Source organism: Callionymus lyra, chromosome 6, assembly GCF_982586985.1.
Source record: "Callionymus lyra chromosome 6, fCalLyr1.hap1.1, whole genome shotgun sequence".
In the NCBI taxonomy this organism is placed as follows: Eukaryota; Metazoa; Chordata; class Actinopteri; order Syngnathiformes; family Callionymidae; genus Callionymus; species Callionymus lyra.
Genome location: NC_141823.1, coordinates 29896823 through 30139794, shown reverse-complemented (window position 1 = coordinate 30139794; position 242972 = coordinate 29896823). Strand labels below are relative to the sequence as shown.

At 37.0% G+C, this 242972-nt stretch overlaps 1 protein-coding gene across 2 annotated transcripts; it reads right to left on the bottom strand.

Annotated features, from left to right (window-relative positions):
- Positions 1-35789: 35789 nt before the first annotated feature.
- Positions 35790-213891, bottom strand: ca10a (carbonic anhydrase 10 (inactive)a). Of its 2 annotated transcripts, XM_087794657.1 has the most exons (10): positions 213335-213891; positions 188897-188971; positions 131353-131495; positions 124679-124702; positions 60761-60946; positions 47608-47703; positions 44434-44506; positions 39469-39623; positions 39040-39214; positions 35790-36677 (listed from the first exon to the last, which is right to left on the bottom strand). In XM_087794657.1, the coding sequence occupies exons 1-10, from the start codon at positions 213393-213395 to the stop codon at positions 36655-36657; spliced, it is 1011 nt and encodes a 336-aa protein (XP_087650783.1). In that variant the 5' UTR covers positions 213396-213891; the 3' UTR covers positions 35790-36654. The 2 variants fall into 2 exon arrangements, with proteins under 2 accessions (XP_087650783.1, XP_087650784.1); XM_087794658.1 differs by lacking the exon at positions 124679-124702 and having other exon boundaries at positions 213335-213889.
- Between the last annotated feature and the right edge of the window lie 29081 nt (positions 213892-242972).

The window sequence follows — 242972 nt, the reverse complement described above, 5'->3', positions numbered from 1 at the left end:
TATAGGGCGAACATCGATTAACAGAGTCACTGGGTATTATAATCTTATTGGTTCCTTTTTGATGCTATGTTTAACTGTTATTTTGGTTTTGCTTTGTTCTATCAATCCCTGTTTTCTTCCCCAGTCAAGTAATGGCAAAAAGCTGGACCTAATGAGCGACCAAGATCCCTACTTTCAACCACCTGAGTCCAGACCTGTGTGCCAGACAAATGTTTCCTCGTTTATGCTGGTGGATAATTTCCGTTGGACCTTTTGCATCCTCTTTGCCATGTGCTTTAGTTTGTTCTTGGTAAGCAATTTTTTGACCTCCTTGTTTTATTTTTTTCCTTTATTTTATTCCTCGGTTCAGTGGACGTTTTGGTTTTTGGACTTATTTACATTTGGAGATTTTGGACTCTGGCTTTCTTTGTTTTGTATTGTCGTATGGTTTTTGGACTGGTTATTTATTAAATGTGTCATTTGTTGTTGTCTGCTGGTTACTCTCACCTGCACTTGGGTTCCACTTTGTGACAGTTGAGTCCCATGAGTAACAGAACAGCCCTGGCCTTACTAACATGCTTAACAGACCTCTTCCTTTCTCCATTTGAATTAGGAACTTGATGGGAAAAGTTGGAAAAAGATAAAGTCTGTTAAGAATTGGCTTAGTTCATCTACTGATGGGTTGATGAGGCCTTGTGACAGCTGATGCTGTATTATATACAGATACAGTTTGAAATGAAACTATAAGGCTCTCTCATTTTGAAAATGTTTTCAGGTTTCATTGTATTAGTAAATCAGAGCCAAAGATTATAAAGCAGAGTGTCATCGAATGACCTTTCAATATTAATAAACTCTGTCATCTACAGCCAATGCTGTATAATGAGGCCTCATTAACCCATCACTAGTTCGTACTAAACAATGACCAGTCAGTGATCCTCAGTTGATCTGGGCCCATCATGTCTCTTCACCTTAAGACTCATTCCAAACTATAAAGTATCGGATCCCCCTCAGGTTGGTTTAAAAGAGAACATGTCCATTAATGTATTTATTCCCCTAATATAATAAACTACACTAAATTAAATGGAATTAAAGTGAATCTTGAAAATGAAACAGCCAAAAAACACAAGTCCTATTTTATTAAAACATTTCAAAAAGAGTGTTTGAATGCAAAGTGTGAAGGGGAGAGCAGAGCAGGATGATCCATGAGTTACCCACTTTCATCCCAAAACTATCTAGTAAAGGACAACTTAAAGCCTCATCATATGCAGACAGTTATTACAGAAGTTTGCCCTGGTATAAAGCAAAGAATTTAAATTAAAAAAACAAAAAACACGGATAAAATATTTCTGTATTTATTATTCGGGGGAACAAACTCCTTTGGGAGGACTGGAATGTTTATAGATATTTTTATTTAACATAAAATTGTTCAGAGACAGTTCTATGTAGGCGGAAAACAAGCAGGCATAACACACCTCAACGAAGAAGCAAATATTCAAACAGTCACAACACGATTGAAACACATTGGAGGGTCCGAGACTCAATCAGTTTTCGAGTTGATCCAGTGTACATCAGCTGTTGTTTCAGCTACATTTGTACAATGCAATTGGCTAAATAGATTCAACACATTTACGAGGCCTCATATCACCGTTACTTAAAAAGTTGAAACAGGTATTCGATCAGAGATAAAGCTGAACTGTCTTGCTGGATGCGAGGAAAGATCTGTTGAATTTATGAGGAAGAAGGATAAAGTCAAGAGTTGATCTGACACATGGGAGACTGGTGTGCAGATCTTAGCAGCGGTGAAAATACAGAGTGGGTAGATGGAACTAAAAAACTGTTTTTCAAATCTTTAATTGTATTTTTGGACCTGGAGTATTCTTCTTTATGCTTCTTTTATCCCTTATTGAAGAGAAAAAAATGAAAATGCTGCATAAAGTACTCTTGTGAGAGACATTATTTATTTAGTCATAATGAAGTCCTGTTTTTCTGTTGAAGACCAGCTCCAGGTGGAATCTTAAGTTATTTGTAAAGTAACACTTTGACTTCTTGACAACAGGGCGACAGTTTGAATATACGTTTTAAATGGTTGAGTGGAATATCTTCTTATTTCCTTCTATTCTAGGAGATCTGATGGTGTAGTCAGTCATGTTTAAAAGTAATAGTCACCCTTCATTATGGAAGTCGTTTTCCATCATTTGTGCACAAAATGATTGGTTTTAATACGTCATAAATAATGTTGGTGATAGTAAATGAGTCAGTGAATGGCTCCTGTTTCTTGGTTAATAGTCTAATCCACAAAAGAATCAAAGAGCAGATCTGACTGTCAAAGTGCTACTTCCCATTAAAATATCGCCGGCAGCCAGAACCACTCTCTCCAGCCTAGAAGTTCTGATCAGACGTGGGCTGGATGTGGTGAGAACTCTTTTCTTTTTCATGCTTTGGGCTCTTCTTTGTTCATGTCCCTGCAACCTTGAAACTTGTGGAGTTTTACAAAGATGACAGCACGCTAACTCAACCAGAGGTGTCACTGGCAGAGAGAGAGGCCTCACAAGCCCTCATTACCTTTAGAACAAGCTCACAATGTGGTCACATGGAAGGCTCAGTCAGCACGTGGGCACACAGTTAGACCGGACACAAACAGTTTGTCACTTAAAAAAAAAAAGAGATCTTTGTTTTTCTGTCTCCTGCCAGTGACCTGTCAAATATTTTATCACTCTTCCAGACTGTGCTGGATTCAGTCAGAGAGCTCCGCTGTGGGACTTGACTTATCCCCTTGATTCTGATGACATTTAACCTGCAGTCCTTATCCTGAAATATCCCTCTTGGCTCAAGATCTTTCTCTCGCTAGCAGTCCGGTGGGTTCAGCATGTATAGACAAATCCAGGTTTGAGGGAAAAATCTCCAACAGAGCAGCCTCGCTTTCATCCTTTGTTTTCATGGTGATGTTTGTTTCAGTCCAGCACTGCTGCCACTGCTGATGTTCGGCTTTTAAATAAATCATACGTTTAGGAACCATGTGTTCAGTCAAATCTTTCCACAGGCCACATCAGACGCTTGTCCTGCTGGGGAGGGCGAGCAGTGAAGTTTAGTGCCGTGAGTGTTCATTCACATTTACCTGAAACAATAGCCAATTTGTACAGTTCAAATATAACATGCTTCCCTTGGAATTTGTTTAAATGCAGAGTCAGACAAATGAGGTGTCAGAACCTATTATAAAGTAATCACAGTGACTTGAATTTTCTGTTAATATGTGATGGTACAGGCTGGGTTTCTATTGCTATTTTTGTGTGTTATATTGTGCTAATGCCTCCACAAGAAAACATGTTGTGTTCACAACACTTGCAATACAAGTTTCTGATTCTATTGAAATAATGTTATTTACTGATATTTTGAATTGCATATGGTCATTTTTAAAATGTAATTGTGACAATTAAGATTTTGTTGTTATCATTTGATCATTAAAGCAGTGTTTCCCAACCTTTTGGACACAGCAATTTGTTTACTTAAAAGAATTGCATGGCAAATATAGTATATTGAACATTTTATTCTGAAATCAATTAATGGGCAACCTGTGTCCTAAAACTGTCTTTCCATTGATTATTTATTTGTACAAGTACATTTAGTAGACATAAATCCCCAAAAGGAGCCAATAAAAAATAATCTCAAATGTTTCCTCTATTTCACTTTAATGCCCACTTATCCCCGCACAAGTTGAAGTGTTTATGCACATAAGACTTTCCAACTTTGGAAGCCGATATCAAAAGTTGTTACTTTCTGTTCGCGCCTGTGTGTGTACTTGATCAAAATACATGTGATACAGTTGGAATCAAAGGCATCTCAATAGGTACCTAGAGAACAATCAGCTAAAATATGTGTTCTACAACAGACCTGATGATTTCTCAAGGTGCTTTTATGTGCTACGGAACATTTGTTTTGGAATCACTGCATTAGAAGAAGGAAGTAAAGAATATGTCCTTTTAGCTTTTTTTCCATTATTAAAGGAAATTTGGAGAGCAAGATAAAAGTTTATGAAAATAATTTAATAATTTCACTTACAGTTCAGTTCCATTTTTTGGAGCACCATTTAATTACATTGTGTTTGTCTCTATTTTGTCTTGGCCATTAAGAGTTTTGAAATCTGTAGGTATTTTTAACTGTGTTTAACTTTTCATTGTTCAAGCGCTTTGTGACTCAGGTCTAGAAATGCACTTTACAAATAACTGTTACTTTCTTACTTGCTTACATTGATTTTTTTTTAAGGCCTGTGAGGAGCGTTTGTGAAAAAAACCCATAAAAAACTTGGTTCTGCCTCAGTTGTGGTAAAGGAAAAGGCACATTTAATTACAACACAAGCTCAATTAAGAGACATTGTTTAAAATGACAACATTCAAAAATATTTAGACCACATGATCTTGGGAACCGTTAGGAGTATGCAGTAAGTGACCTTCATATTCATCATGAAAAACTGACTAGATACAACTATTCTCCGAAGCAAAGTGCAACAGGACAACTGTTCAGGTGGAGAAGAGAGAAGTTCAGAGAATGTGCACTTTTGAAAAGAAGCAAATTTTAGATGTTTTTCACGCTGTCATGAAGAAACCTGCTGGCAAAGTGTCAACTCATCTCTTGAGAACTATACGCTATATTTTAACTCATGTTTCGATGCCATCAGTCTGACTCCAGCTGTTTTTTCTTTCTGCCATTTTGAAGTTGAAGTTAAAGTTTTGCTTTTCATTCAAACATACATTTTTATCAAGTCATTTTGTATGGTGTAAAATACTTGGACAACTGGGATTGATACTTTGGCATTGGTTCTGACATACATGAAAGTGAATAAACCAAAGAAAACAAAAAACATGTTTATATATGATAAAGTTATTTGATAAAACAATTACAATATTCAAAAAAGTGGGCAGAGTTGTCCAACCAGGTGGTCTGATGTGGTGTTGTAGCAGAAGAAAGGCAGTTAAAATATTGAGTTGGTAGAAACAATCCTTGCTAGTTGAGCTATTCAGGGCATGCACGTGCAGACACAACCCAAATAATAGACACGTAAAATAATACAGTAAGTAAGTAAGTAAGTAATTTTTATTTGTATAGTGCTTTTCCAGACCACGGTCACAAAGCGCTTAAACAATCAAAACAATACTCAATAAAGTATATACTTTAATGGGCAAGATAAAACTGATAACACAACAGGAGTTCCAGAAAATCAAGGAAAAGACTGAACAAATAAAAATCTCTTAAGATGTTTCTTAAAGGACTCAGTAGACTCCATCAAGCGCAAAGAGAGAGGAAGATCGTTCCAAAGCATAGGAGCAACAGCCTGGAAGGATTTCTCTCCTCTGGTCCTGAACCGTGTGCGAGGAACCATCAGGCTGGATCAGATCAGTGATGTAAGGAGGAGCCTGACCATGAATAGCTCCGAAAGTAAGAACCAGAATTTTAAAGTTGATCCTGAAAGAAACTGGAAGCCAGTGAAGAGTTTTAAGGATCGGAGAAAGGTGAGTTCTTCTAGTGGAGCGGGTCAGAATTCTCGCTGAGTTCTGAATCAACTGCAGGTGAGACAGCTCTGTCTTGTTTAGGCATGAAAATAAACTGTTGCAATAGTCCAGGCGAGAAGACACAAACGCATGGATTACAAGCTCCAGATCATGTTGTGACAACATTTTTTATTTTTAATTTTTATTTTATTTTATTTTTTTTTAATTTTTAATTTTTAGAATCCCTTATTAGTCCCGCGAGGGGAAATTCAACCATTCACACATACTGATGTGAGTAGGCATGCACACTTGCGCCAAGTTCACCATCAGGGTGAAGTGTCTTGCTCAGGGACACAACGACACAAGCTTGTCTGGAGCTGGGATTGAACCTGCAACCTTTTGGACTGCAGGCAACCACTCTACCATCTGAGCTATATCGCCCCTAAATTTAGAGATTTTTCTCAGTTGAAGGAAACAGTTTCTGGTCAGTTTTCTGCAGTACAGAACATCAAACAACTGATACTGTGTCATAAGGCCTCATCAATCCATCACTACCATGTAGAAGTATACAAAAGTCGCTTGTTGTGTTACTGTGTTGTTGTGTCCAGTGATGCCATCTGTTAATCTATGGTTTGTGAATTAATACTGTGACACTGTGTGAACGTGTTAAAACTGTGACAGTATTCACGTAGTATATGTCCCAGTTAAAAATAGTCATTTTGATGATCTCTACTTGATTTAGAATATACTTAAACTAGAAACACATGCACATTTTTTAAAATAAAAAATATGAGGTTTATTGTGTCACCCTGGTACAAAACAATTAGTTTGGAACTTCGGTCCGAACTTTTAAAACATGGAATAGAGAGATCCTACGCTTTGATGTTAACTATGCCAAACTATTGGAACACAAAAGGTAAATTACATAAAAAATGACTGCCAGTTTCACTCATCCTCACTATCACATTTGTCACTATGGCAAAACATCCACGTCACTGTCTAAATGCAGAAAGACTGCACATGGAGAAAAAACAACTGTCTACTTTGCTTTATTTGCATCCAAAAAGCCAGTTTATATCAAATGAATTGCTGAATTGTTTCACTGAAAGAATAAACATTTAAATTAAAGCATTCATAAATGTAAATACAATAATCGTATTCATTGTGTGCAGCAAACTGGGTTGAGTAATGACTCAAATGTGAATACAATGAATACATACATTTTGGTTTAACCAGAAGAGACTGACAATGTTCATCTTTTCCAAAGTTTTCTCTACTATAAAACACATTACAACAATAGGAATAAAAAACAATAGAAACCAAGTGGCCTGGTTACCTGAGCATCTTTTATCCAGCTTTCCTATGACTGCCTGAGTCTGGGACAATACTTGTCTTCTCATCCCACTTCACCCTCCCTGTGCCCTGTTCTCAGCTCTGTCTCAGATCCCCATGGATTTAAAAAAGGTTCATTTTCCTGCATATTTTATTAGATTTAGTCTGGCCAGTGACTTCTGTCTGTCTAACTGTTCTCCTTCGGAGTCACTTCATGGACACAAGCACTTATTCTTTCTTTGACTATATTTAACTGTACAGAAAGAGTTCCAGGATCAGTAAAGGAAGACCTTTTTGCTTTTAGGAACCTTTAAAGTGTTGAGATCTACACTCGATCAGCGCTCTTCTTGGACAAGGGTCTTTTTGGTTGAATAACCATGAACGTAACCGTGAAGAAGAAGGCTGTAGCCAGGAACAAACATGCTGCTTATACAGTGAGAATGCATGATGAAGACAGAGAGTGTTCAATTACAACCACATAATGTTTGCACGTAAAATCAGATTTTGCTTAATAAAGGTTAGATAACCAGAAATATAGAAAGATAGGGAATTAGGAAGTATCAGCAGTATGCAATACAAACAGAGACAAAAAAACAATCAAATAAATAATTTAAAAAATAAAAGAGAATATTCTTAAGCCTTGTGTTATCTCAAGGCCAAGGTGACTAGGGAGCACACAAGGGATACCACAAACCTATTTGTTATATTTTGTTTGCGGGCCTTCGGGTCAACTTGATCCTGAGATAACACAAGGGGTTAAGCAAGAACATTTAAATAAGTAGATAACAAAAGAAATGTGTACATCTTGTTTTACATTATTATTTTAAACCCTTTAAAAAAATAAACATTGGTATTGGCCTAATAAATTGCTTCATACTTTTGTTGTACATTTATTTTTTATTCATTTTAAAAATAAGTACAGCATTAGGGAGTTTGGACATGTTTGTAATGTTCATCAGAATTGCACTCACACCTAGAAGTCAAGTGCTGTGAAAAATAGAAATAATTAAAAAATGACAGCCAACATAAAATCTCACCTCGGGATTGTTTCTTACTAAAACACTTTCAAAATCACCTTCAGTACTAACATTACCGCCACAAAAATGACAAGAAATTAGGTTGAAGTCAAAAATAAGCTTTTGATCATTTGATACTGTCATTCCATCCTTTCAGAATTTCTAGCTTCCTAGGGTGAAGAAAGTGATCTGTCTTTTGGTGTAAAAAAGTATGAAGCTTCTGAATTGAGCCTTTCATTCAATGTTTAAAGGAACCGTTTCTGCCATATTTAAACAAAAAATAGGGATGAATGACACATAATAGAAAATGATCAAAGACAAACACTTTAGTGAGGCTGTCATTCCCCCAATAAAGTTCTGGGATCACTGGCAAAATAATCTACCAATAAACTTGTTAAAGTTTTTGAAACTAGTCAGTGTCTGTGAGAATACTGCTCAGGGAATTTCAATGAATGCCCCCTTTGACCCTGAGAGACATTTTCCAAGCACATACACTTACACGGAACAAGTTGTCTCTTTCATAATTAATGACGTTCTCTTATCCACATCCTTCCAATTTATTCCAACAGGATCTTCAACATGGTTTCTTAGTACCCTCATCTGTTCAAACTCTCTCAGGGGTTCATTCCAACTGTTGCTAAAAATAAAAACGTCAAACACTACATGGATGTTTTTAGTCCAACATAGCTGGTGTGGGAGAAAAAACAAAACAACGTTTCAAAGTGATGGCTTCAGTATATTCTTGCATATCCTAGTCCAAAAACAGGACATCTCAATAAATATCAGAACAGGGGTGAATTAATGTATATTTTCTCAGAACTATAATTTAATTTTCCTGTAGACTGACAGGAAATGAATGAAATAATGAATCTTGGCTGACTCATTATTTCATTCTTTCTTCTGGTCCCAAACTCGTTACAATATTAATTGTATCAGTAATTGGAGTAACAACAAATGTAAGTTATATACAATATTTTTACATGGACGCCTTATTTAACAGAGACCATGGAAGTCACTATTAAACGTTTTATTTTCACATCTATCTTAAATGCTAATGGGGCTCTTGAATAAAATATTCTTGTGAATTTCAATTCATTTTTATTATTTCCCAAAGTTCCTCTACTGATATGTTTAAAAGACTCTTCTACCATCCCTGACGCCCACATTTTTGTGAGTGGTCAAAGGTAGGGCCTGCTTCGATAAGCAAGGGTTTGGTGATTAAATTCCGTAAGTAAGCAGTTTCACCCTGCAATATGAGTGCTGTCATGTCCCAGCTTTCTTTGTCGGAAGATGTGTTTAATTGAAAAAGCTTTAGCTTTGCTGCAAGAGGCTTTCACAAATCTGTATCCACCTTAAAGATTCAGGGATGGCTCATTCTTATTTTATATGAATGCAGAGGCACCAAAATTACCACACAAAAAAATTAAGGTTTTACCTACTATGGGTCTTTGAGATAAGAATTATTAGTAATGCAAAACATGAATTATTGAATAGTCACATCTTCAAGAAGAGATCAATGTCAGTCCATGATTGTTACCCATGGAAAGTATTTATTTATCATAATCTTAAATTTTCCATTTAAATGATCTAAAACAGGGATGCCCATACTTTTTTGGTTTGCGAGCTACTTTTATAATGATCAAGTTCAAAAGATCTACCTTCATCAAATTTGCTCAACGTAAGTAATTACATACTTTACTCAGATGACTAGCACTGAATGAAATGAATGGACTGATAATCAGTCATGATGGAAGGATGTGTGGATTTAATCATCTTCATATAAATACTGACTTACATAAATAACTAGATTCAAATAGTGCAGTCCGTGAGGAGCATATTTCCTCATAAGAAGATACTTTTCCTCTGAGAGTAACTTCCAAAAATGTCCATGAGACCTGGTCTTAAGCTCAGTGTCAGCCTGTGTTAAATCTCATCCTCAACTGCAGACAAGTTCAGGACTCGTATATACTGAGAATTGCATTGATTTCCAAATAAAAATGGTCGTTCATTCGAACCCAAATGGTGCACAAAAAATATTCAGATGTAAGAATCTGTGCGTGACACGAATTCAAGCCTTTTTCCATGTCAAAATCAACAAAGAATTCAGACGGGTTCATCCCTTTCCATGCCTCCATTTCAATATGTCGATCATATTTAAATGAAGCACAAGACTTAAATTTCTCCATTTCTGTGATCATGAAAAAACAAAAACAAATGAAAACATGAATTTAAACTAACAGTTAACATTTGCTAATTTTAAACATGTCTGACATGAATCAGACTATTGTAAATGAGTTCAGATGTGCTTCGGTGTAAATGTTTATATTTTACATACACGGTTATTAACAAGAATACTGCATTTACAGAGGCGACCAGTGGATTATTTACATTTTAATAAGAAAATAATAAAAAAAACAAAGCTTATAATTCTATATCGTTTTCCTGAACTGCGTAAAATGAGTGTCGGGGAGTCGATTGATATTAACTTTGCCGTGGGTACACTGGAAGAGGCGGGAGCTCAGATTGGCTGCTGTGCATGTCAATCAAATTGACAACCAGTTGGTGCACTGTTGTTAGCAAGCTAACCTGCACGGTGCGTGTATAGGCAGGGCACATACACAAAATAAGCGCTGTGTGCTATGATTGGCTGCGTAGCGTAAGTAAACCGTATCGTATCATTGGCTGGACACCTGTCACTCACTGAGGTGCGCTGCAGAGATGTGCGCAGGCGCGCAGCTTAGAGGGAAAATTGCTGTGGAGCAACATGTAGTATTAATCCAATACTGTGGGATCCCCTTTGAGAGACATGATGTTTATTTGTCATTAGCAGTTTAGCATTTAAACAACATTAAATCTTACATGCATTCAAATACATAATGCATGGTAATTTGCAATATATTTTCTATGGATTAACATTAACATTTATTTTAAAAGTATTAACATTATAGTTTCAAGGCATTTACATGTAATTGGATCACAAAGATAAAGGTTACAGTTTGGAAGTGTCCAAAACTTTTTGAAGCCTGGCGAAGTAATTTATACCTCTAATAGGGTCATGTTTGCAGTTTCTTATGTTTCATTAGTTGTGTGAGAGAGATGATAAAACCTTTGTTTGAACAGAAGAAATTACATTCTGTTTGCGGTTTTGAAAAAAACATATGGAAAATTTGCACTGGGACCATAACCTTAGAAGACGTCTGTTTTATAAGACAATATGTTGCCTGGTGCCTTTTTCCGTGAAAATTGGATTTTCTGTCCAACTATTCATGCAAAAACATGGAATGACTATTATTTTCAGTGTTGAAATGTAATGTAGAAAAATGATAATGATCTTTCTGTCTGTCTAGTTTACTCTTTAGCGTTAGCCCACTAAATCGTAATGTATTGGCCTTTGCCACTTACAACCATTGACAATCTTTGAACATTGCATAATAATATCTGGTTGTTTGTAATTGATGACAAGTGGTTTAAGATCTGTTCATGTTATTTATTTATTTTTACTGTAAGTCGTAGCAGTACAGGCAGTCCCGCTACAACGTTTTTTGTTTTTTTTTATTAAAAAAAAAATATATATATATTATTTCGCAGGGTATTGTCACCAAGACAATAAAAGCAATAGTTAGACTTAAAAGTGTGAGTGTGTTCTTTATATAATATACGGACACCAACAAGGATTTAATACACTTGCAACTTTAGGTTTAGAGGCAGCTGACAATATCTACTAACTTGCTGGCTTGCTTTGTTTTCCACTGAGACCAAAACATCTTATGAAGACAGATATATAAGTAACAATTTAAGCTTAGGGCTTAATGTTATCATCAGTACGGTATGCTACTGGTTTCTTCACAAAAGCTCTCTCCAAGTTATTGTGGATTTCTGCTGTTTTTCTCTCATAACTGTCTCTTAACTTGCTAGTCTAATTCTATGAACACATCTCCTTTGTTCCAAAGGTCCACACCTCTCATGTAGTAAGTGGATCATTAAGCTGTGGATAAATTAAGCTGACAAATGTCCATTAAATATGAATCATACAATATGTAACATTTCAAAATAGTTATGATAAATTATTTTCATATTCTGTAACAATTGGTTTAATTGTGAACCATAATGACTCATATAATGCTCTTCACTGGAGTGCAAGCTTCTATTCAAGCACAAAAAAGCTTCTAGGCGAGGACGTAAAAGTGCTGTTCTCAAATGAGTGTCAACTTATGGGCAACTAATGTGTTGATTTAACCGTCTCATAAATTGACGTGTATGTATCTGTTTGTACAAAACTCTCTTTTCATTTAAATATTTAAATTAGAAAATGTGCTTAAGACCCGCCCACTGAAACATTTTTTTTAGAAGACATAATGTTTACCCCAGCTTCTGTGATTGGTCAAGCATCAACGTTTGTCACGCTCGTCATTAACCCCGCATGTCTTTACCTCCAAGGGACTTGGGTGTGACCAGGGTGTGATTACAGCTGTTTGGAGAAGGAGTGAAGCCATTGTTACGTCATACTGGGCTTTGTTCTCATAACCTCTCGTTCGCCAAGATTTCAGAGATTTGTAAAGTAATAACTTCACATCATCATGACGTATTGCATCCTGCAGAGGAATGAGAGTCATGTCAGTAAGTCTGGAGGGTTGGGTTTTCACTGGAAACCGCATGACAACAAGTGCATTACAACAATTACAACCTTGATTTTGGTCAATATATATGTTGTTAAAAGATAGAAAACCCTCTGGATCTGGCGGAGAATGCATTTAATGATGATGGATGTGTTGAGACATGATGGTAGCAATCTGCTAGAGATATCCTGATACTGAATTAACAATTTGGAATAGAGATAAACCCAGAATAATGTGTCGACGATCATCGACTTCTCCAAGAGTGCACACACACAATGTCAGACCACTAGTCATGTCAATTCAAGTCTGTGTTAAAAACAAAACAAAAAGAACAACAACGTTTCTGCTCTGAACTTTGTCTAGGGATAGCAATTTATTTCAACATCAAATATTGAGGAGTTGCTCAGATGACTTGTCATGTTTTTAGTTTTGCTTTGGCATGTCTTGTGCATCAAAATCCAATAATTAAACTTACTAACTTACGTAACTTGTCAGGAAAATATCAGAAAAATATTCTGGACTTTTTTTCTCAGGAATAATTGTTTATCTATGAACACCAAACAGCTAACACCAAAAAAAACTATCCTGAGCTTCAAAGCTTATTTTGATCACTCAGAAGAAGCACAGAGATGACTTTGGACCTTAATCCTGGTCGAAACAAATACAGCCGCCTAACAGCTAACTTCAAATTACAGCAGCAAGTCGTATTCCCACACACCCGCCAAAGGCCGAACAACACAAACACAGGAAACTAAATATCGATCCTGTTATAAAGCACAACAGTTCAAAAACAAATCCAGCACTGAGCTTCAAATAATGTTGCTAGTTTTTCATTATTGATACAGTTATCTGCCGAGTTTCTTTTATTTCTAAACAAGTCAGGCATGGTGAAGGGAGGACAGGATGAGGACACCAAGCAGCATTTGGTCATCAACTGTGTACAAGTAGGTCACAATTACACCTAACAGATGTTGCCAGACCAATACTAAGATAGGATGTCAACCTAATGCCACATGGTTTGGCCAGCTGTGAATGTTGCACCCACTCAGATCTATTTGTGGGGCGAGAGCTTAGATTGTGCTGTGTATATGCGGAGTGTTGAGTGTAAATGTAGCAGCGATTGAACCATGAGGCTCATCACGGCCTAATAAACACATCATGACTTTTTGTCTGGCAGTGTTTATGTTGTGCAGAATGGCTACAGGCCAACTTTTAATTTACACTCCAGAGACACATCACAGAGCCAACCTCACAATGACCAGTCTTTGGAGAAGAAGAAAGGATCCTCATTGTTACAATTGATTAATTGAGCTTTCATTTCAAAGCAGCATTGAAGTGTCTTTAAGTAATAGAAAATCAGTTCTTTTACGCAGAGGTTCTTTAACTTATCACTGTTATCAAGTGGGTATGAAGGACTTTGAGGTTTGTCGAGCTCAAGCTTAAAGTGATAGTTCAACTAAAATTCAAAATCACTAATTTTCTATTTTCTATCACCCTCATTTCGATGTAAGGTTAGTGTGTAGACAGTAGACTGGAACCTCTTGTGGTATTGACTCTGAGTACTTCCTGTCTGTGTAGCATGTTAGCATTTAAGCTTCTGCTACAAACAATCTTAAATTATAATCTTGTTGAATTTTTTCCGGAAGAATCTCTCATGTAGATACTTCAATACAAGATGATTACAGAGACAATATTTTTTAATTTTTTAAGTTAATTATTTTGGATGAAGATAAAGACAGCGACAACTGAGCTCCAGTCGTTTCAACTGTAAACGGGGTTCTAAACTCTAAACTAAAAAGGAAAAGATAATAATCCCAAGCCTTAGTCAACATGAGGGTAATTAAATATTAGTGAAATCAGATTTTTGGGTGAACTAACCCTTACTATAAAATACAAAAAGGACAGGGACCTTGTCGGCCTGACTTACTAAGATTTAGTCAAATAGTTAGTGTTTACACTTTATTTAGGACAGGCGGGTAAATCTCTTGCTGGATTCACCGCAATTCCAAATGACCCAATTGCCTGTCAAGCCGAGCCGTCAAGTTCTGCAAGTTGCTATTCAATGTGCGGACGGGGTAATGAACTGCTACCCGCCTGCCTTTATGGTTAAGAAGTCAGTCAGCTTTCTGTCACAGATTTCCAATCGGTTGTCGAACTTGCAATACACCAGGAATCCACCAGCTCACCAAAAGAGAAATTCAGTGATCATAAATCCAAATAAGTAGATCTCCACTCACCCCAGGAATCCGTCTTGTATCCAGCCGCAGATGTTACATTTTTCTTTCCTTTAGGTTGAAAAAAAAGTGACCAATTGCTTTGAGGGACCTGTTTACCAGGGCCATGGTGGATGGTTTGAGATTTGGAAAATAAATGTAGAGCCAGTCTCTGACAGATTACAGCAGCAGAGACAGTTTGGGACGATAGGAGCAACGAAGGTTGAAAGTAAGAAAAGCTTATGCTTATATCCATTCTAAAATGTTTTAGAAATAAATTATCTATATTTTAATCTCAAATTGTATTCTTTTGTCACCATTGTTTCATTTTTTTTATAATATGAAATGTTATTGTAATATATTTTGAGTTAATTTTGTTGATTGACATTGATTACTTTTCACCAATAATAAAAATGTCTCTGATCACTTTGTTATCAAACAATCATTTCTGCAAGAGAGAGCGAAACTGTCCTCGAGCCGCTGCTCAAATACAGTAATAAACAAATGGACTGAGCACTGGATTACGGTCTGGCATTGTGAGAAGATTACTGCAATTAGTGGAGATTAAAATCAAAGAGATCAATGGGATAGTCAGTGTTTATTCAAGGACACAACTGTAGGTGATAAAATAACAGATTTTTATGGAGCAGATTTACAACAGCAATTGTTTACACTTAATAAAACATGAGATTTTCTGAAACATACAAATAATTTAATCCCAACCCCATGCAAGAGTTTTGCAAAACATTGTGCAACACATTTGCAAATTGGAGCATAGACATTACATTTCTGGGAGTATTAAATACGTTATATAAGTTATTTATCACTTGCTTTCGGTCTAGAAATTGCATCTATATCTGCAAATAGTGTGAATGTGTAATTGTGCAGAGCGATGTGCAGTTCTCTTTTAAAATTCTATTATTTTCATGACTCTAGAACTGTTCAATAATCTGTAAGATGTTAGGACCTGTTTGGATACTTCCTTGGGATTCCTTCTTCTGCTTCACTCTGCATTATAATCTTTGGCTCAGCTGCCTCGTGAGGCCTCATCAACCCTTGCCTTTTTCTAAAATTGAATAGAAAAATGGAAATGGCTTAACTGTAATGCAATTTACCCTTTTTCCCTCATTCTAAACAACATTTCTACTTTATCCACGCTACGCCCTCTTCAGGCGGTGGCTATGGGTTTACTTCTAAGAATAGCCATAGTGACAGCCTGTGGGGGCACAGCACACATTCGTAGAACTTTCTTAGAAGTTAAAAGGAAATTATTTACTTTCGCCAATCACTGTGTCATTGTGACTGTTAACTGTTTTCCCCTTCTCTTATAAAGTGAAGTTCAAACTGTCAATTTTCCCAATATAACTCAGTTATGAACTGGCAATAGTACATTTGTATGTAGGTGAACTGTTGTTTGTGGTTCACTGGGAAAAGGACACAAAGAGTTTTTATTCATCCGATTAGGTGACCTTAGCTTTATTTTTTAGTTTGGACAAAAGGGAAATTATTTTTAGTAAAAGGTTTAAGGAGAGTATGAGTCAGCCAAAGCTCAGAAACCTCAAGCTGCTTCAGTGTTATGGTGTTTATTTATCTGGAAAGGAGAAAGGGAGTTTGAATACTTCTGCATTTACAGCTTAAAACATCAACACAGTACTGTTAATGTTTAATTTCACCATGCAAATGTTTCTTGCAGTTGCTGTAGATAAATATAATTGGTACACAGTCTGATGATATTTGATTATACTTCCAGATAGTGTTTCTCAGGAGACAATGAGTCTGTTAGCTGACCTCGACCCAGTTTAGAAAGTCAGTTAATTTCAACCCAGACATAATTTTCTGAGCCATTTTATTCTCATTTAGACTCCAGCGTTAGAGAAACATGGTGTTGCATGTAAACCTTGTTACTTGAACAGAAAATAAGCCTCGTGTCATTATTCTCTCTACTGCACCAGTCGTCTGAGACGGATTGAGCAGCTGTATCTGCTGCTCTGCCGAAATGGATTGAACATTCCCATCTTCTCATTTGATTACCTTTATTTATCCCCTGGCTTTCTTCTGAGCCCTTTTACGCTTCAGGTGTGATCTGCCTTTTTTTAGAATGGTGTGGAAAAGGTTTGCAGTCAGTGATAAAAAGCCCTAAAAGGGCAACAGTTTCTTTCTACACAGTTGACCTTGTGAAGCGGGATTTGTTCCTGTAGCCAGACAGTTGTTTTCAAAGGCATTACACTTCTGGTAATAGTGGAACAAAATGTACTGCTCCAGTTTGTATAAATAATTTGTCTGCTTTTTTGTCCCTTTGAAGGCAGAATAATAATCTTTATCTGGATATTTACACAGATCTGTCCCATCAGGTTCATGGACATTGCAGTTGCATGAATTTAAACAAACCATTGTTTAAAAGATGTTTGTTTAATCTGTTTGACTTTATTATCAGTTTTCTTTAAGTCAACATTCACCTTTGAGACCAGACAAAATCTTAAAACTAAGTTGTTGTTTTTTTTTAAGTTAATCTCACAACTAGGTTGCAGGTTGTGAGAAAGACTTTGGCTCTGAGCAAAGAATCGAAATCAAAACGTTGATCGGGAAAAAGTCAGAGGAAATCAATTAATAAGAGAAGGGAACAAAACAGATCCCAGTGAATCACAATGAGCAACAGGAAAAAGGCAGAAACCTCAGGCAGAACCAGACTGTCCAAACTATACGCTTGATCAAAAAGGAGAGTTTAAGACCAATAGGGATTCAGTAAAGTCACCAAGAACTACAAGAGTATTTCAAATCAATAGATACAACAACAGTTTTGGTCGCACATTTTTGACAGAACAGTAATTGTCTGTAGTTTGACAGCTTGAGATGTTTTTTTGTTTTTTTTTACGAGATTTAATCCAAGATCGAAAGGTATTATTTTCTTATACTTAGAATAGAAGTTTGCTATTGGACAGAACTGAGACTGTCTTTCTTCCGTTTGCTGCAGACTGCCGACAACGATCGACCTCAGATCTGAGAACAACGCTTAGCCAACTAGCAAAACTGAAAAACTGAAGAGAAAATCAATAATGAAAATAAACAGACCAGGAAGAGCAGAGAGAGATCCAAAATAAATGAGAGGAGGAACAAAGCATATAGAAAAATTTTAAGAAACAGGTTACTGTTGAATTCCACTGTTGGGAAGTTCAGCCAGCTCAAGATGACGGATTGTGAGCTAAAAAAACTTCTTTGTTCTGAATGACACACATGAGCAGGACTTAAGACAGAACAGGGACAGAGCAAAAGCCTCCGGGGATGAAAAAAAAACAGGAGATACAAACGTGTACTTCTTTTTCTTGCAAGTTACATCTCACCACCAGGTGTCTCTGGACTTCTACCGCACTCCGGAGACCGAAATTTGTGCACATTAAAAAGAGCACCAGCATCTGACTTTATGTTATTTCATTCATCATTTGGATGAAAAGTATGATATTAAATGTTTTCATTGTTAAACTTCAGTTTAGGAGGGTATAACTGTCAGATATTGTGAGAATCCAACAAGCAAGGCATTCCTCTTGGTTTCCGGTGAAAGCTGACGAGGGCTCTAGCGTAACACTCGTACATTCGTTCTTGTACTGATGGAAGTTTCTGTGAGAGTTACATTAATAATGAAGAGATACCAACACAAGGAGCATATTTAATCTCCGGACCGGCTCTGTAGTTGCATACTATAGACGTGCCTACATTCCCAACATTTCCACTTCCATAAGAACCCTCTCTTCTGAATCTTGTGGAAAAGACTAGGCCCCTACAGATTTTTGCAGGCATCTGTAAGGATGGTCCACACAATCCAGCGGACATCTTAACTGACCAGAAAAGTTGGGGGGAGGTCTCAACTAAACTCAAAACCATAAACCACATTTGACACCAATATGCAGGCTAGTAGGAAAATGTAGACTTAAAATACACATGTAAAACACCATTTAAACATGACAATCGGTTCCAGCAGATGAGTTTCCTTTTTTTGTTCAGTGACAAACTTAGAATAAGCTTAACCTTCAGGACTGTTCGCCAGAGACAGCGGTAAACAAAGCCATTTATCTTCACTCAGAGGGTGAGGTTTCGCTGGAGGACTCGTTAGATGTGTGAGGAACAAGTGTACTGTGGAGTCTTAAGGGAGTGTGTAGCCTTAATTCCAATTTGTATTGTTTCACACAGCTTATGACATAGAAGCTGCAGTAGCGAGTGCCAGAAAAAAAAAGTTAGGATACCTAGCAAATAGTGTAAAAGTACTTTCATGTTAACTTGGACAGTCAAACTCGTTGGGTTGAGTTCAGCATAGTGACATTTGAGGCTCTGTGATTATCCATAATGATTCCTAGGTGTGCAGTATAATCTTTCTTTGTTCATTGTATGCTTTATAAGAATAGAATCCTATTTTTTTCTATGATGGCCTCGGGTCCGAGGTTTCTATCACCCAGATGCAGCTAACAGTGTCAAAATATTGGGAGTTGTTGTGTCTGGTTACCCCAGGATGTTCTCAGCGAATTAACTTGTCTCAAGATTGTTGCCTGCAGACAAACTACCCAGTGTAGTGTCATTTTCAGGGTGATATTATTTAGAACACGATTTGGACCATAAATGGTCGTTGTAAGAGGACCTGGGGTCCTATAGTGACTTTAGCAGGTGATCATGGAGAGGCGCGGGTGGTTGTCGGGGTATTTCTTTAGCTTTTTAATATTTCATTAGCAGAGACATCGTCTTCTTGAAATCTTTCCGGATACAACTTTACAATTCTTTTTCTAATTATTTATCTCTGCATATCTCGTTTGTTTCCTCACATTTCCAGCTAAGCATGAAAAATAAAATGAATGATTATTTAATAAAACTTTTGTTAGAAAAATCATATTAAAACCCCAATACATTTGTGGTTGGTGGGTTGGTGGGTGTAGGTAGGTAGGTAGGTAGGTAGATAGGTAGGTAGGTAGGTAGGTAGGTAGGTAGGTAGGTAGGTAGGTAGGTAGGTAGGTAGGTAGGTAGGTAGGGAAGGAGGGAAGGAGGGAGGGAGGGAGGAGAGGCACAAGTTAATTAATATAAGCTAAGCTATATTGTTATTATTATCCTATTTGCATTGTTCAATTGTTTTCATTTAAAGTTATTCCTCGAGTCAGTACCTCTAGCCATTGACGGATATCAATTAAAGTAGATTTATTTTGTTTTCTTTGCTTAAATTAAAATGATTTTAAAATAAACATTGTGAATTTGAAATACCTTGAACAATGACCCCCACCTTCTAATGTATGATTTATCTAAGTTTCCTGGGTGGTTTGTTGAATCATTTGGATCAACACAAGTGAATATTTCAATCTTGATTACATTAAACAAGTGGGAGTGCCAGCTGTGTGAAGTCATGAAAGTCCACTCAGGTCCACTCTGTATTCACAGTGTGGCTGGCGACCAAACATCTGGACCATCGTTCCCTTGGCGTAACTCTTTGTTGTTCTTTCCATTGTTGCCCTTATAATAATTTATAATAATAATTTTATTTATATAGCACAGTACTTACAAAGTGATTTACATAAAAGCAAAGAACTTAAGTTAAAAATTACACAATACCTCCGTTTGTGAAGAACACTGGGCTGGTAGTTGTTCTGCTGACCACCAATGAGTCATACCAAAAACTGCATTCGTCAACGATGCTTAAGAGGGACTTATAGACGGTGAGTAATTTCTTGTTGTACATATTTAATTTTTTACTTGGCGCACTACCACCAAAACAACTGCAGCTTTATGCAAATAAAAACCCTAGCAGATGGGAGTTCTGGACAGCAAGGCTCTAATATGTTTACTGGTCTAGTATCAGCAAGCAGGACTCAGGGTGTAGTGCTACATAGCCTGCCACCATTCCAACATAAATCATCACCCTAGTATACCTAATTCACATCCTGATTTTTTTTTTCTAATGGCTGATGTTGCCCACGTACCTCCAGCTCCCATAGTCCCTGTTTACACTCCTCTGTCTGGACTCTGCAACTCAGGCTCTACACAAGCCGCCGCTCCCAACTCTTTTTTTTTTAATCTGCGAAAATTTGAACTCTGAGAGTGTTTAAATAAGTGAGAACTGTGAGAAAATGTTATTACCTGTCTTAGAAAAGTGTATAAAAGTGTGTGGTTAAGGGATTTTAAAGCCCTAAAACATGTATAATAATTGTAAAATAGCTAACGTAACCCCCGCAATAAACGCGGGACCAATGTAACACTGTTTACTATACTTAGTGAATACACATTGCACTCTAAAGAAATAGTAAGACGTATAGGATTGGTCATTATCTTAAGAATTATTAAACTTTCTGAGATAAAAATATAGCATTAAAAACTCAATTATCTCTATGTGTGACAAAACGTGGCTTGTAGGAGAAACACAGCAAAGGTTATTCTAAAATACAGACTGAGAATCATCGACACACACTCCTTCTTTTCCATAATTAAACTTGCTTTGAGTCCTTAGATTTATGTTTTATTTCCTGTTATGCGTTTCATTCCAGGACTGCCTTGAGGTTTTTTAAAGCACATGAGCTTGTGCTCAAGCTCTGCTCTTGCAATGCATATGTACCCCAAGGACATATTTTCTTTTCACAACTTACCATATGTGGGTTTAAAAGGTTAACCCCACGGAATAGTGTTTTCATGTAGTTTTATCAAAGCCACATAGGTACCAGCATGCGTTACACTGTTGACCTGTATTGATTACCGTGATGTAACTTGATGAAACCTTTAACCCGTTCAAACCTTTGGGCCTCCCTCTGTGGCTCACTCACAGGCACATGACTCCTCACCAATACATAATTAATCAGCTCTGCCACAGACAGATGATGAACAGACACTAGAGTCAACCCGGCACAAGACTGGAACACTAGTCATTCGGCCTTCTTTAATAGATGAACCTCTCTGTCTGTTTGGGATCCCCTTCTGTTTTGATGATGGAATTATACAATATAATCAGATAGTCTTGAGTTAACATCAACATTTCTTGCATTTGTGATAAAAAATTACTGCTTTGACAGACTCAAGTTATTCTGGTATCACCTTTCTGACTGTGAGAGTAATGGAGCAGTCTTACAGAAGTCTGCTGCTCCCAGGTTTTTAATATTCCCACGAAACACCAGAAAATTCACTGTAAAAAATACAACATGAATAATTGATGTGGTACAGTTTTCACTGAGCTTCTTCTAACTGTTAATTGGATTTCAAGGGAGAGAAAGAGAAAAAACAAAAAGAGTTTCATCATGCTTCTGGTAGGACTGCTAAAGCTTCGTCAGCGAAGCCTTAATTATTCATTTTCTTACAGACATCCTTTTCATTAGCTTCCCTAAAATCCAAACTGCTGCCAAAAGATGAATTGGTGGGCTGTTTATTATTGAGTTGGCCAGACCATCAGGTGCTAGTAGGAGTCCTTTAGGATTGCTAAAGCATCTATGCTGATCATTTGGAGAATCCAGTAGCTGCATTTTTCTATTTTGTATAGTTCACAATGTGACCGATGCTTCCTGACCTTACTGTAGCCTCGTATGAGGTTGATATTTGGAAACAAATTGATAAATACAAGGTTCCTTTAGTAAATTTCTCAATGGGGCACATAAAGGTCTCTATAACCTGTAGAAGTTTGTGAGCAACTGAGAGTTCAGCCCAACCCGCTTCAGCTTCCAGGGAAAGAAGTTGTTGTGCCTTGTTTGCTAGTGTGAGGTCTGACAAGGAAGAGGTTGGAGGAGATATAGAAGCAAAGGAACTTATTGTTGTCCGTCATCCTTACTAGATGCTCAGTTTCCCTGCAGCTGCTATAGTCCACTTGGACCTTGGCCTCCCTATTGTTCAGAACACAGTTATTTCTGGTAATCAGATAGTCTTGAGTTTACCTAAGGGATGAACTTACCTGGTACAGGAATGATGTTGCACCTTTGGCTGGGCAAGATGCACAGTCTCTTCTTTTCTGGGAGTCAAACCCCAAATTGTACAAATAAACTGTTTAAGGTGTCAGCCAGTGTCATGTCATTGCCCGTAGTTGGGGTTGGTTAGCAATGTAGACAATCAGTGGTGACAACCACCGATAAATAAAAAAAGTAAAACATTTCAAAACTTGGATTTAAACAAATTATGATTTTTTTTTTTTTTTTAACGAATTGTAGAATCCCTTATATGTAGTAACCAAAGTGTTACTAGAATTGTTTTTTCGCTCTGGATTGGTAAAAATAACACAATATTTTCATTACAATGTAAATTGACACATCATTAGTAGATACCAATCCAGGAGGACGTACACACTGAGGTAAATAGTAGGTTGATAAAAAATAACTCATTATAGTCATTCTATTTCTTAGCTAGCTCTCTTCTGGTATCTACACAATCAATTTATGTGTTCACAATTTAATTTTTTTTTTTCTGCCATCAAGACAATGAATTTGAAGGCTTCAGTGTCACATATTTCGTCAGTTTGCCAAAATTATTATTAGAGTTTACTGTGATATGAGGGCTGACATTCCAGCTACTTGCTCTGTGATTACCCAGTTAGCAGAACGCTTGCAACAGCTTGATGATGAGGAATACTTAAACTAATTGAACTAATAAACCAATTCTAAGTGAATCAGGGACTCCAGAATAAAACAAAGTCCTAAAATTTAAAACCTGGAGCAAAATTGGGATTAGTTTTAGAGTGAATCTCCCATGTTCATTAGTTCCCATTTAAAGATAAAGCCTGATATGCCACTGTGAGAAAACTGATAACATTTATCATGTTATTGTCGACATCTAGAAACCAGATACTGGTTTGAAGAGTGGCTAAAAACCTTGAATCTGAAATTGAATGGTATTCATTGCGTCTCGTTCTCATGAATGTCTGACACTACAATGTTATCTCTTCCTTATAAAAGACATCGACTGGCTTTTATAAACATGTCTATGCATCGTGGTTTTCTCATATGTATGCAAGCTGGCAGCTGAAAGCAGCCTCCAGGTCTTTTAATTCACTGCATGTTGAGTTCAACAGTTCTATTTGTGCTACCAAGTTCTGTGGATTTCAAGGCTGTTTTGATACGCATAGATTTTTCTCTGCCTCAATCTGCACACAGTTGTCGAAAGCATTTAATAATTTGCCCACCCTAAAAAATGACAAGTGTTCCTGTTACTTTTGTGTATATAATAATGAAAGTTGTTACGTCCAAAGATACAAATGTTAACTTTGTCAAAGATGATGTAGTGTAACACAGCCACCTTTAAATTACCTTTACTTTACAAAACATAGTGTTTTTTTCTACATTAAGGTCTATGTTTAATGCAAAGGAACATATTTTTAACAATACTATTGTATCGTTCGAAATATATCATTCTGATTCTGATTGCTGTTGAACTTGACTCTCTTGTGCTTCTGGTTTTATTTTTTTTACTTATTTGGACAATTTCCTCCATCTAGTGAAATTACGGTCCATTGTCTTTTTTAACTCAGTTTAAAACAATGTACTTTCTATTTTTCAGTTATAAATATTCCGCTCCACTTTGGTCCATCAGACATTTAAGTTGACTGAAACTAGCCTGATGATGTAGTTTAGTCAACTGATTGTTTTTCCAGCTATACAATTGGTACTAAAAGTTATCTTTTTGCCAATATGTGCAGAAAAATGTGAAACTATTTCATTAGATTTGCTTAATACTAGAACAACTTGATGGTTGGTTAAATTTCCTCCATAAACCTGGTGGAGTGCTTTAATAATGATCACCTCACAGCAAGAAGGTTGCCTCATCTCTTCCAGATCCAGAGGGAGGCAACCTTAACTTTATGTGTGGAGGTTGTATGTTCTCCCCGTGTTGCATGGGTTTATTACGGGCACTCCGGTTACCTCCCACAGTACAAAAACATACAGAGGTTGATTAGGAACTTGGGGAAATTGTCTTTAAGTATGAGTGTGTGAGTGAATGGTTGTATGCAACAGACTGGCATCCTGTCCAGGATCTCCCTTGCCTCTCGCCCAAAGAATCCCCAGTAACTCCCTTAAGGGAATTTGCGGCATAAAATGAATGGATTGATGTTATTGCAGGCGTGTGCAGCTTTTAAATGATGCCAAATCATCTGCAGAGGCCAGCCAAGGCAACATATCTGGATCTGGTATCTGAGAAAGTTATTGCTGCCCTCTCTCAGACTTACATCACACCAGTGTGAAGAAAATTATCAGATGCATTATGTGTGATGTTTTGATGAAAGTAACTGTGTCACACAAGGAACTGAAACACAATTTAACCACAGGGGGAAATATACTGACAATTTTTGTGAAGCTTGCTGCTAGATTAGTGATTATCAAGAGAGCACACAATGTCTCTGTCTTCAATGGTGAATATAAAATGTATGCTTAAGGAAGGTTTGGTGAAATTAATTTGGTGACAGATGATAAGAGTACAGTTTTGTGTCGAATAAACTGGATAATAGCTGACTGAATGATTTTTTTAAAATCTATATCAGTCTGTGTTCCTGCAACAAATGGCATAAAAAAATGCATATTGGTTTAGTACTAGATAAACTGTATACCTTTAAAATCTACACTCAAAAAGATGTATTTATTTGTGCGTTTATAAGACAAATGTTTCAGTTTGTTATTATACTTGAAGGCTGCTCAACACTGTTATAATGTAGAATGTGACACAAACAAGGGCAGATCCAAAAGTCAGTGTCTTTAATAAATTATATCTAAAAGAGTTAAATCCAAAACGGGCTCCAACATGGGAAAAGACACAAACAAAATACAAAATCCGGAAAACAGGAGACAAGCACGGCTGGAACCGGCGAACTTGCTTTGGAGCTCCTTAAGTAGAGAGAAGAGACCGCCAGAATGATTGATTATTGGTTTTCTTTATTTGATAAAATTAAGTACTTCAAATTAAAGGTATTGTTTTTTTACCCATGGTATTGAACATTTTCGAAGTATTGGTTTTAACTACTGAAATTTTGGTATTTTGACAACCCTAATATTAATGCAAGGAATGAATAACACATAAATACGGTTGAATGTGATGTCACAATCTAGCTCAATAAATCATTCCCCTCCTGTCCCTTTATTAGTATTTATATATTTAAAAAACATATAAAAACAAAGTAATTTAAGACAAGATATTTGATCTTCCAGTCATTAATCTTGCTTCATCTTTGTTTTAGGTTTCTTCTTCTGGTTACGTCCACTTGGTAATATGTGTAGGGAGTCAGTATTATTTTTTAACAAGATGTATCCAGGCGTGCAGAAGTCGTCCAATGTCGCCTTCAAACCTCTTCAAACATCGACATGTTCTTCAATTACCTATGTCGCTCTCTAATGACCAATCAGAGGTTACCAGCACTAAACCCAATGTAAAGAGAACAATGTCGTTGGAAGAGACAGTGTGTTTAGGGTTTTCCTTATCTAGTGATGTCTTCAGCGAATAAACTTGCTTTAAAATTGGTGTTGATCATCAGGGTGATGTAGGTTTCCTTGTAGACAGTAGTTATTAGAGAGTTGATGACCTGAAGTGAGTACACCTGCTCAGCTGAGTTGGCAATGAGCAGTAACTAGCCGTGTTTACAACACATGCTAGAACAGAACTATCCAAGCTCAACCCTTCAGTTTATTGAATCATCACTTGCTTTCTTAACTTTGAAAAGGTTTTTTGGTAGGGTTACCCTGTGGTGTCATTGGGAGGTCCTAGAGGTCCCATTCTTACATCTGGCAAATACTATAATAATAATAATAATCTATTTTATATGCTCCCCCTCATTCTCAGGTGCATCAGTTCCTGGGTAAGTGGGAAAGAAAGCATGACACAATGTTCATAAAATAGTTTTAGAGGTAGGAAAAGATAAACCTGACAAGACTGTTGTGTCTAAGCCACCAAGCAGCAGAGCTATGAGATGCCTTCTTTTCCTGGAGGAAAGAAGTCATATCATTAGGAACAAACAGTGTTAGTAAGCCATCATCATCAGTGGGTGAGAAGGAGTCAACATTTTGACTTCCTGCTGAAGAGAAATCTCTCTCACTAAGACAAGATCATAAGAGGGAGTGAGTTTTGATGGTTCTTCTAAGCAAAGATGTTGAGTTCCTGAAATCTATCACAATTCAACGTTACTCTTTTTCCAGCACAATATCAAAACACTTCAATCAAATAACACAAAAGGCACAATGACATTCACATTTGTCACACTCACAGACTTACTCACACACAAAGACAAATTCACTGCAGCTTCACAGTCTTTTGTGTAGAAAATTAATTTAGATTTCTATACAAAAAAGTGTCATAGTCAACATCAAGTCATGCTTGTATGTCAGAACTCAGTGCAAGAGCTGACGTATCATCTGATCAGACGCAGGATTCAAATAAAGAGCATTGCTTTGTTCTCTCATCATCAAACGTAATCAGCTTTGATTGACACGCATAGGTGGGTTGGCATTAAAGTTGCATCTAAAATCATAATCAAAAGTCATTTCCACAACAGTCAGAGTTAACAATACGTAGCCCCAACAATTGTGGCGACTCTCTCTTCTAGCCTAACAATTTGTAGAAATATAAGATACTACATTTTTCAGAATAAACTCTCTGGTGTTGATAATGTGAGAATAGAAACAATGTCTAAACAAAAATAAGCGAGAGTTAGCTTATTCTGTAATGTTTAGTTATACCTCAAAAAAGAAGTCTCTTATTGTGGCTAATACCAAAATATATAAAAATAAAAAATAAAAATGTGTAATTATTCCTGAAAGAATGACAACACAGGGAGTATGAGGATCAAACCTGGGTGTTTTTGGTCCAGAGCCATGTGCTCCATGTCTAGGGATCCTTGTCAAAATGACAATGTTGAAAGCGATCAGGTCTCACGTATGTTAATTGATTGGCTGATATCGAGAGATTCCCACAGCACAGTTAGTGCAAACTCTTTCCAAAATGTTTTAACCTCTCAGAGTTTCTAGGTAAATTTTTTAGTATTCATTCAAAGTGATACTTCACCCAAAATTCAAATTCACTCATGTTCTACTCACCCTCATGTCGACTAAGGGTTGGGATCACTTTCAGAGTAATCTGTTCCTTTTTAGAGTTAAAGACAAATCTTTATGTTTATTTTAATGTAGTACTGGAGCTCAGGTTTATCTTCCTCCAAAAATAAGTTTAAAAACATATATAAATATAGATTTATTTAACTTTTTTCGGGCACAATTCTTCTCATTGAGGTTTCAATACAAGGTAGACATTACGGCCGAGCAGTAAGGAGGTATATAGCTGTTTTGAAGTGCGTCTTGTTGGACGAAGATGAACCTGAGCTCCAGTTGCTACATTAAAATAAACTTACATTTTTGTTTGTTTGTTTGTTTTAACTTTAAAAAGGAACAGATTACTCTGAAAATGATCCCAGCCCTTAGTCGACATGAGGGTGAGTAAAAAGTGAGTGAAGTTTGATTTTGCAGACGTTTTAATTATTCACTTATTTAACTTGTGTTTTCAATTAAAGAAAATCATACTTACTCAGATAATTGTTACTTTGCATTAAAATGTCCTCTCATAATAGGCTCTCAAATGTGTTTCCTTTGAGGTCAGGGCATGCACACTGCTAAAATAAAACAAGCCCGGTGCATAGAAGTATATTTCTACGCTCTCTGCACACTCTATCTCAGTAATTTCCCATCAATAAACACTTTTATAATGTTTTCTGTCCAAAACTAGGAAAACCCAGAATGTTTGTTTTGAACTTTTCTGGATGTATGCTTTCAAAAATACTGATGGCTTTTCATTTCTTTTTTCTTTTTCTATTTTACTTACCAACAAACAATGCTGGAAATGTTGTTTTTTTCAATTCTGATTCACAGCAGCCATTTTAGATGAAGAAATTTGAACTTGAAGGTCTGCAAGGAGAATTTTTGACACAGGCACGGCAGCAGAGTTGATTGAAAGCTTCCACGCGGTAAACACATCTGGATTAGACATCTGCTCGAGGTTTTCTCTCTGAGGACAACACACAAACACTTGCAAACCCTTTTCAATCTCACACAGCAGCTGTTTTCTCCACATCAGCTCCCCGTGTGGCGCCGCCACTTAAACTCTCTTTAATGTATTACAAATTACATTTGATACATGTACATCAAGGTCTAATACCATTAGCCAACTGATGGATTGGGGGGGAATTACTTTTGAAGTTCATTTTTGTTTCCAAAATTATTAAGATATGGATTTTCTTCTTTTTTTTAAGAAATCAGAATGTATCAGCTGTGCCAGAACCCACAAACCAAATTGGTTGTTGCTGGAGCAAACTATATATAATAAGTAAACAAGAGTCAGATGTGTTGTCTTTATTGATTCTTTATTCACGTATAAAAAAAACAAACAAACAATATGCTTCTTTTATTTTCCATAGTCTGAAAAAAATTCAGTTTGTCCAATTGAATAGCAATTGAAATTATTTTATTACCTTCATTTCATTTTTCCATGTTGATCAGTTCTAGAGAAAGATGGCCCAACGGGGTCAGAAGAGCCCCATGAAAATTCAAACAAGCCTAATTTTGATCAGATCTAAACCATATGCATGACATACAAAGTAGGGGAATTTTTTTGGGGGGGGGGATAATGAATAAATTAAACAACATTCCATGCTTATAACATGAAGACGGTTTCTAAACCGTTCTAAAACTGGAGCTTTTGTCAATAGTAAGGTCTATAATCCACTTAAACGTATTCTCTTCTATCTTCTTCATCCTTTTTCAAAGATTCGTTTGTTGTGTTTTTTGTTTTTTTCATCATTTTTTATGGGTAATGAGGGAATTTTTTCGTCATTACAAAATAAAAATATGAAACAAGATAAGAAATAGAAAAACAAGCACCAAGGCAGCCATTCTGTGGCGTCTATTCCAGCTGGTAAAATATACATTTACAATGTTTAATTGTTTAAAAGTCAGTTATAAAATATTTTCTATCAGACACACTTAACTTTTTCTTTAATCAATCTCACATAGGGTTGGAATAGAAGAGAATAGCAATAACCAAAATATGTTACTGGATGGCAACTTATATCGATTTTCTTCTGTTTACTTGGGGTTAAGTTGGAGCTTTGTAAAGACTTCCATCTACCCACACACGATCCTTCAGCTTGAAAAAATACCCAAAAGTTCCAACTTCATTTTAAAGAGATACTGTGCATTATCTTGTCCTGGGTCCGTCTTGGACATATCTTAGATTCAGGACATACCGAGAACACCTCACACAGGGGTTATTAGTCAGACATTCGGACTTCATACTTGAGCCTCCTTTACTGGCTCAGCTCTCTCTGTAGAACAATAGAGCCAATATAGAGACGACTGGAGATCCTTCACTGATCATTTTGTCAATCTTACTCTCTTTCCTTTTCCCCTTCAGCCCCAAGATAGACGAAGCCTTCCACCACATTATGATTAGTTGGCAGCTCAGTCCCTCTGCTCAACCTAGACATGTGGCCAGAGATCTGATGAAACACTCATCCAGCTGCAGCCATTCATGTCCAGGTGCTTCAGATACATGGACCCTATTCATTGTATGTTCCCTAAATTGGAGCGCCAAGGAAAAAGAAGGAAAGCTCAACCATCACAAGTTGTCACTGTGTCCAAAAGTCAACCGCCTACTTTTTTTTCAAAGAGTGATGTTCTTTAAATGCTCACACAAACATAGGTATTCTAGCATTGAGCAGCCATGTTTAAACCTCTGCAAAAATACAAAATGCAACTACAGTGCAATAGCAGTCTGTGAGGCATTTTTTACTGGGATGCACAGAAAGAAAACAAATGTTTGTTTCATTTCTGTTCAATCAATTTTTACTGTCTGAACGGACTCTTATTGAAGAAAAAAAAAGAAACTTATTTTCCCAAAGTTACATTACCCTGTGACAAGTAAAGCTGCTTGTTTGGGTCAAGTTTACTCAAAAATAAAACACCAGCATTTCAGTTTTTTGAACAAAGGAACAAGAGAGTTTGTACCACTGGATAGAGACTTTTTTTCATGAAGTGATCTTGTTTAATTTGTTGTTTTATATGAACTGGTATTGCTAATGTAAGTTTGCTCTGATGCTCAGATTGTCTTTATCAAGAGTGACCAGAAGTGAAAAGATTGGGCCAAATACTTTGGAAGTTCATACATCAAATTGATCAAGTCGTGTTGAAATATTGAGAAACAAAGTTAGTTTAGCCAGACTTTGAGAGTTTAGAAAAATGCAGAGGAGCGATAGGGGAGTTGTCAGGAGAAGTATGTTGGAAATGAAAGCTTCAGGTAGAAGAAGAGAAGAAAATGATTGACAGAGAATGAAACATGTATAGTATACACTCTTTCAAATATTTTATGAACTATTGCAGCAGGGGAAACAATGTCAGAAAGGTCCAAGGCATGAAACTTTAAAAAGTGCACTGCTTTCTAACAGGCAATGGGATACTGAAATCCTGCTTAATATGAAAATTAAATAGTTTCAGAAGTCCTCCTAAAATATTAAATGTACCAAGAAACTAGATGCAAAAAGTTTTGAAATCAATCAACAGCAGTTTTATCGATGTCAAGAGAGGTGATGGTTTTATTGATGCTGAAGTTCTTCGGTCTGTTAGGACAAAACATTCTGGGCAAAATGTTTTGGTATTTTTCAAGGGTCAGACAGTAGAGGTTGTACAAGAGTTTCACAAATAACTGGAGATCGAAAACTTTTAACAAGGAAGGGGATTTCATAAAAACATCAACCTTACACCAGTCAACGTATCTAAGCAGTAAATAACAATAATTAATGGAATGAAGCTCATTAGCGCAATTCTGCAAATAAAAATGTTATTAACTAATAATATACTAATTAACATTAATTCAAACTAAATTAAAGCTGGGCAACACTTCCATGGCTCAAGGAATTTAATGACAAATCAGAAATAGCAGAAAAAGAAGCCTCTCTTTTGGACTTTTCTGTTGTGAGGTAAACACATGTACTCCTTTTTCATAACTGTTGTCAAGTGTCAACTTGTTTTTTTTTTCGTTTTGTTCCTCAAAACTTGAAAGTTGCTTATCGATCAATGTTCTATTTTTACAATATATATTTTGACACTCATACCTTTACTCTTTTAACTGCTTGAATTTGTATTTTTTTACTCCTCCAGAATTTGCTATTTCAAATTGTAAATTATTTTCCTTAACACATCTTTTTTTAGTTCTGTTTGCTTTTAATATTTTCTATTTCAGTTTGCAGCCCGACTGACTGTGTGTACTCTTGTATAGTGTATTCAACTCTGACTTTTCTAACTCTGATATCCCTGCGTCAGTGCTATTGTCCCTAAACTACTCGTTATGGCAGTTATAACCACTGTCCTATAAATCTTCTCCTTTACAACTATTACTCTTCATCAACCCATCATAATTTTCACCAGTTGCTTCCTGCCTGCACTCTCTTCTTCACCTCGCTTCATCTCTTCCCGTCCCAAGGTAGACTGACCCAAGAAAGCACGTAAATCTGAATCTGTTTTCAATAACCCCCCCCCCCCATTTCATTTACACCTGAGACCCCCTTTTTCATTCCTTTTTCTAGAGCTCAAGCTTCCACCATCCGACTTGATCTCAGTAAAAGCCACTATGTTGTCAGCAAACATCATGTTCCATTGAGACTGCTCCATAACCTTGTTTTCTTACCTATCCATTATCACACAGTATAAGAAGAAGAAGGGGCGTACTTTTACAACATACCTTTCAACTTTCCTCATACATATCCTTCACAACCCGAACGCATGTGCTTTACTGTAAGTGTTAAATCGAAAGATACTCAACATATATAAACAAAGTACCAAATAGCAGCAATATATTTCCTTGAAGTATTTATCAATACTAAAGAAAAATGATGTAAAAATGTATTGGTACCCCTCGTTTAATAAACGTGAAACTCCTTAAATAATTTGAATCTGACTAAAGTAATATTAATAATAAATACTGAGCAAATAAAATCCAACCATATGTCTTTTTATTGTTTAATTGTAATTAAAGTTTTCATTATTAATACTCTTTACATGTGTGAATATATGTTCAAACTGCAGTTTAATCTGCTACTGTTACTAGTACTAGTATTGAAACATCTTGCAAATGATTGACTCTGAGATTGACATTTTGTCCTTCTTCCAACTGCAGCTGATATAGAAAGCAGCAGCATAATCTGAATCCAACATCAGTATCTTTGATCAAATGAGTAATGTTGCTTTAATTTTCATTCATCCATCTTTTTACGTCCTGGTCACCTTTAGGGAGCAATATTGTGAGGCAGCATACGAAATAGTGCATCATGGGACATGCTCCATCATCAGCAGTGATTTGTCTTCTTTCTGTCCCACAAAACTGCTGATGCGATCTGAGGGCGTCTGCCGAAGCTTCCTCTGTGCATGATAAATAAGCTCTACAGCAGAATCTCAGAGTCAGTGGGTGACACAGTGACTCCATCAGCGGCTTCTAGATGTCTCACCCGTGAGAGTTCCCCCAATGTCCTGCAAAGTCATTAAAGTCCAAGAAATAATCAAGCAAAAGGTGTGTATCAAGAAGTTATGACCTGACTAGGCCAGTCAAGATAGCCAAGAAGGGACATCTGCAGTGTATACCTTTGTCTTGTTTAACTCACACTGACCAACCCTCTTTGAAATGGCCAGTTTGGTCAGTATCTCGTAAGTAATTGTTTCGTTTTTATATGTGCCCTTTGCATATCGCAGCACCTGACTGTGTTGTTGGTGAAAGGTTTTTCAGCTGAGCAGTTTTAAATCAGTTTCTAGTGCCTCAACAAATAAAAAAAATATTTTTTTGTTATATTTAATAGTAAATAATGTGGGAGCAGAAAATGTTAATTAAAAAAAAATTAACAATTTTATAAATCAAGCATTCACAGAAATTATCATTATTTTCATTGATACCTCTTACATTTGTCAATATTTGCAACTGTGTGATTCTTGAAGGATAATATTAATGCTTTAAATGACATGAAACAAAAAATGACATGAAGGAAAAAAAAAGAAGAAAAGAAAATGACAACCAGTTGATGACTTCAACAGGACTCATGATGCAGCTAACCCTAGATTCACACCAAAAGGGTGTCATGTCGTAGCGAAGATGTTGACAGGATCATTCAGTGATAAAAGTAAAGTGCGTTTGGTAAACTTTCAAAATAAAACACATCCTTCTGTTTGTTGAAAGCACAGGAGGAACTGTAATTGTTTTCAAATAATGTTAAAAATAGATCAATCCAATATGTTCTATACTTTCTTTTTTAACTTAAGCTATGCTTAAAAAATTCTCAGTTTGTGGGGACAAGCTAGTTTGCTGTTTTGTGGGTTTTTTCAGTTTTGTCAAAGGAGAATATTAAGGCACTGAGACTAGAAGTTTTAAGGGGTACATACTGTGTATAAAAGTTGGTTAGTTCAGGAAAAAGATGCAGTTCATTTTCAAGTGTCCACTTGAGGCAGGCTGCAGAAAGACCGCAACTAACACACACACAGCCATGTAAAACAACCTGGTTTAAAAAAAAAGAAAGAGGTTTTTAAACCTACTTGGGATTTAACGCTAATGGCACACACTGTATGGAGAGAGATTTTTTTTTCTTCCATTCCCCTTTTCCTTTTAATACTAATTATCAGTTTCCTAGATGTGTATATTTAGAGATATGGTTAACATGACTGACGTCAGTCAGCTTAGCCTTAACTAATCCGTCCTAATATTGCCTGATTTCTGCCTCATAAATGGAGTCTTGATAACCAGAAGACTGCTTTTCAAAGATGGTCGTGACCGCAGATTGGCTTCAAAACCATGTTCCAGTAACAGATGTCTGATGTCACAGATGATGACCCAACTTTCTTTTCACTGTTACAGAATCAACTCTATATGTATGCATATATAAATGCATATAATGGTGGAGTATTTTCTGTAATTGCAAAATCTCTTTAACGTGTCTCATTTATTTTGGTTTTACCCTGTGTATAACCTTTTCTCCTTTCTAATCTCCGTGCTTTGGTTATTGACTGTAATTTCTCTCCTTCTGCATTCGGATTTCATATTTGCCTTTCGTCAATGTTGCCTCACTGTTTTGGCTTTGACCTCTGAGGTTTCTGTTCTATTTTTCGGATTTGGAGGACATTTTGTTTTTTTATAGAGATATTGGACTCTTTTTTATTGTTTTATTGGACTTACATTTAATTAACATTGTTGCTTTTCCTGTGTCTCCTTGGGACTCTGACCAGAGTTAGCCTTCAATTAGAACAGAACAACTTCAAATGATTTCACGCGAATCTTTAAAGAATTGTCATTGCAGTAGAGCATAATTAAAAAAAAAAAAGAAGATCTGTAAATGTAAAATCCAGGTGATGCGGATCCAATCTCCCGTGTGGTCATCTGTGTTGTGAACAGCATAGACTTGCTTTCTCTTCTTCATCTGGTCACATTTTTTCCATTTCTTCCGACGCCTGAAACGTGATCACCAGTGTCCAAGCTTCTAGGGACTATCTTACATCTTTGGATTTCATAAAATGAGTATTAAAGGTTTCCTATAAAGTTTGGCAGAATTCACATAATTGTGATTGTTGTGTAAAATGTTTTATTTTATTTTAATTAAAATCATTTTATACCTAAGCTTTCCATTCACTCTATTAAATCTGTCTCAACTTGTTCTGGTGACAATATTGTTAGCCCTTCGTAAGACAAGAAATAACTAAGGAGCAAACCTACAGAATATAGAATGAATTCAACCATTCACTTCTTATTTGATGCTGCCCCTGGTTGTTAGAATACAATATTAAACTATATTGAGAGTGCCATGTTGGCATCACTGATTATTAATAATATTATAATAATTAGGCATCTTTCCTCTTGTGCTATAATAGGGAACTGTGGGTCTTTCAACTCAACTCGTCGGGCTGGCGGGCCCCATTATTCCTGGTTCTCCTCACAAACAAAAGCTGGACGCACAAACTCCCTTTTTCAAATGGATTTAAAAACAATACAGCAGGACTGAAATACTTATTTATGTCATTGAAACCCCATTTGTAATCTCATCTGTAATAACACGTTAAGAAATCATACACACAAGCTTCTGAAACCCTGCCCTGCAACAAACATGACAGTGGCAGAGATCCCGATTTTTAATGTGTCCAACGATACGCTATTGATCCTCTGAGCATCAACATTTCAACACATTTAATATGGGAAGGTACAAAACAAGTACAGATACAGTAATTTCCTCATATAGGTGAAGCATTGTTAAAGTGAACTTTCCAGACACATTTATTGGGCTGATGACAAGTACTGAAACACAGTGTATGACCATAAAACAGAATAAAAGGCATCAGCTCAGACAAAACCGTTCCCAAAGTGTACCAACCGGTTTAAAAGCATTTTTTTCAAAACTCCTCTTAATATATCTTTTTGATAATTCATGTCTTTTCATAACATTTCTCTTTAGTATTAATAATTAGGATATGTACAAATGAGATAAAGCCACAAGGCTGCAGGAGACTTAAATATTTGCCTCCCATGAGATGACTTTGGAAAATGACAGGATATAAGGCCGTTGTTCCTTCCTGTTGGACTCATTGGATTCTTCTGGAATGTCTGTTGACCTTCTTTCTTGACCGTCATGTTGCAGGCAGTGACGTAAATCTGAGATTTTCAAATAACAGCAACATCTTTTAATACAGACTTTTTAGTCCACCAGTCTCCACGTGGGAGGCTCACACACTGTAAATGCTTCCTTGTAGGTTTTTTCTTTTAATTTTCCGCATCTCTCCATCAAAAATGGTTTCAAAATGTCTGTATAGATTTATGCGTACAGTGGGGTCTTCTTTAGCATGTGAGAGGTGGGACAGTTTTAGTGTATGAAAAGAAGAGTCTCTTTGCTTGATGATACAAAGTTCCGTTTCTGAGTTCAGAGTCGTTTGTCTTTTTTACAATACGATGAAATAATCTTAAATTAGATGCAGCTTAAAGCCTGATTCCAAAACATTCTGGTATTCCATGATGTAGTTTCGCTCCGACATGCCAAGGGAGGCTACTTCAGCAACCACTCGTTCACTGAAAGACAGAAGAATTTATTTAGAACAGATGGTTACTGTATTCAACAAATATTAAACACCCTTTTCTTTAAACAGACATGTTAAAATGTGACTCACTAGCCATTATTTTAGTACCAGCTTTCAGTTTTTGTTTCTTAGGCAACTAGTAAAATGTTGGGGAAGTAAGTTCCCCAAAATAATAAAAATCCACCCAAGAGATTTATCTGCCATCCTATAAATACCAAAATATTCACTTTACAGGTGACTAATGCACTTAAAAGTACTGAACGGATTTTAATGTTTAGTTATTTGTAACTATTAACCATGAGAATTTCTTTTAAATGCCAAAGTTTTCTTAAAAATCAAGTGTTTACACAGAAATTGGAGACACCATTATTGACTTCAAACAAATACAAAACCTTACTGCTCTACCAGGAAGGTTTTGGTTTTTCATACCATACTGTTCTCACCCATCTCTGTCTTTCCTCTCTCCTCTCTGCTTCTATCCCTATCCCCCTATCTCTCCTGTCCCTCCTACATGGTCACAGAAAAAAAATAAAATCACTCAACACTGAGTCTGGTTGTACTCGAGGTTTCTGCATATATTTTTCACATTTTACTGTTGGAGAGGCAGTAAGTACGTGGCTTGGATTATCCTCAGCAAAATAGGCCTGTATGGAAAATGTTATAATCTAATGCACCAAAGCAAGGATGTAAATCAGAGTCCCAGGATCCCTCTTTCAGAATTGCTATTTCCATTTCAAGTCAATACTTCTTTAAGGCATATGGACATACTGTAGGTCCCTGTGTCCTCAGAAGATAAATAAGTTTGAAAGCAACAACACTCACATTACAGAAGGCCACACAGTTCGAACAACAAAGCTGCAGGGGCTACCTGGCTACTATTGGATTACAGTTGGTTGTGGCTAAAGAAGAATTTAACTAAATAGGTGACATTTGGAGTCACCAAGACAACACAAACACCCAGGACTGATCGGCCTGCGGTGTGAAGGTATCTCATGATAATGGTTGAACTAGCCTGAGACCCAAGGGAACAAACACTGATGATGAGTTGCTCTGGAGAGTTAGACTGTATTTGATCAGAACTTTTTCTAGTTTAGGAGCAAGATACAAAAAACTTTCCCCATCACGATTGGTTAACTGATCAAACAGCATGATTTGAGTTTGGAAATCACCGTCCAGTTGGTTTGTAATAATAAATGTTGTCAAGCGGAGCTCCAGCAGGTGAGATTCATGAAAACATATTTTCTTATTCACCTTCATTAAAAACCAAATTCAATTTTTCAAATTTAGACAATGAATGAATAAATGAAAAAAATAACAAGATTTAACACCAATACCATTGTTATGATAATGAGTTAATACCCTCTGGTTCGAATTTGAACGTAGTCTCCAGCCAGAGGGCACAGGTAAAGTGCTAAAGTGCTAAATAGTTCCTAGATACATCCCAGTTGATCCACAATTATGGATCATAGTGTGAGGATTTAACATTTTAACTATAATTAACCACTCAGGAATCATCACTGTAAGATCCTGAGAATGATTTGTGCTGCACTTGAGATTAATCAAAATTCTAACAAAAACAATACAGCACCTAAAGACAGCATGTCTTGGCTCAAGGAGAAGTTCTTGATAAGCTGATAAACATGATCTCCTGTAGGATCCATTCACCGTTGACCGTCCAATAATAGACTTATGTTTGACGATGGGTGTGTGGCTGCACATTTATGCTATAAAAGACCAGCCATGTTGTTAGAACCTTATCATTAACATCTGTAATATATTCTACTTTGCTCTGGGTCTGTGATCATAATCACATTCGCAGGGTATTATACATGTTCTAGAGTTGAACCTGACTTTTGCAAAATATACTACTATAAAATATACTATACTACTTTAAATTATTCCTTTCTCTGTGTCCTTGCTAGTTCTAGTCCTCCTCCAGCCAGCTGTAATCACACCTTGATTTGTTTATACAACAAGTCCCTTGGAGGTGGAGACTTTCGGGATTGATGCTGTAAGTGACCACCCTCGATGCTTGACAAATCACAGCAAAGTAGGTGTGGTTATGGTAAACAAGATTTATGAATCCAGAAAAACACAGCATTTTCACTGGAGGATATTTTCTGAGGTAAAGATTTTAGCTGAAAGACAAAGAGATATATACTGATGAGTACTATATAAGTCCACTATTAATTTAAAAAAAACATAAGTTACTCTTTTAAACTGTACGCTTTGTTGAGACCAGTCGTCCAGCCTTTAGTTAGCTACCAGATAATATCGAAGTAGTCGTTCGTCCTGCTCACTATATTTGATCACATACTATCACATACTGTCAGCACACTGAACAAAGTTCTTACCTCGGTACTGAAGCTTCTGGGCCCGATTATTGGGACAATCTTTGCCTTGCATGCTGAAGTTAATGTTGGTACGAATACAACGGTTGTTCAGCGGTTGGATGGGACGAACATTGTCGCTCATGCTCAGAAAGATCTGAGATGGCTGGTTCTGGCTCAGCAGCCGCAGGGAGTGCATCTGAGAATCGGACGAGAAGAAAGAGGGAGGGGGAGAAAAAGCAATTGAGAGAATGTTGCTGAAATGGAAAATGTCACCCATTCTGATCCACTGCATTATTTTCGTGGCAGGAGGTTTAGAAGAGCAGAGGAATGCTTTCTGAGCTAGAGCCGTGCACAGTGCTGACATTTTCTACTACAACAGAGAAAATCCTCTGATGAGACAGTCCCTGGTGGAATTCAGGGGGTTGTGATTGTGCAGTGACAGAGGCGCACCTGCATGCGGGTGAGGTACACCGGTTTGTTCATCAGGATCCATGTGGCGGTCTCAAAACACGGCGGGATGGTCATTGATCCATCGTATGTGATGAAGCTACTGGTCTCAGGGTAGATCTCCTCGATGTTCAGGCCTGTCAGAAGATACGCGTCATCTGGAAAGAAAGAAAGCCAAAGGGAAGTTTTAGAAGACATCTTTTTTTATCCCATCCAACAGTTTTTTTTCCTTCATGGAAAATAGATGCTGTGTGGAGTAGCTTGACAATCTGATGGTGTGGTATACATATAATAGTATGTTTGTTTGTTTGTTTTTCTTATACATTTTTTCCTTTATTTTGTCCTACATAGCTACATGCTTAAAGTATAATTCTGTGTTCATCACATTATTTATTTGTATCTTTTGTTTTTTAAGTATATCATTAGGAAAGTTTCTTCGTAATAACAAAGGGCAACATTTTGCCAAAACGCTAAACATATTTATTTTACCATCAATAGATAATCAACCCTTTTTTCCCTCAATTATTATTTTTTTATTCAAAAATCAATTAAAATGTAAATTATTATTTGTTAGTGAAAATGTGTTTATAGAGAGAGAAACATTTTCCAAAACACAATTATGCAGAATAGTTAGTATGGGTAAACATGCAATCAAAACTGAATAACAAAAACAACAAAGTTGAAAAGAAGTTGAAAGAAAACAAAAATCTAAATAAATGAATGCCTTGCTAGAAATATTTGAGAAAATTAGAATGGAAATAAAATCTGAAAAAATAAAACTAAATAAAAGTCTAAGATGAAATATTTAATCGCAAAAGTTTATACTAAAGATAAAGATAAATAGTTTCTCATTGCAGTCATGGTTCAAGGTGCTCTTGGCATCTTGTTTGGAGAAATCCGTCTCTGCTTTTTGCACATGGTGTAGTGCTGCCAAGAGAACATGATGAGAATCAGCTCCTTTAAAACAGAGACCATTGTCCACAATTTGGAGTTCGATCTTGCTTCCGATCTGTGCAGATTCCTTTGTCATTAATTATCTGTACAGACCTTACATGTTGAAAAAAGAGCTGAGCCAAAAGATGAGGCTCTCAATTTATATAAGGACATTTGTTTCTTCTATCAAGTTTGGTTATTAACAGAAAGAACAAAATCACGTAGACAAGCGGCTGAAGAAAGGATGTCTGTGATATTGCTTAGGAGCTCTGTCATTTAGGAGAGGGTAGAAAGTATAACTGCTACCAACATATCACCTGCGTTTGTACAAATATGTATACATACTCATATATAATTGTTTTGATGATACAGATAATTTTAGATATGTAATTAAACATTTTATTATACCTTTGATGGTCATGAGAAAACATATAATTCAATTATTGACAGTTTTTTTCTTAAAAAAAATACAAAATAACATTTACCCGATATTTTCTTTCTTCTTTTTCCATTATTTATTGCCCGACATTAACTTTGTCTACTTCATTTAATATGTTTCTTATTCTGATAGCAATGAGCTCTGAAACAACAGGTGGCAGTGGTGTTCTGAAACTTTCTCTTAGAACATAAGTGAGGAAGACTGGCATTCTATTGCATTGAAAGAGAAATGTTTGTTTTACACAAGCACATTTTTGCAACTCAATAATGCTATGAGTCTTAATCATTCAAGACATATGTGAAATGTGTTCAAAATTCTTTCAAATATCACATCACAGATCACTGCAGATCAATGACAGTTTGTTCATTCTCCACCGATCAATCCTACCTTTCTTTTTATCTCCTCTACCTTCATATGTCATTGACAGAGAATTGATGGTTGTGTGACGCAAAACTGCACTTCCCTTCTACACGTTCTCCTCCATCGGGACACTAATTAGATCACGCACTTTTCTCTGCGGCTTTCAAACTCAGCTCTAAAAATTGTTATCAGTGAAGCTGCCGTTGACAGATAGACTTCCAATCCTAATGATGTCCTCTAGAACGCAAAGACAAATGTATAACATGAAAGACAAACTGACCTCAACACCCCTTTAATAGTTTCTTTAGTGGTGTTTATAATGATGGTGATGAGTTGAAGAAACAGGTGATTGACAGCTAACAGCGGTAACGCTCCTCTCTGGCTCCTTTAATAAAACCTTCACTCTGAAGGTTCCCGCTCTGCCGAATTTCTCCAAGACTGGATTGCAACAAGGGGTCAGTATGTTTCCCAGCTGTACATTCAACTTACATTCATCTAATTATTTATCCTATTTTTAAAAAATAAAAAAAACGAGCCAGAGGCAGCTTTCCTGGCAATGCCACATCTTTAGTATCGTAGGCTGCTGCAGGGAAACCTCTTGAGAGCAGCTGTCGACTGTTGCCTAACAACGCTGGCTCACCAACGGTTGCCTCCAGCTACAAACACTTCCCAAGCAGGATCTCTGCTATCCTGACCCAAATCAGGAAAGATGAAATGATGATTTCTAAAGCTCAGCTGGAGTTCATTATAAGTCATAACTGCAACTTTTTATTCTCATCTGCTTCAATCTTTACGCCAACCTTACCTTGCACAAATATTCATAAATAAACCTGTAAAATAAAAAAGTTTGTTTGTTCCTGTGATTCAGCCACAATGCAGGTGTCTGGAGCTTCTCAAAGTCTCTCAGTAGTTCCAGTTTGTTAAAAACCCTGCTCTCCGCACACACTCTGTTTTAATGTAAAACACTCAAATAAATACATAAATAAAATAAATACATACACAACATATAAAAAGATGTAAATAAATCATTCAAAAGTTGCAAACGAAAAGTAAAAAGTGCATGTCAAGCATGAGGGAGAGATATATATTCTAGCATATTATGGCAGAAGGAACAAAGGATGTCCGAAAGCGTTCCGTTCTGCAGTGCATGGAGAGGAGCCTGTTGCTGCGGTTACTCTTTTGAGCCGCCGTAGTGACATGAAAAAGGGTGTCAAGTTTTACTACGGATGCCCTGCATAAGATCCTTCAATTGTACAAATTGTACAATTTGCATCAATCTTGAAACATATCTAACTCATGAAAATGGCCAATAATATTCTTAAAAAAAGGTTATTATAAATGATGGGTTCATTAGGTTTCATGAAACAGTGTTCAGTAGGTGGCGCTCTCAGCTTTAACATCCTGTGAGGTTTTAGAGCCAAAGATAATAGTTTGGAGAGTGCATCTCCTAGCGTTTAAAATAGAGGATACTTTGGTGAAACCTCATTGATATGGTTATTATTTTTTGGTAATTTAACACCTGACAAAGCACCGTCAGCAGTTAGTTTTTATTAATCTTTCCGAACAGCGTTTCTCTTCAATATTGTTTTTGATAACCAATTGTTTTTATGGAGTTTGTGATTGTTTTCTACATTTGAAAGTATTTAATTTAATAAAGGAATGTTGATTTGACCTTGGTAGTTTCCTTCAGATTGAACTTTAAAAGGCGATAATCTATCATGAATTGTATTGAACTGTATGACCAACTAAATGTCAATTTTGATTACAGTTGACGTTTTGAGTGCTATCGTGGTCCTGTGGTTGATCAATTTTTCAGGTACCACGGCAATAGTTCATTCATTTTACAATGAAATCAAATATTTGTATTCCTCCTTCTTTAGGTAACTAATGAATTTATTTAATTTTTTAACTTGAAATGCTAGCTTGCTGCATTTGGTAGTTTGCATTCCCTGAATAGTATTTACAATGGGATAATCATATTTGCACAGTATTATACATTTTCACATGTTTGAACCAAATACTGACTTAATAGTAATATATATAGTCAATATATTCAACACTGTTTCCTTATCATATGCACCTCCTTGTCTAGGACTGAATATCGGCAGAATACTTAGATCTGCTCAACCTGTGCATGTAGTTTTAATGGATTTAAATCGACTGCAAACATTACTGTTAACTGCACATCTCCAGTGAGTCATTTAAATGTTAATGTCTTCAATATTTTCCTTTAACGTCTTTCTTTGATCTTGCCCTAGCAGGTCTTGCTACAGCAACAACCAGTCCACAAAGTCGCTTGTCAGAATTTGTTAATTATTTTCTTCATAATCCCTCACACATACAAAGCGTCAATATACTGTAATATTTTACAGTTAGTCGTGTCGTGAACGTGCTAAATTCAGAGTTGTTTTAATGCACTGGGTCAGATGGGAAGGAATCTAAATGAGAGAAAGGATGAAAAGATGACTAGATACCTCAGATTGTAAATATACTCATGGCTTGTTAACTCCAATAGCAGCTTTTGATCCATGTCAAACAACAAATACTGGCTAAGCCTATTGAACACAGTAAATGCTGGTTTGGATTTGATTTGGGTTAGTAACACTTCAACATAGCCCCAACAATTGTCCCTGAACCTTTGGATCTTGTCCCATGCAAAGAACTTCAAAGTTGCATTATCATTAAAGACAAATTGAGGTATAATATGATGTCATTTACAGCCAAAAAAACTCAAACTATAGTTTCACATTAATACAGAAAATAAATACTTTTTCACGTTTTTTTTTTCCATTTCCTTTCCAGCTTTAAAATGATGTTGCCATTACTCTTCATGTACATGCTGATGTCGATTCTTATTGATTATTATCAGTTATGTTACAATATAGAAAATAAAGAAGCTTCACAAGATGGTAGTAAGATTCCAAAGAAAAATCAGGACAACTGTTAGTCAGAATTTTGATATTTGCACAGTTGCAATGATGCAGAGCAAATTGTAGATAGTTCCAAGCCAGCTTCATGCAACTTGCTTTAGTGAATCTACATAAATATATTATATGAATCATATGACAAAACATCAGGGGATCAAATTCTTCTATTTTTCTTTTGTAGAGAGTGAAGGATGTTTTGGTTGGTGCATTTAAAAAAGCTTTTATTTTATTTAGACATGATTCTGATCATGTATATGTTATTGGAAAAAAAGAAGTCGAAAGTCTGTTACTCAAGGGAAAAATACTTACTTTTATACGTTATTCTTGTTATTGTGTCTCTATTCAGCATTCGATTCAGGAATGAATTTGACGTCTCTGCAATCTGGATGTTGAAAGAAAAACAGAAAACTGTGGTTAAAAAAAGACATAAACAGTTGACAGCCTTTCACAAGTGCACTTATTACCCGCCCATGCATTTAACACAATCAAAAGCGGAACATTTTTCTTCAAATGATGCTTTGCCTTCTGGGTATTAAACGCTCCAGCTGTTCCTAAAGAAGTATAATTGCCTGAGTAACAAGGCTTTCTGAACATTTAACATGTACTCTTTACTTTAAATTGAATTAAAGAGGGACTTTACCACCCACACCGAGCAAGTTTCTTCTGCAATTTATTTCACACAATAAATCAGCTTATCATTTAGTATTTAAAACGATGAAGAGACCAGTCAAAGTCTAGGTGAATATGTCAAAGATAATGTTATCCATCACATCACATTCACAGCCGCCACAAATTGCTGGCATACAATAGAATGAAACATTTAATACAGAGAAACTTTTTTTGTACAAATCAAAAAGTGAGTTTCTTTGTTTCTGTAAAATTTCTTTGTGTTTTGAGGAATATATTAATTTCCTCAGAAGTTATCAGGCTCTCCATTCTTTAGAGGAAATCACTTTTTTGTAGTTACACTAATGAAACTTCTTTACAAAAAAATGTCAAATTGTGTATTCCTATATTTAGTTGAGATATCTGGGCTCCTATTTTCCATTACACTGGATTGGCCCGTCTGGGATCATGTGACCCAACCTGTTTAGGTGAAATGACTTTAACTATAGTTGTTCGTTTAAAATGCTTTAATGTCTTATTTATACATTCCTAATTTTTTGGTCATGGTGCCCACAGTTTTATTACTCTGAATGGCAAGTTGTTACTAAATATAAAGCATCAGATTTATTTGATACTAGAAGTTATTTATAGTGGTTCTCAAAGACTATTGCAAATCATAAAAGTTAGTTATTATTAGTTGGAACAGTGTTTGTTTCTCGTCTATAAAGACTCCATTAAAAAACTCCCTAACCCATCAAAAGGTGTCTTCTTGGGAAAGGAATTGCTGAGAATATGTAAACATCTAACGACAGCCAGTTAAACATAGTCAAACAGTTGAGAAAAGTGCAAAAAGAGTGAGAAACTGTGTTACCTTGATTGCATATGAGTGGAAATATGAATACAAGGATGTAATCTTTTAAAACATGTTCTGCTAAAGTGTTTATAATCATTCATGTAACTCTATCGTAGCCTTGATGTGTTTGGGAACTAATGAAAACGCTTTAGTTTAATTAAACTACATCAGTCCAATTAGTTCAAATGAGAAATCAATTAGCTTGCACAAAAGTTCACGGTCCTTCCTTTGGTTACCTCAACTCCACATGAATGAATCAGTCTGCTTAACAGCAACAACATAGGGGCTCGGTTTGACAAACAAATATCTCACCCAAGCGGATCCAATAAACACTTTAGTTTCAGTATTAAAATACATCTAATGCCACTCTACACTCCTCTTTTCTCTTATGTATCCCCCCTCACGCTTTTCTCCATACATTTACTACCACCCATCTCCGATCCTACCTCCCGGTAACAGCAGGAGACTGGTTCTGGTCGAGGTTTCTGCCCTCTAAAAGGACGTTGACGACTTCCTCGCCACTGTCAAAATTTAATTCACTCATTGTTGATTCACTAGGATCTGTTTTTTCTTTTCTCCAATACAGTCCTACTTAAAGTGTCTTTGGATAACTTTGATATGACCCTTTAAATAAAATTGAAAATAAAATAAGTTTGAAATCATGGATTGATTTATTATTTATTAATACCAGGAGAATTATTGTGAAAGGTTCAAAAAGGATTAAAATTTAGATCTGAATTATGCACCATTTAGATATTCAACTTATGCTTTGATTCAGGGATCCGTGTTCAAAACTAACTTCTGTATAAACATTTTCAAAAGAGTGCTGAGGTGTAATTCCTATTGTCTACACGAATACAGTCCAATCCTCTCCACCAAGAGCTAAAGGGTGTACCTCACCATTCAAATCCGCCCCCGTGCTCCCCTCTCGGCCATGAGCTCTGTGGTCTTCACAGCTCTAATTGTCCAGTTTTCCTTTGCTTAAAATGTGAGAAAATAAAGTTGTTTTTTTACATGCCTCCTCTATATAGTTTTCATGGCTCAACCCATTTGCTGAAGGCTACCCATAGAGAGTTTAGTCACACTGTTTCACTCAGAAAGTTCAGACCTTAAAAAGGAGAAGCCCATATGGTGGATCAGATGCTACATTAACGTGGAGCTGTTGCTGTCAATGACAATCAAATAGCTCAATTAGTCCTTTAATCTACAATTAGGCATTGAAGTGCTCATGCTGAGCCTCAGGTTCAGCTGCTGTACACTGAGCGGCTTTCAGAAATACATATGCAGTGGTGGAGGTCATTCACCTTGACCCAGAGAAAACACAAGGGATACCACAAACACATTTGTCTTTGTGCCTTCGGGGTAATCTTGACCCTGAGATAACACAAGGGTTAATAAGTTAACGTCTTCCTTTTGGAGACAAAGAAGGAAAAAATAGGTAGCCCAAGACTAACACAGGGTTGGTTCTGCAAATAAGGAACTGTATGGCTCTTTTTAATTCCAAAATTATATTCCAAAATATATATTTTTTTTATTTTTCCTTCGCATTTTTATTAAAGAAGAAATAATATTTAATCATGTCATATATTTTGTTCTAAATTCAAGTATTTTTATTTACAAGCCCCCGCCCCCTTAATTGCCTTAAATTTACATTGATTGTTAGCCATAGCCTTCATATTTCTAAATGTATACCGTTACCTTTTAATCTTCTTTACATCAAGCCAACATATATTTTTTAATGATAAATGGTTTTTTTTTGTTACATGACTAAATCATAATTTTATTTAAGATATCAAATATGGTTTCTAGTATTGGTAGTCTACAATGTTTTTTGGTTGTGTGTTTGAGGAGAAGGTCCCTTGGGTGTAATAGAAAAAAAAGGATATATATATGTATATATCTTGTAACCTCTCATTCGCTGTTATTTTTGACGGTGGAGAATTCTAAATGTAATATCAGCATCGTCATGATATTAGTTGCCCTTAAAGATCTGTGAGATGTGATGTGATGCAGGCGGAGCTTACCTTCATAAATATGGAGACTATCACCAGACCATTAGGACTTTTAGCAGCTTCTGTGTAATTTGTATACAGCTCGTGATTGTAGTGGATCAGCTGAACCTGAAATAGAGAGAAAAAAAACACTTGAATAATCACCAAATCACGTGGCGTTCGTATCAAAGGAATAATCAATCATAAGAATCAAATTCTTACCACCATTTAATATGACCACAGAAAAGAAACTGAATGACAAAGACATCGTTCCACCTCAGGCCGGGAATACAACCTGCTATTTCACAGCTATTATGAGGCAAAACAACAGGGGTGATGATTAGCGTCTGTGCGATTGCTGCAATCGTATCTGCAGAGCTGCAAAGCTGAGAAGAGCTTTGATTTGGAAATGCTATCCCTTTAATTTATTAATACTAGGGCTTGACATAGAGAGGATGAAGAAACACAAACGTTTTATAGAACGTAGTATATATATATATTTTTATTAACCTGGAGTCAAAAGTTTCTGTAAGATGCTGTAAATGGTCACCTATGTGGTGTTGCTGATGCCCACAAGAGGGCACCCTGGTGTAGAGAAAGACTGAAATAATCCGATAACCGTGTGGCTGTGGTCATCTCAGATGACTTAAATCACCTAATTTCACAAGATGTTGAATCACAAACATCTGTTGAATCCTTGTGAAACAAGGTCCTATGAAAAATATAGTGACAAGTATCTTATTCTACATGATTCATACGTCTAAAGATTCTTGCGCATACAACGTTTTCTTGATTTGAGAATATGCCAGGTTCAAACAGAAAAACTATGAATGTCTCATGATGAACATGATGTTGATGGTACAAAAAGGTGATGATTATTTGCTGTTGCTGTGAGGCTTTCATTTGCAAAGATATTGAGGATGGTTGCAGAGTGATCAGACCATCATCACTTTAAGTAAATTTTGCTCTGAACAAATGCAAATAGAATGTCAGGGCGGAGAGAGTTGCAAACAAAATGATAAATGAGTTATATTAGCTGGATGTTCTCTTTCCTGTTTCCTTGCAGTGAAAACATCTTGTTCTCAGATAAGAGCAGGTAGAAAACCTTTCACCCGTTATTATTTTACTCTGGTTTCTCGAAAGTGTTGACAATACTGAAACTTTTTTTTTTACATCTTAACAAACTAATATATTCAAGAATAAATTCTTGACAGATCACACCAAAATAACACATAGGAAGATGCATCTAAAATTAAATCTTAAGAGATTTTTAAAAGAAAAAAAAATGTGTGGGTTTGTCTGATACTGTCATTAACCCTTTCCAGATTCAAGGGTCCCTTCAAACTATCAAACTATATATATATATATATATATATATATATATATATATATATATAAACAATTTCCAAAAGGACACCTCCTGAGGGTTCAATAAAGTTCTACCTTACCTAACTAAATCCTCTTAGCATGGACCTCAATTAAGTGGACAGTTTATTTTACAAGCTTCAGTTTCTTAACGCTTGTGTTATCTCAGGGTCATGGTGACCTGAAGGCTCGAGGTTCTTCTATCTGTATTTGAATGTAGGAAAAATGGCTGAACAAAAGCATTTTAAAAACTGTATCATGATACAGCATCAGCTGCATCCCGAGGCCTTATCAACCCATCCAACTAGTACTAACCCATTACGCACAGATTTTTTTTTTTGTTGTCCTTTCACATATACACAATGCATAAAGGAATCTTCAATCGTACATTTTGACTTTTCAATTACTATATACCCCACCAAAGCTGTCGAGCAGCTTTATACGATTCAGCTGAAGAGACAAAAATAAGTTGATTTTACGCTGGAAACCATTGACCACTAAATTTTCAGTTGTGGAATTAAGTCACCAAGTCATTTAGAGAGTGCATAAAAAGTTAAGTCATTCAAGAGACCACGGAATATTCCATTCAGTAGATGGTCATGTGGGGCGTCTGGTTTGATGCCATTGTGCAGTACATGTCTTCTGACTGCTGAATCTCTAACACATGTAGCTTACAAAACTTTGGAATTGAATAAACAGAAGGTTACAGGTGGATAGACAGACAGGAACTAGGATGTACTAGTCCCACAATATGATAATGTTGGTATTTGGAATAAAAACATCAGTATTTGAAAATGAAAAGGATGAAGCAACAGCCTGGAGAAAGTGGCTCTCGAGATTGAAATGTTAAAGAAACGAGGACATCGTGATCAATGGCCCTGTCCACTGAGGTAAATTGTATTCTGAAATGAATAGACTGACCTGGACTCACCCAACGCTTCATTTTCTCTGGTAGCTCATATCTGAGCTTCCACTTTGGGGGTGAAAGAAAATCAACAGGAGCATCTAAATGCTGGTTTCAAAGCTTTCTCATCATCTGAAATGGTTGGGTACATTTTTGGCCAGTGTTTAAATTAGCCAAATATTGAGTTAGCTGACACTGATCCGTCACATTTTAGGAATGAGCTCTGCAGTTTTTCATCCTGCAGGGTAGAAAAGCTAGTGTTTGTCTGTGTCATCTTTAGAAACTAATGGCTACCCTTAAGCAACCTTTTTCAACTGGTAAAAAGCCCATTTGGTACAGAAAAATTCTCATTGGTCCATAAGTTCTATTGAATACACGCTTATCTGATTACATGATTTTATTTTATTGGCTTTGAATTTCTTGTGAAGACCTTTTTTTTTTTTTTTTTTTAATACTTTTTTTAAGATTAATTGACAAGTCTGTACAGTCCGAGATATTTTAACATTGTCGGGAAGTATAAGCTGGATCACTATATCCACTGCCCCCAAAAGATGAAAACGGAAAACCTTCTGTAAAATAAGTGGCAAACCATTATTTTTCATTTATGTATTTAAGAAATTACAAACCTGAAAAAAAATGTATCATTTATGTTCTATCTTATCCACTTTCATTTTGTCTGTTTGATAGTTTGCAGATTGCCAGTCAACAATTCTTTGACAGAAAATTCTTGCACAAATAGAATTTGAAGTTCATGCCTAGTTTGTTTGATTAAAACTTACATTTATCAAACATATTTAACAAGAGAAAAGTCCCAAAAAATTTGTGAGTGTTTTTTTTTGGATAGGAAAACTTCTTAGCTCCAGCAATTGAGCATAACTCACACATTTTATATCATAATGACTTTTGTGCTCAAACTATTTTTTTGCAATGAGTCACAAAAGCAAGAAATAACACGGACAGGTTTGGGGTTATTGCCTCCCGGTTGATGGATTTTCTCGTTTTCTCCATATGTTCATATTTGAATCACCCCAGTAAAACGTAGTACTTCCAGTGAAATACTTTCTTGGTTCAACAATAATTAACACAGCACGCCACAGTTAAAATGGATGCAATAAAGCATGGGGAGGGTTTTTTAATGATTTTTGATCTTTTCCTCTAGTTTTTTCTGCCCACCTTCGTAAACCTCCATCTATTCCTGCTGGCAACACTCGCAAGCCTCACTGTACTGCAGAAGATAAATAAACAAATGTGAAGACAGTAACTATGAAATGCTCGATTGGGAAGGCGCAAAGCGACAGAATGTCTATAAATGCAATCAAGGGTGGAGAGAGGAAGTGATTAGAGGCCCTCGTCGATCTGATTACATTTTTAAGTCCGTGCTGAACAGGCTGCCAAAGATCTCATCCGTATCCTCGCAATGACAAATTACACAGTGCTTGCCGCTAGTGGGCAATAAATGGCGAATGTGGGCCTGTAAAGTGAAAGCCTGCCAAATAGAGAAGAAAAAGGATGCAGAAGGAAAGTAGGAGAACATTGAGGTTGTAATTAGACAAACAGTCGAAGGCAGAGTCAGTGAGAAAAGCAACTGCTGACGACCCGAACTGGAGGATCACACTGTTCCCTGTTTAAAAACTAAAAACATCCCAATGAATGGAGTTAATGTCGCCTCACTTCTCCGTCAACAGCTACAACACAATTCTGTGATAATAACATTGTGTCCTTGAGGCCTGTTGATAAGATTGTGATGCTCCAGTGTGACAGGAAGCTAGCATGACTCAGACCTGTGATAGCTTAAAAAATGGGCTCAGATTTGGCTGGCCACAATATGAAGAAAGAGTCATGGAGACTCTCTTGCAACACAAGAGTGTGCCAGTACTAACTGACCCTCAAAATTAAGTTCACAAACCTAAATCTGAGTTGTATATTGCATTTATCATTTTTATTTAAAGGGTTAGTTCACCCGAAATGTTACTCATTTTCTACTAACCCTCATGTCGACTGAGGGTTGGGATTATTTTCAGAGGAATCTGTTCCTTTATGGAGCTAAAGACAAAAGTGCAAGTCTATTGTAATGAAGCGACTGGAGCTCAGTTGTCTTCATACTTGTCCAAAATGATACTCTTAACCCTTTGGTTATCTCAAGCTTTTGGTGACCCGAGGGCCCAAAAAAACCTTGTCCCAGAGACAACACAAGGGATACCTCAAACAAGTTGTTTTCGAGCATTTGGGTCACATTGACCCTAAGGTTACACAAGGGTTAACGAAATCGAAATACCTCCATGGTGCTCGTCTGTAATGTATATCTTGTATTATAGGCTTGACAAGAAGATCTGTTCCGAAAAAAAAAGTCTATATTTTATTTTTTCTTTAGGTGAACAGACAGGAGGAAGTACTCCCGGTAAATATCGCAAGCGTTTCCAGTCTACTATCTACACTTGAAGCACTTAAGACAATTGAGCTCCAGTTGTTACTTAAAAATGGACTCATTTTTGCCTTTACCTCTAAAAAGGAACAAATTACTCTGAGAATAATTTAAACCCCTTAGTTGACATGATGTTGAGTAGAAAATGAGTAAAGCTTGAATTTCTGGTGAACTTATTGTTCAAGTTACATATACAATAACAATAGTATTGCCAACATATATTTATTAACTCTTGAATTGATTGGATTGATAGAAATGTTGATTCATTTATTTGGAGCCTGTTACTCTTTCATGGGAAATCCTCTACCAGTACTAAGCCTACATCGTAGTGATGGGTTGATGAGGCCTCAGGAGGAGCTGACGCTATATCATGATACAGTTTGAAAGGCCATTAGATTTCAGTTTAAAAGTATGCCAGGTTTCATCGTTGAAAAGATTAGCAGATCTGAGCCACCAATCATAAAGCAGAATCCCACCTAGTGGCAGAATTAAGATACTGTATCATCAGCTGTATCATGAGGCCTCATCAACCCATCACTTCTTCATGGGTATCTGAGACTGTTGACCAGGTTCAATGGGGCACAATTAAAATGAATCCACAGTTGTACAACAATTGTGTTAATAAAGATTTTAGCTTGCAACTCTCTTACTTTGTATTAAGTGTTTAACTACAACAACTTCTTAATTTAATTATCAACATCTAAGTCAACATGTACAAAACTAATTTCTTGTGGACAGAGACCCTTCAATTCAGAGTTTCAAGCAACATAGAGTATGAACAATAATTAATTCTAAGGCAGTATTAGTAGTAGTAGTCATACATCTTTGGCTGCTGAGTTAAACGGCCAGGCTTTGTGAGTGTCAATGTGTGGGAACTTGATCTGGAGGGGTCATGACAGCCCCGTTATGGCATGATGGCTGACCCGGCCCAGGGGGGAGGTAAATATGAAGACAGCAATTCGATAGTGGGAAAAGAGGTGTTCAGCCCTCACGCTTTAGAGGTCTGCTAATGGTCCACTCCATCTTTAGCTCTATTCTTCAGCCTGGATAAAGGATACCTCCACCTATTCTGAGTAAGAACACGTAGTAGACATTTAAGCTTTAACATCCCCAAACACAAGAGTCATCCTGCTCAGTCAAGGACGGCAGATTTAAGAAAAACTGGACAGATGTTAGCCAGGGTAACGAGAAAAAAAAAAATCTAACTCAGAAACTTCAATAAGAGTTTGTAAAGAATTAACGAAGAACAATGTATTCCCTACAAACTATAAAAGCACTTAGAAAATGCAGTACACCACGCCCGGATTGGAAAAAGTAACCGAGTACGCAGTGGAACAGCACTTATTAAAGCCACGCTGTGCGGACGAGTCAACCCTGCTTATAGCGCAGATCACAAGCTCACTTCACAGTAAAGATAAAGGGCCTCATAGGGAACAGTTTGTCTCTTTGAGTCCCCTTAGAGCGACTAACTAAAGAGATCACCTCCTCTAATGCATCTGTTACATCATGAAGCAAAATCATTTCTCTAATTTTAGCGCTAAACCTTCGTAAGAGCAAAGACATGGGAAAACAATCAAAGTACACTCGTAACAGAGATTCTCTGCACTGTATATGAACCGCATTATAGGGATCATTATTTGGATGTGGGAATAAAGGAGCGTACACGAGAAAAGATCCAAGCTAGGCAGATGCAGAGATGCACAGTGCAGGCAAATGAGCACAAGACCCAGAATATAAAAGACATTGAAATTTGTTTTTTTTTTGTACTGGAAGTAGTGGAAGATAACAAAAGCTCTGTTTTCAAGTTATAGTTATTTTTGTATTCTGTATGGATGAAATAATAATGATAATAATTACAATAGTAACAATACATATTATCCCAGTATGTATAATCTCCGTGGGTTTACTCCGTTTTCCTCCAACAGTCCAAAAACATACAAAGGTTGATTGAGAACCAAAAATTATCCGTGAATGTGGGTGAATTTTCACTGTATGTGAATAGTTGTATGTCTTTGTGTGCCCTGCGACAGACTGGTAACCTGGGCCTCTCGAACCTATTAGCTTGAAAAGGCTCCAACTCCCCCCCTGAACCGAAATGAGTGAATTTGTGGTAGAGAATAGTAAGTAAGTAAGTATGGATATTTGTAAAGCGCCTTTCTAGACCAGGGTCACAAAGCGCTTTAACAATCAAAAACAATACACAGTAAAATAAATACTTTAAAAGGCCAAGACACATAAAATGAACATAGGATTCCCAGTGAATCAGGAAAAAGCCTGCACGATCAAATGCAGAAGGAGAGGAAGATCGTTCCAAAGCTTAGGAGCAACAGCCTGGAAGGATTTCTCTCCTCTGTTCCTGTGTGCTCGGAACCATCAGTAGATTCTTATCCTCGAGAGCCCGAGCTGGGGTGTAAGTCTGGATCAGATCACTCATGTAAGGAGGAGCCTGACTATGAATTGCTCTGAAAGTAGAACCAGAATTTTAAAACTGATCCTGAAAGAAACTGGCAGCCAGCTAACAGTTTTAAGGGCCGGGATATGTGAGTTCTTCTACTAGAGCGAGTCAGAATTCTCGCTGAAGAGTTTTGTATTCACTGCAGGCGAGACAGCTCCTTCTTGTTTAAACACGAAAATAAACTATTCCAATAGTCTAAAAGAGAAGACACAAATGCAGCTTTAGATCATGTTGTGACATCATTTTCTCAAGTTTAGAGATTTTTCTTAGTTGAAGAAAACAGTTTCTGCAATGTTGTATTAGAGACATGTCTTTGTCAAACATAACCCCCAGGTTTCTCAGGCTCACTTTGACAGACTGATCTAAGTCACCCAAGTACTGACTCAACCCTGGAACCTTATCATCAGGCGCAATAACCGGAGTTTCAGTTTAATGAATCAATGACTTGTAAATCTTCTTTTGGTAATTGTGAGGCCCATAATCCACCAGAACATCTCTTCTCTCAAACCCATTTCTCCCTTTCTTTTGGGTAATTTGGTTTAAAATATTTTTTTTTCACTCAAGCGATACTATGTATCATTTCGTAAGTGAAACAGGTCAATTTGTTAACTTTTAAAGATGTGTGCACTGCTAAAGTGTTTGAAAGTCCGGTCTCCCCAACCTCTTGTCAAAAAGAAAGTTTTAGACACACCGTCTTAATTGTCACTTCCAGGGCCAGGCCCTCTTTCATCGACTGCCCACTGTTCAGGGCTGGAACAAGGCCCCAGAATTAACCAATCAATAAATAATTGTGTCGCTTCACTGCGGTTGAAAAGGCAATCCCATCTAGACCCATAGACAAGCAGAGAAACTAACTTTTTGGAGTTTGTACAACGAGATACTTTGGAAATGCATGAGAATAAAACTGATGACACTTACCTCGTTGTTCTAGCACATTATGAGATAATGACACTTAATAACGGACCAGCACTAAACATTAAAGTTAAATCAGGAGAGTTTGGAGGCCTTCTGTTTTGGAGTTTTAACCTGTAACTCAGCGAGAATGAAGACAAAATGCACAAAACTCTCTGTCAAAAAAATTTTTTCCTTTCTTTTTTTTTCAATCAATTGTATGTTACACCTCCAGCAAATAAAAATACTTTAGTTTAAATGTATTTTAAAAGTAACCCCACCCCCACCAAAAAAAAAAAGATATGTCCCTCCTTGATTCCCCTGTATTCAACAGTCGACATTTTTTTTTTCTGCACAGTGAGAACCAAATAATTTTCTCCTGTAAATGTATTGAGATGTACAAAGTTTGTTGTTTTGTTTTTTTGTAACAATATACTAACAATTCTTTTAACTGGTTCTGCTTTGCATCCAGACGGAAATGAAATAAAACAAAACAAAAACAAACGTTGTTTGTATCCACAGATCAATCCTTGCATGTGCTGCTGATGTGATTTCACAACAATTAGGATAATCTGGGGTAGATGCGAGTAAAACGTGCTGTTTAAAAGTGATTAAAGATAATTATGGGATCAATTATGGGAATTATAGCTAGCAGCTACAAAAATCAATAAGATGTTTGTGAAACAGATTAAAAATGTGAGTGATAATTTTATAACATCCAATCAGTCTGCGCTCCAAGCCTCGTGTTAGGATCTCTTTCCAAACTTTAATGTTGAATGCAAGGTGGATTCTGGGTTTATATTTGATGAACATTTCTGATCATTATTATTTCTCTGATGGCTGATCGGTGTATTTACACAATTGGGAGATCTGCAGATAGTGGAAAAAGTTCTGTGAGACAGACTTATTTTTCAATAGTATTTTAACACGTGTAGGTGTTTCATTTTAAAACTATTTCCTCTCACCAGCCTTACCTTTTGAGAGATGACAAAGATAAGTCACACCTGAGTCCTTTAGTCGCCTTTTTGAAAAAGGAATGATGTCAAAAAAATTGTAGTGATGTATTCTCATAGATGTTGCTCTAGTTTCACATTATTTATTCATATATTATTTATTAAAAAAGACATGAAAATCATGTTATAAACAATGAACACAAAGCACACTAACCTCTGATCTCTCAAGACTCAGAATCAATTGAATATTAGACTTGGAATTCGCACAATTCAAGACAAGACTTTATTGCTGCAATCCTCATATACAGCAAGTGATAAGAGACCCTAATGATTCACATTCTTCAAAGTATTTGTGGTTATTTCTAAATTACAGAATACAACATATACAGATGCATGTACATGAGAGTGTAAAGGAAAACTCTACAGACTTTGAGAATTTACGTCACTACAGACTCTACAGAATTTACTCTGCAGCGAGAATTCTGACCCGCTCAAGTAGAAGAACTCACATTTCTCCGATCCTTAAAACTCTTCACTGGCTTCCAGTTTCTTTCAGGATCAACTTTAGAATTCTGGTTCTTACTTTCAGAGCTATTCATGGTCAGGCTCCTCCTTACATCACTGATCTGATCCAGCCTTACACCCCAGCTCGGGCTCTGAGGTCTGTGGATCAGAATCTACTTATGGTTCCACGCACACGGCTCAGGACCAGAGGAGAGAAATCTTTTCAGGCTGTTGCTCCTAAGCTTTGGAACGATCTTCCTCTCTCTTTGCTTGATGGATCTACTGACTCCTTTAAGAAACATCTTAAGACGTTTCTATTTGTTCAGGCTTTTCCTTGAATTTCTCGAACTCCTGTGTTGTTCTCAGTATTATCTTGATCTTTAAAGTATGTACTTTTTTGAGTATTGATTTGATTGTCTAAGCGCTTTGTGACCCTGGTCTCGAAAAGCGCTATATAAATAAATATTACTTACTTACTTACTTACTTATTTACCATTTCAAGTTCATTTTTTTTTTTGCTAACAAAATTGTTGTATTTTATTTCAGTTGTTGTTTTTTATATAATCCAGGAGGTGACAATACATCAATTGTAGAAGCATGTCTCTGCTTTTCAGTTGAAAAGATGATTAAACATTCTTGTCATTCAATTTGTCCTCCAAATATGCATTCTGAGAGGAAGGAATATGTAGCCTGTGTGTTCTGGTGTTTTAAATGACCATAAACAATGATCTGTCAGCAATTTTGAAAGGTGAACTAATCAATCAATCAATACTATACTCACAATACCTACTATGGCATGTTCACATGTGCTTGTTCCTTCTCTGATCTGATCCTTGGCTCTCAAAAATGTAAAATCTGTCCTTTTAAATGTACTTTGTATTTTTTATAGTAAGGTTAAGGACAATTTCCCAATGTCCAGAAATCCATAAATATAATTAACATCCAACATTATAATTGAAATCCATCACTTAAGTATCCTCAATCTCATTATTAAAATGATCCCCTAATACATTTCTTATTGCTATATACCATCCAGGAGTGTTATTTAGAACCCCATGATCAATTCTGGCCATTAATTTAAAAAAGCCTTTTCCACCTGTCGTACTGCTCTCCACAGCAAATAAATTTTGTTCATTAAATTAATTTTGAGTGTTTTCTCATGTTTTTTTTTATGTTAGAAGAGTTTATCTCTATTTGGTTTGAATGATTGTCTCTCGATAACCATGTGAACCTTCAATCTATAGCCTCGTGCTCATCAGCATGCAAGCAAGGCAAAGACATGCTCCTCACTGATTCGATGCGCGTATGTTGTTTGGAGCTTATTTTCCAGCTGGCTGCCATTTTATGTGGATGCTTTTGCTTTCAGTGTGTTTAATATTTCTCTTTGCTCAGGTTTCAAGGACGTACAGCACTCATCTGCAGATGCAGTGGGAGAGTCAAGGAGAAGAAAAAAAGAATACACTCTCGCCATCTTGAAATCTTTTACATAAGAGCTTGCAAAATTAAAGATTATTAGCAATTTATATAGGAATGAAATGTTTTTATGTCGAGTAATTAAATGATGGATTGTGAAATTGACATTATCAACGATAAAATCATTGTCAATATGAATATTATTTGCTAAACTTCGGTCAACACCTAACCATGGAAGGAGACTTTAGGAAGGATCTAATAGCAAAGCCAGTCAGCCAATCCTTGAACAAAAAAAAATAGAACTTCCCTACAGAGAGTCAAAGTTTTGTGTCGCATAGCCCTTTTGTCTAAATTATCGTTTTTTAATGTAATTTTTATAAACTGTGTAAAGAGTAGATATGTTAGAAAGTCTCTAAATGGCTAAATATAAGTGATGGTTGATGAGGCCTTACGTTACTATTATATTGTTTGTTGCTATATCATTATGTAGTGTCTTACTTTTGAAAGACCTCTAGATGACACACTCTTCATTATAATACTTAGTTCTGATCTACTAACTCTATAACCTTTTATAATTATTTTCCAATTAAGAGTGTCATCTAGTGGCCTTTCAATGATCATGATACAGATCAAACAACTGATGCTGTATCATGAAGCCTCATCAACTTATTACTACTAAACATTGACTCGAGCCCATCTCGTCTTTATGACTGAAAGTGTTTAATTCTAATGGTTCACTATTGAGTAGTGCTTATTCAGCGTCAAGTCTCTGTCTTTTTGCAAATATTAACATAGTGAGTGATTGTTATAAAGTAGTGGAAATATTTTTTATTAAATTTTTTGTCCATTTCAATGGAGCATGAAGTAAAAACCTCAGTCCTCTTTTTTTACTACCTTGTTCGAGTGGCTCACTGTGGACGCCTCAAACTATTCTATTTTAATGGTGAACCTTTTCGTAAACAGGAAGAGGAATATATAAGTCAATAGAAGTATGTTGGACTGCAGTGTGAGGCTGTGTTAGATATGAGGAGATATATGGTAAATCATTGACAAATCACCTGTGTGTTGCACTATTGTCATCGTCATAGATTGAGGTGTCTGAAAAAAGCATAAAAAAAAAAAGTAACACACTAAGATTAGGAGGCCCAGGGGCAGACCTGAAGCACTGGAGGAGGAATCTGGAGTTTGCCTCCACAACCTGCGAGCAAATATGCAATATATTGTTATTTCGTTGTTGAACGTGTACAACAAAGTGTTTTCATTTCAATTCCTAACAGCTCAATCAAAGGGAGTCACATGAATGACGTGGAACAGATTTTATAAATTACTTCTTTCCATTTATGCTTTTTCCCACAAAGCGCAGCTGTCGATCCACATTTGTCAGCACATTTAGTTTAGCTTAAACAGTGTGGAAATTGTTTTGCAACAAGGGAGTCATTGTCACGGACTGCTACAGTAAGCATCAGTAACTGCAAAATTGGTAAATGTTTTTCCATGCTGACACATGAAATGCCCCATTTGTTCAGTAGAACTGAAACAAACGCTGTGAATATCAGCAGCATGGGTTTCCTTTTAATCCACCCAGGAATAAATAAGAAAATCCATATGAAAAAGTGATCATATTATGTAAAGAAAAACCCAAATTACATGTTAATATGAACAAATATCACTTATTTTCCTGATATGCAACCTTTTAAGAGGACAATATTTAAGTTAAAGTTCGAGATAAAGAAAACAAGATGATATTCTGAAGTGTGTGCAGGAGGAGCAAAGGACTCCACAATCAACATATATCAAACTTTATTATTAAGAAATCTGTTCCATTTTGATTGTATATCAAATAAAATAAAAAAAGAATTGTAAAGAATTGTTCCAGAACAGTTGAAAGACTATTAAAACTTGTTCACAAATTTTAAATTATAGATACCTTAACTTCAAACGACAATATGTACTTCTTGTTCCCATGTAGCCAGTCTAGTTGTTTCGTTAAATCTTGTCAAATTGAATTTATAATGAATAATGGACACAGTAATTGCCGTTTCTGGACACATTGTCAGTGATGGTCGAGGACAAGGTGACCTATCTGGTGCTGATCGAACCATGTTTTTTTTGTATTATTTCAATCTATTTAAGTTTCACAGGCTGCAGGGCAGTGGTTTTCCTAAGTATAAAACCAGAGAGACTTTGAATAGGTTTGGTTTCAGACGAAGGCCTGTTTATCTGCAGCCACATTGAATAGTGTGTTTTTGTCTCTAAAGACCATTCATGTCTTTCTGTACCTCTCCGGAAAAGGCCTGTCCATTCAGCAGGTGTTCAGAGCCTTGACCGTCCTCACTGCCAAAGTGTAGCCGGATCTCCTCCAGACGATGGCTGTACGTCATCGGGCCCCCAGAGATGTTCACCAGATGCTCCTTGTCCAGTCGTAGAGAGACATGGCGACCTGTATTGTACATGGTGCCGCCCACCTGATGGAGAATAAATAGATGTTCAGACAAAATACTAATTACAATCTGTGGTCTGCGCTTTTGCATCACATTAAATAGAAATTACTTGGTGGTTCAGTAGCTTATGTTGTATACAACTCATTTTGTGATATGTGCGTCACATATTTAGTAAGAAATTACACAAATAGCCCTTCACATTATTCAATCAATCCTAATTTTGCCATTAATCATGGCCAGAATTAGCAAAGCACAATACGATAACTAATAATGGTACTGGAACAATAGTGACCCCTAGCTATTGTTTCAACAATGTTTCTGGCATTATGATTCTGTTGCCTGACCCGCCCGTAGAATCTGCAAGAGTATTTCTATTGATGGACCAATCAAGAGACTGCATTTCCTGGCAAACTGGGTCTGCTTGAATGATTGATTTGACAAAGAAACAAAGGATAAACATGAACTTTTTTTCCATGAATACGCAACAGTTGACTGAATAATCAACTTTGACTATAACAAATGTTTAATGAAACAAAAACACCAAAAAACAGATGAACCTTATGTATCTCACTTGTGAAAAAAGGAGACAAAAAAGACAAAATACAATTTAAAAAAGATCATCTGATCAATATTTTGACTAAATAAACACATTTCAGCTTCAAGTTATTTCTCCACCATTGCATATGTATTTCAGGAAGCCAGGAAGGTCATTCACCTTCATCCACAGACAACAAAAGGGATACCACAAATACTTTTGTTTTCGGGCCTTCGGGTCATCTTGACCCTGAGATTACACAAGGTGTTGAAGAACAATTGCCTTCTCTCAGGTTTGGGTCCTTGAAATAGTTCTTTGAACTGAAAGGTTACATCTCAGCTTAACTATCATGGAAACTCATAAGTCTTGTGTCTGGGAAAGTCGTCAGAATCAAACTTAGAAATTCGACTTCGTAAAGTACAATTATGAAGTCTTTTGTTTCAGAGTGTCATTTTATGACATCCTCGCATAAACAGTTTCTCTGCAATCATGGATTTCGTATCAACAGCTGAATGAGTAAGATGGCAGTTGGTTGATGATTATATTTGATTGAATGGAAATGGAATCAGCAGGGCATGCAGCTTCAACACGTTCACAGAAGAGCAGATCTTAAAGCCTCTAGCAAAAACAAAGAGCGGCTGGTAGAAATAAAACACGCACTTCAAAGGTGGTGGTGATTATAATACTCTGACAACATGACATGGTTTTGGGGTAATGCCATAGCGCAGCGCCACAACTTGTGATCTTTATCAGTAGCTTTGTTCATTTTTTTTGATAATGCAGAGCCGTTTGAAAGTGAATTATTAATATTCAGCACCGGTCTTTGGGTGGACTATTGCTCTTATCTCCCCCTCTTTCCTTTGCTCCCTCCAAACCCACCACCTCTTTCAAACACTTTTCAAAATGATCATCCCCACTTCTCTAAATTCACACAGAAGGAGAGTCTGAACAGTGTAAATTATTAATAGGACCTCTTGAAAAATCAATGATTTGAAAGTAAAGCAACTAAGGGGATAAGGCAGTGCATAGGGGCTATAAGGGGAGCAGGAAGAGAAATGGTCTTTAATGTTTGTTCATGATAGCCGGATCGGTCCTGTGAGCATAACAAGAAAGAACAATCTCAGTGAATGAATATTCATGTGTGTGTGGAAAAAAATGCAGACTGTCTGCATCTTTCACCTCAAAATAAAAAAATAAAAACAACTGTCTTGGGTGAAGCTGCTCTTGGAATCTGTTTGCTGGCACAAAATGGACGGTTTAATATTGATTCACATAGTGTGAGTTTCTTTTATTTTGCAGAAATTTGTTCTTGGAATCTCATTTAACGGCAAGGTTTTTTTTAGAGATGTGCAACTTTTCCTGAATGCTTTTTAAAGCAACAAATCTGCATTTCCATATGAAAAGACGTTGAACCACCTCTGCTCAGAATGTTCCCCATAAGTTAGACACAGCAAATAACAACTATGTTCTCCACAGAGAAAGAGAGAAAGGGGAGCGTTTATAAAGATCTCCATTTTGTACAGCCTTTTGCCTTTTGGGCAATTTACTGATCTTTTATATTTTGTGTTAGAAGACACACATAAAAAGACAAAACATTTTTAAATTGATAGAATTCTATTAATCAATAAAAAATGAATTAAACGTTTTCTTCATATACCGAGAAAATCTTACTTTTCTTCTCCCTTACTTTAATTAACTTCAACTGCAGTTATAAACATGCAAGTGGAAGCCTGCATGAGGTGATTCACCAGGACTGACATTAATAATTCAAACCCACATATTGACAGTCATGTGCAGACATACTAATGGGAGTAAAATATGTATTTTGCATCAAGTTCCATTTTAACAATTGTCACATTCTCTGTGTGTATGGTAAATATTAAAACTCCCTCCAAAATAAATGTGAAAAGACAAATTGCTATCCTTTATTTTTGTGTTACATGAGAATCTTTCTTCCCATTTGTCAGCATGAATTTTGACAAACAATGGCTTTAAACTTTGTTGGTTACAGTTAGTGCTGCCACTTCAATCACTTTTGAGGTTTATTTTACTAGATGCATTCACATTAATGATGCAATTCCATGGGTAAAACCGCCTGTGGGCTTTGATCAACTTGTCTTTTGAAAAGGGTGTGAAGGGTGACTCATTCGGATACGATGCTCTGCAGGTAAACAAGTTGACAGCCATCCATATTGATTTAAAATGTACTCTCAAGGCAGAAAAGTCAGAAACTTTCTCACTCGATATAGATTGATTGGACAATAACAAACTTTATTTCTAATGCTAGTCATTCTTCTCCACTTGAACCTATCTTGTGTGTTTTCAAAGGTTTTCTTCCTCTGCCTTCCCAGGCAAACTATTCTATATTAGCTATCCCACTGAAATGTAAGCATTTACTTTGATAATAGAGATGTAAAAATTATGAAAACCATGTGGCCGTCTTAGTTAAATGTAATTTTATAGATCCCATACTGTACCTATTTTTAGCTTATCTTGAAAAAAGTACACTCTTTAGTTAGATGCAGACGATCTAGCACTGAGCTTCTTTTTTTTGTCCTCATTGGTTAAGTTTTTTGAATCAAGAAAAAGCCAACAAGCACCAACATTTATATAAGGTGTAATAATAATACGCCGTACTATGGAGCGTTTACTGACTCAACTACGGTATAGGTCACAGAAAGAAAGAGACAGGTTGCTCAAAACCATCATAAAGTCCATGTATCTACCTTTGTGGGGTACATTGTCAGGCATGTCAGTGCCATTATATATAACATAACAAGTAAACACCAAAAAACATTTAATTTGTGACTCAATTCTAATCCAACTCCCAAAGAAGACCTGAGCATCTTCAACTCTGACTCTTCTAACTCTGACTATTGTTTCACTAGTTACTTTCTCTCACTCTAGCTGAAGCTCCTGCCTACACTCACCTCATTCTTATTCTCTCCAGCACATCCTTAAATATCATATTTGCTCCATTTACAAATTAGAGTATCATCAAGAAACATTATGGTCCTCGATGACGATGCATGATGCAGACATCTTTGTGCACAGATATGTGTGAATGTCTTTGCATGGGTGCACGTTTTTGTGCATGTGCGGTTGGCTTCCTACCATTGTATATCCAGTATAAGGATTGCTCATTCTATAAGCAAACTCGCCAACAGTAGTTAGTCATGTTTTTACCATGCTTTGTATATGTCCACTGAGGTTGGAGAGTCTTAATAAACACCGCCGTGTTTATGTGCTCTCTTTCATCTCTATCAAGGTATTCAATTAGTGGTTTGCTCTTAGACTTAAGATACTTTAATCAGATCCAGTTCAACGTTGCGCCCATCTATCTACATAGAGTGATTGATCGGCCAGTTAAATTACACTTTACTGACACAAGCATCCTTCAGACAAGAGTGATAGCAGCCTGTTGGGAACATTAACAGTAATGTGTGGACAATTAAGCAGTAAGAGAGTCTGTCTTGCAACAGTAAAGCTTTTAGTTTTTCAAAAAGTTAAATGGTCACTCTAATGATTCACACAATCATAAAAAATTAAAGGATGCAATTCATTAAATTCTGCAATTTATGCATTTTTAAAGCAGAATTTTCCCTTTATGTTGTTTTTTTAAACAGGGCCTCGAAGGAACAGTTCCTTTTCTACCATTCATGAAGGACAAGAAATACTTTTCATACTCTGCAACTTGGAATTTTTCCAGAGCAATTGAAACTGTAAATTACATTTAACTTGTCAGTTCACACATGACATGGATCATGGCCCAAATATGAAGTTACAGTATTATATGTAAAGCAGCTTTTGTTTAAGAATATTGTGTTTCAATTAAGTGATTGTGCTAAAATGTTTTTTAAAGTAAGTAGAACTGGCCACTGTCAAACATGAGCCCCAACAAATTGAATAGAGAAATGCTGCTTGTCTCTGCAGGTCAAACTTATTACGATAAAGTTGCTAGCTAAAACAGTATACAGTACAATTTGTATTTATGTGTAAACGTTTTATTTTTTGCAGTGTATACTTCAGGAAGGTTAATCTATTTCTTACATTTGACTTCTACCTTGGGAAGCTATTCCTGTAGCATAGAGAAGGTTTCATCCAAGACACCCAAATATTCTAACTCCAATTATGGTTGACTTTGCCAGCATATTATTTACTAAGCTTTCCTTTATTATTATTATTTAATATTTTCTGGTTTTAAAACAATCATCAACAATCAAGTTCAGCTGCCCCGGATGAATGAAAACCTTCACAGACATAGCAGCAGATACACCAAAGAGCATAGAGAAATTATCATGCTGATTAATTATTTAGAATTGAGTAAAGAAATGAATAAAAAAAAAAAAAGAAATTCAGATATCTTGATTATGTCTTTATTGGATCAACCAAACCGTGTAGCATTTTCGGTTAAGAAATCATCATCATTGAAAGACTGTAATACACTTATGCTAAAATAATCCATACAATGCATTGCAATATATGTTTCTCCAAAAAGATGATTAATTTGTTGAAAATATTCATGTTAGGATGGAAAGATGAAACTGAATTGTTCAGTGATGCCAGAATTAACATAGTCAATGTCTATTTCAGAGAAAATCCTCTATGGCTTAAAAAATTTGACACTGTGATGGAAACCAATTAATTGAGTCCAAAGCAACATTAAATAATATTGGCTCTAAAAGGTATGAGTAAAATTAATAGCAGCCTTCTCAGGACAATTGGAGCCTGGTATCCAGTTTTACACAAGCACAGATTCACAAATCTCTATGTGAACTCTGTTTTTATCAGTGTACATCATCTCACAATAAATACTGGAATTTTCGCATTGTTTTGTTGTGAGTTAAAACCCAAATATACATGTATGTTGTTGCTGAATCACTGAGCAATTCTAGCAGCGGAAGCCATACTCAGACGAGAGACACACACGGAAGAAAACACTCTGAATGTATCAATATTTCATCAGAAAAGCTTTTTTATTTTTATTTTTTGAGACAGATTCCAGTGATGCAGACAACATAAACTGTTGTTTGCCACTTCTGTGTTTTATTGCTCTCCTAGTGCGGCGCATATGAACTCAAACTCAATAGACCACATGGATTCTGAAGGCGTCGGTTTGGTAGCTCAAGGGGTTGGACATTAATTCAAAATGTAGTTTGTTCAAATGTTTTTCAAAAAATAGGCACTACTAATACCTTCCAATGATCCCGGAGGTTTGCTGGAGATTTGGATATACAGTATCAACAAATAACTTTTACTAGTATTACTAACGCAACAGATCTTTCTGCTACATTCACCAGTGCAAGTTTGACTTACAGCAACAGTGAAACTATTAGGCCTGAAAAAAATGAGTTGGATGCTGATGAAACTACAAATCACTCTGGCAGTGCTCACCATCAGAAAGAGATGATCACAATTGCACCAGCACATTAGAGGTAATTGCTTTACCAATGTAAACCACTCATGAAGCCTATTGCTGAATCCAACATGGTGGTCGTTGTCAGGTACAATGAGAGTATATCATAGCGAGTAATAGCAATAAGACAGCACAGTGGTTAGAATGCTTATCTCGGTGAGAAGATCAATAAAGTAAATTAACCCTTGTTCACAGATAAGCAGCAGGGCGGGCACTTTAATCAGGACATTAAAAGGACAAAATGGACAAAAATGTAGCTTACAGTTTTTCTCTTAGAATAAAAATACCTAAGAAATAATTCCTGAATCCAAAATGAAACCTTGCATGTGGATTAAGTAAAGTAAACTGATGAAGCTTCATGAAGCAGTGTCATTATTTTTAGAGCCCACTAGATGGCAGTCTCTGCACTGTTTTCCTTTGTTTTGAACAACTGTTGTAATGAAACATCACATCGTTTTTAAACTAATGGAGCCACCTACCTAACTTTTAAATAACATTATCACTGCTTCACGAAGCTTCATCAGCCCATCACTAGAGTATTTGAGAGAATATTTTTCTTACGTCTGAGGCCCTGCTAAGGATGAAACTTAAACCCACTAGAAATGGTTGGTTAGAAACATTGACATTCAATACTGAGTCTAGCCATCGCTTGTGGAAATCTGCTGAACCTGCTCTATGTTTTTATTTCATAGGGTATGGACTCTGAATAAATTAAGTAATATGAAGTAATTAAAACATAGGTTTTCCTATTCACCCAGGTGAAATAACTAACCCAAGATATGTAACTATTTTTTTTTTTTTTACAAACATTTTATTATCATAAGCATGTTGATGTGTGTAGTAAACAGTTAACACTATAACATTAAAAAGGAAGTTATTTTAACATGAGATTGTGTGTTTTATGATAGTGTCTGTACAATTAAAAGTTTTGTGTTAAAACTTATTAGTTTGATGATTAAAAACATTTTTTTTTGAAGAAGAAGTTTATGTATTTTTAACTATGCCAATGAAATCACTATTTGTTGAAACAAAATAAAAAAACATATTAATAGAAAAAATGATTAATATCCATAAAATTACTAATTTCAATTGACTTAAATTTCTATATATTCATACATTTTCCCTTTATTGAAAAATGCATAATTAGGCTTTTATACATATTTTGGATCAATGAATATAAATAACCTGAAATAATTATCATAACTTGACTATTAGGTAGAGTCTAAGACCAATAATTACACATATTTTAAAAAAGGTGTAAAAGAAAACTACTATTCTAAATGCGTGTATTACCTTTAACTTCATCCAACTTCATAAAAAAAGGCCCTATGTTTTTATAGATTTTACAGCCAAAGTTATTGAAATGGTTCGTACAATAAGTTATTATGAAATTCACTGAGATGCTAACAACTTGTTGACAGTGTTTTTTGCTGAAAGTCTTTGCATAAATGGCACCTAATCTGCAAATAATGAGCTCCAAGCAGTTCAATTTGCTTCCCTGCCAATCTCATTTAGGCTTCGCTTTTGCTCGACTTATCTCGCTGCTGAAATCACTTGCACACATCACCTCCTATTGCCTAATTTCTTAATGGTGAGCGGACACTAATTGGATCCTCAGTCTCACTACAATGGCTCACCTCCCTCTCTCTCATTCCTACAATTTGAGGATTGAATTCTTCTACCCAGATAATCTCCCTGAAACCATCAAAATCCAGCCCAGTAAGGAAGAACGAGAGGAATACATTTTAAATCAGTCGACTGTTCGGAATTCAGCAGAATGCAAGGGTGAGTTAATTCAAATTTCTACAAGGTCGTATACACCTGTGAAGTGCATCCAATTGATGAATAAAAATACACATTTTCCCTTCACTCTCTGGAGTTACATTGCTCACTGCAGGGCAAAGGCTGACAGCAGCTTTGATGGAGGCAGGAACAGCAAACAACATCTGATGCTTTTTACAGGTTGGGTTATTTTCAGATTTTTTTTTCCATTACTCCATACTTAAGGTGCTGCTCTTTATTTATTTTTCCCAAAAAGTTGAAAAGGAATAGTGGAGATTGAAGTAGAAAATTAAAACAAAACAAAAAGATTTGTTCAATCACAGATATAGACATGTTCATTATTTTAGGAACAAACAGAACAATTTGACTCATAGCACCAGACCTTTGTTTTGAAAGGATCTCAAAGCATCTGAGAGCTGTTTGAAAAATGAATCACACTCAAAATTAGAAGCAATCTTCTTGTTTTTTTTCTTTCTAAAAGAAGCACTTGGTGACGGACCGGAGATTAGAATCATATCACGAGCATTGGCTAAATACAGCTATCATTTTCACAACTCAATTTCTTCCCAAGAGACCTGTGTATGCTTTTCACGCACCAGAAAATATCTTTGACATGGGATGATAGAAGAGATGTGTGAAGATGATGCATCCCCTGCCTCCTGTTCAAAGCAGCTCCATCCATCCATCCATCCATCCATCCATCCATCCATCCATCCATCCATCCATCCATCCATCCATCCATCCATCCATCCATCCATCCATCCATCCATCCATCCACTGAAAATGAAGTACCTTAATGAAACTTGTTAATGAAATATGTGGTGAATGAATGAATGAATGAATAGCTTACTTTTGTATCTTTTAGTTATTGCTAAGTTATTGATCATCATTGGTAAGCACAAAACACATTGAGTCTCCAAAAAGAATAAAAAATTAAAATAAAAAGGAGAAGAAAGAAAATAAAATCCACTTGAATAATGGAGTTTGTGTTTCCCAATCCTAACCTTGAAACAGCATGGCTGTGAATCCAGATAGTTACAGTTCTTAAGGTAGGTACTTGTTCCCAGCAGCGCACAATGATAAGTAAGACAGCAGTCATTTGTAGGCTTATACTTGGAATGCTAATTCAGAAGCTTGTACAATCAAAGCAGCAGAGCCTGGCCTGCAAGCTGCCACTGAGAGGACTCGCTAAAAGTTCTGACACTAATTCAATCTTTTCTTGACCCCGATACTCTTAAAGCTTACCTTACAGTACAGTTTGTTTTAAGGTTCAAGACCCCTTTTTACATGTTCTCACACGATGTTCTAAGACTCCCTCAACAATTCCGATAAAATTAAAATAATCTGACAATTCTTCAGGTGAAACCAATCAACAGCTTTTTTCATTGTGGACGGAACAGTGCACACCATGTGACATTCTGCTTTGTCCTTAGATAGCTTTTTTGCACAGTAACGATGCAGCTATTCTGTGATGATGATGAGGAGGATGATGAGGATGCGATCTACTTGCTCAAATCGTCACACATCTGGTGTAAAGAGACAGTCACACATCACATCTGATGTTCTTTGGAGGAGGTTGTTAAGCTTCTTGTGTAACGACAATTTTTGAATAGATGTTGCAAAGAATTATACATTTTTACACAATCTGTGTATGAATACATTTGTATTTAGATCACATAACTGTTGTTAAAAAACACATATTGTAGATATCTTAATTTAGACTTGCAGATGCAAACCTACCTGCAAACAGCTACAAATATTGGAATAGTGCCTAAAGTTGCTACTTTCTGTCTGAAAGCAATAATAGTACTTTGATGATCACACCGGTGACATACTGTCATGCTTTTGAGGATTAAACACATAGTAACCCAGCAGGGAAGATTTGAATAGCTCGGCACAAAGATCTATCTCTGTGTTTCTCAGCAGGAATTGGATAAAGAGAGATACAGAGGCACAAAATAATGAGACCAAAATGCAGAAAGAATCAAAGAGACAAGCAGGAAAAACTTCATAATGTATCTTAAAATAGGAGAGGTCGCCCACACAGACATCCTGCTCCTGGGTGCTCAGCTGTGATTTATTTATTTTGTTTGCTGTGAGGAGAGATCCTCTGGGTACTGTTGAAGAGGAGCGCCTGATGTCTTGTTCCCAAGTCCTTCTGATTTAGACTTCATTATCACGTAACGTGTATTGACTTTATGTGATGATCAAACATTACTAACATGTGTATGAGGTGTCACAAAGCTTTGGCTTCACAGTGAGGGACGATTGCGTGTAGTACTAACATGCTTTTAGAGTGCTGGCATGGGTTTGCTCGAGGCAGTGTCTCTCTCATTCGCCAATCCTTTTAGGTTCTTAAAGTGTTTTCATTTGTTCTTGTCTCACTGCTGTAGACGCTCAACATGAAAGTGGGAAGTACACAGCCAGTGGGCCACATCTTACACAGAATGTACATTTGTTTCCCATCTAAATCATTGTTTTCCATCGTAATCATGCATGTAGTGAATATCAAAGAGATGGCTCTATACATATTTCACTTAACTCACAATAGGCAAGTAAATTACTAATACTTAAAAGCTAGAAAAGAGATTGTTCAAAATAACCTGAATACTAAACTAATCAATACAGCCTAAGTATTCTGGAAACAGAGACTCTTCAGTCAACTGTTACAAAACTGTACAAAACCCATCCGAAATTAAAATTTTATTTTTAACTCACCGTCATGTTCGGGAATATTTTCAGAGTAATCTGTTCCTTATTTGATTCATAGGCAAAAATGCATGTTAATTTTAATGTAGCGTGTGAAGTTTACTCATCTTGGTCTTGGTCTTCCCAAATTAATTCAACAAGTCTACATTTTTAGACTTTAGTTTGTATTAAGCGAAAGATACCAGGTGACCAGCGTCAATCGTGTGCATGCACACTGTCACTTGCAATGGGTCAAGGACACAGTTATAGCTGGAGCAACTTAGAGCTTCTGTTACAACTAACTGAAAATATATAGAGTTATTTATGTTTTTCAAAACAATTTCTCATGAAAAGCTTCAATACAAGAGGGCCATTACAAAAGAGATTGTTACATTAGAATGGACTTAGATTTTTGCCTATAACTCTAAAAAGAAACAGATTACCCTGAAAACAATCCCAAACCTTTGGTCGACATATGGGTGAGTAAAAAATGTTGTGTGACTATTACATTAACTTATCTATCTAGTAGGTGAGAGACAAAAAAAACTCAACACAGTTTGCCTCCAGCATTAATTGATTCTGCAAACTTCTTTCTTCTGGGAGGCAGTGACCGCTACGCCACTCTTAGCACAGTAGACTTCTTCATCGATACAAAGAAAATTTACAATATTTTTAAATTGAATGTGCCACTTACTAAACTGTACATAACTGAGAGTTACAACCCTGTATCATGAAACCTCATCAACCTATCACTGGTTTAAAAAATAGTAATCTTAGTTTTTAAAAACATTTTACTTAAAAAAAATTTACACCAAAAAAAAAAAAAAAAAAAAAAGTTGACTTACACACTCATTTAATGTTAAGCGGTAAAACATGTAAACTCTCAATATAAGGATTAGGCAGGAAGATGTATTGAAACCGGCCAATGATAAATATTGCATACACAGGAGATGGATGCTAATATATCTCTATATCTGACACTAACATAATGTTGTATAATGAAGGTTGTATATTACTAAGTTAGCTATTAGTTAAAAAAAAAAATGTAAAGCAGCTGCTTATGACTGCAGAACACATAAATCCCAAAATAATGGGAAGAGATAAGAGGAAACATCATATTAATTTCAGGCTTGATGGCGAATGCTGCCATATTGTTCAATTATTTTCCGCTACATGAGTAATGAAATGCCGTCAGTGAGGATATGAGGTATGTGTACAGTTAAAACAAAGCGGAGTCACATTTATTACAGTTGAATCATGAAACTATATCAAGAAGGAACCATACTAGTGTAACCCAAACTTTCTCTGAGATGAAAAAACTGCAGACACATGAAAGAGACTTTCATGATGAATCGGAGAGGTGGGTGTGTTCCCTGCCATGCTTCACTGTCATATTTGGAAGATAAACAAGACTTTAATCTCGTCAGTTTTGGAGAAAATTAACGTCGCCCATGTTAGAATAAACTACATATATCAGGTAAATGCAGTCAGGTGCTCTCTGGCCTGGACGAAACAATGTATTCATTCTACATAAAGTGGTGTTTCACATGGATAAAAAGTTATAAACAAACATCTTTCAAGTCTGCATTAACATAGCCCTACAGAATGAATTGGTCAAGAGGGATTTGTTTATCATATCATATATCATAAAATTTGCCACAAAAGAAATGACTAGTTCAACGTTCTATGCAAAAAACACATTTTATCCATTGGAAACAGAAAAATAAAATCTATGTCCATGACTATGACAGTTCAATAGCTAATTTCCATTAATATTACATTGTCAAAAATGACAACAACATGCTCCTGAACACAAACAAGGATATTTCTATAGATATACTGATGCGTCACTGCACACTGTTTCTAGGTAACTGAGACATAAATTTGCCTATCATAGTGCATTTCATGCACCCCTAGGCCGCTGACCACTAATCCTCGAGTCACACAGGGACGGTTGGGTCAATATCACTTAAGAGTCGCACTAATGCTAATCGATGGCGGCAATAGAGCTTCGTTTAGAAGCAGTTGTCAGAGGGAATTGCTTTGCTGCAGCTGTATCGCAGTAATCACTTGGAGATGTCTCTAATATGGAAATGATGGCTGTCATTTGTCATGTCTGGTCAGCTGGTGATGGATGTCACTAAGAGCGGTGACGTAGGATTCCCAGTCAATGCCTTGGTGCAGCGCAGAGTGAGCAGGGTTGTAAATACAGATTAGATAACTCTGGCTTGTCTGACAGCACATCCCTCTTCCTGCTTCCCTGCGTGCTAAACACAGCTAGATAGTGGCAACATCATTATGCAGGACATGGACGCTGTATTCAGAGACTGTGGAATAGCTTTTCCTCCAAATTCATGCTTCAATATTCAGTGAAAGGAGAAGGAAGTATCAATCCTCTCGGATCCATTAGTATAAAACTCCGTTCACCTCTCCATTGTATTGACATCCGAATGGGTCATTTCCTATTTAGCCTGGTTCTCCCTTTTTTCCTAATCGTATTTATAACTTCCAACAAACTCAGTGGAAAGTAAAACATCGATGCAAGGTCTTTAGGGAGAGAGGAGAGCTGGCTATGATCCTTTAGAAATATCCTGCGGATAACAGAGATCGATCCTTACAAAAAAAAAGTCTGCAGCAGACGGCCTCATAAACACCATTAGTGCTGCACTGCTTTCACTTCAACCTCTTGTCAGAGTCTTGAGATTATAACCCTGAACTTCTTTTAGACATTTACCTGTTGAATTACTTATTTTTTGGTTCATTTCTATATAGCCTCCCTAACTGGTATCATTTTTGGGTAATAGGGATTGAGGTATGTATGCAGGTAACCATCAATATCTTCCCTTGTTGTTTACAGGTTTTCCCAGTGGAGAGAAATGTATTTGCCCAACATTTTGACAGTGTGTGTCTGTCATTAAAAAGCAGGAACAATGTATTGCACTCATAGTATTTCTTGGTCTGCCACCTTAAATAACAATACAGTAAAATAAAGAAGGAAGAGGCATATTCTCACACTTGACCTACTTTCTGGATCAATAGCCATGCAAATGCTACTGCAACCAATTCAAGAGAAACCGTCTCCTACTACTTGTCTAGGAGCTTTTATTTTTGTGTCAGGGAGATTCAAGCAGCAGGGCTCATTGGTTTAATGGGAATTAAAATTATATTAATCCTTTTATGTCAGGATATATTTGGAAATGTGCTAAGGGATGGATATTACTGATACTCTCTATGATGTTTTAAGATGCCAGATTATCGGGAATCCATCTAGAATGGTGCAGCGGCATCAGGGAACATTCTCCTCTTCAACATTATTAAGGTCAGTACTGCTTTCTGAGTTTGATAACTAGTGTGTACAAAAATATGCTGAGCAAACTACTACTTTGGTATTATCTGGGGGCAAACTAAAGGCTCACTTATTGGTCTCAACAAAAAGTACGGTTTTAAAGGGCAACTAATGGATTAATTTAAGTGTGTCTTAAATCGATCTTTGACCTCAATTGTACTCATCAGTATGTGTCTGTTTGTACAAAACTCAATCATTCATTGAAATATCTACATTGAATATGCTTAAGCCTCGCCCACTTAAAAACCTTAGTTTTTCTGGAGATAAAATCTCGTTTACCATAAGCACACCCACTCTGCTGTTATTATCAGGGTTTGTCAGGGTGTGCCATCAATCCTACAAGTCTCAACCTTGAAGGGACTTGTTGTATAAACAAAGCGGACATGATTACAGCTGGCTGGAGGAGTGAAGCACATTATTGTCGTAATAGACTCTACTCTCGTAACCTCTTGTTCGCCGAGTTTTCAGAAAGGGGAAGAACTTTAAAAAAATAAATAACATAAAAACATCGTCACAATGAGAGACTTCAACATTTGACACATGTAAGTAAGTCAGGGAAGTTGGGTTTTCACATTAGTTGCCCTTTAAGAAAAATACCTGTGCGATGAGAATTAAAAGTCTAATCGAATCTCTGACATTGACAAACAAATGTTTTTTTTCCTCCTCTGAAATAAGTAGAATTTTAAAAACTAAATAAATAACAGAGTTCCTTTTTAATCTTGTTCTTTATCACATATTTTATTATTAGATTATCATCTATTGCACTTTAAAATAAATGTGATAAGAAAGTGTGAGGATTATGTAAGTAAAGAAGGAAATTTGAGGACAGATACCATATTGGAGGCATAAGGCTCTACCTGATGTCATTTACCCTGATACAGCCCGGGAGGCAGGATTATACAGGGATTACATGGTGGAATGTGACACATGGCAAACATTTTAAATGTCTTTAGACTGAGACATGCACTAAACACAGAAATGGGAAGTTGGGGTGAAAATGCAGCAAAACATAAAATGCAGTTAAACGTTAAAAAAAAGTCTTAGTTTGACCTTTTTCTAAACATATAATGCACTTCACAAACTACCATTTCTTTATTTCTCTAGAAAATAGATTCATGGACTGGCTGTTTGATTTTCCGAATCAATTAGTATTGCTATTGTTTCTTCTACTGTTGAAGAAGAAGGTGACATCAATAATCTGGCCAACTACTCAACTATAACAAGCCGTTACAGTATATGTCGTTCATGAATGCCTTTAGCCATAGTGATTTACAACAGATTAGCATAGTGCCAAGGACCTTGTCAAAAGGACCACGATTCCTATTCCATAATACTTTATAGGATGTTAAGAAAGAATATGACCGGTGGTCCTCAATTGGAGGCTGTATCATAGACACAGATGGACTGAAAGGGGCACAGAAAAGGGTGGATGTCTCACTGTGAACACTACTCTATCCCTGGACTCAAGTCTTATTGGTTTGCATGCCAGTCAACCTGGAATAATTAATTAATTAATTAATTAATAAGTTCTGCACTGATGATCGTGATCATTTAATTCTTTAAAACTTTTCATTTCAAGGTTCGAGTTCAATGAATGAGTCAGTCTGCAATGTGTACAAGTTCTATTATTTCACACCTTCAAAAAGTTTGATGATTATAAAAGTAAAAACAGTTTCATCATTAATTCATTTTATTGTAAGATAGTATATGTAATGGCCCCCTTCCTGAGAATTTTATTTTTGTCACTTCCTGTGCCCTTCTTCTGCCCTGTGATTCTGTGTTGACAGTCGGCGAGGAGCAGTTCCCCAGTGAGACCACAGCTGCCGACAATTGGTCAATCAAGCTCTTCATCTTAAAGTGGAATGTGGGCCTTTTGTCGGCGTCAGTACGTTGCATCTTTTAACTCTAGTAATCTCCTTACCCCTGCATACTTGGTTTGTTCGTTCTAAGAGACTGTATCCTGACTGTTTATCTGTCAGCGCTTTTTGTTTCTTTTTTTTCGCTGAGTTTATCTTTGGTTTGAATTTTTGTCTTTTTGTGTTCTAGCAGATTCCTGTTGACCGTCGCCGGCTCCTTTTTGTTTTTTTCTATATACAATTATTTTGTTATGGACTGAGATAGTGGACTCCTTGTTATTTATCTTCCTCTTGTGGAAGTTTTTGGTTATATGATTGTATTATTAAATTATTTCTGTATTTTATTCTACCTTGGCTTGTGTGACTTTGTTACCATCCACTTCTGGGTAGCCTTGTTTTCAAATCAAGTGTGGAGCAAATACTTGAAAATGTATCTGATGAGCAACTTTCCCTCTTTAAGACTTAAATGAAAACACTGGGTTTTACTAAAATAAACCAGAGTCATTGGAAACGCAGTTCATGAAGTGTAGTAGCAACACGTTACAGAAGTGCCACGCCATTGTGTGCTTTGTTGTCTCCACAAGAATAAGCTGTGGTTTCCCCAGTTATTACTTTATCAGAAGATCATTGTGACATCCCAATCCAGTTCAAGTGGTATTTAAACATCTGTACTTACTGTGTGACACTCTGACTTTAATACAAATATTGGAATATTTCAAGTCATTTATGGTAAAAAGATTTTAGAAAATATGGAGATCAGGTAGGAGACAAACTGCAGAAATATAGATATAAAGAGTTTAAAATGAGGACATTGCGTTAATAAATGTAATTAAGGGAGCAGTAATATATAGGGGATTGCAGCCAAACAGTGAGTTAATTGAAACTTATTTTTCAAAAGGCGAGCCATTCAAGCTCCCTCATGTGAATTACATCAAAAGGCAAAACATCCGCTCAGAAGCAGAAAATAATCTGCTGCTAAGATGTGTCCATGGAGAACTTCTGTTTACTATATCAGCAATTTTCTCCTATTGCCCAGAATCGGGTTTCACCTGCAGGATGTTCCAGTCTGACGGCCTCTGTGGACTTCCTTTCCTTTTATTTCTTTTCCTTCTTTTCTCATGCACTATGAGCTAAGGGGATTTTCTAGCTTGTGTCAGGCATAGAAAAAAGCATCTTTCAGAGACTTTAAATCTACTCAGTGAACTCTGAAGCTCTCTCCCTCACCAGCCTAGGTGAGGGGGACATACTAGCAGGGTATGTGCATTAGAGAATATAATATCAATTGCACTAAGGCAAATAAACATAAAAAACAAGCATCGATTCAACTGTCCTTTATGGATTTTTTCCCCTTCTCCCTCTATTTTTCCTAATTGCTAATGCATTCTTAATTAGCTGGTATTCCATGAGCAGTCACAATGTCTCCTTGGCTTATTTAGTACATTTTTAATTGCAATTTCACAGTGACTGCCTGTGACATTTAAAGACCTTGCTTCATTGGACGGAGCTGATGTGCTGATATGAAGGAGAAGAAAGCACTGCGGTAATGATGACACATAATATACACTGTGTGTTTTAACAGACATGTAAATAGGAAACTAAATATAATTGTCATTACTATCTATTTAAAGGTCAACTCATGTGAAAACCGCACTTTCCTGACTCACTCCCATGTTTCAAATGTTTAAGTCTTCCTCTCCAAGATGCAGTAAGTCTCTCATCATGACGATGTTTTGAAGTTAAAACTTTATAAAGTTCTCTCTGGTCGGAAATCTCAAATAATTGGGTTACCAGAGCAGAGTCCATCCTGATGTAACAATGGGTTTTCGATCCTCCTTAAGCAGCGAACAATGTCCCGCTTCTTTCTTTAAACAAAGTACCTTGTAAGGGGAGACCTTGATGGTTGATGGTTGAAATAAAGCAGAGTGGGCGTGCACACAATTTTTATCTGAAGGAAAAACATTTTCAGTGGGCAGGGCTTAAGCACATTTTCTAATATCCTCAGATATATTTGAGAGTTTTGTACAAACACTTGTACTGATGAGTACAATAGAGGTCCAAGATCTATTTGAGAGACACTTAAATCTTAAAACTTTTAAGCCAACTTTTCAAAAATTGCCAACTGATTGTAACTAGCATGACTACAATATTCAATAAAACTACTTTGCTGTCATAAAGCAACATTTGTTTGCAATATTGTTTTATAAACCATTTACATATATTTTAAAATTTTATATTAGGTATTATGCACCAGTTTTACTTTTTCTAGTGATTTTTTTTTTTTAATCGACAACATTACCAAAAACAACCCTATGTCGTTTAATATTGTCCAAGAATAAGGACGTTAAAGTGAACATTTCTTCTAATAGAAGTGAGAAGCAAGTATCATTTGAAATAAACCAAATGTGTTTAAAACTTTCACTTTTTCCCGATTGTAATGTGATCATCTATAGAAAGGTTTGGACATCTATTTATGTCCTACATCACAAGTGGAAGCACAAAAGAATCAGATGCTAACTTCTTGGCAGAATATTACAGGTCCTCCATGGCTCCATGCCTCAATGGGTCAGCTTCAGTTTGGCAGCAACAGCCAAGTCATTGGACAGTTCGCCGGCCAATTCATTCTAAATGTTTATGAAACATTCATGTGATGGGTCTGAGAGAATATTGGCTTCAAATTGTCATTTATGTTCAAGCCAAGAGGCTAAATTTCCCTCCATAGCAAACATCCTAACAACCGCAGAGCCCAGGGCGGGAATGCAGCGCAGGAAACAGAAGCACATGGAATAAAAACAAAACAAAAAAACAGTGCATCCGCCTGATGTTTCCTGCTAAAAGTGTGTCATTATCTTCAATAAAGTCAGCCACCATTACAAAGGCACGTTCAAAAGCCCTCAATGATGACTGAACAGGTGCTGAGCTGATCTAAGATATGTAACAGCAGTTTGTAGACAGCACTGTGATATTTCTGGATCCTGGATTTGGTGAACACTATCTGATACATAATTAGAGGTAAAGAATGAGCTGGGAGGGAGATTACAGGAGGATTTGGACGGTGATCTCTCATCCTTTCTCCCGTGCTTGCTCCAGAAAGTTTCAGCTGGTTATCTTATCCCTCAAGGAGATGGAGTCAGAGAACAGATAGGTGGAGGGAGGGAGAAGCAGATGATGAGTTTATGCTGAGACAAACACAACCGCATCCAATTACACTCACAAGCACACAATCTCTCCCTAACATTCTCATAATCTTTTTTGCTTTTGCATTCCCTTACTTCAATTCGCTCCAGGTTGGCCTGCATCTTACATAAGTAAATGATAAATAGAGTTTTCTGCTAACTCTAGCAAGAGATCTGTCAAATGGGGTTCAACAGGCTGCTGGCAAGGCTGAGCGATAGAAACACTATTTCCCGAAGTGATTTAGAAAGTCTATCATCCCTTGTAAGCAGAGAATTGTTTCTGTTGTTGTAAGGATGGATGTCCTTGTGCGCGCGTAGATGCTATTTGGCAATAAATTGATCGAGAATTACTACTTTGAGAGGAAAATAAGTTTGATTTGGTTCAACAAATTTAAGACAGGAACATCGGGCTTGGACAATATAAAGCACAAGCAGACCATTTTCAACGAAAAGAAAAAGATGAAAATACAATACATAATAATCTTATTGTAAATTTGTTTAACATTATGTATGGGCTCCTTATATATGCAACTTATTTCCATTCACTCTCATAATATCTCTTGTATGTACAGTTTTTTTAATTTTGTAATTTATAATTTTTATTGTGTATTTAACTTTTTCTTATTTACGTGTAAATTGAGCTGCTGTATTTATGTTCGCTTCTCACTGTGGGATAAATAAAGGTGTTTTATCTTATCTTATCTCTTAACATTAGTTTGTCTTTATAACCCGCCAAGAGAGTCTGTAAGGTTTAATATAAAATTCTGAGACTTTTTGAAGTTAACAGAAACTCAAACATAAATGAAGAAATTATAGATGTCAATGGCCCTATAACCTAAGGAAAGGGCCACATAACATTTGTCAAATTTTATTAATATAATGCTAATACCATTTAAATGTATTCTTTCTAAAAGTAGTTTTAAGAAAATAATACAGTTTGTATTGGGATTGTCTTGAATTTTGTTTGGAAGTTTAACATGATCCATTTTTAATTCCAGAAATCCCATGTTTAATCAACAGATATAAAGAATAATAAGATAATGGGGTAAATACTCACCAAATAAGAGAATAATATAACATGATATTGTTTTATTTCAACACTGTGTACCAAAAAAGAGACATGCATATGCATCCTTTTGTCTCATGATAGAGTAAAACTTTAAAAAAAACAAAACAAGTTTCTTGTTTTGCTGATCAAGATTAAGCAGCAGGTACAACCTTTCCTGTGTGTTCACTTCACAACAATGTCAGTGTGACTTCAACATTCTCAGGATGAAATGGGAAAAGCAAAAGGAGATCGGATTCCATTGTCAAAACATGTCAAGATATTCTGTCTCAAGTCAGTCTTCCCTCCGAATCTGATGGACGCAAACTTTCTTCCTGCAATAGAAAAGTGATCGACAAACTTGCTGAGCTGGATCACCTGGCTCAACTAGTCTGGCCTTATACAGTATATACTGTATGTATTTCAGAAAACCTCCTTAAAGGGGCCCCATACTATTATTTCATTTTTTATGTTTTAACCAAGTACATTTTAAAACATGAACAGGTTTCTCAACTTCCCTTAATATTTTTTAAATAATGTTGCTCTGTTGCAATCATTTTTCAAGTCAAATTGTGCAATGTTTTTTTTGCAGATGGTCCTTTTTAAATTTAAGGACCATCTTAATAGATTCCTGAATACACATAAAATGTATAATCTTTTTAAAGCAATGGCAGTTTCTACCATAGTTAAAATGTTCTTTAAATGTCTTTTGGCTTGAAGGGACCTCACAGCAGTCACAGTATAATGAGGAACTCAAGAAGACGTAATGTCTTGCATGTGCCTTAGCATGACTACATAGACCGATGCATGTATTTCATCAGGCATATCTAAATGTAACATTTTGAGCTTGAACCACAAGAAGGATTCTCTTTCAGAAAAGTTTTGCTTCGATCAGATACATGTAAAAGACTGAACTAACGAAAATTTAATAAAAGTTGATCCCGTCTTTGAGTCCGGCAAACTCTTATCTGAACCGTTGTTGTAGCCTTGGCTGGTCTGACACTATTTCCTCTCCTCAAAGGCAGTCAGTATTTTATTTTCCCGTTCCAGTTAAGACCAGACCCTTAGTGCATGTAAGGTTACTTTACAGACATTCATTGTTTATTTTTAAACATAGTCCAGCAAATATTATCCCGAAAGGTTCAAATCTGTCAATTTTACCAACCACTTTAAACTAAATTAATAAATTCATTAAGAACTTTCATTAGTGACTGAAAACATAAAGTTTGCCTGTATTGATTGAAATACAAATCACTATTGATGTAGCAAGCCCACATTCACATACAAATCATATAGACCATGTGGTCATAGTATATTACATACTATACTTACATACTGTACATATACAAACAATGGAACATTTTACTCTAGACTTTACCTTTTAATCTCCTTAAAATGTTCTATTTTAATCAATGTGCGTTTGCCTTCTAACACTTTAAAGTAAACAGTGATTTGTTTTTCTCTATCAGTACAATCACACCTGAGTCTTCAGACCTTTAGCTTCAGTTTTCATGTTACATCTTAATCCCAGTTCCCAGTGAAAGTAGAGAAGGTAGGCAGGATTAGACCTGCTGGCTGAGCAATTGATAACAGCTGACCTGTCAAGTGGAACACAGACAGGATTATCCATTTCCAGCTCTTGTCAGCGTGTTGAAGCGGGCACAATGAAGCTACCTGTCCAAGGAAAGTATTGCAAATTTTTAAAGATCCATGTTTAAACCTGATCCCTTTAAGCTCTCTACTACTCAAGCCTCAAGCAGAGGTTTTACCTCTCCTCCAGGTCATATATTTGTCTTCTGTCTCTTCTTGCAGGTGCCAGTCTTATGAGACGTCCAAACCAACTCAATTTTGTTCCCAATGGCGAATGGAAATGTAGTTATTTGCCCTCTGGCTCAGCTCCTGCCCCTGTCATTCACACTTCCCAATTAAACTTGTATTACTTGCTCTAAGACTAACCGACCAATATATAACATTTCTACATCTACTTTTTTAAACTTTGGGTCAGAAGCACAATCTATCGATCATTACCCCGTCCGGGTAACAGTGAAAGAATAGAGAACCTATCCCAGCTGATTTGCAAACATCTTTGCTGTGAAGCATTAGTGCTAACCAATATTCCACTTTATTTGCCTCATAATTCCACCTGTAAATGTATGATAATGTGTAACAGTTCAAAACATGATAAGGATTCAATAATTTTATATGTCGGCCTCCTGTAATTGTAGCCCCAGAATGGGTACATGTGGCAAAAATGGCTGACAAAAGAACTCATTGACTTCTGAGAAGAAAGATCTGATGAGTCAGCAAAAGGGACCCGCCGATGCGGAATGTTCTAGGAGAAAGACTGTTATCTAACGGCTCCGGGGAGAGAAGTGAGCGAGAACTTCCTATTTAAAAATAAAAAACCTTGGACACCAAGCAGAGAAACATCTGGGTTAAATTAAGCAAATAGAGCTAGCCTTCAATCGTCAAAAAGTCACATCATTTCAGGGAAGTAATGCCTCCCAGAGACTGCTCACTGTAAGGGTCTATAAAAAACATGTTATTGATGAGGGGGATTGGATGATGCTTGGACGTTGGTCGACTCATCCGGTTGATCCTCTGGTCTTCTCTTCCTTGGCGCCAATCCTTCAACAACATATTTTACCAAGTCAAAGTATTAGACACGTAGGTCTGAAGCTTTTCAAATTCGACTGTGAATCACAACAATTTACACAATGTAATATGTTAATCTTGCCAATGGAAATCCAGAAGTGGATTACAGACAGACTGGACTGACCATTTTGAGAAGTATAGCAAATGAAGCTTTAATCTCAGAAACTTCATTAGTCTTTCAGATAAGCTCCAGCTGCTGCTCTACAAGAACATCACTATTAATCAGCCCATTAATTAGTAAAAGTCCTTTCCTGATGGTAAAGCTTCTGTCTTTTATAGGTTTGCTCTCCTTCACGGCTGACTCTCTCTCTCTTGATCAGAAGCGACGGGGCAGTAGTTTTATTTGTGCCACTAGAGCAGAAGACAGAGGCCAGGACAGCACAGCAGAGCACATCTTAGGGAGCAATTATACCTGCTGATTGTTAAATTAGATTAGAGGATGAAGACGGTGTCTGAGAGCTAATGAAATTATTTAGAGATCTCCTCTGTGAGAGCGTTCCCTTATTAAAACATGAAGTGACTATACTGTATGAAAGTCCATTCATTGATATGTTTCGGATTTGAAAACACAGGAGCAATGTCTGACCATTTTGATTATAAATATTTAGCTTCAATTTTTTTATTGATAAGTCCCTCAACGACATGGAAGATAAATTAAAGTTTTACTAATTTTCTACTTACCCTCATGTTGACTAAGTGTAAGGGTTATTTTTAGAAGTAATCTTTCCCTTTTTAGAGCTATATATATTACACTCCAGGTATACTGTATATTGGGATTTACCCCAGTGCAGACAGTTGACTGGAAGCTCTGGTAGTGTTTCCCATTTGTAAAGCATGTTAGCCTTTAAGTTTCTGCTACAAACAACCTTAAAATATAGGTTATATATGTATATATATATATATGGTTTGGTGCTAATGTTGCTTGGGAAAGATACTGCACCCCAAGTAACTGAACTACAATCTACTAGTTAAACACATCTTATCTTCTTGTTTATTTACAGTAATACTAGCTAGAATGTTAAAGTGATGGTTCACTCAAAATTAAAATTTCACTTATTTTCTACACATCCTCATGTCGATTATTTTCAGAAATGTACACACAGAAAAAAGTATGTCCATTTGACGGTCTCAAACAAGGGCTATTTTTATTGGTCTGAAAAGAACATTCAGCCTCAACATGTGGAATTAAAAAAAAAAAAAACAAGTCTATATCTTAAGCTTGTTTGTAGCATAAACTAAAAGGCTGCGACACAAACAGGAAAAACTCTGGGTAAATATCCGTATATAAAGTGCATCCAGTGTAGACAGTAGACACACAACTGTCATTTAGGAGCTACAATGTTAAAAAATAAAGGTTTTATAACTTTATCAATGCTTAGTTTGACATCCTCAAAACCTAAACCTGTGTTCAGACAATGCATATAATGTTTGCTCATCTACATTAAAAAAATATACATATCTATTGAACAATACTAACAATTGTAGTCAACAGACAGTCCTTCAACAAGTACGTATGTTTCAAATCAAACTGGTAAAGCTTATTGAACAAGAGTGCTGAACTTGACCTTAACTGCAGAGGCTGGACACAAGCATTTTTATTGTTAAGGCAACTTAAATCGAGGATGACATTATTTTCCCACAGTTCTGAATGTATTCCATGAGAATACTGCAGATTCTCATCACACTGACTCAACTGTTTTTAAGAAAGCATTTATATAGACAGGACAAGTTGGATCAGACTCACTTTCCTTCCTGTGGGGTCGAACATAACTGTGTTTAATTTGACGGCACTCCAGGAAGTGAACATGAGGAGAGGGTGGAGGTGGCTGTGGCTGTGGCATGTCATATTAGAGCAAAATTAACAAATGACAGGCAAAGTTCTAAAGATCAAGAGGGAATATTCAGTCTGACAAGCTTCCTTCAGTTTTTGCAGAGTCGAGGCGGGATGTGGCTACAGCTGTCGCTATACTTTACACCTGGGTACTTCAAAAAGGTGTCCAGATGTTTCTCAGTTCGACTGAACACACTCACACATGCATACCTTACCTCCAACCAACATCGTCGCTTTTCCCACTTGACTTGAAACTCCCATTACACTTGACACGTTCAGCCCATCCTCGTCTGTTCCTGTACAACACTGACGTCGCCAGCTGTTCCCAGATCACATTTTATTTGTTCCTTCCTTAGTCAATGTCAACACAAAATCTGTGTTTTCTTCTTTGTCATAGCAAACTTGCTACCCTCTCGCAGTTGTGGAACTCCTCTAAGAACTGCAATGCAGAGATACAGTGACTGTTGAAATTGTATTTCTCTGTGGGTGACAGTAATTTGGTCCAGATGGCTGACTAGATTGGACTATAATAGTGGCTATGTCAGCTTCTTTGACAGTGACTTCAAAAGGAACTAGATATAAACTGTTCTGTGATCATTGTTAACGATATTGGTGGTACCATTGAAAGACTCTAGTCTGTCACAGTAAATCAGTCAGTCAGTTGTTCAGTAAATAACACAAATGATAAAAAATATTTTCTTTCTTTTTTAGTGGTTGTGGACGAAAATCAGGGAAAAGCCTGAATGAAAAAGAAAGTCTCAAGATGTTTCTTGAAGCAGTCAGTAGACTCCATTAAGTGCAGAGAGAGAGGAAGATCATTCCAGAGCTTAGGAAGGTTTTCTCTCCTCTGGTCCTTAACCGTGTGCGAGGAACCATAAGTAGATTCTGATCCACAGACCTCAGAGCCTGAGCTGGGGTGTAAGGCTGAATCAGATCAGTGATATAATGAGGAGCCTGACCATTAATAGCTCTGAAAGTAAGAACAAGAATTTTAAAATTGATCCTGAAAGTAATTAGCAGCCAGTGAAGAATTTTAAGGATCGGAGAAATGTGAGTTCTTCTACTAGAGCAGGTCAGAATTCTCGCTGCAGAGTTCTGTATCAACTGCAGGCTGGACAGCTCCTTCTGTACTCATCATTATGTGTCTGTTTGTACAAAACTATCTTTTCATTGATATATTAACATTGGAAAATATGTTTAAGCCCCTGCCTAAGATATTATTTACGCTTAAAGCTAATTGACCTTCCCCTCGATGTGCTTTGCCCTTGATAAAACTGGACTGAATTGAGTTCATCAGGGTTGTTACTCGCCCACACACAAACACAGACTACTTCCAATATTAATATTCTCAGCTTTCTGGAGAAAGATTAATACTGAAAAAATTGAAAAGATTAGTGATGCTAAATATGTGTGTCCATATTGCTTACCTTTATGTTTAGTTTATAGTCCTTAATTAAGATTAAAATTAAAAAAAGAGTTACCTGAGTAAAACATTATATATATATAAACATAATTTCGTTTGATGTAAATGCAATACAAAAGTAAAAGTAGATCATTAACGCATCACAGATTTTTAAATGTCACATGGATACTAAATAGACAAATACTTGTGTAAATCAAATTTATTGTTTTGTGTTATAAATAATTGAATAGTTTGATAACAAAATACATTCTTGTACAAACACATGACGTATTTTTGTATATGTTTTACATTTTGTTTATGTTTTAATATGAAACTGTAATGTATGTATTCAACATTTTGGTAAAGCTGAAAAGATCATTTGACTGTTGTAACCTAAACTAAATTACAGTAACATTGCATATTACAAATTTAACCTCTGTTTGTTGCATAAATATCCCAACTTCATCTATATATAAATACATTATATTTCACTCGTCAGTCAATCTTATTAGTATTTATAATACACAAACAACATACAAGCAGACCAAGGGTAACAGTTTTTTATGCTAAATGACCCTCTTGCCAGCAGGGGGAGTACACACTGAGAGGTCAACATTGTTAGCATTCATATTTTGAAACTGATATGTACAGAATCTAGCTACATGATAAAGAGACTTGCGACAAATGTGAGTACAACAAAAGAGATTAAAGAAATTAAAAGAGGAAAATAAAAAGTGCTTGAGGTCCTCTGATGAAAAAAAAAACAATTAAAAAAACCCTTACGACAGAGAGGGACAGTTTATATTTTATGATCATGCACTAGTGTCTTGGGGGTTAGTGAGGTATGAAGCCAATGCGGCTTGTGCTTCTGAAGACACTTTCAGCACCAAAGAGGCAAACGATGCGCTTGCAAATGTCCAGTTGGATCTTTTCAGGATGACTGCATTTTGCTCTCACTGACATAATGGGGTTCCTATTCATTATGCTTCAGTGTGTGGAGTTTCTTGGTTCATATTGCAGGTATTCTAGGTGCATCTGTAGGGGGGGACAGTCGATTGAGTTGGGGATGTCATTGCTGGTTCGGGAATTTATCAGAGATTGAATTGTTTCAGTCGTTATAAGAACTTAACCTATCAAAAGTATTTTGCACTGCAACATGCTGGCAAAGAGAGTAAGAAATGATTCCTGCATTAACATTTAATAACACTTTACAAATGTTCTCTCCACTGTTAAGAGTTACTGTCTGAACAAATAAATATATATATATATATACATTTTACTTCTGGATATAGTTCAACTTGACCAGACAGCAGTTGTAAATGACATGAAATTTTCACCACAACCTCAAAAATAGTTCCTGTCCTTTTTCTTCATCCCATTTTTTAAAAATCTATTTTTCCTTTAACCTGTGCTGAAGTCTGCGAACCCACTGAAATAACTCAGTTAGTGCAGCTCACCAATGGGGGGGACATCAATGCACACTGCTCCAACAAGATATTCTGTGTCCCTCAGCTCAAGATGAAGGAGTCCCAAGGAGAAAGGCCAGTTCACCAGGAGACGTGGGGGTCCGTAGAAAGTTTACAACTCCATCTGCCAATTCTACAACTCCATCTGCCAAGGAGGATTACTAAGGAGAGGTGCACTGCCCCACAATATAATCTTCATCAGGCAGCTGATGGACATGTTTCGGATCGAACTGTAACACTCCATGAGGGTGATATGAGGGCCATACGTCACAGCCCAACACAGTTAATGCGGAGTGGCATTTTCCAGAGAACACCAGGATTGGCAGAGTCACTATTGGCACCCTGTGTTCAGGTTCTCCCTGAGCACATTTGATGTACACAGCAGCCTAGAGACGCAATAGAGAATCTTCTGCTGCCTGCAACATCCTCCAGAATGACAGGCTGATCAGTGATGGTTTAGGGATGTATTGAAGGCAGTCATGTTATTGACAAGCCTTGTGGGTCCCCAGACCTAAATCCAATAGAGCACCTCTGGGACATTATGTCATGTTTCATCCACCAAGTGTATGTCGGAACCATTGACTGTGCAGGAGTTGATCGATGCCTTGATGATCCAGGTTTGGGAGGAATCCCTCAGGAGAACCTCCATCCTCTCATCAGAAGTACACATTGTAGGGAATTCATACAGTTGTGTAGAAGCCACACCTTTTCTTTCTTGCAAAAACATCTGTCAGTGACTGCTGTCCCTCCATTCAGCTCAGTTTCTTTTTGTGTGCTGCTTTTACATGCTTTAACAAATGTGTTGTTTCAAACATATTTTAAATATTGCTAAGAATGAGCTGAACTAAATTGTTTCCAGCATGTTTGGCAAGATTTACTTTATTATTCCAATTTATTATCCAGCTGAGACGCAACATGAACACAATACCTCTTTGGTTCCCCTGAATCTCCTTAATTCTGTCTGTAATTCTGTCTGTAAAGAGCAAAGGCTGAGGAATTCAAAGGCGTGATAGAGAAAAGGAGAGATCATTGTGGGCTTGCTCTTTGAAAACAGGAGACACCAGCTTTATGGATTAAATCCTGTTGTCGGTGACGGGATGTTGGTCCACAGACAACTTTGATAGTGTCTCCCCTCCCTCTATTGATTTTCTTCTTGCTTGCCATCACTCAGATTGGTTGTAAGTGAGCTGTGCAACAGCTGTTAGCCTTGCCCTTCTAAGCTGTGGGGTTATCAGTATAAAACAAGTAAAGCAAATATACAAGGAGTAAACATATACGTTTTTTACAACACAATAAAATATATATTTTTTTTTATATTTTCTGAGACAATTGGTTTAATTTGAAACAGTGTTGTTTTAATAATCTTTGTTAATGCCTAATATACTGGCTGTAAACAAGGGGACGCCTCAGGGGACAAGGAATATAGGCACATGCAAGGTATTGCAGTTATTTGGAGATTTTTAATTTCCTGTTGAAAACTTAATTCAATTTCGGCCTCTATATTAAGATGGCAGATGCTTTAGGATGTGGGTCAACAGCATTTTTAGTTTATAATAATTGTCCTGAGACATGACCTTTTTTTCTGTGTTCCAGTTCATGCTGTAAAGCTTGCTAGTTTGAACTGTAAATATCTGTCCAGTGAAGGTTGAATATTAGGAAACTGATGAAAGACCTGGACATCACAAGACAAGCCCTAGGCCAAGTGGTAAATTAAATACTTTTGACAGAGGAGAGAAGCCAATGATATGCTCAGTACAAAGGGGTAGTATTTAAAAACACGTGTATTTTTTCTTAAATTGTCCAACAAACTGGCACACCAATGCTACACTTTGATAGTGTACTTATTACACAATGGTGTACAAGACATTTTGATAGTTCTGCTAACCGAACACCTAAAAGATCAATGTAAAATGTACTTAAATCTAAACATTGGTTACCCTTTAAAATAAATCTATCTAAATTTGAACAAAAGCAGTGGCAGAAAATGCTTCTATGTCCTTTCATGTATTAACCTTTTTTATCACCTCCTTTCTTAGACCATTGACTCTTTTATGTCCTCCTTGTTACAACAGTAAACCAATTTCCAACAGTACTAGGGAGTCCAAGTTAACAGGCTGTGACCAGTCCATACCTTTTCATTCAGGCCTTCTTGACACAGCCTTGACATTTACAGGAGCCCAGGAAAAACACAAAGAGCGCATTGAATTCCATAGGTGGAAGTTTCAATGAATTTTAATTTCTGCAGCTGGCTGAAATAGAACTGTGCAGAATAATTAAGTGAAATGTAGCTACTGTTTTCTTCTGAAATTAAAATTATATATATATATTTTATATACTGAAGTAGCATGGGTGCCATCCTCTTTCTACCAGGGGCTACTACACTCACTACCCTAACAAAAATATTTGCAGATCGCTTGACCGCTTCTGTTTGGAGTTCGAAAATGTGTCCCGCGCTGATTGGTCCCTGCAATCTACGCTAAATCCCCAGGGCTTCACATCATCATCAACATGGCCGACGCGGAAGCCGACGCGGAAGCCGACGCGGAAACCGACGCGGAAGCCGACGCGGAGTCTATTTGTTTTGCACCTGGGAAGGAGCATTCGTGCACTCCATCTGCTTCTCTGTTCACTGATGACAGTGTTCAGAGGAGACTGTCATGATCCATGATGGACAGTAGTTTGTCCAGTGATCTCCTCTCAGCAACTGTCACCAGTGAGTCCAGCTTCATGCCAACCACAGAGCCAGCTCTTCTGATAAACCTGTCCAACCTGTTGACACTCCTCTTGGACACATTCCCACCCCAACACACCACAGCATAGAACAGGACACTGGCCACCACAGACTGGTAGAACATGCAGAGGAGCTTCCTGCAGATGTTAAATGATCGGAGCCTCCTCAGAAAGTACAGTCTACACTGAACTTTCTTATATACATGGTCTGTGTTGCAGGACCAGTCCAGTTTACTGTCCAGCCACACACCGAGGTTGATCGAACAGGCAATTTCGTCTGTTGTTGTTGATTTAGACGGAGTTTCAGAGCTGAAACGTGAGCAACTTGCCTAGCACTAGCTTTTCTTACCAGGAAAGATGTTCTCTACACAACAACACAGTTACGTGAATAATATAAGGGTCATCCAGGGGTCTTCCAATCGGAAGAGACCCCACCCAGCGTGCATCACATGATGCGTTCATTACATGATTCTGAAATTCCAAAAGTAAGCAGGTCAAGCGATCCCAGACTATTTTTTTTAGGGTAATGAGTGTAGGAGCCCCCGGTAGAAATATGATGGCACCCAGGCTAGCAGTAAAGAACATCCTGCTTCTATTTGTATACACAGTCCCTTGGAGGTGGAGACTTCCGGGATTAAAGACGCCTCACTGAAAAACCTCGATGCTTGGCCAACCTCAGCAGAGTGGGTATGGTTTTGTTAAACATGATTTTAGCTTGAGAAAAACCAAGCATTTTCAGTGGGCAATACTAAAGCAACTCTAATTTAATTATTTCAATTGACAGAGAGTTTTGATAAGACACATACTGATGAGTACAATAGCGGTCCAAGATCAATTTAAGACACACTTAATCAATCAACACATTTAGTTGCCCTTTAAAAAAATAAACATGTAAACATAGCAGGCTTTGGCAAATGTCTGTGGCTGCTGAGGTTTTGACAGTTTGTTCCAGCAGAACACATTCACTGAAGACAAAGAGACTGCCACTGCTAGTTGTTCTATTTTCTGTGTGAACTATTCTTAATAGTAATATTATTATCTTATAGTAATAAAAACAACATGTCCTTAAATAATGTTTCATTGTAATTACAAAGAACTGCAATACTTGTACGTACTTTTGATGTTGCACATCAGATCAGGAATTTTCTAGCTTTGCTTCATTGACCTTCCATCTATTGGTGTTTCTCATAAACAACATAAACACTTTACCTTCCCAGAAAGGTGAACTTGGGTGATAAGCAAAAGACCACAGCTTTTATGCTTATTGAATCTCAATTAGTTATTTTCATTTCATAACCAATTTCACTCAAAAACCAAACCAGGATTCTCAGCAAGTAACTTTAAAAACTTCTAATCTTTAAAAACACACGAGTAGCCACGCCCTTTTAGAAGAAGGAATGACTCTCAAATCTCTGCACCACATCTCCTCTGGTAAAAAGTGACCTTGCCCACCCAAGGAAGATGGTCAGAAAACTAGTTCACTTGACATCTTGGATGTTTGCAATAAAGAGTCATTCATTCACCAGGTCCTACATTGGTCCATATTGTAATAATTTACAAGTACATCTGACATAAATAGAAAAAAAAAACCTACATTGAAGATGCATTAAATATGAATTATATCATCAGCCAATGATGCATTATATGATGCACTACACTAATTACCCGAAGGAATGACTTGCACCAAAAGAATGAGGTAGCTCAAATTATATTAACCCTAAATGTAGTCCCGATTAAGATCAAAATTGCTATTACTGGTTTCAATATTGGATACAAATATTAAATGAACAAAATATTAGTAATCCTTCTTCTTTCTGCATTTCTCGATGAATCGTCAAATATTTGTTTGTTTTTTTCTATGAAGATTTTTGGAGGATCAGTGAAACATTTAACATTTATCTGATCACTATTCATAAAAGGGTGCATTGTCAAATGATGACATTGCCTTATAGTGTGAAGATACTAGAAGATATACTAGAGAAAAATACAGGACATAATCATAAATTAAGCCTAGACCTGTCTTCTGGTCTAAGACTTCTTCATTGCTACAGCTGTGAATCACCTGGCCTTTTCACGTACAGCAGCAACCTTGAAACCTTAAACCATATACTTGCATTGTTCCTCAGCCTTCAGTTTTGTAATGTGGTTGGCAGCCTGTATACATATGTTTACTACTCAACTGTCACTCATCCCTGTGTGGCCTTGTATCGGCAGTATACAATGGTGGTGAACTGTACACACAAAAACCCTCGTAGGTGTATGAAAGGCTCTCTATTTATACCCACTGATGAACGTATTGTTAAAAAAAAAAACTGAAAAAAAGGTTTTTGTTATAAACCAGAATCGTTCACTTTCTATTTAGTATTTCAGTATTTCCAACATACGACTGCTTGTATAACTTCAACTTTAACTTGGTACTGACTTGGCACTAGGCAGGCGATTTGAATACATTCATTTAAAGTTTAAAAAAGAATCATAACATGTTAGTATAAAGGACATTAGCAGCAAATTGTAAAAATACAAAAGAATAGGGTCTTCAGGGCACAGATGGAGGACTAGTTAAAATAGGTGTAACAGAAGAAGCAGCAACTTTGACTATTATCTTTTTCTCTCTGTGGTGTTTAGAGCTTGTAGAGGGTGGCACAAAAGAGCTTTTAAATCTGTTCCTGAAAGCCTTGGGGATGGTCAAGCCTGATCCGGAAGGAAGAAGCTTGTACTCCTGGAATAGAGGATGAGTGCTATGTTTCCTGAATGTTTGTATGGGGTAATGATACTTTCGAAAAGGCGTGTGTAATACAAGTTTGTGTTTGTGATTGTCAGTATTGGTCTCGAATAGTAGAAAGGTGTACAAAAATAATAATTAGTGAGAATCGAAATATTACGCACAAATCACAACCGTGACGAAAAACCAAACAATAATAAACACAATCAAACTGCGCATACTTCATTCCTGTGGCACTAGTGAAATGGTGGAACAGCATGGAAACGAAAAAATTAAGGTGAATAAAGTGCATGAGTATCCAGATGATTATTTTGTTAGGAACATATTGTTATCGGAGAATTTGTAAGGTCAAGCGGACTGAAGTAACATCACATGTGGCTGAAGAGCCGGCTGACAATGACATACACAAACATGTTTATGTATGTAATTATCAAGCACCCCTGAATGTATGCCTACCCCATATGTTTGGCCTTTTTCAGTACTTGAATATTGAATACTTCCTCGAGACTGTTGAATTTAATACTATACTACTTTTGTGGCAACTCCCACTATTTTCCAGCACTGAGTTCCAAGCAGGTGTCGTGGGTGTCGGGTCATTGCAAAATCTGAGGGAACATAAAAGGCAAGATGATAGATAAGATATGTTACTGATGCCTTTTTCTGCCAGGTCAACTGGTGTGTATGTACGCACACATGCCCATGAACACCAAGGTATTCTATGTTTGAATGCTTAACCTCTACTCTGTCGCATTGTTAATAGAGAGCCTGCGCATTCCAGTGTCAGCTGCCCTGCAAGGCAATCAGAGATCTAAATGTCACCCTCATCCCATCTTCAGAATAGAAAATAAAATCATCTTCACATCCTGCGACCTTTCCTCCTATCTTCTACCCTTCAAGACTAAACTTGAAATAGTCAAACTGAAGTTTCCTTTCTCTTTGAAGTTGTTTTCAGTGATCTGTGTTGGTATGTTTTTGTGGAAATTTTAGTGTTGTAATATAATGTATAGCTATTTGTAAAAACAAGTAAAGCAAGTAAAGTGCAAACTGGGTCTGTGGCCCCTGTTTTATTTATTTTTAATCAAAAATAGTTTCAATTATTATTATTATTTTTTTAGATTATTTGTTTGACACATTTTTTAATTAAGAGCATCATCACATCTTATTTTAATGACTCCCATTGTTAACCCACCCTACACACTTATTTTACATACAAGGTGTTCAGGTCTACTGGACCAAGGGCTGTTAAAACTGTGGAGGGTGAATGTCATCTTCACTCTGTCTTTTCTATCGGGCTTCTGATGTGTGTGTATGTGCACTGTCTGGTCTTACATTTTTTGGGTGAAATTACCATTTTTTATACAATTTCAAGGAAGGAATTTCAGAATATAAGTCTAACAGTTGGAGGAAGCAGTGGGAAAATTCAAGGGTTTGAAGTTGTTCTTGATCTGACTGAAGGACTCTGTGGCCATCAGTAGTGCTTTAGATGAATAACCCTTTGATGATCAATTGTGCATCTTTCACCTCAACCTTCATTTATCATGATAACCAAATTAAAGGCATACACAAAGGGTTGAAGCACAATGCAACATTAAACACATTTATCTCTATTAGATACACATCTAAACAACTTTATTTGTGGATTATAGAGAGCTGGACATGGGTCATAAAGGAGATCCGCACAATTGGTGATCAACAATGCAAGCAAAAACACGACATGATTAATCTCTTGTTGTCATTCCAAAGTAATCAAGCATAATAGTGTACATGATGTGCATTATACTCATTAGTGCTGCCCTCATTATCATTACCCTTGATAAATAATGTTAGTAACATCTACGAGAATTATTTATTTATTCATTAACCTTTATTTAATCAGGAAATGTCCCATTGAGATAAAAAAAAAAACGTTTTTTAATGCCCTTGCCAAGAGGGAGCAAGATATACAATTAAAGGATACAATTATGTATTTTTGTAACATGTTCCTTTCGATGTGCAAAGTGAAACAGTGAGCAAAAAAATGTTTCAGGGTGCCACAAATCATCCAAGAGGTACCATAGGAGAAAAAAAAACCCTTGTATTACTTGAATTTAAAAAAAGTTTCCAGTTGGTTGTGCCGACACACTTGTAAAAAAAAAAAAAAATCACTAAGGAATCCAATTGCAAACACAGCGACATAATAAAATGCTAACAAACAAGGAACCTCTTAATGCTGAGATTGATTTCAGAGATAAAAGCTTTAAAAGCACGGTCCTGGAGAGATCTGGGGTCTCACATTACTTGTGTTTGTGAGCTTCTTGTGTTTCCCCCATGAACAGAGTGAACCACTTAACAAAATCGGATAAGTAACAAACACAATAGGTGTACAGAAATGGTGTGGGGAGTATCATAGCATCGTCAGCTCACGTTTCAAAAGTGAGGTCTGAGGGATTTTTTGTCATGAGACATGAATCCATCCAAGGTCACTGGAGTGGTGACACAAACAGCTTTTCACACAACCAAACCCTTCTGCTCATTTGTATTCACTTGTAATTCAAACAATTAAGGTCCGGACTGGGACATCGGGCTGTTTTCCGGACATTTGAAGAGCAACATCTGTACAACATGAATCATTCAGTGACAACAAGTTTGACCCCAGGAGGCAACGTCAGCAGCTGTCATTTAAGTCTCTCAGACAGACACAACTTCTGAATATAAACGATTCAAACCTTGAGTTAGACTTTGGCGACCAAACTTCCTTTAATAAACTGCCCAGCTACACCTTGGCAAGGGTAGACTTTCAAACATTAAAGGGCTGAACTTCAATGATATCAAGATTTCAGCTTTCCTTCACAATCGTAAGCTCTGACAGCAAAGGTCACCTTTTCTCAACAATCCTTACTGCTGTCACTTTTGAGATATCTGACTGATGTCTTTTTGCAGTGTTGAATAGATAAACGTGTGATAAAGCTTGACCTTTCAAATAAGCGTACTTCACCTTTTCTTGTACAAAACTCCGGAAAAATGTTTTTCATCAGCACTCATAACCAACAGCTGAAAACGTTACTTATTTATTTGCGCGTAGGAGAACATCACCAAGAACATCACCAACTTGTTTTATTGTTGTTATTATATTAATCAACATCTACCTTTGTTGTAAGAGTCATCAAATTACAAGAAAAAATAAAATAAAATAAAAAACGCATTTTAGTACTTGGTTATTTACCTACATTCTTGTATGCTGTGAGTTAGTATAAATAATCCACAACCACATATTTATCAAAATATAGGAAAACAAATATCAACCATTCTCTTTGATACAGAATATTGAATCCATTAAAAAAAGTGTATATAATCCCAGACAACCTTTGGTTATACGGCAAATCCAGCTATATGTGCATAACAATTTCGAGCATTGCATTTCTAAAAAGATTACAGCTAAAACTAGGTCAGTCTGACCCACATAGTGGAAGTTTCAACCAAAGAATCAATATTTTAGGTGAACATTTTTGGCTTGAATTCCACTAGAAATGCAATGCAGTGAATAACTGTGTTGTTATCTCTGACATGTCTGTTGTAGGATCTCCCCGTGTTTGTGTGGGTTTTTATGGAAGTGTTTAAACATTCAGTTATTTTTGGTCTCTTTTCCTTATTAGGCTTGCGGGGGCTGGAGTCTATCCCAGCTTCTTTTGGTTCATGTGTTTTACAGGCCACAGAGAGAAGTACTACCACACTTAGGACAACTCAGAGCTCTCAATCCACCTGTGTATGTTTTTGGACTTTGGGAGGAAACAGGAGTGCCCGGAGTAAACCCACAAGATCAGAATCAGAATCAGAAAACCTTTATTAGTCCCGCGAGGGGAAATTCGGTTTAACAGCAGCAAGAGAAATGAAACACCCAGAAATAAAAACGAGAAATAAAATCTAAATGGAATAAAAGATAAATCTGCGCTATATAATATTTACACAATCATATTTACAAAAATAACAAGAAGAAAAGGTGCTGTTAAATATTTATCTTGCTGAGTTCTTATTGTGGAGTCTGATGGCAGCAGGGAGGAAAGACCTGCGGTACCTCTCCCTCACACACCGGGGATGGAGCATCCTATCACTGATGGAGCTCCTCAATGCCCTCAGTGTGTGCTGGAGAGGGTGAGACAAGTTCCTCCTCATGGAGCCCAGCTTGCTCCGCATCCTCCCTCCAGTCACTTCCTCCACAGGATCCAGGGGGCGCCCTAGGACGTAACTGGCCTTCTTAATAAGGCTGTCCAGTTTAGCCCTATCCTTTGCTGTCATGCTGCTCCCCCAGCAGACCACACCGTTGAAGATGGCAGAGGCCACTACTGAGTCATAGAATGACTTCAGGAGTGGCCCCCGGACACCAAACGACCTCAACCTCCGGAGCAGGTAGATTCTACTCCGCCCTTTTTTATAGACAGCAGCAGTGTTATCCACCCAGTCCAAGCGGTTGTTGAGGTGAACACCCAGGAACTTGTAAGTCGTGACAATCTCAATGTCCTGTCCCTGGATGTTCAGTGGTGAGGGGGAGATGGAGGGACACCGCCGGAAATCCACGATCAACTCCTTAGTTTTGCTGGAGTTGATCTGAAGGTGGTTTTCCAGGCACCAGTCAACAAAGTCCTGGACAAGTCCCCGGTACGGCCCGTCATCCCCGTCCCTAATGAGGCCGACGATGGCGGAGTCGTCCGAGAACTTCTGCAGGTGACTGGTGGGAGACAGGTGTTGGAAGTCTGCAGTGTACAGTGAAAAGAGGAACGGTGCTAACACTGTTCCCTGGGGGACCCCTACACTGCACAGTACAGTCCTCGAAACACCATCCCGGGTCCTCACGAACTGTGGACGGTTGGTGAGGTAGTCCACAATCCAGTCCGTGAGGTGAGTGTCTGCTCCAGACAGCTCCAGCTTGTCCCTCAGGATGTTTGACCTGATGGTATTGAAAGCACTGCTTAGATCCAGGAAAAGGATCCTCACAGTGCTTCCAGGCAACTCCAGATGAGAAAGTGCTCGGTGGAGAAGGAAGATGATGGCGTCCTCCACGCCGATGTCAGGTTGGTAGGCAAACTGCAACGGATCCATGGAGGAGCGCACCAGAGGACTCAGGTAACTAAGGACCAGCCGCTCCAGAGCCTTCATAAGGTGGGATGTCAAGGCCACAGGTCTGTAGCAGCTGGGATCCTTAGGGTGCTGAGTCTTCGGCACCGGTACCACACAGGACGTCTTCCACAGTAGTGGAACTCTTCCCAGGGTCAAGCTCATGTTGAACAGAAGTCCAACAATTTCACTTAACTGGTCAGAGCACGTCCTGAGTACTTTGCCACCGATGCCGTCTGGTCCAGGGGCCTTTGTTGTCATGGTTCTCCTAAGCTGATTTCTCACCTGGAGAGGTGTGAGGGACAGGCTGGGGTGGGGGGGCATTGTCCCCTGCGGAGTCAGCGGGGGGGCTGAAACAATACAAGCTCGGGGGAGAGGAGAAGGTAAGTGTAGAGGTGTGAATGGTTGAGCAGGGGGGGGAGCCGACACCTCAAACCTTGAAAAATAACTGTTTAAGTTGTCGGCCCAATTTTTATCCCCCGCTGCTACAGAGAGCCCGGTCTGATGTCCGGATATGGATTTCAAACCTCTCCAGACATCTCTGGTGTTGTTGTTGGCCAGACTCTCTTCCATCCTCCTCCTGTACCTCCCCTTTCCCTCCCTGATCTTTCTTCTCAGCTCCCTCTGGACTGCCATCAGATCCTCTTTGTTTCCTGACCTAAAGACTCTCTTCTTCTCCTTTAGGAGAGCCTTTATATCAGGATTGATCCAGGGTTTGTTGTTGGAGAAGCATCGTACAGTTCTTGTTGGTACAATGCTCTCCACATAGAAGTTTATGTAGTCCGTGACACATGAAGTTAGTCCGTCAATATCCTCCTTGTGGGACTCACTGAAGATGCTCCAGTCCGTGGTCTCAAAGCAGACCTGCAGAGCTTCCTCAGCTTCTTCAGACCACTTCTTGACTGAGCGAGTCACTGCTGGTTGCCTGCTCACAAGTGGCTTGTAAACAGGTAGGAGATGGACCAGACAGTGGTCAGCTCGTCCCAAAGGAGGAAGGGGGGATGATAAATAAGCGTCTTTAGTGTTCGCATAGAAAAGGTCCAGTGTGTTATTGTCTCTGGTGGCACAAGTGACGTACTGCGTGAATTTGGGCAGACAGGAAGAAAGAGATGCGTGATTAAAATCACCGGAGATGATAAAGAGGGCCTGAGGGCTCTGAGTCTGTAACCCGTTCACTACTCCAGTGATGACGTCACATGCTGCCTCCGCGCTCGCCGACGGTGGAATGTACACAAGCACCGCGACAACATGTGAAAACTCCCGTGGCAAGTAGAAAGGTCTCAGACTCAGCGCCAAAAGTTCAATGTCAGGACAGCAGTGTTGAACCTTTAAAGTAACGTGCCTGGGAAGGCACCACTTCTCGTTGACGAACACTGCCAGTCCTCCGCCCTTTCTCTTCCCGCTCATCTCCGTCCGGTCCGCGCGTAATAAGCAGAATCCATCCAGCGCAGCAATCGCGTCCGTGTGGTTCTGGTTCAGCCACGTCTCCGTGAGCATCAACATGCTGCACCGTCGATATTCCGGGTCGAACCTGGTCGCCGCCGCGAGTTCGTCCATCTTGTTTGGCAGAGATCTCACGTTGCCCATGACGACGGACGGCAGCGCCGGTCGATAAGCTCTCCTCAGCTCCCGGCGTTTAACTCCGGCGCGGCGTCCCCGTCTCCGCTTCATAATATCCCGGGGGATGATGGGTCGCTCCTCCGGCCGCACCGCGGAGAAACGCAGCGCCAGCAGCTGATCCCGACTGTAGACGATGGCCATTACGCGCGCAGGACGCCCGTTGCGCACCAGAAAAAGCGATGAAAAACTTTCCTTTTTCACTGAAAGTTTCCAATTTTTATAGAAAACTGTCCGCGAGTCTTAAAGAGACAGTATGATGAAAAGAAAAGTTTGAAAAGACAGAGGCAAACCTCGGAAAAAAGTAATAAAACCCAAAAAACACTCGGAGCTGCTGTTAAAGTCGCCGTCCCTGTCGGCGCCATCACGTTTCATCACTGGGAGAAATGAAAGACATGGAAAGACAGTGGAAAGATTGATGAAAAGGCAAGAAAATTACAACATCAACATGAAAATACATTAAGTTGTACAAGCCACTTACTGCATATATTCTGGTACTTTCTGTTCTTTTAATTTATTTGTGGTTTCACATACGTCACAATTTCCTATAATTCTCCAAACATTTTAATGCTTTTCATATTCAGAGCATGTTTGTAAACACCTTCCTCAAGTTTTGGCCAAAGGCTAAATGGTGCAAAGACCAGCATAAATAATGTGGATAATGAAAGAACTGGAGGAAAACTGAAAGAAAAAAAATATTATGAGAAAAGCTAACTTTGCAAAGGAGGGGCTTATTTTCTTAAATTTTACAAATACTAAATCTCATGAAAACTTTCTTTGCTTACGCCAAAAAAGCGAAATATGTAAAGTAATTTATCAAGGCTATGGCTTGCATCTTTCAAAGTTGCAAAAGAGCGTGTTTGCTTCAGTCAGTAAGTTGAAATTAATACAGTATGTTCAGGTGATGAAAGATGATGCTGACAGCCAAAGGCTGAAGTGCAGATTGTTGTTGCTGGTGTCAGTTATGAATAATTTGCAACTGTTTGGAGTAACTCGTCTGCACTCAATGGTTCACCCTAACAAACACAATTCCAAAGCAGGAGTTTTAAGGAGGGGGACATTTGAAGTAGTGAAAACAAGCAGATTCTTATTCTCAAAGCTCAGAATTGGGAAAATCCATTTAAGATTATTATTTTTTTTAGCATTTAGTAATAGGCATTGAATCTTAATTTTGTGGCTTTTTTTTTACTAGTGTCAATCTTGATATATAAAGTTTGTGTGGATTTTTAAAAAGCTTAATTTTCAAAATTTTCAATTGAAAAATAGTTTGAATAAAACAAGTTATTATCTGGACCACTGGAATGGAATCTGTTAAGGGGCCATACAAGGTCCAAGGGCCAAAATTTGGACAGGCCGTTTTGCACAATTAAGCAAATGAACCAGAAACATGCATTGCACTCCGACTTGGGTTATAGATAGATGGATGGATGGATGGATGGAACTTTTATTGATCCCTCAGGAAGTCTCCTTCAGGAAATTGTTTAAATTAATAATTCAATAATAATTCAATTAATTTATGGTTGTTTTTGAGGTGTGTGAATTTCATTTAGTAAAGAATAAAACAAAAATATAGTCCTTTTTCTCTCCATTTTAATGCAATGTTTCACATTTCAATCGATGAGAGATCTTATAAGTAAAATGTGAACGCTCAAGAAAGAACGAAAAGCCCATTATGATGTTGTAATAGGCTTCACTCCTCCTCCAGCTGTAATCATGCCCTGCTTTGTTTTATACAACAAGTCCCTTGGACTTCCGCCACTGATGACTTGCGCTGAAAAACCCAGATGCTTGACCAATTACAACAGTGTGGGTGTGGTTATGGTAAACAAGTTTTCATCTCCCCAAAAAAAAGGTTTTTCAGTGGGCGTGGCTGAATACAACTTTCTTATTGAAATATTGAAATAAAAATAAAGTATTGTACAAACAGACACATACTGATGTGTACAAGATCAATTTAAGAGACATTTAAATCAACAAATTTGTTCTACTAACATTTGTTTCCGATGTCACCCCCTTACACATTTTTTCCTACTCAAAATCACCATTGGCAAAAAAAATTCTGGCTGTTTAAAGTTGAATCTGTGTCGATTGGAAAAGAGGAAAGTAGTGCAAATTAGAATGTTTTGTATGACCCATAATAATAACTTACTTCCTACATAATGACCTATGTAGTAGACAGGTTTTTGGGGAACATTTATCTGTTCTTTCATCCCCAGTAGTTACCTTGGAATCATTTTGAGAAGACTTATGACTCATTCCCTAAATCACTTGAGAGATTTGTTGACAGCTCTGAGGGAGAATTAAAATTGCACATCACTGCAGGGTTGATTTTGCTTCAGTACAGTCAGTTACATAAAGATACTCTTCTTTTTCAAATTATGGCCACAATGGCAAAGTGAAGAAAGTGCAGTGACAAGAAGATGAAAGCGTCAAAAAAAAAAATCTAAATATGGTAGGAATGCAGACAGAAACAGTGCGACCTTGAATCGGTAGAACTGGGCTGAATCCGAGATAAGTAATTTCCACATTGTGGTTACTTCACAATTAAGCACAATAAACTTCGGGAGTGGGTGGATTGCAAAAAAACAGAAGGTAGATGGGGTACAAGATAATGCTGTACATTTTCTCCTTGGAGAGGATGTTTAACTTTAGAAGCCTTGACTGTACCATTAGTTAGTCTGAGAGACAAAGCTTCCATCACCGTCATTAACATTTCTGCTTTTCTGTGCCCCTGAATTTCTGAATGAATGTAAATCGATTTGAAAAGAGGGCAAAGAGACCAGAAACAAAAGGTTAATTCTTTTGTTTTACCTACGAATCTTTTGTTATGTGAGTCATTATTCATTTTCTTCCACCCAATTCCTAATGGAGTCAGTTCTTAATTGTATATTATTTGTGCTATATATAATATTGTAGTGCATTCACGGTTTAAAGTAAACAAATGACTGCATTAACATTGCTGATTTGTTTGCACATTGTGAATGAATTACCATTCAGTTTGAAACTGAATAAGATATTTTCTTCTTCGCCAGATGGATCAGTTGTCGTCCCTAAAGGTTTGTGGAATCTCATTCTTCAAGTAACTTCTTTCTTAACGACTTTCAGTTTAGAAGTATTTTATAAAAGCTTAGTATTCTGAGAATATGAAGATAAAACGAGGCGCGAATCGCGTAACTATCTGACAGGTTAACAGTCACTAGGTGGCAATGAATAAATTCTGTCTTGAGAGCTGAGGCTTTGCAGAATAAATACCAGTGTGACAAGCAACCCAAAACAGTGTTAATCTTCCCAATAGCCTCCCTGTCTGTTGTGAATTTGGAAAGACGGTGTGCTAAGCTCCATCCTTCCCTTATGCAGGCAATAAAAAAGCCACCAGCAATGAGGAATGATGGAGGAGACGTGCACACAAGATGTGGCCGCCACTTGCAGCCGTTTACATTTTAATTTAATTTCACAATAGGAAAGGTGGATGGAAAGCCTGGATAAAGGATGAGCTACACTTTATAATGTCAGTGGGATGATGGAGGACAGTTTTCTGGGCACTGATCTTTGGTGGGGCACTCACAAAGCATTTGAAAGGAAATATCTGTTTGACCACCATTAAACAGTTCAGGCTTAGCAGACAAAATGCTTTTCACTTCTTAAATCCAAGTTACTCATTTACAACACAAAATAACACACAACTTTAACAACTTCATCATGTAAGCCTCTTTCTACCAAACATATTTTATTGGAGGTTGCAAGAGTATTTAACCATATAAAGCCCTGATAAAGACTTCTATGGTTTCACTAATCAGAGAAGCAGTTATTCCTAATAGTAAGTTCCCTAATTAATAACATGTTGTTTATCATCTTCTCATTGATTTTTTTCTAAACATATAATAGCTAAGGGTTGTTAGCTCTGACAGAATTTGTCACCTTTAACATTTGAGGTGTCGGGTTTGCCTTAGCTCGGGGCTTACATCAGCGGCCAAATCTTTTGTTAAAAAGGTTGGCAATTTTATTAAAAAAATAAATCAAGCTTGATGGATAGAACACATAGACAAAAGATAAGGGTGGCATCTAGGAAAACACTGAATATAAACAACCAAAAGTAATGAACAGTTAATATGAGGGAAAATAAATTAATAATTAAATACATTTCAGAGCTCAAGTGAGCTAACATAGTAAAATAGTAATAGTAATAGTAAAAATATTTTTACCATTTTTTTTGTGTGAACTTAATGTTCTTTTTCAAGGTTGTGTAACAAGAGCTGCATTCATCATGGATCTGTTTTTCTATTGCTTATTTTTTGTGTTCTCATATTTTGTTCTTCTATTCTGTGCTGCCACCACAAAAAAACATGTGTTTAAAACCCTGGTAATGGAAGTTTCCGATATTACAGACACGCTGTCAGAGATTTGTCTTTGACTTACCAATGCATCAGGTAGTTAAATCCCTTCTTTTCACATTATTCAAAAGTAGCGAACGCTCCCAAATGTATTACATCTGCAGAATTCACTGTCCTCCATGTCCAGGCTCTGTGCCAAAGTCAAATGGAGTCTTAGAGAGTCAAATGGAAAGCTTATGTTTGCCTCATTTTCATTTTACTCTAGTCATCAATCTTTTAATCTGTGATGAAGTGCATTCCGAGTGGCGAGTGCTGGGCCCCTCAAGTGCGCCACACTCTCAAGGTTTTATCCATCTAAGTGTGACAAATGAAGAGTGGGACATGGTTGCGCACCGGTTTCAGCAAACGGATTCAGCCGACAACCGCGTGACAACTACCGAAGTACAATCTTTGCCTCGTGACTTCGGAGTCATTAGTGATGACTCAATCTAACAATGATGCATTAAATAAACCTCCCTGACAAAATCGTTTCACACTTATCTAGTGCTGGAAATCAGCAACCATTCACTAGGGATTATTCCAGGTTGTAAATTACTATTTCTATATTACTATACACACTATATTTTCTACTTACTTCTTTGGTTCTTTGTTGTGAAAAAAAAGTTGACCTGCATTACATTAATGCTGATACTAATAACAGTAATTATTAACAGTGTTATTACACATATTATGAAAAATATTTTGAATTAAAAGTGTGAAACTCTGGGTAAGAAGATGTTTTTTCTTTCAGGCACAAACTGTACTCAAAGACTCTGATCAGTTTTCATAAAGAAAAATTATCCTTTTTCACAGACATTTAGTTTTGCAGAGTCTGTATAAACTTTATACATCAAATCCTTGTCCTTCACTTTTTTTTAATCAATTTGATGGAAGTTGAACAGACTATTCAGGCTCTGGCCTTACACATCCAAGGTATCAGCGTTATGCCGTACCTATAGAAAGGTCTTTCTAATTGCTGTTTTGAACAGCTTGTGTTCAATTGATTATCTGGTAGGATCCTTCTGCTGGATCCTCCACCACACAGCTAAAAACTAAATAATACATTTGACATTTAATGTTCCCTTTAGGCCTAACCTTGATAAACAAACTCTTCTGAATGAGTTTACCACCTGGCAATGTTGGAGGCCTTCCTCATTTAAGTGCTCAAGGGTTTATTTGTATTGAATTCTGTTCAAGTAATGCAGCTTTTTTATTATACTTGTCTTGGTGGGATAACAGGCAGAGGGATTTTCAGAATATTCTCAATCTTTTCTTTTCTTCTGAGACCACATGCTTGAGTGATATTTCAAAATGTTATCGTCACCAGCACATTAGCCAGATGGCTGTGAGTCTGAATATAGTATACAACTCAAATCCACTTTTAATAATTGCACTTCTAAACATGTTACATCTGCAAAGTTGAATTTCATAAGAACTATAATGGCTTTTGAAATCTCCAAAGACCCAGCTACCCTTCAATTATTCATCTTCGCTTCCATTTTCTGTGTCTTTGCCTTTTCCTTCTATCAAAATTCATTTTGACTAATGCAATAAGACTGCCCACGTGCCTTGTGACTTGTGTCCTGATTTACTATAAATTTGTTTGGCTAAAAACGTGGGTGTGGAAAAGTGATGTGCAAACGAGGTGAATTAAGACCAAGATAATTATAACTGCCTATTCAGCACATTTAAAGTAATGACTACACAACGTGGGCAGCAATATTTTTGGAGAGGAAAGTTTAAATACGCTAAATCAGCTGAAAAAATCCTAGTCTAACCTGTAGGCCAAGGGTAGAACAGTAGTTGAATTAATTAAGAAAATGTATTATTCTTGAACACTAAAATCATGATTAAACAGAGTCTAATTAAAGCTGCTGACAAAACCACATTCTGCCTCAAGATGATTCCAAGAACATCTTGCTCTACATCCAAATAAGTACAGGAGTTCTGCCTGTCTTTTAATACCGTTTATTGACTTTGTCTGTTTTTTACGCATGTATTTGTTCGGGTTTATCTTGAGACATGAGTCGTAATTAAGTGTAGAGAGATCTCGCTAAACTTCACAGTCATTCAGTAGGAGGAAATAAACTCAAATTATGAGTTGTGAAGGTGCTGTTGAACGACAGAGTATTTTGTGTGTGTGTGTGTGTGTGTGTGTGTGTGTGTGTGTGTGTGTGTGTGTGTGTGTGAGAGCATGAGCTGAACATTGTCTTTTTTATCAATCAATTATGAGCTTTGAATCAGCTATGTCTTCGTTGTGATCCGTCATTATCTCAGTCATACGCTGTAGTGTTTAAAATCCACGTTTGTTCATCATTCTGATTATTTCAATTGTATTGATGTCAGCTTTAAGATTTCAAGTAATAAAAATCAACACTTGAATGTACATTTTTAGAGAAATGAATCATTAAGATATAATATATTAATAGTGACTCACACATGTTATTGTCAAAGACAGGTTTATGTTGTTTAAAGAATTCAGTCCTCTGCTTCTCTCTTGAGTTCTTCGCATTCGTTTGATCCAAGGAAGAGTGAAACTTCGAAATTAAAGGTAAAATGATAATGAAAAATAGGCCATGCAAGACTTCAAGTACAATTAAAAAAATCAAGGTACATAGTAACAAAAATGCAGATTATTCAGAAATGTAGGGATTTATGACCATTACCCCATAACTGGATAAAGACTATAACTGACTCCATCTCTTAACTAAAACAAAGTTCATGTTTTGTGCCTGTTTTCTCTTCTTATCAACCCTTAGTGATACGACAATAAATGATCAGATTAGTCTGTCCTTTCAGCCTCAGCCATATCTTCTGTGCTGTCACTTAAAACCTGTGATGTTAACCATATTTTCTGTGTCTTCAACATTTTAACGAGCAGAGATAATCTTAACAAACAAAGATGTGCTCCACAGCACATGCCTTTCTAAGCAGATGCCCCAGAGGTCACACACTTTCAATGCACACACGCTCAACCACATGAATGCAAGATTTTAAAAGTGATATAGTTCAACCTTAGTTTTTGAATAATAAAAGCAAATGTCATGAAGGTGAATACTAGAATATATTTCAATATAAGTTCTAATAGAAAAGGTAATATTGTTAAGATTAACATTTGGTAAAGATGAGTGGATATCTCTTGGTAAATCTGAGGATATATCTTCAATTGCTAAAAATAAATAATTATCCCAACTTACAATCAATGACTGCCATAGATATCTTCTAGACAATTGTAGAAAATGAACCCAAAATAGCCTAAATAAAGAGAGTTAATAATAATTTTGCCTCCACAATCGAATAACACTCTTGCCGTTTGCTGAAACAAATCAAGGTAATACCAGAAACCGTTTTAATTTAAATTTCAATCAAACAGAGATTAGATACAATCAGATTTTTAAAAACTAAACTTTTGGCCTTAAATAAAAATAATATTTGTTTTTCTTTTCATGCTTTCTGTTGAGCAATCTATATTAAAGTGGTATTCAAGTATCAGAAGCTTTTAAAAACAACTGAATATTTCACTAAAGGTCAAAATTGAAATCTGTGTATTTGCACACCACTCTATACTCTCATTTATGGTGTATGAATTATAGAATTGCTACGGCTAACACATGGAGGGTGCAGAGGTAATGCACGTTTATTCTTAATCTTTTGGAACTGTAGTATGTGTGTGTGTGTGTGTGTGTTTGGTGTAAAGAATGCTGATGAGATATAAAATAATCAGAAGCCAGTTGAATAAGCTACTCTTTTGGGTAATGATAGTACTGATGAAGCCTCATGAAGCAGTGTCATTATTTTTAGAGCCCACTAGATGGCAGTCTCTGCACTATGTCCTTTATTTTGAACTGTTGTAATGGAACATCACATTATTTTTAAATGTATGACCACACCTACTAACCTCTAAATAACATGACACTGCCAACCATGAACCTCATCAGCCCATCATTACTTTTGGGTTTATACATTTATAATCTGACACTTAAGGAGTGAGTGCCTCACCAACCATGAACATCAGTGCATGTCACTGGGAGGTAGGTACAGTACAGCGAAACAATTATATTGTCATATAACAAAAGCACACAGTTGTATAATTTGCCACTAGAAGCCTGTGCAAAGCCCACCAATGCCCACATTAGCACATGGACAAACCTGCGTGGCTAGGGAATTACTTGTAATTACCAATTCATTAGCATGTGTGTACTTTGGGATTGTGGGAAACTCAGTTTGCAGACATTCCTAATTACAGTGTGCAAAGCGGACTTGTCTGCCATACATTGTTCCTTAAATCATACGATGTACTCTGTTCAACATGATATTTCCAGCAGGAAAATTGGTACAGATGTCAACATTTCACACGTCTGTTCACAATAGTTAAACATTGTACTCAGATGAGCAACATTGAAGTAAAGTAGCATATTGGTTATTTAAAAAATACAGATAAAATTATGCATACTTCTAATTTAATGCATTTGGCTTTAAAGGTTTACCATAGGTTCGTTTCCATTTTTAATGTGCTTTGCCGTAGGATTGCTATTGCAGCAACACATCCTCTGTAGGGTAAAAGTAATGATTACATCATAAGTAAATGTTTAATTACATGCCTTTATATAGCATATAGCAGATTCATTGCTCCAAAGAGGCTCTGGAGAATTGAGAATGAGCTGCTTTTAAAGATGTACAGAGCCAGGGAGGAAACAATAATGTATTTTTTTCATTATTTTGTGATCCCCTGACATCTGTTCATAACCGTAATTCTTTAGTTTATTCTCCTTATGATGTCGTTTATTGTTTGAGTGTGTTCGCGTTGGCATTGAAACGGGTCGTCTCACGGGAATAGTGAGGACAGGTTCTGTTTCTAGATCCGAGGTGCGTTCTGTTTAGAGATCTGTACGATTTGTGTAAGTTGTAAATAAATAATAACAGCAAAGAACTAACAAATATAATACATCTTTGCTTGCATGTATGTGTGTGATCATGAATATACAGTATATGTATTTAATTAACGGATGATTGATTGAGAGACGAGAAGCTGCAGAAGGTCAAACTATTAAACGATGAATGAGTCACCCACAGTACCAAGGCCGTGTTACATGCTTTTCTATACATCCAACTGTAACCAAGGCCTGTTAACTGCCATTTAATATATCGCTTCCCTTTTTTCCAATTCTTGATTGGGTTTCCCCTTCTCAAAATAAAAGCATTCTTTATAAATCATACCTAAATTAAAATAAATCCTGATAAGACATTTTTTGTCCATGATATTGGCTTTCTCTAGAGTAAATGGGAGAGGTGGATGCGCGTGATCATTAAATATCACAAGATACTAATAGATGTGAGGGTTTAGCTAATCCTCATCTTATAAATACTAAAGTGTAAGGAAGGTTAATCTTGTTACTGTTGATTGTGTTGTTTAACATTAAGACAGGAAACTGGCAATGCAAAAGAAAAATATATGTGTGGCAAACAAAAAAAACTAAAAAACAAATAACACAAAGAGAGTGAGACAATTGGGGAATTATCTAGATTTGGTCACGTGAATCAAAAATAGATAAAAGGCAATTTGGTTAAAGGCTTGTGATTATATATTGCACATGGAAATAAATGTAATAGCTTCATTAAGTCTGGTTGCATTTCTATTTAGGAGACACAATGAATAATCTAAGGACATGGATCAGTACACAGGCTATGGATTGGACAATCTGGTGAACGCTTGTTTGACGTTATTATCATCATTATCATTACTCTAAGTACAACACTTTCTCTTACAATACAACTCCAGTAGTTCAGAAGACTCATGCTCAGCCATTATCAGAACAAAGAAGCCTACTCTAGTTAGAGTGTATTGAGTCTTTGAAATAAGCATTTTATTAAAATACGAGGTGGCGAGGTCTAAAAGTAAGTGTTTAGATTAATGAGGTTTCATTGTTTAAATATTGAAACATGCTTCAGAAAGAATTACACTGTGGAGCAGCCGAAGTCATTAAAAAGTCAAGTGATGGGAATTTTCTGTGACATTCCTGCGGCTTGCCGCACCGGACCTGGCTGGCAGAAAGGACTGCACGCTCGTCTTTTTTTTTCCCACTCTTTAAGCGAGCTTGTTAGCAGCGGTGTCACTCACCAGGGGTGAGAGGAGAAGTGGATGGTGTGGGAGTGGGTGGGTCAGTGGAACATCGAGGGTCAACTGTTGTGGTGCAATGTATACAGTTAAAGCATTGATGGAAGCGTATACACACAGAGAGTTATCTTTCACTGATCAGATGACTATTCATTATTTATCAAAAGAGTGAATATGTAGGAGTTTGTTATTGTGCAACTATCTTGTCCATCGACTGTAGAGGTTTCCATGACCTTTGGTGTTAAATCTTCTGCGCTTCTTCCCACCTATAACTTCAACCTGAGAGAGTGAGTGCACAGACAAGGTTACACACATTTACCGGTCAGGCAAGTTCCCACAAAGGTGAGTGACAGTAAGAAGGTGGGATGCTGCTCAAGGGTCACATAAGTTCACCCTCCCCCAGCTTCCTTCCTTTTCCTGCTCATTAGGAGCCGCGGAGAGAGGGAAGTAAACAACATGCCTTTAAGAATACACTGCGTTGTGAGCCAATGACTCGCATCCCCCTGACAGTGGGACATATGTTGTTTATCTGCTAAATTAGCCAAATCTTGTGAAGTTTCAAGGTGCTTTGTTTGTCACGTTGTAACAATCATAAACCACAGCCGCTACTAAATGTTGGACGCTGCTGAAGCGGAAATGGATGAGGGTGGATTGTATGGATTATATTATAAGGGAGCTTTGTTACATAAAGCGGAGCTCACAAACCCGTACTGCTTGAATTTCAATTTTAAAAATGAATCATCATAATAATCATAATCAGGTTGAGAATGTAATTGGAATACAGAACAGAATGACATACTTTAACAAGTAGTAAAATAGTTTAGCATATTTTTAATACATATTTTTGATGTGTTAATAATACTTTATCCAGCTAATCAAGTTAAATTGACTACTACCACCACTTCAATAAGATATTTCAATCAAACATGAATATTTGTTGTGAAACATCATAATGGATTTTTAATTAAAGATTTTATTAATTTAAATTATTATAATTTCCACAATATTTCGGCAACTCGTTTCCTAATGGATGCATTCCGATAATTATCCACTTCAACAGTAACAATCTGTCAAACTACGCTCCCTTTCATCAGCTCTTCAAAAGGATGGCTAGTATGTCTGGAATATGCGTATCCAAGGTTACATCCTAAAACCTTTTTATTCCTTCTATCTATACACAAGTGACATTAGAGAACATTCCTCTTCTTGTTTAGGTCACGCAACTAAAAAAAATTACTAGGTTCCTTCATCTTGATGTTTTACTCAATGTAAAAGCTAGATTACAGTTTCTTGTTGCAAGGCGTATACTGCTTCTGCAGAACACATAACGGAATTTGTCCTCAGTTTCAAATAATCTGTCTCAATATCATGCATTGTTAAAGAGCAACTCATGTAAAAACCCAACTCTCCTGACTTACTCACATGTTGAAAACGTTGAAGTCGTCCTCTCAAAGTAAAGTAAGTCTCTCATATTACTCTATCAAGTTCTCCTTCATCTGAAATATCAGCAAACGAGAGGCTACGAGGGTGGAATCCATTATGATGTCATATACTAGTATACTTTTCCATCTCCAATCACACACCGATTTGTTTATACAAAAAGTCCCCTTCCCGGATCGATGACGTACAGTGACATCAATGCTTGACCAATCACAGCAGAGTAGGTGTAGTTATGGTAAACCAGATTTAATCTCCAGAAAAATAAAAAGTTTTCAGTAGGCGAGGCTTAAGCACATTTTCTAATGTAAATATTTAAATGAAAAGAGAGTTTTCATACTGATGTGTACAAAATAAGTCCATGGTCAATTTAAGAGACACTTAAATGAACACATTAGTTTCCCTTCAACACTACGTTCATTAAACATGCATGAAGCCTGCAACTCTTTATAACTGTAGAGAATGAAGACATAGAAATGAATTATTTTTACGTAGTCGGAGGGATACTTCAGTAAGGACCTATTAGGAAGAATACAGATTTCATGCAAGAGATGCAGTGATCAAAGCAGCTATACAGTTGGCTGATGTCAGGGATTTTAATTTGCATTGGAAAGAGTAGGGAGAACCATGCGCTGTCAATCGCCTTCAATGACACAAACCACAGGGCCAACCAAGTGAATCACGAAAGGACCCCCAGCTTTTGAGAGAAATGGTGACCTATAACAAGAAGTCCCACACAATTGACACAACCTACAGAAAAACAAGCTTCACTTTCCTTCCTATAAACCTGGATGGCATAACTTGGTATAAAGGGTGTCAAGGCCCCCAGTTAGATTGTAAGTTAATTGAGTTTTCCCAGACGAAGCTTCAGTGGATTAACTACTAGTGAACATCGGTTAGAAGGCAGAACCAGAACTATACCATGTGACCAAACTGTGGTCTTTCAAAAGTAATTCTAAGAACAGAGCATTTGTAGCCGTGAGCTCCTCGGGCAGATTCGCCAAACCTTTGTGTGGCTGTCCTTTGAAACGTGGAAATATGGGATATTCTGCAGTTTGTAGAAAACACTTAGAAAGTCATGCTGAGCCACGCTTTAATAATCAGCAATAAGAAGCATCTTTCAATCATTAAAACAGCACAAGTCAGTGCACTGCACGGATATTTCACTGATGCCAGAATGCAGAAAAAGGCACAAGCCAGTTGTGAGGGTGATTGTGCTGTGAATGTAGAATGAGGTTCTGTGTGCTGCTTTAGCACTCATGGTCAGTGAGGAATACTACTTATTGTGCTTCCCAAGCCAGTTGTAAGATCCATTTATATGACAAGTAATTTTTTTTGCTTCTGTCTGGAAAAAGGTCCATTATTTTGAGACCATTTTTTCTTGAATTTAGTGCCTGATGACAGTATATCCTATTGTTCGTACCAATATTTTTTTGAAAACCAAACAAACCTGTATCTCAGGGATTACACAATTCTTCATAGATGTTTAAATATAAGAAAAAAAAGTCACAAAAAATATCATGTGGTGTAAAAATTATCTTCTCACCAGTCTCATTTTCTTCTCTTTTTTTTATGTGATCTGCAATTTAAATGAAATTCAGTTAATAGTCATGCTGATTGGGTTATTAGTAATCACATTACTTTAAATACAGAAGGACAATTCACTGATTTACAATCAGAGCATATTATTTTAAGGACACTCTTAAGTAAATCCTACTCCTGCATTTATCTTTGCCAATGTGCCCCTTAATTAACCCTCTTAAATAGTTTTTTTAAATCATTGTGCACTGAGTTTGTGATTTACTTCTCCACGCCAATTAATAATACATAATAAAATGCTATAAATTATAATTTATTCATTCGTATATCAAGACATAAACTTGGATGGAACACAAGTCTTCCACTCAAGAGAATATTTGTCTCCAAACACTTGCTGATTACATTCATTATCATAAAACATTTGACATTCCAGGCGAGGAAAAAGAGCTACTTTTTTTGTTTATTGATAATGTGAAGCAAAATGTTGATTAGAATCAAGTGTTCATCAGAAAGATTCTGCCTGGACTGCTACAAAACACCAAAGATGGTTTTGTTCCAAGTATTAGATCTAGATGCAGGATGCACAATGTTCACCTGTATAAGATCATTAGAAGGCTGATCACATCTCCCTCTGTGTCCCTCGCTCTCCCCTTTAAACCCTGTCCTTCACCTCTGGCCTGGACACAAAGAACTTCTTGCAGACATGCACACTTTTATAGAGATGCACACAGTAAGTGAGTTATTATTATACTCACTATGGAAGATCCTCGTAGAAGGAAGGAGAGTATTGATGGCGTCTCTATTCAATAATACATAAAATAGCAAGGCTAGAATTCCTGTTTGTGTCTTCAGGGGTGAGGAGGTATAAAGAACAGATCTGGTTGATGAGTCACGTTTGTGTTAAACAAGTTATATACTCATCTTCCAGGAAAAGAATTTAGCCGGATTTCATGTAGCAATCCAGGGGACATATTTGAGAAGCTGTTGATTGAACACTTTGTCGCAACTAAGCACCTAGTAAATACATGAGAATATCAAATTACAAGCACTGCTAGTAGGAAGCCAGTGGCTGGCGTCTATGACACTCCATCGACACAGGGAATGATCATGCAGATCAGAAGCCTAGAGGAACAACAGAGAAATCCAAAACCAGCATGTGTGATGGGTAGCTTCCGCAGGAACTTGGATAAATGGATTGCTGTCTCAGCCGGAGTTTGAAATCAAAGTGTTAAAAATACACTGTGTTGCTTTGAATCTACTTCCTAAATATCTCACTGCTACCTTAATTTAGAACAAGACGCCGACTCTGTACCTTGACTCAGACACAATATATCCAATTTCATAGCAAACCCATTAACCATCCCAAATGTTCCAGATATTCTGAAAACCTTAAGGCTCTCATATGCAGCGGGCAATCAACACACGATGAGGTGGTGGAAGCAAAAAGGTTACTCAGAGATGAAAGAAGCTGAATGATAATGGAGCACACGGAGGGCCTCGGGATGATTAATGCTACTCTCTGCTTCCATTTGCTCTTCATTAACTCACTGTTTGCCATAATGGCCCACGCTCAAATGAAAGGGGAGGAAAGAGAAGTCCAGGGCACGAATCATTACAATACAGATAGGGCAGAGGACGGACAGAGAGATGGGGGGAAAAGGAGGGATGTGGAAAGTGTGCTGATTAGTGGAGCAGTTATCTTCATCTTAATCAAGCAAAGCATCAGTACTTTGCCCCGGAGAGGTCATATAGTGACAAACTGATGCATTTAGTATGGATGGTGAGTTGATGCTCTGTTTGGATCTGTTGTTACATAGCATGCACCACAGCAATACTTGTTGCACTAATACAGATGCACCACGGTTTCTTTGTACTGTACTACTGTGAACTACAGGAAAATACTATATTTAATATCTATCTCTATAACCTATAATAAATATATTAATGATGAGTAACTACTTTTTCGCACTGTAAGACTGCAGTTATAAACACTTTAATATATCATTATATTCATAAAGCTTCATAACAATAATTATAACATAATTTAATCACCACTCAAACGTTTATAGCCACATGAATCATGAGAATCATGAATTACTATAATATTCAGCTAGAACTGAACGGATTTGGAATGAAAGCTGGAACTTTTTAGGATTTAAACCCAATGATTTGATCACACACACACATGCACACATATATTTACTCAAAAGGATTCTCCAATTGGCACCATGTAGACTTTTCTACCCTCCAAACGCTTTTTCTATTTTTGTGCTGGGACCCACTTCAAAGGCCAGACTGGCAGTACCAAGCTCCACATTAACCCTCCAAATGTCTGAGGCCTTCATTGAATTATGCTATAAAGACTTAAGTCGGTCAGGAATGTTGTCAAAGCTTATATCTTGATGATTATTTCAGGTAGAGATTAGACTGGAATCTCAGACTTTGTAGCACTCAACATTTCAGCAGAAATGGTTGTACATCGTATTAAATGAGTTAACAAGGCATAATCCTTCCATGAAACAGGAGTCAGAATTAGGCTCGACGGCAGTGTAAGCATCGGACACCCTTAACCATACATGACCTATTTTTGTGATTAAAAATAAATCACACCCACAATATGAAAAATCTATTTTTTTTTAACATTCAATATTAGGAACGAAAACACTATTTCTTACTAATCCACTACTTGTGGATCTATCAGACTTAATAACTGGAAGACGGTTTTAAGCAACACAGATTTATTTTTTGATGGAATACAATATTTATATGGCACAATAGTTGAAATAACAGTCAACATCAAAGAAAATTCATGCTTCAGGTCATTGGGCATGTGCATGTGGTGCAACCTTATTCTTTTAGAAATCAAACTGCAAAACATTTTACTCTATGCTCCGTTTTTTAGCTTCATTTTCCGAAGTAGGACACTGAATCTTCAACCCTTTAGCATTTACTGTTTTGTTTCAAGTCTATAATTCAGTTGTTGTCTTATTCTAGTGGACTTTTAAATCATTTGCCATTGGTTTATTCAAAATGTACCTACAATAATAGTCAATAAAACAGCATATCTTGACAGTAAACATTAGAGTTCCCCTGCGATTACGGTTTTCAAGAACTCTAATCATATACAGGCAGCACGGGGGAGTGTGCTGCTGCCTTTATGTTATTAAGTAATTAATTGGCAACACAACTCTAAGGTTTGTGTTTGTACTATTCCTGAATCAGAGCTGTCAAGTGTCACACTTTGAGTGCGACAATAAGGCAATCACACTTGATATTTGTCACGCTTATATTTACCCATATAATACTACATTCATTTTCTTTAATGATAATAAACTTTGGCCCTTTTTGCGTACATCTTGTCGCTGCTTGCATTACAGCAACAGTACACAAAACACAGAGATATTGAGTTAGCGCAAATTACCATTTTTACAACAGTGGCAACATACTATGATCAGATCAAGTTATCCGTAGTTCGGGTTTCTTCAGTCATGAGCAGCACTTTAATCAAGAAGCATTGAAATTTTTGCTTAACTTAGCAGTTATTTTCCCAAACGGTCATACTCCGTACTGTTTTAAATGCACGTTTGTTATTCATTTATTTATTTTCAATACAATTTGTAATTCTGTGCCAACTTTAAGATGCAAAATAATAAAACATCACAACATTTTAAATTATCTGAATTATAATTAGCTGTGACTTATATACGGCAGTGTAAGAGATGACGGGTTTATGATGCTACAAATCAATAACTATCCCAAATTAGAAATAATGACTACCAAAGATGTCTTCTAGAAGATGAGTACTATGTCACAATATATATAGACGATTAGAGAAATTATTAATTTAATCGTAACATTTTTTCTTAAACATGTGACGTTGTCAAAGATGACTTCATGATGAAGCTATATGTGGCATGGAGGTGAAGACATCAAATGTCACTCTTTCTGTACCTGGTTTTCCGCAATAGAGAAACAACAACAACAAAAAGGTACATGAATTACTTTATATTGACCATAGGTTTGAGTCTGTTTGTCTACAAGTTCCATGTCGAGGGAACAGAAAATGAGGGAAAGGAATATCACATACAGCCATTAAGCATGTCCGGTTATAAACTGTGAGTTGTGTTAAAGCCTAGTGTCCTCAGATCTGATTTCGATTAGTTCTACTGTAAATGGAAGAGTAATTATTTTTAGCAGAACAGCGGCATTCATATTTAATACAGTTCCGGCACTGTGTCAGTCTCTTAAGTGCATCCCTGTAGTCCCAGTAGCTCTGAAGGCATCATTATATTCCCAGTATGACAATGCGCTAAACTGAATCACTAGATCTACTTGTGTTGTTAATGCACTTTTCCTGTCAGAGACAACGCCCACAGTACAAAGCAACTAGGAGGCACATTTTAATTGGTTACATTTTATTGCTGAGGGAATTACATTTTTTTACAATAAGGTCCTTGATTTATAATTTCAATTTACCGTTTCATGACAAATGTGAGGTAGCCCCATATATATCTTATTGGGTCTCAAAAAGTGACTTTTAATAACCTTAAATCGTTTTTCTTTTTAACTTTTACAATAGAAAACACAAAACAGAAGCTTTAAAACATTAATAAATTAATAAAATAAAGAAAGATACATTTCAAACGTTCAATTTAACACATTAAATAGTTAAGATAGGGAAAAAGCAGAATATTTTTGCCAAATTACTGTTGAGGGATAATAATAATAATAATAATAATAATAATAATAATAATAATAATATCATTATAATGATTATTGTTTTATGGTTTAATTACTACCTATATACCAACCATCTTTTATCTTTTTGAATATATTTATCTCTTTGTACAACATTTAATGAACATTATTTTAGGTAAATTAAATTAATTGAGGAACTAAAGTTAATACTAAAAAGACTGATAATTAAAAAAAGAGGATTTTTTTCAACTTGCGAGGATCACTATCTTCAATAAAATGAATAGAAAATAGAATATACCATTGATGCTGCGAGAGGCTGAGACTAAGTGCCGGCTTCTATCCGTTTTGTAATGGCCACTACCTCACAAATAGAGAGAGAAAGGTTCTGACAAAAAATAGGTGCCATTTGGAGAAAAAAACACCCTATTATGCACTGACGGACCGACTCAAACAAGCAATCCTCCCTATTCTATCAGACTTGAAGGATATTCTAGCGGTTGAGTCTAATAGTAGACATCTCCCAAACTATTCTTCACACACACACACTCACACACACACATAAAGACATAAAACAACCACCTTCAGCAACGATTCTTTAAATTTATCAGTACCATCTGTTGTTACATCCATTAGTGCTTGGTTCGTCTTTTCAAACAAACTTTATGTGGTGGATAACAACCATCTACCAATGACTGCACTGCACGAAGTCTTCTCTGAAGTTTGTTCAACAATTTTTATCGTTTCTCTCGTCTGAGCAGCAAGTTTTGTCGACTTCTTTATCAAATGTATTAGGTTTTTTTTTTGGCATGGTTGTGTTAAAGTCAGGAACGTCTGGATGAGAGAGACAGAGACATGTTTGACAAAGCAGCAATTTAAGCCATGAAAAGAGGGGTAAATCCCATTGATTTTTAAGATTAAAAAAGGTAAGAATTTGCATATATGCAGGTGTATAGAGCTGACCCAGCTAAGGACTTGAAATTCCAAACTGAATCTATTTTTTGCTTAAGTCACTAGTATTTTCTGACCGCCTGCAGGCTTAGACCAACATTCGTCTGCTCCATTAATCCCTTCCACATTGATTATCCGCATAAAAGCCCCCATTGTAATCTCAATAAAGCAAATGACAGACATATGTTCAGCCATCACAATTGTAGTTAAGGCTTTTATCCATGTTATCACAGTGAATGTAGCTGTTGTCAATCTAGAACACACGCCTGTCTTGTCTTCAGTCCGTTTCAGGGTGTTCTCCAGACGCCTTCCCAGGGAAGATGGAGTGATATCTGCTCGAGAGTACACGCCTGTGTTCCCATTTTTATCTCATCTGCCACTCCATCACAAATCTGTCTCAGCTGCCTGCACCCGCCCGCCTCCAAATTAACGCCATTTTAAATACGAGGTGTGTCTTCTGTTCAAGTGTGCGTGCCTCCGTGTATGTTTGTGTGTGAAACAGCAAGGGATGGTTCAGCTTGACAAGCCCGCTGGTTAATGAATTCTAATTACATAGTGGAAAGTATGATTATTTTGCCGGGCAAAATACTTTTCCTGCATCAACAGAAAAGAAAATTGTCTGTTAGGCTTCTGTTTGACCTGCTCAGGGGTGTGATTGAGTTAGCCAGTGGTTCCCACACTGCAGCTGTGACCCACTTAGGCTATTATGAGTGAACTTCATACAAAAGGTCCCACTATCATCCACCTGAAAGATTATAGATGTACAGCAGGCCATGTCTGAATTAGAGATTGACTTCACAATTTTAGGAAAACAGAGCTGAGTATTCATTCTTTTAATAAGGATGAAAAAAAATATTGTTTCTGACTAATTATCAAACATTTGAATACATATAACTTTAGATTCAAGGTCAAAAGTTAATTTGAAATATAATTTTCAGTCTGACGTAACCTTAAAACTTATAGAATGTGTATTAATGGTTCAAACTTTTTTTATTCAGATTTACAAAATACAAATAGAGTATTTTATTCATCAACAGAAGGTTGAGTGTATACATCATGTTATTTTCTTTAGACAAACATGTGACCGAGTTATAATTCCAGGTTTAAATTCATTCAATTTGTGCCAATTTCAAACAAGAAATAATTAAGGTAATTAAAGGTAATTTCCACTACTCAGTTTAAAAAGAACAGTTGATGTTCTTTTCCGTGGGTTATTAATTTGATTTGTAATGTGACAGTATGTAGGCTCCAGAGCGCCCTCTTCCAAGAGTCAGTCAAATTATTTGCCTCAACAGGGATTTTTCTTACTCTAAAATACGAATCTATAGAAGAGTGAAGTCAAATTGAAATATTTTATATCTTCTCCATTGGCAAAGGAGCTATAGTCCACACCTAATTCAAATTATTCAAATCCTGATCAATCAAGATGCTAAATTGGCCTTTACATACTGTAACTGCAGCAAATGCTATGAATCGTGATAAAAGAGCCAACAATGGACTTCATATAAAATGTTCCTGGCAAAATGCAAGACAGCTGAATGGTACCAGCAGCTGTCCTGTAGTGCTCCTTTTTCATCACAGCTTGCCCGTCTGAATCTGTGTCGATCACAACACTAGCCAGATCCCCACACTCTGAGCGCTTGTTTTAATATCATCTAAAAGGGTAAAAAGACTGAGAGGCTTGGAAAAGACTACACAAACATGTACAAGGGACGGAATAAAAAAAAAAAAAATTGCTGATCAAACTTACAACTGGTAACAATAAAAGCATTTTAATTGGCCAGCATGTCCTGGATAGATCTGCCAAAATCAAATTTCACACGGTTCAATTCAAGAATAACATGCACCAATTCTGGCTCACTGATGACTGAGACTGCACATCAGCGACAATGAAAATAAAAACCTGCTGGGTATTGATGAGCCATAAGAACATCTTTTGCTTCACAAGCTGTGCAATGGACTGATGATGTGTTATGAGATTTAAATGAGCTGCGTCTCATTCACTGTGTAACATGTGCTACATGGAGAAATATATACAAATGATGCTGAAAGTCATGTTCATATGATCTGGTCCATTGGTCAAAGGGGAAACTGCACATACAGTACATCTCTATTAGTGACAGCTTGAGCACAATTGTATTCTGAATTAACAATAATTACTTTACATTAATCTACATTGTCCAGATGTGAGCTACCAATAATCAACCATTTAGCATCTATATGGAGAAACATCGGGGCACACAGTGGGGCAGTGGTTAGCGGGAAATGTCACAGCATGAAGGTCGCAGGTTCACTTTACAGTTGCGGGTTTCCTCCCCACTTCCTAAAACAGGGATCTTGGGAAACTTATCTGTAGGTATGAGTGTATGTTTAAATGGTTGTATGTCTTTGTGTGCTCTGCGATTGACTGGAATTCTGTTCAGGGTGTAACAAAATACAACATTTTGACAATAAATTATTGGTGCAATTTTAAACAATTTCCATCAGTAGGTCACTGCATTTGACAAATCATCATAATGGAAGAGCTTTGGGAGGTTATTTACGGTGTATGTTTCCCAATCAAACTGAATATGGGAAAAAATAATAATAATATTCAATGCATTGGTAATTGAGATAAAAATAGCATCTAAAATATTAGCTTAATACAGAAAAATCACAGTATACATACCTTTAATTATTATTGACTGTAAAACTGTGTAAAAAAAAAAGGATTGCTCAGACTTAGGTACAATTCCCCACAAGGAAAACTAATCAATTACTTCAGACTGTCAATTAAGTTTCAAACAGTTAAAAAAAAGCTAGAGTGATGGACATCACAGTTTCGACTATCATTGTACTTACACCTCCAAGAAACCTGATCCATCAATCATGTTCGCCATATGGCTTCTATATGACACACACACACACACACACCGAAAAAAAAAATCTAGTTCAAATGCAGCCCAGCGGCAGCCGCAGACCGAAATCTATCATTCTTTGTGACAGCACAAGCAAAGCCCACTGCAGTGAAAGAGCAGAGATGATATGTAAAGCGGGGAGAGGCGAAGAATGGCAGTTCTCAACTGGTGAACAGAAGAGCATGAAGTCCCAGGTATCAATCATCCCGACACCCAGTGGAGGAGCAGTCACAGAAAAAATGGGCGACATCCTGGCGATTAAAGTGGATGAACAGAGAGAAATTGTGAACATTCAGTTTGAATGTCTTTAACTGTCATTTACTCTTGGAAAACCACAGAGATCTTCGGATTGTTCTCCCGGATGAGCTCTAGAGGCAACAGGCACAACACAGGAGGGAAGCTGACTATCCAAGGTGATCTAAAGGAGTTGATGATGCTCTCGGGTGGTAAATCTAGGTTAGTGTGCAAAATATCATTGTTGTTACCACCTTGGTTTCTCAGGCGAGATGAAACCACTGAGGTATGACAAATCTATAATTCTCTTGGCAGACATCAGAGCCACAGCCTGATTGGCTGACAGATACTGAAGTGAAACATTATTAAGCTTCAAAGTGGACTTTAACAAGCATGTAAATTTAAACCCCTAAACACTTGTGACAGGATAAGATATCAGCAGCAGCAGAATTTATAACTGCGCTCAAGGCCAGATTCCTAGGCAGCAGTAAAATGGAAGTGTGTGAGACATTAAGCAAGCAGTGCAGAGAACTTGGCTTCATTTTACACACTATTGCTGTCCGTTTGGCTGAGCAAGATGCCCTGGAGGAAGTGGCCCTTCACTGCAAATTAGACTTACATTATCTTGGGAGGCAAAATGCTGCTTGAAGCGTTTATATTCTGCTGCCAAATTTGCTTTGCCGTCTGTTCTCAGGTAATTTTGGATCACTCTAGCTACGGCAGTGAACTCCTACCATCGTGGATTCTAATTAGCACTGCATAGTCGGACTACACTCATCAGCTCTCTTTGGGAAATCGCTTTCTATTTTTGTAATTAGTGCGAGAGCTGAGGAAGAAATGTCTGTACAAATGCAGATGGATAGACCGCACAACTTAAGAACTATCAATTGGTGGGGAGCACTGTTTTCACATATTTATAACTTTTTTTTTACTTAAATAGTACCAGTAAGCAGTAATGTGAACTGAAATTTTGCATTATGAGTAAATAACAAAAAGAAACACAACATTTTCACTTAGGACATGTTTATTGAAATAGTATTAAAATAATTGTATAAAAGTGCTTGAAACTTCTATCCCTCATGGTCATGATGGGCTAATGAGGTTTCATGAAACCGCTGAGGAGGTCTGTTAAAAAAAAAAATTCAAAGGCTACTGTCTTAAAAGAGAACAACCTACTTATGATACTGTTTAACACAACTCAGAAACCACTACTGTTTAGCCTCTGACTGCTCATCTCCGAGCAATTCTACATCTCATTTCTAAGGGGCCTCAGGTACTAACAGTACTAAAGTTCATACGTATCAAGAATGAAAAAGCTTAAGAAACGTACGGACACTCAACAAGTTTGAAGATGCACGTATATACTGCTCTTACCCTTTGATCATGTTGAGAAGTTAACGATCAACATTAATTATACATTAACACACACATGTTTGCAGTGACATGAGTGGATATCAAAGTATTCACACTTCTATAAATATTCCATTTCATCCCCATAGTGGTGATCCTTGTTAACCATTAGCAGAGCTTTGTTAGAGGGCAGAACACTGTGATGTAGAACCCCCAGGATCAAACAACAGTTCCAAGACATGTGATGTTGTGTAGCAAGTACTTGCACTTTTCTTTTTAGGTGCGAGACTGAGCCACAATAATTAACCAATAGCAAAGCTTAGATAGAGGGTTTTGCACTGTTCGTAGAACCTAGGTTATAATACAAAGATTTAATTGAATTACAGGGGTTTCAGTTTTATTCCATTAAATGCAAGTGAATAATAATATATCTTCTCTCCTTAGTTACAAGGTTTGTATGATCGCTGAAAACCCTCTAAAGATTTTTTGGTTCAATTGGTTCTGAGTTGGCACATTCTGAATTCAAAAAGGGAAACTAAACCCATTTTGCAGATATAAAAAACACCTGAAAGTGGGATTTCTGGCTTTGTGCATGTTCCTTCCCTTTCATCTTAATCAATAACCTTTCGTCTTCTTCTCCACTTTATTTGCGGCTAAAAATACATCTCCCGTCCCTCAAATGAAAATCCCTACAACTACAACAACACATTTAGTTAAAGGTGATCGACCTCCCAGGTTTGCATAATTACATATGGAGCGGCGAAGGATGTTCATGTTGACCCAGAAGCAATACAAGGGATAAAAACAAATACTTGCTTTTGCCTTCTGGTCACCTTGAACCTGCGAAAACACAAGAGTTAAAAGCTGTCAGAATTTTTGTTAACATTTACCATTTGCCAGTTACAAGCTACAAGCCTCGTAAAATCCGTAAAAGAACAAAGCATTTGCTTACGTGACACCCCTTTATGTTTTTTGGTACAAAACAATAAACAACAATACATGTTTATAATGTGTAACAAAAAAATCAAGTTTAATAATATGCTGAAGGTTTCTTTTTTAAAATATCAATCCATATTTGGTTTTAAAGATTTTTCCCAACCAGCTGAGAGTCAAAGTGTTCCCGCTGACAGGATGTGGAGAGTTTTCCTTCAGGGCTTTATGTTATAGGGAGGGAGGAGGAGAAAACCTCGACGCCTCCATTATTGCTGCGGATCGATTCCTTTGCTGCCGACTATAGTTGTGGAGGAAATCCACAGGATTCACCCCATGAGTCACTGACGTTGGGTTTGGGACTTCCACAGGCTAACATATAAACACAGAGAAACCTCCCAGTAGTTTGAATAAAGAAAAGGTCAAAGAGCCCTCACTGTGTTCACTTTCATGTTTCAAATCTACTCGCTGAGGTTAAATATATATACGTATATTTAATGATGTAAACATGAGGTCAACATTAGTTCAGTTATCAAATAATGCTGCATAGATAACTGGTCACCTTCATCTTTTCTGTGCCGCTGTAATGGAAATATTGAGTCACAAAACCTTTCTTTTTAAACAGATTCATGTGAGCAGAATTTTTTTTAAAATAGCTCTTTTTATAAACTAACTAGGTTAGAAAATTGAACAGGGATTGGGAAGCAGAAACAATGTACTTGTTCTTGACTTGGGTTTTAGAAGCAACTATCCTTAAACTTTATTGATGAATGAAAGGCAAAGCAATGGACTATAAATTATCAAGTTCTCATATTACCCACCTGTGGATTTATATATGCGCGCAGTGGAGAACTGTAGTATTTTCCTTTGACAAAACTTAACATTTTTGTGCAGTTGAAATGGATTACTTTTCCTCACAACTTAAATCAGACTATTTCGTACCATCCTTGTCCTGACCTTTGTTGTGACTGCCCCTCCCAAAAGAAGTTAAGAAGCAGACACAAAGCACCATGGAATGACAATTATTATTATTTTTAACTTTCAAAGTCTTTGATTAAAAAACAGTTTTGCATTTTATGAGGCGTTAGGCGATTTGAGCTTTTAATGGTGCAGTTTCAGTTTCCTCCTGTTGATGAATATTGAAATTAGTGATGACAAAATGAGCCTTCATAAATTTCCCTTCTTTTCAGAGCACATTAAATGGTGCTTTTTTCCGTTAATAACCTTGGGCTTTTAATGTTCTTTTAAATGACAGCCCACAAAATTATTCATGGTCATCTATTAGACTCCAAAAGTAGAAGATCATGAAGCTTAATTTGTTCATCACAAGTTGTCAGCCTTGCACATCAACAACTCTTCAGTTCTGTCTCTGTGGATTTAAATTAAACTTTTTTTGTACTTTTCTACAGTTTTCTTGAGTTTGAAATCAGATCTTGATATGTAACATGATGGTGATGTCTCCTCTGCTTCCGACCTCCATTGCTTGGCTATTCTCCCTCTCTCTCTTTCTCTGGCCCCACTGCCTTTCCTTCTCTTCTCTTGGCTGATTTTTGATTGAGATTCATACCCGCAGATGGACATTCCATGGCTCTTGGTTCCAATATTGCTGCATTGCGTCCAGCGATCTGTGGAAGTGGGCACAGTTACGAGTCTCATGGCTCCAAAGGGGCTGCAGCCGGGATGCAATTAAAGCATTCTTCCCCGCCTCAGTTTGACAAAAGAAAAACAGACTGCTGTCACTTAGTAATAGATGAGATGGGTACCAGCAGCCTTTTGTTAAAAGAGCAGGCGACCAGGGCACCTGTCTCATAAATGCCTCTTCCTCATTTATTCATTTATTTTCTGTCCCGCTTTTTCCCTTATGAGGCTCACAGGGAGCTAGAGCCAATCCCCGGATACCCTGGACAGAGAGCCTGTCTGTCGCAGGACACACAAAGAGAGACAACCATTCACACACTCATACCTACGGACAATTTCCCCGGGTTCTTAAACAACCTCTGTATGTTTTGGACTGTGGGAGTACCTGGAGAAAACCCACCCAACATGAGGAGAACATACAAACTCCACACAGAAAGGTCACGAGTTGCAACCTTCTTGCTGTCATATTTGGTTGCAGGATTTGAGATTCAAAAAGTAAGTAAGTAAATAAGTAATTTGTATTTATATAGTGCTTTTCCAGACCAGGGTCACAAAGTGACTAAACAATCAAAACAATACTAAAATATATACTTTAAAGGTCAAGATAAAACTGAGAACAACACAGGAGTTCCAGAAAATCAAGGAAAAGCCTGAACAAATAAAACTGTCTTAAAATGTTTCTTAAAGGAGTAAGTAGACTCCATCAAACGCAGAGCTTAGGAGCAAGTGCCTGTAAGGATTTCTCTCCTCTGGTCCTAAACCGTGTGCGTGGAACCATCAGTAGATTCTGATCCACAGACCTCAGAGCCCGAGCTGGGGTGTAAGGCTGGATCAGATCAGTGATGTAAGGAGGAGCCTGACCATGAATAGCTCTGAAAGTAAGAACCAGAATTTTAAAGTTGATCCTGAAAGAAACTGGAAGCCAGTGAAGAGTTTTAAGGATCGGAGAAATGTGAGTTCTTCTACTAAAGCGGGTCAGAATTCTCGCTGCAGAGTTCAAAATCCACTGCAGTTGAGACAGCTCCTTCTTTTTTAGACATGAAAATAAACTGTTAAAGTAGTCTATACAAGAAGACACAAACACATGGATTACAAGCTCCAGATCATGTTGTGACAACATTTTCCTAAATGTAGAGATTTTTCTCAGTCTGCATTTTTTAATCCGTTAATCCTTTTTTTCCGTAGTAATAATTTATTGTCTGATATGCAATAGTTTAGCATGAAATAAACAAAATGTTCGACCCAAATACTGACCTGCTCATGTGTGGATTTATGTTGCGCAGAGTGGGAACCCGGCATTTATTATAACATTTGCGGTTTGTTGAGCAACAAACCATAATTAATGCCCTCGCAACCTTCTATCTCAACCGAGAATTTCATTTGGCACCACGTTACTAAATAGTGTTTTAAATAGAACACACCACCTGGCTCTTTAACGCTGCTGATCACGACGTTTCGCTGCATATTGCTCAACACACATCTCACTTCAAAGCGTGAGAACAAAAGCGAGGAGAGCTGTGTGTACCCAAATGAGAGGGGAAATGCCACCAAACACAGACTGTTTCTGTAAGAAAACGTGTTGGAGCGGATATTTACAGTGGAATGAGTATCGAAAAAAAAGTATAGCCCATGAACTTGTATCAAAGTATCAGTACCCTTATGACATATTTCGGATGCAATACAATATTGACATTTTCATATATAAAGTAGACGTTTGTTTGCTGGCCAAGAAGCAGACTTTAACCTTAAACTTTATAAAATCGTATAAAAAAAAAAGAAGCTTCACATCACAACATTTGATTAATGGTGTTGCTGAAAAATCTGATGAACTCAATCTTCACATAGCTGCCACTAATGTCATTAATTAAAACTTCTCTTTAGAGGTCAATTAAATTTCAATTTACTATTCATTATTCTTAACTTGATGCAACACGAATCTATTAACTAAATGTTCCTTTTCAATATCTGTCTCTGTGCACGAGTGTGTGACAGTGTGAGAGCCAACATACGGAGGGTTAATCTGCTTTCCTCCTGAGCAGAAAGTGGGCTTAAGTTCTCTGTGCATAGGTGGCAAACAGAGCAGTGGCGAACCGAGCAGAAGCTTTTTACTGGTCTCCGTAGCGTGTTTGGCCAAGGCTGAGTGGCTGCCAAACAGCCAGAGACAGAGCTGGGATGAATCAGCACTGACAAGGTGAAGCCAGATTCGTGTTCGCCAGCTGACAGCTCAGGTGCTCCGAGAGATGGAGACACAACAGATTACATTTAGGCCACTGCAAAGAGAGGGGGGATAAAGAGAGGAGCGACAATGGAAGGGGAAAAAAAGAGAGAGCTTCAAATAAGCTACATGCTCGCTCGTGGGGAGGAATGCTGGTGTGTCGTTTTGTCCAAAACCATTCCTCAGGGAAGGCTGGATAAGAGCTGGAAATTGCACGGTTAAACAGAGAAAGTGCTAAGTTGTATCTGTCTGTGGGTGACAGTGCTGACGGAGTGTCCGTCAACACACCTATGGGCCTCTTCCGTCAATCAGCTGGTTACCCAGACTCACACTTTGAACTAGAGTGATCCGGTTGGATTGGTTGATGTACTGGACAGGAACTCAAAGAGGAGTTTCATCAACCTGACAAATGAGCTGTTGTTGTGGGTTTCATCCAAACTGCTCCTCACTTTGTTATATTAATGAACGTGGTCCACATGCTCAAGGCTCTGCAGGGGATTATTCACAAATTAGCTCTAATTACTAAAAGACAGGTGATTTAAAGCAAGAAAATCCAACTATCACTGCACCCACGCAGCAACCAAAGCTTAGTGACAAAAACAGAACAGAATAAATATCAGTCAGTTTTCCAAATACCGACTACCCCTACGGTATTACGACCAATCAGTAGAAGGAGTTGTTGGATGTTTAATCAAAATGTCACTACTATAAATAACACTATTCTACAAAAGGCAAGATGTTACTAATTTAATTAGAACTAGATTATTCTAAGAGATGGCCATATCTCTACATGTTTTGTCATCAATCCTCAATGGTCAAGTGAGTGTTATAGAGTAGGGATCCTCAACCTTTTGTGTACCAATGACCAGTTTAATGTTGCCATTGTATTAATTTAGATAGAAACAGTAAAACTAATTTTCACAAGGTTTATTTTCTTGATATTCTAGATATTCTTTTTTAAACAAAACACTTAGTTATAATCAATCGTACGGGAAATATATGAACTAGCTTTTCATTCTATGTGGCCTGGTAACAAATGCCTCGCAGACTTGGGTTCACAGTTATAGAAGAATAAAATTGATTTAGTTTAGTAGTTAGTTTAGTTTGTAGAAACCCAGAACCCTGAACCAGAAAATCACACAAGACTAGAGCAAACAGCTTTCTGTTGACCGCTGAACTACACAACGGTGTCATCACCATTGCTCTATAGTCTTAAACTGCACTTTTTGAATAGGAACAGTCACGAAATAACACTGTTCAGTGGTTATAATGACTGATCAGAATATTTTACCAAACACACATGGACTAGCAGAAGTGCTCGGTCAACTATATTTGGCTCTCACTACAGAACACATCATTAATCAGTGTCAATGTTGCTGTTTCAGGAGTAGTTTAAAAGAAATACTATGAAAGTACACATCTTCTCATTATGAAAGACTGAAATATCCTGAAATATCACACCATTTTTAGAACACACTTGTTCTCACAAGGTGACTGAGAAGATGCAATTGTCACTTAAAAATATCATCTGTCATCATGAAGATGCTGAAATTAATTATTGTTCGTGTCCATTTGTATTTTCATGGTCATCATTGAACAAGAGACACCAACACGTTTGTGGATTTAACAGAAGTTGTAAATACAAATAAGATATTCTGGTCTTGATGTGGTTCAACAGCTCAGCTAGATAAAGCACATTTTTTGAATTTGGAATCAATGTATTTTGACAGCTTTTCTGATTGGTTTCCTGAAAGCAGGCTGCAGATTTGATTGACAGCGAAACCGCTCAAGGCAAAACTATTCAGTCGCAAGAATTAGGACAAGAGTGATCCGTGCTCGATTAAGAGCGACAAATTGAAACTCTTCCATCACTCATAAAGTTACTTATAATTTGTCAGAATCAGAAGAATGGTAAAAACTTTGCGACCTATTTGAGAAAATATATTTTCTGCAAAAGCTCCAAAGTTCCAAGGCCACAAGGATTGATGAACCGTCTGTATCCATCCGTATTAAAGCCAAAATCCAGACAGTAAGAGACTGACAGACTCATTGAAATCCAACGTTAGCAGTGAATTCACTTTACTACAAACACTAGAAAAAACAATCACAACCTTAGAGACTGAAATAATTGTCCTTATTGCTCACAAACCTCAGGATGTTACAATGAAGATTTCCAAAAACCCAATTTCAAGGATAAGGATCCGTTTTCGACTTGACCCTTAAATCGATTTTATCAGATGTCATTGCCGCAGGATTACCACCGCTGTCCAGTAAACAGCACACAATACAATTATGCAACCATCCCATCTGTGATAAGATGCCAATTATCTTCAGTCATGTGGTGCACAGATCTCTGCACAACAACCTTGTACAGATGGAATGAACATTAATACAAACGTGTGTAAGACTCCACGGATGATTGTGTATGGTGGATATTCTTATATCAGGTTTTCTCTGTTAGCTGCCAGTTCACCACAGGACACACTCAGATCGACAACCAAGATCACAGTCACACACACACGTACACAATTCTGTCACCAGTCAGCTCTTTCTGTTCAATAACACTGTTCACCTTCACAATCTGGCTTTGACAACGTCAACACATTATCAAAGAGCACAGAGGCAATGTGTTCACAAAAGCATTGTGACACCCTGTGATTGAAAGAGCCAAAAAAAAGCCTGTACTTCGATGGAAACTTGTTCTTACCTTGTGTCCACCCGTATTCAGCTTCATAGGCAGAAGGAAAGGGTCAAAGATCATGTGACTGGTCTCGATATTGACCGGTGACTGCCTCTTCCCCACTGAGCACAGGTTCCAGGCAGAGTTTACCAGACCCCAGAATGATGGCACTGGAACAGAAAAAGACAGAATGTTTTATGTCCAAAAGTCTACATCCTGTGGATAACATTGAAGTATGAAAATGTATATTAGTCTGGTACTAACTGCTCGTTTTAAAATTGAATTTAGGCCGCAATGCAATGAAGAGATATACGTTAGATGAAGAGCAGAAATGTAAAATGCGTAAAAACAAAGTATATTTAAAGGTAAAACTGTAGGAAAAAGTGCCTCAAATCAACAGTAAAATAAAACATCATAAGTTATTGAACAAATATACAACTAATAAGCATCGTCTGTGATATGGGTTATTATTTGCTTGCCAAATTCCAAAACAGTCCCTATTTATTAGTTTACTGCTATAAACATAACCATTTTAAACTACTGACGGAACTTGATGATTTGGTTTGTATAGAATAACATTTGTTTTAAAATCAAAATGTTATGAGACTGGCCTATTTCTGAACAATGTGAAAAAGAGGGAATTATATTGAAACAATTTGATGCTATTCTTATGGTAAACTTACAATATTTATCCATAATTCATGAAAAGAAAATCATTTTACAGAAATATGTTTTGCTTCATTGAAGAGATTCAACAACTGCAAAATGTTTAATGAAAGAAAAATATGTATAAATATTTATTTAATGAAAATATATATAATTGGTTTCATTTTAATTTCTATTCCTTGAAAAGTTCATAATTTCATCTTCAAACTAGCAAATTAATTGATAATTAGTTTTTAAGTAAAAAGTATTCTGCTGTGAACAAGTCCTTCAATATAATATATAGTTTAAAAAAACATACACATAGACATTTTACGAGGATCCATTTTAAAGCCATATGTCAAGAAGAAAAGCACTGGCTCTGTCCTCACATCTCCATCCACGTGAAACATAGACACATAGATGAAATAGGCAATGTCACAGTAGGAATCCTGAGGCTCGGAGGGCAAACTAAATCTTTTCAGACTTTTTCCAATACTGTCCCTCGAATGAAGAAGCTATTAGAGAAGTGCGAGCGGTGGAATCAGCCCATAATCAGATCTCACATTACTGTAAGCTGACGGGACATGCGGCCTGGCACAGCGAGAGGATGTCGCCAGCACTAGAGTGAGGGGCCTGTCTGTCATTCTCCCACACAGCACTGTGCGGACAGAATTGGATTTTACTGCAGGGTCTGAAGCACGAGCTTATCATATCAGCTCTCTTGCAAGATTTGAGATGAATATCAGCGGATATCTACAGAAGTCACTTTTGATTTGGCTCTACATTTTTCTCATACTGCGAACATAAATCACGCACAAATGGTCGTCATTGAAAATGCATTTATTTATTATTTTAAGAGGAACCATTTTGGAAAAAAGGGAAAATCTTTGAATTGCTAAACCTGTCAGTTATATTTACTACTTCCATTAGATTTCTAGTTTTGTTAAGCTTAATAACTTATTCCCTTTAAGTCAATACATTGATGGTAGAACAACATAATTATTTTGTTCAATGACTTTGATAGATCTGCTTATAGCTGATTAAAAAACTAAAATATACATTTTTAACCTCTTAGTCTCCAAAAAGGCTGCATATGCTCAATTTCAATCACATGAGGAGTCAACTTTGAAAAAGATCTTCAAATGCTCAGATTAATAAATGAAATAAAGGGTTGTTGAGCAATATAAATAAAATGTATTTATCTGCCGAACAATGTTATTAATGAAATAAAATGAAGCAACATATCAAGCTGTAATTTAAAAAAAATCACATGTTTAGCCAAATTTCTGCAACTGAAATGATTTTGTGGTAGAATAAAGAGTACATTTTGTTTTCCAACTTCATGGCCGATTAACACTAGAATATGAACTAAGTTGACTCCTAGAATGGCGTCATTCTCACTCATGGTCATACACATGGAATCACGCAGGAATGATCCCTCGGTCAGACAACATACGCATGGTTACTGCATTAAAAGTTATGAAAACAACAAAATTAGTTTGGTGACTCTGAAAGTCAGCCTTGTGTGTGTTTGCATGTGTGCGTGTCTTTCACAGTAGCTGCTTTTTCACTGATGAAGTGAAAAGTGGCTGCACCTGCTCAAATCTACACACCTGAGAGTGAACAGCTCATTGACCACACTCCAGCGTGTCATTTAAAAAAAAATTAAAAAGGATAGTACTGTGTTTTTCTGTTCATTCTTCTCTGCCAGCACATCTACTTAATATGGTACTTTGTCAATGTGAACTCATTGGTGCCAAATACCTTTTCTCTCTAAACTCGATTGTGAGTTAAAACTAACATCGTTGTGTAAGTATGTAAAGGTTATTTGTAAAGCGCCTTTCTAGACCAGGGTCACAATGTGCTTTAACAATCAAAAACAATATACAGTTAAAATATATACTATAAAAGTTCAAAACATATTAAGACAAACGCAGGAGTTCCAGAAAATCAGGTAAACATTCCACATATAGCTGCAAAGTGTTTTTACTCAGCCATTGTTTCATTTCTAGCTAACAACTCCAAAACTCTGGAGCTCAGTTGGATCAAATGAGCAGTAGACCTGGATAAGGTAAGGTAAGGTAAACTCTATTGATCCCTCAGGAGGTCTCCTTCGGGAAATTGTTTATCAGCTAAAATGTCATCAGCTAAGATGTGGTAAGAAACATCAGGAAATCTCTGAATGATTTTTCCCTAGGGGAATCAAATACATCAAAAACAATAAAGGACCCAGAACAGAACCTTGAGTTTCTGTTTTGTCCACATTTAGTGCTTTCACTGTTTGATTTCTAGCAAACAATTTACTTCAGTGTGTTATATTTTAAATTCTTCAGAAGCTGACCTCAAGACTTGAGGGACGCTCTACTACAAATAATACAATTTAAAAAATACCAAAGAAAAAGTTGCAAAGATTTAAGGTCAGCAGTTTACTGTGTCGCAAGTTTGCATAACAAGTCTTGACCTCCTGTACAACCCTTGACTTGTTTGTCCAACGGGACTCTCCATGTCTTGGGCTGTGTTCCAATACTCGTTTGATTTGCCCTTTTTCACTTGTTTTAAAGACCTTGCTATGACGTCACACAGAGGGCACTTGGAGAGTGGAGGGGAAGTGAGCGAGGGGGATTGGAAAAGGTGAATGAAACTCACCTTCCCTTGTTCACTTACAGCATACTCACACGTTTCTGGAGAAGTGCAATATTCAATGATTAAAATATAAAGAATGTCAAACTTTATCTTGCGAAGAGATTGATCAGTTTTAAAAAATCTATCGAGCATAACACTGGTCTAGAAATGTTATTTAGTGTAATTTACAGTAAATGTGTAAATATTCAAGGGATTATTCTAACATTATATATCAATTTTAAATAAACAAAAGGAAGTCTGATTTGCATAATTACTACAGATCACTGCATTTTCTTCAAAAAAAAATACTTTTTGAAATGTTTTTTTTTCTGCTTCTCTGGTGGGAAAACAGAATGCAGACAACTTTGGTCCATTACTGCCACAGTATGGATGTGTTTATCAAGCACTACTGCAGTGCATTGTGGGTAATATAGAGATCTGAAGGGGATATCGATGTTTACTCAATCCCTCCGTCCTTGAGGGGGTATTTTTTTTGTAGTTTACCTCGGCTGTTCTGAGAATTTGAACGTAGCCTTTGTCTTGTCTTTCCTAGTGACTCCCAATAAGAACCTTTGTCACTTAATTTTCTGCAACTTGTCTTTTTTTCTTGTCTCACAACATGGCAGGTCTCAGTACTCCTATAAAGTACTTCTTTGACTTATATAGTTCTCTCACAGATAAAATCTGAGAGTCAGCTCCACCTATTATCTGTTTTAACAGTTTGCTTTAAGGGGGAAAAAAAGACATACTATAAGGAATATAAATAATAACAAATCTGTTAAATTGAGGTATACAGGCCAGATACTTTTATCAGTTTCAACACAATACAATATAATGGAGTCAGCAGTGTAAGCCACAGAAATAAGAACAAGTCTGGAGGGGATTTGTTATGTTTGACTTGTTTTCTCTGACTTCTGCAAAGGTCATTGAACCTGAGCTTTAAAAGGTGATATATTTGTCAAATGCTGTTCTTGAGGTTAGTGAGAGTGTGAAAACCATTTTATTTCTCAAACATCCTTAATCCCCAAGATTGAACAGCAGTTACTTTCAAATTAAAAGTACTAACGACCATCCACCCTTTATTTTATAACATGTTAGGGAAAATAGACTTCTTAATGTTGTTTAAACATTGACTTACAAACACAACATGTTTGTACTTTTTTTTTAAATTCAATTTAACTTGTCATGAAAGACAGTATTGTATATTATATAAATGTATTGTATGCATAAATAATGTTCCTCTCTTTGAGATATATGTTTTTCTCACTAATATAATACATTTTCCACTTCATTTCCACATAATTTAGTTCGCTTGTTTGTTTTCATTGATTATTGTGATTCTTAACCCAACCCTAGCCTCATATATTCATAATGTTAAAATAAAAAGTCAACCATCAGTATGAAATTCTTCAAATATGTTTTTTGGTGAATGTTTCTTCATCATTATGAACAACAAACATAAATACCTAATGAAATCAAAATAAACAACGTAAAATAGAAAGAGGAAAAGAAGTTGAGTAAATTCACAGTTTGGTAAGATAATGACCTAATCACAGAAATGTTATTTCATTCAAATCATCGACTAATTGTGCAGTTTTCTGGGTCTATTCATGGTCTCATTCACCATACCTGCTACTTCAAATGATACCACTCAGGGCGGAGCAGTGAACTGCAAGCTTTGACCGACATAAAGGCGGGATTCCCTTGAGGGTGAACTTTCAGGGGCAGCTGTAGTAGAAGTCGGCTAAAAGCTGCAAATAATGCAGAATTGATGAGGAGAGGAGGGAAGGCCGTTTGGATCACAGCTGCTCAAGCACTAATCCACCATAAAGGAATGAAACAGGTTTGTGATTCTCTTGCCCTAAGGGTTGAATGCAGCTTTTTGTGGATGATGTTGTACTCTTGTACTACTGGACGCATCTGCTAACAAGCTTAGCTCTGACTAGACGTGTTTGAAGCAAAAGAGAAGAGGATCAGCTATAATAAGTCTAGATCTTGATCAAATCTAGTGTTTGGTCATAGATTTGAGACTTTACAAAGATAAAAAAAATGATCTAACTTTATGTTGATGTAAAATGACCCATGTTGCTTTTTAAACTTTAGTGTAATTATAATATAAAAATATAAAATAACTTTCAATAATAACATTTTCAGTTTGAAATATACTTTGCACAAAGTGAAGGGAAAATATATGACACATTAAGGCGCTATATAAATAGAGATTATTATTATTATTATTATTATAAATGATAATTATAAACTGTTGCATTCATATGGATCAAGAAGCCACAGATCAACATGAACCAATCATACAAGAAGAATGCCAATAAAGAAAAACGCCAATGGAAAGTACATTTCAGATCATTTCAAATGTGTAATGTTTACTCAGATTTGATTAGTTGTTTAATATACATTTTTGTTGGTGGTTAAGAAGGTACCTTGGTGTTGACATGGTCAGTGCCATTTCCTAAGACACCTCTTAAATGTGTTTAATGTTGTCAAAATCAGATCAAAAGATCATTTAACTAGTTTTCATATTTTCTTAATTATGTCTGGGATTGCAATTGAGGTGCAGTCTGAAGTACATACTGTTTAGTGAAAAAGAAGGGTAAAATGATGAAAAGTATGTAATCCATGGACACCATGAGACCTTAATACTGCAGAATGAATCTATTACACATTTGACTTAGCTTCCTAATTGTGCACATAATTATTATCCATTGTCAGAATTTGAAATGCGACTACTGCGCCAAGAGATATCAGTCCTCGCTGGCGGTGTCTGGAGCGGCTCGGTCAATAATCCACACAGACCCTCCTCTCGCATCAATACTCCTATATTTCACTTAGGATGCTGGCTAGCATTAGAGCCACTTTGAAAGGAAAGTGCCTCTAATGCTTATTGGCAAGCTGTAAAAGTGGGCAGAGATATACGGTGTGGCCTTTCGGAGACATTGATAAACAGACGATGAAAGCGGATGCAGTGGTGTGGAAATCGAAAGGGCAAAAAGCAAAGGAGAAAAAAGCCATCTTGTGTCATCTAGCATCATTAATAAACTTGAACAAATGTGACTTTCACATCACGGATCATCAAAGAGGAAAAGCATCTTTCAAAGTCGGTCTTCAGATCAGTTTTCTTTTTGTTCCTCATCACTTACTTTCCTCCTGTTTTCATTTACATTTTCACACTGGAAAAAAGGACATTTATAGACTTTTGTTAACACACTGAGATACTGTTTGGTAATGATGGGTTGATGAAGCCTTACGATGCAGCATCAGTGTCTTACTTTTGTAAGACCACTAGATGGCACTCTCAATTTGAAAATTATGCCATCTTGAGTGCCATCTAGTGGAGTTCCAACAGTAAAACACTGTATCATGATTAGTGATCGGTTGATGTGGCCTCATGATATGTCAGTTTTTTTAATGTTGTATCACAAGGCCTCTTCAAATCTGTACTGTTTGGCTCTCTCTCCTTACTGGGACCTGATAAAGGAACAACAACTGGCAATGACAATAAATGTCAGACAGGCAATTGTCCCATGTGCACTCGAATCTGGTTCAGAATCTATATACATTGACAATCCCAGGATAGGACAATGATTGTTAAATACAAGTATGTTATTGAAATATAAAACTCAGAGTGTGATGTTGGTCTGGTCTTTGGAGACGGAGAGATTTCAAGTATTTGACTTAATGAGGGACCAGCTCAGAATTTAATGAATTAAAGGAACTGAGTGATCTAACTATAGTAATGAAAATTATACAGTTGTATAGTAATTTAGTTTCGATTAGAATTATATAAAAAAAACTAGGATTCCATTAGAATAACATGGAATGACCAGAAGAGAAATGTAGGCTTAGTGTTGAGTGGATACAATAATACAAATCTAAAATGATTGTAAATTACAGACTAATAAAACATTGAACCAAGAAGTAAAGATACAACAACATGACATCACCAGTTAGTAAACTATAGTTCATGTTCAAGGTGTGAAAAGTCTCACTACTTGCTCATTACTTCTGCTGCTTCTGCTACTTGTTTTCACATCTTATTTTGTCACATCTGCTCCATTCATTTGTGACTAAGGTCATGAAGTGTATACTTTCAACACGGTCGGTAATCTGAAGAAGTCATGCATCTCTTGGACATTGTTCAGTAGTCGTCTGCACAACCTCTAATTCCTCAAAAAGATGAATTCTTCTGAATTTCCTGTATATTGAAAACCAAGACTAATGAGGGGCCACAGAAGCTGTCGACGCAGCAATACATTATCCCACCTTTAAATTGACTATAAAATGAGATGCACAGACATCAGTAAAGACTGTCAAGGTGTCCCTTTTAAAAAGATGGGATGACAAGCGTGATGGAAAATCTTCATTTCCCCCAACTGGACTTCAATGAAAAGTTAAAGTAATACTTTCTGGAGAGAAGCGGCATAAATGCAAATAAATGCTGTCTCCTCTCTGCAAGCTTCAGTCTCAGATGCGTCCTGCACATCAATGACTTGGATGAATATCAACAGACTCATAATAAAAAGATATAGGTGCCTCGCTTCATAACTGCTGAGACTGCGAGAACAAGTGGTGAAATTCCGAAATTAATGCTTACTTAAGCAGTTATGAGGAACATCGTCTTAATGATAATGAATGTGCAAGAGCTCAGGTGAACGAGCTGTCACTTTGGTCTCGTTCTCAACTCCAGATGCAGCTTCGGCGCCACGTTACATCTTGTTTACTCACCAAGTGTCATTTTCAATATAGGATTTATATTTAAGCTGTGCCGAGGGCTGCTATATACCACATTCTTAAAAAATCTGCCGCCGACTTTTAATGTTGATAGTTCTCAAAGGGATGGAAGGATGATGAAGATGCGGGTTAGATGACTTATTCATGAATTCTGAAGGTTGAAAACTCCACTACTTCCTGCATTCATGAGCGGTGGAACTCGTTTCTACCACAGACTGTTTGACGGGGAGTTTGAATTTATTTTATTTTTTAATCTTTGGACAACCAATTGGTGGAAATGTTGACTGATGAGTTTACAGTAGGAGCAGTCTCTAGTTTGGATCAAGCATACTGAATCAAGCCTGTCAATAATAAAATGATATTAAACAAATAAAGAACATATATATTATGTAACACAGATGGAAAGAGCTTTTTCCAGATGGCCAGAACAAAGCATAGTGTCTAAACTGCTAAAGGAAGTGAGTCTGAGACCCAGTTTGCTTTTATGTCCATCCTGGTGGAAAAAGTGAAAGGGACTTTTTATGCCTACACGAAGTGAAAACAGAAGACTGACCCAACAAGATCTTTGCAAACAAAAGCACATTTTGACTGCCTTCAATTATTTTTGCAATTTCTGCAATTATATGGTACAGAAACAGAAACTAAAACTTCCATCGTATCGATTTAGAATGTCAATCATTTAACAAACTCAAGTAAATGAGTAAAGGCTCTGTCTAGTTCATAAAACTGGCCGGTCAAATGCATCAATGTAATGGATTACTTGAGTATTTGTTTAAGAGGGTGAACAGGATTGTGCAGTTATTTAGAGGTAACACCCCTGGGCCAACCACCAGACAGGTATAACACTTGAGCTGAAATTGTGTCTCTTTGTCTGTGGTTCATTGGGTCTTACAGCTTAAAAATGAAAACATCTTCAGATAAAAATTCAATTAGAGTCCAACAAAATAACAAAATAATGTGTGTTCCCCTATAAAGTTACCAAAAATAATGACATGAAGAATACATTTAAGTATTTACTATTTCAAATATATTTACTTGTAGGTTTGGTATGTTTAAAAGTTTAAACAGAACAGTAGTAATGGTGCTCGGTTCTGTTTTTCTATTGCTTATTTTGCATGTTATCTTATTTCTTTCTGTTGTTCTGTACTTAAACCACAAAAACAAAACTACACTGGCAATACAAGTTACTTATTCTGATGTTAAGTCAAAGTGATAATCTGCCACAAACTGTTTCCCACAAGCCAGACTTATTTAAACACATCTTTGGGACAATTATTCAACTTGTTGAGGCTTCAATGCAAGATGGACATTACAGATGAGTTTCATGCTTGTAAATATTTCAGTTCACAAGATGACATCTAGGAGTGCATGTTCACGGATAGTGGTTAACTGATGTGGGCATATGTGAACGGCCAACACAGTGTACAGGTCTTATTAGCACATGCCAGTGAACGGCACAATAAACATGCCAGTCAAGTTAACTCCTCCAGTCATGTTGTTAATGGTCCTGCATATATACTCTGGCGGCCGGCAGAGGCTCTGGCTCCCAGGGGTGGAATAACAATTGTGTGTTGGATTGTAGAGAACAGACGGTAAAGAAGGAGGTGGAGAATGACTCCGAAGAGGGATGAGAGGGAAACATTTTTCTCCTGACTCTGGTGTTTTGCAAGCAGATACATTATGTGCTATGAAGGCGTGGGACGTGTTCGGAGGAAGTCCACACTCCGAGGCACTGTGGATGTGTAATAAAAGATTGTCTCATAACTTTTTACAAAGTGATGCTGCTATTTCTAACACTATACTTCTGCCGACTGTATACTGGTGGTGTTGGAAATGATTTGGAATTCTTTACATAAATTTGAATAGTGAAATCGTCTCTTGTTGCAATTAACAAATCGGTTAATTTGCACTAGCAATTGTTTATTAGCATTAATTCAGATCAGGTTTCATGAAACAGTTTCTACCACTAGTGGGCAGCCTTTGCTCTTATTTCCTTGGATCTCAACTACTTGTTTCAATGTAGATCATCAATTTTAAACTAAGAGCGCCACCTATGGGGCCTTGATAATTATGACACTATTTCAAGAAACCTCATAACCATCATAAATAATTAAAATGTAATAATTCAAACAGTAAACTTTTGTTTTCTCACACAATTATTTGGCATTTCAGTACCATAATGGTATTACTAATACTGTTTCAAGGGGATTAGTTTAATTGGGTGATTAAAGATGGGTCAGAAATGGTTTCCTCCTTGCTTCAGTCTGTGGAAAGGGGTAAGGGTGATTACAATCTAAAGCATGGTGTTACTTTAGTTCACATATTTCACTGAATTTAAGCATGTAAAGGTTGATCCCAGGTGGAACTTAATGTGTGTGTGGGGTTCATTTAGAATTCATCAAACTATCAGGGGGACTGGGATTGGTTTGGCTGTTGGCTTAAAGTCTCCCATGCTAATGTCAGGGTCACGGCTCAATGAGCAGCGTGGACTTTATTATTAAATAAGGGATTAAGCGGAAAGTTTACGGTCTGTGTATTGCGGTTATTAACATGTTTGGCTTCTGATCCATGGTGTCACGATTACTACTCTTTCAGAATAAAAAGCTCTCAAAACATGCTCTGTAGTTGTGCGATTGCAGCAGTTCTCATTCTCTCACCATCACACGCTTCTCCAGTGAGACATTTTAATGCGGCAAAGACATTTCTTTAGAATTTGCTTAAATCAGCAGTGCAATGAACCAAAAACAGGCGGGATCATCTCGCTAAATGAACAGCCCATTCTAATTGGTGTTCTTAAACAGACAATTAGCCTTCCGCCTCAAAAACAGACAAGAGAGTGTCGTTCATTTACTCTGTTAATTACAGTCAGATATTTGAGGGTAGACTGCGCCTGAAAAAAGCTCCACGCAAGCTTATATCCTCAGGAGAACCCCATCCAGTTAAGACATAAAAGCGTGCAAAGAAAGAGAAGTGATAATTACCTGACAGATCGTGCTCTGCCCTGGGAATGCCTTGCTAGTTCTGACAAGTCATTTTATTCACGTAATAGAGTGTGTTCACATTCTCATTCCTAGTGCTATTCTTATTGACACTTGACCATCACCATGTAAATAGATATAATTTCACACTTACATCTCTTTATTTTATTTTATGGACTGGATTTATACTTTGTCAATCTATTCTTTTTCATGTTAAAGATATCCAAAACAAATTTGCTTTAACTCTCGTGGTATCTCAGGATCAAGATGACACAAAGCCAGAGAACAAATGTGGTATCCCTTGTGGTGCCTCAAGGAGAACTCAGGGTTAAAAAACATTTGTTAACATAATATCATTATTTCACTTAATTCTGGAGTTAAATTTCTTCAGCTTTGATGAAGCAAATTTTTGATAGTCTCTTCTTTGTGATGGTTAACACTCAACCATGAGAGAAAAATTCTTCTGATGGTGGCACCACAATGGTTAGTGTTGATTTGTCGTCACACAAGGATGAACATGGCTGTGGCATGAGAGAGCATCATCCCAGCCCAGAGTCACTGGTTTCTTATGTGAAAGTGTTAAGATACCGATATATCTGAAAAACACTGTTCAGAGACTGATATTCCTGCATCACCTTTTCGCTCCAGGACCTTTTGAGGATTCTGTTTTTGGACTTTAGTTCCACAATCACCACTGTTCAACATCTGTTTTATATTCACGTAAGATGTAAGACAGGTGTATTTAAGGGTATAATGAGTTGTGAGTTTATGTCCATGACACTTTCAATGAATAAAAAACCATCCAAGGTTCACTAGGTTGTGAAGTCGTGGTTGTGTACCTGGATGTGACCTGGAAGTGAATAGAATCTATCTATCAATGTAATTGTCAGTATCTTCAACATGTCTCAGTTTTTGTGTCTACACCAAGAATTGAATCAATATTTGTTATCACTTACTTTGAAGTTTTGTTTTATAGTAGAAAAAGAAAAAATGCAACACCTGTGCTCAACATTACAGCGCTGTATGTGAGCTTACCTGGTGTCTTTTTTTTCAGGATCTGTCATGAAAGAACTGATGCAATGTTGGAGTAAAAAAGATCAAAAGTGGAAACGACAAGGTGACGCATAAATTGCTGTCTATGTGCCATAGGTTTGAGTCCAGAGTCAAAATCGATCGGTTCTTGTCAGCTTGAATCCCAGATATCTCCTCTTCTTTGCTTCTGTTTCTATTCCCCTACTCATCTCTTCACCCTGTCACCTCTCGCCTCGATTCCTGATTCATTCCCTTCTCCCTCTTACCATATGTCTCCATCACATTCACTGTTACATTGCGTTTGTTACATTTTGTAAGAACTATGCATGTTCTGGAGCTAGAAGGTGTTATTGTCTTCACTATAGGTTATTTCTTTCATTTGCATTGACCAGCTTATTCAAAGGAATATTCAAGAACTGGATTGTTCTTTCCACTTTCGTCACAAAAAAATACATGTGTTGCCATATGTTTTCTCACAAAGATTTCTCAGCACCTTCGGCTTTGTTACACTGTGTCTCCAGCGTTGCTCATCCAGAAAGAACATATACTGTCGCTTATCTCCAGTGCAGGGGTGTCAGCATTTATCTATGCACACGCTTTTCTTGAGCTGTAAAAAGAAGACTCCATTCTCCTGCAAGATGCCATACCGGTCGGCTGACAGATTGGTTCCCAGAAGGACTTGCCACACATTGCAATCTTAAATGCCAATAGGGGCATTATTCTTTATCTCACACGCGGGTGAAATTCATTAGCCAGCGAAATCCCCACGAAACAAAAGGTTGCTTCCAAAAATCAATGTAATGGTTAGGAGGTGTTAATGAATGTTGATGGAAATGCAACAGTGGTTCTCAGCTGAGGTCTAAGTGGATTGTAAAAGAAAATGGCAAAAAATAATTTGTTTTCTTATTTTGATAACTGATTTTCCGGGATAGAGTTTGTTGGTGAAAATGATGTTGTCCTCAACAATAGTAAGAATATTTGCGGGTCAATAAAATGAATGAGGTTATGATTATTTACAGTAATCTGTTCCTTTTTAGAGTTATAGACAAAAGTGCATGTTCATTTTAATCAAGCGACTTGAGCTCGGTTTAATTTTCTTTCAAAATGACACACTTGATAACATCCAAATACCATCATGGTGTTCGTCTTTAATGTCTTTCTTGTACTGAAGTCCAAACATGAGGAATTGTTCAGAAAATTAAAAAGTCTATACTTTAAGCTTGCTTTAGCGGACGTTGCTCGGCTAGCTTCTAGGCCAGCTACATCTTTGTCCAAAAAGACACTTGAAAACATCCATCAACAATACTTCTGTGGTGCACATCTGTTATTTCCATCTTGTATTGAAGCGATGTTAGGAAAATTAAAAAATATATAAAAAAGATTTTGAGATATGAACTTACACTTGTGTTTCAATGAGGAAAGACGTCAGACAGGAGCTGAGGAACTAATTCAGCTACTAACATACTTAAAATATACTTATATGTTTTTGGAATAATTTCTCATTTTAGGGCTTCAATACAAGATGGACTTTACAGACTAACACCATGGAGGTATTTCAAATGTTAAGTGCGACATTTTGGATGAAGACAAAGACAGCTGAGCACCAATCTATATACCTTTCTGCCTATAGCTCTAAAAAGGAACTGATTACTCTGAAAATGATCCCAATCCCAGGGTGAGTAGAAGATGAGTGAAATTTAACATTTGGCTGCAAGTATCACTTTAATTAGTTACATTACATTTACTTAGTAACTGTATTGTCATGTTTTCTGTGAATTGTGTTCTCATTTGGTCATCATCCTTTGTTCTGTTTTTTTTGTTCATGTTTTCAGCAGGAAGCAGGAGGCTGTATTGCATTTTGGTTCCATTTAAAGATGACATTTAGCCCGTTACTCCGATTGAATTATTTTACTTGTTTCCTGGATATTCCTGAACTCTTTCAAGGTACTTTGACTATTTATCTTTTTAGTTTGCCGATGAGAGTAACATGTCTTGCCGTATCCCTGTCTCCTGTTGTTTTATTTCTTTTTGTTTTGAAGTTGGTACATGTTTTTGATTTTGCCTTTGTGGATATTTTATTAAAGAAACTGACTTTATTTTACTATACTCGTTGTAAATTGTTTCTGTTCCCACTGTTGTGTCTTTTGACTTTCAGCACCTGTGACCTGTACATTTTAATATATAGATACATATATAGAAAAAAGTGAGAATTAGTGGGTGCACAATACTGCTTTATAAAGATGGCTAATAGCATTTGAGTAAAACACTGACAGGTGCGCAATACTTCAAATTTCCCACAGCTTTCTGTTTCTATTTCAGTCACAGCTTGTCGCCTGGACTCCCTTTTCCATCTTGTCATTAGATTTTATTGTAGTCCAGGAGCTTCCATGGCACTCGTTCCAAGCCTGTCCATGAGTTCAGATGTAGCTTTTCATTCCCAGTGAGAGTTTGTGGGGGTTAATCTCTGACCGACTCTCCCAGGTCTACTCTCTGTCTAGTTCAAGCTCTCGGTCCATATGGATGAAGATGGAAGATGATTAAAACACAAGGTGGCGCAGACGCCTCGGCCTCGCGGGTCAAGTGCTTTAGTCACTTGAAGAAAATAAACGAGAAAAGCCAGGGTTTGAAACTGAATTAATAAGGAGGATGAAGATGCTCTGTTATTTGAGCCAGAACTATGTAAATTTTGAAGTGTTGCTGTCTCCCAGAGGTGACTCGAAGATGACTAATTAAATTTCTTCTTGCATGAGATTATGTAGATTTTAAACAATATTAAGATCCGATGAGACAACAGGCCCTCTTGGATAAATGGAGATGTTGTTGAGAAGGAAACTTTTTAAAGGGAAATGCAACACACTGGTTACAAAATATAAAGATCTCATATATCATCGAGCCATCTTGTGGTGAATTTAAAGAGGAGCTTCTTGATTAATTATGTGATCCTCAACAATATTTAAAGTATTAATCATACAACATCAAAAAGCATCTTATAACATGTGGCGCGCCTCGACAAATATGAGGACAGGACTGTATTTGGGGATTTTAAGAAAGCTCATGGACATGTTTCTTCACTGTCAGTCATTATTACTCATTGTGTGAAGATCAGCCCTTGGTCATGCATCTCCACTCTGGTTCAGTAGTTTCAAAGAGTGCTACCTTGGAACTGAACTCTGAGCTTGGTGAGCAGCTGTTTGTAATTCCAGAAATTTCTCTCTTAATATCCGCTCACAGCAAGTAAAGAAAATATGAAATAATTCAAATCATTTGTATTTCATGTTGTATCAACATGCGGATAATCTGATTTATTAATGCCAAACAGCACACCTCCCTGTTTTGGAGGAACTATACGTAGATTTATGTGTCTGATTATCCTAATTTGTGCAAAAAAATATATTTTTAAGTCACCTCACACGTGACTTCAAGTTCAGTTGCTTTTAAGATTGTTTGTGCCAGTGATTCCAATTCAAAAATGTTATCTGATTAAATTCTTAGGATTTTGAGGCTGAGAGAGAAGAGAAAATTGTATCTAACTTTTTTTTGTGTCACAAAACTTTATAAATTAACCAAAATAAAATTAATTTTCACATTGTTCTGTCTAGTACACGTTTCTTAGTGTAATTACAGTATGAACAGGTTATTAGGCGATTTGAATCACCTAATAATGATTTTACTTGTATTATTATTATTTTTTAAATTTATTATGCTACCTTTTTTGGTTATGAACAGACCTGCCAATCATTAATAACAAGCATACATGTATGCATTTATGTATGCTATTGATCATGAGAGATAGTAAATAGCATGACCCTTGTTTTCCAAAGAATAATTGAATTCTGAAATATTTTCTTGGATTATCAGCAATACTTTGTACTTCCCTCAAGGAACAATATTGGAGCTGGACAGTACCAATGTGTTACTACTCAGTTGTGACACAGTCACGTAGACATGAAAAAATGTCATCTGTTCTAAGATTCTTTATCTGCCAAGCAGACTTTATCAGTTTGTCAATAGATTAGGTTTCTATGACCCATTATTGTTAGTAAGAAAGTAAGTAATTGGTATTTGTATAGCGCTTTTCCAGACCAGGATCACAAAGCGCTTAAACAATCAATACAATACCCAATAAAATATATACTTAAAAGGTCAAGATAACACAGAGAACAACACAGGAGTCTCAGAAAATCAAGGAAAAGCCTGCACGAAAAAAAAAAAATTGAGATGTTTCTTGAAGGAGTCAGTAGACTCCATCAAGTGCAGAGGGAGAGGAAGATCGTTCCAAAGCTTAGGAGCAAAAGCCTGGAATGTTTTTTCTCCTCTTGTCCTGTGTGGGAGGAACCATCAGTAGATTCTGATCCACAGACCTCAGAGCCCGAGCTGGGGTGTAAGGCTGGATCAGATCACGGATGTAAGGTCAAGCCTGACCATGAATAGCTCTGAAAGTAAGAACCAGAATTTTAAAGTTGACCCTGAAAGAAGCCAGTGAAGAGATTTAAGGATCAGGGAAATGTTAGTTCTTCTACTAAAGCGGGTCAGAGTTCTCGCTGCAGAGTTCTGAATCAACTGCAGGAGAGACAGCTCCTTCTTGTTTAGACATGAAAACAAACTGTTGCAATATTCCAGACGAGAAGACACAAACGCATGGATTACAAGCTCCAGATTGTGTTGTGACAATATTTTAAGGTATGATGAGAACCCCTGTAACACAGACCCAGACAGTCCTACTTCATCTCTCAGTCTTCTCAGCAGGATCTGGTGATCAACTGTGTCAAAGGCTGAGGACAGATCCAAGAGAACCAGAATTTTTACCCGAATCAGCCGACATCATGAAGTTATTGGACACTTTTAGTAAGGCTGTCTACGTAGACTGAGGTTTGCGGAAGCCAGACCGAAACATCTCATGGATGTTGCTCTGATCCATACCCTCGTTCCAAATCAAGTGTGAAGAAACAGTTATGATCTGCATACTGTCTAAGACAAACCTCTCAGGGATGGAAGGATCTTGCGCTCTTCACTGTTGTTGCTGGTATTAAAAATATCTTCCCACCCACTGGTGTCACAAAACACCCACTTACTGTATTGTGGGTGCTGATCACTGACACCACGGCTTGTTATCAGACAAAAGCTGGTTACACTCCATTTACATCCTCGTATGGCTTCACTGTAACCATTTTTCCTTTTGGAGGAGCAGAATTCAATTCCAGTAAGGAGTCACAGGAGACTGTGCAATTTTCTTGACCTAAAGTAATTTTGGGAACTTGTCGCGCACATGGAGACTTAAAAGGCCTTCATTTATTGATGCCCTATTTTATTTTTAAGATACTTTTTTAGTTGTATACATTATGAATCCAGGCATACCAACAGCAATATTTATATTTTACCACCACTAACATCAAGGGAGCCTTTATCATATACTTTACCCTTTTATTGTTTCTCAGTAAGTCAAGCACATTTTATTTCTGGTTTTATTCTAAAGGCCGTGTTATGCTAATTTTGAGACTCTGCAAGACTCCATAAATATTAACAAATGTGCATAAAAGTAGAATGTTTATTTTTCTACCCTTGCATTGATTTGCACTGTCATTGCTACGACCAAAATCACTTTTCTACGATTAGCCTCTAGAAGTACAAAGACACAGGTTGAGGGACAAAACAGCAAAACTATTAGCATGACTATTCAGTTGCAAACCTTAATATATTTAAAATACTGTACATTTTTATGAATAAAACATAAAATAAATATATTTTAAGGAAGGCAACAGAGGGGATTAAAAAAATGGTGACTTAGGAAAAGATGGAAAAACAGTAATAACAGTAAATAAATAATTATTATATTATTTAGTAGTATCTATGATCTTAATTTCATATATTAAAGTTTGCAATGTATTATTTATAAAGACTATTACCTATGAACAATCTCTTTTATCAAAACCATGCAATACACATTCTCTTCTTGTTTATCAAAATCTCCAGGGGAATAAGTTTCCAACACTACTTCTACCTTTTTTTTAATTTATTTTTTAAGAGGATAATGTAACAGTGATGAGCTTTTAATATGGTAAACAATTGCAGATTGAGTACCTGAGGTAATATCCGAAAAAGAAACAGCTCGATCTGGATAGAAATATAGGTGGGAAAGTGTTTTCTAAAATGTTATATCATTCACATTGCGTTTGAGGGCTCTCACAAGACAGTGTGGGAGTGGGAGGAATTGGGACTTGGCTGCTCATTAATCTGGCTGCCATGGTTTACTCTCGGTTTTCAAATGATCACGAGAGACTCAAACCTGAAGACCATCCATTACATTTAAGAGGGTAGAAAAAGTAGTCCACTCAGATTCCTGCACTGAATAAACATACAAATTGTTCCCTGGCAGCATGTTTGCACTTGTGTCGAGTGAGCAGGCACAGCGACATCGACAGAGCCAAACACTGTCATAGAGCGAGCACATTTGTCTTCAGATTTTCCAGAGAAAGGTCATTTATGCAACATTATGCTTTGCTTGACATGTTTTATACATGAGACCTCATGGTGTGTATCTGACCCCTCGTTGGCCAGTAAAAAAAAACAAGAGAATAATTCAAACATAATAGAAAAAACGGGTGTCTTAATAGGCTGATCAAGAGAAAACACAACGGCACACGGTGTGTGTTTCTTACCAGCTTACTTCATTGGTTTTGACAGATATTTGCATATATTAACTTTACCATGCAATGTTTTAATTTGACTTCAGTGTAACATTATTCTTATCAATAAAATCTAAGCATTTGTTTGGGTTATTCAAATTCCCAGCTCCGGATTTTTAGTTTGGGGGATCGGCCCTGGGGCCTTCACTTCCGATTTCCAACCATACCTTGAATATACTTGTTTATTTTCGTGTGCAGTTTATATTTTCTTGTAGATATCAAGAGGTGCTGTCATGTAGCTCTACTTTGACACTTCTTTGTACTACTAGGTTTTAACAGGACCACTACGCCTGTTGCTATGCATCAGCAGCAGCTCCTTAACTACTAATTTTTTTCTGCAGCAGAACTTGAAGCCACCTCTTCCTCAGCAACAGGCGCCAGATTGTAATCTTCGATAAGATGTACATTTTCTATATTTTCATTTACTGTTTATGTATGACTTTGCATGGATGTTCTGATTTTACTGATCAGTGTCGTGTTCGTGTCAGTTTTGATTTCACATTGTTTTTCCATGTGCAAGTATCATTATAAAAATTGAGGCAAATATCAACAAAGTAAACTGTACGTCTCTACTGAACTTCCTGCAACCTTACAGTGAATATTAATATTTTTTATTTGTTTGTAACAATAATAAAACAACTAAACAAAAGATAAACATTTATATATATATATATATAAAAGCCAAATTGTTTGAGGCCAAGAATCTGTGTTCTGGGTTAGACAGCGCTAATCTGTGAGGTATTATAGGATGTTTTCATTCATGACGACAAGAAAGACGTCAGCGCTGTAAAGTATACAACAGGGAAACCATTTCAGGAAATCATCCCTCGGAGGTGATTTTATTTCCTGTCATTTGTGCTGCTGCTGCATCCGCCTGACACACAAGGGGTGTCAGAATCGTCATGGCTGACTCATCTTAAAAAAAACGGCCAACTAAATGATCGTTTTATTTTGGCAAATCCTGATGCTCAAAGAGAAACCCAGGCTTAAGGAAAGTGCGTGCAGTACTTTTTTAATTATCACCGTCTATTCGAGAAAATAATCCCGAATGACATGTGTAACCCCAGCAGACGCAATACTGAAATCCTAATCTGATTTTATCCACAAACATTTGCCTCTGAACTTTTTCTTATTCGAGGAATGTGGAGATTCTCAGTGATATAAAGAGTATAAAGTGTGGTTTCAAGAATAAGGTCTGGAATATTCCCCTGGTTGCAGGGTATTTCTGACAGAATGCATTCTTCCTTCCCTCGTCTGGTCCTGAACTGAAGCATCAGTGACATGTTGCGAGTTGCAGGCCGAAGGCGAGTCTGGAGGCTGGTGGTAGCAGAGCCAACTGCACAGGGAAAACTTAACAGACATTAAAGAATTTTATGCTCTCCTCCAAAGGTGTCTTACATCTCACTGTTGACTTGGTTCCACAACGTCAGACAGCAGAGTGCCTTCGTCCACACTGCCTTTTCATCCCCTCTGTTACCTTCTGCTTTGGGGAAATATGGTGGCGAGATTATTTTGGTTTCTGCCACATTCAATGTTCAAGATTTTATCACTGACTACAAATTTTATGGAGGGTGGTCAGAGGTAGGTTGCTTCACCTGAAAATTAAAAAAAAACATCCACAAGGCATCCTTAGTTGAAAATTTGACTGCTGTCCCTTTAAAATCTATGATTAAAGGGAAACTAATATCAAACTCCAAATTTCTTACTCATAAGTTGCAAATGTTGAAGTCTTCCTCTCCAAGATGCATTAAGTCCCTCATTATGACCATGTTTTGAAGTTATTACTTTATAAAGTTCTCTCCCTGTCTGAAATGTCAGCGAATGAGGGATTACGAGATGGGAGTCCATTATAATGGATGCTTCGGGTAAAAGAAAACTTTTTTTTTTTTCACTGGACTTAAGTACATTTTCTAATGAAAGTATGTCAATAAAGAGAGAGAGTTATAATAAAAAGGTATTTTTTTTACAAAGGATGATTACATTAGAGATCCAAGATCAATTTTAAGAAACTCAAATCAACACATTAGTTGCCCTTTAACATTGTGCATAGGTGATGTTTAAATAGAAGGTGACTTCTTTTTTTTTTTCAATATTTACCATCAGTGGTTGCTACACCAAGTCAACCTCAGCTCAGCTCATACCTATCCAACTTATCTCTCACACCATCTTTAGTCTCAGTAGAAATGCCTGAATTGTCCATAGAAACATATCACTAACCTCATGTGTCAGATAGGGCTAAAAGCAACGTTCTGAAGTAAAACAAATATAAATAAAAAACTGCATCTTTATTTCACCATCTTCAATTGTTCTATCACTGCTGATGCTGTACAACAATATTGAGGTTATTTGTTGCAGGATTTTTTTTTCTAAACTTCTCAGATAAAATCCTATTTAATTTGGCCCTCAGAATTTCCCTGATGTCCGAAATCTATTATCCACACATAAAAGGAACTATAAAGTTGCAATGGGTGATATGTTCTTTTAGCACCAAGAACACAGCACACACTTTATTGTCACTCAATCCCTACATACACTCAATCTATCTCCCTGGCAGAAAACCTCTCTGGGGCACCCCACGTGGAAAATCGCACCACTAAAAATAGTCCCAGGCAGCCAGTATAAGATGATTTGTGTGAAGAGGAACCCTTATGTTTCAAATTCACTTTCAGCTGTGATTTATCCCAAATGTATTCCCTACATTACCTTTCAAGGCCACTTTTACTTCCCTTCCAGAGCAGAGAGAAGATACAATCTTTACACAGTTTTGGTTGATACCCCCAAAGTCTCTCCTCTTAAACAGACTCTCGATAACCACTGAACCATGCTACTTTTAGAGAAGCAGGAGCCCTTTCTCCCCAAACCATCCATTAATGATATCTTTTACAACCCACCGTTTCATTGAAAAAAGCCAGGGAAAATCAAAAAAGCTTACTGACTTAAATAATTTTAGAAATAGAACTACATTTATTTTGCACCCAAACCCACTAAAAAAGATTTCCTTCAGGCAAAATAGGTTAAGCTATAACATTTAATGATGAGGCAATTTAGCTACATAAGACGTTAATGAACAATCATCCCAATTCTTTAAACTATGTCCAAGTAAACAGCAACTGTGTTTTTATGGGGCTGTAGCGAAGGTCACCTTAAGTGAAACTTATTGGATAATACTAAAAAAAGAAATGGAGGCTCCCCTCATCCTAATGCCTGCAGTGTGGCTGATTCTTTACACTGGCTCATAATGGGCTTATACAACATGTTATAAAATGTCCATGCAATACATTTATTAGCAAAAACGATCCATAATTTCAGGCAAAGCTTCAGTTGTGTACTGCATTGCATCTATTTAAGGACACCTGTTGTCAGTAGTGCCTCAGAGAAGCACAGATTTGTAGTTTCAAAACAGGATTGCTGAGGCTGCTTGCCCGAGGATGAGAACATCATTCTATGTTACAGAACATGTTGCACACACGATCAATTTGTGTTGTGACGAATAAAGAAAAAGTGAGAGCGGTGACCCTCATTCCTTAATCCAAACTAATCCTTCTGACTATTCAACGCTTCAGATCCCTTACATACTTTCTCTGCAGTATCTTTTTCACAGAAAATCCACTGGTTAAGCTTTTCAATATGGCATTGGAGTCGTCCTGACGATAAACACAACAATGACCTATCAAAGTAGTGAATTAACAGGAAAGCAAACTAGGGAGAAACCTTTAAGAAATCTTGTTGTTCATCACTTTATACTGTATATTACATTTCATATCATAAATGTAGAGTACATGGCCTGAAGGCCCAGTGAGCACATATTACCCTCTTATTTTTGTCCAGCAATGTTGTTGTTTTTTTGGAGGGGGGGGGTCTTAGTAATGTCCAACAATAGAAATAGTATTGTTTTTGAGTGCTTCGTGACCCTGGTCTGAGAAAAGGTCTTTACAAATACTTACTTACTTAATAATAGCCCTCTTTTCACAGTCAGCATAGATTTAATTCATATCATACTGGGGGATATAATAATCCTTACACTGAATTCCTGATTTGAACCCTTTTAACCCTTGTGTTATCTCAGGGTCACTGTGACCTACAGGCCTGAAAACGAATGTGTTTGTGGTATCCATTGTGTTGACTCTGGGTCAGAGATAAAAGAAGGGGAAAATACAATCCGATTATAACTATTACTACGTCTACTACCACTACCACTACAACTAACCCTAACCCTAACTACTACAAAAAATACAATTAATTGTACAATTTTTTTCATAAATTCAGTGTCAAAAGGTGCTTTCCATTAAAAACAATTGTAAAGAAACAGTACGTTAAAAACAAATACAAGTAAAATCAAAATCAGCATAAAAAATAGCATATTTACCAAGCCCCTAACATGACATGGTTAAAAAAATGAAGATTTTGGCTACAAATATAGTGTTGGAGAAGTAGTGATTATAAACAATACAATTATTTATCTAAATAATTTCAGACACATTGAATGATAATGAGAGATAAAATAAATACATATACATTTAAAGTTAATGGAAGCAGGACTTTTTTTCTTTATGTATTGTTCAGATGAGATGGATGAGTCAAGTAGAACCAAGTTTCTGGCTGTGGGTTTGATGTGGGTTTGATGTGGGTTTTCTGCAAGTTGTCCAAGGGTGGTTAGGTTTAACTGAGTGGACATTGAAGGAAGGAAGACATAATTAATGCTTTAGACAATGTTACTTTAAAAACACACTTTCTTGGCTTTGTTACCTTTGAAGTCCTAATTAATTCAGCCTTTGTATCATATCAAAGTTAATAGCACTTTGGCAACGGAGGGACCAATATTTGAAGTGTTTCAGCAACTATGACTGTTGCTTGATGGGTGGATTCAGCAAAAAGCAATGTCCATCTCAAGTAAAAAATATATATATATATATATTTCTCTTGATCCCAAGGATAACAGAGCATTCCTCATAGAGTGCTGAAGCTCTCAGAGGAACCCTGAGATCTTTCATCAGCCTGTGGGTGTGTTCCAACTGCCTGAGAAATAATTACGGAGCAGCCGAAACGGCAAGCAATATTTCTCCTGCCTCGGTTCTCCTTCTCTTCAGTAAAGTCCCTCAGGCCTGACTGCCAAATCATTTGAAGTATGATATGAATGAGGCAGAGGAAGCAGCGGCTAGAGCATGAAAGAACAAATTATGTATAAATATATATATATATATATTTTTTTTTGTTATATATATATACATAAATATATATGTATATATATATATATATATATATATATATATATATATATATATAAAACCATTTATATGAATCGGAAGTTGGTAGTAATCGGTTCATTCTCTACCAAGAACAACTATGCTCTTCCCTATGTACAAATGCTAGTTAGAGTTTTCACACATGCATTCATGATAGCGGCAGATGAGCAGACCTTGAGTTTCCAGACTCCCAGGCTTCTTTTTTAATTAAATAATGCCTTTGAGAAGCTTCTAACATAAAGAAGCCTCTTACATAAAAAAAATAAAATGGTAGTTACATGGCTAGAATAAGAAAACACCCTATCAAAGTCTTGTTATCCTCCTTCATTACCTCATAAAGTTTGTGTTGTGTTTTTGCATTGAGTCAGTTCTTTATTGTGCCGTCTCCAACATCTCACCATCGATTAACAAATGACAAGTTCATGTGCATCATGGAGCCAGGAGGATTCTGAAAAGCTGCATCATTTGCATTCCTCTAGGTTTTTTTTTCAATCATTAAAGCTTACAGTTAAAACAAAATCCAGCGTTTTCTTCTTCATGTTCAACGAGTACAATCATGTCTTTTTCAACCAAATATCTCTTTCTTTCTCCTCTCACTGGCCCTGGTCCCGTTTTTCAATTTTCACCTCTACATCATCTCCTCTGCTTTCTGCAAAACTGCCAGTGGATCGAGGACTTCAAAACCGCCTGTGCAGCAGTTAGAAAATGGATGCCCTGCAGAGATCAGCCTATGGTGCTGGCATTAATGGGTGATGAAAAGAATTACGTGAGAGCAGCGGTGGCGCTCGAGGCCAAAAAGTGAAGCCCTAAATCATTTGTACTTAGTAGCCAAGAGAGTAGCATTGGACCTGGATTGTTTAATTTTATATGGCACAAAGAGGAATGGGCTGCGATTTTCCAGTAGTCCCACTACTACATTGACTGAGTGTTTGTCAGGGGGAAAATGACAGCATTACTCATTTGCTCAGGCGCTCGAAACCTCCATGAGCTCACTTGTCTATAATCTTGCGTGTTAGAGTGAGAAATGACTTCAGACTGTGCGGAGCTGGAAGCGGCATGATATTGTTCTGCTAACAAATCAAGATGGACAACATTGTGTCAGATCCCGATCACCCCCTGGTCAATTAGAAACCTACAGAAGCATTCAAACTTCTGTTAAATTACTTACAGTGCATAAAGATTGATGACGCACGACTATAGTGCCATTTAGTTGGAGTCTTACAGTCTGATGGAGCCAAAGATGTCATGTATGTGAAGCTAAAACCCTGAGAAGCTAAAACCCTGAGGTTGATACATGCCTGATGCAACTAATATAGTTCATGTTATTATTTTTTCTAATCATTAAATATAATTTTAACTTTTGATAGTCACTTTACAGTTCAGATGTTGTTTCATTGTTACATAAAGGATGCACGCTTTGACTCCTTTACATTACACGTTACATAAATGTTGGGCTGGTTTGATGGATCTGGGGAGCTTGTGGGACTTAAGTGGTTTTCATAAAATAACTTGCTTTTAAATCAAAGAGATTTAAATCACATACATCACAATTTGTACGCCATTATGAATTTTCTTCTTTTAGGATTTAAGTAAAATTAATGTTTCTTAACTGCATTTGCTCAACAGCAAGATATTTGTTTAAGCCCGTTTCCAGTAAATTTATGAAAGTTAGGAATCCAAAACATGTTAAATCCTCTCCAGTATTTAAAAAAAACTAACAAAAAAACACTTTTGCCTCCAACTGGTCCAAAACTCTGCAACAGTAAGTAAGTAAATAATTATTTGTAAAACGCCTTTCTCACACCAGGTTTACAAAGCTCTTGAAATATCAAAACATTACACAGTTAAAATACATCCTTTCAAAGACCAATACAACATAGAGATGAACACAAAAGCCCCAAGAAAATTAAGAGAAAGTCTGCACAAATAAGAATGTCTTAAGATGCTTCTTGAAGGAGTCAAGCGCAGAGAGAGAGGAAGATCGTTCCAAAGCTTAGGAGCAACGTGCGGAACCATCAGCAGATTCTGATCCACCGACCCTAGAGCCTGAGCTGGGTTGTAAGCTACGCTACACTGGCTTTCTGTCCATTTTAAGACAAATAAAAATATGTAATATGCTCAATAATACATTTCCGAGCTCAGATATTCAGTTCTATGTGATGGTTGATTGTAGCAATAAGAATGAACAGGCACCAACAAAGTGGAGTCTAATGGCCTTCATCACTTAATGCTGTTCTGTAGATGTACAATTGCTTTTGAGATCCTACAAGCTTGCGTGACCTGAAAAAAGTATAAGTACAAAGGCCCCAGCTATACTTAGCATTGTGCACTCTCACTTCACTCACAGCATGTTTACCTTATCGCTGCAGAAGTTCCTGTGAAAGCAGACAGAATCCACAGGGAGGCTGTGAGGAGGTGGAGGGGAGGGACTACCAAACCTTTCCCTGGTCGTTTTCTAGCACTAACACTACTTTACTGCCTGAGGTTTGAAAGTGTAAAGTAAGACTTGCTCGAGAGAGAAAATATTTTCTTTTTACCTGTGCATTCTTTTAATCCACAAAGTATCAAATATCAAAGGTGTAAGGTTTGTTTTAATTAAGGTAGATTTAAATTAATTCATATTTGTCCACAACAGTGTTTTCTTTCATTGAGCAAGAATAATCTAAGCAATGGTTAATTAAAAATAGTCTTTTTTTTAACAAGATAGTGTTTTCACTCTAATGGCTACATGAGAATAGTGACTCGCATTCACAGATGTCATAGACTGCGGCTACAGTTGGAAGATGTCTGCACATCCCGGCACAAGTGAGTGATAACTTTTCTAGTAAAATATCTCTCTCTTTTTGGATCGACAGAATTTGTTGAGTGTTCTCATGTCTGAGACAATGGTGGCGAGTAAGAAGACAGTGAACATGGTGTTTGAGCATGTGCAAGACCACATGCGCTAGTGGTCTCTTCTCTCCAGCAGCGAGGTCTGCTAGGTGCAGGATGAACTACCCCAGCAAGTCAATAGACACTCATGGAGAGGCTGGATCCACATATCCGAGTACCAGGGGGAGTTGGGCGATCCTGAGGCAACCGGGTGTGGTCTGCAGATTGTCATTTGGTGCTGCTTCACCGGCAGTCTGCCGACAGCTTCTTCCTCTTTGGTCTCATTTTCCCCTCCAAAGTTGTGATGTTTTGAACCACCTGATCCACATCCCACTGCTCAAGGTGTAATGCATGTCTTCAGAGGGTGTAGGGCAGAGCATGCATAAAGAAGACGCCCTGTTATATCTTAAATAGGTACTGATAGGGCCCTTTTATCAATAAAATATTTATATTCACCATCACAAAGGCAGATAATCTTGTTGGTAACCCATAGCTATAGATGGTAGAGGGCGTTGTATGAAATAATTTAACCACGGTTGAAATAATAAAATTCGGTTTATGTACCACCATGTATGATATTTCTTTCTGATCGTTACCAGTTTTAGGTGTTTATGTTTCATCCAACAAAGTTGATATGGCTTTAAATTCATTGGTTCCCTTCCTTGCTTGTGGCAAATAGATTCAAATCGTTCTGAGAAAAAAAACTGAGACACAAAGAGCCAGCATGTAAAACGCACAGATAGATCATGCCGAATAAGCAATTGTGCCATTTGGATTTTCACACTCCAGCCGTCATAAAAGGAAAGAAACGATCAATAACAAATTGGATTTGCGTCATATGTACAAATGTCACACCCAGAGCTGTTCTCGTTTTGTCTCTCCAGCGGTTTAAGGGTAAACAACACCATACAATGACTTCTCGCTACGACTTGTGCTCACTCAACAAAATAGACATAAATATAACTTATTAACATGGTACAGTTGCAGCAGAAAACACTCATGTGGACACGTGTGAGATGCAGCTGTCACAAACTATATACACACAGTGTCCCAAATGTAATGGGTGCGTCTGGCAAAGGCACGCGCCATTTCACTCATGATTAATTATTACTACCTAGTGCATCAGGAGTGATATGGGAAGGGCGAAAGCGTTGTGTGGTGTAAAGCTAGGAAAGTATAGTAATCCACATTTTCTGCTGTCAGATACTATGTCTAAAACACAATTTATCGGGACAAATTCTCCTTGCAAGATCACTAATCTTAAAAATACCCCATTCTTAAGACTTTAAAGTCTCTGACTAATGACATTTTGGGTTTGGATATGAAGGGATTTGGAACTTCCAATGGGCTTTAGTGGAGCCTTAATACCTCTCACACACACTGTTTAAATAAAAAAAGTTAAGGTGCTGCAAGTACACCACAGCCTTGCTGAACATTTATCTCATGATTTAGTTAGATATTTAAATACTGGTTCCATTATAGATACAGGATAATTTCCCTGATAAAATGATAGATATTCTAGTTTTAGCACTTCACTTCAAACTATGTATGTTTGTTTTATAATACAACCATTACTGTTTTTTAATCTCAAATAAGTAACAGTTGACTTAAGAATTTTTTTGGACCATATTCCTCACAATGTTATTTTTCTGCACAATAACGTAAAATGCAAATTAGTATACGCATATCTTGTCAAAATCTCTAATCTTTAATATCTTTAAATCTGAGAGGATTTAAAGCTAAAATGTGCCTCAGTGAGATTTCAGTCAAGAGAATGAATTTGCACTGGATAAGTTTGCTGTCAATTGCAGGTTTGTAATTATTTTAAAAAAGGTTATTATGTATCCGTGGAAATGCAATTTATGCAAATCAACCTAAGGACTAAATCAAATACATAGGTCATGTAATTAATTAAAACTTGCTTTTAAGATAATGTTTATTCTTTTTTTTTTTAGCATTTCACAAAATAAGTGTTAATTTATGAGTAGTTTGTAATAAAAAAGGATTTTCATCCACAATAATCGAACTGCTTAATATTTATATTGATATCACTTTAGTTCTCACTTTTAAGTTTCTTTTATTTTAATGTTTATCCCATCACAAAGACAAGTGCTTCATAATATTATGTATTAACAATCTTACCAGTATCTCAAAATGGACACATTCAACTTTTGCTTTGGCAGGCTTTAGATTTTTTTTTTCACAGACCAATATTTATATTCTCCTCTAATGTTTCCATAGTAATGCTTCTCACATCAGTCTCTTTTTCAATTTCTTTTATTACTTTGAGCCTGGTCAAATAAAAACACTTTTGGTGAACAGCTGTGTATATGAGTGCACAACCTGATGATCCATACATCTCTGGCTTTCTTCTATGGCAGAATGTAATCATTGAAAGTGATTTCTTCAGTAATATTGCCAAGTCTACTTCAATTTTTCTGAAACATGGTTTTATGATATTCTTGAAGTCTTAAGAATGGGGCTTTATGATATCATATATGTGGTACCACAATCATATTAGATCCATATGTGGTTATCTGGGTAAAATCATTCAGAGATTTCCTGATGTTTCTTACCACATTTTTGCTGATGACATCCAGTTTTACTGCTCATTTGATCTAACTGAGCCCCAGAGGCTGAACAGCTTAGTCAATTGTTTGCTAGAAATCAAACAATGGCTGAGAGAAAACACTTTGCAGCTAAATGTGGACAAAACTGAAACTCTGGTTATTGCACCTGATGATAAGATCCCAGGGTTGAGTCAGTATTTGGGTGACTTAGGTCAGTCTGTCAAACTGAGCCTGAGAAACCTGGGTGTTCTATTTGACAAAGACATGTCTCTAGTTCAACACTGCAGAAAACTGACCAAAAACTGTTTCCTTCAACTGAGAAAAATTTCTAAATTTAGGAAATTTTAAAACAACATGATCTGGAGCTTGTAATCCATGCGATTGTGTCTTCTCACCTGGACTATTCCAACAGTTTGTTTTCATGTCTTAACAAGAAGGAGCTGTCTCGCCTGCAGTTGATAGAGATCTCTGCAGCAAGAATTCTGAATCGCTCAAGTAGAAGAACTCACATTTCCCCGATCCTTAAAACTCTTCACTGGCTTCCAGTTTCTTGCAGGATCAACTTTCAAATTCTGGTTCTTACTTTCAGAGCTATTCATGGTCAGGCTCCTCCTTACATCAGTGATTTGATCCAGCCTTACACCCCAGCTTGGCCTGAGGTCTGTGGATCAGAATCTACTGATGGTTCAGCTGGACTCTACTGATGGTTCACGCACATGGTTCAAGACCAGAGGAGAGAAATCCTTCCAGGCTGTTGCTCCTAAGCTTTGGAACAATCTTCCTCTCTCTTTGCGCTTGATGGAGTCTTCTGACTCCTTTCAGAAGACATTCTTATTCGTGCAGACTTTTCACTGGTTTTCTTGGACTCCTGTGTTGTTCTCCGAGTTATCTTGATCTTTTTAGTATATCTTTTTTGAGTATTTATTTTTGATAATTTTCTTTTTCTTTATTGTTTAGGCGCTTTGTGACCCTGGTCTAGAAAAGTGCTCTATAAATATAAATTACTTTCTTACTTACTTATCTTTTCCTGTATTAGACAGCACAACATAACCTTTGTTGCGCTACATCACTTATTTCTCAGTTTCTTTCCTCTGCCTGTAACAGCCGCTGAAACACCTAAATAATGTATTTTGAGTTCCAAACTGACTCAATATAACCTTAACTTTAAACCAAGTGATCGAAGTAAGACAACAAGTCTGATCCGAACAGATTCTTGATCGATCAACCCAACTATGATTGTTGTTCAAAGTACTAAACTTAACAGAATGATTTAATTTATTGTGTTAAAAATTAAATTATTGTCTTACATTTAACTTTTGATTTCATTCCCATCCAGCACTCCCGGTTCAATACTTTTCTACATACAGTTGGAATTGGCCCCATGTGAATAGAGTCTTAGAGTACCAAGTCATATTTGATTATCATTCTCTGCACATCCAATGATTTCTTTCAGTTCAATTACAGAACAAAGTGCTTTGGAATCATTATTTTGGCTAATATTTAACACTTATAATCATAAGGCAATTACATTTTTACAAAGTGTGAGAAATGTACGCAATTAAATTAATTTCGAATCATTTTCCTGCTCTCAACCATAATGAAAATATGTTAGAATTTAAAAAAAAGAAAAAAATACCCAAATACATATATATATGTAAAATGTCTGCATCTATTTCCAAATTGAGGATAGGAGGAGTAAAAAAATGACTCTCTAGAAAACTACTTCCTACATTTTGAGGTGTAAATTTTGTAGGAGACACGTTTTTATCTTTGCTCGATGTATCTCTGTGTCTGCTTTGAGCCTGGAGGGAAACATGCTTGTGTTCTCTGTCTTTGAGCTGGTTCTCTGTGGGCTCTCCTCATAAACTGTATAAATTATGGACATAGTATATGTGACATCACAGGTCTTGTACTAAACCACAGTTTTGAAGGCAATCGACGGTCACAGTCCTGTGGAAAAGGCAATCTTTCAGTTAAGAAAAGCCCCGCCCTCCAAAAAAGCAGACACTTTCTGAACTTTTGCATTGTCCTCACTTTTTAAAACCGGATGTTGGCCCCCGGCTCTCCTCCCCCCGAACTAAAGCTATGAGACAACCGTGACATGAAGACTCTACTAATTTCACATGAAGGCAGATGGAAATTTGACAGCTCAAATGACTTGAAAGGCATGGGGACCACAACACTAGGATCAAGGTACATGGACATCAAGGTAAACTGAGACAAACAGAATAACTAAAATGATTCTCTTCTTTTTCATGATCTCTTGCAAAATTGTAGTTTAATAGGATTAGCCTCTAAATATTACTTTTGCTGTCACAGTTACGAAATACGCTTCAACGACATTAAGTAGAAAATGTCGGCAACATTATTCTCTGTCATCGATGTGTATTCCAGTGTATTCAGCTGTCTGACACCTCAGCAATTCCAATATTCTGTCCTTTCTGCAGGAAGACTCTGAGGCTCTGTTTGGAATATAATATTTTGTAATCCATCAGGTTTTCATCTCCTGATCTGTGTTTACACCAACATACTGCAGAGCTTAATAAAAAAAAGAGAAAGTACTTGACGTCAAGATGTTCCTGCTCAGTGAGAACTCATTTATTTTTCCCTCCGAGTGATGCATTTTTGTCTTGTTCCTGTTTGTTTGCAAGAATATCAAACCCCCAACTTATTTATGCTTCAAAGCTCACGATTTAAAGGCAAGGCTTACGGTTTGAAGCCGCGGTTTGTCTGAGTTTAAAACAAACCCTCAGGGGTAATTTAACTTTCCTCAACGCTTCAACCCTTTTGTTAAGTAGGATACATACTCAGTTGGCGTTAAGTGTTAAACGCAGTACAAAAAAGAAACCATCTTACTAAGCCATGTTTTCTTTTATTTCCTGAACACAAAAAACACTGCACGATGCAAAATCCACTGAAGGGGAATTGAAATTCTGCCTGTCTCTAGCACGTTTTACAGAATTGACTGAGTGATGAATGACTGAAAATACACTTTAGATCGGGGAAGATATATTAAGTATCATATCACATATATTAACTATCAATAAGATACATATGAATATATATATATATATATATATATATATATATATATATATTCATGATTATTAAAAGTAAAAAAATAAGTAGTAAAGATAACTTCTCTCTATTTAACCTTTATAAGGTGTAAGTGGAATGAGGGAAGTAATTCACTATTAATAATACCGTCTCTTTTAAAGGAAAAAAAAACAAAGTATAAGATAATTAATACTAATTCAATTATTACAAATAAAATCTAATTGTTAATATTTTCCTTACTCTAAAGTGGCTGCATATTCATACGTCAAGTATTTGAAGTTATAACGTCAACATTTTTTAACGCTTAGCAGTCTTTTTCTACTGGGGGAAATTGCTAAATTTCCTTTTTTAGTAATTAGAATGCTATTGATACTTTGTTGTAGAAGTTGTTCTTTTTTCTTTTAAAACAGGTTTTTATTAATTGTTAATGTTAATAATTAATACCCAATTGGGGGTGGATAAAAATAAGTTACTTTTTTACTAAAGTTTATCTTTAATTATTTTTACTGTTTACTTTATTTCCTGTTAATAATCAGTAATTGTTGTATAGTTTCTAGTGAACTCCTAATATCATGCTACTGAGTAGTGATGGTCTGCTTAAGCTTCATGAAACAGTGTCATTATTTTTAGCGCCCACTAGATGGTGGTCTCCGCAATATTTTCCTTTGTTTTGAACAACTTTCATAATGAAACATCACATTATTTTTAGACTGATTGAGCCAGCAGTTACTGACCTCTAAACAACATTACACTGCTTCGTGAAGGTTCATCAGCCCATCACTACTATAAAGGGTAGAATATAGTTACAAGCAACAAGGTGTGAGTTGGTACTTCATAATATTTAAAAGGTGTCTAGTTTGATGGTAATACAGATACAACTAATTATCTTATCAATAGTGAATTTGTGTTTCCCATTCTAAAGTTTTACCAAAAATACAATATATATATAAAATCGTTACTATAATAAAACGCTACAAAAGCGTTGGATACCTACTTAAAAAAAAACAGTAAAAACTGCTTCTGGATGGACAACATTGAAGTTTGCGTCATGTGTGATGCGTCCGAATCCTAATTAGTATTTTCAAAAGATTTACAAATCAACAGAACAGTGAACTTGTAGCTTCAGCTTATCAACTCATTAATCATATTTCACCCAGCGATGAATCACTGGTGTCAAATGAGTCCAGCTGGCAGTCAGAATAATAACAGCTGATTCCCAGTTTTGCTTGAATTTTTAGTTGTAATTACTGTGCAAAAATCACAATTAAATCTATTTACTGCCATATTTGCATAGCTGTGAATCGACTTGGGTGCAATAGTTATCTTGTTCTGTTTGCTCGCAAAAGACAGACTTAATAAATGCTTAGCTGTTTTTGCCAACAGATTTTTGAAGGGCCAATCACGTGAATGATTAATCGCATAACATAACGTCATTGTTGTCGTCTCGAGCAATGCAAACAAATTGAGTTTCCTTCCAAACTTGTTTACGATTTGACAGTAACTCCATGTTCACCGCCGTCTCCGCTCGAATGTAGTGGAGAAAGATTACTTTCGATTAGACATCAGTCGCAGTACAAGAAGCTTCCTCAGTGTGATGAGCAGTGGAGCACTTCTTCCTGTTTGACTGATGAAAAACACTTACATGAGAGCGGGCCGAATAAAATATATCAGGAAAACATTCAATGGACCGGAGTCATCGACAAATAAACATCTGTAACCAAAAGATTACGGTGTCACTCAAACTATTATGCAAGCCGCACCTGGATTTAAAGACAGATTTCTTACTACACATACGTCTACTGAAACCTTAATGCTTTACCCAGCTAAAGCGCAGATTATTTTTTCTTTCATTTTTTAAATTATTAAGTCATTAATCCTATTTAATTTCATTCAAACCATTATCTTAATCTTTGTACTTATCCTCGTGGCTATACGCAGCACATAGAGAGCTGATTACTATTCTTCCACAACGCTTTTTGTAATTACCAGCCTTTGATTTCCTTCCCTTCTTGCTGTAATAGAACAAATGGACTTAGTGGTCTCTGGACTGCAGTACTGCAGCAGCCGGCTGGTCAGCAGTCCGCAGCACACGCTGGCCCGTCCAGCAAAACAACACACTTTGCAATGAATCTGATTGTCATTGCCGTCAGCTGGCCCATTTGAATATAAACCAACAAACACAAAACAAGTCCCGGCACATTTTATCAGCGCGTTGTTGTTTTGGGACCGAGGCCTTTACATAACCTCGTGGTTAATGAGATTACTTTTCAAATTGTCTTATGTTTTCAGTGAAATAATAAATGATAACATCGCCTCATTTCTCCGCTGGTCTCCAGACCTGGTGCAGACTGAGAATGAGCTGATTAGATAAGACATGAGTTTTAGCGCAGTGTGGACAACAGCTCTTTTGAATACTAATAGTTGAATTGTGTCTACTTTTTATTTTACCTATAATGTTGGTGACAACAGGGGTTAACCAGTTTAATAGATAAAGACACGTCTTGACCTTCAGGTCAGTTAATATGTGGCTCAAAAGTTATTTAACTCATATAATCCATTGTTCTCTCCCAGAGCTCTTCTAAACTCCCCCCTTCACCCAATGTTTTTAAATTCCAATATCTTGATTAAACAGAAAGAAGCAGCAGCCACATTAAACTTTTACATTCAGCATTTATCATTATGAAGAGCATAGTTGAAGAAAAAGTGTATTAGTCGAAACATAATTCAACCTGAAGGTGACATTTTAACTCAACACCAATGACAAATGGTTAAATACAATTATTAGATGAATGACAGAGGGTGGCACTGGACTAAAAGTGATAGTGGAAAGAACCCATTAAATATTTTCAGATTGGAAGGGAAGTAACTTTTGACCTTTCTGTGTGTAGGATGTATGTTCTCCCTGTGTTGCGTGGGTTTACTCCGAGCACTCCCGTTTACCCCCATAATACAGAGGTTGATTGAGAACTTGGGTAAATTGTCCATAGGTATGAGTTTATTTGAATGGTGTGTCTTAATGTGCTCTGTGCCAGACTGGCTTTCTTTCCAGGGTGTCCTCTTTCCTGGGGGGAAATTGGGATAGCCTCAACCCCCATAAGGAAATAAGCGACACAAAATGATTGAATAAATGAATTAAATTCATACCCCCACAGCAGTTTCAACAGGGAGGCCCAGAATTTAATCTCACTAGCTACATAATCTAGATCTTCCCCATGGGACCCAAAGGTGTTCCTAGTCCAGCGTGTCCTGGGTCTACATGGTGGTCTACCACTGATGGAACATGCCCTGAACACCTCACTAGAGAGGCGTGCTGGATCATAATCAGATGCTAAAGCTACTTAAACTGACTCCTCCCAGCTAATCTACTCCGAGCCTCTCCCGGGTGACTTTGCCTCTCACACTAAGTCTAAGAGAGAGCCCAGCCACCCTTCAGGAAAAGATTTCGACTGCTTGTATCCGCGATCTCGGTCGGTCACTGCCCACCATTTGTGACAATTGGTGAGGGAAGGGACGTAGTTCGACCGGTATACAGAGAGCTTTACCTCATGGCTTAGCTCTCTCTTTACCATCACAAATCGGTGCAGCGTCAACAGCAACGTCAACTGCTGACGCCAACCGTCGATCTCACGCTCCACTTGTGAACAAGAATTTAAGGTACGTAAACTTCTCCACTTGGGGCAGGATCTCATCCCCAACTCAGAGAAGGCTTCAGACTAAGAACCATGGACTCAGATTTTGAGGTGCTCTACCTCAGAAACTGCCAAATTTTCTGCCATTTTTTGCAGTTTATTACTTTTTTGCCTTATTTTGACCTTCAGACCATTACTAAGAAAAACAACCCCAGAAAACTGTGTTCCAATGCGTGCCACAACACCATACGGAAACAAAAAAAAAACGGAGGAGAAGAAAGAAAGCACTCCACAACGTGTAATGGATGCAGACTGGCATGTCTGAGCTTGGGTGAAATAGAAGGACAAGAAACAGTTAGAGGATGACGTCTGCTTCAACTTACACTAGTTAACATGCAAGTCAAGACAAAAAGTATTGTGGCGGACAGAACAAGAACACTGGTTAAGATGAGATAAAAAAAAAAGAGACAAACAAAACAACAACGAATGTATTCAATCAATCAGGAGCTCTTAGCCTTCTATGAGCTACGCAGTGCGGGAGGAGAGCTTGTACGCTCTGAGCCCTAACAGATGTAGAAGATGCCAAACACAGGAGGCTGGCTAGTGGCATTCTCTCAAAGTACACACTTCCTCCATGTTTGCTTTCCTGCACCATATGTTCTTATCAGACATGCATGCACAAAATATCAGTGGTATACATTGAAGGGGCTTACGTTCTTTGATTTATCCATCTACTTTAACATCAACTTGGAAGAATTCACAGATGGATGATCGCAGCCCGCAGCCCCTATTTAATGATGTGCTCTGCTGTATGGCGAAGGAAGGCACATGTGAAGTTCTTAAAGCGGAATGTAGGCCTGTCATCTGCTCACAGGGAACCATGTTGGCCTGAGTGATGGCTTGGATGGAGTTGAGGGCTTGAATCATACGTTGCCATTTTCCCCCCACATGTGAGGAATCAACTGAGCAAGATGATGATTTGTCAGCCGGCAGATGTTGTGAAATAGAAACAGTAAAGAAGATTATGGAATGGTATGTAGTTATGACAGGATTGGATCCTGCGCCCACACTTGCATTTAATCTTTTAATGTGCCAAATGAGGACAGGAAAGTGACTAAACTCATTCTCTGGCATCAAGTAACACAACTTTTGAATATGTTAATGTCTTTTTTCCCAAAAGTTTTAAAGCAGGCGTCAAACATTCAAGATCAATAGTTATAGTATTTAATGTTCAGAAATTGTAACTAAAGTAACCATTCTCTCTCAGGGATATGTTTTAAACATTTGTGCTCATTAATTACAGGATTTAATGCTATATTTACTATTTGATGATCATATAACTATAAACAGTTTTAACACTTTTTTTTATACATATATATATATATATATACTTTTACAGCCCTAATATATTTTGTTAAAAAAAACTAAGATAGCTAGCTCGATAGGTAAACAGCAGTTTGACAGGGTCTGGACATAATCTTTCTTTTACATTACAGTAAATTTAATTTTGATACTACATGAACTAAAAATAATGCATGCAAGTAATGTATGTTATGTAACGTAAGGGGGATAGATGTGATGTGGTCTCCATATCCAGGTCAGAGAATATACTTATATATATACTGTATATACATATATACAGTATATTCTCTCATTCATCTCATACCATGTGTCATAATTGATGTTAACAGGCATTCACTGCTTCCTAGTCACAATTGTAGATAAGAATGTTATTTGTAGTAGGATTATTATCCATGAAAAAGTCACAAACTATATTTGGATCGGAAAACGAGAAGGTAATTAAATAGTAACTCTAAACTATATTAATTAAACACTCAAATGCATTAACTTGGCAGGGGAAAATGAAAAAAAAAATCAACATTAGAATGGCACACTTGCATTGCATACAAAAAAAGATTTTTACTCACAAGACATTTGCATCACCAAACCTTTGAAAAACATGTGTGTTTGTATTGTTAAAGGTTTTAAACCAAATCAGTCAGTTTTTAATTCATCTAGAACAGTTTAAAAGAAATAGAGCGTAAAGAAACACTTATATTCGTAGCAAATCCTGATTTCTCACGGGTAATTCATTTAACTTTACTGAGATATCAGTAGTGAAGTGTAATAGAAGTGATGAAGCTTAACTACGGGGATCAAAACATATTGGATTGGCTTTGTTACCCAGAAACAAAACAAATTTTATTCAAATGCTGAACACAGAAACATAATAAATTGAAGGAATTTGAATAAATCAATATAAACATAATACTGGAGCTTCAGTTCAGCTCCAGTATATTGATGTCCATCTGGTGTATAATACACATAACAAAAGTACACAATGATTTAGTTGTAGTTATTCATACTCTGCTTTTAAAAAGCCAAAGCTATCAAGAAACTTTTATTAAGTTTCCCAACAACATCGCCAAAATGATTAATGAAGCCCACTGACAGTAATTCTTGGACACAATTGTGCTTTGTTCTTCCAGATTCACGTCTTGCCAAGTCTTTCATCTCCTTGTTAAATGTCTTGTCTCAGTCGAAAACAAAAAATAACCTCACATGCGACAATCACAAATAATCACTTTAATACACTTAGAAGCTGCAGCATGTAGAACTTTTTTACATTTTGTGTTTGTTCTTGTTTTGCGTGGGTTTATTCCGAGCATTCCGGTTTCTTCCCACAGTCCAAAAACATACACAGACTGATTAGGAACTTGGGGAAATTGTCTTTAAGTATGAGTGTGTGTGTGAATGGTTGTTTGTCTTTATGTGCCCAGTGATAGACTGGCGTCCTTTCCAGGGTGTCCCTCCTCAATCTTGCCGAAGGCACTGGGATAGGCTCCAGCTCCCCTGCAATCCCAATAAGGAATTAAGCAGCACGGAAAATGAAAAAAATTAGTTTGTAAATATGTAATATAATTATTTGTAAAAAACAATATTTAAAAAAATAATTTAAATTATTTCAAAGATCAAAAGTCTTTAAATATCAACAAAAGGGGAAGAACCAAGTGGAAACTGCAACGGAAATTAATTCTTGATGTCGAAAGTCTAGGTTTATCAACCTTGGCCTACCGTTCTGTCTCCTCCATCTCCCCTAATCATTACTTAACCATTAAGTGTATTTAACCATTAATACACTATCTGCTTCCCCGTCATAATCACATGACCTTCCCCTTCTATTGCGTGGTGTTTCTTCACTGGATCTATCACATGCGGCAGCAGGACAGTGTGTGCCTCTTGTAAACGTGTAAAGAATACCGTCTAAATTCACACCAGGCAGCCTGGCCGTGTGTAAATTAAATCCAGGTCTCAGGATTGACAGCGTTAATCACACACGTACACACACATTTCCCTCAAAACACACCGGGGAAAATAGACGAAGTCAAATGAGTCGAGGGTGACAATAAAAGTGATTTTACCCCGGTTAACCTTTAGCCAGAGAGCAGAACACTGCCACTGCCCCCGGTGAGCAGAGCAATCCGGATAAACCTGCCGAGTCAGCCACCTGCAGAAGGGCCAGCAGGTGAGCTCCGACTGCCACAGTCGAATAATTCCAGTGCTGATTTGAATGAATAGAAGGTTACTTGCATCTATCCCTTCAATTTTCACACTGCTATTATCCGAGTTTTTAAAAACTCATATATCGACTTCATCTTAAGAAGAATATGCGACTAGCCTTCCTCATAAATATTTAGTTTCAAATAACATATAGGCTTTTGTGTGTTAATTCACTCGTGAAAGTTGTTTTGGGGCTAAATCACAGATTGCATGCAAGATTCAGAGATTGCATTTTTTGTTGTTCTGTTGTTTTGAAATGTTCTTCATAGAAGTTTTGATGAATGTAGCAAAATTATTATTGCACCTGAGCACACGGTGGCATATTAAACAAAAAAAAAAATCTGAATTATAAGACTGCAAAGATGCAGCTGTTCTAGACACTACTGGCAGTAAAGACCCTGATGCAATCAACATGGAAACTTGCAAGTGCGACAACACAGGTGTGTCATCCAGTGTGCACTGGTGTCTACAAGCTCCTCACACCAACTTAAACTGTCCACCCACATTAGCATTCATGACATCCACTCACACCCCCAAGTTCCCACTCGTTTATTTTCATATGGAAAAACAAGTCCAACATCAACGATAAAGAACGGTTGGATTGTGAGAAATTAAAGCAAAATGCTTTTTAATTAGGATGAAAATCTCTTTCTGCGTTTGACTTCACTGCTGCACGGTTTCCTCCTCTTGTGTGTCATTATGTCTTGTACATGCAATCCTTAAGTGACATATTAAGTGGAAGAACTAACTAATATATTTATAAACAGCTTTTATTGTTTCTTATATTTATTATACGTCAAAAAGGATTACAATATGACTGGCTTTTACTTTAGTTTCCACTAGATTTTTTCCTATAGACCATTTGATAAACTTCCAAGTCACACAGTGTTTTTAAAGATTAGATTAGATTGTGATTTTAAGCATTGACAACAAACTTCCTTTACCAAATATGTGGTGATATGGAAAGGTTTACTGTCCAGTCTGGCTTGTTTTTACCCAATCTCATGAATAGATGTGAGTCGATAATTTTGCTTTAAGTTGTAGGGAACACTTCAGTTTAGTAAACAATGAACGTCTGGATCGGTCGAGCAGATGGTGTAAGAGCCTGGAATATTTCCTTAATGACAAACAGGGTAAACCATATACCTTCTTAAATCTAGATAGTCTTTTCTCACTTATTCCACAGAAAGCTCTAGAAGTGGGAACTCGGTGTTATGTGAGAAAACACTGCCGGGCAGGAATGATGAAAGCAAAGCAAAAGAAATGGTTAGCCCTTTGTGTGGCTGTGCAGTGAGTTTCCCACTGTGTATTTCTTATCGCAAGTTAATCTTTGTGCCCTTGATCATATCTGTTGAGTAGATTTGGTTGACGACGGGCGGTCACCAGTCTCGCAGGCACTCCTTTCTCATTAGTTCAGTCCGGTGTGGGATCCTACAGGCAGCAAGGTTGAAATGGAGCGCTGCCCCGCTGAGCAGCTTTGTTTAAACAGAACCAAGCTGTATTACCCAACCTAATGGAGTCTCCAACCCTGAGCAGTGCATGTATTTACAAGAGATTATCTGCTTCTCAATGTCAGCTATAGGGCAGACTGAGAAAACAGGAAATGAGAGAAGCAGAACATTCTAAATAGTGCACTCGGCTTGTTTGCCGAGACAAAGGTGCTGTTTGTGATTCCAATAGGAAAACAATGTAAGTGAAAAGTATAGAAAAATGTTGTTGCTGCCAGTTGTCATCAGTGTAATAACACATTACAACACAAATAAAAATATCATTAGATAAGATGAAGATCAAAATAATAAAAAGTACAGTTTGTGTTAGCACTAGTTAGATTGAATTAGATTTCATAGCTGTTTTAGAGGTTGATTGCATAATGAAGTAATTCCCTTAGTTTTTCAATCCAACATCGAAGCTGTTAGAATATGACAGAGAACGTATTGTGGGGAGGTGGGTGGTTAAGATTGTGAATGTTGGAGCGGAGTTTACTCAGTAGCTTTTTTTCCACCAGGGATTTTTTTAAACAAACTTGCTCAGCGTGTCCTCGTTACTGGATCTGTTTTGGCAACTTCAGCGAGGAAAATAGTTCCGGGGAAGAGCATACTGACATATCTTCAGCATCTTGTTGAACGTTTCAAACGATTCAAGCTGTTTCAGGAACAGGAGTCTCCTCATTTCTGTCACGAACAGTCTCTGTGTTAGATCTCTGCTGCATAAATCTTCCTTCTTATACATAATGACTGCAGCGTCCACTTTTCCTCCTACCACTGACACCCAGGTTTAGGTGATGTCTTTCAGACAAGCTACAAAGTCACCTAATGGAACTAGGTAAAATCTTCTAAATAGAACCAACAGCAGCTGGGCCATCTATTTCTGCCTGTGATAAGACTGAAATTTTGGTGTACAAGATGAAGAAAGAAGATGACAGACGTGTCCCCTCTGGATTGCCCACCCTAGTGACCTCCATGTCAGACAGAACATCTCCCAGCTGAACAAACTGTGGTCCGTAAGTCAGGTAATCAGCGACCCATAATATCACAGAACTGCACACACCCATTCCCCTGCATCTTTTCTACACAGCAGTGGTGGTTGAATTGTGCTTTAAACCAAATATTAAAGGATCATAATGTTTCCACCATCATCCAGTATGGTTTTGTTTAGGTCTATCGTTGCATCTCCTACTTCATTGTAGGGTAAACAATCTTTAGACGGTCCAGTACGTCCTTAGTCGGTGGTCTCCTCTGGGTCAACATAAGCCTCTTTAGTGTGTGTGTTCGATGTTATGACTGGTGGAGATGCATGACACAAGTTCTGCTCGTATCCAATTTATGTGAAAGGATTTTAGTGAAAGAATTGCTGACAAATGCCCACAAAGAAGCCATGGGGAGAACAATCTATTCCTGAATAGAATTGAGTCGTTTCAGAATTATCCCAAAAAATACACGGCTGTTAATAATTTTTGTTTCTGATGGTTCAAGAAGAGACTTTTTGCTCTACTGGAAATCAATATCAATTTAACAAACTCTGTATGAACAGGATCTGGAACATGGTCTTGTACTTTGATTCAGCTAAAATATGGGAGGACACAGCTTCTTTAAGTCTTTAATAATCTGTTTCATTTTAGTGTTATAGTTGTGGCCTGATGGATTTTATTCTGAGCTCATCAGATGTTCCAGCCAATCACCACATCAAGGTGGGTTTTTCAAAGCAGGTGGGAAACGCCCTCTATTCCTCTTGCTGGCTGGAGGGCTGGGTCCCATTGATTCGTGGCATCTGTTGCTTCCGCTTGGGTCTGTCGGCAGAAGCCCCTGGGTGTCGGATTGCGACACGATCAGGGTTCTGTCATTGTACGATCAGTTTCTCCACCCGACAGCTCGCCCCAAGTGACAGGCAGATATGCATCTGGTGTATAAGACTGACTGATCGGGCTAGTGTTCTTGGAGGAGGATTTGAGTGCTTGCCCTCTAAGAACCCGCTGCTGCTTTGCTTTACCTACATTGGTTATTCATACCGTGCTGTAATTTAAACACTTATTTGATTGGTTATTATTATTATTATTATGGTCATTATTGTCAGAGCCCACTAGATGGCGGTCTCTTTACTGTTCTAATGAAACATCTCATTATTTGTAAACTGATGGCGCTACCTACTGACAAACAATGACAACTTGTGAAGGAGAGTCGCTATTTTGTTTAATCATAGCCTCACTTTGAATGTGGACAAACAAATACCTTACATACATATACTCTGATCAACTTTGTAAACTACTGCTGAAATGACTTCACACCTGCTTCAAATACATCCATCTCTAGGAATTGTTAGGGGTGCAAATGATTTCGATGATTTTATATATATTTTTTGTTAGACTAAAATTAAGTTAAGTTAAAGGTTACAATTTTCAGTGTGAGAGTGGGCTTCTGAAACACAAAATGAATCATTTTAGGGTTTCAATGCATCATAACCAGGGATGCCAATAATTATGGGGTTCTCTGTATTTTAATTAAACTATGTCCTTTAAACTATGTTACACACACACAATTTTGCATATCATATAACATAAACATAACATAACATATCACTATTTTCGTGTACCTTAGTAGAAAAAAGCAGTGCTGAAGCTCACATACAATGACAAGATTTGGGGCCAATTAACCTTTGAAACAGAAGAGAAGTGTGACAATATAAAAGGATACAAGATTTAAATTTGTAGAAAGGTGACATTCCCGGCCCTACAAGCAAATCATCACCTTAATGCTTAAAGCTTTTTTTCTGACAGGGCGTTCAACCTGCTCTTACACTCCGCTTTCATCATCTAACAGCTTCCTGGCAGAGAAAGAGAGTTTGTTTTGGACTTGACCGCCATTGATTTGTCTCCATCTGAGGCTAGTGCACTGCCGGTGCACTTTACATAATGTTTTCAGACGCTCTCTCATCTCCAACCTAAAAATTCACACTTGCAATGCACTTACTATTCTGCCTGCCTAAGCAGAAGCAGAAGAGAGGGTGGGGGAATTCTCATCTTTGCATCTTTGCGATCACTACCGGTCGCAATAATATCTTAGTGTTGCATTGGGCTGACTTTTCATTGGATCCTCTCCCCCCAGAAATGTTGTCAACAAAGACTATCTCATCAAACATTTGCTCGGCTCCCTCTTACATATGGTGAGATTGGGTCTTCTTAATCATCCAAAAGAAAAAAAAATACAATTTATCCTCCTCTTTCCAATAGTGCTAAATGAAAATGTGAAGGTGAGCATTAATGCTAACATAGCATCTGTAAGCAATTTGGCTCGCAGCGTTTGTTTTCTTCTGGGAGCAAATGCAAGGAGCTTAACACAATTCCATTTAGCAAGGTGGTGTAAATCAAAACGGAAGGCTTGACTACAAGCAGCAGCAAGTCACTTTGCTGTAGGTCTCCAGCTGCACAGCGCTGCGCAACACTCAGCACTAATTCCTCATAATGCATCTCCCTGTTTTAAAACCTTGACATTGAATGACGGCACTGGAAGATGATCTAATCATATTTTCCCCTTTAATCGTCTTTGTCCCGCACTGGGATCAGACTGTAGCAGATTATTTGCCATATATTACAATTTGTAATCCCCTGTTTATCTCCATAAATATAAATAAATCAAGGTGAAACCACATGAGGCTTGGCAGCACTGCAACACCGAAAAACAATGCAACGTTTCATTGATACGGGATAGCACAGGCAAAATATCTTGAGTCATTCGTTACTTGCCTGTTCTGCAGTTTGCCCTGGTTTGTGCTTGATGCTTGACCCCGTTTGTAAAGTTGTTAATCATATGAGCTGATAGCATGTAAGCCCATCTGCACAAGCGCTTAGCCTGAACATCACACCAATATACAGGCGTTGATGAAGCATGCACATAAGCACTGTTTCTGTAACGTTGCAAAGCTTTTGCATGTTGCAATCCTTGAGTGTTTTAGAGAAGAATATTGTGTATACTTGGGTATTTTATTTACCCGTTTTTTTCTGCAGATAGAAGCAACTAGAGGACACATATTATTACAGGGAACCACAAAGGATTATTGAACCTGCCCAATTTTTGCAGTTGTTGACCAACATCTTCAACCTGTTTTCAAAAGCACGTATTGTAATATTAAAATTTATTGAATGAAAAAACTCATTCAAAAGCCTCCATTTATTGTCCTTTTCTTGGTTTAGCCTGCAACTCTTTCAATCCAGGCTACGTCCCCAATCCAACCCCTTCCATGAACTTTTAAAATGCTCACTAATGAACATAGCAGCATCAGGGAGTAAATCAATCTCAGATTGCGGCAAAGGCAAATACATGAAGGAATTTTTACTTGTTTTTTATAGAGATGAAGAAGAATACAATATTTCATTGACTTAAGTGATTTAAGCACCGTATTTTCTGCACTCATAGGCGCACCGGATTATAAGGCGCACCTTCAATGAATGGCCTATATTCTATTTTTTAGGATAATAAGGCGCATAGAATAAAAGGTACAGTCAAATGTTTGACTGGGGTTGCGTTATGCATCCACTAGATAAATCTGTGCTAAAGGGAATGTCAACAAAACAGTCAGATAAAGACGAACTTTTCTAAGCGTTCAATGAGGTTTAAAAGGCTTCAAGCAGCAGCGCGCGAGACTGGTGTTGTGAGTAGACAATTGTTGAGCGAGCAGCAGTGAAATTGAGTGCGTGTATGACAGCTAGAGCGAGTGTGTATGACTAAATAAGGTAATGATAAATCCATCTAAAACAGTTATAAAAGCACTTCCAAGACAACAAATCTGTGGTAAAGTTTTCATTCATTTAAACCTAGCATGATTGACAGCCAGGCTAGTGATTCATTGACCGCCTGCCAGCGCTGCTGGACTTCAATTATGTGTGTGGAAAGCTTCTGTAATTAAAAGGGTACTGTTGGTCATGTGCAATACTTTTAACTTCCAACATGTTCCTGCCCTTTGCATCTTTATCCAATCGACCATTAAAACCATTATATTTAAACTTATTTTAGCCACTCAAACATGGTTGTCTTGATGTGCATACCTGTTCTTATCATCACATGACTTTCATCATTTTATTTTAACTTTAAAAATGTGAGTTCACTTATGTCTCTGGCTGACATGATTAGCAAATTAAGCCTTTTTTTTTATCCATCAAACTCTCTTTCACAATGTAAGAGCTATTTTATTCTGACGTCAATGACACTGCTTGTCATTTTGTTTGAGGAAAATGGTAATTTAAGGGTTATGAAATATTTCTGTGAAATAACAACAAGGTTTAAAAAAGTGTGAAAAGTGGTCAAGGATGGGATAATTTAAAGCGGTGTGAATGTACGTTGGATTTTGAGGACAACGATATGAGTTGGGTGCCCTGTATGTGTCAGAGGTAAATAATAGTGGAGCGAGAGTGATTTATAACCAATTTTTGTGGTGTATAAATGGGCCTATTCTGGAACTGTATTAATCGTGATGGGTTCATGAAACTGCTTAAAGCAATGGCTATATTTTCAGAGATGATAACATGAAGTTTGCAGGTTAAAAAATGATTTAAAAAATGTCGTCTTCACTGACTGGACGAAAATATGACTGACTTGTCAAAGAAGATGATCTTCATTTGAGTTCAATTTATTTAAAAGGACAATCTGCAGTTACATTAAAAAGATGGCTGCACCAGATTTAGCACAATGCTACTTTCCATCTGTAGTCCTCTACAAAGATGCAGACAGTTCACATAATACATCACATTAAAATAAAGCAAAAAAAACAATAATATACAAAAACACAGTACAATCTTATAATGTCATCTGATGGCCAAATACCCGCCTGGTACTATTAGTGCGAGCAGGACTGGTGGTGTAAAGGCCAGTCGTTGACAGCCCGTGAGAAGCGATGAAAATCGGCTTTGTTCCTTAGATCGTTTGGGAGCCCGTTCCATTCTTTTATGCCTTTGTATGAAAAGGCTGATTATGAGAACGCAGACTTTCTTTTGGGAACATTGCAGTGGCCCCTGGACCCTGACCCTAAAGCTGCTCGTAAGTTGAGAGCGTGGCTGTACATAGGTCTTTAGGGGAGGAGGGGCAGCATCATGCAGGACCTTTAAGTACCATATGGATATTGGAGAACCTTATCAAGTTGTCAAAGTTCAAGATTTGATGTTTTTTCAAGTATGTTGAAATGGTGGTAACGCCAAGGTTTTTGATCAAGGATTTTTAAGGCCTGGCTGTGCAAAGATCTAAGCGAGTTTGAAACTGGGTTTCGCTTGGGAACATGATGACAAGCAGTACAAAAATTTTAAAAAAATATCATTGCATAAAAATAACATTTTTCTGCTTCCAATGATAAGAATCTTCTGATGTGTTTTTCAGCACATTGCGGACCTTTTTCACATGTTTTTTGTGTGGATCCAAAACGACACCAAAATATTTTACTTCCTCTACATTTTTGAATGTGAAATTATTTGGAAGGACACTTTGGATTTGTATAAAGAAGACCATATCATCAGTGCACGTCAAGGTTCTAAAGTGCCTATTTTCTCAGTTAAAATGGAGCTTTTATTGAATTAGTAGTTCAATCCAAAGATAAAAGCGCTGGAGGCTTTTGAATTTAGGAATAAACTCACTGTTTCTTTGCCTTAAGAATTAATTAAAGATTAAAAAAAATATTTCAAGAGGTTTTATCTCTATGGCAGTATCGTTCCTGTACAACACTTGAAAATTGCTTCTCCTAAGCTTATTTTCTGTCCACTTTCGCCTCAGATCTATCCTTCTTCTCTTTTGTCTCCACTCTTGTCCAGTACACTTGTTTTCTCGCTCCCCTTTCACCTCTCATTTTTCTTTAAAAGTTTTCTTCCTCACATGGAGTCATTTCCTCTTGTTTCATTTCCCCTCTCTCCCTTTCCTCCATCTTTCTTATTTGATCCTTGTTTTTTTCTTTCTTTCCCTAGACTCTGCTCCTCATTTTAATCTCCTTTGAAGCATCCTCTCCTTAACTGTTCTCAGTCATTCTCTCTCCCAGCTGTCAGTCAGTGGAGGGTAAATAAAGGAGAGGTTATGAAGGCCACCCTGTCTAAACCTCATCCATCACACTGCCACTTAATACCCACAACAGCTGTCACTGAGAGTTTTTGGTCATGTGTGTGTACGTGTGTTTGTGTGGGACATTCCAAATATCACATTTGTATTTGCTTTGTAAGCGGAAGGTAAAACCAGCATGTTTGGCGGCAGAACTTATTTTTTTTCTAATCTGGCCCATTTTACGCTGATCTTTTTTCATTGTGTTTTATTATTCACACTGCAACCGTGCTTTTTCAGCCCTTTTTTTGGCCTTACATTTTTTACTCAGTGTCCTTTTTCATAATATAGTATAGATATATAGTTCTTTTAGTTATGCACTGCATATATTAGTACAGAAGACAAAGTACTCTGCTGTAATCTGGATTGTGAACGTGAAGGAAAGCTCAGTAACTGACCAAAAGAGAAACCATTTTATAGTGTGGATTTTATATAAATGAGACGAACACAATTAATGACTATGAACCAGTACGTCCTGAACATTTTTCATGAGAAAATAGCTTTTTTAAGCATAAGAAACGACTGCGAAAGCAAACCTCAAAACAGAAACAATAATCTCCCCGGTGGCTCTCGACACAAACACATTAGATCCAAGTGAGTTCTGTGGTTTATTGCTGAAATAAAATACTCATGTATATGTTCCTAATATACTATTTTATTATCACACTTACTCACACAGGGCAAGACAATTATGTTACATAGGAACATGTTGGTGACTTTTGCATTGTTTGCAAACATGAGCATGCAACATCTGACACCCTGTGTGAGACTATAACCATCATATTTTATTCAGACAAAGATAGTGTGAATTCAACATCAATAAAAATCAAACAAAGAAAGCCTGTACCAACCCAGCTGCAGCTGTGGCTTAAGCTTGTTGACAATAAAATTAAATTGTTAATGAACTCAAAAACCGGGTACATGACTCAATGCTCCTTGTTTGACTGTTGACAAGCAGGCATGAGGAGGAGTCAGCATGTAAGTCAATTAAAGCTTTGTGAAAGATGTTTCCGCAAAAAGACTGTCAACTGAGTGCCTGATGTTTTTGCGTTTCCCTGAAGATTACTTCCAGCTTTTTGAGTTTGCATCTGGGGCATCAACTTCAGCAAGGATCCCTAGCTTCATTTTCCATCTTCATAGGGGAACTCGAAGCAGTCTCAGACCAGCTGACGGACACAGCTATACTAGCGTGTCTCCCCTTCAGTCTTCTACTACTGGAACATGATCTGCACACCTCACTAACAAGCAGACCAGGAGGCCGCCAGATCAGAAGCCCAGGCACCTCATCTGTCTCCTTTACACACTGAGCAGCAGCGACTCTACCTCCAGTGTGACCTCGCTTCTATGGGAGAGCACATTTAATGACCGTAGGTGAGAATAGGGACGTAGTATATCAGTACATCAAGAGCTACCAAAGGATGGTTGAACGTCTGCATAACGGCAATAACCAATCTGCCTGTCGATTTCACCTTAGTTTCCCTCACTCATAAAAAAGACCCCAAGAAACTTAAACACCTTCACTTGAGACATAAGATCTCATTCCCAATCCGGAATAGCGCCATCACTTGTGTCACTGATGCACGTATTCCAACATTGGTGGACAGCACTATAGCAAATCTCCACAAAACTATAACTTATAAACTTTGATGATGAGCATCCATGTTTCACGTAAGAGTTACATGTGCGCAACCCTTAACAGAAAATAAAAATCAGCAAAATATTTTTGCCTGATCAAAAGTCTTATTACAGAATAATTGCCTCAAGGTATGTATGTGGAAGAAGGACCATAATATGTTAATTCAGCTTGGAACAATAATCCAACAACAGGCTTTTATAAATGATGGGTCTCATTCATTAAAACGTGAGTAAATCTACATGGAGATTTGAACATATCTGAATTCCTGAACCACACAGAAAACTTAGATCTGATTGTAAAAATGTGTGTATGATGATGAATACCAAGAACTTGTCAAATCAGAACAGATCATGATAATGAGTAATCAGCATGGATCTTATAAAGAGGTGCAAAAGAGAGAGAGGAAGAAACTTTTTGTGAAGCGGAGATATAAATATTTTAGGGTAAAAAGATTTTTTTTTTCTCTTTGTAGTGGGGTTAAGAACATTCTTTATAATTTACATTTTTTGTAATGGAGTTAATAAATTATATTTTATTTTCTTCTGTAAGTAGTGGAGTTGTGACAGGACAGGCAAAGCGCAGGTCTGGAGGGAGGTACTGATGCCGTTAATCTTCCTAACATCCCTTTCCTATCAGACGATAGACGATCTTATCAGATCGCTAACAGACACACCGCTGTAGCTAAAGAGGCTCTTAGAGATAGAACATAGAACATATCCCAGGTGAAACGTAAATGTTTGACATGAAACTGGAGGCAAAGAAACGCACACACAGAAGATACACATCGGCCACGGGAGGAATGATCTCACATTTAAATATCACCTGCTGACAAGAACATTGCTCTTATTATTGGAGAGACCTCTATGTCAGTACATACACACCTGAGGATTGTTTATATTTTGGTACCTTAAACCAATAATTTTTATATTTAAATGTATATTTTTATTACCCTTTGATCTCGATTATTTATCATCACAAACAAAACCTGGATTTTAAACCTGGTATTATCCAACAAATTTTACTGAACATAATATATATATATTTTTTTTTTTTCTTATGTGCATATCGGGTTTTTCAAAGTCATCTGCATAATGTTGAATTAAAATGTAAATCTCCAATAGTAATTTACAGAGTTAGCAAACACTCTACACATGGTCGAAAGCAGTGATGCCATTTACATATTACCTAGTAACTCATTTACTTTTGTGTAACCCTTTTTTCAGTAGTAACGTAACGCATTACTGTTTCAAAACCAGTAATCAGATTTAAGTTACTTATTCAAATGAACTCTGCATTACCTTTTTTCCCCTAATAAAAAGCAATTAATTTTGTTGTCTTGCGTCTTGAGGAGTTACATCATGTCCGGAATAGTCACGTTTGACTACTCACGTGTCAAGTGAATAAATGTTAGCGTCACTCCCACTTGACAAGCTAAACATTAGTTTCCGACAACAAGCTGTCTGGGACGAAACAAATCAAATGGAATCTCTCATTTACATTTACGCCTAAAAGAGGAAAACAAAGGCTTCAACGCATTTGTTCAGGTGCTTGAACTGCACTATGTCATGTACATCACCTGTCAAAATAAATGACCACTCGATATGTTATTGACCAGCCACTTGCTAATAAGAACAAAACAGAACTGCCCATCACCGTCCGTCAAGCTAAACCTTTTACAAGACAAAGACCATCAATGACCTGATGAGCCAGACCACTATTAACATGGATGCAATGTTTAAAGGAGCTACACAGTCGATGGAGTCAAGCAGGACCTAACAGGACTCTCACTGTCACCAAGTAAACAAAGTTAAATTCAATTATATTGTGTTACACATCAATTACCCTTTAAGACTTTTTTAAAAGTTCAAATTGTCCAACTGAAAAGTTTGCACATTAAATAATTCATTATTAAAATGTAATTAAAATTATTAAATGTGTCAAACCACATCAGAATCTTTGTTGTATATGCGTTGAGTGTTATATATATTGATTGAATCAAATCTATTTTTTAATAGAATATTTATTGAAGTTATTTTAAGTCATAGTCTGTCTTCCTGTTATATTTTGAATATTTATCTTTACCAAGAAACACAACCCTAATTGAATTACTTTTCAAGTAAGATTTATTATTCTTGCATAAAAAACCTTTTTTTGGGAAAATGTGTTTTTAAGTTTAACTTATTAGACATTTTTGATGTTGGACCAATGAAGCGAGTTATAAAAGTAGTTGCTGTTGTGTGGCAAAATTAATTGTTGCAGGCAGCAATTTAGTAATTTTTTTTATTTAGTAATTAGTAATCAGATTACTTTTTCATTGTTACTGTGCAGACTTGTTTGTAGCTACGAAAAAAATCAAAGCTACTAAGATATTGCGAAAATCTAGTAAATTTCCTATTGCACATTTGTTCTGCTCACGTTTCATAAAATTACATCCAATAAGTATTAGTAAGTGTTTGGATCAAAATGTTTTCATCGTATTCTCAATCTTCGTCTTTGGCTTTCTGTTAGGGGATATGTATGGAATATTTTCATCACAGCTTTACAGGTCACTACTGCACTTTCTGGATTGAACTCTAGATATTTATCTTTTCAAAGATATACAGACACAAATTTTACAACAGCTTAGAGGGAGAAGTGGTTAAACTTTGACAGAGCTGGTAACAAAGTTTTGTGAAACGCAAGGGATGTGCATCACAGTTTCCCACACTTGTGAGTTTGCAGCTTCCATTACCTGTCAGAAGTCTCAGGAGAACCAATAGTGCCTGGAAACCAAGAAAAGCAGCAACTAAAGCACAGCGCTTTGACCATGAGGAAATATTGTTATTTTTTTATTTGTAATTTTTATAATTTATGGCTTTACAACTGTTGTCTTTTTGTTTGAAGGCACCGCCCTGAAAAAACTTTTTTTTTTGCCTCGACTTTCCCCCTTCTCTCTACATTTTACGTCTCAAAGCCATAGTCTTTTCAAGCTTCAAACTATCCTCTTACATTAGGAATTGGGTATATTTTTCACATTGATTACATCAACCCTTAGAGTATCTTGTGAAAGGAGAAGGTGACAGTCAACACTTCAGGTGATTCAGAGTCATGTAGAATTTTAGGACGTCCCTATTAATTTCAAAAACATTTCTATTACATTTTCTTTAAATGTGTGCTACCCAGAGATCTGGACTCTTTTACACTCAACTGCCAAATTGCAGCATCAAGCCTGGTTGATTATAACTACTTGTATTTCTTGTCAGAAAATATGCAGGATAAATGATCTGAATATTCCATAGATCTGATCATTCATTCACAGATCAAACATAAGAACAAAGATGGGAACGGGGTTAAAATCAACACCATGAAAATTTCAGTTGAAAGTATTCTTTACTATACACTGTGTAGCAGCGACGTTTCAATGGGAAAACACCTGAACACTGACAATTACGGAGTGCAAACACCATTTGAATGTCCCGAAAAAAAGAGAGAAAGAAAAGTGATATTTGAAAGGCATACATGAATAAAAATTATTATTTACCAGCAGAGTCAGGGTGTGTGGCTCCCTGATCATACACACAATGAACAAATGATGGAGCTTATTTTTCGACGGCTGTCCCAGGAGAGAGAGAAGGCGTGTGGTTCTCTTTGTGCTGAATAATGAGTTGATAGCGATGCTGCAGCTGCGTTCTCTCTGTTCATAAGTAGTTTGCATGCTGTAAATAGCGTAGTGATACTCCTAGTGTCAGTCCCACACCCACAATTGACCTAAAAACTTGGAAAGCCATTAGTATACATGCAAGGTTGCATTTCTAGTTGGGTTTCATTGCTGTCGTGGATCAACTTGACAGAGTTTGAGGAGTCAGGGGAACCATAAATGGCAGAAGCAATTAGCACATATTACATCACTCGGCTAACATGCCCATACATGGATACGGTATGAGACTGGTTGGCCAAAAAAAAAGGTACTTACAGAAAGGATTAGCACTGTAAGACATGTACTACTGTAAAAAATATTTTCTGAGCTCCCTACTGTACTGATAGTACTAGAACTAACTACTATTTTGCTTTGATCAAGACGTATCATTTAACTGACACGTAAAACAAATGTCACAGGCTGCCTTATTCCACCTTCGTATTATTTAAAAAAAACAGGCATTTCCTCTCATGGGACACTGCGGAAAAGCTCATCCATGCTTTTGTTATCTCCGGGTTGGACTACTGTAAATCTCTTCACATTTCTCCTGCACTTTCTCTGTACATTGGCTTCCAGTAGAATTTTGAATCAAATTTAAAATCCTTCTCTTAACCTACTAAGCTTCACCTTGTCTACTTCCAAAATACGAGAAAGACACGAACAGGATCTAATCCAAACGTATCAGTCTATCTATTACTTATACCACCTGTCTCTAAATGTCCTCAGTTACCACATCCTAGACCATCATTGATTGTCTTCCTTGTGTTCTTTTAATCCCGTACCTCAGACACTTCTAAGTTCCCGAATGAAAGGCGAAATTTCTTCCCAGAACTCTACATAGTCCAGTTGATTCGCTTTTAAACCTCTTGGATAACCTTGACCTGGATGAATGAGAACCTTCATGGACACACAGGAGGGATGTTTTTATTTACTTGTGATTTTCTTCCGGGCCACATGACATACTGGCTCTGAAAGATGCTCGGGGCCATGGTTGATAGAATCCCAGAGATGTCACAGATACATTTCTAATACTGACATATTAATATTGTAATAAACTCAAATATTTAATGATAATCACATTATATATTGTTTTAACAATGTACTGGTCACATTGTATTTTTTTCAAATGGTATAGTTCTTAAATATATGAATGAAAGGAATAGTATTCAATAATATCGTTAAAACACAAAGTTTAATCAAAACATAATCAATATCTTTCATTGACAGCTTTGTGGTCGGCTGTGTTGGGCCCAAAAACAAGGACATGAAAAAACTGCTAATACGGATATTTACAGGTGTTATTTTGTAACAGAGGACAAATACATGTAAAATTATCCATTGCAGGTTATATAATTTGGTGTCAAATATCCCTGCTTTAATGAGTTTCATAGTTTTATTGGGAATTCATGAGGGTCACATAAACAAAGGGTTGGTGGTGGGTCCTAAAACTGTAGCAATTGAGAGCCTGTGGTGTAAGATATGCAACATTTGTCACGTGTATTTGCCGCTGCTAAAATGATGAAATTGATCGGATACAATTAGTTTGAGTGTTGAACCGAAGAAGCCTCTGTGATGAGAGGTTAAACTCTGGCATCTGAATGTTGTGTTTTTCTTTCACGGATATGGGCCAATGGTCCAGAATCGTGCCCTTAAATCTGTGATCTATAAGAGTTGCTTGTTAGCATGACTTTGATTTTACAAATCACTTTTTCCAATTCACCCTCTAGTGGTGTTGACATATCTTTGGATGATTATTTTTCAAAAGGATTTTTGTGTGAGCATTCAATTTAAAAAGTGATAATTTGATCCAAACATTGTTCTGGAGCTCAGTGAGGCTTTGGCAGAAGAAAAAAAAACGTTTCTCTGTGACAGAGCAGAATCAATTCGCCTTCAATTTTGGACAATTACTTTAACTGTCAATCAAACCCACAAGCCCAGACTATATAAAGAACAAACATATGCAAGTTAATTTAAAAGTTACAGCCCTCCAGTTGTCTCCATAATGAGGTCGAGAAAGCAATGTGAAAGAGAATTCAACACAGGGGAAGGTTATGTAATACTCATTGTAACGAACTACTGCTTTCAGTATACTTTAGTGTTATAGTTTCTTTAAACGATGCGCCCCATTGTGCATACACAAGGCTGAAATTTGCAATTTCAGCCTGCTAAATATTCAATAAAACCTTTTTTACGGGCAGCAATGGCGCAAGCAGAATATATATAATAGGAATATGTTCCGTTAATGGTTTTTCTCTCTGCATCATTAAACTGGGCTCCATTTTGCTGTGAGAAGCCTTTCGGATGAGTTTTATTCTCTGTCTCTGGAGGGCTGCCAGCCCCAGGTTCAGCTAAAACATGAGGGAAATTGTCCATAAGGTGCAGTAAGATCATGTTTAACTACTCCTGCTGCGACAAGTCGGTTGGTTAAGTAACTGCGCAAGCAATATAGACAGAACCACAGAACCAAAAAATGTCAATGAAGTTAAATTGTGAGGAATATTATATAATAGTATTTAAGAGTAGGATCTATTTGCTTAAAAAAAATAATATAATGTTTATGAAATAATATAAAATAATCATAATTATAATCTTTTTACTTTTACTTAATTTAATTATGATCCTATAATATATCTATAACACACAGTGGGTTATCCTTAGGAGTAGAGTTGAGTGTTGAGAACAGGTTTAAGGTTGTCGCTCTCATAGCAGAGATGTTCTAGAAAGGTAAAGAGTGATCCAAGTTATAAAGTCTCAATCAAAGAGAGCACTCTGACACAAGGAGGTAATTCTTTCTTAACATAGTTTTAACTGTGCTTTTCTTTTGGTCACGGTGCCCAATGAATAGAACAATTGAATAGACTTGGAAGGTGTTATTTTTCACACGGATCACTCTTAAAAAATACTATCTATTTGAGGGTCAAATTATCATCTTCAATTTAGTAATAAGAGAACATATTAATATTGAGAAGATAAAAAGTATCATGAAGCAGTGTCATTATTTTTACTTTATTTTTAAATTGATGATGCCATCTGTTACTCTCAAAACAACATGACACTACTTCATGAAGCTCCATCAGCCTATCACTAATAAAAAGTAAACATAAACATAAAAACATTAGACATAATAAATAAGTAGTATAAGTATAAGTAATAAGAGTAGGGTTGTCACATACCAAAATTTCAGTAGACGATACCAATACCAGTAATATTTTTCTATACTTCGATAGTTTTCGATAGCATGGTACCCAAATTGGAACATAAGTATCAGTTTTTGTGGCAAGCCCAGTCTAGACACCACAATATTGAATTGCAGTAATGCCATGAGGTTCAACAGGTTTCTACATGCTCATGTGAAAGCATTCACAAAATATTGAGGTATAAATATTACCCAAACAGGTTTAGGATAAGAAACCGACATGCTTTATGGACCTTTGTAGTAATACTAGACCCTGAGAAATAAGAAACCACGGTGGATTAACAGCCACACCAGCCTTACTGAACGTCATACAGTCCATTTCAATAATGCTTGCAGAGTGGTCATTAATCAGCAAAGCAAAGAGCAGATGTTTGACCAAGCATTGGAAGGCTATTAAGTTTGATTGTGTCCCAAAGAGTGCATGTAATGTCAGACTAAATCCGACTAAAGAGCAAAAGCATAGAAGTTATTAGCTCATGTATAAGCGCAAGCAATAACTTAAGCCTTACCCTAACCACACACTGGTTCTTAATATCTTTGCTCGACTGGAAGATAATGACCTGCTGGCTTTTAAAGCTTGTGGAAGGTATAAAAGTCCAAAGGTAGTTTTACATACACATAATGATACACAATAAATCTAACAAGGATGGAGAAAGTGGAGTAAATTTGCTGTCAAACATCAGCAGAGAAGGCTGCGTGAGAAGAGTAAAAAGCTCTAATTCGACAAACAAACAGCCGATGGCAAGGTGAAGTGATCTTAAACTGTGATAACCTCAGACGTCAGGATCGATAGCAAACAGCGCTGGCAAAAACAGTGGCAGGTGAAATCCGGTTTCAAAGCAATAGATAGTGTTTTGGTTCTTACCAGGAACAAAGCTTCCCTGCACCACCTCCTTGTACGCCCACCATCCCTCGTGAATCTTTGGCAGATTCGGTTGTGCTGTTAGGGGGAAAATAAACAGAGTTAGAGAAAAATCAATCTCTTACATCTTGAGTCACTATGATAACAGAAAATGATCCTAAAGTAGGAAAGAGACACTTTCATTTCTCTTAGAAGATAAACTGTTATTGTACTCATCAGTATGTGTCTGTTTGTACAAAACTCTCTTTTAATAAAGATATTTACATTAGAACTTGTGCTCAAGCTCTGCCTACTGAAAAAGCTTTGTTGTTCTGGAGATAAAATCTACCATTCGCGTCACTCTTCTTAACTTTCTAGTACATTCACCCACCTGTAAACAGAAACACACAAGCACTTGACTCGGGTGCTTCGCACATGCTCGCTGTTCATCGAATGAATCAAGAGCCGAACGGACCCACAAAGACCCTAAAGCTGCCCAAAGTGCCTGCTAGAGTTTTACTCCGTGTCCCTGTCTAAAAATAGAAATATAATTGTTCTGCACACATGAATGATACAAATTAACAAAACTCACACAATAACATATATAATGAAAAATAAATAAATAAGAAATAAACAAATAAGAAAGGGTGGCTCTTTCAATATGCTAAATATTACTATTGCTCCACAAAAGCATGTTTATTTATAGCATGGTTGGGAACCACTGCTCCAGAACCAAAAATGTTGTCCTTTTAATCTCTTATTCTTCCAATAAACATGTCATACAATGCCCTTTGTGTTAAAAAGTTTTCCATTTCATGTGATATAATGTTAAAGTTCATTTGAAAAAAGTTCATCATCATCATGATACAGTTCACAACAGCACATCAATCTATATTTTTTCAGAGTAAATATTGCTGTCAGACAACGTGCTCAAGGTAGTTCAATATCTCTTTCCACCTTTGCTTTCCTGCTCAGCTCAGTTGTGCTCACACAAACAGCAGACCCACTGGCAAATGCTTCTCGATGGAAAAATACGATTACAGGCATATTAGTAAAGTGGCATTGCCTGAAGTGTTGGATTAAAAAGAATTACAATATTCATGTATGTTAAATTTACACTCAAAATGACATTTTTAAGACACTAAGGTGTGATGAAAGTATGTATGTGTCATGACCACATTTTTCCACAGCAACATATCTAGACCTCAAGCAAACAGTCTTCAATCTGAATTCTATGTGCTGACTCAATTCAGTGCATGACACACACCAATGGATGCGTACAGACACAAACGCACAAACATGTTGAAAGAGGCACACATTACTGGGATGTGATAACTCCCTCTGCATTAGTATGGAAATGCATTTTGTCATGTTGTGTGAGATGTGGAAGAAAGCCGCAGATTAGAGAAGGGGGTTAGGCTATAATTGAGGTGACTCAGTAAAGGTCTCCGTATAAAGAGAGTTGTGACCGAGAATTTACCCCCCACAGCCTCCAGGATATTGGTTTTTACACATCAACTTTTTTTCCCTTTCTCCTGTTATTCAGCCACATCGTAGGGTGGTGTTTATTTAAAAGGCTGGCGTTCTCCCAGCCCTGCCTTTAATAGATGTTTAAAAATCAATCCGATCTTTTTTTTCCTCAATGCAACGAATTGGAGGAAAGGCAATTGTCAGTTGCAGGTTGAAGGACAGTTCTTTAAAACAGTGCCTCTTAGAGAGAAGCAAGAAGTCAATATTGACTTACAGGTCAAATGGTTTTTCGAGTTAAGTACGTGTGTATTTTCTGACTTAAAAAATTAGTTTGGCTTGTGATGTGAGAATATAAGGTAAATCCAACATGGACTGGGTTTGTAATTTGGTAAAACATTCTTTAAACTTCATTCAACACGTGTGGGTCTATATATGTATACATTGATAAAATCACAGTTCAAACATAATGAATAGACAAAGAGACATTTGTAAAAAATTCTCCTGAAAAATGGATAAAAACCTTGTTTCACTTTTTGTAAGAAAGTACACTATTATTTAATCATCTTGATAAATTAATCACCCATGAATTTGTACAAAAAAAGTGGTTTGTACTGCAAGAAATGTGGAGGCAAGAAATGTGGAGCCAACAAAAGTCGCAAACATGTGATCAGCATGTGTTTATTGAGGCAATGTAAGAAGTATTGTAAATCATTTATTATATTCTTCCTGTAGCCTATATATCATTTGTGTTCAGTGTAGTTGCACCATTAATGAGCAGTTGTTTATACTCATCTTAAACATATGCAACAGCTTGTTAGCTTGTCCATTGATCTTATAGCACTGACTCATGATCATCTCTCACATTACATCTGATAATATGCCACAGAGGCCTGACCTTTTCCACCACTCTCAGGACTTGATCAGATATCATGAAGGTGGGGAGATTTTTCTTTTGATACATAATTATTAAACTCTTTCTAATGTTATATCATATAGTAAAGCATGACACAACATATTTTGGAAGGTTGGTGTAATCGAGTATCTCTTGTGGCGTCTATGAGACAACCAATTAAACATACAGAGCTTGGAATCTGGTTAAAGTGGGTATGGTGGGATGATCAAATGATGGACAAGGGAAAAAAAAGATAAATGACAACTAATAAATATATAATGATGATAATTTAATTTTTATTTTGGGTAATGTTGAAAAACATCAATTCTACCTTTTGTAGATTAACAAACGAAACACAAACAAAGTTAAAAAAAAACACCTACAACTAAAGTGTCACTAGTAAAACAATATAACTGGTAAATAAAGCTTTAAAACCACCATATCATTGCAATAATGAGGGGATAGAACAAGTGAAATGGCATCTGTTTGAGTCACTTTTCTTAAAATACTAGTAACACACAAAAAAGAAAACACAAGGATCAAAACAAAGCATGGCAATGTCCCTCCATCGTCTCCTCTTCATACTTTATGTAGTGAGTAACCCTAGTAAATTTGTGAGAGTAAAAGAGTCGATATAATAATATAATACTTAAACTAGGATTGACTTCCTCTACTGCAGGATACAGAGCAGGACCTGACCCAGGACGATTGATTAAGCATCTTTCTAAGAATAAGAATCTGCTTTGGTGAAGTGGACTTTTCTTGAACATCAGGAAGGTAGGGACAGGTTAGAAAAAAACAAGCATCCCTGCTCTGCTCCTCAGGGGGGCTTAGTGGAGAAATGTATCCACTTCCAAGGGGAGATTTTGAGAAACTGGCCTCCAAGGCCAGACTGGTGAAATTCGGATTGAGATAAGACTTTGTTTGGGAACAGGCTGGAATTTTCCACAGGCTTTGAGTCTTTCCAGTGGCCTCTCTATAAATCCAAATTGCCGAATTATGCTTCAAGCCGAGCGGATATTCTCCAAGATGGTAACTGATCAGCGGACGAGGTCATGAACCGCAGCCACCTGACCACTCTGAGCAAGAATGAACTTTGCCATACACCAGATATCCACCAGCTCCAATAAGCAGAAATCCAGTTGTCATAAGACCAAATGTACTTTTGTACTCAAAACCATTAATGGAATAGAAGCACAGTCTGTTTCATGAGGCCTCAACAACCAATCACTAGTGATATTTATTCATAGATGCAGAACACAGCTTTGCAAGGCTGGTGGTTGGAAGAGTAACAATAAAGTGAAGTGTGTATAAAAGCAGTGTGTTGCAGCAGTGAAGGCCACCATTGGGAAATGCTGAAGCAATAGGCAAGGGGCAACCTGAAATCTAGCCAGGTGATTGGGCTAGCAGCTGGACATTCTATTACTGGTGCGAGACAATACAGTCAATGTCTTTTTGTCCATGGGTCTGTTCAAATTTTCCTTGCCAAAACTAACTTAGTAGTGTCCTTCTATAGCTCTTTGGCCTGAAATAGCATATATTCATGGATTTCTCCCATCACTACTCCCTTTTAGCCTGCTTTGACAAGTAAATGATAAGCTTATCGTAAAGTCCTAAAGCAATACTGACCTGGATACCCTGAATCATCATATTCCTTATTCATGTGTGAGTCACAAACTTATAATCCTACTATACATGGGGCATATGATGATTCAGAAAATACTTTCTATATACAGTATATATATATATATATATGTAAATATTTTCTGAATTATATTTAAGGATGTTCTAATGAACTCATTTGTTCAACTGGGTGTTTGTTTTTTATTATTATTATGTTTGTTGGTTTGATTCCCTAAAAGTATTTTTGTGGCCAGTTTAATTTGTACCACACCATTAAATACAAACCCAACTTGTGGGCGTGGTAAGTTGATGTTGTCAGAGATTACTTCCCTCTCTTTTTATACAATGGAGGAGAAGAATACCTAACTGGTTGATTGAAAATGATTTAATTTATTTATTTATTGATTTAATGATTATATGGAAAGTTAGGTGTAACTAAGTAATTTAAATGTATATAGCGCTTTTCGAGAGCAGGGTCAGAAAGCGCTTAAACAATCTAAACAATACACAATTAAATATATACATAAAAGGTTAAGACAACACCGATACAAAAACAGGAGTCTTAGAATATCAAGGAAAAACCTGCTTGAATAAAAATGTCTTAAGATGTTTCTTTAAGGAGTCAGTAGATCCATCAAGCGCAGACAGAGAGGGAGATCGTTCCAAAGCTTAGGAGCAACAGCCCGGAAGGATTTCTCTAATCTAGTTCTGAACCATGTGTGAGGAACCTTCAGTAGATTATATTCCACAGACCTCAGAGCCCGAGCTGGGACGTAAGGCTGGATCAGATCAGTGATGGAAGGAGGAGCCTGACCATGAATAGCTCACAGAGTAAGAACCAGAATTTTGAAGTTGATCCTGATCCTGGCAGCCAGTGAAGAGATGTATGGATCACAGAAATGTGAATTCTTCTACTTGTAACAACATTTTAAAGATTTTTCTCAGTTGAAGGAAACAGCTTCTGGTCAGTTTTCTGCAGTGTTGAACTAGAGACATGTCTTTGTCAAATACCACACCCAGGTTTTTCAGGTTTCTCAGTCACTCAACCCTGGAATCTTATCATCAGGAGCAATAACCAGAGTTTCAGTTTTGTCCACATTTAGCTGCAAAGTTTTTTTACTCAGCCATTGTTTGATTTTAAGCAAACAATTGACTAATCAGTTGGTTAAAAAAAAAAATACTAAAAAAGTAGTGTAGTATTTGCTTGAAGAGCATAAAAAAATTAAATGGCAAGTGACTGACTTAAGCCAAAATAAAGGAGGAAGAAGTTGGTGGAGGCTAAGATGGTTACTGTAATGGAAATGATTAGGAAACTTACAAAACATCTCATCCATTACATCTCAGTGAGCTCACTGTCATCAAAGACGTTTGCACAGGAATATAACATCATTAATGGATATAATTATAGGTTTTGTTTACTTAGTAACAAATATGGAAAAAAGAGCTAATGATCAGATGAGGATGCAGTGCCTATACATCCTAGTATCTTGTTATTTATTTTTAATTTCAGTAACTTTAAAGGTTTTTATTCAACATTTAGATAAATGGCTACCACATTGGTGTGTTCTTTATAAAAATAACAATTTATCCTATTAAGTGTTATTTTGTGTAATTTATCATCAGCCAAAGATTTTGTCTGCAAACAGTTTCATAGCAGAGACAAATAAACCTTTGGCTGTAAACTGTTTGACTTGATTTACTATTATTTTTTATAATTAATGACCTTGCCGTCAACGTTTTTTAACAGTTGTTAAACTAATTTATGATGGTTAGAATATTCAAGTGTTCTTCAACCAGTACTTTCCCCACAGCCATGCAAATACGACCCCATAATTTCATATTGCATCTAAAATGGGTCATGAAGTATAATTATAAACAGGGACACTAGTTTGTCCAGCTCTGTATCCTCACTCACACATTTGTTCAGCCATCTAGAAACATATATATACAGGCACACATATAATGCTTGAATAGTAGCATATATGTGTATTATTTGACTGCATTGATCCTGTTGGTTGGGCCATTTATTGGTAGTGTACTTTATACGCTGTGAAAGTAAAAAGACTAAAGTTCAAAGACCAAAATGTGTAGTGAGGTTATCCTGGTAACTTCTGATTAAATATCCTGTCCTAAAGAACTTAAACTCCTAGCTGGAAGGTACATTAACCCCATACCAAGGGAGGCCAAGGACATTTAGTCAGATTGGGCTATTTTCCAGGTCTCCTTTTTGAAACGGCTTGCCTAGACTTTGGCCATAAAGTAATGCCTGCCCAAGTAACCTGCAAAAGTATTTATTGCAGTTATAGTCACAAATATAGAACCCTTAAACTATAGAGGAATTATGTCATTTAATCTCCTTAGTCCAACTTTAAGAGGGACTTACAATTACTTTGCACTGTGAAATTTTGTTGCAGGATCTAGGATTATGAGGCGTTGCTTCAGCAAGACTGGAATAAGGAAGAATTCTGTTTGCCAAGGACATACGAATAAAGCCACATAAACTTTTATCCTTGAAATAAAAATGTCTACTTCTTTCAGAATGGTTTGCGATTCTGACGGCGTATGTTTCCAGCAGGAATTTGTCTTTTGCGGCACAGACTGTCAAGTTATGGTGTGGAACAGGGATTACAAACTCAAGACCATGTCATGGCAAGCACAACCTTTTAACCTGATCCCTATTGAAACCTGCTGGATTGTGAAGAGGAAGAAGGATGATCACAGACCTTCAAACAGAGCAGTTTGAAAACGTGTGCCAGAAATCAGTGTTATTCAACTAAATATTGGCTTCTGAACTATTTAGTCAGTTTACATGCCACTGAACGTTTTCAAGCATTGACAAATGGAAAAAAGAATACAAAAGTAGAAATAGTAGAGCAATGGTACATTAAAAGCAAAGTCTTCCCACCATCTTGATATCTGAAGTCCTGAGAGTGGTGGCAAAGGTCAGACATCTGATGTGACGTGAGAGATGATCATGAAGATGTTCAGTCAGTCAGTTCTATAAGATCATGGATAAAGTCCAACCTACTGCGTACTCCCATCACTGAAACGGTACTGTATAAATCACATTATTTATATAACACCTTTACGGCTGAAAAATGCTAATTCTGATCTCCTGCTTGGCTGCCTCACACATGTTTAGCATTATTAGATATGTGATATGCAGATTCCAATGAGCTCTTTTTCGTTGATTCATCATCATGTTGACATATTTTACACTGAGTCGCCAGCTAGGGTATACAATCACCAAGTAATCACATGCTAATAATAATTAGCATTAGCACAGTTTGCTGTGCTTCGCATTTGAAAAGCCATCAGTTCTGATGTTAGGTTCAGCCCACTCGTTTCTACATAATCGTCAGCAGAGATCATTGGTCCATGGGTACATTTAATATACATTTCCTTCCCTTTCCAAGATTCAATGACAGTTCAGGTCTTCATTCACAATTCATTGAAGGTTTGAGTCTTCAGCTGCATGACACCATGAAAATATCACAGGAATCTATGGTAAAATGTAAACATATAAACTGGTTAAATTTGGATAAGTGCAATGCTTCTATCTGTAAAAGAAAATGATAAAAGAGGTGTTTATGAATCTGTGGGTTCCTTTCCTTACTCCGAGTCAACCTTTTAATCCTGAATCAGTTTATTATAATTAGCAAGATAACAGTTGTTTTTTTTTTATAAACCGGCTCCTATCGTTTATTTTTTGTTCGAACTGAGACACTTCCGTTGACGTCCCTTACCAAAAGCATTACCACGATATGAAAGCCGATTCCACATCTCTATGGTATTACGCTAGCTAGAACACTGAAAATAGATGCCGGATGAAGTAACATATTTCAACAGATCTACAGATTAATCACTTTTTAAAATGCTTGTAATACTGGTCTTCCATAAATTACGATAAAATCTCATAATTTCATATATTGTACAATTATCTTAAAACAAAAAGTCCTAGTCAAAATGATGTTCACATGCTATTAGGAAAGATTGATGTTCTCCTCAATCCTAACCCTTGTTCTTGTGTCTGCTTTACGCTTCGTTGTGGTGTTGTTTCGGAGTGAGAATCCTCATGCAAAGCTGTATGACAGATCAGGTTGGCCACAGCATATTACTGACCCAAATCCTATTTAGCGCCGCAGAGGCCTATTTCATTCTCATACTCTATTCCAGTCTGGCCGCATTCTGCAATTCCGCCCCCACCGCCGCCCTTCCTCCCTTACCAACCTCCTACAAAGCCAAAAAGAGCGAATCTGTAAATAAACACTTCATTTTCCAATCATATCCAAACTCTTCTATTAATATTCATTGAGGGGGCAAGCAATCTGAGGGTCCGGCCATGCAGAAAGGCAGCAGGGAGAAGAGGGCTGAATGAATGTTGTTAGAAAAGAGGGAGCCAAATTTAGACAGTCAGTGAGAATTGAGAGGAATACATGATACAGATTGTAAGAAACTCAAGCCTGGTGACAAGGGAACATAAATAAAAGTGATCTTGCCAACAGCTGCGCCTGCTGACTTATGGGACAATTACTTCCTGCAAATGCTCCGCTTGGTGTCTCACGTTTAAATAGCCCCAGCTGCAGGTGTACATCTTTGTAACCTTGTCTTTCCAAAAGTCCTTGAAAAATTTGGCTGGACTTGGATATCTAATTTGTAAATGTTCCTCAATGTTATACTTGCTTCAATAATTTTACTAATAAAATAAAACTTTCATGAAATATGCTCAATATTAGTAAGAACATACTTTATACTTTCATTCAATTGACTGATAATTAGTCATTATTGAAGAATCTTTGGATTTAATAATCTTAATAGAAAATTGCTGACTTGCAAAAACAAGTAGAGTCGGACATTGCAGTTAAGAAAGTAGCATATTTCCAAATATATATATACACTTCTCCTCCGTGAATAACTTCCAAATATGTCCATGAGCCTCCACATCAGACAAGTTCAGAGGCCTAAGTACTATGAATTGCGTTAATTTCCTACTAAAAAAAGTTGTACCCTCATAACCAGAAAATGCTGCTCAAAAATATTCAGATGTTTAAATCTGTGCGTGACACGAATCAAAGCACTTTCAGGAACACTTACCTGATAACACTCCCAGTCACTACAACAGCACATACACTCAATAATGGCATACTATATGCAGATAAATACTGTTTTAGAGCAGTTATGTGAAATTGGATATTTTCCCACGGCACACATGACGATACCAACAAAAACCCCAATAGGGTCAAGTATGCCAGATAGTTGTCCAATACGGTTAAAGGTTACCAGACAAGGAAAATGCTGCAAAAATTTTGCATCATTGATTAAGCTTCATGAAGTGGTCTTTTTTTTGTTGGCAATCTTGTTTAGAAATAAATGAAAAGGTTTTTTAAGAAAGATTGGCTCGAAAGATAATTTTCTAGTAGGTGAGCTCTGAAATGAGACCATAACAAAAGAACAGTTCTTGTGTGGATGGCCTTGGTCTGCAGGTAGAAACTCAGTCGGGTAGTGAATCAGGATAGACAGAACTAAAGCTGAATGAAAACTGTGATGACAAATAAATTCCCTGGTTACTAAAGCAATGGGGAATCCGACCAGCATATCTCCTCTGGTGAATATATAGATTATCTGGTACAGAGTGCATCTGCAACTTCATTGCAGTAAACTCTCCAACATGTGCACATTTAAAGTTTTTAAAACAAAAAAAAACATAAGCTTTCATCTCAGCTTCCAGTTGTTTGGCAAAATAAGTCCCTTCAACAGCTTAACGGCAACATTTGTGACTGAGTGGTTTGCTCGACTTAAGAGGAAGTCACCGTCTGCCTCTGTGACCCATTTTTCTGTCTGTCATACTCAAGACTGATAAGGTGGCAGCAGTAAACCTAAAAACTTGTTGGTGACTGATGTTCTCAGTCCTTGTTTTCCAACAGACACTCTATATATAAATCCTATTTTATAAGTTATAAAATGAAAGAACTGAAGGATTGTGAATAGTTCTTAGCTCTGCTTTAATCCTCATATCTCAGCTACAACTTCTAAAGCCTCTTCACGCTCTGAAATGTAACAATAATTCACAAGCGATGCTGTTTTTCTTGTTTATTATTCTGTAGCCCTCTTTGAATCACTGTTGTAAAACTTAATGTCTTTGATGACAAAACCCCACAGTAAATTAACATGATTTGGCCTGAAAAAAACCGAGAACAATATCAGCATAAATACTGTTTATACAAGATAATGTATGACTTCCAAAAAAAAAAACCCCGCTATGTACTATTTCTGGCTCTATTCAGACAAAAAGATAGATGGAGATACTTGTTGGGTACATTAAACAAATAAATGTAAGGTAACTTTTGTGGATTAATCAGAAGAGCTGATATCTGGTATTTAAGTTACAAGACAGAAGCAACTTACTTTGCATTCAATGTATCGTCCAAAAGAGATTTTAACCTAAAAGGAAACACCCGTATTCTATCTTGTTATAATAAAAATGATAAATATATGAGTAAGGATGAACACATTTCCACCTGCTGAGATTGATCATGTTAGGATTTGTGCATTTTCACAACCTGGACACTCAACGTTAAAACACGAAAAAGATCATGATTATATGAAAATGATATCACATACGATAATGAATAATGAAATTTAACAGTGTGTAAAAACTACTGAACAACTGAAAAATAGAGAAACAGTGATGTTAAATGAACTGAAAGTTTTTTCTTACTACAACACAAACCAAAAAGCTTTTGCCACAAATATGTTGGACAAACACCAGTTTTCTGTCTCTCTGCAACACCCACCCACTTACTTACTCATCTCTTCCACACGACCACACACATCCCTGTTGCAGAAGGACACACACATCTGCCCAGGATTATCAGATTAGCAGCTGGAGATTTGGCTCCCCCGATAGGCCCTGTGTGTGTGATGTGAAATGATTTGGGACGCCTGGCTCACACAAAGCTGCTCTCCGATTGGAGAGCAATTGCCGTCCACCTTCAGATCCGTCTCCTATCCTTCCATGTTTTTCTATGTCAGTTCCCATCACTGATTTACTTGTTCTGGCCTTTCTAGCCGCGTCAGTCATTTACAAATACACACTCCAACACACGCTGAGGCGGCAATACAACCCCCATGTCCCATCCCTCAGTGGTAAATTACTGCTGGCATGGAGGCCGTCTCACTCCAGCTGGCTGATAGGCTTCGGATTCCTGAGCAGCAGATGTGATGAGATATGGCTGCTTGGGAACAGCCAAGGTGGTCACACATTTGTGCACACGCTTAACTGCTGTTGTGTTTTCCCTACATCAGAGGTCACAGCATTATTTTTGAGCAGGTAGGGAGTGTGTGTTTATTGCCTCTTGTGTATATGCATTTTCATCTCTTTCTACAATACCCTTAGGGTGAAACAACTTGTTTTGATCATTTTACAAGAAGCAAAATTAAACAAAACAATGTAAACAAATAAATAAGTTAAAAGTGGTATGAAAAGAAATACAACAAAATTATGAGCTTTTGCTGTATTACATATACTGTATATGTAACCTTTATAATGCTGTTAAAAGAATCAAAAGGGATTTTAAGCCTATTGAAAATGTGTTTTCTGCACCATTGATATTCAATGCAATTCTCTGAGCCTTACTTACCAAAGAGAATCACTTTCAAAGAGGTCTACATTTGAGTTCATGAACTGAAGATTAGTTCTACTGACTTTAAATACATTAAAAGACGTTAATGGTCTAATTCACCCTCTTTTGCACACGTACCACCAGTGAGAGCAGCGACCCGCTCATCAAAAGCAATTACAGGTCTTCACGGGCCACATTAATTTGAAATATGATGACAATTACATTAAAACACAGATTGTGCATAATTGCTACTCTCCACATCGGGCTTTGTTTGTCAGCTCCGCTTCTGGGGGTCAAATGTTTGCTAGGGATCTGCAACAGTTATGTATTTGTTTAGCAAACAGATGAAAATGTCAAACCGTGGCCTGGATTTGTAATTAGCAAGCCTGTTGTGTTTAGGTTAGCTGCAGTGGTTTATCTATTTCACATTTTTAAATTTAACATGGTCAATTGGGAGGAAAGGAAAACAAAAACTCACTAGACATGTTTTTAAAGGGTTCATAGACATTTCTTAAACTTGTACCAAAATCATGTTTCCATGTGTTTGTTTTTTAGCACAAAAATTATGTTTATTGTTCCTTCCTATTTATTTGATTTACTTTCAGACCCCACTAAGTTCTAAGAAGTAGTATCAGTGTTCTATTATTAAAAATATAAAAAATACATTTGGGGTATAAATATATCTTTGAATTGCCAGCATAATTAAATAAGATGAGTAATTGTGAGCTACAATATATTGTCCTACACAGTCTTTTTTGCAACAAAGAATCAGTAGCATGTGAAAAAGAATGATAGTGATCAAAAATCAAAGAGAAATATACTTGCATAGAAGTTTCACAAGTCTAACCCAAGTCTTTGCTCTTATTAACAGATAGAGTTTCACTATAACAGGTTCTCTTTAACAAATCTATGGAGTTTAATCAGCTTTAAAAAGTTTAAATGTCATTCATGAACTGGCTGAATTACAATGTGAGTCTAGTTTTAAGCTACATAATAAATGAGTCTGGGTCAGTTTGCCGTTATTTAACAGCAACCTCTGAGGGCACTCTCCAGAAGAGAGTGAAAATGAGGTCACATTTGAACGTGGCCCAGACTCTTGAATTAATAAATACACTCTCCTATGATGGTTTCAGTGGTTTCTTGAATAAATATTTCACTATTTCACTGTATAAGGTTGTGATGTTATAGATTTACCTATTTTCTAATGACTTATTCATGTAGGTTTTACAGGGAAAATACGGTAACAAAGTCTTTCTTGCCAATTGTAAGTAAGTAAGTAAATTATATTTGTAGAGCGCTGTTCCAGACCAGGGTCACAAAGCGCTTAAACAATCAAAACAAAACTCAATAAAATATATACTTAAAAGATCAAGATAATACTGAGAACAACACAGGAGTCTCAGAAAATCAAGGAAAAGCCTGCACGAATAAAAATGTCTTAAGATATTGTGTCTGTGTGCAGGGGAGGAATGTGAATTTTTTTTAACAGATGTGTATTTGGAGGCTCAAATGTCTAACTCTGTACTAAAAAATATTACGCCCAGTGATGCATAACATTTGACGTAGTCCCGCGGATGTTTACCTGTCTCAGCTGCTATTACTGACAGTAGATCAAGACAAGTTGAAAGACCACAAGTGCTTCATAGTCCGACCCTGTGATTTTGTCAAGAAACTTTCAATACCTCGACCTGTGTAACCTTTTGGCTGACTCAGTTCTGCCACTGCCCCCCTTAATACACTTGAATTGCTATTGTGTTGGACTGGTTTGAATTAATCTCATCTCAGCCCATACTTTCCTCGCCCCAATTACTTTGTCCAGCTCTTTCCATGGGACCCCAATGGTGTTCACAGACCAGCTGAGAGAGTGTCTTGCATGTCCTGGTTCTACCCCGTGGTCTCACACCAGTGGGACATAACCTGAACTCCTCACCAGCGTCCTAATCAGATGCCGGAGCCACCTCAATTGACTCCCCTCAAGACGGAGGAGGAGCAGTACCCCAAGCCTCTCACAGATGACCTTGCTTCTCACCCCGAGCTCAGCCACCCTCAAATAAACTTATTTTGGAATCTTGTACCCGCAATCTTTTTTGTCACTAACCTACCATTCGGGACCATTGTTGAGGGTAGCAAGGTAGATAGACCGGCATACAGAGAGCTTTGCCTTTTTGCTTAGCTCTATCTTCAACAACACAGATCGGTGCAGCGTACAAACAACTGCATAACTTATGTTTTTGTATTAGATGGCGCTGTCACAAACATGACAACAAGCCAGTCAGTGATCACAACATTTTTCTATGTCTGATGTGAAATGGTGAATTATAAACTGGTTAAATACCTTCACCCAGGGCATCGGTAGAAAACTAAATCAATCTTACAGCCAAGAAAGATGCCACTGCCTCCAGCCCCGTCCTCTCAAACAACAACCACCTTATTAACCAATTTAATTTATTGTTTTCAGCTCCCTCGCCTCAGTCTGATTCTTTTTCCACAGGATCAAGTTTGAGGAATCCAATAATGTTGAATCGCAGAACGTGGTCCACGACAAAGACATCTAATATCGGAATTCAACTTCCTAGGATCATGACAAAAAATGTATAAAAGGCAGACTAGCAACTATAACTATTATTTCTAACTTTATCTTATGATTAAAAAAGCCTTATTTCAATGCCATTTGATTCTTTTCTAGCATGTTGTAAAGGAAATTCATCATTGAAACAGCCAGACTATAAAAAGCTCTGTAAAGTCTTTTTTTAAAGTGGAGACCCTATAGAGCTCTGAAGAATAATAGCATCAAAACATGTTGTTACATGAAGCAATTATTTGAGCAACATCCCAGTTCGAAAAATAGACACAATCACAATGAAAAGTTAATTAAAACTGAAATGAGAATTGGAGTACTAAAAAGTACAACTTTCTATTTAAGTTCGACATGTCACGGCTGCTGTAGCATAGCAAGGCACAAAAAAACAAAAACATTCCACCTTGCGGGTGTGAATCACTACTTTCTGGTTTTGTTGTTAAATCCGAACTCAAACCCAAAGGCAGTCTGATTGCCTCAAGAATCACAGACATGTTTCGTCAGTACTGGTGGGCATTAAATATTAATCTTGCCGAAAAGCAAACAGGCCGAAACTGTAGAACGTAATCCCAACTACTCTGACATTTAAAAGCAGCCTTGGTTCGTGTTTGCGCAGTGTTTGACACGCTCAATTAATCATAAAGTATTCAGTAACAGCTTTGAATACAAATGTTTTCCTTTTTTCTTTTGCCTGTCAGCAACAGAAGATGGTGCAGAGACCTGTTCATTACTGCTCTACCAAGTGAGTGAGTCACTTTTCTCTGATTCCGTTTCCTACTTCTCGACAGGGGGTACATTGTTCAAAATAATAAGTCATAGGAATATGTCTGCTTATTGATAGATGATGCAGAAATATGCGGCAGCCTCAGTAGAAAAATAAATAATGACTTAAATTTAAATAGCGTTAGATATATGTTTTGAGCTTCAAAATAATTTTAAATGTATTGGAGATTATCTTCCATTAACTGAGGTTGTTATAATGACAACAAATTAATCAGACGTAAATCATCTAGTAACATTAACAAAGCTGAGACAACTTGGTTGCCCTCTCATCAGTGGCAGTATAAAAAATTCTAGATGGGGCTCTTTTCCAGTACATTTATCATTCTATACCATTAAAAGAATCAGTGAAAAATTAAACTGCATTACCTTTAAAATAATACATTAAATTTAGACAATATTATTAATTAATTAATTAATTATTCTAAGCAGGTAAGAATTGTGTGTTTATTGCCTTGTTAATTACAAGTGGCAAAATACACAAAACAAAGAAAAAATAATTTTAAATAATATTAAAAGTAATATTAAAATAAATACAACAACATACTGGGCTTTGGCTATATTATATTAATATTTTATTTTTATAATGTTGTTAAAAGATTCATACAGGATTTTCAAGCCTGATAAAAATGTGTTTTTCAGCACCATGGATAGCTCAATTTAAGAAAATTTTGAAAGCTAATGATGAACAATAATGTAAACAATGATGATGATATTATTTTAAAACCAAAAAAGAATAAATAATGATAATAATAATACAATTAAAAAATATTTAGGTACTTATTTTTTGGCCAAAAAATGCAGAAACTACCGTGCAGTAAATACTCCCTACAGTAGAGTTATTTTCTCCTTGTATCATTCAAACTAGAGCGCTCTACGGCTCAAATATTAGGCAAGTTACAGCTTTTTTAAAACTCTCAAGCCCTCCAACATTTTGGCCTTCTTAGCTCTCAGCAGCTTCCGCAGCTTTTTTTTTCGTAATCTGTCACAACCAGCCTAAAAGTCACGCTAGCACCCTTGAAGTCAGTGGTGACTCTGACTGGCCGTGTGACGCTTTTTCTCAAGCTGTCAACAGAGGTACATGCTTACATATATATATAATATATATATATATATATATATATATATATATACAGTGATCTGAAAGGTAAAATGGACCTTGTAAAACATCTTGTTTTTCACTGTTTTCAAGCATAAAAAATGATGTACAGGTCAAGGTGTGTTCAACTAGGGAAGTGGAGAGGCGAGCAGATAAGCAAAATCTGGTGGCTCTGTGGATGATAATAAATAGTTTTCCTATAAATTCACCAATGTTGGGTAAGTTACTTAAAAACAGTACATTAGCTACATTATTAGTTACTTACTACTTCCAAGGGTAACTTTGTTACTTTAAGTTACTCGATACTTTTAAAGTAACTAGATTATATTCTATTTGCCAAGCGTACAGGCTAATGTAAGTTTGGATGCTGTGATTAATCAACTAAGACAAAATGTAAGAACAATAAATGTAAGAACAATAAATGAAAGAACAACAAATGAAATTAATAAAAACAAATAGCATTGGGGCTAATACATATTGCCAATTTTCTCAATAGGCCAATACTTGCCCAATTTATTAACCTCTGCGAACACACAAAATTCCATTCTCCATTTTCCTACTGACCAGACAAACCTATAAAAAAACAATGAAATTGAACAACACTGTATTAAAACACAACAACCTTTAAAGGACAATAACAAACAATGCACAACTCAAAGTGTTAAACAAAGAAAAAAACATAAAAAATAAAACAAGTAAGTGCATACAACAGTGAACTAATACTATGTAAAATCATCATTTCTGTTTCTCACCGACAGGACGTCTCTATTTTCTGTGTGTTACTTTTTTTCATTGAAGTGATAGAACACAACAGTTGTAGTGTTTCGCGTTTAGCTTTAAAATATATGTTATTGAACAGACCATTGCAATCCGATTGTAATTCAATGCATAATTGATGTGTGGCAAAAAGGATCAAAGAAAGTAAACAGATGTTGTTTCTTTCATTAACTATTAATTTAAAAGAGTTATGACATAATGACATCCATTAATTATTGTGTAAGAATATAAATAGCGTCTTGTAAAGGATAAAAAAATAGACGATGTGGGTCTGGAAGAGTCAACCTTTCACATGACACTCTGTTGCTCTGCCAAGATAATCGACAGAATCACTGAATGATGGTGTTTTCAGGTAACGTGATGTGGCTGTTAAAACTAAGCAATGATTAGGGTTTTTGACAAAGTAATTAGTTATAGCAGTTTTTACCGCAGTAGTTATAACGTGTTACCTGATAATGCGTTACTCCCTACACTGATAGGTACTGGCTTCTTTTTTTCCTGCAAAATGTTGGCATGATTGGTATTGAACTGTATTTCAAGCCTCTGTGTCCACTTAATTAAAATTAAGCAAGGTTTCCTCTCTCTGCATGGATTAATAAACGGAATAGCATTTCTGCTCTTTTGTGTCAGCGCCAGGGTCTGTCTGCGACCTTGTTCAGCGACACTGAGGTGAATGCAATGCTTCTCCACAAGTGGAACACAGACAAGCAACTCTTGGAATGATTAAAACGATTGCTGCGATTTGTGAGAAAGATCATGACATGCAGACAAAAGTTGTTGCTTCATTTAGTCATGCGCAACCCTGAGGAGGCCTTGTTTTAATGAATGACAGGCCACTGCAGTTTCAATGAAACAGCTGATAAGGTTTCTAATAATGGTATGCTTATTTTAAAAGGCCACTAGATTGAACTCTTTGCTCTAAACCACTAATTTAATTAAACTTACGATCATGTTTTCAACTGACACTCCCACTTACTGAGCTCTGAAAACGACAGTGGCAGAACGGACAGTTAGCGAAGGGTTGTTGAAGCTTAATGGAAAGTATCAGAGGTCACTAGATGGCACTCTCTGATGAATAATCTGTTGCATTGACGTTCTAATGAAGCTAAACTGAGGGCACCAGATACTGAGATTTAAAAAGGAAAACACTACTCTGTCAAAAATGCTGGTGGTAATATCGTGCTCTGGGGGTGCTACTCTTCAGCAAGGACAGGGAAAGTAGTTAGAGTCAATTGGAAAATAGATGGAGCCAAATACAGGGCAATATTGGATAAAAAACTTGGTGAAGCCTGCAAAAGATTTGTAACTGGGGCGAAAGTTCACCTTCCAACAAGACAATGACTCTAAACATAAAGCCAGGGCAACAATGGAATGGTTAAAATGAAAAAATGTCCATATGTTAGAAAGCCAAGACCTAAATCCATATGAGAATCTGTGGAAAGATCTGAAAACTACAGTTCACAAGCGTTCACCATCTAATCTAACTGAGCTTGAGGCTGTTTTTCAAAGAAGAATGGGCAAATGTTCCAGTCTCAAGATGTTCCACTCTGTTAGCTACATACCCCAAAAGACTAGCGGCTGCAATTGCAGCAAAGGGTGGTTACACAACGTATTGACTTAGGGGGGTAGGCTTCCCACCTTGTTTCGACTGAGAACCATGTACTCAGATTTGGAGTTGCTGATTCTCATCCCCTACAGTTCACACTCGGTTGCGAACCTTTCCGGTCAAGGTTTGATGAGACATTCTCAGTTGAATTGAATTGAACGTAAAACATTAAATGAGTGAGATTATGTATGCAACCCATAGTATAAACGGTGGACTTTCAACAATGAACAATTAAAAAAAAAAATTAAATCAACTATTTATTTATTTTCGCTGAGCAGCAAAACTGACATTGTGTTATCCAAGTCTTTCTATCAACAAAGTGTAAAATGTTGATTTATTAATGTGTGTAATGTAAGAAGGGCTGAAATAAAACAGTGTCTAAATCTATCTGCGTTCTTTAACCGGAATACCATGTCCGGATTTGCATCATCCCAACATCCAGTTTCGGCCATGTTGTTAGCTGATAAGAGTTTTTTGAATGAAAGCAAAAAATGCAGTTTTGGGCCATTTTAGTCCAAATATCATTGGTGGCCAAACATGTTGTGCATCCCTGCTATTTATCTAATGCCAGCTGATTGATTATCTTCCGTACACAACAGATTATGCTTGACCACTGCATGGATGTGCTCCCCCACAACCTTGTGTCACTTCCTATGTTCCCCCAATACTAGATATATATTAAATAAATTATATATTTTGTGTTTGTGAATGGATGTCTTCCTTCTTCCACCATTTTCAGGTAAAGCAGTGGTATTGACTATGAATTCTCAACAGAATTGTAGATACAACAAAGCCTTAACAACATTTCACAGCTCTTCTTAAAATCGTACTTGGCTGACAGATAAAGAGATAAGCATCAACATCCATTATCTATGGACAAGAAAGCTATTAGCATGCTACACGGAGATCAAGAGTTACAGAGTACAACAAGTGCTGCAGTGCTTTTCTGATCCATGTGTGAGAGTGAACGCTAAATCAAATCACATGCAACCAAATTTAATCAAGGACTAAATCGGCACGGACACTGGTGAAGCAGATACTAATACATAGAGTGAGTGGGAGGTCCAGAACTTCAAAGAGCCTATATATGTAGCATGCGTTACATAAAAGTGTGAATATAATGTGCCATCGCTAAGAGACGCACACCAAGTCAAGAGAGTTAAGAGAATGACACTATCATTAGCTATCATGACTGGAGCCTCTCGTCATCTAGAAGATAACTGGATAACGATAAAATAACACACAGGTTTTATCATTTACCCCTATTTGAGTTAGTTTCCTTTGATTTTACCACTGCTGCCAATGTTTATAATTTCTTTTAAAACTAAAAGAATGCATGCTTATCTTTTTAAAGTCAATAACATCAAGGACAACTGTAGCACTAGTGGGTGGCAATGTTACCTCCAGAAGAATTATATTTTTTCTAATAAAGCCAGATCCAAACGGCTCATATTCAAGCTCTTGAACTTGTCTGTATGTATGTTCTGATGACTCCAATTGTACGTAAATTACGGAAGTTCAGAGAGTCATTTTCATCTAGAAAACACAAGGGTCCAATTAAATTAAAAAATATGAACGAAAATTACTTCCTAAACCACCTGAGGAAAATCTGGAAAGTTTGCAGTTTACATGCAAATAAATTATTCACACTTGCTTTGATACTCACATAGATAGATAGATGTACGTAATAGTTTGACCAGCCTTTACTTTCATATTTAAAAATATGCTTTTTCAGGTTAGATAGTTTACTCAGATATTTGAGGGTAACAACATTTATAATTTTAGTTTAAAAATATCTCCACAAACAAATGTTATTAGTTTCATAATAAGATTGAACTTAGTGACATTAGAAATTGGGTTATTTTGGATTTAAATCTGGTTTGTACTTAGATAGTTGTCCACCAACCATTGAGATATTGTGTTTATATTGCATCTTAAGTAACTCCTCCCTGCTGCCATCAGACTCCACAACAAGAACACAACCAGATAATATTTAACAGCACCTTTTCTTCTTGTTATTTTTGTAAATATGTTAGTGTATGTATATAATATAGGGCAGATTTTTATTCTATTCTATTTAGATTTTTTTCATTTTATTTTTATTTCTGGGTTTGGGTTCTGGTCTGTTTTTTATTTTTGTATATTGCTGTTTAAACCGAATTTCCCCTCGCGGGACAAATAAAGGATTCTGATTCTGATTCTGATTCTAAACCTGTGCGACATTATCTGGATGATATCAATTGAAATGAAAAGGAAAATCAAATGATCAAATGACGACTAAGCTGACAAGGCAAAAAAAAATAAAAAGTCCGTTCTTGGATCTCGTTCCTAACATGAAAACTGCTGACATGTTATTTCACTGATCCAGAGAAAAGCTGGATTTACACTTCATTCTCTCGGGTTAAGAGGATTCTAACTCTAGACGCATGAGGGTCTGATTTGCCAGTCGCTGAGAGACTACACTAATGATTGAGATCAATGATAGCATTCGGCAAAAAAGGAGTTTGTAACCTGATGTATTTGGTCATGGGGCTTTTTTCTTTTCACTTTCAGACTTGGGACTGGATTTGTTCCGAGAAAAATAAGGATGATGAATTTCTTTTAAGTGTTTGGCCATAAGGTATCACCATCTATATTTGATCATAGTGTGAAGATGGCTGCTCATTCTCTCCTGAAAATCACCTCCGGCTGTTGCTGTCACAGTGGCAAACAGTCCGTCTCCTGCGCTCGGCTATTGGAATAATGCCGAGCTTCACCGCTTGATTACATCACGGATTCCAGTCCTGGCACAGAAGAGACTTTCATGTCCTCGGTACAAGCACGAATGGGCACGATAATAACCCCTCTGCAAAGTCTTCTTCACATGCATTATCCTTGTCGCCCGATCCAACGTTACAGTTGCTGATGTACGAATAGTGTGCAAAGGCCGGCTGTAGCACAGTCCACTTATTCACCTCGTCTTGACGTGTTAAGATCAAGTGTCAAACTTAAGTGGGACTAGAAAATGCCAATTCTTAAATTAAAAATATATTAAGGGTGACCTGCAAAAGCGTGTCTTGTGACTTAACGGTCGTGTGATTTTGTTACGCCCAAACTTCTTGTAATTATTCTTAGAGGTCATCAATTATTGAAAAAAAAAAAATTCACAGCGTTTCTCGAAAAAAACAAAACACAATAAAAGCCTTCCCTCATGCTGTTGTGAAACGCACAGATAGACAGGAGATGAAAAGTAGAAACTTTTCTTCAGCGGGGAATAAAGACCACAAAGTCATTGCAGACAAAACAATATTAATATTATAGTGTCTGCCACATTAAGCAGCAAAGTGTTTTCCTCTTTGTTCCAGCAGGGAAGACTCTCAACCCAGTGAAAGTAACTGAGTGCTCCAACATCAACACCGGATCTTGCAGTACCTGTAGGGCAGGAGGTCTGCTCCAAATACATTTGCAGAGGGTTACTTCTGACTCAGTTATCACTGGATCCTCTCCTCATCCAATTAAGGAAAACCATGTTTGACCTAACAGTAGATCGATATCTTAATGAAACCAAAGGACAAATTGAGGTATTGTTGATGTGAGGTGATTCTTGTAACAAACTGTTTTCTATTCATCACTTTCTCCATGTTTTTCTAAGGTAAATTCAACATCTTGGTTTGTGGGCGAGGGGGGTTGTCAAGGAAGGAGTGGACAGGGAATAAGGTCAAAAGTTAAAACAGCAATTAGCGTAATTCCCGTAGGAATACAATGTTTTAATTAGAGTTGTTTGATTGTTTCGTTAATGATAGGCTAGAAAAGACACCAGGATAATGAGACCCCTTACATAGGCTTTGATGTCAACACACTATCAATAACATGATGATTCATTCATTGCAAGCAGAAGTGATGATTGCTTTGAATTAAAGCTTAAATCCCTTCAGGGATTTATATATTTTAAGGCATGTACATGTGCTTGTTATATGTATTTAAGTGATAGTTCAACCAAAATTCAAACTTCACTTATTTTCTACTCACCCTCTTGGCGACTTAGCCTTATCATCGAGGCTGAATATGAACCTGAGTTCAGGTTGCTAAATTAAAATGAACATACACTTTTGCCAATAACACTAAAAAGGAACAGATTACTCAACCATTAGCTGACATGAGAGTGGGTAGAAAATTAGTTTGAATTTTGGGTGAACTAACCTTTAAAATAAGTGCAAAAATGGATCGATTATGAAAACAAACCAATCGTTGAATATCACCAATAAATCACCGTTTAAATTCATGAATGTTTTTGTCAATAAAAGACAAAAACAGTGAGAAATACATGGACTCTTAGTATGAACTCAAATGTATAACATGAATGAGGGACACAAATTTGCTTTCACACATTACTCTTGGGGATTCACTCCCTTTTTTTTCACCTGCAAATATTGTCCTTGCTTTCAGTTCAGAATCATGACATTTAAAGAGTCCCTCCTGCAACCTGTAGACTGCGACTTGCCACAGGTGCTCCTTGCCAAACGAAATGAAAAAACAAAACAAAAACAGTTCACATTCACTGTGTTCATTTTTTCAAAGATTCTATCCTATTATCACCACACGAAATGCATGAAGCAACTAACAGCAATACAGCAATATAACCAATTAACCACGAAACCCAGCATATGGCATGATTCATTCAGAAATAATATCTGCACGGGGAACGTTGTGGTTCAATTCTATTTTATAATTATTTAATGATGAAATTTTTTATAGCTGTACAATATTTGCAAAAAGTAAAAATACAAACATTTATGATCGTTAAAGAGATGAAGTCATCCACATTACATTCTGGATTGCCTGCTAGTATCCTGTTCTGAATGAGGCCTTTGGTGTTTCTATGTCAGCCAATCGCTTATATCAAGTAATTTTGTTATTAATATCTAAATAATTTATACTGGAAAACTACAATAGTTCTTAACCCATATGGATTTCCTGTCTTTGGTTTTCCTAATAACTGAGCAAATTATTTCATTTAGAGGGGCAGCTAGAGGCCCTGAACATTTCCTAATGCAAGGATTTACTTTACTTGCTTTTCTTTTGACATTTGTGAATTATATAAATTATTATTGTGGAGGAATAAGACACACATTCATATATTAATGTAAAATAAATGGGTGTGGGGTTCTAAATTTATTTAATTAATTAGTATTAATGAAAATGTTTTATTTGATAGAACTTTGACAGGCCTTTAACACCATTGTTCTCAAGTTGCTGTCATAAGCAAAAAACAGGCTATAATGCCAGCTGCAGCAGAAGTGTATGTTGATTATAGTTTAAACATAGATCAAAATGGATCAACCTAGAATCATATCATCCTTTATACTCTCACTCTCTCAATAAGGAGTTGGCTGCTAAAGGAGTGTCTTCCTCATTCACTTGATGGGAGGGCCGGCCTTCTCAGCTCCACCAGTACCACTGAGTATTTCCTCCAGTCTACAGGCTCGAGGAGCGATGAGTCCTCGTTTGTGAATGACATTCCAAATATATGATTTACTCACGACTTGTTAAAAGTCGCATATTATACATATTTTCAATTTGGCCATTTAAAAAAAAAAAGCTTTTAGGTTGACTTTAAACTCTGAAAAGAAGCTCAGGCTTAACGCGTCAGATGCGCTTTCATTCTCATCTGTGATCCGCTCAGACGCAGAGCGCGTCCTGAGCCGCAAACGCATCACAACCTGCATCCGCTCCTCACTGCGCTCCCGCGCGCGCACCCATGTTTTACAGCAGAATAACTCAAACATGAATACTTTTATTCTCATCTCATCTACGAGAGGGGAAAGGAACGTGACACGGGTTTACTCGAACATCATCCATGTCATTATCACCCTTTTCATGGGTGCGTCAGAGTCGTTGATTTGGAGTCTCGCGCACGCACACGCAAGATTGGAGGACACTTATTCCTCAAACAGGGGGATTAAAAATAAAATACAGGATCGACACTAGGGCTGTCCCGGGAGGTTTTACAACTGCCCCACACCCCGGAACACTCACCTGATATGCTGACAATCCAATTGGTTTGAAGTAGGATCAGTATTTCCCAAAGTATATCCATTCTCTGTCCTCATTACACGAACATTAGGCGCAGATTCGGATTCAAAAGTAAACGCAAAGAAGAGATGAAGGTTCTTTTTTTTATCAGTTCCTCTGTTCTTTCAAGCTGGATCCCGCAGCACACCTTCCTCCAGGTACTCTGCTCCAAACCACAAACATAGCAGGTAACAAGCAAAAGAATGAACAGCACCGCTACTCCGTCCACGACACTCCACTACACCATGGATCCACAGAAATGATTTCCACGCAGAAAAGAAAGAGGCTCCTCAGTTAACGGTTTCTTAATTCCACAGCCAAGCATCCGTCCATGACCGAGCGTCCCGTGCTCTCAGGAGAAGTCACACATGGTCTCTGGGTTTCAGTCTGGCTCGGAGAGAGAAGCAGAGGAAGGCAGCTGGAGTTTGCGGAGTGAGAGCGAATCACCTCTGGAAGTGAGAAAGTCCACACCTCCTGCGTACCAGCCTGCGAGTGATGGGACTTCCCTTTGACAACGCGAGCCGTGAAGTTGCGCTCGATCAGAGTGAGCGCTTCCTGTCGGTGCTGTCAGAATAAAAATAAAAAAAGGAAGAAAGAAAAAAACGTTTACGGGAATATGATAATTTATGAGTTTTAAATTAAAAGAGGAAGCAAGTGTCTTCTTGGCGGCTGAATGCATATATAAAAATCTCTTATCTGAATAATATAATATAATATCTGTAAAATATATATATATTGTTAATTTATATTTCTACAAGGCTATATAAATTATGAATATTTTTAACTTATAAAGGCTCAGGATGTACTTCTTACTTTTATTATATTATCCATAGTAATAGAGGTAGTGTGATTGCACATCAGCATCATATGAGTCATCATTCCAGAGGTTACACTTGTGTGTTCTATATTTATGTTTATACACAACACAACAGGTCGGCAATCCACCTTGTTTCGATTTTTTGTTTTAAATTCTCCAAATAATGTTTAACGGTGGGCAAAATGTACAATCTCACCCAACAAAAGAAAACACCACCATCTCGAAAAAAAACAAAAAAAAACGACAACAGATGAGAAATAAAATAAGTTAAATAGGTTCAAGGTTTTGAGGTTCAAGGTTTCTTAATTTTTCTATTTATTTTCAAAAGGCTAAAAACTACATCTCAACGAGTTCGTGGGATAGTTTGTGACCCTATAAATACTCAAATAGGACATCTAGCACACTTTGGATACAATTATATTTGGTAATACAGATTATTATATATTCTTTTCTTAAAGATATTCAATATTCTTGCAAGTTTTGTTGCTTTAAGAATCATGAATCTCTGTTTAGCAAACAATGGCGATCCTACATTGAATAACTACCCGGGCGAGAGTGCTTTCCCCATAATGCTAATGGGTATAGGAAAAAATATAGATGACACCTGAACAAAAAGAAAAAAGAGATATTGTTGATTGCTGGAAAACACAAACAATTCCATTCCAATTTCAAACCAGGGACTTCACTCTCATGAGTGTCCTGCTTTATCTATTGATCTATATCTATATGTAAAGTTACTGTAAACATAATGGTCCCTAATACCTGGACATTTAAAGGATTATATAAGACAATGCTACTCACGACACCCCCCAAAAAGTAACGCCCTAATTTGCTGCCTGGTTCGCCTATGCCTTGTAGCCATAACCTCACATCAGATCCTCCTTTTTTTCAAAAAAGCTTCTGTTCTATCTGTCACATTTCACGCCTTTGTTTCACGAAGGAAGATATTTCAACTACTTTTAATGTAAGAGCCTTCACTGAGATGTCTACAAGAGCTTTCTTTGATCGTGCAGTCACAGATCCTCTTACTCCCTCGCTGAATGAAAGTGTGCTTGAAATTGCTTCCTGTATACATGCGTTTTCATGCATTGTTTCTTGCCGATTGTATTGCCACTGATTTTAACATAGATTGACTGTCAGTATATGCTTGCTCAAACACATTCTGTGTTGAGGAATACGCATCTCATCTGATCCGTCTCCTCTATTGAAGCCATTCTCAGCTCGATGGCGAAGACGAAAGGACCACATTGACATCAAATATTAATTCCAGTAATGTCGCCGCAAATGGCTCTGCAGAAAAGTAGCCCGCTACAATGGAAAATGTGCCTCTAAACAGGCACCATGACCGTCTATTAAATCAATGAATGAAACCATATGAGAAAATAATCCATCCTTATTAAAATAAATATTGTTTAAATATGTTTTATTTTCCCTTTCAAAACACATTCTATATGCATTTGAAATCCACTTTCATGTCACAAGAAATGCTTCTGGTCTTGAGCATTATCGAGAGTTTAAGATGGAGGATGGGTCATGGCTCTTATCTGAGGAGATAGCAGGAACAATGTTGTCTGAAGGGAGATACAAAGAAGAACATAGTGATAAAATAGATTGTGTTTAAATCTGGATGACTTCCTGATTCAAACATTCTTATCCCACTTTACTGGAACGCAAACTGTGATCTTTTTTCCATTTCATTTGTTCGCCGGCAACCACTGAGCATGATTTAATATATATATAAAATACAATTAAAACACACTTTTTTTTATCACCTGGCCAAGCACAACTTCCTCATATTACAGAGCATTTTTGCCGTCTGTCCCTTTGGAGCAAAGTACTTTCATAACATCATCCAGCTACAGAAAAAATGGATCTTGACGTAGTTTCTTCATTTAGATATTACAATTTTTGAGGATATTATTACATTATTTCATGGATTTCTAGAGGTACATATCCAACGATGAGACATACTGAAGTGTCCATGTGTTATGAGGGCTAAGTGTCCTTTGATCTATCCTAAGTCAGTAGACAACAGTCTCTTTAACAAATCTATCGTACATTTCCTAGATTCTAAGTTTTAATAATTAAAGCCAATAACTTTTTTTGTTCTGCATCAAATGCTTCTTTCAGGTGTTACGTTCCAGTTCATTTTTTAAATGCAACCACACTTCAGAACAAAGTATGACACAAACCATTTGGTCAAAGGCATCTTGGGGATAGGGCCAAATTAGCTATTTTACTCGATAAGAAGCACAACACAACACTTTTATATGGGTTTGAAGACAGGCAGAGGATGAATCAGAGGCAGATCACAGAATTAATGGTTTGTCATGGAATCCAGTGGGACTTCTGATTCTAAAACTGTAAGCTGTGGTTAATATTGAGATTCTGACAGCAAGATGTGCAACATTAAAATACAAATGTTACATTGTCTATTATTCGTCCGCAACTATTACTTAAACAGTATTTTCATTTTGCTTCCTGAATTAAAGTAAGTAAGTAAGTAAGTAATATTTTTTTATATAGTGCTTTTCGAGACCAGGGTCACAAAGCGCTTAGACAATCAAAACAAAACTCAAAAAAGTACATACTTTAAAGATCAAGATAATACTGAGAACAACACATGAGTTCGAGAAATTCAAGGAAAAGCCTGAACAAATAGAAACGTCTTAAGGTGTTTCTTAAAGGAGTCAGTAGTCTCCATCAAGCGCAAAGAGAGGGGAAGATCGTTCCAAAGCTTAAGAGCAACAGCCTGGAAAGATTTCTCTCCTCTGGTCCTGAGCCGTGTGCGTGGATCCATAAGTAGATTCTGATCCACAGACCTCAGAGCCCGAGCTGGGGTGTAAGGCTGGATCAGATCAGTGATGTAAGGAGGAGCCTGACCATGAATAGCTCTGAAAGTAAGAACCAGAATTTTAAAGTTGATCCTGAAAGAAACTGGAAGCCAGTGAAGAGTTTTAAGGATCGGAGAAATGTGAGTTCTTCTACTTGAGCGGGTCAGAATTCTCGCTGCAGAGTTCTGAATCAACTGCAGACGAGACAGCTCCTTCTTGTTAAGACATGAAAACAAACTGTTACAATAGTCCAGACGAGAAGAAACAAACGCATGGATTACAAGCTCCAGATCATGTTCCGACAACATTTTCCTAAGTTTAGAGATTTTTCTCAGTTGAAGGAAACAGTTTCTGGTCAGTTTTCTGCAATGTCGAACAAGAGACATGTCTTTATCAAATACAACACCCAGGTTTCTCAGGCTCAGTTTGACAGACTGACCTAAGTCACCCAAGTACTGACTCAACCCTGGAATCTTATCATCAGGAGCAATCACCAGAGTTTCAGTTTTGTCCACATTTAGCTGTAAAGTGTTTTCGCTCAGCCATTGTTTGATTTCTAGCAAACAATTGACTAAGCTGTTCAGCCTTTGGGGCTCAGTTGGGTCAAAAGAGCAGTAGAGCTGGATGTCATCAGCAAAAATGTGATAAGAAACATCTGGAAATCTCTGAATGATTTTACAGAGGGGAATCAAGTACAGCAAAAACAATAAAGGACCCAGAACAGAACCTTGAGGGACTCCACACAACAGATCTGCCGATTCAGACCTCATTTGATTGGCAGATACACTAAAACTGCGCCCAGAAAGGTAAGATGAGAACCATTCTAACACAGACCCAGACAGTCCCACTTCATCCCTTAGTCTTCTCAGCAGCATCTGGTGATCAACTGTGTCAAAGGCTGAGGATAGATCCAAGAGCACCAGAACAGTGAATTTACCCGAGTCAGCCGACATCATGATGTCACTGGACACTTTCAATAAAGCTGTCTTAGTAGAGTGAGGTTTACGGAAGCCAGACTGAAACTTCTCATGGATGTCGCTCCAGGAACAAAGACAGCTGCTCAGACACCACCTTCTCCAAGATCTTGGACAAGAAAGGGAGCTTAGAAATAGGCCTGAAATTACTGAGGTCAGTTGGGTCTAAGCCTGGTTTTTTGAGCAGAGGCTCCACAATGGCATGTTTAAATGCATTGGGAAAAACCCCTGTGGAAAGGGAGAGGTTCACCATATTGGTAACCCAGGGGCCAATTACATCAAATACTTTGATAAAAAGCCTACAAGGAAGGACGTCATCTGAGCAAGAGGATGGTTTCATCTTGTTCACTAGTGCTGAAATATCACCCAAAGATACAGCAGTGAAGGAGGACCAAGAGGAGGAGATGGGCTCAGAGACAGTAGGGGTTCCAAACAAAGGGGGAGAGATTTTCTCTTTGATCAATTTAATTTTGTCAATGAAAAATCTCAACAATGCATTGCTGTCAGCTTCACAGAAGACAGGCGTGATTTGAGGAGCAGGAGACACAAGAGAATTAATCGTGTCAAACAAAACTTTGGGGTTTTTCCTATTTGCTGCTACCAGTTTTCTGATGTAATCAGATCTAGCAGTTTCTACCATCTCATTGTAAGAAGTCAACAGATCCCTGAGGTGAAGTCTGTGCACCTCAAGTTTAGTAGACTTCCAGAGACGCTCAGTCTTTCGACAAAGTCTCTTCAGAGTCAGGAGATCTTCATTTGTCCAAGGGCACCGTTTTTTCTGAATTTTCAAGTTCGATTTAACAGGTGCCACTTGATCCAGTATTTCAACACAATGACCAGTGAAACAGTGAATCAAACTGTCCACGTCTGTGCAGTCATCAAAGGAAAGAGCGTCAAACATAGCAGAAAAACTGTCTGCAGTATCGGCTGAGATGACACGCCTCTGAGACCTAACTTTCAAAGGCTTAGGTTCAGTGATGAAGTCCAGGTTAAACAAGACAAGAGAATGATCACTCAGATGGACATCATGTACAGATACATTAGAAATGGCCAGGCCAAGAGTAAAAACTAAAGTCAAATGTGGCCTTTTTGATGAGTGGGTTCAGAAACATGTTGCTCAAAATTAAAGGCTTCAGTTAAAGTTAAAAGTTCTTTAGCAGAACAAGATGTGACGTCATCAACATGAAGATTAAAGTCTCCAAGAATAAGAACAGATTCCATTTGAATAATGGAAGATAAGAAGTCACTAAAGTCTTTCAAGAACATCGCCGCAGGACCAGGCGGGCGGTAGATTGACACACAATAGAAAGGACTTGTAGAACCAACCAAGATCATCTGAGATTCAAAAGAAGTGAATTCCTGTGTCTGAATCACTTTGCAAGAACAACTCTCCCTAAAAACAGTAGCAAGACCTCCCCCACGACCAGAGAGGCGAGGCTTCCCCAGGACAGCGCTCCCTACTGGACAGAGTTCGTTCAGATGAATAAACTCTTCCTCTCTCTGCCAAGTCTCAGAAAGACATAATAAATCCAAATTAACTCTTGTGAAAAGATCATTAAGAATAAAGGATTTATTAGTAATGGAGCGAACATTAAGAAGTCCCACATTCAGCACCGATGACGTCACTGACGACGCCGCGTCACTGACAGGCGCGCAGAGCGGGATCTTTTGAAGCGAACAGCGGTCACGTGGGTACCAGCTGTCACTGACGTTCAACTCGGTAGTAAAAGCCGAATTAAAGAGAGGAAATGAAAAAATCTCACCACCTTTCGTTGAGGTCTGGACAGACGGCAGCGCTGATGTGTCATCATTCTCTTCAGCGAGAGGAATGTCGATCAAACATCGATGACGTTCGATGACGTCAGAGTTGTTCCGAGCGATCGCGACTGCGCGTCTCATCCTGACCTGTACTCCAGACCGACTCGATCGCTTGTGGAAATCGCCCGGTACCCAAGAAATCAAACGATATTCCACAGAGTCTGAGTCGATGAGAAGCGGAGCCGGAAACACGTTCACCGGACGTTGGTAACTGTCGCGAGTGAAGTCCTCCATCGACTCTCTGATGTTGAAAAGAGCATCACGATCATAGATCATAGATGCTTGATACATATCTTAAGTGATATGAGCATAAAATCCGGACAAGTAGTCGTTAAAACGACTGTTTTTGGCAATTATTGCAGGAGCTTACGTTCAAGTAGCCGATCAAAGGCTCACCGGAAGCGGAAGTGAAACACACACAAATTCAGGCTTTCAAGGTTGAAGTACACGCATCATGCTTGTGATTGTGTTTGCTTTTGCAATCCAACAATATGTCAGCCTGTGGAGTTATAGTACAGTAGTATAGTAGAGTCAAATATGCTTGTATTCACGTGGATATCTGACATTGAAAGGAAAGTCAAGGTTAGTTAAACCTCCAGCAATGTTGTGAGAGGGAATTGTGTAACCTGTTTTTGCTCCAATTTTTCGTGGTCTAAATTATTTTCTATCTTCACTAAAGATAGATTTCTCTCAAATATTGTTCATAAATTAGTCTAAATCACTTTACTGAGATAACCCATCACATGTATACATATTAGGATTACAGCATTGATATTGCACAGGTATGTCTTAGGCCAGCCATAATAAAATACCATCCTAAAATATTCAGTTTGATCACACAGCACAATACCAACTATGTCTAAAGTTTTAAGGGAGCAAACAATACCTATGCTGACAGCTGGAAGCTTTGTCATGGCTGTTGACCTTGAATTTATTATTTTATTTATCAACCATTTGACCTCTCCAAAGGCACTTCAGAGAGTTTGGCAGTACATCGACCCGGCGTCACAAACAATTGTTGTGCCACTCATCCATGACCATCACCTTGTGCCCGTAAAGCAAATTCACAGAGCTATTGAAGGGGTGCATAGCAACAGGCAACCATCAACAACCGGATCCGCTCAATATGACATCATATTTTTTAGAGGCAAACATAGTATATATATATATATGCAAGTTAAGAGCCTTTTTAATGATAATGTTCAAAAAGTGGAAGTCATTTTTTTTTTTGTATTTGGTTGTTTAAGCTAACATTCTTATTGAATATTCTCTCACCAGTAGACCAGTGGACCTTTTTACATTTGAAGAACATTATTTACACAGGTATGCAGTCAAAACTTATTTAACATTAAAGAAAGAGAAATTAATCTGATTCTCTGCTACCTAAACTAATCTCATCACATTCATGCATTTGATGGCTTCAGATTTTAAATATTTGAATATTAATGGGCAACTTATGTGTTGATTTGAGTGTCTCTTCAATAGATGTTGGACCTCTCTGTTGGAACAAAACTCTCTTTTCATAGAAATATTTACAATAGAAAATGTGCTTAAGTTCCGGCCACTGAAAACACAATTCTTGTTTAGCATAAGCATGCCCACACTGCTGTGATTGGTCAAGCATCAAGGTTTTTCTCTGTGCTTAATCCTTATGGCAAGTCTCCAACTCAAAGTGTTTTGTTGTATAAACAAAGCAGGGTGTGATTGCAGCTGCCTGGAGGAGAAGTGAAGAACATTATTACGCCATAATGGACTTTGCTTCATCCCTTTTTTTTTTATTAATAAAAAATACTTTAGCATCAACTTTGTTCCTTATATGACCAACCAAGACTTTTCGATCCTCTGCGTATTCTACAGAAAATCCATATATTAAAAATCACATTCACTTACGGTTAAATGTTCCACCTGGGATATAAGAGAATGAGTACTTTAATCAGAATTTAAGTTAATTCATTAAGTTTCAAGCAATGCAACCTGGAGAAAAAATGTTTAAATACTTTATGGCGTCAACAGAATGTGCAAATAAAAAAATATGTGTAAATAGTTTATATAATTCACTAAAATGAGAAAACACTGCCCTGTGACAAATTAGATAAGAAAGTTACATAAATCTCTTCTTTAGCAATGAGGGTAAAAAGGCCCTGTAATGCTGATACTGGACCTTTAAATAAATCCTCTATGTATAAAAATATCTTTGACCTACAGCCAGCAACTTTTGGTCCTTCTTCTTCTCTTTCTTATTGTATTTTATGTTCCTCATCCTCAATTATCTGATGTCTGTAAAAAATCACTGCAAAGAAAACTACACTTTCTGCATAAGCCTGTTAACTCGCAAAATGACCTCTGACTCATCTGCTTGTAGACGGGTTGATGAGGATCAGCTGTACAGTGTCTCTCCTTTACATTATTTTTTTGCTAATTCAATGAAACCTGGTATAATCTTCACTGAGAGTGCCATCTAGTGGCCTTTCAAACTCTTTAATGATACAGCATCAGCTGCTCCATGAGGCCTCATCAACCCATCACTAGCGTTGACTGACCAGTTGAGTTATTAACATAAGGTTCTTTAAGAGCTACAAAATAATTTTACTTCACGCTTCCCTGGACATTTTTATTGCAAGCAAGGTCTCAATGGTGCTTTTCCTTTTGGATGAAACCATGCTGCTGCTCACTGATGGTGACTTATCCTCTTATCCTTGCCTGAACAACTCTTCCCTGCAACTTTATGGTGTGCCTAATTAACTTAAATCCTCTTGAAATAATTCTGAGCATCCCTTTTTTTAAACTCTATTGCTCCATCGTCAGAGATTTTCTCTCACCTGCTGCTGTTGTTTAACTCTGCTTTAGTGGGGCCAGCCACCTGCTGGCAGGGTGAGGAGACTCGCCCAGTATCTAACAGCCGTGAATAAATAGTATTTCTGTCCCGTCTTCCAGCAACCACAGGCCTGGGCAAGAGTAACACTACTGTTAGCCTTATTCAGTGTAATCGCTCACATACATTTTCTGGGCTTCCTACTATTTGTCTTGACACTCTACAACTGATAATTTCCCCACCATTTCTCCTTGTCCTCGTGTCTTGTTCCTCATGATCCACCTTCTTTGCAGTTTCAGCGTATCACTTTTCCTGTACCTTCCCACTCCTCTGATAATTCTTTCTGAACATCCAGTACCCAAGTTTCGAACTTCATTCAGTTATGATGAATACATACAGGATGATGTCAGCAGTGTGAACATTGTTCCAATCCACCAAGCACAAATTAAAAACTCAGGTCAGAAACACAACTTGTGCGCTGTTCAATCCAAAGTGGACATTAGGACTGTGGCTGCACAAGCTAATCTATATTCTGGTGGTCCGTAGGCCAAATTTATGCAGAGGAAACACTAATTATCCTCGTGTCAATGTGAAAGAATGACTGCGCTGCTAATGGGAAAATCAAAGCACATTAAGGACAGTCAAATTGTTTTATTTTGTCTAAGGCTTTCTCAGAAACAGATGGACAATGGAACGATGAGCTGCAAGGGAAAGGATAACATATAATGAATGAAACATTTTAAACGATATAATTTGTGCTAATTATGATTAATGCTGAGTATTTTTCTTTTTGAGAACCAATCTCATCGTTATTCAGACTGGTTTCTTCTGCGCTGCGTTTCTTCTGTTAACAGATGTTGCAGGTTTGCAAGTATTAATTAAATAAAATAGGAAACAAAAAGAAAATAAATTAAAGCACAAGGATAGAAGGTATTATAAAATAATTATATAGTGTAATACTAGACAAATATTATTTTGTTTGTATTCTGACAGAGAGTTTTTTCCAACATACTTAAACCTACATTTTTTTTTATGGTTTAAGGTCTGTTAACTCAATCGGTTCCAGAACTCAGATAAAAAATGATGCAAATAAGAAGAAAATTGTTCTCTTCCTCGTTGAAGTAGAGACTGGAACACTCAGTGGCACAATAGCTGTGGATTTTAGTCGAGATTAATACAATTAAATGATTTAATTAGACCTTCAAAAACTACCCAATGAAAACAACATGGAATATTGTGACGAAAATTGCTTAAAAGTGAACAGAATGATGTATTTATTAACTATAATATTATGCTCTCTGAGGTAACACTTTTTTGGCTATTCTTAAAAAAGTGATCTCACAATAATATAAATGACAATAATTCCTGCCTAAAGGAAGGCAATATTATTGATGTTTATTTTTATACGCAGGCTCATATGCATTTTTACCTTACAAACACATCAAAACCTGAACACTTAACACATTTCAAGTCCCTCCGCTGGGACCGCTCTCCCGCTTCTTCACACTGCTTTGGGCTGAGATGAGCTTCCCACCTGCTCATTAACCTAAATTCACCATTTCAAACATACAAGATTGGATTCTCTGGCAAAGTCATCATTGCATTTTCGAGAATTGAGGGAATTATTTGCATTCATGGACACACTGTGCTTGAAAAAGCAAATAAATAGAATATATAAAAAGCAAATCGTTGAACTAATGGAAATGTTGCATTTGAGTGGACTCTGCATTTAAACATCCTACCTAAAAAAATAAAACAAATACGTTTCTAGCAGAATTTCATCCTCCTTGTTCGGAGTTAGTCTTCTCTTTCTAAAACTGTGAACTTTATGATTTAACACTTTGTTTGTACAGTTCTACAAGTCCAATTTAAACATTTGCTATTACCACTGATTTAATGTGACTTTTATTCCAGGTACTTAAAATAAGCAGAGATGTGACAATTCATTAGTATTCTGTTGGCAAAAACATGCCTTTTAGATAAAAAGAAGTTTCTCGGGCAGATAAGCCATTAATCTCCCAACTATTCTTATCAGGGCGACAGCTAAAAATGAAAACTAATGGATCTATCTGATTGATGAAAGACAATTATTTTACTTGATACAAGTTGTCTTCTCACCAATGACCCAGTTAACAAAATCCCCACACATTTTAAAGTCCAATAGATAACATGATATTTTGTTCCTACAATGATAGAATATATGCGTGTGAATTAGAGGAACCAAAGTGGAACCATGAGGCTACAGGGAGTGGAGATGAAGAAGGTGGATTCTAAGTATTTAGGGTCAACAGTCCAGAGCAGTGGAGATTGTGGAAACGGGTGAGGAAACGTGTTCAAGCTGGGTGGAGAAAAGTGGTGAGACCAGCGATGCTGTATGGTCTAGAGACAGTGGCACTGAGGAAAGGGCAGGAAGCAGAGCTGGAGGTAGCAGATATGAAGATGTTGAGGTTCTCTTTGGGAGTGACGAAGATGGATAGGATCAGGAATGAATCAATCAGAGGAACATGTTAGATGTTTTGGAGATAAGGTCAGAGAGGCCAGAATGAGATGGTTTGGTCATTTACAGAGGAGGGATAGTGAGTGTATTGGTAGCAGAATGCTGGGGTTGAAACTGCCAAGCAGGAGGTCTAGACGAAGACCAAAGAGAAGGTACATGGATGGAGTGAAAGAGGACATGAAGTTGGGTTAGATGGAGGAGTTTGATTTGCTGTGGCGACCCCTGAAGGGAGAAAACTAGCAACACAAGTGAACATTTCCGGACCTTATAAAATAAATCTACCATGAACATATACGAACCGTACTCCCTTTGTTACACAGTCTGTTTAATTCTTCTCTGGAGGTACAATTTCCATAACAGGTCCAAGGAAAAGTTTTGCACCATCTTGTCTAAACATTTTCAGTTCAACCTGGCGTACTCTGTTGTCTTTACTGGGAATGGTTTTAGTTACCAGTCCAAATAGCCAGTCATTACTGGCCAATTGAGTGTCCTTCAGGAGAACAACACCTACCGGTTCAATGTCTGAGACGGCGTTCTACGTACTGCGATGTTGCGACTAAGTGAGTTAATGAAGCTGAAAGTGCTCAGAGACTCCATGGCCTCAATGTGCACCGCTCTGATACTCATACATGTGAAAATCACTGCTCATCTCTTACTTTCTGCAACGCCACTTCGAGTTCCAAGGTTCCGAAGATATCTAGACCTATGTTTGTGAATGGTGGATCTGTTGACAGATGATCAGCTGGCAGGTCAGACATTTTCTGGACAGCAAGTGGAGCTCTGAGCTTCCTGAATGTAATGCAATGATGAATATTGCTACTCACTCTTTTCTTTACCCCATATTATCCATGGACCAGCCATTCTGAGAGCTCCTTCTTTCAAGTGAGGGCCTTTATGATGCACTTGCTTGTGATGATGCCTGATCAATAATGTGGCAATCTGATGGTGACCTGGGATAATAGGATGCTGCATTCCATTCTCTTCAAGGTCTGATAGATGCTGACGTCCTCCAACTCTGAAAAGACCATGAGTTTTGAAGAATGGATCCAGGTTCCTGACTGGGCTTATTTTTGTTAGTTTCTCTCATTCCTCGATGGACTTTTTTTCTTTGGTGTAGGTAACCCTTTTTGTACTGTTTTGATGAGCGAAAGTGAAAAATCCACAGATACCTGAAACCAGGTTGTTGACATAGACATAAAAGCGCCTACTGTCATTGTAGATGTAACCTAGGACTACTTAGTAGTATGTTGTTGCATCAAGTTGAAAGTCAAACTCTCCTATGACCAAGTCTGCAAGTTCTACAGCTAGCATTGCTGCACAAAGATCAAGTCTCAGGACTGTGTGGTCAGGACGAAGTGTCACTTTAGCTTGCTTAGGTTGCTTCCATTTGTGAATTTGGCTTACAGGCTCAATTGCAGTAACTGATGCATCACTAAACACACAACATTCTATTTTGACAGCTGCTGACGTCAAGATTAGTTTGTAGCATCTGGGAATGGAAATATTATAGAGCTCAGACAGTGAGACCTTCCTTGCAGTCCAAGTTTATTCCATGGCTTGTGGTAGATGAGTGTCCCAGTCACCTTTCCCAGTTGTGAGCTCCCGTACAATAGCCTTGCCCCTGTTATTGGTGCGAAAAATCCCAGGGGGGTCAAAGAGGCTATCGACTATTGGGGTGATACCTCTTGCTGCGTGGAGGTAGGCGAGGTCTGGAAGATCACCCTCACTTTTCACTGCCTGGTGCTCTATCAAGAGGTGGCTAAGCTTAGTCAGTTTAAGTGCATCTCGTCGTGCTATTCTAGGGAAATTGTCAAGGCGATTGAACAGGCAGCTTTCTATCACATCAGATGAGCCGTAAGTTTGCTTAGTCTGTCCCATGCCATCTTGCGTCTTGCTTTTGGGTAGTCAATGTGGATAGTCCTGATCTGCTCGAAAAGCACCGATGACTCCTCCCCAAGCGACTTAACTAGAATTTGCATCATATCGCAGCAGCATCTCTTCTCTGCTTCAGTATGTTCATTGATGCTCCCAACTTAGTTTGTTGCCATTTCAAGTTGGCTTCCTCTTCAGCATAGGGCATCCGTTCTTTGGCTGCCTCAGCTCTTGGTCTTGTTGCCAGGTGACTATGCGTTGGATGTCGCTGAACAGATAGCTTCTGATCATGTCTCCATTTCACGCGGTTGAAGCATCGGTGTTTAACTGTGCTCTTTTCCTTCTGGTCGTGGTGACAGCCAGCTTAACTCCCCTCTCAACACAACGACTCTAAAGCATTTTGTTTATTGTGAAGGAGAAGTGTAAAACTAAGGAAAATACGAAGAAACATACGTTAACGTCAGGTTAACTTCACCCACAAACATAACGGAATACTAGCGCACTGCTAACACAAATGAACATTTCTGGACCTTATAAAAGAAATTTAATATGAACACAAACAATTAAAAAAAATGCAACATACCCACTTCGCTGTCTGCAAGGCGTGGAACAAAGATCAATGTCCGTTGCTGCATGTAAACAAAACTCAAACAACTTCCTTTAAAGGAAGTCCGCACCTCGGGTTGAGATGATAAAAAATATGAACAAGACAATATGTGTATAAAGTCCATCACCTTTACCCTTAGCCTCTTTAGTAGAGCAGTGGTCGTCTTAGAGGTGTGTTTGGGGACATAATCATGCTGGAACACATGCTCTGCCTCAGTATTTCACAGTACATGTTGGAGTTCATGTTTTCCTCAATGAAATGAAACTCCCCCACTCCCTGCACTCATGCGCCCCCAGACCATGACATTCCCACCACCATGCTTGACTGTAGGCATGTCACACTTATCTTTGTACTTTGGTCTCATTAGATCATAGGACATGGTTCCAGTAATCCCATGTCCTTTGTTGACATGTCTTCAGCAAACTGTTTGCGGGCTTTATTGTGTGCAGACTTTAGAAGAGGCTTCCTTCTGGGGTGACAGCCATGCAGACCAAATTGATGTAGTGTGTGGCGTATGGTCTGAGCACTGACCCACCACCTCTTCAATGCTGCCCTCACAGTGTTGTTGCTGGCTCACAACGGGCAATTTTGAATTTTTGAATCATTATAGTGAGTTTTCAAATACTCAGAACTTGCTGCTGTGTCATTACATTCACTTACATCCGCACAAACACTGGGTCAGAACAGTCAAATCTCAAGGGAAGACCAAATTAATCAGACCTTTCGACTCTATTCTCCTTGAGAGTCTTGGATGAAGCTTTAATTAATCACATTGCTATTGTTCAAAACTTTAAGTTACTTCAGAAAGTCTATTTCGCACGTCTCCCTGGAACACCCGGTGCTCATTTCCCCTCACATATCCATCAAGCAAATGATGCAGTTTAAAAATATCCACCTCGACAGGAATACTTATCAGCTTAGTGCCACTAATGGAAAATTGTTTCATCTACAGGAGAATGGCTACATCATTTGATGCAAATGTTTAACCACTTGTCAGTAATTCAAATCACTATCAGACAGGATTAAAATGTTCTTATCTGTATGAAACAGGTACTCGTTTTGTTTAATCGCTCCAAATCACAAATTGTTTCATAGCCTTCTTATGAGTTCGAAATGGCACTAATTTTCCTTATCTTTTTAGTTAATTATTATTATATTTAACATCATTATGAACCCTAAGGTGTGTCTAAAACTGTCTAAAAAGTGTTTTATTTTTTTTATTATTTTTGTATTATTGTTAGTAGGCAAACTGATTTCAATTCAGAATTCGTTTTGTTGCAATTACAGAAAACATACTGATGCAATACCTTAGACAAATCCTCAGTGTTGTTTCCTAGGATCACTAGGTCTAGCAACATAGATCCTCCTCTAGGCTAACTGACCAAGGCTAATCAGATCTCGGCCTGTGGCATTTCCTCTCCCCCTATTTATCGGGATATTTTCTCTGCTGCCCTCATAGTGTTGTCGCTGGCTCACAACCAGTTGGTGCCTGTCATAGCGTTGCTTAGTGTATAGCAGTCAACGACCTGTAGCCCGGACTAGCCACTTCCGTTGGCATACAGATGGCCGTCAACCTGTTTCTAATACAGTCCTTCTCCATCTTCCTTTCATGAATCTCCACCATCCTTCCCTCACAGTAGCACCAGCGAGATCATTCTCCTTGTGGCCCCGGGAACCAAGACGATGTCAGGTCTACGTCTGGACTTTGGGAAAAGTCATGGGGACCTCATAGACGAACAGAGGCCCGGGACTCTGAGGAGGAATTCATGCTGGCAAATTCAGGCCGAATTGACAAGGGCATCAAAGCCTATTTTGCATCTTTCAACAATTGGTCTGATTTTCAGTAGAAATATCTTATTTTTTTTTTTTTTCTGTAATGAATAGAGATAGGTTGTATAGTGTATTTCATTATCAAGAGATGGAAGTTAGTTGTTCCCATGTCACTACGGAGTGAGACAGCCTCCCCATGCTAATCAGGAGACACATTATATAAAGGTTCTATGACTAACAAGTACGGTGATAATAAAGAAAATGCAAGAAGATTGAATGCATCTTCACAAATTGCTTTAAGTAAAAACATTCTCACATCCATGCATTCATGCAGGTGCAGTGATTATTTCTTATATGTTTCATACAAATCTAAATCAATAGCTCAATCAGTCGGCTTATTTAACAATGTCCCTGTGGTTGGCTTTTATGCTCTCACCATGTATTTCACCTTTAAGTTTGCCTCACTAACATTAATGATTTTAAAAGGCTCCGAAGTTTTCCTGTGTTGTGTTGTCTAATTAATTATCCTCAACTGCAATTACACTTCAACAAATTACAACAAATTATACGTATACATTGTAGCTATTTTAAACAATTGACTCACCAACCAACATGAAAAGTTTGTTTGTGACCACCCACCTTACTGGAGAATTGTTTGGATGTTATAGATGAGAAAACCTCCAAATTGATTACTTGTAAACCATGGAAGTCATAAATAAATTCCATCTTGGGTCATCACGGCCAAAATACTTCACTCTGTTTTCTTCCAAATGCCTTAATCGGAACCGTTTCGGTATTGCTGATTCAACATATTTTACCTCTTCACGTCTTGACAGAGTCACTGCTCCTGGAAATTATTTACGAGAGATTTCTGTTTAAGATTCTGATTAATGAATATTCACCTAAAAGTGCTGACAGCCATAAACATCGTAAAAACTTTTAAGCTGAGATACTGTCCAGCACAGAGTACTCAATCATGGATGAAACTGAAAATTGATGTTTGTGTCATGCATGGATATTAATTAATTCTGTGGATGGAATGAATCAGCAATATTATAAACATGTATATCTGACCCCATAGAAAAAAAAAAAACTTTTAACTTGGACAGTCGCCATCTCTTTTGCCTTTTTGTTTGCCTTGATCGGTCCCAGTTACAGAAATATAAAATAATATATTATTTTAAAAGTGGGGAAATCTGAGTTGTCACAATAGTTCAGAGTAGAAATGGAAATATAAAATAATTGCACAAATTATAAACATATATATCAAACATAAAATGCAAAAAATACAATAATTATAATACAATAACTTAATAATACAACAAGCATAAAAATATATAATATTATCATAGGAAATGAAAAAATACATTGAATTTGCTTCACAAAGGCATAATAATTAAGGTTTTTATTGTTATTGTTGATGAGGCTTTATGAGGAAGCTTGAAAGGCCACTAGATGAATTCATTGAATTAGTAAATCAGAATTAAAGAATATAACGCATCCAGTGGCCTTTCAAAATAAATTAAGACAATGTATCACGATATAGCTGATGCTGTAAATAAGTTATTTTTGTGTGTATATTTCCAAATCATTGGTCTTGATATGGACACACTAACTTAGAAACACACTATCTTACCTTATTGACAAATCATTGTGGGTTTTCTTGATACTTAACTTTGTACATGTTTTTGTGTCACCAGATTGTTTCTACACATTTTAGTGTGAAAGTAATGTAAGTAAATCTTCCCACAAATTGAGTACCTTAAGTGGAAATTATTGTTCGGTTAAAATTGAGTCCCATAAATATTGTCTCACGGAAAAGCTACACCTGTAGAAAGTAATTATTTATTTTTCAACTAAAAATAAAAATAAAGGTCTAACAGCTTTTACAGGTGCTTTCATTTGAGATTACGATCACAACAAATGACCTTTATCCACGATTGAACTGTTCACGAGGTGAGGTAATCGTAATCTGCTTTCACTCATCAGATGAATTCTGGGTATTAGAGCTGGTGTGAGCATTACATTAAGGCCACAAGCAGATTAGTTTCAGTCACTATTTTAAACACAGGAAGAAAGAGAGACCTTAAATAAATAAATAAAAGTATTGTGTAAGTAGATGTACTTGTGTGAAAGTCCTCAACTACCAAATGTTGAGTAGGAGGAATGTGTTCAAATATGTGTTTGCATAAGCCTCTTTCATGTCTGCCTACCATTTTGGTTATTTGCCTCTTCTGGCATTGAAAAATGCTGCGTTCATCAAGTTTCTTAAAATATTAACTTTGAAAAATACAGCTATGTGGACGTTAATATGTTTTCTAACTTAACATGGTTTTCACATTTTATCTGAAGATTTTACAGAAAAACCTTTTATTAAACACATTGGATTTGAGGAAAATGTATTGAAGATACATTTTAATAATGGCTAATGACATTAATAAGATGTCTGTGTTATGTCTCGTGTGTCTTTCTTGGTGTTTCCTGTTTTTATTTTGAAACCTGCTCCCTTCTGTGTCTGTGAGTTTCCTTTCCGGTCCCTCCCCCTGCTGATTGTTATTGTCTCCACCTGTCTTGTGTTCTGCAGCTGCCAGTGATTGCTGGCAGCCTTCATATTCTGCTCACTCTCCCTCAGTCTTTGTCAGTTCGTCACACTTGTTGTCCCAGGTTCGTCTAGTTCGTGTTTCACGTTTCAGACTCCCTATTCGAGATTGTTTTGCCTTCCTGGTTTTGACCCTGGGCGTTTTCTCGTTTTTCTGCCTGCCTGTGCCCTTGACCTGTTTTTCTGGATATCGTACCCGTTTGCTGTTTATTCCTGGACTACCTGTGACGATCCCTCTGCCTGCTCCAAATAAATCTGTCAAGTTTGACAATCAGACACTTTTTGTTCCTGGGTTTCCTTCCGCACCCTGACAGCCTGCAAAAAACCCATAGGGTTAAAGTGAGAGTTCAATCACAATTCAAACTCATTTTCTACTCACCCTCATGTTGACTAACCTTTCGGATTATGTTAAGAGAACTCTGTCCTTTTTAGAGTTATAGACAAAAATGTACATGTTTTTATGTGGTGAATGATGCTCAGTAGTCTTTGTCTTTATCTTCAGCAGCTAAGAGTGTAGTTGACTACAGCTGAACAAGAACTTAGTCAACCCCTCCTTGTAACTGTAATTCATCATCAGCCAATATTGTTATTTATTTAGGAAAATACTCACTTTACATTTACAACTGTTTTGCTGCATGGAGGATCTTGTCAACAGCGTTGTTGCAAAATTGCACATAAAAAACAGGATTAAATCCTATTTTAGCAGCGCAGCTTCCACGGAAAAATGCTCCCCCACTCTTTGTGTGAGGCATTTTATTTGTTTGCATAATTTTCAATTTTCCTCAAGCAAAAAATAATGGCTTTATAGGTTTAATTTTACACAGTAATGACTCATGACACAATGTTCACATTACATAAATACGTTACTATGACACATAAAATGATGCCAAATTTAAATTTTCATATGGCATAAATAGATGATCCCATATTGATCATAAGAATGTTCATTAATATTTTCAATTACATACATATGAACATATTGTGGTTTTTCTGTGTATGTTTACATGACAAACATCATATTCACATGACACACACATATTTAATAGGACAAACATCAAAGCAGCCTAATAAAAAATAAAATAATACAGTACGTATGAAGTCAATCATTTTTGGGGATTACACTTAAAAAGGAAGAAAAAAAGAATGTACTACTAGTAAGGTGTTAATATGATGGAAAAAATACCCCCAGTTAATTTCAGTAAAGCCCATTGAAGAGTTGACAAACACAGATGGCAACATATGTTTAAATATACTTTTTTATTGAATATTTCTGTGTATGCCCAAGGTTATTAGAATAGATCGTGTTAAAATTGAATGCAATGTTATCATGATTAATGAAATGTAATCATGCTATTTATCTAATCGCACACTATTAAAATCTGGGTAATTTAATGAATCCAATTGTTGGATATTAAAAAAGTTTGGGTTATTTACATGGGAGTCTTGCCCCAGCACATGGGTTGTTTAGGCCTCAAATGTTTAATCATATTGTTATAATTCACCTGCAGAGTGTTATATTGACTTGACAGAAGTCCTTTCCCCAAGTCTGCCCACAGAGAGAACCATTCTTATGGGAAAATAAATCAGAAATTAAAGATATGGGTAAACTGTATATGTAATTCATACTGCATTGCATTAGTATTTTACCGACAGAAGAGAAGCAGCAGGTTTCCCCAGCAGGTTAGACAATCCATCCCATCATGCTTGGTGTACTGAATAACACATTGTTTCTGCTTAATTTAACACCTGGAAAGTACAAGTCCCTCTTCTCTTAAAAGTTGGGTTAACCCCAGAATATCTTGCATGTAGAATCCAGCTGGCAGAGCAGTTTGTGTAACAGGTGCCGACTAAACTGACTTTGCCAAAAACGACAAAGCATCATGGAAAAGTGGCAAGAGAAAGGCAGCACTTTCTGACAGGATTGAAGTTCTGTACAAACAGTAGCCTTGCAGATGAGCTCGTGTCAATACAAGGGAAGTATGCAAATGACAGATTTGCTTCAAAAGTCAAACAGATATATCCTGATACGGGAGGGTATGATCTTGACAAAAATAATGATTTAATTAATTGTTTTTTCTTCTTTTTAGATCATTGTTTAAAAATAACCCTATAAAAGCCTAAATATTGTAATCAAGTATATGCTCATTCCAAAGGCAGTACATTTTAAGTGGGGATGGGACTATTCAAATATAGGGTGTTATGCAATTTGTTATTTGTTGTTGACAAACCAAATCATCTTTTGCAACATGCTTTCAGAAAAGCACAAGCAGTTTTATTTTTATCTTTTATACTCGTGCTGGGCGACCAAAGACCCAAAACAAAGAACCAGAAAAAAACATTTTCATAATACTGTGAATTTAAAGTTTTGTATTAAGTTAGTTAATATTGATGTACTTCATCCAATACAACATGTAAACATGACATAATACAGTCCACCTATAAAAAGAACACTATGTTTTGAACAATCTCATGATGTCATTTTTTAAGCATGTAGTCCATACAAGCCATTGTCACATTATTAGTAAAAATAAAATGTTTAATATGTGTCGTAGACTGCTTTATTACCACAACATCAACATAAGTGCCAGCAAAATGTTAATGTTAATCATCCTTAATCTTCATTTCAGCAAAACAAAAATGGGTCATGGCTGTATATGGGAGTCAGAGAGCACTGAAGTTCATCTTCAAAGAATATTATTTCCTTTCACTAGGCCTTTCTCTTCAGGCCTGCTACTAATTGAATTAAGCCTGGGGATAATCTCATTCACTCTGACTCAACAGCAATTAGCAAATTAATGTTTCCATAGTCATTCCTCACGCTGCAGGGGAAACCTTTCCCTGGGTCGATCTGAGAGTTGACTTAGTTGATAGTTCTGTCTCTTGGAAAAAAAAAAAGTTTTTGATAAATGAATAACCTGAGCTGATCACAATGAACATGTGTGATTATCCAGACAGCCAAGAAAATGTATTAAAGCTTGAATGTAATTCAATAAAAACTTAAGAACTAAATATTGGAAATATTTTATCATAAATTGTGAAACAATGTCTCAAACAAATTTAACTTTAAAGAGGAAAATAACTAATTTTATAAACCACATTTTTAGAGATTTCCTAATCTCTAAAAAGTTAATGCATATATTAACCAACTTCCCACATTTTATTAAAAAAAACCTATTCAGTAGTATATGTAGTAGCAGGATAGAAGTTTCATTTAGAGTGTATCCGGATGCATTTTCAGTCATGGTATAGTATGCACAATAGCCACAATTATTTGTTTATTTCAACTTGAAAGAGCCCTTTTTCCTACAATAGAATAATCATAGCGCACATGACAATCAATTTTTTGAGGAAGATATTACAATGAGTGTTATATTCCATCAATGTTATCATTGAACATCAGAAAAGAATGTGTTTACCCTTGAATCACAAATAATTCATCTCCAACCAAATGGCAGATTAAACTTTGAAAGGGTGTTTTATTATCAAGGAACCAGAAAATGGTAGTCACCGACCATACTCAACCGGGCAATGTTGCTTACAACAAAAGCTTGCCAATGACTGAACTGTGATTAAAAGTCACATGACATTGAATATGATTTTTTTTGGGTCTTAATCCAATGGTGGTTCTACCTTAACATACGTTTAATTTATTTAAATGTATTTGCAGTTTGTGACAACGATGCATCAGTGCAGCCACAATTGTAGTTCCACTGTTCTGACACTGGGGAAAACCAGAAATAATCTTTTAAATCCCATGTTTTAAAATAAAGTAATATGAGTCTCTAACTATTTAAAATGCCAAGTGTATACTCTAAATAACTTACTCAGTAACTGTGTTTCAGGGGAGTTTATTCCTGTCACAACTTTATTTTCATCTATATTTTTCATATCGTTTGTTTTTTGTTTGATCTTCTTTTATTTCACGTGCTATCTTATCTGTTTTCTCTCCACTGAAAACACCATCTGTTCTACGGATCCAGAAGTGACACATTCTGGCTTTTACCTCCATATACAATACAGCAAACAGCATCCCTCGCTCTTCGGATGAAACCACACAGTCATCTGTATGCATACAGCTTCTGTTCTTCTGCAGCAGTCGGCCTTCACAGCTCCCTGAGGTGGAACTGCTCCCAATCCCACGAGGGTTCACCGTGCTGTACCTCTGTGTGGACCCGTGTGTGTCTATATGTGTGCATTTCTTCGTTCATTGGAACTGCCACACTATTGCGCCCACAATTTGGTTTGGGATTGACATCACTTTAACCTCTAGCAGTTGACAGTATAGTGTCAGAATGAATATGTTATTTACACTGACCACCAGTCACATGGTCTTCCTGTCATTCTTATCCTGGAAGTTTGCTTTTTATTTCCAAATGTGTCATTAATCCATAATTTCATATATTTCTAAGTGTCAAAGAAACCGTTTTTTGAAGTAACTCTCTTGAAATAAAAGTTGAATTAAAGATCCATGAAAGGTTGGAATCCCACTTTTTGTGTGCATAAGAAAATCTTTATAATAATATAATATTTTATAAATCATCTCACATCTCTAGTGAATTTCCTCTAATTAACTTTCATAACAGCTTTTTGCAGATGTTGAAATGAGAAGTCTGATGAGGCATCCCGAGAAAACAACTAGCAGATGAACAAAATGCCAAGAGGTGAAACCCACTGAGACTCTCCTGTACTTTTGTTCAGAGGTGCGGTGTGACTCATCAGAAATTAAAAACACTTTTATCTTAGTAGCCAGGCATATAACACGAGTTTTGCTTTATGAAGCTGTATCTGCACACAAACCTTATAAGATTTTAGGGGTACACAGATTGTATCAATGTCTCGTAGTAGATGGTTGACTGTTGAACTGTTGAAGCATCAGCATTGCTGTTAACCTCCAGGTCCCTGAAATGATGGGAGACTGTTTACCATTGCCTGGTTGCCACTGGCTAAGATCTTGTCAGGGAACTTGGCGTCATATGATACATTTATTTTTTTAATATAATTATAGTAATAAAATTGGTAATCTCTTAAAAACAACGACATGTGTATATACATAATTAACCTAGTTGTGTATATTTTAATTTAGATGTTTATAGTTACCTGGTGTTGTGTATAGTTTGAAGTAGTTTTGCTTTGTACTGCTAGCCACTGTAGATAAAGCATTACAGCATCCTTATACTTTCTTGGGACAAAGATGATTATGTGACAATAAGTGATGGGTTGATGAGGTTTCATTAAATTGTGTCAGAAATATGTTGTCTTATTTAGCTAAGTAAAAGAAAGGCAGAACAGGCTAATGTCTAATTCAACTCTCTCTTCAGACTTACTCACATATTTCAAACGTTAAAGTCTTTCTCTCCAAGATATAGTAAGTAGCGGGGGTTTGATGAAGTTTCATGAAGCGGTGTCATTTTTTTCAGAGTCTTTGAACAAAAGAAAAATCACATTATTTTAAGCTGATGGCGCCACCGATAGACCTCTAAACAACATTACACCACTTAATGAATCTGTATCAGCCCATCACTAGCAGTTAGTCCCTTACCATGACCATGTTTTGAAGTTATTACTTTATAAAGTCCATTATGACGTGATAATGTTTTTTTCTCCCTCCTCCAGCCAACTGTAAAAATTCCCCATTTTGTTTATCCAACGGGCTTAAGAACATTTTCTAATGTAAATATTTCAATTAAAACGGAGTTTTGTACAAACAGACACATACTGATGAGTACATTACAATATATGAGTCAAACATCTGATGCCGTATCATGAGGCCTAATCAACTCATTACTGGTATAAAAAACAGATTGTAAAGTGGTTAAGAACATGAAGAGGAAGGAACCAATATCCATTAAAAAGATTAGAACAAAACACATTTAAAAACCGTATAAAAAGGACAAGGGATAAGTATCCCAGGGTTATAGCGATTAATACAAAGCACTTGAGCAATATACGTGTTCAGGAACTTCAAATGTAATTTATGTTTTGAGGACTAATGATGCTTATAAGTGAAAAAGTACTCTGTCTACCTCAAGAACCATTAACATAGTTTTAAAGGCCAACTGGATCTGCCAACCATTTACCCGCAAGGCATCTGTTCCACCCCATTTAATATTCCTTCACAGAAAACTAAGACATCTTATTAAACTCCCTGTCTAATTGTTCATTAGTGCTGATGCATGAGGCACCTGTCACAGAGCGACGTTGTTATTTATGAAAACATACATTTGATTGATTTTGCTTTATGTGTTTGGTGGATTTTCTTTCTGGTGACACGTTATTTTCAGGTTTCTGATGTTATTCACTCAGGAATCATTATTTTCTCTCATTTGAGTTTAATATTGCATGTGTCTGCTCACGTTATACTGGGTTTATTGTTAGATTTATATTAGATCAGTTTCAATCATTGCCATTTTAACATCATAGTTAAAGAAAAATTACTTTATCGTGAGTTTTTCTAAAAACCAGAAGAGGTGAAATTACATTTTAAACAACACATCAGTGTGTTTTACATTAGTCAAAAACCCACCGGGGTTATAAATATGTTCAAATAATCAACAGCAAGTGGTTATTTTAAATAACTGTGTGAAGCCTAATTTATGAAAGAAAGAGCACCATCTGTATGGAAAAATAGTTAATAGTAAACAAATGCAAATGTGGAGATTAATATGTACAGTTTTGTTTATTTAACAATTGTATCTTAGAAGCCTGGGACACCTTTTGATGAGAAACACATTTATTTTGAAAGCTCAAAGGGTTTTCCTGCTGAGGCAGTGGGTTTTGCTGCATATTTGCACATACTTCTTGATACCACACGTGTCCTCATTAACCGGAGCGGCAGATCCAATCAAATCCAAGGTGTGTCAGGAAGGGTTGAACATTGTTCGGAACTACTATCAATCTATTTAGAAGGTGGGTCATTGGGGATGTGGTGCTGCAGAAAGACAGCTAAATCTTGTTAAATGAGCATCGCCGAGCACCAAAGTTTCAATAATGTCAGGAACAGGATAGAAGGATAGTCACATGAAACAGAGACAGCATCAAGTTATAAAAAAAATAACACATCCATGTTCTGAAATATCACTGTGTAAGATGCATTCTTGGCACTGTTTATCGTTGTTTATTGTCTAGTCAGGCAAGGTTTAATGCAGATATTACCACTATTGTGATATGTTAAAATTCAGAAATGGAGTTTTGAAAAAAAGGCCAATGATAGCATAATTGTATGGAATACCAGGAGTGCCACAATTAGTAAATAATAAAGTTTTAGGGCTGTCCTGGTATTCCATATAATTGTGCAAGCTACAATTATTCATTCATTTTTTTATACATATTACCTTGCGGTTGGGAGGCAGGGACACTCTGAACGAGACACCAGTCTATTGCAGGACACTCAAAGATATACAACCACATAAAAATATACAATTTACGCACACATATGGACAATTTCCCCAAGTTCCTGATCAACCTCTGTAGATTTTTTGACTGTGGGAGGAAACCGGAGAGCCTGGAGGAAACCAACACACAACTTGCAAACTTCACAGTGCCATCTAGTGGCCTTTCAAAAACAATACAGTGCATCATGACACAGCCTCAAACAACAGATGCACATCAACCCATCCATACTACAAGCCGTTAGGACTTAGGTAGGATTCCTCATAAAAACATTTTTAGGGTTATATATCATACAACTTTAAAACTTTGCACAAAGTTACTCAAGGTAGTCGTTTCCAGATAACAGGCATAACAAACAAACAATGTTCCACTTAAGAAGGAAGTAATCAATCAATCTGAATAAGGAATGTCATGCAACTCAATGCTAATGTGTTACACGGGGAAGAGAAAACACAGACATTCACTATAGTATAGATGTATGTACACTCCCGCTGGAGGGGTGTTAATGAGCCCAGGCCAAGATTATTAACAGTAAATGAAAATGCAGCGACTAATTAGGCCAAGTCCCGGTAACCACACTGCAGGCAAGTATCCTGTTTTTCATTGCAGTTTTCATTGAGTGATTTCTGGGGCCTAAGGTTAACAATATTGCTTTAGTAAAATTAAACTGATGAATCTTTCATATGGGCCAACTAAAGTAGGCACATTTGGATAAGACTCATCAGTTCTTTAAGTGCTTTAAGGGATGACTCAGAAAACAATCTTTATGTTAGTAGTCAGATTTAGCTGTGCCTTATTACTGTTCTATTATGTGCAGCAGGTCTGGAGTGAGATGCAGACAAGGTGTTGTTGGATTAGTGTCAGTCCCATGAAAACAACCAGCCAGATGGGCAAACATATTGTCAGAAAACATGTACATTTCATCTTCATGTCTCAAATGTAGTTGATTGAATCGGTACTCAGGGACAGTAGGCCTGCAGAAATTGTGGTGAGAAGGACGTGTTTTATTGATCAACTTTTTAATGATTTTAAAATGACGAAACAAAACATATTTGCAGATAATATTTGCTGGCTATTATAGGGAACCTCAATACGGATTTTGAACGTCTAAGGAGTTGGCTTTTTGCTTGGTGAAAACTTGATCTGAAGGGAGTTAAAAATAGTTAATGAAATTTAGAGTAAATATATCGCCTGGAACATGTATCGAGTGTCAAGTGTTATAAACTTTTAACATTTGAATTGTGGCATTCAGACTAATTCTGTTTTAATGGTTGTGGCCTTTCCAGATTAGAGTTATAATCTGTTTCCATAAATCCACTGTATCCCTTTACCTGAATCTGCTGTACTAATTTGTAAATAAGGAAACAATGAAATTTGGATCAATTGAACCTCAGCGTCTGTCTGGCTTTATGTCTGTATTTACAGTATGTCTGTCTTTGTTTTTCCCCACAGAGGTCCGATTATTTTGCTTTCCTGGTAACTCTTTTGTTTTTTTTTACACAAAATGATGCCAATGAAAAAAAATGGCCCTAACAATTAACATAAATCTGTCATTAAGTAAACTACTCTGTATATTGATCATTCTACTTGGGTAGGACCGAACTGCTATACTGTAGATGGAATTGAAAGCTATTGCCATTGGTGTCTAAAATGACATTTAATTCCTTGTTGCAAAGCCTCTGTTGAGCAATTAGAAATGAGGCCCAGGATTTTCGGCGTACGAATGAATGGCTGTACAGCACGATCTGAGGAAATGTAATAAAAAGGATTGAGATGGAGAAGAATGAAATGCGAGAGCATGAAATAGAATATAAGGAGTGAAAAACCTTCAATACAATTAGAGTACAATAACATTCACTGAGTCTTTTGGGTTTATGGCTGCTTTAATGCAGCATATATATGGGGCATAATAACCTCTTCTAAAGGAATTGAAGCATTTAACAATGCAGCTATGCTTGTAGAAGTATGCATTAAAATGGGGTCTCTGATTTATTCATGAACCAAGATCTGCTGGAAAACTTGAGACCTTTGAACTTTTTCATCAAAAACTTAGATTGTCAAAAAATGTCTTAAGTAGTTTAGCAGTTACGTCTCAGATATGTTTGATATTGTGGTGCAATTTAACGGCATATTTACAATTTTCAAAGCATTGGAGGTAATTTTGGGAGGCAAAGGCAAAATGGAAGGTGAGCTAGACTACCTGTTGAAGGCCAAAGTCTGCTCCTCAAACACAATCTTCGGTCTAACATCATCATTTTTATTTCTCAGATATTGCTTTGCTGACAAAATGGCCAGGATTTTGTTCATGATATCATTGAACACAGAACTCATTCATCATGACCATCGGATTATCATTTTTCAGCTAGCAGGTGATGTCACTGACATTTTATCCAATCATGGTACAGATAGCTTGACCACGTTTGATGTCAGCAGTTCAAAGATAGGAAGCATACCTGTGCTTTAAATAAATGGAGACAAACAAATGCGCTCAATACAGTAGATTTACATGTCGTGTCGTAATTGGATATGACTTTTGTTAGCGGCATAAAAATATTTCAAAATAAACAGTACAAAATGAGTGAACGAGGAACACTGATAGATTTGGTTGTGAATATAGAAACATACTTAATCCAGGTGAGGGGTTGCCAATCCTGTCCTCAAAGAGCCGCAGTAGGTGCAGGATTCTGTTCCAAACATTCAAGAGGACACTTTGAGTATAATCAGTTGACTGTAAGTCTGGTGTTGCTTGTTTCAGCTGAAACCTCATTGGTTAAACTGTGCATGCTTGATCGGTTGGAACAAAAACCTGCACCCACTGCGACACTTTGAGGGCTGGGTTGGCCACCCCTGATCTAGGTCCTAAAAAACTCAGATAACATGTACCACAGAGAAATTGAAGTCTTCTTGATAAAATAATTAAGACTGTATTTAGTGTGCAGGTGACCCACGTTGGTGAGAAAAAGCAATTAATTTGTATTTTAAACATGTTTTGACAATTTATTTTGTGAGTAATAAAGCACTGATATAATATATAATGCAAGAATGCTACAAATCATTAAATAAATTCTGATCCACTGCAATTTGTAATGTAAATAGCAAAACCAGGGCAAAGTTTTCAATTTTTTTTGCTGTTGAATCATCAACAAAACATAATAAATTGTTGCTATCATTATCTCCTTGTTTATTTGACCAACTTGTTTAACCACACAGATCATTTTCACAGACTTGTTGACTACTCTCTTAAAATCAGCCTTATTTTTTAGATGTGGCAGTTTCATCCATGATCGTACTCCCCTACTCTTGAAAAATTGAGCTTATTGGTTGATTTGCCTGAAATTAAGGGTTGCTTGAACAGCCTTTATTAGCTTCATATGACGTGTATGTGATTATATTTGTCATATTGTCGTTATTATGAGGTGATTCATTTAGGTTAGTCTAAGTATGGCGTCATTGCTGGCCTTGGGCTGAAATGCAGGAAACTGAAGTTGTCTTTACCCACCGTTGGATTTATTTAATGATTTCCACTCACAGGCAGCAGAAGGACTCAAGGAGACTTCTTTTGGGTCTTGGTATATGGGTTCATATATTCTGGTGGAGATTTCAGTAAAGTGTT

What these genes read in the sequence shown, in the direction of transcription:
- ca10a (XM_087794657.1), bottom strand. Translation starts at nt 213,395, where the DNA reads ATGGATATACTTTGGGAAATACTGATCCTACTTCAAACCAATTGGATT. An exon ending in AAGGTGACCAGAAGGCAAAA is followed by an intron (nt 60,947 to 124,678) that starts GCAAGTATTTGT and finishes ATTCTCCATCAG; the next exon opens with GTGGGCGGCACCATGTACAA. An exon ending in TAGTCTCCATATTTATGAAG is followed by an intron (nt 44,507 to 47,607) that starts GTAAGCTCCGCC and finishes TTCAACATCCAG; the next exon opens with ATTGCAGAGACGTCAAATTC.